Source organism: Lepisosteus platostomus, chromosome 22 (genome assembly GCF_059453375.1).
Source record: "Lepisosteus platostomus isolate fLepPlt1 chromosome 22, fLepPlt1.hap1, whole genome shotgun sequence".
Classification (NCBI taxonomy): Eukaryota; Metazoa; Chordata; class Actinopteri; order Semionotiformes; family Lepisosteidae; genus Lepisosteus; species Lepisosteus platostomus.
In genome coordinates, this window is record NC_142632.1 from 14968130 (window position 1) to 15213035 (window position 244906).

General features: G+C 41.1%; 10 protein-coding genes and 1 long non-coding RNA gene across 13 annotated transcripts; 4 read left to right on the forward strand and 7 right to left on the reverse strand.

The window, feature by feature from the left end:
• Positions 1 to 9387: 9387 nt before the first annotated feature.
• Positions 9388 to 22522, forward strand: ssc4d (scavenger receptor cysteine rich family member with 4 domains; the record flags this gene model as incomplete). The annotated part of the gene is made up of 10 exons (XM_088616059.1): positions 9388 to 9421; positions 10437 to 10472; positions 11321 to 11623; positions 12327 to 12395; positions 13706 to 14020; positions 14840 to 14920; positions 15530 to 15595; positions 16838 to 17152; positions 18384 to 18458; positions 19255 to 22522. Coding segments are annotated over 10 exons (1611 nt in total), but the record flags the coding sequence as incomplete, so codon positions are not given.
• Positions 22523 to 27304: 4782 nt separating this feature from the next.
• On the forward strand, positions 27305 to 43828 carry ywhag1 (3-monooxygenase/tryptophan 5-monooxygenase activation protein, gamma polypeptide 1). Its single transcript, XM_088616227.1, has 2 exons — positions 27305 to 27554; positions 37802 to 43828. The coding sequence occupies exons 1-2, from the start codon at positions 27468 to 27470 to the stop codon at positions 38456 to 38458; spliced, it is 744 nt and encodes a 247-aa protein (XP_088472353.1). The 5' UTR covers positions 27305 to 27467; the 3' UTR covers positions 38459 to 43828.
• A 13947-nt stretch (positions 43829 to 57775) lies between these two features.
• hspb1 (heat shock protein family B (small) member 1) lies at positions 57776 to 61129 on the reverse strand. Its single transcript, XM_088616228.1, has 3 exons — positions 60736 to 61129; positions 58994 to 59057; positions 57776 to 58771 (listed from the first exon to the last, which is right to left on the reverse strand). The coding sequence occupies exons 1-3, from the start codon at positions 61127 to 61129 to the stop codon at positions 58606 to 58608; spliced, it is 624 nt and encodes a 207-aa protein (XP_088472354.1). The 3' UTR covers positions 57776 to 58605.
• Positions 58707 to 64358, forward strand: LOC148643604 (uncharacterized). The gene is made up of 2 exons (XR_015929077.1): positions 58707 to 58843; positions 60599 to 64358. It is a non-coding gene; the product is annotated as an uncharacterized LOC148643604 (long non-coding RNA).
• A 1420-nt stretch (positions 64359 to 65778) lies between these two features.
• srrm3 (serine/arginine repetitive matrix 3) lies at positions 65779 to 165291 on the reverse strand. 2 transcript variants are annotated; one of them, XM_088616225.1, is made up of 15 exons: positions 165021 to 165291; positions 120299 to 120540; positions 103069 to 103170; positions 92582 to 92701; positions 91381 to 91461; positions 90370 to 90438; positions 86946 to 86981; positions 85946 to 85996; positions 85006 to 85113; positions 84106 to 84286; positions 75148 to 75455; positions 74038 to 74292; positions 73080 to 73214; positions 72312 to 72364; positions 70643 to 70831 (listed from the first exon to the last, which is right to left on the reverse strand). In XM_088616225.1, exons 2-15 carry the CDS (start codon positions 120514 to 120516, stop codon positions 70773 to 70775), a joined length of 1776 nt encoding a protein of 591 aa, XP_088472351.1. In that variant the 5' UTR covers positions 120517 to 120540; positions 165021 to 165291; the 3' UTR covers positions 70643 to 70772. The 2 variants fall into 2 exon arrangements, with proteins under 2 accessions (XP_088472350.1, XP_088472351.1); XM_088616224.1 differs by lacking the exon at positions 72312 to 72364 and having other exon boundaries at positions 65779 to 70831; positions 165021 to 165290.
• A 2741-nt stretch (positions 165292 to 168032) lies between these two features.
• LOC148643606 (intelectin-like) lies at positions 168033 to 173823 on the reverse strand. 2 transcript variants are annotated; one of them, XM_088616600.1, is made up of 9 exons: positions 173679 to 173823; positions 173000 to 173054; positions 172555 to 172623; positions 171429 to 171569; positions 170755 to 171002; positions 170194 to 170352; positions 169796 to 169916; positions 168810 to 168913; positions 168033 to 168437 (listed from the first exon to the last, which is right to left on the reverse strand). In XM_088616600.1, the coding sequence occupies exons 2-9, from the start codon at positions 173022 to 173024 to the stop codon at positions 168285 to 168287; spliced, it is 1020 nt and encodes a 339-aa protein (XP_088472726.1). In that variant the 5' UTR covers positions 173025 to 173054; positions 173679 to 173823; the 3' UTR covers positions 168033 to 168284. The 2 variants fall into 2 exon arrangements, with proteins under 2 accessions (XP_088472726.1, XP_088472727.1); XM_088616601.1 differs by lacking the exon at positions 173000 to 173054 and having other exon boundaries at positions 173679 to 173812.
• A 2543-nt stretch (positions 173824 to 176366) lies between these two features.
• Positions 176367 to 181701, reverse strand: LOC148643607 (intelectin-like). Its single transcript, XM_088616602.1, has 8 exons — positions 181538 to 181701; positions 181229 to 181312; positions 180731 to 180839; positions 180146 to 180393; positions 179848 to 180006; positions 178797 to 178917; positions 177875 to 177978; positions 176367 to 177376 (listed from the first exon to the last, which is right to left on the reverse strand). Exons 4-8 carry the CDS (start codon positions 180335 to 180337, stop codon positions 177224 to 177226), a joined length of 729 nt encoding a protein of 242 aa, XP_088472728.1. The 5' UTR covers positions 180338 to 180393; positions 180731 to 180839; positions 181229 to 181312; positions 181538 to 181701; the 3' UTR covers positions 176367 to 177223.
• Positions 181702 to 182680: 979 nt separating this feature from the next.
• mlxipl (MLX interacting protein like) lies at positions 182681 to 206849 on the reverse strand. The gene is made up of 17 exons (XM_088616599.1): positions 206017 to 206849; positions 202600 to 202706; positions 201733 to 201815; positions 201354 to 201443; positions 200423 to 200464; positions 196160 to 196334; positions 195820 to 195900; positions 189299 to 189450; positions 188550 to 189180; positions 188387 to 188460; positions 187641 to 187941; positions 187009 to 187121; positions 186457 to 186576; positions 185612 to 185739; positions 185390 to 185513; positions 184676 to 184805; positions 182681 to 183385 (listed from the first exon to the last, which is right to left on the reverse strand). The coding sequence occupies exons 1-17, from the start codon at positions 206376 to 206378 to the stop codon at positions 183264 to 183266; spliced, it is 2835 nt and encodes a 944-aa protein (XP_088472725.1). The 5' UTR covers positions 206379 to 206849; the 3' UTR covers positions 182681 to 183263.
• Positions 206850 to 208445: 1596 nt separating this feature from the next.
• rpain (RPA interacting protein) lies at positions 208446 to 211961 on the forward strand. Its single transcript, XM_088615619.1, has 7 exons — positions 208446 to 208688; positions 209741 to 209929; positions 210464 to 210536; positions 210686 to 210800; positions 211123 to 211186; positions 211499 to 211639; positions 211807 to 211961. Exons 1-7 carry the CDS (start codon positions 208617 to 208619, stop codon positions 211834 to 211836), a joined length of 684 nt encoding a protein of 227 aa, XP_088471745.1. The 5' UTR covers positions 208446 to 208616; the 3' UTR covers positions 211837 to 211961.
• A 686-nt stretch (positions 211962 to 212647) lies between these two features.
• Positions 212648 to 217333, reverse strand: c1qbp (complement C1q binding protein). Its single transcript, XM_088615618.1, has 6 exons — positions 216895 to 217333; positions 216177 to 216327; positions 215071 to 215158; positions 214847 to 214942; positions 214308 to 214433; positions 212648 to 213695 (listed from the first exon to the last, which is right to left on the reverse strand). Exons 1-6 carry the CDS (start codon positions 217151 to 217153, stop codon positions 213546 to 213548), a joined length of 870 nt encoding a protein of 289 aa, XP_088471744.1. The 5' UTR covers positions 217154 to 217333; the 3' UTR covers positions 212648 to 213545.
• Positions 217334 to 218298: 965 nt separating this feature from the next.
• dhx33 (DEAH (Asp-Glu-Ala-His) box polypeptide 33) lies at positions 218299 to 227693 on the reverse strand. The gene is made up of 12 exons (XM_088615617.1): positions 227336 to 227693; positions 226571 to 226731; positions 225698 to 225925; positions 224838 to 225008; positions 224137 to 224322; positions 223682 to 223793; positions 223088 to 223247; positions 222676 to 222764; positions 222267 to 222394; positions 221653 to 221856; positions 221393 to 221479; positions 218299 to 221067 (listed from the first exon to the last, which is right to left on the reverse strand). The coding sequence occupies exons 1-12, from the start codon at positions 227541 to 227543 to the stop codon at positions 220759 to 220761; spliced, it is 2043 nt and encodes a 680-aa protein (XP_088471743.1). The 5' UTR covers positions 227544 to 227693; the 3' UTR covers positions 218299 to 220758.
• Between the last annotated feature and the right edge of the window lie 17213 nt (positions 227694 to 244906).

Sequence of the window (244906 nt, forward strand, 5' to 3'; positions counted from 1 at the left end):
TCCCAGCGTTGCCAAAGCAACAATTAGGGGGAAAAAAAACGTTTGCAATTACAAGAAATCATTGCTATTGGTCACACAACACAAAATCAACAACCCGTGTGTGATCAAAAAGACAGCTAGAATTAGAAACACGGTTTTGCCACTTCTTGAAAAACGAAAACACACATTTCATAATAATAATAATAAGAAGAAGAAGAAGAAGATGAAGGAAAATACTTCATACTTTTAATTATTCAATTATAAAGGCCGGTATACATACTGTACAGTTTTAAGCTATGCATGACCGTTTAACACAATCGTCTCATCTCAGTTTCGGACTTCCAGAGCAATGGAGTCAGTGTTTGTGAGACAGCCCACCTCCTCTTTCAGGCACTCTGCCCTGTAGCAATACACTAGACAGTGCCATTAGAAATTAAATTTGGGGTTCACTTAGACATTTCAGGGTAATTCTGTGTGCCAGTGATTATCGACCACTATCAACAAAACATTATCCTATCTGCTGTTTTGATTACCAACTACCAACACAGTTCCACTAGGTTTTCTAACACTATAATATCGGGTGTCGTCGCAGGTGTGGATGAGAAAAAACTATCTTTTCGAATCCCTAACTGGGTTTTTGCCCTGTCATATCCTCCTCGAATGCTTTCACCGCAGTGCTATTATTTCGCTAACGATTGGAAAAAGCAAAACGCAAAAGAATGCCCATTATCATGTTTGTTTGATTGTTTGTTTGTTTGTTTGTTTGTTTGTTTTTCCTATATTGTCTATTTATTTGTAAATCACATAGCTGAGGACGAATCGTGGTCGATACAGTCCAGAGGCTTCGGGAACATCGTTCTTATTGCATTTGCTGTAAAATATGTAGTTCTGTCTTGAAAAACATGTCTACAAAGCTGCTTGTTGTTAGAGCCACTGCTGGAACATCTCGTTTCTTCTTCTTGGTCTCTAAACTCCAGCAGAGGGCGTTTCAATCCAATTTACACACGTGATGAAGTCAGGAAAAATGTGCGACCCACACGGGATAAAAACAAGCTACTGTGTTAGCTTACTGGCAGAGGGGAAAAGGAAACTGTGATCTTGTAGGGTTAAAAAATACCTCAGGTTTAAGAAGCAGTAAACACTGATGAACTCTATTTGTGACCTGTAACTAATTTCAGTTAGTTTAGGTGTCCTCCTTAGCAAAATCAGCCAGTTATGACAAACGAGAGGACTGTCGTCTCAGCCAGATAAATGCCTGCCTATAGCGAGGCTTGAAGATGAAACTCTCCATTCTTGTTGCTTTGGCACAGGATAAGTGACAATGACTGTGTGTGTGTGAGGGAGGGAGGCGACAGTCCTTAGCCTTCAGTCCTCTGTGGTATCACTGAATTACAATCCAACAGGAGAACAGACACATAGATCCAAAATGGAACATCCAGCAAAATAAGAAATTCAGTGATGAGCGTAAAAAGAAGCATTATCAGATCTTGCCTCAGGATGTACAATTACTGGAGAGTAACAATGAAATTACTGGATTGACAGTCCTATTTGTTGAAAACATGATCATACGGAAATTATCAGTTCCTCTATGGCTATTTTTTCCTGTGTGCTTTGCCAGACTCTCATGTACAGTAAACTGAATAGCTGGTCTTGAATGATCCTGTAATTTTAAAAGTTCCCAGATAAGATGACAATACGAATACCTTTATTTAGTATTAGATATTCCGTAATTTGTAGAGTATATATACTCTTAAAAGGATATCTTGGCCAAATAGTTTGGGGCTAAGATCTTGATTTCTGATGTGAGGTACTGTAGATGTATCTGTTACTGGTTTTGCTATGATACCTGACTCAGGGTCTCTTCAACATTCCTCTTATATTCTGCGATCTGACAAAGGCTCAGCTGGACTCCAAAGAATATTCTTTCCATTGCAGCTTGTACTCTTGGTGAAAGTAAAACAGGTGCTGTTCGATATAATTGGCTGCCAAGAAGTTACTAAATCTGACATTTTCTTTAAAATCACATGTTCTTTAAACTTTTACTTTTGAGAGAACAGAAAAACTTTGGCAGAAAATGTTAATATATTGCTTATTTAGCTTTGAATGTAAATGGTTTGATGTCAGATTCAATTTTAAAAAGGATCTCCTTTCTGCAGTCAGTGATTAAGCCCCTTGTGTTTACGATCAGTAAATGAAATGTCCAGTACTGCAGTGTATTTTCTATTTACACACTTCTGTATTTCTTTAGATACCAGCAACATACTCTTGAACCCAATGTACTGCAGTGGAACACTCTGGGTCTTAGCTTGGTCATCAAGCACATACAGTAGGTGGTAGAGAAAGAGTTTACATGTGTCACTGAGCTAGATGTAAATATATAGATGTACTGTATAGATTAACTGAGGACAGTAATGAGGATCACCTGTCAATAAATTAATTAGCTTAAATTAACACACCAGAAGAAGGCTCCACAGCCAAAATATTGTGTTTCCTTTCTTTTCAGCATGGAATAAACTTTTTACCTGTTCCTTTGCAGCCTACGCATGGTGACGCAGCTACCTACTTGAATAAATTAATTAGACATGACTGGTAAATATTGAATTTTCTGCTACAAAACATTGGCTGCTCATATAAATTTTATCCTGAGTTGGTATGATCATTATAACCAATGTGAATTAAATATTACTGAATGTTAAGCTTGGATTCATCTTACCCAAATTAAGTCATACTAATAACAGTCAAAGTTATAACTACAGGAAACATGCAAGGAGGCTTTGAGTGAATTGTCGGTGCTCATAGCTTCCATCTGTAGTGTCTTATTGTACCTAAGATGACCAAGCCCTGTGCACAGAAGCATACACTGCGATATACAATCATATCTATACCTAGATACACATACAGTCTGACAGAGGTGTGACAAATAAAGTGCTTTCTGACAGTCATGTGCAGATTTCAGATTCTGGTTTCTGATGCAGTCCTGCTAGGCCTTTTCTCCTGTAGTATTCAGGGCATTGTATCAGTTTTCCCGCTGTCCTGTTGCAAACAATAAGCTCTATTTCCCTGTGCTTTTGTTGTGTTCATTTTTTATGCAACCTACTTTCTCGTATAAACGTGTTGTTGATAAGCGGGCTGGATGCCCAGAATTCTTTAATTCCTAGGCTTTAATATCTCTGAGCGCTCCTCAACACTGTGACCTTTTGAGTGCCATTTGCACGGCCCATTCAGTTCTGAAATCCAATCAGCTGCAGCCCCTCTTCAAATGGAAGTTTGAGTTTTCACCGCGGCGAAACTCAGTTAAAAATTTGCCTGTGTCTGAGTCTGTTAGAAACCCCGTCAGCTTCGGTGTAGTCTACTTTCTGATTTGTTTGAGAATGCAATAATACTGTATGACTTAGAGATGACTATGACATTTTTATATCCTTACATTATTGTACAAATTGTATCATTTTCAAATAACATTTACGTGGATAAGGATGTCTGTTAAATAGGTCTGTGCATGAAAAGATTTAGCAACATACAATAAGAGCATAAGAAGAATAAACAAACAGTTACTGGCCCATTTTGTAGTTAATGTGTAAGCTGATTGATCCAAGGATCTCTTCCAGGTGTAATTTTGAAAGAAACCAGGAAATCAGCAACTTGGTAGCTTGTTCCATACTCCCACAACCTTTTGGATAAAAAAAGTGCTCCTTTAAGTACACTCCCTTATAGTTTCCACTTGTGTCCTATAAGAAGATACTAACTCTATTCTTTTAGAACTCAATTTGTTTTGGAAATTTGCTCGTCTCTTCAGGGTCCTTATCACAGATGTTGTTAGAATTAATTATTGAACGGATAGGGATTCACGAACCTGGTTCTGCAGCACCTCACATCTGGGTTTCATTCCAGCTGAATGTGCTCACATAATCAAAGCCATATGAACTATGAACTAACACGTTGATTGATTGGTATATTTGGAAGTTGTTTGCTACTCAAAAGCTGGGATAAGACAGCTGTCCATTTTCTAACTGCTTCTTCCAACTGGGGGTCATGGGGGAGCCAGAGCTTGTCCCAGTGACCAACAGGCACAGGGCAGGGTACACCCTGGACAGGACACCTTCACACACTCTCACCAGGGCCAGTTTCCCCAGAAGCCAGTGGAATCACGGGCATGTGAGAGGAAACCCAGGTGAACACAGGGATAACATACAAACTCCATGCAGATACTACCCCAGGAACTGAACCCAGGGCCCAAGCGCTGTGAGGCAACAATGCTAACCTCTGTGCCACCATACCCCCCCTGTAAATGCATCATGAGACAAAAGTATTCATTTCTTAATTGCAGTGTTTTTATAGTTAGCTGGTTAATGGTGCTTCAAGAGAAGCACTGCATAGTGGATGGGTGCTGTTGCCCCATATCTCTGGGGCTCTGGATTGATTCCAGATGGGATCTCTGTGGAGTTTGCATGGTTCTCCTATGTTCATGTGAGTTTTTCTTAGTGCTGCAGTTTTCTCCCACCTTCCAAAGACATGCAGATCAAATTGATTGGTTGGATAGGCTGATTGGTTTCTATATTGCTACTATGCCTGTGTGCCCTGTAGTGGGCTGGCCTCATGCCCAAGGTGTGGCTTTGCACTCTGTGCCTCCTGGGTGCACTGCCACAACCCTTTTCAGGAATGATCAGCTTTCTCCTGACGGATGGACGTACTAGGAGGACCTAAACTCTGCTCTCCATTAAACAGAGTGGGCTACAAAGTGGTATTGTTTTAAAACTAAAGCTGTCAGACCTTTTGGTTCTGTTATTCTAAACGCACCATAAATTGCAAGTGAAACTTTGCCGCTGGCCTCAGTTTCTGAACCTACAATTTAGCAAAATCTGTAAAATGATGCGAGCAGTAACTCGCAAGCAGCAAAACTGGCCCCACTACACCTGCTAAACACCAGACTTGGAATCATAAACCACAACGTCCTGCATATCTATCTGCCCAAAGCCTTAAAAAAATGCTAAAGGCTAAACCATCAGATGTGGATGTGTTTGTGCCCATTGTTTTCTGTTGTTTTGTTTTCGGTCCCTGGCTCAAGACCACTCATTTTAATTTGTCTTGAGACCTTGTGATGTGTGTCTACTGTACATCCCCTTACGATTACAAGCATCTATACCGCCCTGATTCTCCTCTGGTCCCCTCAATCAGGCAGCTGTGCCTTTCACTTCGCAAAATGTTCCCCCTTATGCAACTCTTTGTACTGTAACTGTACAGCCTCAGATGGTCAGGACCGCACCTTCTCTGAGAGCTGGCTGAAACCGGAGATGCTCAGATATTGTGATGTGTTGCCTTTCAGCTTGCTTTTTCCTTTTAAGCACATCTAGGAGATATTGGGTGTAAGGACATTAACATACAATGGGGTTTTTACGTAATCATTGCCACTGAAACCTGGTACTTATATGCACTGAAGGTGAAAGAGATGAAAGATCTGAGTTCTCCTGTTGCCGGACGAGTTTTTTTCCCCAACTTGTTTTTTTCACACAAAGTTCCTACGTTTGTCCCTGTGAATCAGTGAACAGCCTTGGGAGGAAAACGTCTGCGAGTTGCTTGAAATCTCAAGAAAAAGGCAAGCTTTGCTTGACACTTCTGGGGGACTTTTCTAGTGGAATACATAAAAATAAGGTATGTGGCTTCGATCTTTTGCAAAGTTGATGATCCAATAAATTCAGATTGAAGAGATAGTGGTTTCTGAACGGTTTTCACATGCAGGACAATTGAAGTAAACATTGAGTTAAAATAACAAAATGTACATTTATTGCTACTTATATTGTTGGAAATGACATGTGTCTGCTTGGAACAAACAACATCATTGTTGAGGCTTGAACTGTTAGGGGTTTGTAAGGCTAAAAACGATCCAGGTGCCATGATAACCTAGGTTAAAGTGCAATAAATATACCAATTTGTGTAGTTATAAACAGTATGTCTACAATTTTATAAAGTCAACCAAGCTGTACTGTATGTATAATTGCAGGGCACGGACAGGACTTGACATATAACACTTTTGTGCAAGAAACTTCACACAGCATATTCTGGGTCTGATACCAAACAAAATATACAGGTAGATGCGGAACTTCACACAATGTAAGTTGGCAAAAATCCCGCTTCTCTCCTAATGCAGTTTTATTTCAGGAGAACGGTCATTTTCTCTTGTTGATGGAGGAAAGGCACTTGTTAACAGGTGATCTTAGTTCAATTCACAACTAGAGGAAAACTCTGACTTCCTCACAGATTTGGAGGACCGGGTCCAGGAAATGAAAAGCCGGAGAAAAATTCCTCCTTGGCCTTTTGAGAGAGTGTTATTCTTCTGGTTATCTCTGACTTTTGCGGGTATTTGTAGGGCTGAGATCTTTCAGCTATTTCTCAGCATGGAGAGAAAGAGGAGGGAGGGGAAGCTGAGCACACACAAAAGACAACATTATTCCCTTGCGGATCCCCGCTACATCCTGCATGAATGGAGTATTGAAAAACATAACATTAGGGACTAGATTATTTTTCATCCTTCATAACTAAACCATTTGTCTGCAAGGTTTCAAGTGGTTTGTTAGCATGGCGCTCAAGTAGGATGGCTCTTTCTGGTAGTGTTTCAGCTCCTAATTGAGCACTTCATATAGATACAATGTGTCCCCCCACGTTCCCTTGTACAAAGTTGCTTTCCTGTGCCCTTGTTTCATTTAAGCTTCCTTGTGTTTAAAGAACAAAAGCAGAGCGTGAGTTACAATTTTATTGTTGGGAACAGAACAAGTCATGGGGACGTCAACGACACAAGCAGAAGAGGGATCTGTATCATTTTTGTAGCTCACAGGTGGCCCTCGCGCAGATGAGCAGAATAAATAGATTTAACTTTAGTTATTAAAGCATAGAAATCAAGCAGAGCCTGCGCATGTAAAGTACATGTGCAAACTGTGCATCTGATGTACTCATTCAGTAGCACTTGTATTTAACACCATTCACCATGAGCTTTTTTTCTGATGTCCGCTGTCTCTCCTAGGAAAGGTCAAATTCTCCACTGTAGGTTTCACTCAGAACTGTATCCCCACGCTCCCTTAATCGGCTAGACACTGCAGGCAGCCTTATATTTGCTGCTCAATATCCAGGAAGAGCAAAGACATTTCGGGCATTTAGTATATTTACTTCTGATGCCACATGCTGTATGGTAAACCCATGTATTAAAAGCAACCCGAGATGTTCTTAAAAGAGCAAAAGAGTTCCAAGGCAATCCTCCAGCTCTCATTGTGTGTGACTCTATAAAGATTGCATTACAGGGCTTGTGACTACTGTAACTCCAGAACACAGCCAGCAGAAGCCATCGAATCTGCTGTGAAGCACACACCTTCTGTCTGTAATGGCATGTTGTTCTGGTCTTGGGTTTTGCAATCACAACAGTCTCTTGTGGCAAGTGAATATCCTGTTTTATACAGGAAAACAGCATCTTTAAACAGTGTCTTTCATTCCCAGCCTGTCTTATTCTACAATACCACCATGTGCTACTGAACAACAAGCCTGACAGAGTCACTTGTTACTGTGTTCCATTCACAACACAGATTAAAAAAAACAAAACACTAGCTCCAGTAAGTGATGGCTGGAACTAATAGATATCGCATCTGGATTTTGTAATCACTGCACTCCTCCTCTGAGCTGGAAGGCTGTCAATCAATTGACCATTACGCAGTCTGTGAAAATCACTGCTCATTCACTGGAACAAGCAGAACTTACCAAAGACAAACTGCAAGTTTATTAAGTAAGTTACTGTTGAAATTCACTGCTCATGGCGGGTTTTATCAGCAATCATTACTGCATATTGCTTTGTTAAAGGTGAGGATGCTAATTTGGATTAGGTATTTCCTAATGGGCGCTTCCAATAAATGGAAATATTTGCAAGCTTACAATGACTTACAGAAGGGCTGAAGGGCTTTTTACCTTGATTTTTAAAATAAATGTATATTAATTCTCCCACGTCTGACCAGGGTGGTCGTTAACTGGCATGACTGTGTTGCAGGAGCAAAGGAGAAGGCTCCAGCAGCCTTCCATCACAAAGACATCTCCAGTGAAGCTGTCAGAAGAGGAAATGAGAGGCAACAGCCCAGACAATCTGCTCAGGGGCTGGAGGCCTGCCATCTGGCTGCTGGCCTTGTTCCTAATGTCTCTTCTCATCGTGATTTTAATGAGTTGCATCCTCCAGTTCGGTAAGTCCTTCAATGTAGCCTTATGAAATGCTAGTAACTGGAAAAAAATAGAGTACCTACTGTAGATTACAAAGGCAAAAGGTATTTAATGTTAAAGTTTTGACCCAGGCCTCACACTCCCAAGGTTGTCTGCCTTGTCAGCTTTTTATGGAAGTGCTGACGTGCAGAGTGAGGAATGCTTCCAACAAACAGTGGAAAGGCCGCATCGTGGCACAGCTTTGAAAAACAGGCACTGTTGCTGGTTTAGGAGCTGCCTTTCTGTATCGAGAGCGTTCTTTCAGGACCCTATGCAGAAGACACGATCCGGGGAAGAGTGGGGGAAAACACGGGGAAAAAGCATGCGGGAGTCGGGAATGAAAACAGGGGGCGTGTCCATGGTGCGTTGGTGTTCGGGCGAGGTGTGGCCGAGGCAAACAGTCCAGAAACAAGTCCAAGGGGGAATCCGAGAGAAAGCGAAAATCCAAAATCAGGCGGTCCATCCAAGACGAACAGAATAAAAAGTATCTCACTCAAGATACAACAGCATTGTCTTCAACCAGACTTGACCCCTCCACCTACCAGAGATGAGTCCAGAAACCTCCTCATTATGCTATACTCTTTCGAGGGGTGTACTCTAGAAAAAGTCATCTTAAAAAGTCAACAGTACGTGCAGGTACCTCTGTGCCTGATGTAGCTACCAATTTCTTTTCCTTGCCCAGCAAGGAAACAACAGGAGATTATTTGGCTCATCTAGTCCCTTTGGTAGTTGGTAGCTTATTGATTCCAGGGTCTCATCCAGCCATTTCTTTAAAGAATCCTTGGGTATTGCCTTTAACAATATGCCTGGGCAGCTGATTCCACACTCCCACCACTCTTCGGGTAAAGAAGAGCCTTGTGTTCGTATTTTTAAATGCACATCCACTTCAGAAATTCAGAAAATGCTCAGACAAGCTTTGCCAGCCTGACCTTGCTCATCCAGATCATCATGAACTAAAGACTCTAAAATCCCGAAGAGTGGTTTCATCTCATTCCACAATGAGTGAGTTAGCTTCAAACATGGAAAGATCATGCAGTTGCTTTACTGTTGATTAATCACCAAAGAACTAAAAAATGTAAAAATTTAAAAAATATTTTAGTCAGTATTCATGCCTGTGTGTGTCAGAGATCAGTTGTATTTTTATAAAGCATTTTTTCTTGTTAATTTGTGTTTCTTAACTTTTAAGGATATCTCAGTGTGTCCAAAAGAGAAACTGCTGGTAAGTGTAATGCTTTTGCATTGTCTACATTTGTGTACTTTTTTTGAATCCTTATAATAGGGATTGACTTTCCAATAATTACATATGATGTGTAGATACTGTATTAGGTTTGTTAAAAATTCAATATCATTTTAGATGACCATAGAGCATTAAAAGCATTTTTATTTTGGGATGTAGAAATGTTTTCACTCTGAGAACGAACTCACACAGACAAAGCTTTAGATGTTTTTATTCCACTGTGAGTGTTCTTAAGCCTGAAGTCTCTGCTTTCCTGTGGATTTATTGAGTTGTATTGTGTTTTTAATACGATAATGATCAATGTTTTAATAACACAACAGGTCTTCTGACCTTTAAAATGGACAAAATTAACAGGAGATCACCCACGGAATGACCCAATTTAGGTTTTTGTTTAAAAGCCTCTCATCCTTTGTTTGGAAATGAAACTATAAACCATCAAGGCCTTTAGCAATAACACTAACAAAATACAAGTGGCATTCTTCTGAGAAAGATAAATACCTTTGTGTTAGTTTCTTTACTGTAAAGCCCCAGAACACCAATCCATGAAACACCACAATGCCTGTGGAATTCCTTTGAGGAACATACACTCTTTCAAACACTTAACATAATCTGTTTGCTTTTGTGCCTGTGACACAGGGGCACCGTGATGTGATCTAGAAGCAGACATCTCAAGACGGGATTCCCATGAGCTTTCTCATAGTACCCCCCTGCTGAAGACAGAGATTTAAACATCCTTGTTTTCAAACCAGTTCTCGCCCTACTTCTTCCCTGACAAATCTGGATTTTGATTTCTGATGCTCTTCCTTCATATTCATTCAATTTGTGTCTAACTAAAGCAGAAAGGCCACAGAGTATCTCCTAACATATGAAATAAATTCACAGGAAGATCCCAATATACAGTAACTGTGCCTTTAAAGGTCAAAAATGATAACTACCTCCCTACAAGTGAAGAATTTGACCATAGGCTTTTCTCTCTCTCTCTCTCTGCTCTACACAGCCAACAGGACTTCATCAGTACTATCTCCACCGCAGGGTAAGAATACACTACACAGTTCTTCCTTCATTAAAGGAAAAATCTGTTTTATGGAAATATACTGCAAGCCCATTTAACTTAGTTTTACTACAAATTGACCTCTTCCCAGTGACCTGTGAAAAGACTGTGACACTTTTGTAATCACTGTTGTTTTAAAGATCAAGTTTTATTCCCTGTTAGGTGTGCTGCGATGGTGCTGCATGCCACTTGAAAACCATCTATTCATGTGTAAATATGTGATTATTGGCCAAATGAAAACCAAAGCAAGCTGGCACGGTGGCACAGTTATTAGCACTGTGGGGGCCCTGGGTTCAATTCCAGACCTAGGAACCTATCTTTCGGAGATTGCATGTTCACCCTGTGTTCACCTGAATTTCCTCTGAGTGCTCCAGTTTCCTACCTTAGTCCAAAGACATACTGGTAGGTAAACTGGCTTCTGGGAGAATTGGCCCTGGTGGGAGTGTGTGTGCCCCCCGAGATGGACGCGTCCTGTCCAGGGTGTACCCTGCCTTGTGCCCATTGCTTGCCAGGATAGGCTCCAGCTCCCCCCATGACCCTGAACTTGAAGAAGCCTTTAGAAAATAGACATACACATAGATTAAACTAAAAAAGCATGGGATTTCTCTCACCAGATGATTTTTTTGAGTTAGTACTGCTTTTTCCTTCCTTTTGGGTGAATCTACTTGTGTTGCGTGTACCTTGTATGGTTGCATGTGTTTTTTTTTGTTGTTGTTGCCAAGCGCTCTATTATGGAAAAGACAGAATGAAATTCATTAGCTGGCTGTAGAGCCCAGGGCGGTCGGTGACGCTGTTCTCAGGTGAGCGCGTGTTCGCAATGTGTCCCCCAGTGCGCCTGGCGAACGGCAGGAACAGGTGCGAGGGCCGCGTGGAGATCCAGCACAACGGCACCTGGGGCACCGTGTGCGACGACGACTGGGACATGGTGGACGCCAACGTTGTGTGCCGGCAGCTGGGCTGCGGCCTGGCGCTCGCGGTGGCCAGCAGCTCGGCCTTCGGACAGGGCACTGGGCCCATCCTGCTGGACAACGTGGACTGCCGGGGAGGAGAAGGGGGGCTGGGCCAGTGCGAGAGCCTGGGCTGGGGTGTCCACAACTGCTACCACTACGAGGATGTGGCTGTGACCTGCAGAGGTACCAGACTTAAGCTGTTCTGGGGGGGAGCCAGTGTCACATATTATTGATATGTATTATGTCCTTTTGTATTTTCCTTGCAGCTTGCAGCTTACAGCTTCCTTGTATTTTGGCAGAACTATAGCACACACAAGCAGACTTGAGCAGTCCCTGTTCTCTGAATTACAGAAAGTCAGATGGACAGACGGCACTTAACAGTTATGTGTTGTGTTGCCCTTGGTTTAGTAAAACCTGATGTGCTTCCTAGCATTGAGTTAGGCTTCAGAGCGGCTGTAAGTGTGCTAACAAACCTCCACTTGTTGTGATTGCTGTCACAGCGATTTTGCATGGTCAAAAACCCAAGACACTCCTGCTTGTGCTGCTTTCCAAACCAGATCTGTCTTGGCATCAGCGGTCAGTTTCCCTCAGTTGTACAGATGGGTCTCTGATGAATCATCTCACACATACGTGCCAACGTTATTGAAGAACAGCTCCAAGAAACCTCATTTTCATGTCCTCTTCTGCCTTCTGTGCCTGGAAGATCGGTTCTTTAGGAAAAAAATCATATCAGCCAATCTCAAAATTGCAAATATTTTTTTCTAAGGCCTGTGCAGTGGAGCAAATGAATATTCTACAGAAAAGTGCAGTTCACGGTGCTGAGCCATTTACTGTGTTCAAGATGTGTATTGGAGTAAACTCCTCTTTCGTCTTGTGTTTTTTACAGACACATCTGCGCCAGCAGTTCGAGAACACAGCAATTTTGCTACCCCACCTCCACAGCTCACAGGACTCCGTAAGTTTCAGCTGTTCTCTTCTGTTGTTTTCAGTTTTGTTGCAACATTTGCCTGTTCTTTAGTGGTCAAGCTCCAGCAGCTGCATCTTCCCCCACTTTAAGAGTATGGGGGAACTGTCTGCATTTCAAAAGTCTTTTAATACAGCCTATACTTTGTCCCTCAGGTTAAGAAAAGGCATGGGAGACTTATATTCCTGAATTCTGTAACCAAAGGTCTCACTTTTTAACGTCAAATGTCAGTATGAACTTGAGGGTGTTCTTGACTGTAGAGTTCTGCTGATCAACTAGCTGTTTTTTAGTCTTACGCTTTTCTCTCCATCTGCATAGTAATGTCTTTCCAAACAAGGTCAGAATCTAGAGTCTTCATGGCAATTTTAGTAATGAAGAGGAAAAAAGCCCAGTTATTAAATTAGACTCAACCAAATATCGAATTTGTCTCCATTCTGAATATATAATATTGCCATCAAAGGCCATTTTGTTTCATCCTCTTTAATGAGAGTACTAGTCACATTTCATTGGGAAAGACGCAAGCTCCTTGGGTGAAGGAATCAGTAGACATGCCCTACTGTGTGTGCCGAAGAAAGTTCAATAGCAACTTGAGAAAAAGTACTGCTCAGTGTTTAAAACCTTTCTCAATGCCAAAAATGTCAGCACTGGATTTTGTCACCAGCTAAATATTCTGGGCAGCACGCAAGAAACAAGAAGAGGCGTTGAGTCGAACTTTGCTTCCTTACCTCTTCCTACAGTAGCATTGCAAAGGCATTTAAAGGCATTCACCAAAATCAGACAGGGAGTTCTTTTGAGATGAAGGAAAATACAGAGCCAAGGATTCAGTGTTTTGTATTTGTTCCTAGTAGCTTACTGCTCTAGTACTGCTCTGTGATTTCTGTCTTTTTCCTGAATAACTTTTGGGCTTTTTGCTGGGGAGTTTGAACAGGAAATTCTGGGAACAGAAGTTATGATGGTGATTATGAACAGGATTATTATAAAAGAGTTTGAACTGGGCAACACATACTGTCAATGTGACAGCTGTTTAAAAGGACAACAGTGCGAAGAGATTCCCACCACGCTTTCCATTTCGAGCTTCACATGGCAATAAGCTGTATTTAGGGTAAGAGGCAGGGTGAGGGCCGTGATTTGATGTCAGCGTGAGTTTGGGGTCAAAGGTGTAGGGTCAGGTGGTGTTTCCTCCTGTCTTTTTGGGGAAGCTCTTCAGGATTATCTGTCACCTTGAGGAAAATCTCCAGCAGTGGTTCCTCTCTGCTGCCTGCCACTCTTAGCTCTGCCCTGAAGTTGCCCTTGTCTTCCAGGAGAGGGCACCATTCGCCTGGTGAGCGGTGCGGACTCCTGCCAGGGCCGGGTGGAGATCTTCTACCGGGGGAGCTGGGGTACGGTGTGCGATGACGACTGGGGCTTGAGAGACGCTGATGTGGTCTGCCAGCAGATTGGCTGTGGAAGTGCCCTGACCTACACCACCAATGCCTTCTTCGGATATGGCACAGGCCTCATCCTCCTGGACAACGTCAACTGTAACGGCAACGAGCCCCTCCTGGCCTCCTGCTACAGCCTGGGCTGGGGGATTCACAACTGCGGGCACCACGAAGATGCTGGAGTGATCTGCTCAGGTAGCTGTACAAGCACGTGTCCATCACTGGCTCACACTGGCCTTACCAGTACATGTGTGTTCCAAAAAGCTACTACTGCTCATTCGGTACTGCAGAGAACTGAGTTCTTTGTTAAACCAGGGACTGGAAACACTCCTAATAAGTAAAGAGCATATTTTACAGAATACAGTGCAAGGACTTCAGATTTGCTAATGTTTGTTACACCAAAAAAAGCAAGAGACCACTGACAGGAATTCCTTATACTGTATTAATTAAGTTATACCAATGTGCATTTGAATATTTCATTTTTTCTCAAAGAAAGCCAGCTAACTGAAATTACAGTTACTCTGCAAGAACTCTGTCCTCAGGATTTTCACACAGCCATTGATCTCTTAAATGTAGGTCTAGTGCACAATGTGGAAAGCAAAATTGTGTGAGTGCGTATACTCCATTATCAGATTTTAAATACACTTGTTAAGGAGCAGAGGAAACCATATCAGAACTAGAAATTCCAGACTGATATTTTAATTCTGTATGTCTATAAACAAATTTACTGTATGGGAATAATTTAGTCACAAATAACTAATTCTGTAGTAGCAGGTTCACGTTCTGAACTAATGTCTCTGGCTCAACAATAGAGTAGTTAAAAACAGCTTAGACTGGCTTGGCATAATTCACTCACCCATATCAAAATATCAAACAGTTTGCTTATTTCTATTGAGTGTTACAATATCTGGGAAAATTAAAAGAGCTAAAACCACAAACCAGCTTCTCTTGCAAGCCTCACGCTTCTTCATCTATGTTTGTCCATAAAATGCAAACGTTATCATTTTATAACAGGCTCAACAACGCCAACACCTTCTCTAAACTTCACTGCAACAATGGCCAGAGCTCTTGTGTACAGGATGGACGCTACTACAGGTAAGATTGCAGGTACTGGACCATCACTGCTGGAGCTCTGCCTGTCCTGGGAAAAGGCATGCATTTGATTTCTGTGATACTACACACAAAACTGTATACAGTTTAGTACAGGGAAATACTGAAAATGAAGAGAAAATATGATTTATCAGTGTACTGTATTGTAGAGAGTTGATACGTCTGAATTTATGTTTGATTTGCAGTTTTATGGTTACAGTATACCTCAAATACAGTATGTCACGCAACAGTTTTGAGAATTAGTTTTGAATATATCAGCTCACCTGACACTAGGTGGCAGTCTAGAATCGTCATTTTGAGAAAAAAGTAAATTCACTGTGTTCTTCTGCCATATTTAAATAATTTGAACCAGGCACTGCACATTGCATCACATTACAAACACTGCATGATGTTCTACACCAAAAACCTGACAAACAATGGAAGATTTTCTATAAAAATCTACCCAGATAAAAGAGACATAACTGCTGACAATCTGTTTAGTTAGAAACAATTTTATAACAAAGACAACATTTACAAAGGCTGGAAAGTACAACTGTATAAAGATGTTTGTATGTGCAGTGTAGTTTTTATACATTTTATTTTCTTTATTCTTAGCTACAGATGTCACAGCAACGATTTCTCAAACAATGAAGGTTCAAAAAACGTCCACTGTACCAGCAGGTAATGACAACACGGGGGTGAGATCTATCCAAATGTCAACTCGTCATTATGGGTGCTTTTGCCTGCCTATTGGCACAGTCTTGTAGGGATTAAAATCTGAAATATTCATAACTTCAAGGTGTACAGTGTGTTTCGTATCCCTGAGTGAGTCAAAATGTACAGAAATGATAACTCATTGGTCATAGAAAGTTTTGTGTTTTGTTTGAGTTTCAGTTTTTATCTTTGTTCAGGCATTTAGCTGCTAAGTAAATGCCGTTCCACTGGAACTAGAAGCTGGAATGGCTCTCTCAAAGTATTAAGTTGGGAAAGGTGGTGTGGACAGAAAATAGTGGGATACAATGCCCTGAAAGGCATTTAATCCTGTGCATACTGATACACATCTTAGCTTGACTCATTCAACCTTAGTGAACAAGAAAGCTTTGTAGCAATGACAATGTTTGTTATATTCAAATGAAAAAGACCAGTGAGACTATATTAGGGAATGGTAAACAAGAAGTGAAATGCTGCAATAGTACAAAAACATATGAAGTCATTTAATTCAGTTTTCAATGGCTGTCATATTCTGTTTCCATTCCACTTTGTCAGGAATGGGTTTCAGTTTTGCTTAGTGCAGGAGGGAAGGAATAATCTAATCATGTTATCATTATTTGCAGTCACATGATATCACATCATTCACACAGCACATCTTAAAAAGCTGGCCAGTTGACTGCAGTGCGGTGATGATGCTAGTTTCCTCAGTCCAAAAACACAAGACATATCAGCAGATTCAAGTGCATGTCAGTCCCAAAGGTTTTCCAGTGTTTCAAAATGAAACGGATTCAGACAAAGCACAGATCCTTTGAACTGCTGTGGGAGAGAGAGCAAGAGATTTCAGTCAGCAAGTCTTTATTCAAGGACAGTGATCATGGGAGATCCATATACAATGCCATATTTGCAAAGTGCAGTTATTTGTGATTTAAGCTGATGGATGGATGGATATTAAGAATGATTTGTTTCAAACAATACTTCACTCTTGAGAGGAGAATCAGCATAGTCCACTGTGCTGAAGAAGTCCCTTTATATCTCATTTTCAAAAACCCATTCATCATGTTATGTGAAGTTATATATTTATTGAATTCTTAACAGAGAGTACAATTCAGCTTAAATATGTATATAGAGGGGGTATGTCTTTAAATAGGCTTGGTCAGTAAGGGGTTGAATGCAGATCGATTTTCTCTGACCTTTTGTTCTCTTGGCTTCCAGTAGGGGGCGCTATACGTGTGGTGAATGGGAACAACACCTGCCAGGGTCGGGTGGAGGTTTTCCACAACAACGCCTGGGGGACGGTGTGCGACGACGACTGGGACCTGGCCAACGCTGATGTGGTGTGCAGGCAGCTGGGCTGCGGCCTCGCGATCGAAGCCAAAGTGCTGGGCTACTTCGGCTACGGCTCCGGGCCCATCCTGCTCGACAACGTGGACTGCGCTGGGACCGAGAACTACCTCACCGACTGCTTCAACCTGGGATGGGGCCAACACAACTGCGGCCACCACGAGGATGCAGGAGTCATCTGCAAAGGTAAGGCGGCCTTGGCTCTCCTCTCGGGAACAGCCAATTAGTAAAGTCTGTGCCTTGGAGCTGAGGGTTCTGTGCCACTGTGCCTTGAAGGATTCGTCAGAGTGTCTCCATCCTGTGTAATGGCAGACGCCCAGCAAGGACTTGATATTTCATCAAAGGCTAAGAAAGCTCTGGCTGCTTAATGTTCACTCGCTTTTTCCCTACGCATGTTCTTCCATGTCTTCATTCCTGCTCTGGGAATACCTGTCGCTGATGGATACTGGCATGACCTAGGCTTAAACCAATTTCTTAATACCAGATTAAACATGCCATCAAAGGAGTTGACTTTTGGGGGACAAAAATCCCAAATTAAAATTCATGATTCATGCTCTCCATCATGTATTGAGATGCTTACTCCCACGCAATGTTCCAAAAATCCCAGACTGCAAAGTGGAGACTTGCTTTTGAAATTTATGATTTAAGACCACCTAAGACAGTAAGTTAGAGAAAAGTATGGAGAACGGTGTTCATATTTCAACTTGCAACCTATGAATCATCACACTGTATGTGATGAAGCTACATACAGAAGCTACTGTATGTGGATAGCCTTCCACCCATCCATGATTAGAAAGCTTCTTATTCCTGGTAAGTGACAAGGCAACGTGGAGCCTATCCTGGAAAGGCAAGGCTACCCCTGGGATGGGAAGCCAGTCCATCCCAGGGTCCAGACGCGCATGCTCCATCACAAACTAGGTGGAAACAGGAAGAACATGTAAACTCCACACAGGAGATGCGCTCTTCTAAAATCGAACCCTGGGTCTGAGAGCCGAGAGGCAGCAGCAGTAAATGCAATATCGCCTTGCCTTTGCCATGTGGGGAGTGATGAATAAACTCATGGAGGGTGAGGTGAAATGTTTTTAAAAGACAATGGGGAACTCACTAAATTCAAAGGTCATTGAATAAAACTCATTTTTAAGTTTAAGAATAAATTCTACATTTAGCAATAATTTGCACATTTTTTACCAAACAGTATAGTCAACCCATGCCTTAACTACAATAGCAGCAGCCATAACCAAAAATGTTCTGTTTCGGTTCTGTGGCCTATTGTTTTGTTTTTTTTACTGTACTGTGCTATATGTGTTTTTATAAAGCGCTAATGCTGTTTAAAGCAGAAGCTCAAGGCCCAGACTACCTGTTAGTTTTTTATCGAGCCCAAGAAGACTAACAGCAAAACGGACTCTTTCTGTTACAGCAAAAGAAATGCCCCCAGCTTTTAAAGACTTTGGCATTACACCTACAACTGCCTCCATCAAAGCACCCACTGAAGGTAAGTAGCCCCCAGAAGTACAGCAAACAGGGTGTTTTTTAAGAACACTAAAAAAATTAGATCTGCATTGACAGTCTGTGCAGAGCTAGTCGCAGGGAATACAGTATATAGAGCTGGTAAAGCCTGTAGAAACCCCACATATTTGACCATGGCTGGAAATCTGCCTGGATTCCCATTATCTTAGTTCCAAGTGGGATAGGTAAGGAAAATGGACCCATTGTGGCTTTAACTAACTTCACCATACTACACAGTCAGACAGACTGATGTTGCGTTTACAAAGTGTGATTCTCCCATTGCTCCATAGCTCAGTGCCACTGACAGTGTTGTAAAAGACAGCGCTGGGTATCTGAGGAAGTTAAAAAGTCATCAGTCCACGAAGAGGCACAATCTGAAATGGGCTGCCCAGACATCTGATTATTTCTCAGGTGTGACAAATAGGACAGCATGGTGATGCATTGGTTAGCAATTCTGCCTCACGGAGCTGGGGCCCTGGGCTCAATTCCTGCTGTCTGTGTGGAGTTTGCATGTTCTCCCCGTGTGCCTGTGGCTTTTCTCCCACAGCCCAAAGACATACCGGCGGGTTAAATGGCTTCTGGGAAAGTTGGCCCTGGTGTGAGCGTGTGCGAATGTCTGTATGTCTGCGATGCATGGACGTCCTGTCCAGAGTGTGCCCTGCCTCGTGCCAGTTGCTTGCCGGGATAGGTACCGCCCCCCCACCCCGCGCCCCTGAGCTGGTGAAACAGTTCAGCAGACGGATGCAGGAGTGTGACCTGCGCTGGCGCTTGTCCTCCCCCAGGCTCAGTGAGGCTGGTGAACGGGACGCACCGCTGCGAGGGCCGGCTGGAGCTCTTCTCTCGGGCCCAGTGGGGCACGGTCTGCGACGACGCCTGGGACCTGAGAGACGCCCGCGTCGTGTGCAGGCAGTTGGGCTGCGGCAACGCCACCAGCGCCCGGGAGGAGGCTTTCTTCGGCCAAGGCAGCGGAAGCATCCACCTGGACAATCTGAAATGCCGGGGCGACGAGACCTCCCTTCTGCAGTGCTCTCACATAGCCTGGAACGTCCACAATTGCAATCACTCAGAAGACGCCGGCGTGACGTGCCAACTTTTGTGATTCCCCTTCAAGGCCTCGCCTGCCTCCCCCAGAGGGTACCTCGAACTTTGTGTATATTGTGTAAATACCCAATCAGCTTCCAAAGGAATATAAATATATATATCCGTTTTTACCATGCACTTTATAAATGTATTTGAATAAAATCTTCGCCTACAAAAAAAGAAGAGAAGAATATGAAGCTCTGAGTTCATTCCCTCAGAATGCTGAAATATTTACAATCTGTGCAGCTCTTTTAAAACATTCTTCAGTAGTGGAGTAAGGGGGCCTGGAGGAGGTTTATCAATAATTTACCCGTCAGAGAAAAGATTGCAGACACATATACGAAAGGAAGCTGGCTTCTGGGAACCATGACCAAAACCCAGATAAAGTCCTGCCTCTCCAGTCGGGATGAAGATCAGTACAGAACACGTTTTGTCCTAACACACAAGGCCTAGTCCCAGGCTTTGGTTTATGCTAAAATAAACTTCTGCTCCCAGGAAATAATACATTTAACTGCAGCTTGTTGGCTGTTTTCTCTATAAGTAAAGCCTGATTTTTAAGCTTGAAAGACAACCTTGAAAGCCCACTGACACGCACAAATGTCATTTTCTACTTTTGCAGCTCAAATTTCCTTGTGAGGTAGGCACTATCTGAGCTCTTATTTTATAAAAACTGATTTTTCGTTTTGTGAGTTTAGGTCAATCAGTTTGTCCCTCTCTCACCAAAAGCATGTTCTGTTATACTACACTAACAGTACACTAAAGATGTACAGCTGTATATTTCAGTCTGTGTTCATCATAAACAGTGATTACACTGCAGTTTTGGAGTCAGGGATCCATGCTGATTCCTTCCACATACTGAGCCTATTGTATGACTGTTAGGTTTAAATCTGTTTCCATCTACTCACAGCGTTGTGACCAACATAATTTTCTAGTTGTCACTCTGAACTCTCTGTTACAGAAGTAAACCAATCTTCAGGCTTTACTGATATGATCTGGATCTCCGCTCCTGACTCCAATTCATAATTACCAATGGAAAAAAAGTATCTAAAAATCTATAAAACCTGCAAGATTATGTGTTTGGAGAAACAGCTCTGTCTTTTTCTGATACCTATATAGAAACATTTACAAAGGAAACAGAAAATGATTCTGTGTTGAATGTTCAATGTTATTTGTTATAAACACTGCACTTAAATCTTCTTTTAATATGCTGAACAATACAGTATATTTAATTTAAAAAAATAACAGCTGAGAAAAAGCTCTGAAAGAACTATTCACACCCAGTGGGATTCAGTCTGAGACATTCCAAAACATCTGTATAGAGGGAAGATTTTCATAGGGAAATGTGGTTTATCTCCTTTGTCTTCTAACTGAAATACCTGCATTTATTCCTGCGTTCACTCAGTGTATTTCGTATTAGTATTGTATTTTAACCATGGTTTTCTATTGATGATTTTGAGCTTGTTGGTGTAAAAGCGATAATGTACGTGTCTTTAGGAGGGTTTTTTTCCTAATGCAGTCTATCCAGCTGAGTCAAGGAAATTGATCAGCAGTCAGAGTGATGAGTAATCAGGGCCTTTTAGAAAAGTGCAGTTTTGCACAGTTGCTGCCCCGATTCAGAAAAGCATGGCTTGCAGCCAGACTTAATACAGTACATTTGTCAAGTTGATGTTTGAGTATTTGAAATGTTATATTCATCTACCACTACCACAAGGTGCCCTGCTGATTTACAGTGTCATTATTCAAAGCTTAAACATTTTCCTTCCTGCTAAATAACATTTTTTGAAGTTTATACAAAAGCCACCCATCTGGAGGATGAATCTATTCATTCAAACTCCTATGCAGTTACACAATTGTTAATCAAAACCACTACTATTTTTTAAGGGAGATAGTCATACATTTTCCAAATGCTCTTTTTACATGGGGACTATTCAAAGTAATCAGCCGATGCTCTTTGCTATTGAGGAGAGGTAATATATGTCATTTTATCGGTTCTAAGAATACAGAAAAAAATATTAACCCCCAATAAACTGTACAGTCTAAAAAACAGAAAGTCTAAAAAAAAGAAAAGAGATTCCCTAAGCTTTTTTCCTCAATGCAGAAGAATGGAACCTTGAAATAATGGGATGAAAGTCATGAAATCACAACTACTGTACATGTATAACACTTATTATCTATACTTTATGTTTTTACTGTGGTTTACTTGCACTGATCCCTAATGAATATTTTACCATAACTTCAATGTGCTTTACTACACTATATAGATTTTTCTCGATGGTATGCAACAAATGGTACACTATTATGCATCCAGCAGGTAGAAGTTTCATAATTGGTTTTCAACTTCATTACTGTCTTTAATAATTAAGTGATGTCCTATGCTTATACAGGTTTAGCATGTCTTTCACTATGTAAATCTGCAACAGATAATTACACAGCTACATATAACACACCCTAAAATACATCACACGGTTATACCAAGTTATACCAAGATCATTCATAATCATCTTTCACTTTCTGCTGAAGTACTGTTTTGGGAACGGTAGACTTAAAGACTTTTCTTAAAAACTAAAACAAAATACATTTTGAGGTGAAAACGAATTTATTAAGCCAAACATTTCTGTCAAGAAATATCTAATTTTCAAGTCGAGCTTTGGTTTGAAAGCTTTCTTTTTCCTCATTTTGCTGGTCTGTTACGGATTAAGATTTCAGGTAGTGCATAGAGAGTTCCATTGCTTGACAGCTCTGAACAGTGTAAAAGAATGATCAGTGAAGATATTACGCTAATGATTTAGCACTGCAGGTTCTTAAGCTTCTGAAGTAGAATGATTTGCTTAATTTACATTTGAGAATTTAGTTTCAAAGGATATTTTGAGAAAAACACAAGGCAAAGCAAAACTACATTAATGGCATCTGATGTCCCAACAACACTTCAGTTATTTTGTAAAAAGCATTTATTTAAGGGGCTGAAATATATATGGCTTATTTTTTTCTTTATTTCATTAAAGTTTTTTAAACGTTTATTTTAAGAGACTTGGTTCTTAAGTGAAGTCCTAAGAAATATTACTTGTGAGAACAGTTACTTGTTCACAAACTGCAAGCAAATGTACACTAAAACTAATAGATGTATTCTGGAATCTGCTGCAATCTAAAGTACATCTCTCTTTAGGCTTTGCATTTTGCATTTCCATTTCCATGAGCACATTTTACAACTTTACAAAACACAATATCCATGCTTGAAAAATAGCAAGACGTCTATGCATAATAGTCAGTCAGAGAATGCTAAGTATGTTAAATGCCTATTTCAAGTACTGCTGTACTTGTAAACGTTAGCTGCAATGTGTGATATATTGTGCTTTTCTTTTAAATGCTCACAATAGTGCAGTTTGGCCTGCATGCCTGCATTCCATATTAGGGACTATCTGGAACAGAATCAGATGATGTATTGCAGACATTCCTCTGGTAGCCAGTCAAAATGTTTTCCGGATAAGGCTGCCAAAATGTGCCCTTCTCCCAGAGGAGGTCAGACGAAGAGGACGTCTGGAGCTGCAGCAGCCACATTATTGATGAAATGAAGGCAGTGCCTTCCCATGCCGAGCTAGATGCTGAATTCAGTAGAACAGCTGCACTAATCAACTTGTGTTCAGGAGACACACTCGGGTCTCCAGACAGATCCTGTTCTGCAATGTGCAGCCAGAACTGCTGAAAGGCAGCCACCTACCAGGAGAGCAAACTGGGTGCCTAAGCTGGCAGACAGGCAATCTTACAGTCCAAAATAATTCAATACTACTCATGGTGACTGGTGTTTTTGCATTGTGGTCCACCAGCAAAAAATGGTGTATTGAGACTGTAGTATAAATTTAACCTTCTTTTTTGCAGATAGGTCTTTTTTGCTTGTTTACAAATGCTAATGTTGTGAGACGTAATATGCAGCTCTTCTTCTCTGCAGCAGAGTTCATCAAAACTGAATGGCTTTGCAAAGTCACTGCACTGATCTTTCATTTGCTGACGCTAAAAGAGTGATTTATCTGGGACCAATTTTATTTATTGGACAGCATAGCGCACAGGTTTGGACTTTGGTTTGAGTCCCTGCTGCAGACATTTTAGAGCAAAGTAGTTCACCCCAATTTCAATAGTCAGCCCAGCTGTATCATTGATTGCCAGCAGCTGCACACAGTCCTGCAATGGATTAGGGTCCCATCTGAGGAGAGTCATGTTCTCTTCCTGTGTGTAATGGTATAGACAACAGGATACACTCCTGCTTACTGATCTTCTAGGCTCAAACACACCTCTGACTTTTAATGTTATGATCATCCACTCTGAGCTCCGATGGATTGGTCATGTCATCTGGATGCCAGGCTCCAGGCCCCCCAAGATGGTTCTCGTCATAAGATTCCCATCTTAACTTGGCAAGAACAATCCCGAATACATGCAACATCATTCTCAACTCCTAGACGATTATGGCCCTTGACTCAAACAGAAAGAGGAAGAAGATCTGGAAAGGGTGTCGCCGCTTTGAGATCCAAAACTATCAGAAGAAGAAAGTGAAGAGACGGCATTGAGGTGAGCTCCTCATGACAGGAGCAACCAGTTATCTCCAGACGCAACACCCGCTCAGCCAGCCAGAGAGAGTGCAGATTCTGATTTGGCCTTATCGGTCACCTTCAGGTTCATGGAAGACAAAGATTCTTGACCAACATAGGGAATCTTTCAACTCTAGATTCACAGGATTTTCAGGATTATATTCTTATCAGAGCACACAGGTGGAGTTGAATGACAAACAGCATTTACTGGGTTATTTCAACAGTTTTGTCTGGTTTTAGATTATGATCCAAAGAGATATTTCAAGACTGGAAATATCCCCTCCTTTTCTAACATTCACTTCGTGAGCTTAATTTTTACCTAGTTATTCCTGTTCAATGAGAAAGAAGCAGGTCAAAATTGTCTTTTTAAGTACCCTAGGAAATCACCATACAAAACTATAATGCAAATGCTTCAAAGAGAAAAGTAAGCATTTAGAATTTGTGATTTTTTTTTCTCCTTTTGCACACATCTTTGGTGCTGCATAAGCAGTTTTCCAACCTTTTCACAGAAATAGAAGTTGACATCTTGGCCCAGAGATCCTTCTTTAATTATTGAAAGCTTTGTGACGATTTAAAGCATGGCTAATAACAGCCAGAAGATTCTGTGTGCTGCATTGCAACACTTAACTTTCAGAGGCATGCTGGGCCTTTTTTAACCTTTCTCAAGTCTGAATACTTCTCAATTAAGCAAGAATTTCACATAGTTCTCCCATTCTTTCAAAATAAAGACAATAAAATTACAATATTGTGTTTTTGTGAATGAGACATAGACGGTATATAATCAGGACAATATGAAAGAGATATTTAAATGCAGAGACACATAGCTGTGGAGCTTGAGGGCCTCTTTAATGAAACCTTTCCCCTCTCCGTTTCAAGAGAGGGTTTCAAATCTGTTTCTTGATTTCAACCCCTTTGAGCCTTTCTTTAGTCTTAAGTGCCATATACTTTAGCAAGCCTGAAGGATTTCATTTTCCAAAATCAGATCTAAGGCATTTTATAATCTTCTATGAATTCTAATTCTTCATTCAGTCCAACATTTTATGGTAACAGTAGGAGAGTCAAATACTAAATCCCCCCCACTAGTAGTGTGAACCACCGGCTGTTAAACTAGAGAAGGCAAAGTCCCTTTGGAAACCTAAAAGCTAATTAGGTTAAGACTGGAAAGTTTAATTTAGTCAGAAATAGTGTATGAGTGAACAACATTGTCTTCACTTTCTGCCACACTGAGTTGTTATTCTTCTGCTGTGGACCATGCAAAGCATTAAACTCTTCTCCTTAAAGACTAATTTCATTTACTTATTTTACTTTCTACTGTATTCCAGTACACATGAATCTGCAAAGCGCACAAAAAATAAATTCAATTCCCCTGATACTGTCTGGAAGAAACCTAATGTCGCCTTATGTTAAGAAAATAAATATGGATACTTGTGTTTAATCTAGTAACATTTATGACTTCCCTTAACTCACTGGGTGCAAATCGTTAAAAAATTTCAGAAAAAAAAGTTTATTTCTGTGACTGCTATTTCATTGCAAGGTCTAGCTCATGAGTTACATCATCACCCAATCAGAGAACGCATTGCAGCATGTTTACTGAGGTGTTAAGAAAAAGAATCTTCGGCTTCACCTACTTGAAGGCCCTTGGCCAAAGGACCCCCATTCAGAGAGGTGAACCATGGGGTTGCTGCAAGGTGGGGATGGAGCAGAAGAGAGCTGCAGAAAGACAAATACGAGCTAGAGGAAGAGGCTAAGGGGTATTCATGCTTTTTTCAGGAAGAGATATCAAGGAGAATTACGAGTTAGAGTAGCAGAGGTGTGTGAGGCCTTGGTTACTGTCATCCCTCCTGAAGCTTTGTTAAATATCTCCATTTCATGATCAAGTGAAATGAGGAGGACTGGCTCCTTTTATTCCTTTCCCAGATCCTTTCAGCTTTCCTGGAACAGACTGGACGCTCTTTCATCTAGATCTGAATGCCTGGCCCTCAAGCCCTGTGGGATTCTTTCGCTGTTTGGTGTAGTGCTTCTGTATGTGGATCTGAAGCTGGAGTTGCCCGTGGGTCTTCATAAACAGAGCCATTTTGGGTGTTGAGTGTTCAGATCACAGTAACCACATAAATACAGGACGTTTATATTGAATCCATCCACCCATTTTCTGTCTGCTTTATCCAACACGGGGTCATGGGGGAGCTGGAGCCTATCCTGGCAAACAAGCAACCGGCGGAAAGCAGGATACACCCTGGATGGGACACCAGTCCATCGTAGGGCACACACAGACACTGACACACACACACACATCCACACAGCAGAGCTAGTTTTCCCTAAGAGCCAAGTCTTTGGACTGTGGGAGGAAACCGCAGCACCAATAGAAAACCCCCCTGGAACACAGGAGACAAACTCCATACAGAGCCTGAATTCCAGAACTGGACCCCGGTCCAATTTCTTTTCACCATAAATATTTTAATTTCAAATCCCAATACCTGAATGTGTGAAATGCTTTACTCCAACAGCTTAGCAAGGGACAGGGTTACTACCAATTGCTTTGAGCTCTAAATGAAAATGCAAATTACTGTAACTAACATTTGACATTGGACATTCTTGCTCTCTGAGAAGCTTATGGTGTTAAAAACCTGCTTAACAAATGCTTTTAAGTTGTATACCCTGTTCACTTAAACGTGTTTTATTTCCTTATTATACAGTATTCAAAAATCAGTAGGCCAATAAAAACAGCATACTGTACATCGCCAACAGACTCTCCCCACTAGCAGCAGACATACCTTATATAAAGCATATACAGTACCATTGTCCCATATGGCATTCAGGATTCGGTACAAATACACCTTATACAGCTTTTCTTCGGGGTCTAAAATGAGAAGAACTGTGTGCCACTTTGCCTAACCTAAAACATTTCAAAGAAGGTCACATAATAACAAAAATACAATACCCCAATTTCTTAATCGGGGCGTTTCCTTTCTCACCTCCCGAAAAGGAGGAATCCGGGCACACGAACTACATCTCCCAGTGTGCAGCGCCCGAGCAGGAAGCGCGAGCCTTGACACGGGAGCACGGCGGCGATTGGCTCCAGCCCTGTCACGCAGGAAGTCCGGACTCCCAAATAAGGCTTCCTACATCACGGCTCAGGGACCCGCCTCTTTGGAGTGATGACGCAATGTGGGGAAAGTGTAAGGAGGAGGGGTGAGCGGGGGGTTGGCCCGTCGGCACGCGCAGACAGCAGGGAGCAGCTGCAGCAAGAAGATCGCATCGCGTTTCACTGCATTGCAAGTGACATTTTAACATTTCCTCTAAAACTTAGAGAAAAGCTCCTATAAACGACACTTAAAAAAATGGTAGATCGCGAGCAACTGGTGCAGAAAGCCAGACTGGCTGAGCAGGCAGAACGATATGACGATATGGCAGCTGCCATGAAATCGGTAAGTTTCTCCTTCAAATTCGCCGTTCTCTATTTTTAACAGGCTGCCGTCTCTGATCATTTCAGGATTTTCTGAACGTCCTCAGTTCCGCAATCCCACTGCCTGCATCTTTTGTGTGTGTGTGTGTGACTTTAGTGACATGTCTGTGCATCTTTCAACCAGAAATAAAAAAATGTCGCATACGCCTTGGAAAATAAACGTTTCATCTTGCACTCGCGAGTTAAAAGCTTTTAGTGGCCCCACAATCTGGGTGTGATGTGTAGGATTGTCATCTTGGCACCGCGAAAGGCCAGAAACCGTTAGAAATGTCAGACCACCTACATTCTAAATGTCTGACATCGAGACCCGCGATTCAATCCCATCTCATTGTGCAGCGGGGTCTGCAGAAATGCTCGTGGGGTGTGTGCTGAAAACGTGGAAACAAAAGGTAAAAGCGGCGATCATCTGTCAGGGGAAGGAGAGCGCTATCGGGAAAGGTGCCCGCATGCGGACTCTCTGATCTTGGGGCGGTGCCTTCCCTGTCTTGAGTCCCTTGTCATTAATTCAGCCTTTCAGAACAATACAAAAAAAAAAGATGGACCACAGCAGACAAATGACAGTAAACCGGTAGATTTTCGAGACATCCGGCTTTTTTAATACGGCGGTCCGTGCAGGGGGCTGGGTGTGTGTATCTGAAATGCAGTTTGGGCATGGGGACGGGACGTGGTGTTCCTCGGGACACGCCGGGCGCTGGAAGCGAGGATATAAAATTGCAGTTTATTTGAATGCATCGTCAGCAACGTGATAGCTGCACTGCCGCTCGATGTGCACGACTTTTTTGTCTTTATATGTCCCCCACCAACCCCCCCCCGCCATGTCGCCCAACCCTGTGCGATGCTCCGGGGGTTTAAAACGTCAGGCTGCCCGGTGCGAGAAACGCCGGCACTGCAGGCTCGGAAGCCGGGGTGCTTTTTGTGAACCAGCCTCGCCTTTAGGCTTGCTGTACCCCCCCCGGCTCCCCGCCCTTCCGCGGCAGTTTGGGGGGTCTAAATCAAATGACAGTACAGCGCAGGAGAGGATCCTGAGGCGCTGCAAACGTGGGAGGCGGCGGCGGCGGCGCTTCCAGAATGTTCTGCGGCTGCCGTATTGCAGGGAAGGGCGAGCAGCGACCCCGCTCTGCCACCTGCCCCGCCGGGGGGTCACTGTGCCGCTGGGAGGCTGCCTCTCCTGGACCGGGGGGCGATTATTACACGCGTGTCACTGCGTGGGGCGAGGCGCACAGCACCAGCAGAGGGGAGGGAGGAGGTGGTGCTGGCGGTGGTAGCTGGGTGGGGGGGAATTGAATCGTTTGCATTTACCGTTCGCTGTCCCCCCCCCCCGGTTTTTTTATTTTCGGGGGTGACTTTTCTGGGCTGCTGCTTCACGCCCACCCACCGCCCCCCCCGGATTTTAACGCTACAGGTTCAAAGCAGGAAACCGCAACCCACCTCGGCAAATAATTCAGCTAGCCAGGCAGGGGAGGGGAGGGGATTGGGGGGGCAGTCGGTTGTTATAGAAACACGATGCGTTATGCAACATTTTTTTAAAAAATCTGCGACTTGTTCGCAGTTCTCAAATTAGTGCGGCCGTGAGATAATTTTTCATAAAGAGGTTTGTACCGGCTTCAGTGTGGCTGGACCCTGATGCGCGCACACACGTTTTAAAATATCCCCAGAATCCGGTCACATCCCTCCGATGCATTAGGTGTCAGGGGGCGCGTGTCTAATTTTCGCGTATTTTAAGGCTTTCAATTAAAAGCGGCGACGGTGCACGGGCGTGAGGTGACGCTGAACGGGAGAGCAGTCGCTCACGCCGCCGATTGGACACGACACGCTCGTTGCGTGACGAAGGTGTACAGTCATTGGGAGCAGGGCGTCTGCTCTTGACGGCCCTGCCCAGTCCTGTTACCGGTGGGAGGGGGGATGGTGTTGACCTGCGTCCCGAGTTGGGAAGCCCAAAGGACACCGTGTCGGGCGGCACGCAGGAGCCCCGTTTTGCCCTTTGCCGACGAGCTCAAACCGGTTGCGGTGCTTCCCTCTCCCGGCTAGGGCGCTGAACCGGGAAGGATCCGGGAGGCTCCGTGTTTGTCCGAGGGACTCCTGCAGCCCCTGGGCTGGCACTGCGGTAGAGGGGTGTGTCCGGCGCCTCGCCCCTCGGCTGAGGGGAGTCCCTGGCCTCTGCGGTAGTGGCCACTGTTCAGCACGACAGAGCAATAGGACAGAGCGGGCACGCTCAAATCTCACACCCGTGTCTCCTACCGCTGGTTACAGCGTTTGTGCTGTTACAGTGGGTGACACCTCGGAAAAACAACATTGAACTTAATGTTGAAATACAGGTGAAAATGACCTGATTCGCTCCAAGCGCGCGTAGATGGACATGAACATGAAACGTTTGAGTTGAGGTATTTTCCTGATGCATTTGGACAGTCTGACATTATAAATTACTACAGTATGTGTTACAACAAGTCGAATTTACTAACACGTTCTTATGAAGGCAGTTATACTGAACATGTTTAATGAAATGGTTATGTAGAGAAATACAATTTTACATGATCCTTATAGCATACATACTACTGTATCATTGATAATCATGGACACATGATTGTCCATACTATCATGATTAGATTTTCATTCTAAAAAGCAAACAGGATCAAGCTTGTTAAAGTGTACATGAAAGTAGGTTTCAGCATGTGCCTCCTTTCAGAAAAAGGGGTCTGTTGTACATTTCCTGTATGTAACAGCACAGGCCACAGGGTTCAGTTCTTCATTCTGTATTTATCTGCGTGGGTCTGTTGTATCCAGTTATAATTCATTCATTCATTCCGACTGACAGGTGTTTTTCGACTGACGTTGATTTGGTATCGCAGTTAAAACCTCGTTCTCTTCCTTGCCAAACTCACTGGCTATCCAGATATCCAGAAAGCGGTTTAGATCATGAAAATAGGATTGGCATATTTCAAAAAGCAAGGTCCCACACAGCCCTTTTCAGATTTGACTTTGGACCTGTTAAAGATGCGCATTACACACATCACTGGAGGTATAAAGGGGTTCAGCTTGTGAAGTCTTTCCTTTGAATTACCTTCCATTTCAAGGCTGCAGCTTTAGAAAACGAGGGCAGGGCAGTAAGGAGTCAGTTAAATTGATTTGGGAAGACGATCCCAGTGGGACTGTCCTCCATGTCTCAGCCTCAAAGTGCCACGCACACATTTCTTTTCTAGCCCTTGGGTTGCTGACGTGCTAACTCTAATAACACGTTATTCCGGAGATAAACATTGCCACTAAAGGCAGATGAATGACCACCATTTTGTAGCTGAATCATGTGACAAATACATGGCCAAGCAGCATGGCATTGGAAAGTCTATAGACTTTGGTACATATTAGCTAAGTGTCGATGATCCTGTAGTCCTTATGCCAAGAGTTAAAGTTCTGTTAATATAATGCAGTCAGGTAGTCTTGCTTACCTCTATCAGCTGTGCAGCTCAGAGCAAGGGGAGTGTAGCTCGGAAGACTGTGGTCACCTTGTCATGTAATATGAAGATGTATTGCAATTGTGGGGGCATTTTCTTATGTCAGATTAAAGCTTTGCAGCTTTTATAATAAGTAAATAGTATACCTCTTTCTTCCTAGTTGTTGAATTTCCGTAAATGCTTATTTGTCTGTTTGTTCCATGGCTTGTCTTGATATCCTGAATCATTCTTAATTATCCCCTAGCTGTGTTGGCTAAAGTCGTTTCTTCTTGCTTGATGTGTCCTGTCCTTCATCACAGTGACGTCAGAATGGCTCACAAGCAGCCTCTTGAGCACGATAATGTCATTTCCCTGAAAACGATGTGTAGATAATGTGACATTGGCAGAATTGGGAGCAGAGACATACCGCTTACAAAAGAAAAAACATCAGTCACCTCTTCCTTTAGTAATGGATTTCCTTTGCCTTGTCTGAAGCAAAAGGGAAAAAAAAGCCTTGATTCCTGAGAAACTGCAAATCAGAACATTAATTTTAGATGTCCAGACCCCACATTTTTAAAGCTCCCATTGAATAAAACAACACAGCTCAAAACAAAATGTGTTCAGACTTTTTTGGGATGGGGGAAACGGGGAAGTTTTTTCCCCTGGAAACATTCTTGATGATTTTTAATCAGAACCTGGATTTCTAACTGTACCATCTAGGCATTGTCATTTAGTACATATAGTAATGTGGTAAACATCCTCAAATGCTGTTGTATCTGCAGGGTCTCTAACCAGGCTTGTAGCTCCAATATATAATGCTGAAAACCTAGAAGTGCAGGGTCTTTTAAAGAACCATGTTAAGCACCTCAGTGAACTGTACCAGAGAACATGGCGAATCTGACTGGCTGTTGCAGCTGTTCGCTGAGGTGTGTTTGAATTACCGGCAGGAGCTGAGAAACTGATGGCTCCGCTCACCAGCACGGTTCCCCTGGGGCCTTGAGTTGATATTGAAGCCCGTATCTAATAAATAACAACGTAACATCCAATATTGTGGTCATGGAGTGCAATCGCAGCAGCTCAGATGGGGAGAGGGGTTCATTCCTCTAAGTACAGTCCTTAAAAATCCATTTTTAAGCTACTTACTACAAGAGGCACCAGTCATTCATTTTTTGCTATTGTTTCATGCTCTTTGAGCTGCAGACCTTTTCATATTTAGAAGCCTGCAAGCTGTAAGGAAAGCAGTTCATTGAGAAACTGCAGTCATTTGCGGTTATATAACGCTATAGGGCCACTTGAGTGCTCCTTTCCCCTTGGTTGAGTCCACAGTCATTTTTCCCCGTGACAGAAGGCGTCACGCACAGCATTACTGGGTAGCTGCTTGGGCAGGTCACATCAGCTGCAGACTAATGGGTGTCTCCACCAAAATCCAAGTCGCTAATCTGCTGTTTTCACTGACTGGACCCTGCAGTATCTTGGGCTACATTCATAGTTTTTCAGAAATAGGACAGTGTCAAACACTGGGTCGTGAGACCAGGAACAATGGGAGAAAATTCTGCAGCAGAGCTGTGCTGTGGTTTTGGTCCACTTTTTTTCCCCCAGATCTATTACACTAACTCACTAGCACTCAGAACACTTTAACCTCCATTAGTGGAAATGATGCTGTGCCTGTGCCCTTGAAAAGTGAGTAAATGGCTCATGTGGATTGTGCACCAAAATGAAAGCACTTTGATGAGAGACTGTATGAAAATCAAGCGGGGAAACTGTCAATCAGAAAATGAGAGCAAGTTCCTCACCGATTTAAGATCGGACTACTTATGGTTTATTTTGTAAGATAATGGGCTACGCATTCATGACAATCAATTACAACTGGCAGCAGTATTTTCAAATAGATCTGTTTGACAGCTCATAGTGAAAACCGTGAATTTGACATCTGTATTGTATGTGAAGAGACTCGAGATGCAGGCTCACTCACTTGGCTGACAGCAGAGAAGCAGGTGACCCATCCAGGCAGGATTGCTCCTGGCCTGTGATGGGCTGTCAGGGTCATGTGACTTACTGGAGAGACCCCCCCACCCCCACCCCCACAGCCATCACGTGATCTTCAAACAGCGGCGTTTACCATCGTTGGAATGATAGGTTGCCCAGTGTGCAAGAGTGCAGTGCTTAAAGTTTTTAACCAGTAGCAATTACCTGATAAGTGCTAATGATCCCAAGCCACCAGGGGGGCTGTAGTCTACAGTAGTTAATTTTTAATCACGGCACACAGGAAATCCTTCTCTAATGGCCAAGCCTTGATTGCCTTATTAACTGTGCCTGTTCATTCCAGATAAGTTGCTTCCGATTTGTCTCTCCAAGCAGGTTTAACTCTGAAAAGGGGAAGCCGGGTTCACTCCAGTTTCTGAGAGGAACACAGAACACAAATGGGTGCAGGATCTGTAACGCCTGCAGACTGCAGGACTGTAGGTCACAACGCCTGCAGGCTCTGGTGTATTTCTGTATTGATCTGGGTGTGACGGGAGGCTCAGATTTCTGACTGGAAAGACCACAGAACAGCGGGGATGGTGTCAGTATTTGGTGCACCTTTCATTACTGTACCAGGGCGGGAATCCCCAACTGCCATCGCTAAACCCCCAGTTTCGTCAAGGGCTGCCTCAGTTTGGGGAGTGCAGCAGCCAGCCGGGAGTTGCAGGCTGGGGAGGGCGAATTTACTCGGGACAAACTGCTTCAGCATCGGAAACGATTCAGCAGCGTCCCCTGCAGGAGATCGCCAGAAGCTGAGGTCACCCAGCAGAGTCAGCTGCCATAGTGCCTCCCAGCTTTAAACACTACTGGGGGAAAAAGAAAAGCCACTAGTATGAAAGTAAGGAGGACCTGTTCCACTAGTAATATGATCAGGTCAGTGGGAGTTGGTAGGAACCTCCCGAGTTCAGTGCAGAGACTTTGGCAGGGTCACGTTCTGTGACGTCTTTGAGGAATGATCCCTTCAGTCGGCTTCGTTGCTTTTTTCTTCAGTTGGGCGGACAGCCGCCGGGCGGTCAAGTGTACCGCATTTCTCAAACCCGCAGCCAGATGGTTCCGCCGCCGCCGGCTGCTGCCAGGCTGGCGGCCCGCGATTCCAGGGGAGAGCCCCTCCTAGCGGGGAGAACCCACACGCTGCCGGCCCAGCGCACACGTCTCCCGTCCCTCCCTCCTTGCTCCTCACTGAGGGCCCTTTCCCGGTCTCTGGCATGTGGGCCCTGGCTGCCTTCCTGACAGCTGTGGAGCCAGACTTGAGCACAAAATGAGCGGATTGCTTTGTTTCCATGGCAACCGGGGACTGCACATGATAAATTGCTTCTCACCAGCCCCAGTAGGTCTAGGCGTATAGTGGGTAGGAAGAAAAAAAAAACTGAGTGTATAATTTCAACACTTCAATACTGTTGGAACAAAAGGAAGCTTAATTATTGTTGGTGTGAAGCGCAGAATGACTTGACCCTTCACAAGCTCAATTATTCCCTGTTTGTAACTGAAATGCTGGTTTGCGTATTTGTTGCCGGTTGCAACTACCAAGAAATGAACCGGGGAGTTGGCTTCATGGGTGCGCTTGAAGAAGATGCATGGAAGACTGAAGGGAGAAATTTGGACACCTTTTTTCATGCAGTGGCGCTATGCTCTTTTTATTTTTACAATCGCTTGTAACAAGACATTGACAGATCGATCTCTGCGTAAGATGGCTGTGGTGTGCAGAAATTGGGAATTGAAGTAGCTCATTTAAATATGTAAAATTATAATATTCAAATGGCCTAGCAGGCAGGAGACTGTCCATTTTTAGTTCAATATGGTCTTAGCTTTCAGCAGAATGATATTAAAAATTTCACATGACTGTACTTGGCTGTTGTTCTTTAGAAACAAAGAGTTTACTCCCTCGTGCACCAATGAGTGTGTTATTATCACCTGAAAGACAGGTAAATGGTAAAGCAAGGAAAAACAGTATAACCTACAGAAAAGGCAGGCAGCACTAGAGAAAGGATAGCCTGTTGTAGAAGGACATACCCATTTGACTCAGACAGGCCAGACCTGAATCCAGAGACTTGAGAGAGTTAAAGGACACAGATTTAGAATGGCGGTGAAAATGAGAACAGATTAGGCACAGAATGGAAAGGCAGTCCCCTTGCATTCTATAGTAGCTGTCAAATGAAAGCAGAGAGAACGATTTTACACACTGCAGGAAAGCGGGGATCAGAGACTGGAGTCTCTCTGGGGGTGCCGTGCTTCTGCAGAGCAGCAGTTTACAGTACATGTTCTGTGTGAGCCTTTAGCTGTCAGTGAGACTGAGTGACGACCTCTTACTGTACTGTACATCACCAGGTTTAAATGCAACTTCTCCCTTCCAGAATTTGCAAAGACTGTGCTTTTTATGCCATTTATTAACACCAGCTTACATTGATCCATTGGATCCTTAAATATGTAACTAGCCCTTTATATGTCTTAAAACATGTCTACAGAAAAATGCCTGCAGCCATTGCAGTCTCACGTGCAACAAAGAAAGGATAACTAAGGCATTGCAGATCAGTTTTGCTCTTGCCTCCAGATTCCTGAAAAAATACCATTCGTTTTGCTAAGGTTGCGGCTATCAACACTTTGTGCTTTTTGAGTGAATAAAACCCACGTTCTTGTCTAGAAGGTCCTTTTTGATAAAGACAAAGCAATTTCGATGTGCTATTGTTTGGCCTAATTCTGTTGTTTTCAGAGTATTGAGAGAAAGCAGATTTCTCACTGTCTGCATGAGAAGGCAGGGAGAAGTTTGTATGACAGTTCTCTTATATGATAATAGCCCATTATGTTTTATGAATCATGAGCAAGTCTTTTTCAGTGAATAAGATTAGACAGATTTGTTGTTTTTTTTGCCACTTTAAATGTTTGTAGCACCCTCTATGAGTTAGAAACTAAGCATTCTCAAGAACCCCCATATGGAACAGCCAGATGTAGATCATTAATCAGATCTGGAGCATTTAATATACAGTGTGAGAAAGCTTTTGAAATACCATGCCAAAACTAATATTTCACTCTAGTTGAGGCTATGCCAAAGCTGAGGGCTTCATCCAATGCTTAGTTGGAGGGGCAGGAGAAAGGTTGTACCTTATTTCAAAAATTGCTTTTTAGAACTGTAAAAGCAATGGCAGCCCGTTTTGACATTTCGAGTAAAAATAACATCAAATAATTTATGATTTAATAGATCCTGGAGAGCCACTTTTGTGGAGCTCAGTTGGTAAGCTGTCTTAGTCCATTTCTATTTCCAATTCTCACCACAGGAAATACAATCAAACCTATGTAATTGAATATCAGCCCCCCAGCAGTTGCAAAAGAAGAAGATAGTTTTATAAGCTTATCCTTACCATTTAGATACTGCTTTGAAGATGGAAACGCCTTTTTTTTCTTGTTTTTGTATTAAAAAAATATTGTACAAAAAGCAAAAGGTTTGGAAAGAAATTGAATTGGAAGAGGTGTGTTCTTTTGGGTGGAAATGTAAGTATATTTGGCAATGTAATTTTAGAAACCCTTACTTTTGTAATAGTAAAATAAGTAAAATCTACAAAATAAGTCTAACATACTTGCTTTTAATGAACCGGAACTTAACAGTACTGCCTGCACATACATACTGTAGTCTAGCAAGTAAACTTTATAATGGAGATAGCCCTAGGGTAGTGATTGCTGTGTGTAGCTGTAAGTTTGACTAAGTGTACTAAATTTAGAACATAACTGTTGGTTGCCCTCTTTAATCCATGGCATTCTGTGGTATGTCCCATCACTTTGATCCACAAGTGGGTTTGAAATGCTTTTCTGAATAAAATGAAAAATAAATGAAGTGTCTATCTTGCAGTCTTCAGCAAGCATGTCATAATCTATAATCTAGATGTCCACATTTCATGGTAGAAGTTTTTTTATTTGTGTCGTCAGAACTCTTGGTATCTTCCCCTCTGAAAAGGCAGACATACACCGATTTCCAATTATGTCACTTCTGAAGGTTTATAAACGTGCTTTTAATGGGGATATTTGTAATTTGGTGTGAAGCCGCATGGGCTCAGACTAGGCACACTGCTGTGTGTACAAGTGAGCCGTGTATTGTTCTGTCAGGAAGGTTGAAGGGCGTTTGTCTCAGTCCCAGTAAATGATGTTGCAGTTTCGGGGAGGGTGTGCCAGTTTAGCTTCTGCTGTAGTTCTGCCAAGGTCAGCATTGCTGTGCGAAAGCTATACTTTCATTAAAAATCATTTATCCTTGCTTAAACGGTTTCACACATTTATACTGAGCTTTAACACAGTACCATCGGATTTAACCTGTTTTTTCTTCATTTTGTCTCTTTGCGAAGGTGTGAATCTTTGCTTTACCAAGCGTGCTCCCTCATTTTAGCATCTGGCCTGTGGGTTCTAAGATTTTAAATATTTTCTGGATTTTACATGTCAATGGATGCAAACTACAATGGTAGTTTATTTCAGGTTGAGGTTTTTGTATACCACATATGAAGGGGGGAAAGAGTCATTTTTATTGAATATATTTTTATTTTTAATTTGGGCGTCAATGGAGCTTACTGTAGGTTCCCAAAGACAAAAGTTGCTCTTTGCATTGTGAATGAAGGTGTGGCTTAATCTGTGTAACAACAAAAAGTACCTTGATACAAGATCTACTGTACTGTGTGTCGCTGGAGCATGGCAGTATTTTATTTCATTTCTAGATTGAATCGGATGAGGAAGCTTGGATTCTCTGAATGGCCCCACGCCTCATCCTCCCTTGTCCTCTGCCTTCCAGGTGACGGAGCTGAACGAGGCCCTGTCCAACGAGGAGAGGAACCTGCTCTCGGTGGCCTACAAGAACGTGGTGGGCGCGCGGCGGTCCTCCTGGCGCGTGATCAGCAGCATCGAGCAGAAGACCTCGGCGGACGGCAACGAGAAGAAGATCGAGATGGTGCGGGCGTACCGCGAGAAGATCGAGAAGGAGCTGGAGGCCGTGTGCCAGGACGTGCTCAACCTGCTGGACAACTTCCTGATCAAGAACTGCAGCGAGACGCAGTACGAGAGCAAGGTCTTCTACCTGAAGATGAAGGGCGACTACTACCGCTACCTGGCCGAGGTGGCGACGGGCGAGAAGCGCGCCACAGTGGTGGAGTCCTCCGAGAAGGCCTACAGCGAGGCCCACGAGATCAGCAAGGAGCACATGCAGCCCACCCACCCCATCCGCCTGGGCCTGGCCCTCAACTACTCCGTCTTCTACTACGAGATCCAGAACGCGCCCGAGCAGGCCTGCCACCTGGCCAAGACCGCCTTCGACGACGCCATCGCCGAGCTGGACACCCTGAACGAGGACTCCTACAAAGACTCCACACTCATCATGCAGCTCCTGCGAGACAACTTGACACTGTGGACAAGCGACCAGCAGGACGACGACGGAGGGGAGGGCAACAATTAAAAGCCGGTGGACTGGGCAGCCGCTTAGCTGATGCTACTACCGCAAGCAGTCTTTATTTTTCCACAAGTTTAAAGATAAAAGAGGGTTGGGGGGAGGGGGGGAACCTTCCAGTAGTTAAAAAAAAAAATAGAAAAAAAAACCACCCTCCTCCTTCTTGATCGCCTCTTCGACATTTGCCAAAACACCACTTAGAGGAAAAGGTCGGTCAGTCAAAAAAAAGTGGCTGTTGTTGGATTGGAATGGCAGCCTCACACTGGCATCTGGACTGTTCTCGTAGTACAAACAACGTGGAGCTGCTTATTTAACTTTAGGGGGGGGGGCTGATGATGTGAAAGATAGCAAGATAGAGTAAAAACGTGAATGTGAAAGCCTCAAAACATAGTTTGCAATGGTTCCAGTAAGCTTGAAGAAGGGGCTACCTTTGACCTGTTCAGAGAGCACTTCCAGGAACGCACAGCACATCTGAATATTAGTACCCTTTCGAAGGCGCACACACACACACACACGTGTGCACCGAATTCTAAAAAGAAGGAAGTCTCCACCTTAGTTTAAACTTGGAAACATGACTCATCGGTAACTAGCCAACATGGTAGTGATGACCTACAGCAGGTGCACAGGGAGGATATGGTAAATCTCCTTTCCCCTTGCATGCCGATCTAACGTGTTGTTAATCAACCCTTAAGACTGAAAGCGATTATCGAGGGAATTCTGGAAAAGAACACCGAGAAAATTGCCCAAATGATGATAACGTGTGGCCACGGAACAAGGTCAAGCATTTACTGGAACCATGAGCTCTTTGGGGGTGTTAAGGTAACACTGACGGCAGAAAACTGATGTGTTTAATGGGATAGATCTTAAAGCAGCTTTGAGGTTTGTGGTTTGTTTTTATTTGTTTTGTTTTTTTATTCTTAAAAAGAAATGCACTTGCCTATTATACTGTTTCCTCAGTGTAAGACGATTCCTGCTCCAATATTCTCGATAATACAATATTGTGCATGCTGGTGACGTATTTATGTAAGGTAGCTTGACTTTATTAACTTATACTGTAGGTGTTATGTATTCCTATGAACAAGAAATGACTAGACTTCAAACTGATTTTTTATTTCCTTTTTATTATGAGTTTCTTTTTTTTTTCCATTTGCTGAAGTACGCTATACCAAATCAGTGATTGTTAACAATAAATTGATCTGTTATGGACGTTGCTTAGTGACATGCAGTTCTGTATTTGATTTGTTAAAAGCGGAAGAAAACAACACCAGTGTTAGCTTACTCTTACTGTCTGGTGTTTGTCATGGTGAAATTATAATTATTACAGTGTAAACGATTAATATGTTGTTCTTAGAATGACCTTTCTGTTTGTGCTCTCTTCTGTCATGCAGTGAACTGTTTAAGGTTTCAACAGTGGTTTATTTTATCAGAATCAGTGTTTCTGTAAGGAGTTCCTTCACACACGGACCATTTTATTTATTTTGGATTTTTTAGCTGTCTCCTGAGTGATGAATATATTGAATGTGAGTCAATATGTAGCGGTCGCACAAAATAAAAAAAAAAAGAGAGAGCTCTTCTACTGCACCATTTCATAGCTGGTTGTGGGGAGTTGTTCTGCATTGTCATTATGGAGTACACCCTTGTTTCTAAAGAGATCATGACATGGTTTCATGCTCCTGATATCACGGGCCTTTCCTCACTTCTGTGACTTGACACTTTCTTTTGCCTTCTTTGCGATAAAATGGCTTTTTGTTTGAATGGAACATTGTTAAAAGTCAAGTAAAAAGAGTAGGATGCTGGAACCAGCATTACTGCAGGTACCCTGTATGCAGCTGACATTTATTCTTATTCTAATTTATTTATTATTTAGTGTAGTTAATTTAGAATAGTCATGAATTGAATTGTATTGCTGTTGTTTCTCAGGGTTGTGTTGGATCTAGCAGTAGGGAAAATGGTTGTTGTAGTCCCATTCATTGTAGGCGGAATGGAAGTTCCCTTTTTTGTGTTTTGTTTTCTGGGAAAATGTGGTTGTGTTCTCAACGGGGATTTGGCGTGGGACGTCTTCATTCATTTTGCGTGACATTGCTTCTCAAGAAAAAAACAAACACAGGAATCTGGAGAGAGGCACGCTTGCTGGTGGTGGGAGAGACTTGTAAAATGAGAGGCGCTTCAGACCTAGATTCACAGACACATATTCTGTTACACTGCATCATGGAAAGGCAAGAACGGGCTAGGACACTTTCAAGAACAGGCAAACTGTGCTGTCACGCATAACAGAACTAAGTACAGCAAGCATGGTACATGGGCCATTTCCATTCCACCCTCACCTCCAACACATTTGGCTTTCTCCTCTTTGATGGTATTGCAATTTACTTACATCTGCTCATGGAAGCCCTAAGCTGCACAATAGCAGTTATGCAGGGGGTTAAGCTTTTAATTTAAACATCTCAAACACCTCAAATCAGACCTACATCTGGGGTTACAGATGAAAATCTACTACTTGGCCTTTTTCATTTCTACTACATGGCTGGAAAAAAAGAGTACAAAGGCATTTTTTGTCCTTGAAAATGAAAACCCAAAGAGAGATGCATTGTTCTCATCTGTCGTAGAGTGGTACAGGGGTCAGAGTGAGGAGCGAGGTTAAGTGAATCACAGCTGCTTTTTCAAAAACGGAGGCCATACCGTATGTAATAATGGGCAGTTGATGAGATGCTAGAAGAATGAAAGTCCTTTGTTTATAGAGAAAGTATCTCGCTTGGAAAAGGCAGGAAGAAACAGGGATGGATCTTCTTCATGAACCTTCTCTGAAGGTTTAATGAGGGATCTGTACAGTGGATCATTTGCAGAATTGGGAGTAAACTCTTTAAACAAAGGGCATGTTACGATGGGGAGATTTAAGGGAAGTGCTGGTTTAAATATGGAAGTGGGAGGGGGTTACTTCTGATTAAAGTATTCCCACTTTGGGGAATTTTTGCTGTGGGGTTGGTGAGGGAGAGTGGCAGACTGAGAAGTGAAAGAGATGGGTTGCATTGAAGCCCGATGGTGACAGGAGAAAGAGTTAGTACAGTACAAGCAATTCCTGAAGTCAGGCACAGGAACGAGGGAATAGCTAAAGGACAGAAGTACTTTCATCTTCAGGACATCTTCCACCAGCAGAGAGTGGCAGATAACAGCTACCGCTGTTCTTTACTGATAAGCCACTGACAGGTCCTCCAATGAGGATTCTCTGACCTTAAAAAGTAGTTAATATCATCAAATTGTTACTGAAAATTCAAAGGCGGAAGCAGTTCTGAAACACTGATCAAGGAGCACCGAGTAGCTAAGAATAAATGACAGGTCAGACGTCCCAGACCAGCCTTATTAACCCTGCTGCATAAATTAATATTTAACTTCTCACCTTTCAGGGGCACAATTCCAAGATCCAGCATGAAATAAAATTGAATTCAATAAAAGGGATAGATAGAAAAACCCAATGCTGAACAGTTCAGAACATCAAATGTGAGTCTAAGTGATTCTTACAGTCCCTTGTATTTATACAGCACTTTTCACCCTGAAGAACCCCCGATTACATACGGAAGGGTATTTATCCGCCACCGAAGTGCGGAGGTCATAATAAAGCAGCAGCCCCACTACATGACAGACCAGGTGGAGGTGTGAGAAATGAATTGAATTAGGGAAATTTGAAGGGGGAAGTCACGCAAGGCCAGATTATGAAAGCCCAGAGTGGAATTTAGCCAGAACACGGGGGGGGGGGGGGGTTTGGAAAAGTGCTACTGTATATCCAGTTATTGTGGACCTACATAGTTTCATCCATAGGACAGTCCCTGCTAATGCATGGTGTACCCAGTTAAACAAAATTATTCCACTTAAAAGGTTCCTGCCTATTAAACCAAGCTGAAGAAAGTGATTTTGCACCTCCTTGAAGTGCTTCACTTGTGAGGAACTCACATTCTGTGTCATTCTCCAGGCAGGGAACTCGCAGTTGAAAAGACCAATTCAGATCAACACAATTGCAAACCCAGTGACTGACATCTCAAGAGCCAGGCTGGGAATGAACACTTCTAAACATCTTAGGTTAAGTTTACCAGGACTATTTTAAACATTTTGTTGACTAGCAGGGGAAATGTGTTCTTGAGGGGACCTGGATTGTTACATTAAAACAGATTTGCTGCATTTGCATTTCAGCAAATAGCTACAGTACAAAGAGCTGAGACTTAGGACAGTCACCTGGGTGAGATGCAGGAAGTGCTCATGACTAAAAACTCATTGTTATGCATCTGCAGCATCTTAATCTGAATTATTTTGCTGATGCAGTTATCTCTTTTAGACCTTAAATCACAAGCAGTTTATCCACACAGTCATGAACCCACAGATACTCTCTTTACGGCTGGCAGGGAAAATCTGCTGTTCCTACAGATTCAAGGGCAGCAGCTGTGGGGAAAGCAATAGACTTGAGGTCTTAGATAAGTCTATATTCTGAGTCACTAGTGAGGCTTCTCCTGCGGCTTGTGACCTTTTGCAGGAGTTTGGCCGATGGCTGCCAATCCACATAATTCACGAGATGAAACAGTGGTTTAGTTTGGGTCATGCACGCCCTCTAATGCACTCTTTAAAACTGACTGGAGAAACAGACTTTACACAGGGTAGCATTATCTGCCAGATCTGCATCCCAGAATCCTCCCTTTTTCCCCACTCTTAATTATCAGTGTACTGTACAGCTGTTACCATGCGACAAGAGTAGATAGTTGGTTTTGTCATCTTATTGTTGGGAATAGCAGGGTGGGAGGGAGAGAGTTGTTACTTTAAGTCCGAACCCGCTCTCTTCTGATGAATTTGTACATCTGAACAGAACAAAAAGGATCTCAACTGCTTCAAAGCCACTGTTTTTGTCTCTTTAAAACGTGTGGAGTGAAATGGTTTACACAATTACTTACGAACACATTTTGTCTTCTCATTCCTGTTCACACTGACGATTAGTATAGTGTTCAGTCCTTAAAAAACGAAAAACATTGCGAACAGGTTGCAACTCACAGGATTTCATGGCTGTTTATGCAACAGTTTATAATTATATGCATGCTCTGCTACATCATTCTATAGAAACTGAGTAGGCCAGGGAAACAGGAAGACAACCAGGGAACCATGACAACAGTCCTAAGGGGCCAAGCCATCTTTTACTTGCCTGTCTGCAAGGGCAATGTCTGGCTCGGGTGTCATGAGGAAAAATGAGTGCTAGCAAAAGGCCCATTTCAGGAGGAGGGAGAATCCTTAGAAGAAAAGTGGTGTTTGATCAAGTACTGTTGTAAAAGCATGTGTACGTTTTAGGAGAGTCGGTTGCCTTCTGTTGCTCATTAAAGATATTGGTTTCTTGACATAAACTGAAAACCTTTTGTCTTTTGTTTCTCATTACGTTCACACAAGGGCAAGACCTCTCACCTCGTTTGCAGCTCTATTGCAAAGTATTTCCTAACCAGATACTGTTGGAATTAGCCTCAGTCTTGGGTCTCACTTCAGCCACCATACTGTACAGTATGTTGATTATAGGAAAGAAATGTAACTAAAGCATGTGACTGTATGACGTTAGAAGTCATAGAAAACCTATTCAGATTTGTCCATCTGCCTGGGGTGTGTTCAGCCATGAGAAATACAGTACAAGGAAACCTATGTGGACAGTTCTGATAAGTGAAACTATATTCAAACTATATTTGCTACTGACGTTAAATATTATCTGGATTCAATTCCATCTGGATTCAATTCCATCTGGAGACTGAAATGAAATCATATTTAGGGATTTGGGGATTTAATTTTCCAAGAAGTGCTCAACACATCTTATTGCATATTCCTCTATTTTAAATGCCTTTGACCACCTTTACAGTTATAATAATTCTGCTTTATTGTCAGCCTGCTGTCACTTTGGGTGATTTGACTTGCATCAATCCAGGCACCTCTGAGGTGTGAACCACTAGTGTAGCTCAGACAACCATGTGCAGAAATCTAGTTTGCAGTTTAAAACAGCTCTTGATTAACCTGCACTGTCCTAGAATTCACATATCACATTCGCTCATGTCCGAGTTCTCACGTAACACATGAACGTTTTCCATTTTCAAAAGTCTAAACGGACTAAATAAGACACATTTAAGATACAATTTAAATAAAAGGTGCAGTGTAAATTTGTCCAGTCGCCAAAAATCTATACCTGGAGCTGCTCAGACAAAAAAAAAAGATTTTTGGAATTAGTTCCTGCCACCTCAAACAGCCCCTTCAATTCATGATGAAGAAGTAAACGTGAAAAGTAAACACAGTACAGGACTGTGGACCACTGTCTATAATACAATCGTTCAGGTCTTTTCATGGGGGCATCTAGTGAACCCCCTGCCCCTCTTCCGATTCTACACTTCACCCGAGCAGCAACATGGGTCCTCAAGACCTGCCGAAAAATCTGTGTTATTAAATTAAACTCCATCGATCTCTTTCATCCAAATATTCCCTTCAACCTTTGATGACCCTTTTTAATTTAACAATAAGAACAAGAATCACAGATTACTTTCACATCCACAGATATCATATTTCATATCAGATTCATATCTACCCGATTTGAAATCGCCAAATGACAGACACTCCCACCTGTCAGTCATGGCTGTAAGCTCCGCAGTGCCTGATAGGGCTGCAGACTGGAGGAGCAGGACATCTCTCACTGGCAAGCTTACAGGCTTCAGGCAGGATGCCAAGCTACCCTGGGGGCGCCACCATTTTGGGAATTGCCACGTCTGGGCCATGGTGCGTGGGCCGTGGAGCTTGACCTGTGCTCCAAGGATGAGTTTCTGGATGAGCCACGCCGGAGTTCAAGCGATTACCTCCCAAGAGCTTTTCAAGTCCATACGGGACTTCAGGAGGGCGGGACTGCGGTGCCGATCTCAGTGGCAGCGCACGCTGAGTTGAATCACAAAATACAGAATCAACAGCAATTAGAGATGCCACAGCACAATGGCATCCCTGCAGTAGGCCCTGCTCGGCATTTTTATGCAAATAGAAGCAGCTGTTCATTGGAAAAATAAGCTCCAGTCTTATCCTGACTCAAGCTCCAAAGAGAGTCTGAAAAGACCAGCCCCAATCAGAGGCCAGGATTGAACAGCTAGTCATCCCCAATGTGAAAATTACTCCATTTCGCTGTTGAAAATCAATTCTTTTGTTCTTCAGAAAGCTCTCCATCATCACAAAATTGAGTACCTGTGTAATTTTTTTTTACATTCTTTTGTTGCGCAGTGTATTTGTTAAAAGCATGGAAAAAAGCCCATGGAGTATCCTGGCCGGAGTGTACTGAAAACCTTGTGAAATGAGTGGTGGCAGATTAATAAAAGGCATCCTCAACAGAGAGTGACAGGAAGTGAGGTGGGGGAAGATGTTTAGTGTGACGCAAAATTCGATGTTTTACTACACAGTAACTTAAATGTCTTTTTGGAAGCTTTTATCCTTAAGAAAATGCAACATGAAATGGATTTAGAAGTTGTAACCTATTCTAATGCTACTGTATAGCCTCAGCAGTTCTAGGTCTGAAACCTGGTGTCTCCTGTGTGAATCATCTGGTAAACCCCTGTTTGGAGTGTGTGTTTCAGAGGAGAGAAAACCGGCCGTGGGGTTTTGAGTTCTAGCTTTTAAAACTTCCAAATTGCAAGGCATATGGAACCAAAAAGCACAATAAGCAAGATGAACGTCCCCTGCACAATCGTAATTCACAGTATTCTACAAATTCCTCTTCAGCTTGCACAGCCATGTAAAACACCCATTTTCTGCTTTTTTAAAAGTTTGTCAGTAATTCAAGCAACATCTGTTCGGACTGTGAATTTGACTTGAAAATGTTGGTTCAAGTGATTCATGTGTGAATATTTCATTGTTTCATAGCGTGAAGGGAAAATAAATAACATACACTAAATGTCATAGAGGTGGACCAGCAGTACCAGGTTTTCATGGTTCATGAGCCTAGGAGCTTGACATCTGCCTCTTGGTCACACTGGAGTTAAGGAAACCATATCCTACAGGTCGGAACAAACGAGGAAAGGGGAATTTAAAAAGGTTTGAATTTTATGTCCTAAAACCTATAACTTTAAGGGCTCTTCGGGCATGCTTACAGCCATTTAAAAAGGCTCAGGATACTTAAAGGAATTAAATCTTGTTCTGAGCTCCATCACACAGTAAACTATTGGGTTCTCTGATGCTCTATTTACAATTGCAGTGTATAATGAGGCTCGTATTAAGGAGTACAGATACTGTCTTACACTTTGCTCAAGATCTGCACTGCACTGCGACTGCGGCTTCCCTCTTTGCTCCTGCCTGCATTGCTGCAATGCAGAGCAGGGAATGAGCAGTCAAGCTGTCATCTGAGCAATGCAGCTCTGCCTTAGCTGGATCAGAGAGGCTGCACTGCCATTGTCTCGCTGCTTTCTGAACTCCAGCTTATCAATGTGGAAGAAAGTACATTCACAGTCATTTCTAGCTTACAATTTTCTATATATGAAAAATACAGCTAAAAATCTGCTCCAGTACAAACTCCTGATTTAACTAATTCCAAAGCATTTGTTTTATACTGTTTTAATCCGGTACGATTCTTTGAAACAGAATGACATACACAGCAATGTTTGTTAGCACCTAGGCTGTCTGCCGAGGTCACCAATTAACCTGAACAATATGGCTTTGGACTGCAGGCTGAAAAGAGCACCATAAGAATTTCATAATCAAAATCCACACAAAAGGTGCTCTAGACAGGAACACTGTGCCACCTTCAGTTTGAATTAAACCTTTGGTCTGCAGCTCATTTTACATCTTGTTACTGGGGTGACAACTATACAATTGTCTCCTCTTTTGGCTTAAATTGGATCAATGTGAAACATATCCATGTGTAACATCCTTATTGATAACTTCCACACTCAGTGCTGCTCTTTCCCAGATGAGTCTGCCCTCTGCTTGTTTTATTTAAATTAGTGTTGCTTAACCGTGTGCCGTTTGTGCTTCAACAATGCCCAACCAATGTTTTTAGCTCAGTATGTTCACGCATTATTGTTAAACTGCACAAGACAGGACTGAGAGCATACAGCTGCGATACCAGTCAGAAATATAGGACAAACCAGAGTATCCACCATCCCTAGCCGAAACTACTTTCCGGGCTGGGAGAAAACTGGATCACCTGAACATGAGGAGAACACTCAAGCTCCACATATACTGTAAGAGCATGATGTAGAGGTAAGACAGTCAAGTTCAGAACAGACATCAAGAGCTCTAACTCAAGTCTGTAGCTGCACTTGTTATATGACATGCTATACATAATGTAAGAAATACACTGCATGTTTGTTTGAAATAGATCTTCTGAGCAGTGGAATTGTAATTTAATTAAATATGAAGACTATTTTTCCCAGTCAGGGTGCAGCTTCTATATATATTGTAAAACTCCTGTGCCTTCTTTTAGGTAACACAAACTTACTCTACAGCAAAGGTTTAGTTGAAAATATATGTTTTGTTTTCTCCAATATAAGGGTGATTTAATCTTCCGTCTGATTGTACTTTAATTCCCTGTATAAAGCTTTAAGTAGACCAGTCATTACCTGACTTGTGTGTGTTGATCAAACATTAGCTAATGCATGTCAAAATACCTGCCGCATGAGCAGGGGTGCTTCAAAGCTAATAGCTTATGGTTATTCATGCACATCTGTCTACTACATGCAAAGCCAGGACTTTGCACTGTCTGACAAACCAAAGTGGCAGGCAGTAAGATCTTTGAAGCCTGGACTGCAGCCCCCTAGAGTGACTCTTTCGTGAAATGAATTTCTACGGTTAGAGCTATCTCTTCGTAGCCAATGACAGCAAGGCTTGGGCTGGGCAACAGCCAATCGCTTCCTTGTTGCTAGGGCTATAATAAGCATCCCATTATTAGCACAACTCCCTGCTGCACTGCTCAGACACCTATCACATCCTACAAAAAGATAAAGCATTCCAGCAGCTGAGTGCATTAAAATTCTGGAGGAACCTGGGCTCAGAGGCTGGGTTGTTGCGCATTGCTGCACCGTCTCTAAATGGAGAACTGTGCCAGCCTCAGCACTGAGGGCGACCCAAATTCCCAATTGGTAAAAAAAACATTATATACTTTTAAGGAGTAACAACAGAAGTAAGGATCACCAACATAAGCAGACATGATGGGTGAAGATGGGTGTCTGTCTGTTAAGCAGTTTGAACTAAAATAGCTACAGGTGACACAAGGACAAGGTGACCTTGGAAGCAAATTTCTGTAAGCTGTCCTTCCTCATCTGTCCTCTGTTCCTCTCCTCTGCAGTTACTTTTTTCACAGCTGAAGAAGGTGCTCATAAATTTGCTGCAAAGAATATTTTCCATTGTACATTTTACACAAGTAACAGCTTATTGTTAATGTGTACATTTATGCTGTCTGGGCTAGAATTGCAGAAATCTGTATGAGCCAGAATCACAGGAGCTTTTCTCAGCACTGAAAAACCTTCAGCTCATTGTTTGTGTAGCCCTCTGTTTGAAAGATCACAGCTTTAAAGCTGGGCTGTTTTGATATCAATAAGAGAACAAGGACCTGCGTGACATATGCTTGGAAACTCTTCCATGTCCCAGAGAAGCACCCATTTAAATTGGGTGCCAATCTGTCAGTGTGCTCTCTTTCTGGCAGGAAATAGTGTCAATGCCCCTCAGACACCCAGGCATTAACCCTGCATTCTGCAAGGCCTGCCTTTTGCTACTCTAGCTCTTATCAAAGGTGTCAGAGAAGGCGATAACACAAATGATATACAACTGCCACAGAAGGGTCAAATTGTGATGCAGCACCAACAGACAGCAGTGATACACATACTGTTTACAAAACACTCTACTCAGTAAGTTTTAGCTACCACACTTTCCAAGTGCTACTGCACTGCAATATACAGTTAATAACCAATGTACTGTAAGAGTCAACTGTATAAATAAACAGCTGTTTGCAGAGCAGAAAACAATGTATGGTACAGGTGTGACCTGCAACAAAAGAATTGTGGGTTTGAGCCTACAGCCAAAGTACTGCTCACATTAATTATTTTTAATCCAAGGACAGAGAAACCACAAGGATAGCGTACACCTTGTGTGGTGCATCAGGGCTTTGAAGAAATACCACAGTCAATGCATGACTTCTAGGCTTATTGCTGATTCTTTACATTGTACCTGGCTAGCTGGAAGTTCCAGATCTTAAGAACATCAGTTTGGATCGTGTATAGTATTACCAGGCAGACTGTAATGAAAGAAAGATTTACATTAAATATAGTCCTTGTGATACAGGACGCCCTCCTTTCCTTAACTCATGCCTACTGACAAGTCCTACCTGATAAGCATCAATGCATTTTGCTCACTCTTGTGGCTGCTATGCCTATTCTATCTCTGCTGCCTCTGCAGCTGTATCAATCTGCTTGCTGGGTTTCTGTTTTCCCATTTTAATCCTCTCGTCTGGGAAGATAATTTCAGGTCTTCAGGCCATGTAATTTCTCAGTGCTTCCTTTCTCCAGCCAAAGATGCATCCCTATAACCTGCATTCCAAAAGCATTAATGGTATTAAAGGAAACCACTCTGCTCATCTCTTTTTCACAATTCCCTAGCGTTCTCCTCTGGCCTCAGGACTGTGTCAACATGAAAAAGCCCTGGACTACAGCTGTTCTCCCCCCTCCCTCACGGAGGATCATCATTAGTAGTTACATATGCACTGATGTCACTCCAGTTCAATATCAGGCGGTGTTGCCCAGGTTCATAGAAATGCATTAAGAGACTTGCTACAGATGGCTGTACCCCATATTCGCATCGCACATTTTCTGGCAGCACATCGTGTGTCCCGCTGGGGCAACTGGAACCATCTCCCTGGTCGTGACTACGTCTTGTCTGAGAGATCTCCTCTCGTGTTAAAAAACAAAAACAAATGAAAAACATGAAAATGGCCACGAGAGACTGAGCAAAATAGCAGTGTGAGCCACAGACATTGAAAGCACACAAGGGGCCAGAGATTAGTGAACCCACTGGTAGGCTGGCATGCACAGTCCTCTATTTCTGAGTTGCAGAAACCCCATTCAATCACCACTCTCCCCTGAGTGAGCCACTCTTTTCCCTAACAGGCGAAAGCTTGGCGACATCGTTGAGCCAATACAGGCTGTAGAAAACGGGCTTGAAAACTACCACCGCTGCTAGCGCTCCCATAACTCTGACACACACTCATCGTATCGGTGGCATGCTAAAATTAGCTCCATGGCTGACCTTGCGAGTGCACAATGCATCAGACGTTTTTATTTTTTTAAAGCAAACAAGGTTGATCTAAATCACGAGCCTGCACAAAATCTGTATTGTATGGATGTAACGATACATAATCTGCATGAATATATCTATTTTTTTCACATTAGTATCTTGTCTACAGTGGTCTTAGAGTGCGCAATGTTAAGAACGGAGGGACAGATCAGTCACCTTTTCTGTTTTTCCCCATATCCAACTTTGATAAGCAGCAGAATACGTATTCAATCAACCAGTGAACTACACACAACCATTCTTCAGTACTGAACTCATTTTACCCTGTAAGTCTCAGACTACACTGTTCAGGAAGGCTAGGATACCAAAGATTTTTCCGTTATACGGTATACTGTATTAAAAGAGGATCTTGATGATCTCACACCCAGTGCCCCAGTCTAGAATCTGCTTAAACAGGATTCCTTGCTTCAGAAATGCAGGTACGCAGGCAGTTGCTTTTTTCACAAATGTCTCAGAGTTACATTAGGCAAGCCTTCAGAGAGCTGGCCTACTTAATCTTGACAGCTCAGGCATCAGAACAGATTCTGGGGAGAAAGAAAGCAGCCAATCGGAGTGTGTCCTGGCCATGCGATTGCTAAAAGAAACACAGCCTGGGTGTTGCCTTTTGCTCTGGGTTTGGCTGCTCAGCATGGGGCTGGTATAGAATTGAGCTGAATAATTCACCTTGCTTTAAAAGTGAGCGGCGATGACTCATGTCCTTGCTGAGCCCATCATGTCAATGAACAGCTGCAGGAGCTGCTACTTGGCTCAGAAAGCAAACATGGCTTTTAGTGAACAGTTCTCCCATCTGACTTGATGGAATGCCCAGGTTCATTTCTGAAGATCTCCTGATCTTTGAATCTGTACGTGCCCAACTGGGCAAGCACAGTGACATGCAGTAGCAGCTTGTGCTACTACCTCACTAGTATAGGGTCCTGGGTTCAATACTGCCCTAGAGCATCTGTCTGTGTGGAGTGTTCATGCTCTCTCCTGGTTCTCGTTCTTTTCCTTCAGATGCTCCAGTTTGTGTTTGCCTCTCAAACACATGCTGGCTAGGTCTGATTGGCCACTCTCGATTGTCCTTTTCTTCATGACCTGGTGAGGGAGTGGTGTCCTATCCAGGAGGACAGTAATGTGCTCTCGGTCCTGTCTCGCACCCTCTGCCCTTAGAATAGGCTTCAGCTTTCCCCAAACAATAATCCAGCCTGACGATGGATGTGCTCAGCTGATTATGAATTTTTTTAATTCTTTTTTGCTTAAGGTGTCTGCAGAATAAACATGCGATCTACGGTATGTGTGCAATGATACAGCTGAAATATACTGGGCAGTAAACACATTATGTTGCATCCCCTAGGGCTAAGCACAAGGGAGACTCATAGACAGGTTTACCATTAGAAAGAAAATCAGGATCTGTACTATATTTGACAGGGTATAAACGTTGTAGCTCAGATTTAGCTCCATTAGGCTCCTTGCCCCAGTTTATTTCTTGATGGGCGCAATTAAACAATCCAAGGCCTCACTAAGTTTAATCACCTGCTTCAGTAGGTACCCTTCACTTAATATGTTACCTAGTGTTTGTTCATGTGTCAAACTGGGACTTGGAACAAGAAATAAAGCAGTTACGTAATGATTAGCACAGGGAGGGGGAATCACCAAATCACCACTGAGCAAATATTTTTGAAGTCTGAAATGTTTTTTTTTTGTGAAACCTTAGGAAGTACTGTAGCTGAAACATCTGAGCAACAGTTCTTATAGTTCTTATACGACAAAGCAGGGAGGAAAACATTAATCAGGTCAGAGCACTGGGCTAAAATGGCAAAGTATGTCGTGGCCTGGCGTGATCTTTAGCTCGAGATGTGAGGATTAAACTCTGCTTCGGTTTCTATTTATGGGACTAGCAAATTATCAGATTGTTTAAACTCCTTTGGTGAGTTATTTCAGGAAGGGTTACTGATCTTCAATGTGATTTCAGGATATCTTTTACAGGGGCAGACAGCCTTGTGCGCAGTTGTTTTTGACAGATATAAAGCTTATTCTTTATTTATTTGGATGTTTTTTTATGATCCACATCTAAGTGTTACATGGGTTTCATGAATTAAGTAATTAAGTAATAAAAAACATTGTATAAAAGAAAATATTTTTCCAAGAGGGTTTATACACTCTGTAACATACAGTACTTAGGGGATGTTAAATTAGAAAAGCAAACTAAAAAAGCAAACTTAGCACTAAAGCCACAGCTTTGTGAAAGGGAAATTTCTTTTTCCTGATGTTTTTATTGACAAAAGTAGCAACAGAAAATCACTTTTCTCTTTTCAACACCCTATTGGCATAACCTAATCACTTCTGCTTTTATACAGATTTATAGGTCACTGGAACAACTAATGGCAAATGGCAGCAAGAACATACTGTAGCACAGCTGAAAAAATAGAATATTTTTCCATTGTTCAAACCTCATGATGAGACCATGAAAGTGATTCCAGAGATCATTTCAAAACATACAGTTAATCATATAAAAAAAAAAAAACTAAAAGAGCTTTTGACACTACAAAGCAGCCCACAGAAGGGGGGTTCACTGGGGCCATTGCTGGCGAATACTCAAAACTATCCCTTTATATTGTATTATATTTATAAAATAACGACCTATTTCTCTCTTCTAATTTTCTGGAATTAACCTCTCTACCATTAATATAACTGTAATGAAATAAGATGTTTTCATAGAGTTGTAACATTAGTCTTTTGCAGACACACCCCCACCCTCATTGAAAGTTAACTGCCCACCTACTGTATATGCTCAGGTCCCAGGACAGAATGCAGAATAAATAAGCTTTTCAAAATTCTCCACATGGCACTGACAGTAACAACCATTTACAGCCTTTGATTGCAAATAGAAAAAGCATGCCCAAGTTCTCCACCTCAAAACCAGAATGGCATATATGAAAAGATACATTAAAACTGGTTCCGGCCGTTTTCTAACCACTTCTTCAAACACAGCTGGAGTGGAACAGAAGGCTATCTTGGTAAGCAATGGGCGTAAGGCAGAGTACACCCGGGCTGGGACACCAGTCCATCGCAGGGCACACAGACACACACGGTGGGAACGTAAGAGTGACTTTCACTATTCCTTCCATCCATCCAGTGTCTAACTGATTTATCCAATACAGGGTCACGAGAGAGCTGAAGCCTATCCTAGCAAGCATGGCAGGATACACCCTGGACAGGACACCAGTCCGTCTCAGGGCAGGCACAGACACACACGCTCACACCAGGGCAAGTTTTCCCAATTAACCTACAGTACCAGCATCTTTGGACTGTGGGAGGAAACTGGAGCACCTAGAGGAAACCTACATGAGCATGGGGAGAACAAACTGTACAAACTCCACACAGATAGCACCCCAGGTCTAGCACTGAACCTAGGCCCTAGCTCTGCGAGGCAGCACTGCTGACCATCTTCAACCACAGAAATTCAAATGCTGAAAGTTAGCATATTTTCTAAGAGAAATACACAAAAAAAAGCCTTTTTTCTAAATCTTTATAATGAAACACAGGGCTGACACACACAGTAGTCTTTAAATGTCAACACATACAGAAGCTAAAAGTTCTCAATACTTGGGTGCTTTGTGTCACATAATTATTAAAGGGGCTGCAGGCTAGTAACAAACAGGAATCCCTAGAGAGATTAAAAACAAAACAACTTAGCTGAGGCCTTCCCAGAACAAATCTCCCATCCTACTGCCCAGTAACTCATCTTTCTGCAAGATTGTGCAAAATTTGTCACTGAAATAAAAGAATCCAAAACTTACCTTTGTTTTGTTTTTTTGCCAGGCTGAAATAAGGTGATGGGGATAGATGTATTTTTAATGTTAGGAATGCTTCAATCGATTTGTTATAGACTACAAAACAAATACAGTAGCATCTACCTTGGAGCTGCATGCACATGCTGTAATGCAATTTAACAAACAAAGAAAAGAAAGTGCAGTTTTGAAAGACTTGAGTTTCTCCTACAGGCACTTAAACACTCAGCCGTGCCTGAGTCTCGTCACAGTGCCTTCTGGGTATTGTAGTCTTCCCGTCCCCTCAAATAAAACAGTGGGCTCAGAAAATACTGACCACAATGTAAAAAGAAAAGCTTTCCTAGTGAGTATGCCATCATGTGGTCACACTTGCAAAAATATTACGGCTCTTCTTGGATATCTAGGATTTCTCATTCCATCAGATTAATTTAAAAAAGACGAATCCTGTGGTTTTCAGACTCAAAATAATGCCGGCGTCGGGCTCAGTAGATCTGAGCTCATTAAAAGAGAAAGTGCCAGAAGCACAGCAGATAGGAGACACTACTATAATTAGAATTCTCCTGCAGCCTGAGTGAGACAGAGCCGGAGTCCCCTGGGACACTCAGAAAGCGGTTCCTAACTAGTGCATGGCAATGCAAAGCCGAACTCTTCTCCCAGCCTCTTTCACGGAGCACGGGAAAGAGATTCACACGGAGGACCGGCCTTTCTTTCTCGTTAAAAGAAATGAGCTGCCGCAGAACTACTGTACATCTTCGCACATGTGCACGAACTGTATACAGTTTATAGATCGTATGTGTCTGTTTGATTTTGCTTAAAGGAGCTCAATAGTCATTGATTCTGCTCATAGTCTGTAGATGTTATTACAAATTTTTAAATCCATTTTAATCCCTCTGCTTTCATTTTAAAGCAACAACAACAATGATAATAAATAATAATAATGTGATTGGATTATACTGTATAATCTTTTATCTCTGGTAATTATATTCTCTTTCTGTGAGAATCAGCCCTGTATTAAATGAGGATGAAGCCCTGATGGAGTTATTTCTATGTTTCAGAGTTTTTTCCCTACGCGCAGTATGCAAGATGCAGGAGATTATCGCTCAGTCCAGGAGCCAGCCAGCAGTGTCCCAGGGAGTGGTTAAGACCCCCTGGGAATTGTGCTCGATGTTGTGACAGACCCGGAGCTGTGGCAGTGGATAGATTCTTTCTCATCCTGGCTCTTGGTTTCAGCTGCAGGGCCTGTGTGCTGTTCTCCACATCTCAGAACACCTCCAGGGAGGCTGTGAAGGGAGGTGGATTGGTTGACTAGCTATGACTCTACGTGTTGCCGTGGAAACTCCTTTGCTGGTATGCATGAAGACACAGAAAGCTATCGATTTTGGGCAGGTGTGTGCGTTTGTGTTTGTGCTGTTCTCTTTGCTCGGTCTAGCATTTCATTATGTTTGTGGGAGAAGTGGACCCCTCTTTTTCCTTAAATCCCTCTGGTCAGGCTGATTAAGGAAAGGTAACGGTAATCCATTCACCGCAGGTGAAGAGAACAGAGGGAAACCAGGATCTACTGTATTATTTACAGTTGTTGTTGTTGCTGTTTTTACTGAATATCTGCTATGCTCCACATTTGTCCTGAAACTGCAAAGACTCCTTCAGCGGGCTCTCCTTGTGTTGTTAACAATTAAAAAAAAGCAAATCTGCACCCTGCTTGAATTATGCATGGAAAGTCAGCCATTGGCAGTTTCACACTTATGAACTATGGTATGCACGTCACTCTTTCTTGTTGAACTACATACACCATTATTCCAGCCCCTAGTTCCTTACGTTTTGTTAGCCAGACCCAAGAAGAGGCTGCCATAATAATTTAGTGATTCCAAAGCCTTTACAGTAGCTATTCCATCACCATTCCTTTGTCTGCTTAGACGGCCACACAATGCTAAGAACATTTTTATTAATAAAAACAGTGGTGTGAGGGTTCAGTGTATGTAATGGGTGAATGGAGGCTTAAGAGTCGTTTTTCGAGGATCTTGAATTCTACACAAAAAGCATGATTCACGGGCAGTGGAGAATGATGACTCAGTGACTGAACAAGGAGCTTTGTCATCTACAGTATAGAGGATAAGAAGGTTTCTGCCTTCCTGTTTATACAGTATGGTTCTTGGATACTCTGGGGTTCAGACAGAACAGGATTAGAGAGAGAGCATTTGCTTTTTCTTAATAATAGGAGCATCTCTCAAATATAGATTAACTGCTAATGAAGACATAAGGATCTGCATTTCTGAAAGTATTTAGGCAGTTGAATAACAAAACTTGGGGTCTTTAATGTTCTTTTTAAATGCCCACTACCCACAAAAAGATGGCAGGCTGAAGTGTCTTTTCGTCCAAATAGATTTAATTTTGACGAGTGTCTGCCGTGGCTGTTATAAAATATACAAAGTGAGGCAGTGAGAAAAAAATAAAAGCCACTTCCATGCATGACAGCAAAGGGAGCTGAATAATTCATCTTTTGAATCTTACTTTTTGTTTCTTTACTTACTTTTTGTTACCATGTCCGTTCTTTAAAAGAAACAACAAACATTTTCTTGATCAGCATAGACTTGTGGTTATTCAAATGCATTTTTTCTACCATTCCAATACTATGGACAAAATATCGCATTACCATTGCTATTGACAAGAATTGCAGGTAACTTCACATCAGCAGAAATGCATGCTTTCATATCGAAAAGAAAACTGTTCTGCATTCTGTTTCTGTTTGTGAGACATCAGAACAAGAAAAGAAAATTGGTTCATTTCCGTTTATTGTGGCTTCTTGAAAGAACAGTTTCAGCTGTGCAAGAGCATAACACTGATACCCCTTTGAATGACTAGGTTCATAAGTTTAAAAGCTTATACAGTATGTCTTTACTGCTGCATATGGCAAAATCAAAACTGTCCAAAAGAAAGTAATGAGGAAAATTATGCAGCAGGAGACGTGTTTGTCTGAAGTTTAATCTTAAACCAAAAACGTAAGTCTGAGCCATGACATTAGACACATACAAGAACTAATCAGCTGGTATTTCATTCAGCTGCCAGTGACAATGTACTGTAACACCTTGGTGAAGAAAGCAGTGTCAAAGCTAATAAATCCTGTGCAAGACCACCCTTCCAGCCCTGTAATATCTGATTAAATTAAGAACAACATTTCTCCATTCTCAATCTACTGTATGTTAAAAAATCAGATTCTAATGCTATCCTCTTAAAGAAACACACACAACTATTTTGACTTAAAAAAGACAAAGCATTTATTTTTCAAAATTATGGAAATACCTTCACACCCACTGAAATATAGGCCGATCTCTACCATGTGCAAACTATAGCATTAAACAGATTCCATCAAATCAAAATATCATAACAAGAACAATGGTGAGTAGCAATTACCAAAAATAATAACAGAAGGCTATACCAAATTGGTAATTTATTCTTTAGTCTCACAATAGGAATAAAAGCCTACTTTTCTGTACTTCTTAGAAATAAATCTCTTTTTTCCACAAAAGGCTTGTAATGTATTGTATGCATAGTTCAGCTCATCCAAAGTCATACAGTATGTCCTGTATTTTTTATTCCAATGACAAGGCTATCTATGCTCCTAGCGTTCACGCAGGGACGTTGTGCCTGATTGAAGAAACCAAGCTGCAGTTTCACAGAAGATGGCACACCCGCAGCCAGCAGAACTGCAGTATCATAATGGAGAAACAACAATACCCACACACCAGCCAAGTCTAATCGCATTCAGAGCGCAGCAAGCAAATCTTAAGAGCAGGAGGCAGAAGTGAAAGGGGAGTATTTGGATTGTATTTTAAATCTAACTCTAAAAGAAGGATGAAATGACTGCAAAAATGCAGGTTTGCAATAGCATGTAATGTAATAATTCAAAGTCAGTGTGCTGGGGGGATGTTTCATTCACCGAGAAATTGAGCCAATTTCAAAAGAATGAAAAAAACAACAAGCAAAAGATAGTTTCTGTTATAATATTTGGGAAACTGCTGCGTGGTCAAGCGTTCAATATTAACTGCACTGCGCCTTTGCAGGTCGGTAGAGCAATGCTGGTTATTTCTTGGTTTCGACTGCAGGCTTGGCCTTGCTCTCCAGGGAGACTGGGATGGTAATTTCCGCAGCCTGGATTGCCGGTTTGGGAAGAGGAGCCTCTACGGTCAGCACTCCTTCTGGAGAGAGGGAGGAGACCACCTTGTTGACGTCCACGCCAGGAGGGAGCCTGGGGAGGGGAACGAGAAAGCGTTGCCGATTTCAGCAAGCGAAGGGAACACATGCCTGAGGGCCCGGACAGGTGATGTTGTCATAAACTGAATTCATGAACTGGACTTTGCTAGGAGGGCATCAGCTAGTCCTACTACAAGTGTTCCACACAACAAAGACAGGCTACCAGTTTTATACAATATATATTACACATGCTTCATACTGTTTTTCTAATACTCACGTGTATTTTCTGGTGAAGCATCTTGAAATGTAGCCATGCTCATCCTGTCTCTCTTCATGTTTACCTACAGGTACAAATGCATAGGTCAGGCATGGAATGTTTTCAGTTCTGAGGTTACACCAGCTTCCTTTAGCAACTGGCAATTCTCCCTTGACAGCATTTTAATAGATCCCTGTGTGTCTTCCTGCTTTAATATAGAACATTCCTATTGAAACTGAGATCCTGATAACACAGTTGTTTGCTTTGGCAACTGACTATTACTGCAAACAAGCACTGCTTGTATCACAGTGAAGCATATTCCATAGATTGCATACATTTTATATGTGCTCATGGTTACAGTTGATTTCAATGCATTTGAGAGACATCACGTGAAAACAGGTATATAAATGTTGCACTTTAGGAAATCATTACAAATGGTCTTTTTACTTCATACAAAGTTGCAATGGAAATTATCAAGTGATAAAAACAAATTTAGACAGTAATCTAAAAGTAAAAACTGACTTATTACAGTAACATAACATAACTTTATTAGCCCTATACAATTTCTTGCATTAGGAATTCATCTTTTCACATACCCCAGCTTGCTCTCCATGAGACAAACAGATAGGGAGAGAGCTTGGGGTCAGAGTGCAGGGTCAGTCATTGTACAGCACCCCTGGAGCAGTTGGGGTTAACAGCCTTGCTCAGGGGCCCAACAGAGTAGGATTCCTTTGCCAGCTGCAGGATTTGAACCGGCAACCTTCCAGCCACAGGCGCAGAGCCTTAGCCACAGAGCCACCGCTCCGCCCTATATACTTTTATAAAAGCAATCCAATGCTGCAAATAGTGACACACGAAGTGAAGCTTCTTAAAAACTTTGCAAGTCTGATTAGGAAATGAAACAGCCCTGGCTGGGCTAGCAGCTGACTCTGAAAGCAACAAGCAAGTGTGAGTCATCAGTGACTCAGCTGCAATCCCCATGGCACCGATGAAGGAGGGACGCAGTTATTGGCAAATTTGCTGGCTTTTCAGATGAAACTATTTTTTTAACACTGCCATTAAATCAGATGTAGACGGGAACAGATGCAGATCAGCTTGCTTTCGAACACAGCTATGACAGTGGTAAAACTCAATTCATCAAGCATTCAAGTTCGGCCAGTCTCGGGGGCAGTGTGTGCTAGCTGTGTCACTTCAACAGAGAACCAGTGCTGTCACCCCAGCTGCCCCCTGCTCTGAGGAGAATCCAGGGAACACGTTGACTTCTGTTCATTTTCCACAACAAAGGCCAGTTCAGAAACATTTGTTTTTTTAAAACTAGAAAGACTTTCTCACTGAGATAAACTAGACAGCATGAGATATACCATATTCCCAACATTCAATGCTGTCATAACTTTTAAAAGAATGTGTTTTATGAAGCTGTCGACTTTCTTATTTTTACTAATTTGCTCCAAACAAACAGGCAACACATAAACAAGCAGAAACAAACAATGACTACATATTAATCTTTATAAGACAGATGACATGATCAAGGCTACACTCACGGTGAAAGGAAGGAATAAAATACGTTTGGAAGTTTTTTTTTTAACCCTTTAAAATTAAAAAGGTCATTTTGTTCTGTTTGCAAAGATTTAAAACCCATGAAAGCTGGTGCACCATACAGACCCTCACCTCACGCCCGCTCTGGCCCGTACCGTGGCCACGCCCCTCGCAGCGCTAGCGCCCCCAGAAGGAGGGGGGAAGACAGAGCTGCCTGCGGGACTCACCTGTGATTTCCACCACGCCGTCCTTGGTTTTTACCACCAGTTCCTCGGGGGAGAAGTGGTTGACATCCAGGCTGACTTTCCACTGGTCCTGGGTCTGCTTGATCTCGGACATGCCGCTGCTCAGCTGGCGGGAGAGCGCGCGGGCGTAGGGCGACATCGCCGGCCCCGGGGGCAGCGGGCTCACAGCGCTGGGGGCCCCTGCTTCGGCAGCCGGGCCCACAACTGAGGGCCGGATGTAGCCAGGCCAGTGAGTGCTCGGCCAGTGGTACCAGTCCTCGGTGAGGGCTGGCATGCCGAAGGACTGGTCGAAGATCCGGTTGCCGTGGAACCAGTCTCGGAAGGGATCCCAGCTTGGGCCGCGAAGGAAAGTGAAGGGAATGTGGCGCTCGGACATGTCGGCGAGGAACGTTTTAGGAACGGGGACAGACCACCCTCAGAAGGTTTTGCAGTTCTCTGCTCTCCTCTGCGCTGTTTGGAAGAGCGAGTGCTCTCAGTAATAGTTGGCCGTGGGCTTTATAAACTTCTCCTTCACTGCCCGCCTCTCACCCCCCCATCATATTTATAGAAGAGCCTAGAAAGTCTATTCATGGAAGACAGACCACTGGAAAGGAATTTAGTGTTCCAAGACCGCCCCCCCGCCGCTGGATAACACACTGTGTTTAACCCCCGGCTCCAGCCAATTGTAATCCCCTGCCTGGTATTACAGCCTGAAAGAGGAATCTGGTGTGAACCTTGCCAACACTCCTCTGTTGTAGCACGGCAGAAGCGCTGATAAGGAACAGCACTCCAGTAACTGCTGGAGCAGAGCTGTTCCGAGCTGCTTTGAAATGTATCATGAGGAGGGACTGCCATCACCGAAACCCGAACTGGTCACAGAGACGGGATTTTGAATGTGCTACAGCCTGAGAACTTCAGAAGCTACCCTGGTTCTTCAGAACCAAGCACAAAAATTGAGGCTCTTTGTGGCTTCAACCCAAATCACTTCAAAGTCATCTAGCAGTTTGTCTCAACATGCTACAAATGGGGCACCTGAATGCAAGGAGGGGCATCATTAGTGTAGGAAACCACTAAACACCAGTGCTAGGGAGACCCAATTAGTTCCTGACAAATGTCATTCTAATGACGTTTTTACAAACCTTCTGAAGAAAAAAATAAAGAAGCTGAAAAACTGACAGCAATTTTTCCTTTTTAAGCTGGGGTTTTCAGAAAGAAGATGTCTTTTTTTTGGGGGGGGTGGGGGTGGCAGTAGGTCACACAGGTGAAGTTGCTTGTGAAGGCCTTGCGACAAGCACAAGCTCACTAAAATAAATCTAATACCTAATGTCATTTTCCCAGGACAGGCCTGGTTCCAAATGTCTCCATGCTTCGGCTCCCCAGGCTGTGACAAAATGTGTCTGAGGAGTTAACAGACTAGAAGTGACAGCTGAGAGGCTAGCTCAGGCCTCACTGGGTTGAGGATCTTGAAAAGCTGAACGACAGAAGTAATAACTCAGGCTTTCTTGTCCTATTCGCACTGTATATTAATAAGCTAAATATCACTGAGCTATTCATCTGAAACAATATTTTTTCAGGATTCTTTCACCCAGGGGGTCTTGACAGCAGTAGTCAAAAGCATGAAGAAAGATGAGTTTTACATTAATTTTGAGCAGCTGATACTAATAGGTATAAAATATGTCAGGCTGTTTTTCTCTATAATAAGATTTAATATTCATTCGTAGCAAAGGAGAATAACACAGTTGTCATCTCCCCTTACTTTCTTCCCCAATATGTTTTGAGATGTCTGATGGTCATAATCAAACACTTCGGATCTGTATTACTGAATATCTAAACAGCAACATTCAGCAATGAATTAAAACATCTTCATTTTAAATATCGAAACTCATGTGAACTAAATATAGTCTCATTATTCTGACAAACCCCTAAAACAGTTATTCTACTATAGTGTATTGTATAACAATATTATCCTTCAATTTTATTTTACAGACACATACTGTATAAATCAATATACAGTATAACATTTCCTTTTCAGTGGGACATACTGTAGAAGGTTCGAGATCAATTCAAAAATCATCACCAACGTTTTAATTTTAACCTTACGACGATACTGAGTTCGAATTCTGCTGTCCAATGATTTTCTTCTAATCGTTTTTATGTAAAATTACAATGGCTCAATTTCTGATGAAACATTTAAGGGAATTATTCTATAACTAAAGTGACGGCCGGCTCAATAAAAAATGAAATTCAGCACAATCTTCTGCGCACCACAAATCACAACGACAGGGATCTGTATATTCGTACAAACCCCCTTTTATTAATATTAGTTGAGTGATATCATATAGTCATACTTTCAACATTTAGCGAAAATCAAATGTGTTATCATACAATTTATCAGTACCTCCATTTTTGAACATTATTTCTCTCATTAATTGAACTGAGGGGCATAACTGAGGAAGCAACGAGAATATTCTCGAGATTAGGCTAAAATTAACGGAGGTGTCATCATGTTTTATTCTTGTAAGATACATTTACACTCGAGGTTCAGCCAGAAACCTCCAGCCTCGAATTCAACCGGAGTTACCAGAATATTCCATCACTCGTGTCTGAAACCAAAGGGATTTCATCACCCAAGCGAGGAAAAGGGGAGGAAGAACAGGCTCGCGAGTGCCCTCTATGGGATGAATTCGTTTTCAGAGGAACTCACATAATTTATTTGTGTGTGTGCAGTATGAGCAGTATGTGCCAAGTGTAAAACCGTAGTCTTAACACAGACTATCGTTAATCTGCCAGAGGACTGAGAACTGCTAATTAGCACGCATAATAATAAATAGCCCTTTAATTTGTTGTTAGTGTTGTTGCTTTGAACAGACAAACACGGGGGAATATACTGTACCGGTGTGCGCTGATTGCATATGAAAATTGTCGTTTAGTTTTTGCTCAAGACTCATATAACAACCCTCAATGCCATTCCATTTTTCTGAAGGAGATGTGCTGCTGTGTAGCATTATCTGTCCTACAATACCTGCCCCCAGACCTCAAAGTGTAATACATTTAATTTCGTTCTTTCCCATTAACCGATTGACGTTATATAATGTTAAAAAAACAAACAATTGTGTTCTTCAACGAGGAAACTCGTTATTAAATATTAAAATATTGTTCTTTTCGCGGAATGAAGCTCGGCTTGAACACAGGGTTGACGCAGTAACGAGTTAAAGGGACTTCACTGCATGTCGATGCAATGCTGTAGTGATTGTAGGGTGGAAAAGTGCGCATGCCGGCGAGGGTGACGGGCCAGCGGGCGGACCCTCGTACAACTGTCGAGCAAATACTGTAGTTTATTTTGGAAGCACTGACCAAGTAGGAGGGGGAAGATAATTCAGCGTGCGAGGAGCTGCGATTACAGTCCAGTGTTGATCAGAATGACTAACCCTTAGTAATTACCTGTATTCTTTTCAAAAAGGTAAATCCAGTATTTCCATGTATTTTCTTGCCTGTGTATAAATTCAGTTGACTATCTTATTATTCACACCTGAAGAAAGCTCCACGGCCGAAACCTTGTGTTTTTTCTTCTCTTTTCAGCAGGGAATAAACCTATTACTTGTTCCTTTGCAGCCTACGCATGCTGATGCAGCTGCCCACCTGAACTATCTTATTGTAACGCAACTGGGGCTCAGGCGGGCGCCCTTGCCGCATCTGGTCGGCCCCTGCACCCTCCGGGGCTCGAACCCGGGACTTCCGCGTCTCTCTGCAGCGACCTAGCCCCGTGAGCCAAAGAGAGATCTCTCTACAGCCCAGTAGCTGTGGTCCTGCTATCACAGGGAAGGGCGGTGACGTCACCCGCTCTGGTACGCCGGCTCTTACACAGCGCCCTGTCGGCCGTAAGCGTTACACTCTCCCCCGCTTAAATCGCCGTCCCCGGCGAAGGGCTATCCCGCCCCGCTTCTGACACCAATGTAACGCAACTGGGGCTCAGGCGGGCGCCCTTGCCGCATCTGGTCGGCCCCTGCACCCTCCGGGGCTCGAACCCGGGACTTCCGCGTCTCTCTGCAGCGACCTAGCCCCGTGAGCCATCTCTCTTTGGCTCACGGGGCTAGGTCGCTGCAGAGAGACGCGGAAGTCCCGGGTTCGAGCCCCGGAGGGTGCAGGGGCCGACCAGATGCGGCAAGGGCGCCCGCCCGAGCCCCCGTTGCGTTACATTATTATTTGACTGCTTAATTGTAATACTTCTAACCTGGTTCAGAGGGATGTTATACTCTAGGTGACTGTAATTTTAATGAAGTGAATGGTTTCTGTAAAAGAAACCTTGAGAAAAATCCTGTATATGTCCTATTTTACTGATTTCAGTTAAATTGTTTAATAACTACTCGCACTAGATTAAAAGGGCCCTCCAAGGACGGAGTATGAAATCGCTGAGATGCAGGGTCATAAACTAAAATTTTCTCTGCCAGGACCTCCATCACACATTACTGGTGAGTTTAATTAACACAGGCGATTGTGGAAGTTGGCGGCACTGTGGTGCAGTGGTGTGCCCTGCTGCTTCGTGCCACGGGCTTCTACTTTCTGCTCCAGTTTCCTCCCACAGTCCAAAGACATGCTGGTGGGTTAATTGGCTGGTGGGAAAACTAGCCCTGGTGTGAGCGTGTGTGTCAGTGTCTGCCCTGAGATGGACTGGTGTCCTGTCCAGGGTGTATCCTGCCATTCTTGCTAGGATAGGCTTCAGCTCTCTCGTGACCCTGTATTGGATAAATCAGTTAGACACTGGATGGATGGAAGGAATAGTGAAAGTCACTCTTACCTTCCCACAGGCTGTGTGGCTTCTCGGGCTTTTTTGTCGAAGAAAAATCTACCCGATTAGCATTCCAAAACTACAAGTGGAAACCCACAAAGAGAAAATGCAGGTAAAAAAAGGCCCAGGAATAGTTTTTCTTTTTAAAACTGTTGTGAGAATTTTAGCACAGTTTTACTTTGAGGTAAAACGATGGAGATGTTCTCACTGGTATACAAAGCCCTGAAAACAAACAAACACACAACAAAACCACAGCCAAGTTCCCATTGTTATGTTGTTTATTGTACCGTGTATTAACTAGTACACTACAGCTACTGACTTTTATACAATCCAAAGGTGAACGTAGTTGTTCTTTTTTTTTCCACATAATTTGCTTGTTGTTTTTTAACTCGGGTTACATTTTAAATGTAACATTCAGAGGGGGACAGAGACTGAAACAGACGAGGAAGACTGAAGGTTCCCTGATACACCACCAGCATTCAAATCAGTACAAAACTGAAAACACATTGGAAACGCATTGTCTGTACACGGACAGCTCTCCCTCATTGCTTTGTACAAAATGACAATGAAAAGGAGATACTGAAAAGGGCTAATGTCCTGAAGCCATGGACATTTTGGGATATGCAAAACCATTGCCGCATTAACAGCTAGTATTCCTGGATATAAACCAGGGACACATATTTGAAAATTCTACTGCATTTCTTCTCAGGTTTAACTGGCTGCTTTATTTACACTCTGAAATGGAGGCCTGAAACTACGGTGCGATATACCTTACACTGGACTGAGGGACTTGACAAGCAAAGGTTTGGGAGATAAGACAAATATCCCCCTTAACTCATGCGACTGATGGAACACTCTGCCACTATGGGTTAGTAATCCTTCCTCCACGGTTTGGTTTTGCCTTCCACTATTTTCTGCCATCCCCATATCTCAGGGGTTCCAGGTCCTTGAGGCCCATGCACCTGCTGGCTTTCAGTCCAGCTGAGCTTAATTATGTAACTGAACTATCAAGTTGCTTAATTGGAATACATGCACTTTTTGTTTTTGCTCAGACGTTTGGGATTCTGTGTTACTTATAGTGCTACTGTCCTAACACGTTTAAGAGCTGAAAACAATCAAACAGTTCAAATTAGTGCTGGGTTCAATCCCGGGCCCGGGGAGCTATCTGTGTGGAGTTTGTATGTTCTCTTGTTCACATGCATTTTCACTGGGAGCTCTGGTTTCCTCCCAAAGTCCAAAGGCATGCTGGTAGGTTGACTTCTGGGAAACCTGGCCCGGGTGTGAGTGTGTGCATGTTTGTGTCTGCCTGCTCTGTGATAGACTGGCATCCTGTCCAGGGTGTATCCTGCCTTGTGCCCTGCTGGGATAGGCTCTGTCTCCCTTGCGACCCTCAATTGGATGAAGTGCTTAGCAAATGGAAAAAAATGGAATTAAATCAATTGAGGGTTTAACTGTGTACAGTAAGGAAGAGATTGGTTTGAGTTTACGGGCTCCCAGGACAGGAATAAGAACCCCTGCCATCACTGCTGCTACAGCAGGTCCCTATCTCTCTCTTGCTCCACATGGGGGGGGTTGGTTAATACCTGATGCTCATTGGCCAAGCTGTCGTGCGTCATTCCGGTGGATTAATGCCAAAGAACACAGGAATCCCTTTGCTTAACTAAGCAAAGGCACTTAGTTGTGGGTGTTGTCTGTCTCTAGAAATACTAAAAAAAAAACTATTTTAATTGTATGAAACCAAAGCTAAGAAGCTGTGTTTTTAAGGTACCCAGTAAAGGGCTTAATTTAGGACCTTTATTTTACACATTTTATTAAGGAATACTGAATTTATGAATTTTCCATGGGCTATTTTCAAAACATGGAAGTCGCATGATGTTCTGCTTATCTTCAAACTCAGTGATTGCTAGACAAATAAATACATAAATAAATAAATATATTCCAAATGGTACACTTTGGTAAAATGATAGTTACACACCAAGGAGTGTGGTCCATCTTCATTTTCCATAACAACTATTCACAAGAAGTATTTGGAGGAAACATACAGTACACAATATCCAGCAGGATCCACAGTACTCCAAGTGAGACAGACCATGTCATTGGGGTCATTCCTGGCAAACAATATCAAACGTCATTCAATAAATAATATGATAAAAATAATAATAATAATAATAATAATAATAAAATAAATAGCTGTGCACTTTTAAAAAGAGGATCTGAAGTTAGAAAAGCGCTGCAAACATCAATAAAAAGTTAGATCTCCCACAGAATGAATGCTAGACGCTTGACTTCCTAGTCGCAAACTTCTGGGTTGCAACATGCTAAGTATTCACAAAAGATAAACCTCTTAAATAATATGGTATATACAGTGCATAGTTTACAGTCGGAATACAGCATTCGAACTGTAAAAACCTCCAAACATACATCATACATGTATAAATAAATACATCATACACGGAAAATAAACCCACTCATTATCATCAACATAGTCATCGTCGTTGTCATCATCATCATCATCACTTTACTCCATTTTGCATCATCAGTATCAAGTAAGCAGATTTGCTTTTTTTGTTTCTTGTTTCTGTTTGTTCTGTTTGGAAACATAAAAACTGGTCATTAAAAAAATGAAGTCAATGACAGTCTGTGACCTGTTTTTTTTTGTGTTGCGGATGTCATTTGTTGCTTCTCTTTTTAGTCCTCAAAACACTCCCACTTGGAAGTAAACCAATTTGTTTTTGGTTCCTCTTGCTACATGGAAGAATTTCTGTGGAAGAGGGCAGTGCCTCCTTTCTAACTAGTTGAGACTATGAGGAGAGAGAGCACCGTGCTGGGCCTGCGTCCTGGAAAATTTGAACAGCACATAAATTAAACAAAAGAAAAAAAAAGTCAAAGTCATTGCAACAGGAGGATGAAAGCTCAGTGGAGCCAGAACTTGAAAAAAACCAAATGAACCCTGGTGTTTCAACACCCATCCACCCTGATTGCGATCAAGCTCTTCATCTGATACAGGCCTGAAAGAGACATTGCTCATATTTGCTCTCAAGAATGAGGACAGCAGCATGTTGCTCCAGTTTTGTTATAAAGGCAACAACCCTGTGTTTTGTTCCTTAGGCTCCTTAAAGAGTTGCTCGATCTGAATACGAGAGAACTCCCCAGTCTACTTCCTTCCAACAGGTTAGCTTGACAGTTGAATGCCACAGCCTGTAAGTCTACTGCACTGCCCCCTTTTTTTCTCTTTGTTGATTCTGGCTCTTAAGAAAAAGGATGACGAGGGAATAGGAGAGGAAGAACACATTGACACAATTTTTTTTAACCGGAGAATTCCGTAGGGAAAAAATAAATAAAAAAAAAACAAGTCTTGTAGGTACTTTGCAAAGCTGCTGGGCGGTGTTTGAACGAGATAGGGTGGGGTGAGGATTTTAATTCCATCGAGTCTTCGGCTGCCATGTCTCCTGGTTCGAGCCGAGTTGACCCCTTCAGGAGTTCCAGCACACGCTTCTTTGACATTGTTCTGAGAATTTAACCCCTCGCAGCTCTCCATCCTTGGCAGAGTCACTTTTTTGTGACTGCAGCTGCACGACGATGTAACTGTTTACCTACTCTCCGGCCACATGTACAGAGAGAAGTTCAGACAGGCGCACAAGCTTGCTGTCTTTTTTCAACAGTCCTTGTTCATTTACATTGGAGTTTTTTTGTCTAGTGACCCAGTAATTGTGTTTTTAATTTTCTTTGCAACCAATAATTATTTTTTTCCCACAAAGTCACAAAATACAGGGCAATACGTGTTCATTCTATGTGCTACAAGTTGATTTTTAGATACATTAACGTATAAAAAATAGGTGTGGAAATATTTTAAATATAGTATAACACTAAGGTTGGCTTTTTTTGTGTGATGGCTGGTTAGTGTTACCTCATACACTCTGCAAACTGAGGGACCTTTACAATCTTTAGGTTGAAAGTCATAAGCACTTCCAGGTAAAAACAATCAGAAAATTAATTTTACAGCTTTGTGAATAACTAACATTCTGAGTTAAGTATAAACGTAACTCTCCATTGCTTCAAACCCTTGACAGACCTACAACTTATGCACATGCATGGGAATGTACATGCATGTGCACAAGGCTAAAATAACCAGGTACACAGTGTTAAATGCTCAGCTTGTGTAGTTGTATGCCAGTTGCCATAGTACAGAAGGCAAACATACTAATGTTGGATTCATAGCATTAATTTTCTTATGTTTCCCAGTGTTCCCATTATGTTATCCTCTTTTACACAGTCTGTTTAAATATGTTGATGACTTCCAAACTTGTCTACAATAAAAAACAAAAACAGACAAAATGTCCCAACATGCATTTCTGAAAAACAAAATAGCAGGTTGCAATAATCACTTCTAAGATTAATTAATCTTACCTACCATAACTCCAAATGCTTGAAATCTTATGAACACTCTGGGGTTAAAAATATAACAGACTTCTTACTTCTGTGTGGTTCGCTAACAGGGGAAAGGGACCCTAACTGTTAGGGTTGAAAACAGACTCTGTGATTTTATAAAAAAAATGATTTTTTTCTGTGATTGAGTGGACCTGAATAGCATCTGCCTGTGGATAATATAACACAGTCCAGCACATCACACTTCCTAGCAGAGTTCTGGGATAGCTGACTACCTGCTGTTGGAAAACCACTGGTGTTATTCACTTCTGTAGACGCCCAGAACACGCTGAGCAAGCTCTTCTATCCACTCATTGTTAGCCAGTTTAAATCAAATTATTCAGCTAAAATAAAGTTATTACATTTTATTTTAAACCATAATAAAGAATAAATGTATCCAATGTAATGCAGTGTCGGACTGAAATGCTTTTTGGGAGGCCCAGTTCACAGGACATACTGTACTGTACAATCACCAGTGTGCGGACCCAGAATAAAGCAAACCCCGTACCTCCGGGTTTGTTCAGGGGACCCCGTCGGGAGCACCTGCCCCGCGTGAAAGTGAGAGAGAGCGGCCGGTGGGGGGGGGGATCCTCGGAGAACCCAGGGACCGACCCGTGGGCTGGACTGCTGCTGGGGCTGCCCGAGCCTCCTGCCTAGGGATGGCCTCCCTAGAACCCGTGGCTCTCCGAGCTGCTCCGGCTGGAGCAGCTGTGGTTCCGGCTCGGGCTCCTCGACCTGCTCCTGCTGCGGCTGGGAGTCCGGCTGCGACTGTAGCTGCTGTAGCTGCTGTAGCTGCGGCTCCGGCTCCGAGTGGAGGTGGAGTAACTGCTCAGGGAGCTGGGCGAGGAGGGGCTGGGCCTGTAGTAAGGGATGGGCCTTTTGCGAGCGCTGGAGAGCAGAATGAAAAACCGAGTCACCAGGTTTACTCTGTGCAGTAAGTGCATGAGGTTAGAAGGCTGCTTTGAACACTGGAAGAATCTCTTTTAGCATATTACAAACGAGAACTTCGCTTAAAATCCCGTTGCCTGTTTGTCAAAATAATGGGTTTCTAACTGAACTGGTTCAAAACTTCAGAAAACCTTTTTGAGGAAAAATCAAAAAGGAAGCACCTTTATGATGGTTTAGGGATTGTTTTGCCATCCCTAAATTCCTCCTGGATGTAGCTAAAAAGGGAGTATTCCTTTCTCTCTTTAAGCAAACCCATGCAATTCATCTGGCTGAAGTCATTTTAACTTGTCATTGGTCTACCTATGTGGTCTTCCAGTACTCTGAGCAGTACAAGACATTTGAATGTTTTGATTAGAAGTGTTAAATCAGATTAGTAGGCTCTTGCAGCTGTGAAGACAGAAGACAGGGATTTAACGTGTTAGTAAATTTCCTATCCATTCTGTGGATTAAAGAGGTTAAAATAGTCCAATCATCCAGCTACATCAGGTGGGGGCTCATGTCATGCTCCCCAGCCATTGTATTACCTTCATCTGCCCCCAGTGAGGTGCTGGTGAGGACAGCAGAGTGACTGGTCACCGCAGAATCTACCAGAAAATCAGCAACAATCCCAGCTTGATTCAAACGCCATCAAGATTCAATGTATCATTTTATACAGGGCAAAATAAAGATTCATTCCACAATTTAACTACTGAGGCTTGCTCTCAGATGCAGAGTTCTTTTTCAAAGAGGAATGACAATAGAAAGAGACAGGTACACACAGATTTAATTCACTAATTAAAAGCTAGACTTACAATCAGACTTAAAAGTGAGACTATTAATCCAAGCTTTAAGGCAGGATTTGGAAGTGCTAACTTGAAATTCTGATGTGGGCTGGGAGACCATTCCAGAGTCTTGGTGCAACAGAAAGGAAAGCAGGGTCTCCCAGTGTTTAGAGCCTCATATTGGGAACTGGAGGAAGGGCCCATAGTGCCAAAACCATGTGTACATTTGGTGTCTCGGGATGAACAGTTCACTGATGTAGTCAGGGGCCAAACCATTCAAGCAGTTAAGATGCTGTGTTTTGGAGTTCAGGTTACCTGAAAAAGGTAATTTATGCTAGTGGATTTTAATTTTGGCTGAATTTAATAGTGGTATACTGTATATCCTACAGACATACAGTAGATATTAAAAAAGACAGCTGCTTCCCTAACGGGTTCATAAAATCTCAATAGCGCTTGGATCAGAAAAATAAATGATAGCATTAGAAAGCACCTACAGCTTGGTACCAAGTGGAAGAATGTTTTTTTGCACCTTTAAAAGAAAGAAAGGAAAAAAAGGGACATTGTTTTGTAAAGGCCTGCAATGTTTGGTATGAATTAACTGCCTTATTGACAGTTTCAGCAGGATATTGGATGTGTCCCCGATACGAGTCAAAATTTACCACAGGAACCCTGCCTGCAGCTCAGGAGCTGTCCTTCGTTATCTTCAAGACACCTTGACACGAAGTGGAAAAAATTCATCAGGTGAGAAGTACAAAAAATAACTGGCATTTACAACATTCAAAATACATTAAAAAAAAAAACATCTCCACATCGGTTTTGAAAGATAGGTGCAAGTTTATTTGCATGGAGTCACAGTTACTTATTCTAACCTGCTCAGTTGAGAGATATTTGTGCAAATGCCCCTGTATCTGGTGTTCTGTGCAGTCAAGGAAATACCGTATATACTGTACACTGAAACGTTCTGAGCACTCCTGAGAAACATTCTCCATTAGATGTCACTGCTACTCTGCATTATAGGAACAGTATAGGAAAGTGCAGATAGAAGTGATTTAATATTTCTGAAAATGCTAAATATCCCCATGCCCCACAATCATGTTGTGATTGTGCAACCCAATAAAGACTTAGTAGCTACAGTGCTCAGCAGCCGTGAAATTAATCAGCCTGTTTTTTTAAAACAGGGAATTAGAACCTACACCTGTTTTAGAGGCAATTAGAAGCTGCAATTCATCAATGGCAAATAATACCACTGATCAAACTGGGTTGTTTTTTTACCTGCATGTCATGAAAAGGGGGGAGAGCAGATCTGAGTTCTAACAGCAATGTATATATTTTTGTGTTTTGGCCGACCTCAGACAGAAATAGAATACACCTTTTTAGAACACTCAGCGTGGTGAGGTCCAGGTGTGCAGGCGTCCCCCGTCTCTCACCTCGTGATCCTCCGTGGCTCCATAAAACTGGGCGAGTCGCGCCTCCTCTTCCTGATGGGGGAGTAGCTTCTGGACCGCCGGCGAGCTCGACTCTCGGTGTCCGTGTGATGACTTCGGCCCTCGCTATCTTTCTCTCTGCGGCGAACAAACAGATGGAAATAACGTAGGCCCCTAGCCTTCAGCACCACCCCATAACCTGCTCCTGGGCTTCTGTCACGTGACATTTTGTGTCCTAAATGCAGGAAAATGAGAGGCCTTCAAAGAAGAGACCTAGTCTGAAATGATCTACAATAATTTATTACCTGATTGGACAAGAAATATAAAGTAATAACGTATGTGAAATCTGTCAGTTGTATAATTCAATTAAACATAGTTCCTTCACGAAAACAGACAGCGCCCCTGTTGTTCAAATTCATATATTGCTGACTAGAAAGGGTGTGTGAAATTACGGATCTTGGAATTCACATTCTCTGTGTGGGTGTGTAAATATATTCTCACACCTTGTCTTAAATGCACTTTTATGCTAATACAAGACACTAACAGTGAGACAATGCCTGGGTTATAAAAAATGACCTTGGAAATACTTGTGTTTCAGAGCAGGTAAAGATATGAACCTGAACTGTCTTGATCCTTACAGAAAATAATAGTATTTGGGCCTTTTCCCAGTTTGGGAAGTCATTACCAACAGCATATACAGAAAGGACTGATTACATCATCTGCTTTTTATGTTTGCAGGGCTTCTCTAACATGTGAGAGGTTGGTACCCCTGGAGCAGTAAATGCCCAACCTGTGTTGAGCTATGATTTGAGACACGTGCGTCTCTGCGTGTGCCCTGCGTGTGCCCTGCGTGTGCCCTGCGGAGGACTGGTGTCCTGTCCAGGCCGTACCCTGCCTCGTGCCCGCTGCTTGCTCCCTGGCTGGCCTGGCGTGGCGAGACGATGGCTCCCGGGGGGCTCACCTGGAGGTGTTCTGCCGGGAGTGCGGGGACGGGGTCCGGCTGCGGCCCGGCCGGGTCCGCGAGCGCGAGCGGGAGCCCGAGCGGCTGCTGCCCCAGGAGCTGCTCCGCTGGCGCAGGCTGCGCGACGAGCTTTTCCTCCTGCCGCCCGACGGCCGCCGGTGCTTCTCGGGCTTCGCCGGCGCGGGCGAGGGGTTCCGGCGTCGGGCGCCGGCCCGGTGGCGGCGGCGCCGCGGGGGAGCGGGCGAGCCCTTGGCCCTGTGGGAATCCGAGGAGGGCTCATTCCCAGGCTGCCCTGACCCGTGGCGTGGCCCAGCCTGGACGAACGCAGCTCTCCCAGGCGAGGGCGTGACTGCCACCACCTTGACCTTACCGCTCTCGTTAAAGCACTAAAACATGCACACACATCGGTCTGAACAGCTGCTTTCCTCTGGCCCTGGACTTGCCTGCTGGAGACCCACAGAGGGCCAGCTTAGCTAGTTTTTTTAAACAAGCTGCAGACGGTAACCTGACCAGGGCAGATTTCCTCCGCAACACCACACTGACTGTCAGTTCGGCTGAGGAAAAGATCTATTGTCCTCTTGGCAGAGACACAAAAGCGGGAGAGACCCAGGGACACAGGCCTGCAGGCTAAGGTTCAGGATGGCAGATTACTCCCCTTTATTCCATAAAGGGATTAAAGGGCCAGCCTTTAAATCTCACCTTCTCAGAGCCAGATAAAACCAATTTTAGAGCAAGCATTAAGGTATACTCTCCAGTCAAAAACGTGACCTCCTGTACCAGCAATCACAAACTACAAACCCAGTGCTTGAAGCTAGCCTTTCCCTTTGCCAGGGGCTGATTCCTTCTCCACTGATGGGATCAGCCCATCAAGAGCTGCTATGTAACTCGCAGGCTTGGCAGGTAGGTCAACATTTTTATTTAATCCAGAATACTGTATGTCAAAAAGAAATGAGAAATGGAAATAGAGCAGAGCTTCCATAAGAAGAAAAACTTCTAGTGAGTCTGGGGCTCTGAGCTGGAAGTGGCACAAATGTACATGTCTTGGGGAACGCTGTGGACTGTGGGCTGACTGGGCAGCAGTAGTGGGGCACATAATTGCGTACCACTTACTTTCTTGGCTGTGTGCTTTTGTCCCTCAGCGACTGGCTGTGCTGGGAGTGTCCCGAGTCGCTGCTGCAGCCTGTGTGCTTGGGCGAGTGTGGGGCGGTGCTGGTCACTCTCTGCCGGCTGACACGCTTGCACACGGAGGCTGACCGAGACCTCTGCCTGCCCTGGTACCTCTCATCGCCTGCCCTGGCCTCTCCAGGGGTGGCCAGCAGCCTGCTGGGACTGCGGCTGACAGTCTTGGCCTTGGCCTCTTTTGGTTCTGGTGACGCGGAGGCCTGCACACTTGGGGAAGCTGGCGTTGGTTTAGACTTCTGCAGAGAGACGATAAGAAGAAAAAAAGAAAGACAAGAATGGCCTTAGAAAAGCGTGGCCATGCATGGCTTAGATTCCAATCTTATATCTAAATGAAACAAGATCTAAAATTTGTTATAGGCTTATAGACAGTCCTCTAAGGTGCAGTACATGCAATACTTGTCATGCAAAATTAAAATGAGTCAAAAAAATCATAAACCCGAAAGGAAAAGGCAAAGAGAAAGAAAACAACAAATCAGAATTAAATTAAAACAAGAAAAAGAGGAGAGTAGAAGGCAGTGAAAAAGTAGAGAAAGAAAATGGATATTTAAAATAAAAAATGAAGACAGAGAACTTTTTTTTCAGTTCATAATGATTAAGAAAACAAAAATTAAAAGGAAGACAACTTGACCGAACATCACAGAAATGGAAGGAAAAAAATAAAGATCCACAAATATAATAATAATCAATCAAATCAAAAACAGTTTTTTACTCAATAGTATTTGCTTGTGGCTTTTTTTTTCCTGCAGAGAACTGCGGAGATGTGAACAGCGACCCATTTTTTAAAAACTTTTACGTTTTTTTAACTCCCTTTTGGTTAACATCCACTTACCAATAAAGTGGTTTTCCCTCCTTTAGTAGGTAAGGTATGAAGAAAAGGGAAAAGTGGGGCAACATAAGTTCATCATTAGAGTCACAAAATGCAAGAGAAAAAGACACAAAACCCTTCCCTGGTAGTGATTGCATGAACAATGCATGAAAAAAATAAAATCACAATGTGCAAGGAGCTCTCACACTAGATTCGCTGGCCAAACCACACCTTCTTTTCTGGAGGCAGAAGATCCTTTTCTTGGAGGGGGGAAGGGGGCTATTGAGTGGAGACCAGTGCATCATGGGAGTCTATGAGCCCACAGTGGTTAGCTCTCCTGCTCCTGCAGAGCGCCCTTCTGATTACAAATTACCTTCAGTGGGACTGACAGCCAAAAAAAAATGAATGACACTCATGTGCTCTTAATTTGGTTTCTGCTTTTTTTATTTTTATATTCAAAATGAACACTTTTGATTCTTTTTCAGTTTTTGTTCTGGCCTTGGAACACATTTGTTCACTGTTAGGTGACAAAACCTCCATTTAAAACGCGATTATTAGCTGGGAGTAAACCGAGCCACTGTGATTTTTTAATTGAGGTAGTAGGTTAATGCACCGATATGTTTATCTTCAAAGATGCGATAATTTTCAAATCTGCTTCCCTGACTTTAACTGTGAAACAGCAAACAAAGCTGTTTGCAGGGCAAAACCTAACTAAGACCTGGCCATATTAAACAATTGCTGCAGATATATGAATACATGCAGAGAGGCTTTAAAACCAATACCTTTGTTGTATTTTAATACCTTTCAGTATATAAAAATAAGTAGCAGAATAAAAAAGAAACAGCTTTTTACAACAGCTTTACTGGTTGGGCAACATTGTCCCTAATCACTACAATCTCACTAGCTCTCTGCTTGGGGAACACTGTGTTCACCAGTCTCTAACGGGAGCTCCTGGTTTTCTTCGAATCCAGCTCGCTTTTCATGACACAATGACAGTTGAGTTGGCGTGCGTGCCAGTGAAGAGCACATGAGAGTCAAGCACCTTTCCCAGGAGCTGTGTTTCAGAACCCTGAGCTCTGCAATTGGCTTTAGCTTGTTTTGGATTGCACAGAAAGAAAGGAGCTTCCTGGAACCCTGATCGAATAATGGCGTGAGCAAAACAGCAAAAGAAAACACTTTTCTCTCACCTACAAATGACAGAACCACTCCCATCACCTTCTGACCTTTTAAATATTTTGAACATAATTTACTGAAATAAATGCATCAGGATAGAGTGGGGAGCTGCACTGGCATGCCAGCTGCAAAGCCAAAAGAAAAACACAATGTTTCCACTGGTGCACATCTGAGGAAGGCTCCACAGCCAAAACTCTGTGCTTTTCTTTTGATTTTGCAACGGGGAATTAACCTCTATGTGTTCCTACACATTAGGGCTTAGAAACAACATGGCCTCCTGATTCCCAGCATCATGTGCAGGTGAGCACCCTAGGTGGTGGGCAATCTTCACAAACATGAACAAGATGAATTTGGTAACACACACATGACATGATCTCCCTGCTCTATGTCCCTCTGAAGTGATAGACTCCTTCAGACCCATCAATCTGAATGTGCACTAGGGGGCAGAGTTTTGCATGCAGTATTCCCACTGGCTGAAAGTACTAAGAGGAAAACGGCTGGTACTTTTCTAACATATGTCCCTCCTGGGAGAACTGAACTGACTGAGCGAGTTGCTGAAACTTTCACTTCATTGCCCTCAACAGCAGTGGAGTCAAAACCCATCCTGGAGGCTGATTTCTGCCTATCTGACGAGCCGCCTGAGCGTTGAACAGGGTCTGAAGACAACGATAAGCTCGAAAGGTCATGCAGCTTCATCTTCAAAGGCTCTGGCCAATGCTTTGGCTCATTTTGCAAATCTGACACTTAACATCACAGCCCACGTCTGGGACGCTAAATGGTAACTACTTCCTTTTGCTTTCTGTTATGACCTCCATGTAAAAGAGCTCCCTGTGGCTCACTTTTGGGATTATGTGAAAAACAAAACTATTCGGAGACGGACAAAGCTTGTCCTAATGTTTTATGAAGATCTGTGGCCATTTATTTTAGAACAAAAACACTATATGTGTAAACCTTCCCTGTATTGATTAAAAACTGTATAAGTGCTTGTAGTGCGCTGTATCGGTATTTACCCCTGTAGCACAGGATCTTCTAATAATATCTAATAGCAATCACCATGACCATTATCACCGTAAAATCACAGTAAAGCCAAGCTGACTTATGATGCAATTATATGAGATTGTATCCCGGAAGCTAAATGATCAAATATGAATCCTGACGAGCTGTTAAACTTAAGATGTAGCCTATTTATCTGTCTGATGTCAGGATGTACAGTACCTGTTTTTGTAAGTTCTAGGGAAAAAAATATAGTGCTTCTGCTGATGCACGTTCGCAGGACTGGGGAGGGAGCAAGAATGGGGAGTGAGGAGAGTGAGTATGAGGCATTGAGGTGTGTGCTTATGCACGGTGAATAAAAGGTCAAAGGTGATGAGTACCTTCCCAGATAATATTTCAGTACACAGTGGAAAGCAATATCAAGTCATCTCATGCAACCCATCCTCTGTCAAGAATGTAGGCGTTCATCACTGCTGGGGTGGCGTGTGGGTGTGAGGGGCAGTGGAGTGGAGGGTCAACACAAAGTGTCTCTACTGTGTAAAACTGTTGGATTCAAAAAAATTAAATCGCCCCCCCCCCTCCTCCCAAATTTATGTTGATTTGCTAAAACTAGAGGAAAAGCAAACAACCACTAACGCCAATGACAGTTATCAGAACAGCTGTTACAGAACATGAAAAGAAATATAAGAAAAATGGATATACCATTCACAGAAGAACAGGAAAAATGCTAAACACACAGGTATGCATTCTACCAACTGAAAAGATGAAGAGGATTATTTGAGTTGGGAGAGGAGGAGGGGACTGGACTGGTATGAGTCGGAAAAAAAAGGAACAAAAAAATCAGTAAATGAAAATTGAAAAAAAAAACACTGAATGATTATTTAAAAAAATTAATAAAAACATTGAAGTCAAGCTAGGGTGCTTTCAACAGGCTCATCGGCATAGATATGTACGTGCGTAGGCAGACCAGTACCTACCTTTAATTTCAATCAGTGACAGGTATGCAATATTTCAAAAAATAAAAAGAATAAAAGAAAAAAAATCTCCACACTGGAGAGCAAAATGGGAAGAAGACAATGGCTCTTTAGTAATGTGCTATTGTCCTATGACTAAGAAAGTAAAGAAACCAACCCAACAAATAAAGCAAAGAAAAATAAATGATTTGCTCTCTTTGTGCTCAGACAAGTGCAGCCATGGTGTTAAAAAAAGGAGAAAGGAGAAGGGAAAAAAAGGTCTAGCTTTGAAATAACATTAAAGAAACAATGGACAGAAAGAACCGCAAGAGCATGCAGAACCCAGCTAATGACAGGGGTGGAGAAGAGCATGTCAGCCTGACAGAGAAGCCAAGAGGTGAGTCACATACAACAGGAGGAGGCAGTCAGTGCCACAACGGAGTACAGAACGCCAACCAGCCCATTTAAAAGGGAGCTCAGCCTAGTTTGAAGGATCTGTTTAAAAGGACCAACAGCTAGCAGACTCGATCAAGCTCAGGCCGGTGGGGAGACAGTTTCTACAAGCTGTCAAGCAGCTTCTGAGCTCTCCGCCCCAGTCCGACCACAAATCCAGCTTCTTTTCTTGCATTTGAGAGGTTAATTTTTTTAAATCTACACCAACTCCTTAGGCCCTGTCAGCCAGTGCTTGACTATATAACTTAGGCCTTCATCCTCCTGTAGACCCCCCAGCCTACATCAGGGCCTCAAAACATTCAAACCTTAAGGTATGGCAATCAAGGGAGGTGGGGGGGTTTGCGATTAGCCAAATCATTCATTAGCTAAGCACTTCTCCAGACCCAACATTTATATTTGCTGCTAAATGCTATTTTTTTTTTAGCAGAGGTCAGAATTCTCCAAATGATTTCATATCTCAACCAGCAAAAGTGAAGGCATACTTTAAAAGCAAAAAAAGGCAGGACAGCTTTCAAGACTTGCCTAATAGCTTTACAGAATGTCATGTTAATTTGACTGGCAACCGCAGTATGTGTTTTTACCCGAAATTTGATATGTGATTTTCTCATCACGTCATTCGATAAGTGCTGTAAGGTTTTATTTTTGCTAAAAGATTTACTAGTAGACTAAAAGATCTGATTTTGATTAAAAGATTATTATTTAAGAAAAATATCAAGATTATTTTATAAAATAAGATTCTGATATTTATTGGGGATATATTTATTCAGATATTCACAAGACAGCAGTAACTCTAATCTTGAAACACCTCCACATTGTGTCAGAGCGTCAATCTCACTCTCTAAATCCACAATTACAGACACACTGATGATCAGAAAGGACAAAAATGTTAAAGGGCTATCAGGATCTGACTTTTCCATCCATTCAATTGGAAGACTACATTTTAACTCCAACTGTAATTACTTCAGTGAGCCTGCGAAGGAAGATTAATTAATTAAGGGTAAAAATCTGGAACAAAAAATAGCAGCAGAATGGGATGGAATGGAACAACATTGATCACCCTGCTCCACTACAATTCCACTTGTGATTAATGAAGTGCAAAGCATTGTTTGGCACAGGTTTCATGTGCAATATAAAAAGAATGCATCAATTTAGTTGTCACGTAAGGTTAAATCTTTTTTTTTTACTTTGAAGTGCAAAAATAAAGCACAGTTCTGTCAAGGGTAAGTTGCTCCCACTAACATTTTTCTTTTCTTTTTAGAGTCATCTTGTGTTATTGATGCCAGGTTTCTTTTAACCAGATGCAATTCAAGTGGCTCAAGTCCCTTTTAAATATTTTAGTTACAGATATTGCTGGGTATTTGGTTTTTACACTCTACTCATGTATGCAGTCTAAAGACAAAAATTCTAATGATAACTGTTAAAGAATGACAGGCAAACAAAGAAATAAAGACTGATAAAGATTTAAAGAAAATAGGCCCCAGATAAATGTGTTAATGGCCATTATTAAGTTATGTAGCAGTGGAAAGATTGGATTGCGATGCACCTAATGATCCATATTGAACACACAGCTACAAACATTGTAAAACCAATGTGCTGAAAATTGTGTGTATAGTAATGGCAACATTTGTTTGTCGATATTTTACCAACACCACGAGACAAGTGGACAGAAATATTACTGCCCCCTAGTGGACACATGCAGGTTAGAACCCAGAAGTGCGAAATGGGGTTCACAAGTGTACTTGACGATGGGTTTGGCTTTCATTTATCCAGCTAAGTAGGAAGCTATTACTGTGTAGCACAGATGTACTTTGTCATCTTACAGACATCGGTGTTTGAAGGAAATCTAGTACACATACCCATTAACCTACTTGTTCCAGTTCCAAAATATATGAGTGCTTTTTACATAAACAAGACAGAAAATAAGGGGGTATTTATTGATCATACAACTAAAAACCAATAGTAATCAAATAAATAATGAATGAAAAAGGAAAATAAAAAAACCCAATGACACTCCTTATAAACATGCACCTTGATGAAACTTGAAAAAAAAAAACACTAGCGCATACTGCATTATATATCTTTTAAATGTTTCTTTTTGCAATTTTTGTTACTTGCATCCAAATAATCGATTTTGAATAAACAGTAGGCTGGCCCTTCTAAGTGTTGCAAAACACAAAAAAAGCAACAACACAGAAATCGAATACCTCAGTATTTTCATAGTTTTTATTCCCCCAAAATATATTAAACCAGCTTGAAACAGCTTGGAGAGCCACCTCTCGAGTCGACATACATTACAATACGATACCAGGGAGCTTAGTATTAAATTTCTCCACTTACTGTGAGCTGGGAAGTAGTTCCAGACATGTGACAATGAAGTAAAGAACATCACACGGTCAGCAGTTTGTTTATTAATGCTCAACAATTTAAACAAGAAGAAGCAGAAGACCCCCACGGCCTCTAAATATTCTTAGGGAAATGCTGTTCATGACCATAACAGGAGAGACCACTGTAGATGGTTTGCAGTGTAAGAGGGTACAGAACGGCAGAGAATTCCTATTGTCACCCGACTATAGGAAAACAGGATAATGATTGCAATTGGAATGGCCAACCACGTTAAGAAATATCAGGGATATCAAGTGTGCCAGTGGCAGAACACAGGAAAATGTGACACGCTGCAAACAAAGGGGTAACTCTGTATGAAAGGGGACACGCTGAGCTACAGCACCAGCCCCATTTGATGAGGTGTGCTGCCAATCTCCTCTGCTCTCAGAGCAGCAGTCCTGTGCAGGGGGGTTCCAGTTTGGGACTGCAGGGATGAAAAATCTGGAGCCCTCCCACTGCAACTCACCGTACAATCTTGGCATTGTGGGACAGATCACTGCCAGTCACTGGCTGGTGACCTCTCCCATCCCTGCCCATGATGCTTCCTGACTTTTGGACAGAGCACACACTGTCTTTGGGTTATTCTTGGTCCAACACTGATGGAACTTGACTTGACTCTTTCATGGCATAAGCTGCCAGATACAATGAACTTTCACTTCTCTCCCTAAAAGTTATTTAAAAGAAGGTTCAATCTGCCAAAATGGCACTTCTTTCACCCTATGCTTGATGTGTCAAGGTAATGATAGCATTAGGCACAGATGGATTCTTCGAATTATGTCAAACCCTGCCAAATCATGGACTATTTAAGGATTCTGTGCCATCCTCATCCTCCAACTGCAGTTAAATTTTTACACTGCCAGTTCCAGAATTACATGATGCCGACAATTTTCAGGGAATCTTTCACTGTATTCCATATTGTCCCCCTTTTCCCCATCATGGACTCCATGTGTGAGGTGAGGTTTGACCTGTTCTGTGTACAATGGTCACGCAAAAACAGAGCTGTCCAATCCAGATCTCGGAGATCTGAGGTTTTTACAGATTTCTAATTCCAGCTCAGCTCCTAATGGACTAAATCAGCTAAATCATCATTGGCTTTAATTCAACCAATTAAACCACTTCTATCAGTTCTTCAGGTGCTACTGCTTTAAAAAGACCTAGAAAACACGTAGACACACCTGCCCTCCAACACTGGGCTCAGACAACTTACAGCTTCCTACTTTGCTAGACTGGTCTTTGTTTTGAGATACTGGTCCAAGTGTTTTTTCTACGTGTCTTTTGTAGTTTCTCTTGTATTTTTTTGAAAGTATGTAACTGAAACTATAAACCAGTGTAATTTTGTGTTTTACCCAGTTTGTTCATATAGTTGAGTTTTTAAGATATTGCTCCAGTAGGTATTAGTAAGCATCAGAAACATTTTGGGGTAATCGCAAACGTATTGGGTGTAAACTTTTTACAGCAGTCCGAGATCTATTAATGTGCTCTAAGCCGACAGCACCAAAACTGGAAATCTCTGAGGAGTTTGCATAATCATCACGACTCTGAAGGGCTCTGCTCTATCGGAATATTTTAACTCAGGAGTTTTGATGTTGGTGTAGTTCAAAGAAAGGTTCAGATCAAATATTCATTAAAAAATCAGCTTGTGAAACTGATGAAGGGTAAGGGCAACACTAATGGAAGGACTCTTGAATGTGGTACAGTCCACCATCGCTCACGCATCTTCACTTAAAATAAAAACGGATTCTGAGCTGAGTGTTAAACGAGCTGCTTCTTCAAAACACGAAGCCGAGAATTCAATGGGAGGTGTCGAGTTAGCTTTTTTAGCTTTCAAAAAGTCAGGGAAATGATGTTCCTCATGCTCTGAGCAGCGACTGGGCCACGTTTTGAGCTCCTTGCGCTTGATAGAGATCATTACCCTTGCTGAGTGTCTGTTGTTTCAGTGCTGCTCTAACACCAGCTCGAAAAGATAACGCGACAGTGAAGAAATGGAGACCAGACATAAGCTTCCACCCCAAAGCTGCCCGTAGGCTACCACCACTGAGTCCAGAGCCAGCAGAGTGGCCTGGAAAAATCAGGAAAAGAGAATGGAAGTCAAGAGTAAGGAAAAGATAAACAGAAGAGACTACGTACATCCTGCGATTTCTCTCCCGGTGGGTTGTTCGCCTCGCTGTCCTTGCCATTCTTGGTGCCATCGCGGTGCCCGTTGTGCCACAAGGCGGAAGGACTGGCGTGTCCTGGCGAAGGAGACACACTGCGACTGGAGGGGGAGCAGCAGACCTTGTGCCCGTCCGCCCGGTGTTGACAGTTTGTCCTGCCGGAGACAAAGCAGTTGGAAGACTCCTCTCCTTCGCTTGTCTTTCACCTTTCACTGAAAGCATGGCATTGCAGGTCATGAGACATCCCTCTCTTGAAACTGCTGGCCGCATCTTTCTTTAGGTTTTGTGGTGACATTTTCATGCAATTAAGCCTCCAAGAAATGAGAATCATTTATTCTTCCTCGTCCGGAAATAAATGGAGAATTATTTAGCGGGCATTCACTCCCACACAGACTTGAGCTTTTCACCAAATGTGAACAGAAGAGCCTATAGCAGCCAGCAGAGCGGATGTTACATCACAAGCACGTGTGCAGACATAATCCTAGAAAACTGTAAATCAGAGGCGTTCTTTCAGGATTGCTGATGTTCCCGTTTGCTTATTTTTATAGGTATCTGAATTGCACTATTCTCCTGGGCTAACAACATGCGCTGGGTTTTTTCAGCTCAGTGGATGGTCTACAACAGGAGTTAATACTGGTACAGAAAAGACTCTCCTGGGGGAGTTTGGAAACGTTTGCCACAGAGACTTGTTATATTAAAACCACAAATGCGAACTCCCTCCATGGGTGAGATGCAAGACAAAAATGCTGCTGCTTATTTTGTTAAAGTTAAGGAAGGAGAACTTACCACCAGGTGGTGGGCTGAGGCCAACATACAAAACGCATCAATAAATGAGAAAACTGAAACGCGGCATCAAGAAGCCCAGAAGGCCTACCTGCTAGGAGACTTTAGCAAGCTGCCAGTTGAGGACAGAGACGCACTGCGAGAGCTGCAGCAGCTGCCTCTGTGGTAGGACCTCCGGCTGGGAGAGTCCAGGGGAGACCTGGAAACACAGAGAAGGCTCATTCACCACTGCAGCCTGCACACTGTACTGTGCCTGCTGCAGACACGCACACTGGCTCCGAGTTGGCACAGGCTGCTTCTTTGCAAAAGGGCAGTTGCCTCTGCAGGGGGGTAAAGAAAGAGCTGAACTGCACTTTTCCTCCACCTGCTTTCTCCAAACAAGTATAAGCGCAGGGGCCCATGAATAATGAGTGAGGAGCTGGCGTTAGAGGTCGAAACAAGTGCTGACTTGCTCTCTTCAGCCACTGCAGGCAAAACATATGGCTTAGAAAAGGGGGAAAAGGGTGCTTCCTTTTTTTAAAATTGTGCTTTTTAAGGTGTTTTTGAAGAACAACAGATACATTTTCATTTGAATTTTCTCCCCTTCTGTTGTGTTCTAACAAGGTCAGTGCAAAAGTGCTCACTGTGGAGTGCTGAGCTCCCTTTCATTAGCACTACATGTCCGCAGTATAAGACGTGCTTTGCTCCATTCAAGCTGACTGCACAGGAATGACTCTCTACCTCTGATTTATGTGTACAAACAAAAGCATATTTTAAAATAAAAATGCAGTTCAAGGTTGTAGAAAAGGAGAAGTAAGATGTGGCAGTATATTTTAGAGATAGGTATATTCTGCATCTTGCACAGTGTATTTCTTTTCATGTACATATTGAGCAGACTGCGATCTGAAATCAAGCAGATGGTTCGGAGTCCTGACCAAGCCTGCCTGCTCTCCAGCAAATTCATTAGCAAGAAGACCTGTCATCACTAGTGCCTGCACCTACACTGCGGCATACGGGATTTTAGCAGGCAGAGGACCTCAGGAAAAGCTTACCTCTTCCTTTGTTTGTTCTTGTCTCTGTGTTTGTTCTTCGGGCTCCCAGATCTGAGAAGTTTAAATATAAATTAGATGTTGTCTCTGAAACAAACGGTGCTTGACATCTTCACAGAGAAATTACAGCGAAGCACTCTTCCCCAGACACATCTCTAATTGGTGACTACAAGCTATAATCGTTCCTTGCTAAAACACGACTGAGTTTTATGGTATAAAGGTACATCCCTCTATAAAACATCTAGATAAAGAAGAAACAAAACTTTCTCTGCATAGAATATAGAAAGAGAATGTTATTAGTCGCAATATGTATTAATTGTATACATATTGAATCAAACAGTTATGGTATTACACTGACACAACATTAGTATTTTGACAAAAAAGCAAAACACTAATGTGTGTATATAGTGTAGATACACAACATTAAGTACATTATGTTAAATTTCCAGGGCTTTCACTGTGAAGAATAAACTAAATCACACCAGAGTTAAAAATGCATAGCCCCTTTTACAGTTAGTAAGCAACTTCTGAGAGCTATTCATCCTTTTTCTAAACCTCTTTATCCAGTACAGCATCTATACTGCCAGTTTAGCTGGGAATCTGGTGTTTATCCTGGCAAGCAATGGGCACAAGGAAGTATACACCCTAGATGGGATGCCAATCCATTGCAGGACAAAACACAGAGACACACAGACATGCACACACTCTCACCAGAAGTTTCCCAGAAGTCAATTTAAATACCAGTATGGTGGCATGAACAAATGGAGGACATACAAACTCCACCAAGATAATACCGCAGGAGTAAAACCCAGAGCTTTCTGAGGCAGCAGTGCTAACTACTGCACCACCATTCCTCCCCTCAGAGCCCTCACTTTAAATAAAAAATGAAAATGATCTTAAATGTGCCATCAGTAAGAATGGCTGTGTGCAGGAAGATGGCAACACAATAAATCGGTGCTGGTCCAGGTCAAAGTGCCAATGGAAGGTATCATCAGATACTCACCTGTACCTCCGTTTTTTTCTGGATCCAGAAGCAGACCTACAGCGAGAGTGAAAAAAACTGATCACACAATGCCATGCCTCTGTTCACACCCAGTACAACACAGCCACACACCTTCGTCATGCTAAAAAAAAATTTAAACACCTGGTACAGTAATTGAGGCTGTGAGGCGTGGAAATGCTTGTACATTTCCACCGTCCAGTTTTAAAGCATCAGCTGACGTTTTTTAAACCTGTTAGCACTACAGGGGTAGGGGTCCACTGAAGAGAGAAAAACAAAGCCAGATGCGAAAGTGCTGATATAACTGGAACTGTACACAAATACTGGGTTATTGTCTTAGAAATCAGTCTTCACTCATTGTCATTAATATGTTAGCTGCCAGGAATCCCAACACTTCCTCAGCCTCCTCCACTGGGCAAGCTGACAATGCCAAGAAATCCATGGAGGCAGAGCCTGGAATCAAGACATTACATTCAGGAATCATAATCATACCTTCTAGTATCCCTGTTAATTTACAGGAAAAAAGAATCTAGGCAAACCTTTAAGGTCTTTATTAAACTTTTTCTCTCTCTCTCATTATCCACCTTTAAAACCCATCCATCTTCGAATCCATTAATAACCAGTACAGGATCGTGTGAGGAGCCTAACAACAAGTAGAGGGTGCAAGGCAGGATACCCCTTGGACAGGACGCCAGTCCATCGCAGGGCACAGACGGAACCACACAGCACCACACAGCACACGCTCACACCAGGGCCAATTATACAAAAGCCAATAAACCTACAAGTATGTCCGTGGACTGTGAGAAGAAACCCTTGAGCACCTTGAGGAAACCCAGGAGAACATACAAACTCCACACTGATAGCACCCCAGGAACAGAACCCAGAGCCCCAGCACTGCGAGGGAGCCATGCTAACTAACCACTGTACCACTGTGTCGCCCCATCTTTGAAGAATGAGAAGGAGCTGCACCATCATCAATTACCCTCAAAGCCTGTGTGATGGTTTTTCTCATAACAAATGGGGCCTTGCTATGCTAAGTAACAAGTGAGTCAGAAGGGAGTTGCGAAAATTCAAATTGTAGTTAGCACATTTTATCCCGAGTGTGAGAAATTTTCTTAATCCTCTGATTTTTTTTGTCATCGACAAAAAAAGCATGTGTGCAATCCTACTAAGAACAAAAAAAAAGACTTGAAATGGCATATCATCTTTATTTCTCTGGAGGGTGCTGTTTGTCTGTTTTAGGTATTTATATCATGGCACAGAACAAAGAAATCAAGAACAAGACCCTTTTTCAGATTTCAAACTGCAGTACCTCCTGCCACACCGAAGAGTTTGCTGGGATTATTAATTTTTTTCAAAGTGTGCAGCAGCTCCACTTCTTTTGTCTGTCCCCTTGGAGGGCTGTGTCTTTGCGTTACCTTTCTTCTGTGCCTTGTTCCCCTCCCTCACCCGTGTGTTACTCCTTCACAGACATCTGCAACGCAACATCTGCAGTGCCGCGCACCTTTCTCTCCGAAACTCCAGGAGGAAAAACAGAAAGAAGAGGCTCAGCGGTTTTGCTAGGATATCATTTTACAAGCCACCTGCTGGCCCAGTTATTGGAAGGAGTGGTATGTGTTCCCATTCCCCCTGGTATTTGGAAAGCGATGACGTCTTTGTAATTGCAAGCTGTTATTGCAATATCTCTCCCCACTTGCGGTGTGAGCATGCTAAGCCAACTTTACTGCCTTCTTCGCTCTTTTTGTACTTCATGAACCTGACACCCTAAATTCCACACATCCATCAATTTTTTCTGTTTCTTTCAATTCAGGATTGTGGGGGAGCCGGAGCCTGTCCCGACAGATAACGGGGCGCGTGGCAGGGTACACCCTGGATAGGACACCAGTCCTATACAGGACTCACACAGACACAAACACAGATACAAACACACAAGCTCACACAAGGGCCAGTTTTCCCATAGGCCAATTTAGCCACCAGTATATCAATGAACTGTGGGAGGTAACCAGGGCACCCGGAGGAAGACCACATGAACACAGGGAGAACATACAAATTCCACGCAAACAGCACCCCAGGTCTGGAATTAAACCCTGCAATTTTAACTACTACACCACCATTCTGCCCTACCGTAAACTCACCAAAAAGGAGCTGCGCATGAACAAAACCTCATGAGACACTCCCCATTTTAGAGGTAGTTTTGGGTGGTAATGGACAAACTCCTTACAAATCCTGCACAAGGGCACAGAAATGGCCAGACACTCACCACAGACTAAAACAAGTCTAAGGACAAATTTAATTTTTGAAAGAAACCAACCCACTGAATATGTATGGATTTCTAAAAGGAATGTATTATTCAGGTAACAGATGTTCCAGTGTCACGGTTATTATAATGAACACAGACGCCATGGAGGGAAATGTGCCTTTCAGATAATTGGTGCCCCAAATCCTTTTAGTTCATTTTTTTAAAAGCCAAATTTAGCCCTTTATGTCCACGAAAGCTTTAGCTGATAAGTTCTTGCTAACCCTCTAGGAATACTAAAAGAACTTTTTTTTTTGGAATAGCAGAATTTTAAGAACCTACTGTACATGGATATTTTAAAAAAGGTGTGGGGTGACTTGCACAGTATTTTATTTTGAAGAAGGTTTTCAAACAGCAGCTTTCTTTTATTATTGATGTGAATTCAGTTTTTATATGATCTAAATGATGTATTTAGTGAGTAAGAGACACTGGGAGAAGTGGCTGCAATAGCCCTGAGACAAGAGACTGCCCAGCTGTCTGCCTCTCATCAAATGAGCCCAGATAGGTCGACAGCCTGTCAGTTTTAAGGATTTGATTCGTCTATACTTTTACAAAGTCATATTTTACTTACATTAACACTAAATTAGAAAAAGGAAACAGAGCATTATTGTACAAAAATATAATATTTTGTATTAAGAGTTTAGCACCATATAGAAGCACTTCTTTATACATAAAGAGTTGTTGGGGTGTGGAACAAACTGCCCAGTCATATTGCTGAAGTACATTCCCTGGGATCTATTAGCAAGTAGCTATTATTGGATGATTATTGGATCAATACGCTATTGGTCACCAAATGAGCAACATGGACTGGGTGCCCTTTTATTCTTAATGTAATTTCTGTAGGTTTCCACAAAACTGTAAATGTCCTCACTAACACCTCTGATTTACTGTTCTGTCTTTGTCAGTTATTTCCCATCCCAAAGTCTGGCAGCAGATGGATTCTATATGTGTGTCAGGAGCACTTACCAATTCTGCTCTTAGACTTGAGCAGGAACGAGGCCAGATTTTATCCTCTCATCCATTATCTTTCCCATATTCTAAAAAAAACACATGCTGTGACAGCTTCCATTTCCTGTGCGCCCCTAATAATGCTGAAAAGATGAACTCCTGTCTGGCAGTTGGGATAAATACCTATCTCTTTTGTGTTTCTTCCCACTTTTCTTCTTCTTTTCTTTCCGGGGAGGAGAGGAGCTGTCAAAACTGGAAACAGACCAGAGACCAAATTTAGAACGAGCCTTTCCAGACACAGTTTGTTAAGAAATTTATACGACAGCATTACAAGTACCTTGAGAAAACAAGCCCAATACTATGAACATGTCCTACACTGAGCCCTGGGAAGGCTGTTAAATTGCTTGTTTTAAAACTTTTACCATGAAATGACATTACAAGGTCTTTCTCTATGAATTACATTGTTAGAGTATAAAGCCTTGTTCTGTTTTTCAGGCATTATTATGTAAAAAAGGTAAAGTCTATACCAGAGCCAGAACTCATCCTGGCTTCTGTAGTATTAAGTGCTGGTACTTCAGATAAATTATTTAAATCCTTGATGTTTTCACTTCTAGAGTCATTATGTGCTCATGACCTCTGTTTTAAGTACTTGGTAATGGCGGGGGGCATTCAATTTTACAATTTACAGACACATCAAATTGTTCATTCATCAATTATGTTTTTATACCCACCCGATTTGAAATAGCTGTATTTGCCGTATTTTGCTGTAGTTTTCATGTCACAGCTTGCAGCTACAAACCCCACAACCACACACAGGGGAGAACGAGGAGGAATAGGCAGATTCCCCCAAACTATCTGCCTTCAATCATTTCATTTTTTGACACACCAGCAATCACAGGGCAAAGACCACTGAAAGCCTTATTGAAATCCCATCCAAGTTTTTTTTTTTCCCCTCTGAGACATCAATGCCTACTGCAAGCCCATTTTCCCTCTGCCACCTGTTGGCTTCAAGCAGCAGAGGAAGGTGCAGCTGGCACAGCCTGGGTCTCTTCTGTGGGCAGGGAGGCTCGTGCTGTGCCACAGGAGAAGAATCATGCTGGACGAACCAGACAAACGTAGACACAACCCTCTCCCCAAGTCACACGTCACACCACAGCCTCCCTTGGGCCTACACTGCTTTACAGCCACACATACCGACTTCTCCTGCGGCCAGATTTCTTCTTCTTCCTCTTCTTGGGGGGAGGAGAGGAAGAGCTACTGCATTTCCTCTTCATTCTGACGGAGGACAAAACCAATGGTCTCTGACCTCTGTACAGCATATGTGTCACACAACACAGGTGCTGAGTCCAGGCATATGGTAATGAACTCTGAAGTTTACTGAAATATTTGCTCTGCTTATATAGAAGAAAATGTCTCCATACTTATTGAGTGGGGCTCAGCATGACAATGACCCAAAACATACAGGCAATGCAACCAATGACTTCATTAGGTGAGAAAAGAGGCAACTTTTAACTAGGTCAAGCCAATCTCCATATTTAAATCCAACTGAGAGGTGCATTTTACCTACTGGAGAAACAACTGAAGTCTGAACACCTCAAGAATAAGCAAAAATTCAAAGCAGCTGTAACAATCATCTCAAATCATTACACAGAGAGTTACTGGCCCAAAGGGATATTTTCCAGAATGACTTTTTACACACAACATTCACTTTTAACTTTACATTTTTCACCTGGATTTTTTAAAATTATTGAATATGTTCCAACACTTGAAATTACCAAAAATTACCGCATTACTTAAAAATATAGCTTATGTTTAACATAGCATTCATAGAAATATCATGATCACAGATGCAATACACTTGACTGTAGCTCAATCATATCAAGGTCACTGTGTGTTGAACACAATCCTTTCAAATGGTCAACTTTCCTAAGATAAGATAAGAACACTTTTTTGGCCATATACAATTTCTTGTATTAGGAATTTGTCTTTCCGCATACCCCAGCTTGCTCTCCATGAGACACACAGACACACAGACGGGAGAGAAGCTTGGGGTCAGAGTGCAGGGTCAGCCATTTATACGGCGCCCCTGTTGCTATTGATAAGGTACACTTGCAAGTTATTGATCAACGAAACAAGTAATGTCTAATAAGGGAAATGTAGTCCTTAAGCACTGGCTGGTATTCAAATCTGTCTTCCAAACTAACTTGCTTTATTTAAGCTAAACAAAATTATTTCACATCTTTGGAAATGAGTGTTGTACAGGCCAGTAAAGCCTACACGATCTGTGCTATGTAGGACCAGGACATGAAGGAATATACCATTTCTAGGGGCAGTGTTTTCTTTGCTGCCTTATCAGTAGTGTACAGGCCTAGTCTCAGTCTCAGGCCTGGATTACCTATAATCTTCTTGACCAATAGAATCCCGTTCGTAATATTCGCCATGGCAATCATATTCCTCTTCATAGTCTTCGCCCAGTTGCAGGTCCTCTCTGGGCTCCTCACACCCACGGTCGACGCTGCAGAGAGACAAGAAGAGAAATAAAACCTCACAAGTTCCTCAGGTCACACATCTCCCACGTGTTTTCATTCTGAAGCAGATGGAGGTCATCTTGCAGTCAGCCTGCAGTATAAGAGTTAATCAGCATGCTTGGAACTGGGTGCAGGCCCTTATCAAAGTCCTTTCAGGCAGCTTCTACTAATCCTATGATTCAGATATAATTCTCACTTACAGTGTGTGTACAGCTCCTTTAGACAGGAAACAACAAATCAGAAGAGCTTTTTTCACATTTAGAAGATAAGTACAGTTGTAAACACAGGAGGCTGTTTGCCCCATCTCACCCATTTGTTTTTTTTATCCAGTGGCTAACGGACTCAAAGTTCTTACCCAGCCATGTCCTGAAGGAAGCTAGAGCACCAGTCTGGACAATATGGGCGTGCTATTTGTAAAGACATGCCTCCTATTCTCCATTGTAAATACACTTCCACATAGTCTCCACTTACTGTCACCTGGTTTGTGTTTCACTATTCAGTTTGAAGAGGTCCATAGGACTGAATTCATGGCCCCCTCTAGTTTTCTCTTCAAGACTAAAAAGGTCCAGTTCTTTAATCCTATCAGTGTAGGACATTCTTCTGAGTCTAGGAATATATCTGGTTGTACAGTACTTTACTGGATTGATTCCAGAACAGGAATATCCTTAATGTACTCTACCTTGGTGACCAAAGTTTTTTTACACAACTAAACTGTTACAGTTATACCAAAATTTGTTAAAGTTCTTTGAACAAAACAATAATGGAGACATACAAAGCATACAATATGGTATTATTTAGATTTTCAGAAGGCTTCTGATAAAGTTAATCACAAAATAATTATCAAATTATAGGAAATACATATGTTTGGATTATACTTGGTTAAAGGATCGAAAACAGCAAATTTGGGGGAATATTATTAGGGTCATTATATGGGTTTTAATTATCTGATTATTGGTGACAGGTTCCACGTGGGTGAAAATATGGCTTTTTTCGGGTATATAAAAACATGCACAATGTGGGTTGGACTGTTTTTCTGTTGCTGTTAACTGAAAAGTCATACATTAAATCCTCATGGACTTTCTATCATCGACCATTATGTTTTTGTGCAGACAACTGGGACTACCCTATCTCATAATAGTGTCATAAACCCTTCATTTTAATTCCACACATCTAACTGTTTTACTTTTCATTATATCAGTGTGTAAAGATATTCGTATTGGTAAGGTCGTCTATTTTAAATGCAGCACCTTTCACTAAACTCCACAATATGGACTGCAGTGCAATCAGCCCTCTTACTCAGATCTGTAGATAGGGAGGTCTGCTTTGCCTAATCTACATAGAGCACATAGCATCTGAAACCTATCTTCCTCATCTGATCAAACACGCACTGGCGGGAATAGCAACATGAACAAGATGCTTGGATTACTGTTGTAAGTGGACTCCCAGCCCCAAAGGCAATGTTAAATGAGGAAATATGCTCATTTTCATTTCAGATGATAAGGTGGGCTGGAATGCCACATGGTCACCCTCGTTGGGCCCAGGTATGCAGTTGGCTCACATCCAACATGTGGTCCTGACCTCTGGGGAGACAAGGGGCTCGTTAATTGCTGTGTTTGCTTATGGAAGCAGAACTGCAGATCTTAATGGATGAGCACAGCAAGAAACAATGGGTCAGCCAAACCAGAGACCTGACCTTCCGCTATACCTCTCTAAGAGTGGTGCAATTGTCTGAGGCAAAACAATTTGGACCAGTGGGGATGGAGTACACAAAGCATGCACACGCTGCGGAAAATTATAGTGTCCCTAGCTTGCTCAAGAAACGAAACATTCCAGCTTTTGTATTAGCAACAGCACTGGCACTTTCAGTTGGAGTGTGAACTGGGGGAACTAAGCAAACCTACAGAATCACAAAAGCCCTGAAACAAACATCTGAAAAACACAGTCAGAGTCTCAGATCTTTCAAAGCTGACCACAAAAATACCTTGACTAATTAGCTCGTTTATTTTCATGTATTTAGGATTCCATCAGCAGTCAAACCAGATGAGATGCAGTATCACGCAGTCATAAGGAATCCACAGGGCAGTAGGGTTCAGTTCAGCCTTGCTTCTTGATTTCTATCTTAGACGGGTCAGGGCACAAAGCCCATTTTGATTGAAGGTGGAGCCTATTAACAAGTACATTCTCTCAGGGCAGCTGGCTCTTTGAAATAATTTAATTAGCAGTGAATATCTTAAAAGCCTGTGGCACGATGAATCATGCTCACAAACTTTCCTGGAGCGTTCCGCAGAATTTCCAGACAATCCACCACTGCTGTTTTTAGCCACGGCTGACATTTGTTCGCCTGTTAGAAATCGCGAACATAACAGGAGCATATTGCTCACACGAGCCTTACAGGTCTACCATAACCTTCTCCTCCTCCTCCCCTGCCCCCTTCTACCTCTTCGGGCACTGTGGCATTTCATGGACCGCAAAGCATGAAGAGAAACCCGTGTATCAGATGAAGGCCGCAAATGTCTCTGTGTGTCTTACACCGTAGTACGCTTGTCCAGGACCGTGCAGTTTGAAGCCCTGCTAATTGAAATGGATGAGCTCATTTCCAGGAGTAGGTGACTGACTGGGGGAAGGTTTTCATGCTTGCATTTCCAGTTTAAAGCCAATTAAATTTCCAGTTTAACAATCCTCTAGCCTGAATGGCACTTTTAGATCTATTTTCATTTAAAATACTCTACAGATAAGAACAAAGCATGTTAGTAATGGCACCCCTGCAGCTGGTGTTGAGGTGCACAATACATAGCTTACTGTGGTGTAAGCTTTTCATTAAGTTGGTGTCCCCTCAGTCCGCCTGTGATATATAGTCACCTCAGTTCACCTCAGGGTGGAAATCATGTAGAACAGTACCATTCATTATTTCCAATAAAATGCACACCAGGATTTGTAGTTTAGTATTTTATGTATTATTTTATTTCCAAAGGGAACTGACTTCATACCAGCCAGATGTGAATTGCTGCTGGAGATCAATTGCCCTATATATTCTGTTCTTGTCTCTTTTGTCATTCCTTGCTTAAATGGTCTGTCTTGTATTTAAGAGGATCTGGAACTTCATCTCTTTCTCCAGGCACTAGGGCAATTAGCAATTATGATCTGCTTTGAATTCTCTTGGGAAGCTGAGTATAATACAGTACGCCCATTGTCGGCAGTCGGTTGCACTCCTAATCCAGTTTGAACCCTTACTCTCCGCTCCAGATTACACAGCACTTTGCTGATGAAGACAGAGAAAAAGATCCAAATCCCATAAATTGTTCACCAACTGAAAAAGAGGGAAGAGACTTCTGGAAAAAAAAACACAATTCATTCCTTATGTACTGTAGCAGCTTGCTGGGTCACCTCATGTCAAGTTGATTTATCAAAACGTAATCGGGCAAAATGTACAGAAGACTTTCAAATGGCAAAGGGTGAAAATAAGAGGTAAATCTATAATATACCTTTTATCAGAAATACAGACAGAGTGCAAAGATTGGGAACAATATATCAATCATCTAATATAATATCTGTGGTAACAGCCATCTCTGCTCTTTATACTTTACGAGTAAGAGGTAGCCTAAATGAAGTGATGGATGGACGAGGGCAGTATTTTTCTGTACCCTGGAATGCTTTCTCTAAAATAAGATTCTGTTATGTGCTGGAGCTCAATTAATTTTTTCCCCCAAGAGGTTTGTTTTTATTTTTAGATTTTGGTTAGAGTAAGGCGATATTTCTTCAGACACTACTGTACATCACCATAATGTGAAGATTTTTCTGGCTGACGTTATTTCAATGACTTTCAGAAGGGCACGATTTGAAACCTAGAGTTTATTCTTCACATGTTTTGAGCGTTGATTGATAGGTGCACAGAGGATTTCAGTCCCATTAAGGCATCGCTCATTATTTTGACGAATGGTACAGCAGGAGTGGTTCTTTACAATTATCTCTTATCTCTCAGTGTCTGCATGGCTAATATGGTCTCTCAGCACCTAGCTCCCACACAGCAGTCTAGCTGTACTGATTCCTACAGGGACAATTTTAAGAACATGGCCTCCTGCCCTGAAGCAAGCAGACTTAATCAGCAAAATCACATCTAGATCTTCTCTATGTAGCCTTTTCTGTGTGTATTTTCTATTTTATTTTCGTTCATCAGAACGATATTCATTTGGTCATTGGTTTGACATGATTAGACTTCATTGGTTGCATTGGTCCCATTTAAAGTCCCCCACCTACCACCTAATAAATTGCCCAGCATGAAGGGCATGTGATTTTTTGCACTATATTTTGTTGATTTAAAAAATAAAACAATGCATTATTATTATTGTGCAAGAGGAAATGCATTATATACCTTGTCCCTTGTATCTTGTACTACATCCTTATTCAGATATCGATACAGGGTATTGCATAAGTGTGATAGTGCTTACCCATCACTGTCCACAGATCAGAAATCTTTGCAAGTTCTCAGGATCCCATTTACATTGCTAGACATAATGTGTTACAGCAGACACTGCCCCCCCTGCAACTAATTTAATGGAAATTCCTGCAAGAGGCAACAGGCTCCAGTGGGGAACTTTTACCTGTCCAAGAAAACAAAATCCAGCTTTGTAGGAGCATCTATCATAATTCCTAACCTTTTGGTCTCCAGCCAAATGAGGAGGCTTTCTCCATTCTATTATAATTGAGAATCTTGGGACTTTGTTTGCATCAACCTCTTAAGCACCAGAATATTTTAACGAAATTCCTCTTTCTTCTTTGCTCCTTTGGTCCATACCTGAAAATGCCTGCAGCACAGACGTTTCAGAAGCTGCAGCTCAATGCCCTTAAATTACTCCATACAGAACAATATCTCAGTTTTCAGACTCTATGTTTATAAACCATAAACCATGTTAAAACCTGCAGTCTTAGACAAGCTTTTAGCATCCCAATCTTTCTAGATTCTATAGTACAAATCAGAAAATGCAAAGTGCATTTTTGTATAGATTTGTTGTTGTTTTTAAAGAGGAAAAACTATTTAACAGCAAAGCATTTTAGTCACGGGGGCATGGTGGCAGGGTAGTTACTGCAGCATTGTTGCCTGAAGTGCTGGGGACCTGGATTCCACTCCTGACCTTGGGTGTTGTCTGTGTGCAGTTTGTATGTTTGCGGGTGTTACTTCCAGGTGCTCTTGTTTCCTCCCACGGTCTAAAAACATACTGGCACGTTAAATGTCTTCTGGGAGAATGGGAAAGCGCGTTTGTGCAGACACTGTTAGTGTCCGGATGTGTCCTGCCTTGTTCCACTTGCTGGCTGGGATAGGCTCCGGCTCTCCCACTACCCTGAATTGAATGATGTGGGTAAGAAATGGATAGACTGATGGATTTCAGTCACAATACTTGAATGTTTTGCTCATTCACGTCTACTGTGGAAGGTTCTTCTGGAAGAAGGAAGGATGGAAATGACCCAGGCAGATTTAATGACTGTTGCATTGATGCGCTGCTGTAGTTGAACAGATCTCGTGTGGCTGCTCCACTCCGCGCATCTTATAGCAGGTAAATTACTTTAGCCTATCACGTAAGCCCACGCTTGTTTTGAACAACTACACCAAACAGAAAGACATGCTTGCTCATTTCCAGCATATTTAAACAGAGCCATGACAGTGCAGTCAACACACAGTGGGAGGAGGCTGGGGGAGTGGAGATTCTGACAATCCACAGCAGCTGCTTTCCACACACAAGGGTTCTACTATTTTCTTGACGGAATGACCAAAAGAAATAGAACAAAAGAGAAACGACAAGGATGACATAGCGCTGATTAAAATCAGGCAGCAATTATTAACTTGCTGGTGTAGTATGCGAGAGGCTTTCTGTGAGCCAGGGTCACAACCGTTATGCCTGCGGATGAGAGAGAAAGACTGAAACAGGGAGCTGGAATGACTGCAAACGAAGTCTCTCGTTGTGTACTTTGTTCTTCCCCTTGTTATAATGACGGCACCCCTGAGCATTAACCATGACTCACAAGCCTTCTTCAAAGAAAATGGGAAAATGGATGCCCCAGGCCTGCCTCAGACAGCGCAAGGATGCTTCAGTAATGTGATGCAGTTTACTTCCTCTCTCCCTCTCATTCTGTCTCTCTCTCAGCTCAGCTGTCAGACAAAAATGTGACATTAATTGCGATGCAAAGGCAGCACCCTGGTCAGGGGAAAACACTCTCTCTCTCGTAAATCCACTCCAGTTCGCTCGCTTCCATAGTAACCTGAAGTGTACAGGAGAATCCCCTTGGCTGATGCTAAACATAGGGACAGCAGTCTTTACTCTGAGAGAAATTTCCAGAAACCAGCAGCTGAACTGTACTACTTCTCTCTTATACAATGAGGCTGTTGGGTATGAAGTGGACCGAAATATTCTTTTTACCTACTTTATTTACTTTTTCACTCCCTTGACAAAAAAGAAAAAAAGAAATCTAAAACTGATACAGAATTAAATCTAAACACAAGATTAATATATCTGTGATATTAAAAGGAACAAATTATTCTTAACTTGTTATACTTCCGTTTTAGATGTACAGTATAGGGGCATGTTGCTCATAGATTTAACACCAAATCTGTTTTCTGTTGAATGGAACTTCTGGTGAAATCATTCTTTGATACAACACAAAGAATGGGATGGCAATAAAACTAACAGTTGTCCTTTTGGAATATAGATTAAAGAAAAATACACAAAACAATGGGAAAACAAACACGTTAAATAAACCTGTTCTCCTACTGCCTTGTGGGGTTTCTCCAGGTGCTCTGCTTTCCTCCCAATCACATGCTGACTAGGTTAATTGGCATCTCTAAATTGTGCAGTGTGTGTGTGTGCATGCGCGTGTACTCTTGTCTCATCCTCAGTGTGTTTCAGATAAGGCTTTGTCTTAGTTTGGCACAGTATTGGACTAAGCAGTGAATCAGAAATGAATGGATAGATAAAACCACTATCATATGCAATCCGATTCACAAGGCTCAGAGAATGTGTGTCTGCCTTAAAATCAGCCCTGCAAAATTTGCTGAGGTGGTAACATCAATCTTGGGTTAGAATATCCTACCAATCTTCTCTGTCATTCCAATACTCATTTACCCTGGGCAATATTACACCAATGGAATAATGCTTTCTTAAGTTATTTTTATCTTATAAATGAACTCCAGTTATGTGCACCAAGACTACAGAAAAGGTCTGTATCCTTTCTAAAGGATAAATCATTTGAAGATACTGGGAGAAGGCTCCACAGCTGAAACATCACTTTTTTACTTCTTTTTATTTATGGCATTAACCTTAACTTCCTGTTTAAGCAGTGGTTCTGTATTTATTTTGACAAATTATTTTCTTCAGCTGTCCCCAAATGTCTGTTAGGAACCAATGAATGTTCAAGCATCAAATCCTTAAGTTAAATCTAGGGAGAAGAGTCTTTAGTCATTTATCTGATATCTTTGTGAAGTCTTTGAATCTGTTTTTTTTAACTACTCAGGAAGGCTAATTAGTACAGTAACTGCAGTCCCGGTTGAACCAGTAAATTATAAATTATTCATATGAAGCTGACACATCTGATGAAGCAAAACTTCAAACGGTCACCTTTTCCAAGAGCTTGTGTGGAGTTTTGAGATCCACATTATCGGTTAATCGCTGGGTTTTTTTTTTTTCATGCAAAGACACTACAGCTTGCATTGGGTCTAGTAGTGCAGACAAATGAAGAAGATGTCTCTTCTAGACTATGAGGGGAAAAAATGCAAACACAGTATGAGGATATATAATACCTAAGTATCAATATCAATCATGGAATGTTTTGTTAAAACTCCACAATACACTACAAGACCTCATTTAGAATGTACAATTCAGGTCACCACATTACAAAAGAGATTTTGCTGTTGTGGGATTAGAAACAGGGACGACTGGACAGATACCTTCCTGGGCTTAAAGGAATGTCCTACATTGACAGGCTAAAAAAGACATGAACCTTTAGATTTGAACAGAGAAGACTGCAAGGAAACCTTTTACAAGTAATCCTTAAATCCTTTACAAGTAATCCTGGACAAAGTCAGACCTACAGTGTGAATTTCACCAGGTTCACCACGCAAGTGGGACTGAACAGGAGAAGATAATCAAACTGAGAACAGAAGGCTCTTGTCAACACAAAGGGCAGTGACTGTCTGGTAAACGCCAGAAGTCGAACTGTCATAGCCAATAACGAGGCCTCTGTCAAGATATGGCTGGATGAAATTCTCGGATTTGGTTAGCTGTTAGCAACCAATGAAGAACACCCCCTTCTCGGCTGTCCTGAGCTTTGTTTTCACTATTAATTCACTATTATTCACTATTATTCACTATTATTACCCAACCTGTTCATCTGTGCCCAAATATTCACAACTGAAGGCTATTGCAAGACTAAAAGGAGAAAAACGGATTGTAGGAAGTCCTGTTCTGGGAGACTGTATCTCTCCAGTGTAGAAATGCTTCATGTAATCTGTGTTCTCCCATGTAACACTCCCTGTTCAGATATTTCACAAATAAAAGACACACCAAGCAGAGAGAAAGTTCCCACGGACTTCATTCAACACGTATCCCTAGTGTTCAGGGAAACAGAAGTCGTTGCTGTTTTTCAGGAATCTAACAGACTTAAATTAAAACTGGAAATCTTCAACATTTATGTAATATTTGAAGTTGCCTAGCAATCTCATCAATATTGTATGCGATGTGTACAGTCATATAAAAATGATTACAACATTCTATACTTCTTAAATTAAATCTGAAATCCTTGGTGAAACGTAGACGTGAGTGTGTTTAATAAAATGTGCTGTACACTTGCCTCTCATAAGGGATAAAAAGCAACTATTTGTTCTGAAAAACACTGAACAAGTGGGGAGATGAAATCATGGCCATCTGTTGCACAATCTGTGTCACATGTATTTGGACATTTTGCCTTCGCTAATTTACTTTTCAACAATCCAGCCTCATAGTTAGCAGATTTTATTGTGAATGGCAAAGTTCACCAATCACTCTGTGTGTTTATTTGTCTTCAAAAGCCATGATCCCCATCTGCCCTGCTCATCCTTCAATTATAACAGATTAATAAGGGCATAGAAAGAAAGACAAAGAAAAGGCTGCCTTTTGTCCCATCTTGCCTGTTTGGTAGTTCGTATCTAATTGATCTAGGGATCTTATCCAGCCAGTTCTTGAAAGAGGCTAGGATATTGCCTTCAACAATGTTGTCTGTTGTGTGTTACAACTTTGGTAGCTTGTCCCATACTCCCATAACCCTTTGGGTAAAGAACTGCCCCCTTTTCTCGGTTTGAAACACACTTAGTTTCCCCTTGTGTTCTCTGTTTTGTGTTTCTGTGTTCCAGAGTTCACTCTCAAAAGGTCCCCAAGGTTGACTTCATCAGTCAATGCATTAGAGGGTTCTCAACGTGAATCATTTTGAACATAGTGGTCTTTACAGTTTATTCACAGCTTTGTTATTCAAAACAATCTGAGCTGTTTTTCTTTACAACTGTGATCTCATTTGGATTTGATATACTTTATTTTATTTGGAGTTCAACAGTGCACTTAGCTAGTGTTCTTGTATACCGAATTGCTTATGAGGCAGGGGTGCAATTTCTTATCTGTAATAATTGCAGAGTTCCTTTGGTCACACTCTTTGTCCTCCACTTTGTCCTGTTCTTAGGATCTGCACCTGTGACTGGAAGGTTGCCGGTTCAAATCCCGTGGCTGGCAGAAGAATCCTACTCCGTTGGGCCCCTGAGCAAGGCCCTTAACCCCCAATTGCTCCAGGGGCGCCGTACAATGGCAGACCCTGCGCTCTGACCCCAAGCTTCTCTCCCTGTCTGTGTGTCTGTGTCTCCATGGAGAAAAGCTGGGGTATGCGAAAAGACAAATTCCTAATGCAAGAAATTGTATAGGGCTAATAAAGAAACATAATTATTATTATTATTATCTTACTAATATGTTGGCACAGCGGTGAGAACTGCCGTCTCACACTGCTGGGGTCCTAGGTTCAATTCTTGGGGTGCTATCTGCATGGAGTTTGTACTGTATATTCTCATAGGTACATAGGCAGACTTGAAGCCTTCAGAAGATTCATATATATATATGACGCTATATGTGTTTCTGTACAGTCACACAAACACACAAAGATCTAACAAACACTGGCAAGAAATCAGATTGAATCACGTTGCCTCAGGAAAAACCTTCATTATGGTTCTGTATTTCCCCAGAAGGCGACGACTGTCAAGATGGTTTGAGCTGCACTGCAGGCCAGCAGTTACGTAAAAGAGCAGGGTCCAGGCAGGGCAAGCTGGGATTTTGTGAGGGAGAAGAGCACTTACATTGGGCACCCATGAGGGTCCTCTCGGGTTATCACTCCTTCTTTCTCCATCAGCATCTGCCGGAACGTGCCCACCTTCTGCCTGATCTCTTCTTCAGAGTACCTGACACAGCCGAGGAGAGAAACAGTCATTTAAATACAGCAATCCATTCCAGTAATCCAGGAAAACAGCCACTTAAATACAGTGATCCATTCGAGTTGCATGATCCATTGGCTGCTTGACCCCTTTAGAATCATGCAGTCGATGTGTCCCCAATTAAGGATTAGAATCCCCCATTTTAAACATAAAATCACATTGAGCTCTATACTGTAGCTATATTAATATAAAACGCTACTATTAAATGTAAAATATTTACAGCACTCTAAATAAGTGGGACAGCAAATTCACTGTGTGCCATTTGACATGACAGATCTGATTTAAGACATTACTGCATCTGACTTGCGGTGAAATTAATAAAGATTTAGACAGTGGCATCCTTTTTAACCTTACATGTACTTGCAGAAACATACACAATTTCCTGGCAACATTTCTATTAGCCTTGCTTAAGACACAAAACTTAATTGTGTACTATAAAAAGTCTTGGCCCTGAAAGCACCAGAAAAATGAACTGCAAAATGTTTAAATGTTATGAATAAATCATAATACATTGTAAAAAGTCAAATTTGTAATGTTTCACAAACAGCATGTAGCTATGCCCTCTCTGATTTTATGGTTAAACACTTTCAACAAAATCATGAAATCCAGCATGACATTATCTTGAACTTTAATAAAATGTCAATTTCAATAAGTAACAAAGGGAGGTTTTATAATTAAGGTATCGGCCTAAATCCGTTATAAAGTAGCTGGACATTTTTCCTGTATTGATATGCTGTCAAAGTAACACTTAATACCTTTGAATAACTGGGCCAATTAACGTAGGCTGCTTTTATGCTTTTCTCACTGAAAATTGTTGTGGTGTGTGAACTGTAAATATGTTCTGTGTTCTTCAATTTAAAACTTTGTGTTCTAAATCTATCATTTTAAAAACGGAGAAGGAAAGTCAGGTTTTAAGTGGGTGTTGCCCATAAGCTTTTTTAGAAGATATTTTCCATTTGTTGGATTAATTTGCATATTTTTTCTGCTGGTGATAGAACAGCACTAGTGCTTTATGTCAGGTGCCTGCATTTTCCATATTCAACCCAGAATGTAAAGGCAAACTACAAATAACTCTCTACAAGAATAAAAAACACTTTGGATAATTGTGACAAATGTTATCAATGTTCTTCTGTGTTAAATAGTATGTATCCTTAAATTGAGTACTTTACAGATCTGAACAGCACCACCAAATTAGTTCTACTGGTACAATCAGAAGCACATGAACAATGGGTACATCAAGTCCTTAACCAGTGCTAAAAGTGGAATAACACACCTCAATATTTGTGTAAATGTACAGTATAGTAGGTAGCAAATGGAATTTTGGTGCTCTATCGGAACAGAAATCATTTCCTATTATTTAAATCTTTCTTGTTCATTCCAAAATGCTATTTCTGTTGCCTTCAAATTGGGAAGCTATCCAGTCTGACATATTTAAATTATTAACTGGCTTCTATGGCTGAAAGACAAACCCAATTCATACACACACTCGCACACACACTTGACATCACGCTTGCTACACCGAGAGATTTATTTAGCTGGAAGGCAGCATCTGAACCACAGGGACATCGTTTGGGAAGAAAGATACAGTAGCTCACACTCAAGCGTCACCAGAATAAGAGACTGTATGAAGACACACTACAGATAATTAACTACTAACACATGGAAAATATTACACAGGGCAGACTGGTACATGCTGACAGACTAATATTATCATTTTGAATTTCCTTTTAACAAGATAAATTGACATCTGCCTGAATGTTCAATCATGCATGTGCTTGAGGAGCTTTGAGTATTTGCTGACGGAATCTCCATGACACCCTACTGCAGGAACCGGTGTGCAGCAGAGAACAAAGCGCTAACGATTCTGCACTAAAACTGCAATGTCATCAAACTGAAAAGATACAGAGACTTTTTGATGCTTTATGAAAAGAAAACTGCAAACGCATCTTTTACGTCTAAGCGAAGTGAAGTGTGAACGACAGTGATTGAATTCACTTCAAGTTATATGTGTCCCTTGTGTAACAAGCATGCACAGCCCACCCTATCAACACGCAACCTGTGCACATGTTGCATTACGGATTACTTTATTAAATGTACTACTGTAACAAACGTGAAACCAAGCAAGTTAGAATCAAAAAAGTTTGCAATGGACTGGTATTCCATTGCGTGCCAGGATAGTCTCTAGCTTCCCCAACACACTGGATTGGTTGAAGTGGATAGAATGGATGGCTATTCATGGGATTTGCCAGGTGTGGGAAAGCAGATTAAGACGCATTTAAGACAAATGTCCCTGCTTCTTCCTGAATTCAAATAAACTAGTGCTGTTGGTCCAGGGTGTACTGACCAAATTGATTTCTTGCAAAAACGCATTTAGCATACTGTATTTTCACCTCTAAAGCTAATCTTTGAAATAAAACAAGAAAACAAAAAATAAAGCATGGAATGAGAACAAAACTGAAGACTCTCACACTGGAAAAAGTCAAAGCTAATTTAACACAAATCAATACATCAGGCTAAATGCATCGTTTCAAAATGGCAGGCTGCTGAACAATAAATTCCAGAATGGCGCCTTTGTCACATTGAATAACGAACAGGAGCAATTAAAATTTCTTATCAGCTACTGCTGTTGCAACCAATTTACTGCAAATTAAGCCTCAACTAACAGTTCCTCAAGGTTTCAATCTGTCAAAAATAAATTAATGTACCAATAATGTTTCAAGGCATCATACAACTTCATTTGACATCAGTATGTTGAAATGGAACAATGAACTTGTTAACACAACAGACGAACACTTATTATTGACATTTTCTTACACAGCATTAAAAAGTGCCTGATGTGTGGAGAGAAAAAGAAAATCATCTGAAAAGCAACTGAATAAAATCCAGTTAGACTTTGTTTCCAGTTGTAAGAATGCTAGAAAATGTTAAAGAAGGACAGTTCCATGTAAAAATTAACAGCAAAATCACTTTTGCTGACAAAAATGTCTATATGTTCTCTGATACTTTACAAAACATCTCCTCTTGGCCTCTTTATGTCTCATGTCTCTTTGTGTTCATGGTCTGCCCAGGACTTGTTACTCCTACATGGGCTGTAAGGGCTCAGCATACTGTACAGCTTTCAGGCATATTCACTCACACAAAGTGGGAAGAGCTGCTTGACCTTCGTGCTTTTACCCTGTTAGACCGATAAGGGGTATTCTCTTTGCAAAACCTGTCCACGCTATGAGAAACATCTTGAAATGCTAATGGGAAGTCCTTGGTTGAGGTCAGAAGTCTGTTAACTGTGAAGGTGGAGGTTATTCATTTTAAACACTGCATCGGCCAAGCAAGATGGAGTGATTCATTCGAAAATGTAAATTCATGTCATGAAAAGGAGGGATTTTCAAGGGATGTTCTAAATAGAGCACCTCCGTTTTCAGCATATTTAGACCCGATGGTAGACATTTTGTCCTGAAAACAATTCATAAACCCATTATGTATTTCTGTTGCTGCTTACTTATCATGAGCAGAGACAGTGGGAAGCTGAGAAACTCCGATCTTAAATATGTCCTGCATCATGTTGTTCACTGCCAATCCATTTGCAGTGTTATGCATTTCTGGCATTGCATAAAGCAGCCCTAAGATGACTGTTGTCATTTCCAGGCTTCACAGAACACAGTTAATCTTTTCAATTTCCATTTGTGTTCAAGCTGGATACCTGCGTGCTTTGCCTTGAATGTCTCCTGTTGAAGCCTTTACAAGAAACAAATTCCGTGGGAAACATTCATTAGCATAACGAACTATTCAAGCAGAACCAACACTGCAGATTTCACATCCAGTACCTCCGTGCGGCAGGTACAGAATAAAATAAGTAGAGAAAATGTAAACAGCTTGCGTACTACAAAATTCTCACCATCGCTGGTGTTCCTAGAAGAAACAAGGTGCTAATTGGAAGGTGTTAATGGGAAAATGCACCCTGAGATCGCATCACTTGACACAGTTTGGATTTCTGGGAGTGTATACTTTTTCATTAAAACTCTGACCTTGTGCAGTGAACAAAAGTTATTACAGATGAAATCTTCATTAATGTATGGAGATCAGTTGGAATGGCCCATGCAAAAAGGATAGTGACTTCAGTGTACCGGCACTAAATAGATTCTGATTGGACAAGATCATTAACCTTGTTTGTTTCTATATAGGTTATAGCTGGGACTTCATGTGATGAGGCCTTGATAATACATTTAAACTGGGACCACAAAGGCCTGATATCCACAGTTTCATAAAAGAGTGCTTTCTGCTGCTGCTCTGCTTGTCCCAGAAGCGACTAGAGACTCAGAGGAGGCGATACAAAAAAAGACACACAAGACTTTTCTGGCAGCATCGCAGGTCTCTGGGGGTTTTTGGTGATCCCTCCCTCATGATGAAGGCTGCAGAAACAGAGGAAAGGAGGAGGGGAAGCAAGGCATGCAGGCTCTGGCAGGATAAACTCATTTCGGGAGGAAAACGAAAGGACAGTCCCATACAGAACAAAACAAAAATCACTGTCTGTACAAGAACAGGGGAAACAAATTGCCAGAATTTCATTACAACTGTCCAACTGCAATCTCCCTCTGGAGAGATTGTTTTGCAGTGAGAAAATAACCCCATTTAGTATTCCGATCATAAAAGACTGATGTTAGAAAACCGCCTCTGTACTAATACCAACGGCACATTCTCAAAGGCTGATTACGGCTTTCTGTTCCTTTTTTATTTCCCTACTGCAAAACAGCAGCTAAAATTTCAGGTGCTGAAAGCAGAGCAGAGCCCCTGGAGCAGGAGCACATGATGGAAGTCAGTGCTTATTTGGTTTGTTTTGTCTGGTTCTGAATCAGCTATTGGTGAAAATGTTTCACCTGCTATTTGTCTGTTAAATAAACTGCTGCAATAGAGTGGGCAGGGACATCTACTGTAGCGCAACAACAAGTCCCATTTATTCGCTTATTTTTTTAAACTTGTGAACTAGTTTCCAATCATCTGGATGCAAAAGGATTTAACTAGATGTAGGCTATGTTTTTTCATGTGCATAAATGTGATGTCGGCTTTTGTCTAGACCTAATTAGATAATTAGTGAATCTCAGGAGCCTGGTTATGTACTGTTCTCTTTGTTATTGCACTGGATCTCTACATTTTGATCATAAGCTTGAGCGAAGGACATTTGTTCTGTCTGGCTTCTTGTGCAACAGCTACAGACAGCTTCTTTGAGAGAGCTCGGGAAGGAGCTGTCCAGGGAGCCAATCTAAACTTGTGGTGCTGAAAAGTACCCAGGCTGCAATGCTCAGTGTCATTTTATTCTGGCTTGCCTTTAGATTTTCCCTGGTTGGCTATGAAGACAATTAGGCCAGCTGGGAATACATAAAACAGTAAAACCATTCTTGAGGGCTTAATTGTTAACTCCTAACAGGCATGCTACCTGGAATATTCATATTGCTTCTGAGGAGAAAATGTGCAGCACTTGTGCTTTGTTGGAATCCCAACACACAGACAGTAGCCTGTTGACATACTATAAGTAGGATGTAAGTACACATGGATTTAGGACTGGGGACTTCACAGAGAGAGGTTTTGGGTTTTATGAAAGAGACTAAATGCAAAGAGGGATTAAATTACCTAATTTATGCAATATCTACTGCTCATGAAATTTGATCCCAGAACAACATTACTCTGAAAAAAGGAAAATAGGAGCTATTTAAGAACATACATGAACATAATATGAATATATACTGTATATCCAAACTTCGTTGGAGATTCTTTCCATATCTTTTACAAAATATATTATTATTTTTATATTTATTTTATTAAATCGTGAGTGCCTAGGCTTCTAACTACTCATCGTTATGTTTGCTAGCCCTACATTACATGCCCAGAAAAAGTGCTCAGAAAATCCTGTCAGTGCATTTTCCTGCATTTGTATTCTCTGGTGATTGGTTTTTCACCGCTTTAAGCTGATTACGCATTCTGTAGCAATGGAATGGTCCGACTGTGAGAACATGCTCACCAGAGCTTGTAATGTGCTGGGCTCCTAACAACACAATCCTGTATTTTCAGATACCAAGCCTCTACGCTGCCAATGTTTGGAATTATAACACGCAGAAAAAACTAGAAACATTGGGTTAGAGGATGCACCCAGTTAAAAATGCTCACAGATATGGGATATGTCAATAACCTAGAATAGGATTCACCAGGAGTTTCATTTGGTCAAAGAAAAAGCACTTTACTGATATTTACGCTTCCATCTTTGGTCACTATCATCGGCAGGAAATGCTTTATATATACTGTACCAAAGCTGTTAATTTAAAAGACTTGGGTCATACTTTATTTGAGTGCAGCCTTATAAAATCAGCATACCAACTTCATAAACATCACACATGGTGCTATAACAATGGTTTTACTTGCTTATGGCTATTATTCCAAAACACATAACTGGTATTTACAGTATGTATTCACAACAGTACATAACATTTGTCACAGAAAAGGTCACAACATACTGTATACGAGGTTCAGGATGAGAACTGTGGTGTGGAATTTAATTTAGGATTATAATCATCATGAAGATTTCTGTGAACAATCTCTGGGGAAATATTGTGGAGAAATATTTCTGCAGGATTATGAATGTTATTATAGCATGGTTACATCCTGTAGCCTTTCTGTTAAGATTCTGTGCTGGCATCATTAGGATTAAGTAAGACTGAATTCAAATACTGAAGAGTAAATGACCAGCACATAAAATGAACAATCTTTAATTTATCCAAAACGGAGCAACACATCTGATTTGCTTTGCTGACAAGGGGAAAAAGAGAATTAAAAAATCACTTTTGTGGATTAAGTCAGGACAACGAGCTGGAGAACTGGTGATTTAGCTAACCACTGAGTAAGCATTATCGAAGCTCAGTCAGAAAAGCAGATTGAGCACCCTTTACTTATCCCTGGAAGACTGCCTGAGAGCCTTAATAAGCAGACGGAACCTGATCATATCTTTACCTGCAAAGGACTGTCCCCAAAAGCACTGCCTCATAGCAATGACAAATCAACTGAATTAAACAGACTGAGTTAATAAGGCAATGCTGAATGGAGCAAAAGACAGAGCTAGTGCAGTGTCTGACAAATCAAGAACCTCTATTCTGTATTAGGAGGCCTAGTACTAGAAATCTCTTAAAACCTTAGAAAACATTTTCAAAAATGCATGCTGATGGACTTGTGTTACTGCAAATGTTCACTAAACTTACGCTTAGTAAATCCAGAAAGAAGAGGACTGTGCTAATTGATTATATACAGTTCACACAAGACATTAGGTAGCTTATCTGAAACTATTAAAAAAACATGTAGCAAAATAAGTGAAAAAAGGGGTGTCCAATCTTAGTTCTAGAGGGCTCATGTGTCTGCGGATTTTCCTTCTAACTCAGCTCTTAATGAGCTAAATGAGTCAGTTCTGGTCTTTACTGGAGCAATATAACAGCGTCTTCCAGCTCTTTAAGTGTTCCTACTTAAAAGAAATCTTGAAGACAGACTCCAAGACCACGACTGGAAAGCCCTGAATAAAAACATCTTTAAAAAACACTTAGGATCACAACATAGGTTGTTTTTCAAGGAGCCCAGATTATATGTAGTACAGACTGCTACAATCCCACTTCCTGAAAAAAACTATTTAGTGTTATATTATTCTTCAATTCATAATGAAAGAATATAAGCACTACCATATCCAATAAGTTTCTTGTTTTTTTTTATGACCCCATATTATCCTCCAACACCAAGGCCGGTGCATACTAAACGCGACTGCTGACATTAATTCCAGCAAATGAATGCATTTTACAGTATGTGCATTTCTTGAGGCTGATCTTTTCAGTGGGCAAAATCAATCTAAAGGAATATTATCCAGATGGATTAAGCATGTCACATGACCTAATGTAGATCAGCATAAGTCATCTATTCTGAAAGATCCAAAGCACACATCCAAAGCACAAAAAAACATAACTAATATGGGAGAAAAATGGACAAGTCATGAGGACATACTGTACTGTAAGCACTCAAACCTTTTGGTGTGGGAAACCTACTGTACATTAATTTAGGTGAGTAAATTATCTTAAGGAGCCATACAATCAGTGCTTCGCATGATCACAATAAATACACCTATTTATGTAAGGTCCCTCAGTAAGGTAGTGATTCAACCATGAACCACCATGAACCACTGAGCTTTCAAAACAACTCAGAGATAAGGATGTATCAAGGCTCAAATGTGTACAAAACACTTTAAAGACCCTTAAAAATCTTTTTGAGCAAGTTAAAAAGTGATTAGTGTCCAGGTAAGTGGGAAACTAGTGAGTGAGGCCACTTATATATACTGTATAATACAAATATTATATGAAGCGGTGGTCATCATACTGTAGGTCTCCGGCAAGCATAGTTATTTATTCCGGATATCCGTACAATTAGCAATGCCTTGTAAAGCAAACATGTCTTAGCTTTTGAATTAGATTAAACACCAGATGGCTTCTGGTAAATATAGCTTTGCTGTAATTTTTCATGTATTAGACTTGTTGTACAATGCAGGACTGATCTGGAATTGCTGAAGTGATCATATCTAATGTGTAACTGCAGGGTATCCAAGGCCTTGTTCATTAGTAACAGAAGACAACACTTCAGAGAAACTGCTGTTGAGGGTTGATTTATGAGGTTTTATTGATTTAAAAGAAATATTTTATGTTCTCAGTTAAGCAATGAAGAGACTATACATATTGTTCAACCTCAGTAACCTTGTACAAAAGCTCCAGATGCCAAGCTGGTGAGAATTTGTTTTAACTAGAGTGATACATCTGTCATTGTTCTGTTTGGCCAAATACCAATGACTATGATTAATTCAAACCAAGTCATATTACTGTAAGAAAACACATCTATTTTTCTTTTAAAATCATCAGATTCAAGAATCAACATTTTCACTATATCCTATGGCTTGAAATTGAGGTACAATGTATCTTTCAAGTAAAGAAAGCAAGACCTTATTATGCATTATTTCAGACAGCACATCTATGTTTTGTGTTATTTACTGCACCTAGAAATGTACAGTACCTACAAAAATGGATGGAATCTGTTTTTTAAGCTAAGCAATCACACATTATTTCATCTTCTGAACTATTACTGTACATTTCTAAAGCAGTGCCCTTTGAATTCACATTTAGAGCTGTTTCTTAGAGGCAGGCAATTGCTGGATGTATTATTACAAAAATAATACATTTTTTGTAAATACTAATTGAAAACTGATAAAAGGTTCTCATCACTGACCAATTAATGTGCCTGCTGGCTGACACCGAAATGACACCAGCAGACATGAGAAGCAATCAAACGCAGATATTAAAAACAGAAAATCCCTCTGGAAGCAGGTAGAAATGTCATTACTCAGTTAAAAAGGGACTTTGATCTTTGACTTTTAGATCGCTTTCCTGGTAACAACTTTTATTGATTTCCTGCACGCAATTTCCTACACTCTGACTCAATCTGTTCACACAGAGAAAACTTGTGCTCAAGTTTTAATGAGCAACAGCAACAACACAGGTTAGCAGTTGCAACTGACAAGTACATAGTGAATGTTTTTTATTCCCCACCTGTGAGACCTGCAGATGTGAAATTGTTTTTATCTCTCAACTTACTCAATAACAGCATTTCTCCAAAACCCATCATGAAGTAGAGTTATTGCTGGGCTAGCTGAACACCAGTTGTGCAGTACCTGAAGTTTTTTACCAGCATCACACATCCTTGATATACTGTACTGTATGCCAAACGGAGGGGATTGTGACGGACCATGTTTTCAAATCGGATTTTTGCCAGTGACTCTTCCGGGGAAAATGCCAACCCAGAGCAGAAGATGAGCCCCTGCAACAAGGAGATGGTGGACGTGATGATTGTCCACAGTTAGGTGTTCCCTGAGGTAGTACAGAATCGACTGAGCAAACTGCCTGACAGCACATCCTACAGGGTATGTGCCAGAGTCAATATCTGTCTTCCAGCATCTGTTTTTCTTTACATCAACCCAGTGGTGTGGTAGTGAGTGGGTCTGAATAGCAATTGTCAGCTCTACACTGCAATTAAAACGGGAGCTGAGCCTTGAAGAAAAGGCATCCAAAGAACATCCTACAGTAACTCAAGAAAAAAGCGTAATGGCATCCATGTAACTCACAAGTGAGATTACTTGTACCCTGCAAAGTGTTACTTGAAGTGAACACACAGTACCACAATATGAAGTTTCACATAACCTCTACCCAACTAATAGCAAATTAAGACTGAAGGTGTAAGGCCTCTTGAGTTTCATATTGGTCATCTCTCCAGATAAGGAAGGAAGATAGACATTTACGTCAGCTCAAATACTTTATATTCTAGTGCTACCGATCTAGAGATATTCATCAACATAAACTTCAAAAACAAAGAATAAAGAGGCAAAGAACCAAAATAACCACTTCGGCAAGAAAACAAAGCACTGTGCACCACAGACAGCTGTACTGCTTACTTGCATTTACATTTGAAATTTTATGTTCAAAAACTGTGCTAAAGATATTCATTCCATTCTTCAAACATTAAAAGAAGACAAAATGTCAGATAAAGCATCCCTGTTCATTTCCAAGTTTGTTTATTGATATATTGAAAGGATTATATGGGATGAACTGTTCTCCCCTGTTTGCATTGATTTCCATTGCAATAGATGTTGAGAACTCTCTAAGCAGCCAAAGGAACTAATTTGTGTTCCATGAGCTACAGGATAAGACTGGAATCCTGGGAGATGCCAAAGCTTTAAAAACATCTTGTCATTCACATGGGTCTCTGGAGAACATTGGGTATTAGTGTGGGTTGCTACTTCAATAAATACATAGAATATTCTTCAGTGCAAATCATTGAGAAAGGATCTGGGAGTAAACCCATCTCTAAATCTTGTCTTTGAAGTTTGGCCTCCTCTATGGCTAGTAAACACAGACATTTTCCTTTTTTGTAACCACCATTAATAAAAGCAAGACACCACTTTAATAACCTATGTTATTCTTAAAGTAAAAAAACTTTGAGATATGAGGAATTGGGCTATCTGATATCAGATACGAATTTCTTTAACCAAAGTGCAGGTAAAAACATGTTCATCAATAAATATATATTTACCCCATACACCATCTCAAAGAACTTCACAAAAAAAAGAGCAATAGTTCCTGAGCCTGTCAAAGAAATCACAACAAATCACACAACAGCTGGTTACACTCTCAAAAAAATTCCATGCAATCTCATTACAGTTGGTCAACCTCTAAAAGAGGTCCCAAGGAATTGTGCTTCAGTTAGTCATCCTTGCAAAGAAATCCCAAGGAACTGCACTGTGGCCAACCTCTCAAAGAAACACTCTACAGCTGGTAGACTTTCAAAGAAATTGTGAAGAATCATGGTATAATAGTAAAAGAACAATAGAAGTGTAATAGGAGAAGATAAGTTATCCTCAGTTTCCAAATTACGTGAAGGTGAGAAACCATAAAGTTTTACTTGTCAGTTTTTTAAAAAGAGGTAATGTTGGTGGATGGGTACAAACATGGGTCCTTTCACACTCTACAGGAAGAAATGTACTATTCTTACTTTCTTACTCTATCATTTTTCACAGCGTGCTGCCTATGTAGCATGAATACCAAGGTTTTCCATATTAAAACAGAGATTCCTCCAGGCATGAAGGGTTTTGCCCATAAGGCTGCTGTTGACAGGCTGGATGCTATATAACCATAGTGCACAGCAGAGGAAAGACTGTGTCACTTATTTGGCAGAGAGAGGCAGAAAACATGCATATTAATCTTCCGACTCCCCCGTTCCGTTATGAAGGCGTCCGCCACATGAAGCAGCTGTGTCCACGATTAGAAAAACCGCCCAGCCATCGTGGGGCGGGACTGTGACGGATCGGCTGTCAGTGTGGCGTCAGACATGCGGCCCAGTCTAGACCTCTCGTCTTCTCCTGCAGATCCGCTTTGTTTTCTTTTTTTTTTTAAAAGAGGGCAAGTAATCAGTCACCAGATCACTGGGATGCAGGAATTGCAGCTATGATGACCTCCAAAACACAACGTACTGTAAGAGGTGACAATGAAAACCCTAGAACTTGAAACACGGAAACCTGGAACAAAAGAAAATGTTTTCTTTCTTTCTGATATCCCAGCAAAAATGCACAGTAGGTAGAAGTATGCTACTTTCCCACCACTTGATTGGAATTAAATGAGAGAACATGGAAGCTGGTGAGCATGGTTGCACAGTGATTGATTGCTGCCTTGCTGCACTGGGGACCTGGGTTCAATTCCAGACCTGGGGTGCTTTCTGCATGGAGTTTGTATGATCTCCTCATATTCGTGTGGGTTTTTCTGGATGGTCTGGTTTCCTTCCACAGTACAAAGACATAAGGGTAGGGTAATTGGCTTCTGAGAAAATTCGCCCTCTTGTCTTGTTGATGTTTGCCCTGCAACGGACAGTCATCCCATCCAGGGTGTACCCCATCTTGCACCCAGATAAGATCCAGCTCCCCCATGACCCTGAATTGGATGAAGTGTTCAGAAAATGGATGCAGGAACTGATGTTCAACCTGCCAAACTTCCACAGCGAAAACAGACAATGGGTGAGACTGGTATCGTACTGGTACAATGAAGCTCGGTACTTGGTTCCCAGGAGCCCATGGACCGAATTCACAAAAACAGCAAGTATACACACAGAAAGGGGCAAAGAAGGAAAGTGCAAATGTTATGTGAAGCTGTTTAGTCCTCAGATTCCACATTTGCATTTAAATAGAATATTCAGCAGCTCAAAGAAGTCAATCTACAACAGATTGCGACATTCATTTCATCCTCCCATCCTGAAATTGTTCTGAGGAAAACATTTAGCAATGTGATACTAAAAAAAAATGAACTGTTTTGGAGGGAAACAAATAAATAGTTAAACTGTGGCTCTATACTAGTTAAATACATTTAAATGAATTCTTAATTCTGATGTAGGCAACCATAGCCTTTTCTCTATACAGTGTATGTTTCAGAGAACAAATAGCAGAGTATATTTGAAAATAAAAGATAAAGAGCACACTGAAACCATCCGATATTCCTTATGTTGCACAGAATAGAGGAAAACCAACTTTCAATCGACTCCCTGCCTACACGAAGCCTACACATTGTGTGTGTGGGTGTCATGTCAAATATTTGTTTCTTTTAATAGAACACTTTCATTTCACCAAAGCACAACATAATCTACTTATGCACTCTGCTAGGGCTGGCCGGGAAAGAGGACATGTCTATTATCCCAGCCTCTCCGAAATGGCTTCTTGACTTCAGAACAATCTTCCTGCTGCTCTCTTCCTGTTAGCCAACACGGCCAGGGCTGGCAGAGAGTGCCCATGAGGTCTGTCCAATCAGTGACCATTCACAGAGCTGTTTCATTTAGAGCTCGTCTCTCGCAAACCATACCTTGCTAAAGAAATGACAACCTCTTTCAACAACCATAGAAAAGAACACTTCACAAATGCAAGGCTATTCAGTAATATTGCAGTTTAATTTAAATTGCATTTTTTTTTTAGGTTTAACATCTTTAGGTTTTATCTGGAATGTCCTTCTTTGTGGCATAAAAATCTCATTTCATAGGCCAAATTGTGAGAAGAAGAGGACTGCTGCAAAAATAATTAAATATGTAAATAAGGAAATCAAGAGCTTTTTATGACAAGCTATTCATAACAAATCTTTTTTATGACAACATGGTTAAATTGTCTGAATGAATTCCCAATCCTGTTCAAGTACAAATACAGTATTCTACTTGTTTCATTCCACAACTCCCTCAACTGACTTAATAATTCAAACTGTTTCAGCTCTTAAATATTTTGAAGGTCACCTTTTAATAACTGCAATCCATAAGTAAAATAAAAACTCCCCACCTTTGGAGCTGAAACTTTTGAGAAAGTGCCAATGTTCAGGTCAAGCAACGTGCTAGTTCAGCTGAGGCTGCAATTACGTAATTAAGCTCAGCTGGAATGAAAACCAGCAGCTGTGTGTGGTCCTCCAGGACCAGGACTGGGAACTGAACATGCAGGTAGTTAGCCTTGGATAAACACCTCTCACAATTACTAATGGGCTGGCGTTGCAAAGCCTGTGGTCTAATTACACACCATTCCATTTCTATACACCTACTGGTCTGTATGGTGTCCATGCAAAACAAACAGCCATTGAATACTCGACAACATCTCTGCACACTGAAGGCTCTCTTCTGGTTCTAATTACTACTTGACTTTCTCTTTAATGGTACAGGTACATTTGGGCTGGGTTTTCTTTCCGTTATATTTTAATTTAGCTAAGGGCACAATATACTGCAGTGGAGAAAAGCTTCTTAAGGGTATTAAAAAGAAGGGAATACTGAGGCGGAGGTTTTATATTAATTCACTGTCATATGAAGCACTGACTAAACTAAGCAGCAAGAGGAATTCATTGTTGACCTTCCTACAGGGGATGAAATGGATACATTGTTTGACAGTGAACTTTTAGAAAGCATTATAGAGGTTCCTGTAGGAGAAAGCACTCTTCCATTTTGACCTACATACACGTGTCACAGGAGCTTGTTCCCTTTACTTTAAAGCCAGACAGCGCTGCATTCAAATGTACCTGCTCTGATATGTTACAAGGTTCATGAGAAGCAAAATCTTGCACCCACTGTCTTAACAGACAGTGCTCATATTTATTGCTTATCATCCTTCACTTTTTGGACCTATGTTATGAAAAACCAGCCTGTGGAGGATATATTTAATGGCTACAGTCTGAGTAACCAGGCGGTAAATCACAGAAGTGCCGGGCCTCAGAGAGCTAATGAGCAGATTCCTTTAATTGCCACTGTCTTTTAATTGGCTCCTAGGGTGAAGCTATCGAATGCAGTAGGCAATTAATTCCCATTTTCAACAGGAGGGCTGCAACTTGGCTCTCTCCCTAATGCCTCAGTAGCCCTCACTCTGGGCCATGTGTTAGTTATTAACTCCATTAAAATGAAAAGGCTCCAGCCATTTAATTTCATCTGATGCCTCTTCTTCACTCTTGGTTGTTTGCAGACCTCACAGTGGGATACTTCTAAAAACAACACTGCACAGCTACAGTAGCAAAAGTTGAAAAGTCATTTTGAGACGTGTCCTAATTTAACATGACTTTACCTATGCTTGATGAATGAGTATCTGTTTCTGTTTTCTTAAAATGCAATGCAGAGCCCACAAATTGAACTATTAGGCAAGGAATCATTAGTTTGCAATCACATTTTTCAGAAGATCCAAATGCTTTCCGAGTGTTGAGAAAGGAGTTTCTGTCAGCTGCTTTTATTTCAAGTGTAGAACATTTTCAAACTTTCTGTATTAAGTCTCACGGATTTACCAAATTTGAATACATTAATTTAAGTTTTCACAAGTCTATTGGCAAAGATAAGCTACTAGAAAAAGCAACCAAGCATCGATGGAGTACAGGTCATCCCACTGCTACATCTGAAAATCCTGAGTACCACAGTTTTGGCCACAGCTACCCAGTTTAGATGGAAATTAAAGTAAGGATCCCTTATAATCTAATCAGCAGCTGTGTTCTTCTTGTTCCATCGGGAAGCAATCCACACTTCCCAATTTGGCACCAATGCCAACTCAATTATTCTGTTTACGAGAGTTTTGACCCGACGCAAACACTGTACCCTGTGATCTCAACAGGCTGGCAAGCTTGCCCGGTTAAGGACTCTCTGCTCTCACAATGTCATATATTGAACACAGACAGTGATGCATGCAAGATATTCTTAAAAAGATCTGTTGCTACATTCGGAAAAAAGAATGTTGTCAGGCAGAATGTAGAAAGCTGACTCCAATTCCCTCTTCATCTAAAACCCCTGCAGTGTACTAAGGCTAGAGCAAAGATGCTTCTTAATTCCAGAGACCATGTTGCGGGAACACAGTCTGTCAGAAACACACTAAGTGAAAAATGTGGCTCCCGGAGATGAGGAACCTTCAAATAGTTTTTGCCTCAGCCATTTCCTCCAGATTCATAGTAGATTTATTAGCAGGAAGATTTATGACTTCTTACAGTTCTGACACCTGAAAAAGAGCCTTAAAAGCTGTCTGTCAATATACCATGTTTTATAAGACAGTCTAATACACAAAATCAGAAATTACTAGGGACATCAAGAAATAGGTCAAGGATATTACACACAGACAAATCTCTTTACTTTTGGCTTCTCGAAGTTCAATTAGATTTTCACTTATAATATGATGTGTCGTAGGACAGACTAATAGTAATGCTCAAAGCAAAAATGTAATGCAACTACGATACTAACTTTTAAACAGTGAGGTTTTAACCTTAAGAAACAACCTTAATGAATTGAAACAGAGTTACTGATAATTATTTTTTATTATTATTAAATGAGAGATGACTGATTTCTCATTTCTCAGTTCCAGCAAATTCTCTGCCTTTGCAATATTTAAAACTAATTGACTAATTAGGGAAAAGGGTAATGGGTAGATAGTATTTCTCTATGGAAAAGTAAAATAAAGAATTTAAAATATAGTATATTATGAAATAAAAATATTTGTATTTTTTATTATTTATACTTTATTAAGTATCTCCCTTTTTACTTTTGGGTAAGGACAACTATAAGGGTTGCATTAAATATGGTTCTCACAGGCTGCAGTTTTCGGATTTTTCTATATAACATCTCAGTAGTAGTAATTGATCTAATTATTTAGCCAACTGAAAACATTTCATCTGTCTCAGAAAGATGAAAGTTTCAGGTTATGATGGTTAAAATCGACAAAATCTAACCTTTGAGGGCAATTCTGCAAAAGATCCCTTTTGAATAAAACATTCCAACAACCCATCATCAATTAATGCCTGTATTTGACCCCAGTTTGGCTTTACATCCTTAAAGTTTTACATGGATCCTATCTAGACCATGCAAATGTTATTTTCTAGCTAAACCATTTCCTACAGAGCCAATGTGATCAAATCCGCACTGATCGCAGGTCTTTGGGATTATTACTGCCATTGGCTGCCTGACGTTCCAGAGCAGCGGAGGGCGAGGCCAGCTGAAGAAGGAAACCAGAGCTCACCCTTGCTCCTCCATCATCTCCTGCAGCTCCATGCATTTCAGCTCCACCCTCCTCTTGCGCTCGTGGTCGAGGATTTCGCGGTGAGCCTTCTTCGCCAGCACCGGCTCCGCTTTGCGGGCCTCCTCCTCCTCCGGTTTGGGCCAGGAGGCGGACGCGCCGGGCTGGGAGAACCCGTTGGCACTCTCCTGAGGAGAGGGCACCTTCGCCCCATCGTACATGGCCTCTTCCCGGGTCCCAGCACTCTGCGAAACAAAAGAGCGCGGCGTCAGCAACACGGCGGGCTGAAACCATTTTGGAATCGGGGAGCCTCTTGCAGTGCTTAGGGGGTGTCGCACTCTGGAAGAGGAACTTAATGTGTCCCCTTCTTTATGATTATCAAGGCAACATGGCTTTCAGGTTTAAATGTAGAGCACTGGCAACATGTCAAGATACTGTGATCTGCCCCTGTACCTACTTTAAATACACAGCTAGACAGGGGCAGAAGATGGGGTGAACCTGCAAACAGACATGGGGTGAACCTGCAAACTCTACAAAGAAGGATCATCATTCTGGAATTGAACCCAGGACCTAAGAGCCATGATAAGAGATGCCACCATATAAATGTTTCACATCTATTAAATAAATTACTGGCCAGCCTTTTCCTGTTGTTGTATATAAATGGATGGAAGTAGTATTAACTCATATGTTCACTTTCATGGGGTTATTTTACACTTTCACAGCTTAAATCAAAGGAACATTTTGTAATTTTCCTCCTAGATACAGCCTTATATAAAACAGTTTATGTATAATTGCTCGTTGGTCGTAAGAATTCTTTCATAGCTAAATGCTGGTCTTCTGGTTCACCCTGCTGGTCCAGGATTCGCTGGTGTTCAAACAACAGGAGAGCTGGAGAGAGGTAAGATGGAGACTTGGCAGGACTCCTGGTCATTTGCAGTTTAATGATACATAAACATGGACGTAACAGGCCAGCAGTAATTTGGCTGGTAGTTTCAGATGACCTGCCAGTAGAGATCACTCAGGCCTCTATTTCATGTAAATAGGCCCACCTGTGGGGAATTTGTTGATTAATTAGATAACTGGTGAAGAGCTGACTGTCACATTGTCAGTGCTTTTCTTGTCCTTGTTGGTTTGATTGTGTACTTAGGCCTCATGAGTCACTTGAGGCAGTGACCATCCAACAGGCCGGTCATGATGCTGAATTAAATAGTAACTTTCATTGATCTGGTGATTTCTGAGAAGAGTGGGAAAGGCATCAAATTGGTATTAAACACCAGTAGAAAATGTAACTTTGCATTGATGAGCTCAGATTAATGGAACAGAAACAGGCAGAACCGAAGGCAAGTGTCGGACACTGGAAAGATTTCTACCCAAGAGAAACCGAGGCTAATGAGATCATCATTCAGGGAAATGATGACCCTAAACTGATGACGTTATGCCGAAATAAGGAAAATTTAGTTTCAGCTCATTTATCGACTGGTTCACAAACCAGATGGGGTTTAATCTCAGTATGAATGACTCATTGCAGTGTTGGGATGTATTATATGTACAAAACATCTGGATATTACAGAATATATTGAAATGGAGTTATTTGAATTATTAAAAAGTAATCAGCTGTCTGCATGTTATCAATTAGAAATGTCAGCGTTTTAAACTTCAGAACTACAGAGCTTCCTCAGGTTGCATCTATTAGGTTTCCCTGTTATTGGTGAACAAGTTTGGTATCCCAAATAAATTAAAAGTTTTCAAAGCAAAACGGAGGAATGACAAACAGTATTCCCTACTCACCCCCAGTTTCAGAATGGAAAAAGAAACCTGCCTGTAAAAATGTGGTGGAAAATAAAAACATCACCAATTTAATTATGCAAATTTGACAAGCTTTGGGTATTTCCTTTTGTTCTTAAGGGGATAAGAAGCTTTCTGCTACACATGCAAAATAAGTGAATCGTTTAATTATCCCTCTAATGAAGTCATCACATGAAGAAAAGGACTTGTCAGATTACAGATAAGGCACCAGTGTAAGTAGTTAATTGCTATATTTTCATCCTGCAGGGACAGAAGGTTATCTGAAGCTATTAGACAAGAGAGTAAACCTTTACTATTTCATCAGTTTAAGACACCAAAGCACATTTTAAAGGCATAATGACCTGTTCAGATCCCAATCAAGCCATATTCATTCTGTTTCAGGAGACGGGCCAACACATATTAAGGGCTGAGACTAGTAGCTGTCACAAAGGTGATGCAGTGAAGATTCCAATGAAGATAATCTACAGTAATTCTCTGCTTCATTCATTAAATAACTCATCGGAGAATTCAGTCAGGTTGATGGAAAAAAAACATCCCTACACTGCATGTTCATATTACTTTGTTTAAATACGTAAACACAAACATGGCAACTACTTTTCCCGACTTCTGCTTATCTAATAGATTAATAATTGCAGACTATCTGCAGACAGTTTAATTATGTTTTAATCTACTTCTAACACATTTCATTCAGAATCCCCACTAAAGTGATTGCTGAGCATTCTTCAGGGTATAGCCAGTAATCTTTTATTAAGTCATAAAGCAAAGGCTTTTTGCATATTCCGATTCTAATTTTTTGCATGTTTTGTTTAGCGCTGTTTTGCTACAGAACTCCTGAATAATTAATACCTTTTTCTAAAGCTTGTGCACTTGGCTTTAATGCTCTGGGTAACTGTGGAGGGAAGGTCCAGCAGGATGGTGGGGATGAGACAGCAGGGAGCTTGGACAGGATGGGACCAGGCAATGGAAAGGAAGATCACCTGGGTTGAGTCATGGAGCGTGGAACCCCCACCGACTCAAGTTCTTGATCGGGAGTACGATCTGCTCCTGAGTAAATCCAACTAGTACATCCGGGGCGAGTCTCCAGGGTGTGAAAAGAGCTCAAAATCAGGAACCCTGGAGAACATCCTGAGCAGTTGCTCTAAGGCTGTAGGAGTGGGGTGGGATTGCTGGAACCATAACCAAGTTCTAAAGGCCACTGCAGAAGCAGTTAACACAAGGGATTCATGAAAGCAAGCAGGTGTGACCCTCCATGCAAGCTATTGTATTTGTAACTGCAGAGGCCCCCAACAATGCCATAGAAACACACACAAAGTTGCCATCCAGAGATGCACACAACCAAAAAAAAATCTCTTAAAAAAGAGGATGTAATTCACATGCGTACCACAGCACTGTAAAAAAATACTTTGCTAAAATAAAAGCTGTCATCACTTTTAGCATTGATGGTTTGCATAGATTTTACAAAGGGAGTGTCCTTAAACATTCAGAGGTCAAGAATGAACAAGACAGGAGGCCCTGAAACACTTATTAATTAATAGGGGCAATCTTCTCTGCTAACTGTATTGATTTGCTTGATGTGCCCTTCCAGGAGAGCACTGATTATAGAAGGAATTATTTTAATATAGAATAAGCAGTTACACTACTTCAATATATAGCCCAAATGTTATTGATGGATTCTGAGACAGCATAAAATAAAACTGTAGACTTCCCACAGGAAGCGCTTATTCCCAAGAAAGAGCACTTCTTTATAACTAGTGATGGATGAATGTCCAACTGAAACATGTCTCCAAGGAGCAACAGACCATGACCTGTTTGGACATACGGCTCCATCTCATCTAATTCCATTGGAATGATGGAAAAATGCAAAAGAAACAATAGACTCACAACTTTCTTTAAGGTATAGAGCAGGAAATCATTTCCTAATGCAGCTAGTTTGCTTTGTTCCACACAAGTCATCAATAACCTTCAATTCACCCAGGAGGTGAATTTATCAAAGCCAGTGACTTGACCTACAGAAGATTCTGTTTTCCACTGTGGAATTCCAGTCTTTTATGTGCATGCACTGTGTCTATAGAAAGTCTACAGTAATTTGCCTCCAAGTATAGAATACATTTTTAATTACTTTTCAGAACATTTATCTTCCTCTTGGAGGTTGTGTGTTACAATGTGCAAATAAAGGTCAAATAAATTCTACTTTAATGTGTTTTTATTTCATGTGCTGTTTTGGAAAGGGTGTGGAGACATTCTACAGGCACTGTGCATGCAGTAAAAGTGCAAAAACATGCAATGCATTTTCGCTCAAAGCTGTGAATCATTACTAATTGCATATAACATTTAAAATATATTTTTCTTTGCAGTCTTTCAATTGGAAAGAGGTAAGAAATGCCTACATTGCCAATGGTGGAAAAAAGCAGCAATTTCTAACACAGAGCTCAGCAGAAAGCTAATATGGTGGGGAGTGCTGTGTCGGCAGTAAGGTCTGTTTTAAGATAATCCCTGGAGAAAGCCCTTCCTGCAAGGAATCCTGGAGTGTCTGACAGAGTAATTGCACTCGATCTGCAGTTTTCTCTGATGGTTTCAGCTCCTCATTGTTTTTGTGCTACAGCAGCAAGCGTTTAGAAAGAACTTTAAACAAAAAAAAACATAGGACATTTACTTCACCAGCAAGACAATAACCTGGGCTAAAGAATGCTCTATGCTATAGCTGCAGTATTGTGCATCTTAACATCCATTTCAAGCCACTTCTCTAGTGTATTTCTGTTAACAGCATTAATTCTTAACCCAAGCCTGGTCTCCAATGACACATTATCAGAATGCATGGTGATCACTCGGTTTCCTCTGGGTGCTGCAACAGTTTATTTTTCCAGAATCAGTTTCTTGTTGATGCACAACTTCCAAATCCCAGAGTTACAATGCAGCTGTTTTTCAAAGGGCTGTCAATGGTATAATTTTAGGTTATAATCTAATAATCTCAGTGAACTGGGAGCAGGTTTGGCTGTTTTTAACAAGTAGTATTGTGTGTTGCCTTGTAAGTGGAGGCATTGTTATGCATAAAACTCAAGACAGTACTTTACAGGGCAGGATTCTCAAACAAGCTCAGATTTATGGTGTATTGCATGTCACCTCACACATGAGTGAAACTGCCTCTTTACAAAATCATGTACCAAAGTACACCCTTTGAGCCACTAGAAAACACTGGCTTAATGCTGTGACAAGAATCTAAAGTCGCTACCATGACATTTATGACTCGCTAAGGGAACCACTGACTTCATACACAGCTAAACAAGACAGACATGAGGTATGCTCCCTCTGGATTTAGCAACGTGAATAATTACATCTTTACTTAGGATTTTGAAAAAGCCTTTAATAAGATCGTTATGGTCCTCTCTTTTAGGATTCACGCTCTTCAAATTTAATTTTTCCCCAGTGCTCTGTTTTGCAGCACGGACTGTTCCCTTTCCTTCAGAACCAAATGCAACAAAGACCTAGCCCAAAAACCATTTCAGAATCTCACTGGCCCATGTGTCAGATAAAATAATCAAACAGGCAAGGACTGGTTTTCCAGACATCAGGCTCTTGGACATAACAACATTATTGTGCCGCCAAAACAAAAGAAGTAAATCTTCCTTTTTTTGTCCTCTATGGTTCCTTTGGATCAGTTCGAGTCATCTGGAGTCCTGGCCAAGGCTAGGCTGTATCAGGCCCTTCCTTTAACACTCATTTAACCCCCACAAAAATAAAATAATAATAAACTATTTATGCAGCGCCTTTAAAAGCGGCTTTTCAAAAGTGTTTCACAGTAAGAAAAAAAACTAGCAGGGTTACACAGTTACAATAAGAGTTTGGAAGGGGCAGACAGAACCAGTTAAATTAAAGGAACAAGTAATAGGTTTATTCCATGCTGGAAAAAAAGGAAGAAAGAAAACACAACGTTTCGGCCGTGGAGCCTTCTTCAGGTGTCAGGTCTGAATTGAACTTTTCTTTCATCCTTTTTTTTCAGCATGGAATAAACCTATTACTTGTTCCTTTGCAGCCTACGCATGCTGACGCAGCTGCCCACCTGAACTACAGTTAAATTAAAGCCCATCGAAGCTGGTTTTGAAAGTGCTTGGGGACTGTGACACTCTGATATCCATAGGAATAGAACTCCAGAGCTTCAGGGGGATAGGGCGTTATAGTAATCAATTCAAGAGAAGTGTTGATCAACTTTTTAACAATAGTTAGAGACAACTCAGGATGTAGTTTGTTGATAAAATCCAACAAAAGTAAAAAACATACACATTGCACATAAATGTTAAATTTGTGTCCAGTCCATAATGACAAAACTGGACTTTAGAAATACTAATTAGGTTGCTGATTGAATTTCAAACTCAGACCTTATGGGACAGCAATTCAGGAAGGCAGCCTCACGATATTTTAACACTGCTGCACGAGTCCACAGGGGTCTCTGACTTCGACTGTTATACAGTATGACTATGCCTTGGAAACTAACTAAAGAAATATTTTGTTTCTTTTTTTTCTCCCAAAATGGTTGCAGACAAAAAAAGTTAAATAGTGCCTGACCTTGTAAACAACGACAGAAAAATAGAAGAACCATGCAAGCTATTTTCATTTCTCTTTCACAGCGCCTCGCTGCTCTTGTAAACAGGCTTCACACTGTTTTGTTCAGTTTTCTCAACAGGTCCTACAAGACTCTGAATCACACAGTGTTATCTCCTCTGTCCTCTACCCTCCATCTGGGTACAGTTCTGCTTTTTTCTCTCCTTCTGTTTTTCTTCCTTTCCAATTCCCAGGTTTGCATTCAGAACATCTGGAGTGGTTAAAATTTACAGAATCATCTTTGTACAAGATGCTGAGCATTGGTGGGGGGTCAGGTATTAGATATTTATCCAATTTTCAACTAAAATAAAAAAAAAACATTTGCATTTTAGTCAGTGCACTTTAGTTAGTGTCTTTAATTCAATCAACTGAATTGAGGTTATTAAGATGTGTATTTCTCTTGCTGTCAAACAGACACACACAAAGGAATCACTCTGCTGTATTTGGAAAAGCAAATAGAAAAGAGTCAGACAACACCTGCAAAACAATATGCGTTTTCAACAGAGATACCTCACCGGATTTCTGGCATGTTGGGGCAGCTGTATGCCTTTCAATTGCTGAATGTTTTTTTTTTCATTTTAAAAAAGAGTTTCAAGGTTTTCTGCACAATAAACAGGAGGGAGATAAAAATGGAGATTGCAGTGACAGATGAAAGGCATTCAGCCTCATCAAAACAATCCTCATGCGTCTAAAAGCCGATCCCCCAAACATCAAACTATTAACTAAGAGATAATCCGGTTATTTGTTTGTTTTATTTCATTGCACTTTCATTATTTCTCTCTGCTGTTTATGTTGTTTTTAAACTAGAAAAATGTATTTTAATTAGGATACAAATAGTTTTGCTGTTTTGCATTGTTTTCCTGTTCGTAGCAGTTTCAGTACTCTCAGAAATCGGTATGGCTCAAAGTAAACTGATAACAGAAGCCTACAGATTTAACACATATGCATCAGCAACTGCTCTAGAATCCCATAGGATAAAAGATGTGAACTGGGGAAATTAAAACAGCAATCACACAGAGCGAAAATGGGCATCCTTCAGAGTCACCTTTGTAAGAGCCGTACAGATGCATCCTTAACTGCCTGTGAAATGGTTTTCACCCGAGGACACTCCTGTAAATGAAATGTTTCATCTCAAGATCTTGTTCGTTGTCCAAAATGCACATGCACAGGAATGACGAACAAACTCGGCGAGTCGCCATACCAACTGCAGGAGTGCTCCAACAAAACAAGTATGATATCTGGAACAGAACGGGTTCAGGCAAAAATGGTGCCGCATACTCTCAGTGAGAGAATCTGGTTATACTTTATTTGAATGTTTCTGCATAATGGTTTCATAATCTCTTCAAAACTGCTCCACAAGATGTTATAATCATGTGCATAATTTTTATAGGGACATGTGCAAATGACGTAACATGTGGATAAGAGGTCATGACGTTTGATTAAGCATTGTTTCTAGTGCTTGATAAGATGCACCATCCCCCCCCCCCCCAGGTTATAATCACATCACGTGTACCCAAAATGTGTTATGAGATCGTACCAAAAGCTAAACATAAGGAACATGGCATTGTTAACCCCAGGACTCATCAGAGTTAGGCCAGTGCAGGGCAAGTGAGTTTAATGCCTATGCAAAATTTGCAACTTTCATTATTTAATTGTACATAAACCTCCATCTGAGAATGTGTCCTTATTACCTACACATTTGCCACCTGCTCTGTAATTTGGTAGATGACCACTTCCTGATGTTAAGAGGATATGTGTACATTATTTAACCAATGTAAGAACCACTCAATGCTTTAGGCAAAATTCTGTTCCAAAGTGACCACAAATTAATTGACACAAAGCAGCTCACTTAATTTGTAAACTGCAGCTCACCTATTAGAAGCACTTTTTTCTTTTTACAAAAATCGTGAAATGGCTCTTTTTTTGGCGGCATCTGCTAATTTAAAGGACAGGGATGCTGCTGAGAGGCAGAACAATACCACACCAAAACCCTCTAAAGCATGACACACATTTGACTGCATTGCTGCTTCTAGGACAGAACTTGTTTGTGGTTGAAACTCTATCTACGATGTAAAGAAACAGCTGGCTGGTTAAATATTTATGTCTTTCTAATATGAAACATAGTACTATCCCTATTTATAATAACCCTCCAAGTGGGACTGACATAAAAACAGACAATGCATTGCATTGTTGCATTCTAGTAGTGTCTCAGCCCAGACTAAAGACACGTGCACGTTTTAGCGCACATAGAACATTTGTTTGAGTAACACCAGGAACAACTGAAATGGCATGCATTTTCAAGCTATAGTAACCGATTCTAAATGATTGTAGGTTCATGGATTTGACCAGTATTGTGCTACAACCATTTCAAGCCAAGTCTCCTGTGTATTTCTGTCAACAGTGTTCAGTCTTAACTTGACTCTGGTCTCCAGTGATGCATTACTAATACAACAATCCATAGGTATTGCATACAGTACCAAAGTTTCATAGATGCTTCAGTTGCCATGTTATTATGGTTTTAGTAAAATGTCAGGGCCATAAACATATCAGTTATAATCTAGGAACAACTATATACAGTATGCCTTCTGTTTCCATGGACCCATTATATATCTAATGTTTTCTGGAGGTTACAGAATGCTCTTTTTTATTTTCATTACAGAATGCAATTTCTTTTTCACCAGTAAAACGGAGGAAAGCTCAGCTATGATTTAAAATATGCTTCATCATTTCAGAATAAATTTCATTACAAGAATTCAAACAGTGTAAGAATAAGTATTGAAGACAAAAGCCTGTGAGTCATTGCAATTGGATTATTGTGAGAAATCTCAGCAGTCTTTCTCTGTTCAGCTGTATTTATGGGATTATTAGTAGACTGAATACCTAAGAGACCAGGTGACTGGATCCCTTTTACTCCATAAAATCCGGTTTCAAGGCCATTCTGCAGCTCGCTGTAGTTTTAAATTGTTGCTTCAGAATCTAAGAGGGAAGGCCAATATCACAGACTGATGTTTCTCCCTGATTCTAAGATCATTGTAATTTAAAATGGTATTATCAAACACAACTCTCTATTCAACAGCGAACAAAAAATAAAGAGATGTTTCATTTGCATTGACGTACTACTGATGAATCATTGATCGCTCTTTTTAAAACTGGTTTTAAAACACAGTAAAGACACTGCTTTGATTTTCAGAAAAATGGCCATAATGATAAGAGTAAATAAGGTTGGGTCTGATGCAAGGTTTAGAAGATTGGAACACATACTGTTTCAGCATCTGGGATGCAAGAGAATTGCTGAGGTAACTCTTCACCACTCATATCCTAACTGCATTTCCCCATATGTCAGTTTTGCATGTCCTTTAAAAAGGAAATACAAAAACCACACTTCCCAGACTCCACAAGCATTGAGCTGATGGTCCAGTCTCAGCCGGACTCCCAGGGTCATGATAAACAAGCATTTAAGCCATCGCTTACACCCAAATTGATGCGTCTGACAGACCAACTTGCTTGCAAGAGTCTTCTCTGCAATGAAAGGGCAAGAAGGTTCAGGGATGGCTCTGTAGGGCTTACAAGGACAAATCCCATCCTCTAAACCTCAGAACTGGGACAGGGAAGTGTGGAAAGCTCTTCCTTTGCAACATACTGTGGCCAGCTGTCTGTGCATTTACTACAATTCATACAGAATGTTTCTAAGCCTGGTCACCACCTGCTCCTCCATTTCACGAACCATATACTTACAATTTATTTCGGAGGAGGATACTTGCCTTTTCCTTAATGAAATGAAAACATATAACACACCAGGGAGAAGCATTAGATCACCCTTAGCTCCTGTCCTCACTGCTGCTCCCATTAATGAAATAACTAGACAGGGAACCCCTCTAAGGCATTCTGCAGTGACAAAAACTCAGGAACTTGATAACATTTCTTCACAAGAACTGCGCACCTGACAGCTGGGGTGTCTGAGAGTCTCAACAACTGCTAAAAGCCAAGCCAGACTCCCTTGCCCCTCTGTCAAAACACAGACACTAGAGACCTAGTATATATTAAACCTGACTGACGAACTCTTCAGCTTCAGCATTAAATATTTTGTTTGTCCAGCAATGAATATTTTAATTGCATTCATCTGATGCTTTATGATCCTTCACTTCAAGTCAGTTTCCTGACAGTCTGCCTTTATGGCTAATTTTAATTAGCAATCTGAGCATGTGCACCTTCCAAAATCACCCTCCACACCCCTCTTGCTTGGAAGCCGAGGAAGATGGGAATGAGTAGTCTCTGCTGTTGATGAAACTTTTTTTACATTTTTTCTTCCATGTGTGGGAGGTGTTTAAGTAGCCAATACAAAACAGCTTGCTAGTAGACTCGAAGATCTTGTTTATAATTCTTGACTTTCAATACCTGATGCCATTTCCCTAGATTCTGAATTGGTTCTTTATCATAGCTAAACTTCAAACTTTAATTTACTGTTCTGCTCCACCTCAGCTATTATGCAGTCCTGCTACATTAAGGAAAACCTGTTCCAATTTGCCCAGAATGCTTTCACATTCCACAGAATGTTTTTTGGTTATTAAAAAAACATAGAGGTTAACTATGGAATGGGACATGTTTCTTAACCTTGGCCTACGGTCCAGTTTCCGAGATTGAAAGATACATTTCTGACAAATATATACAACTGGCATAAATAAGTACAGTATAGCTGGTGTCAAGGGGGGGGAGACACTAAGTCCTCAGCAAGAATTAATAGGACAGGGTAAAGTTGAAAATCACACTAAATACCAGAGAAGACAAACCAGTGTTGTGGAAGGCGAGATAGTACATACCCTGTCTGTATCTGTACTGCCTGGTCATTGCATTTGTTTCATCAGCCTGTGATACCAACCTTGGACCCAGCTCTGGCCTAAAATACATCCTGTGGCTGCAAATCTGCAGCAATCGCACACCAGGCCCAGGAAGTCCCAGGCACAGGAGACAAATGGCATGGCCTGGATTTGAACCAACAGCCTTCAAGATACTAGGCTTGACTGGATTTGTATTTGAAATTTTAGTACAGATGATTCATTTCACACACCAAGAGTCTTGACACCATCAGCAAGCCTGTGACATCATCTCAGTAGCTCTCACCATCCATAAGCTAACATCTTCCCTGGTGTCCCAGCCTCCCTGTGGCTGGTGACGGCTTGCTGCCTTAAATGTTTATCAGGGATCTGTATACCAGGCACAGTTTCTAAAGATCCATGGCCTCAGTGCCACTCTGAAGCTCATAGCAAGATAAATATTTACTGAAACCACCAAGTACACAGCACACAGTCAAGATCAGCACAAAACATAAGACATTGCACCTGAAGGAAATTTCTGAATAATCCCTGCTGGAGGAGTGAATGATCTGAATGTAATTTTTACATGTGTTCAATATATTTTCTCTTTTATTTCTCTCAGTGGAATCTTCGGGAGTTACAATGGTTGAAACACATTCATAGTGTTTCGGGCTAACCTGAAATGAGGATGGTAGTAAAGAAACAGTTTTCTCAACTTCATGTGGAAAAACAAGAAGTGCCTACAGAGGGCAGGCTGTTGAAGTTATTGTTAACGTGCTACAGAAAGATCCAGAACTCTGCTCCCCCACCCCTCTTCTGGTATTCCACATTCTGCAAGTCCTGCCAGTCTGTATAACTATGATTTCACCTCAGTATATACAGGAAGCTGTGATGTGCCACTGTTCTGTGTCTTGTTTATAGCAATCATGAGAAATGTGGCACACAGTACAGTATATTCATAAATACTAAATTTGTTCAAACGTTCAACTCAGCAACTGTCACAACTCCTGAATGCTAGAGAGTGTTAAGATCTGAGACACCGGGGGTCTCAAAAAGCCAAAAAATGTAGTCTGTGAAAATAGATGAGGCGTGAAAAAGACCTGACAGAAAGAAAGAACGCCACACACATACAAGCTTTTAAGACCATCCTTAGAGATAAGCAGCAAAAATTAGTTGACTTGTGCCGACTGGGTTGAACTATGTAAGATGCCAAAAACAGAAGAAGAAAAAATAAATATATACATTTAAACAGCATAAATCTGCATCTGGCAAAAGTATTCACCTGATTATAATGTTGTCCCATTTTGTTCTATTACATTTTAAAGCAAATATTATAATATAACCTTGAATGCTCAGGGACAAAGGAAGACAAATATCTGCAAAAAAAAATAGAAACAAAAATGAAATGTTGATTGCAAAGTATTCATCCCCTTTTCTATAGCAAACTCAAATTACAAAATTACTTAAAAGTCACACAATTGCTCAACCCATTACCCATCCATCTACAGTGTATATGTACAGTATATTAGGGATGCCTGGTTAATACTGTATGTGAGGATAACACTCAGTGAGATATCACTGGAATAAGAACTATCTGGTCACATCTGTTTGAATTTCTTTTGTTGGCCTCCCAAACTGTCCTGGTGACTGGCCCTTTGATTGGTTAACATAGTACCCAATTACAGCACACTTTAGCACCAGGTTACAGTTACAGTACCTTGTTGACTGAGCTAATGAACCTAATGGCTATTAATGCTATTTACTTTTACACATACACTAATTCTTATTTACCTATTTCCTTTTCTATTACATGCATCAATTAATCTGAACAATACACAGAATTTGTGGATATACACCCTTCTTTTAGAAAAGCAAGGAGTAGATTTTATTAAACAAGGATTTCATAGTATAAAAGTAACATCTGCAATAGGGGTTCACAAACTTTCAAGCAGCACTGTATAATCATTAACAGAGAGTAAGGATTTCCTATTCCTAAGTCTCCTGCACACCGCACCTGCACTGCAACGCAACACTCACAGTTGTTGTGATGAGTGAGCCTCAGGTCACATGCTTAGAAATGACTGATAGACACAGCAGAAAAAGCTCCCCATTGTTTCACAGCAAACAGCCTGGAGATAATTCAGGTTCAGTGCAGATCAAAAAACAGATTCCTATCAGTCCCATCTCGCCAATCTGAAACCCCTGTTTCCACTTAAAAGCAAGTAAGAGCTCAGGGTTACGGGATAAAATAAAATCCGAACATTACCATAATTTTGCATAGATGTTTAGTGGGGAGAAAGTTTGTAAAGAAAAACAGTAAAAAAAAGAACAAAGATATGAAGGCCAACACAGACTCCCTGGAGACAGAGATAGCAGATGAAAGACGAGACAGATGCATCACCACTGCACATACTGCTATCGATGCTTAAGAGGTTTAGATTAAAAAAACAAGGATTTGAAGGATTAGGAGTATGGGAAAGTCTACAGTAAGAGAGGCTTGTGAGACCTACTGCACCTACAGACTGTTATTTGCTTCTGGAGCACCACTAACAAATGACAACTGTATCTGGGCATGAATTTTTAAAACCAAGAAAATAAGCCCTGACTTTTTACTGTAGTGCTTTTGATAATTGAGGTAAACATCCCTGTTTATCCACTTCATGTCACCAAGCCCTTGTTTTTTGCAGTATGCAAGCGTATTCAAGGTGCACTCAGACTGCACTGTCTGTCTGTAATGTCAGAGCTGGATGTAAGTGCTGGGTTTAGAATGCGGAAACACTTTGCATTTACATTGTGTTGTTTAGCTTTTGAGAAACTTCTATTTATCAGTCTTGCACATATAAATGCTTCAGTTCCTCTTGCAAATGCCTCTTGTGACATGCGGGTCAAAATGTGGTCAATAGCACATTTTATAGTTGAAATAAAGACAAAAGATTTTGATAATGGAAGATTTGAAGGTGGGTGCTGGTGTGAGCGAGTTGTGAAGTAATTGTGAGTCCAGAGCTAGTCCACTGAGGAAGGAAGGGTAGGAAAGAGCTTTATTAAATGGGAATGTATACTTATACTTATAGTATACTTATACAATACTTTATACTTTAAGAAGGGTTTGCCTCTGAGTGCTCAGATTTCCTCCCACAGTCCAAAAACGTACTGGTAAAACCAGGTTAATTGTCTTCTGGGAAAACTGGCCCTGCTGCGAATGTGGGCATGTCTGTGTTTGTGTTTATCTGCCCTGCGATGAGCTGGCATCCAGTCCAGTCTTGCGCCCATTGTGTTGGGATAGACTCTGGCTCCCCTGCAGTCCTACATTGGAAGAAGCGGTTAGAAAATGGATGGATGGGTTTGAGTCCCGCAAAATACAGTATAAGTGACAGTGTGAATAAGCAGAGAAGGGGTTATAACAAAGCACATTCAGGAAGACAAGTGCTTTCAAACTCAAGAATTCAACTGTCATGTGTGCAGCATTCCAGCTCCTGTCCTCCCTAGAGAAAGACATGTTTTAATCCCACAACATAGTGGGAGTATTTGGTTTTACAGTAAGCATTTGAAAGCCTGTTGGCAGATTTGACAAGTAACGGGAATTGAATTCTAATAGCACTGCAGAAGCATTTGCTTATTTTAATTTTAGTGGACAAAACACGGGCGGCAGTTGTTAGTCTTGCTGCCTCACAGTGCTGGGGCCCTGGGTTCGATTCTGGACTGGGAGTGCCGGCTGTGTGGAGCTGGTACTGTATGTTCTCCCTGTGTTTGCATGGTAGGTGAACTGGCTTCTGGGAAAACTGATCCCGGTGCGAGTGTGTGCGGATTTTTGTCTGTGTGTGCCCTGCGATGGACTGGCGTGCCATCCGGGGTGTATCCTGCCTTGTGCCTGTGGCTGGCTGGGATAGGTTCCGGCTCCCCCATGTCCCTGAATGGGATGAAGCAGTTAGAAAACGGATGGCCAAAATATGGAAACGTACTGAAATGTGGATGTATCCTTTCATTTCATTTTCATTGACTTGTATTGTAAGTCACTGTGGATACAGCTGTCTGCTAGTCAAAGCTGGAATTAAACAGAAGGGAAAGTAGCTGATTTTCATGGACCTTCCTTTGGCACTGGAACTGCCATTGCCTGTCAGTCAACAAGGCAGAGATTTGAACACCAATCCAGATGGGAGTGCTGCACAAGATTTGCTTCCTGAACCACAGAATCTAAGACATAAGGCTAGGAAGTGTGGCTGGCCATGTGTCATCATTTTAATCCTTGCCAAACCTGTCTTTCTTTTGCGTAAAAGCCAAAGAGATTCTCTCCAGATGCAGGATAAGTGACAGTATCTTACAAAAATCAAGCAGAGTTGTTTTCACAGCCCTTAATGTAATTACTTATATGAAATCAAAGATACAAGATATATTTAAGTTCCATTCCACTAATTAGCCCTTATGTAACCAGGAGGTGTATTGCAGTGAGCTCTACAGCTTATTAACATAGCCACAAGGAAGCATCTTCAGGAAATGGCTTGGTTATGAAGGTCAAGGAGTCACACAGACAGACTTTCCAGACTGCTTCTCGAAAACCAAAGCTGTAATTACCTCATTAGATTTTGAAAAAGTGGAGGGGTTCAATCTATCCGCAGTACAGTATTGCAATAAAAAAAATCAACAGGTGGTGACCATGGCGATCGCAGTCTCAGCTTTTTTTAATGACACTACTCACATGTCCTACCTCAGATTAGTCCATAGGAATTCCAACAATCTAAAGATCTTAAATAGGCAGTGGGATGGATTCCATATGAACAGATTTAGTCAGGAGACTTACAATTAACCTGTTCCTGCTGACTGGATGATGTTTGGCTTCACTCATGGATTTCTACAGATTATCATGAAGTATGCAAGAACATTACTTATATCCTCCCACCTTCTCATCTAAATGAAACAGCACTAAGAGGTAGCTACAATAAACAAAAAACTGTATTACATTCCTGCCAGCACTGTAAAGACAATGGCCAAGATGGAAATAAGATTTTGGAATGAACTTTCCCATTTCTTTACATTACCCTGCAAAACATCCAATCACCAACTGATCAATGCAGAGTGAACCATCAATCCCTGCCTTTGAAGGTTTTTTTATGGACCACGAGATAAAACTCCTTCAAAGGGAAACATGTTTCAATTTTTTATTATCCTTTCTCCCCCCCTTTCTTTAAGTTACAGAAACCAGATGTCAGTCAGAGGATGATCGCCGTGCTTTTGATCAGCTTTGAATCATTTTTACATACAGAATTAGACCCATGGTGACAAAATCAGCATACCTTACCTGCACCGGCGACCATTAGCAACAGGCAGACAGCAGAAAGACTACATTCATGACTTTTTTCACATTAACCAGCGTGGAACATCAGGAACTGTGACATAGCTGGATCGCGGCAGCTGTGTCAAAACTCGGTAAATGGAGAGCACTGAAGAAACCAGATCCAAAGATCTAACTGGTCATCAGGTTGTGTTAGAAAGTGGCGCCTTTCTTTCTCAAGCTCTTACCGGTCTCCGATGACCTGCTGGTGGTAGTGCAAGGGTCTGAGAGGCTTCCAGTATGCTTTTTTTGGAAAGTATCAAAAAATGATAAGATAGGAGGATTTTCCCCAGAATGAACTCAGTTCTGCTCTTGAACATACTCCACAAACACAGAAGCCGAGAATGACTTCACCCTGACCTTTCTCCAATGTTTAGCAAAGCTCCTGCTTTTCATGTCACATACTACAGGTTTCCTGATGTCACATAAAAACTGTCTGTATACTCTGCATGATTCCTCCATCCATTTTCTACCTGCTGCATAGAATTCAGGGTCACAGGGGAGTAAGAGCCGATCCCAATAGGCAGGATGCACCCTGGATGGGACGCTAGTCCATCACGGGGAAGATATCAGACAGACACAAACACACACACACCAGGGCCAGTTTTCCCAAAGCCAGTTTACCTACCAATTTGTCTTTAGGCTGTGGAGCACCCAGTGAAAACCCATTATAGAACATTAAACCTCTCATAGAACTTCAGGTCTGGAGCTGGATCCAGGACCACAACGCTGCAAGACAGCAATGCTAACCACTGCGCCAGCATGCCACCCTTGCGTGTAAATAATAGTTTCTTTATAAATATCCAGAGCAAGGTGCTCTCTTCCTCTGATTAAGGACAGAGGCTCCAGTTGTGTCTGAACCTGGAGCTGTGGTCTCAGGACATGGTGTCCAATATAACCAGGATCCTCATGCCAGTGTCCTCTGACACAGGAGCAATGCCATGACAAGGGAGAGCACATTGAGGAGGCAGATACTGATTAATAATATATCACTCAAGACCGAGGAGGCTGAGTAAGCTTGTCTCCTTTCTTTCAGAACTCAACTGGGCAGCAAAAGGCTGGAAAAAACATACTTTCATTCAGGGGAAAGATTTTCTGCATAGTTTAAATTAGCCTTTACTCGTTTACCCACAAATAAATGTTTTTTTCTTGTCTTGATTTTGTTATACAATCAGTCATTGTCATTATTTATTAAAGATACAATTTTCATTCGGAGGCCTGCTGTCTGATTTGTTCAGAAGCCATGCTTAGACGATATATTGCATCGATTAAAGCACTATATATGCTTTTAAGCATTGGAAACGAGCAATAGATTGCTTCCTTCCCGGGCCGATATTAATGTCTTCCTTCTCCCAGTTTATTACGTCAAGGGCTATGTAAAAATTCATAAGAAAACAAGAGGAATGTGATAATTGGATCCAATTAACAATCTAAAAAAATGAAGAGCAAGGAAAGGAATGCTACTAACTGCAGTCAGCCAGAGACAGCGCACACTGAGAAAGCTGGCTTGGATTCGCACACCAGATGGGATGCTGGGTTTCAGGTTAGTGCATTCTGTTCTCTGTCCTGTTTTGAAGCCTTTTCCAGTAATGCTTTTGGACAGAGAAATACATCCTGCTTGCAGACTGTTAAAAAAAAAGAGACATCAATAACATCATCAAGTCATGCTGGCAGGAAGCCAGCCAGTAGGATTCCAGCTAACATTTACAAACCTATATGATGCCAAGCAGATAGTATTTATTCTCCCAGTAGGATTTTTGTGCCTGCTAGCAAGCCCTTTGGATACTTAATCATTAATTTAATGAAGGTACATAATAGCTTTTGTTGGACTTTTTCTCTTAACAAAAAGGATGTCAAATTTCTGTAAAAAGTCAGAATCATTTTAGTTTAAGGCATTACTTAAGCCACTTCCTGTGCTATGAGCAAGATCCAAAACCTTAATCAAGATAATAGTTAATGGCTGGTCATTTTAAAGCATATTGTGAGACCGATTCTTTTGTTAGGTAAAGGTTAAGGATAAGAAAGAGCTCCAGATAAAAAAAAACTCTGATAAATTCTGCCAAAATCTGAGCTAGTCATGACTGCAACTAGAAGCTAGTGGAAATGCTCTTTTTTACTGACAATATTGAGAAGAAAAATAAAAATGAACATGACATTCTTTGAAAAAAAAAGATTATTAACTTAATCTTCATCAGATTCACCTGAAGTGTGTGAAGAAAAAGCTTTGGGAATTTTCCTTAATTATGGAAATATGAAATGCAGCCCACTCTGCAGAATTGTAGAGATCCATGAAATGACAGCAAATCAAAGTGTTTTCCTCTATGGTTTTACTTTGTAGTGCATTTAAAAAAAAGAGATAGTGACATTCATTTGTGAGATATTCATTAAAGGAGCTCAACAGATGGTATGACTTAAAATCACGTCTGAGGAATTAAAATAATGGAATCAATCTGAGTTCTGTGAGCCAAAGCAACACGTGAGGTACCACGTAAGGACCAGTTCTTCTTTATCTTCAGAACGGTACTGCAGGGTACCCTTCCTGTGGTCTGTTAGATTAGTTATGAATGCAAACAATCAGGACCACAAAAACATCTAGGTTGAGGCTGAATTCTTTGTAGTATTTGCTTGAGTAATCCAGTTACTGGAAGGGTGAAAGATGAGTTGTTCCAGTTCACACTTAGACATCATCCATCCATTTTCAATATTCACCTAGTCCAATACAGAGCAGAGATGGAGTTTAACCTGGCAGACAATGGGTACAAAGCAGGGCATGATACACCCTGGGTGATGTGCCAGACCACAGCAGGTACACAAATTCGCACATGTATTGTATATGGGTGACAACTCAGAGTTGCCAAACAACCTAGACAGCCTGTCTTTGGACTGAGAAGAAAAATGTGCCAAACTGAACATAAGCCTCAGAGCTATAACACAGCAACACTAACAACCAGACCACCCAGCTACATACTGTATACTGTATATGCACAATAGTCCTTAGTAAATATGCAGTCCTTGTTCTTTAATATCTGAAAAAACTGAGAATTACACTGTTACTTTGCAAACTATAGCTATGCAAGGAAAAGAACTCAGTGTGCAAACATCATCACAAGACTTAAATCAAACAAACTAATGCATAGACAATGAACTGAGGAAATATTGTGAAAAGCAAAATTCCAAGAAGTCCAATATACTATATATAAAAATATATCTTTTTTGTTTGTATCAGTTATTCAGTGCTTAAACAGTTGGCTACTTATTCATACATTTCAGCACTGTCTCAGAATAGATGGCGACTGATTAATGATAGACCTCAGCAGTTTTCACCATGAATGTGGTAACACAAAGGACAACAATTGAACTACAAAGTAATATTTGAACTATTAAACTGCGTACTATGACACTCAATGTAAAATGAGATTGCTGCAGCTTCATTTGTAATTTATCTTAATAATGGAGCTATAGTACAATACTGCAATTGTCAAAATTACTGCAATCATCCCAAAAGAAAATATTTGTAAGCACTAATGCGAGCAGCACAATATTATTTTGTATTGTAATCTTTAAAATGTTTATTTGCACAGTATGAATTTTTCTATTGTTGAATAACCACAGGGAGATAAGCTCTGCTTTATCAGTGATTGATAGGTAATCGTTAGAGAGTAACTATTGGACATTAACTGTACAACTTTACATAGATCTTTTCTTAACTTTCAAACTGATGTTATGTTCCTTCAAAATAAGACAAGATTGAATATTGTGCATAGGGCTCGATTACCTGAACAACATCATACAATTCTGCCCACAAACGAAACAAAAACTTTTTTGCTAACAGTTAAATTCCTAATCACTCAGCCTCCTGGGCACTTGCAGACGTGATATGTTAAAAGCCGAGTGGCACAGAGGGGGGCAGGTCAAAGGTAATGAGGTTGTGGGGTTCACAGCTGCAAGATGAGAAGAGAAAAAAGGCTGGCTTTTCCAGATCCTTTTGTCAAGTGGGAATAAATAAAGAAACTGGCAATGCAAAATTAAAACAAATACATTTTGATGCAAAACGAAAAAGGCCTTTTGTTTCTAACTCAATAGGGGTGGGGAAAAAGCAGATTCTCTGTAGCATATTGGCAGTTAAACTGCAGATTGCAAAGTATTTTGTGAAAGAGGTCAATCATTATACAGCAGTCACTGCATGTGCATCAGAAGGTTGATTTGCAACTGTCCAGAGAAGAATCTGAAAGACTCTTTTTTTTTACTTTAAAAAGAGGGACTTAAAAACCCAGAGACAAGCACACGTGGTTGCAAACAGCGTGACTAGTGAGTGAAACGACTAATCCCATCTTAAATGAGTAATGGAAACAGCTTGGGAATTTCACAGACTTGAAAAACATTATTCAATGAGCAAAGCAACATTGTCCTTGTAATGCATTTCTTTTAATGAGAAAGGACAGTGCTGGCAGAAAAGCATGAATCAAGCCACCTCACCTCCCAGCAAAGAAAGGCATGATAGGTTCAGCTGGAATTCAGTCAATAATGGCCACACATGGATACCTCCGGCTTCAAAGCCTTTCAGCATCACCCCAGGCAGAGGGCACCTCCACTGCTCCCAGGGGCCAGGCAGAATTCAATGCTGTCCAGGTTGAGAGGGGGTGGCATCACCTTCTGTAACTGCAGTGGTGTAAAACGAGCCCTATTGCACAGGCAGATAATGTGAAAGGGGTCTGTCGACTCATAAGTCCATGCTGATTGCTGATGTCATTGGGGGGGAGGGGAGGGGTACAGACCCAGGGACCTCAAATGAGAGGAGAGCCTCTGGACTCTCAGAAGTCCACTTGGGTGACTTTGTCAGGGCCTTCGAGCATTTTAAATACTTGCATGAGGTCCCTTCTTAGTCTGCCCTGTTCAAAACTAAAACGGTTCGGTTCTCCCAGGCAGTCAGTGTAGGGCATTCCCTTAAATCTCTTAATAGATCAAGTTGCTCTTCTCTGGACTGATTCCAGGGCAGGGATATCTTTTCTATAAAGTGGTGACCCAAATTTCACACACCATTCTAAATGAGGCTTTACTACAACGAGATTCTATAATCTTAACATCCTTTGATTTAAGTTCAATGTTTAAACTATTTAGCCTAGCATTTGCTTTCCCTTTTTATTAACCTTATTGTCTAAAAAAATGTAAATGATGTATCAACCAAAAACACTTAAATAGTTTTCATAAGTAGTCTCTTCTAACTCAGCCTTTCCCATAATATATTTGAAGTTATTAATTTTGCTACCTGCATATAAAACCCTGTACTTGTCTACATCAAACACCAGCTGTCAGGTGTTTGCCCTGTCTCAAATTTGATCTATTTTTTAATTTCATTTTCTGTTTCTACAGTTTGCCAATACTCACTGGTAAAATTGACCAGTTTACTAATTATATCAGAATCTAGATCATTGATATGCAGTAAATGAAGAAAACCAGTGGTCTTTCTACAGGTCCCTGTGGTACTCCACGACTTACAGTACACTACCCAAATGTGAATATGAAACCCTCATTTGTGCTCTGAATTCTATTTAACCAATTTGTAATTGGAACTCTCGTGTTTCCCCGAATGCCTGCCACTTGTAATTTGAGAATAATATAACTTTTATAAAAAGCTTTTGGAAAAATCTTAATGGCATAGGTCCATAATTACATTGTTCTGTTTTTCAGCCTTCTTATGAATGGACACTGCATCAACAGCTCTCCAGTCCACATTCCTGTCTTTAGTGTCTGTTAGAAGAATTATGTTAATTGTATTTGAATAACATCCCTCATTTCCTTGAGTAGAAGTGGCAAGATACCATCTGGCCCAGAGGAATTTCTTTTTTTCTAGTGAATTTCTTAATATTGAGTGCTTCTAGTACCCCCAAACACTTCTGCGTCTATGCTTTTACTGCTAAATACAGGAATGTGTCCCCCGGCTGCTGAAGGCATGTTGTTGACTTCTTCCTTCGTGAGCACCTGAGTGAAATATTTGTTTAATACTTCAGCCATTTCCCTTGAGTTTAAATATTAATTTTATAAAGCAAATCATCTTGTCTTTCTTCCAGCTAAAGCAACATAATATCAAAGCTGCGCCCCAGCCACATTAATAACAAGAAACAGGGCTGGAAGGTTGTCAGGGATACTGGGAGGAGAAAGTGGGGTCTTGCAGCGAACATCAAGTCTTATTAATATGCTTTACAAGCTTATTAGGTTTTTCTTTAATCTTTAATTCCATTTTATTACTGTGAAAAATATTCTCAGTTGAAGCTATAAACAGCATACCTGCTGCATTTACAATCTACTGTATATCTATAGGATACACATGCTATGTAGACTAACAGACTATACAGAACCATACTGAATAACTACAAAGTTATATCATGGATTAAATAGCAGTAAAATAAATGCTTATAAAGTTACATGTATGGACACATGAGCATGCCAATCTATTTTATAACTAAAGGGCACTGCTAGACATAGGATTGGTTCATGGTTTAGGTTTTAGGGTCCAGACTAGGAGTTGAACAATTCATTTAATACACGTACCTAATTATTAAAACCCATCTAAATTTAAATAATGAAATCCTCATAGATATGGATGCCAGAGAAAGAGGGAATATGCATAACAAATTACAGCTGCAGCTTTCTACTCTCCGGCAGCTGCCAAAATAGTGTGTTATATACAAGGCACCTCCCAGACACTCTCTGACACTCATAATAATACAAAGATCTGTGATAGTGCTGCTCAACAGAAGCTCCTCTTGACACATTTCACACACTGAAGTTTTTCCATCTAGAACCAGTTTGTCAACTTGGCTTGAAAATGCTTTTCGAGGAAAAAAAAAACTGAAACATCTTGGAAAAAACGAATTTGTTATGGCTCACCCTGTTAGACAGCCACAGACCTCCTGGAAGGACTGCGGTACGAGTGAGAGACCAGGAGCAGAGCCGCATCTCCCTCCTGGTTATAAACCTCTTTCCCTCTTTGACTCTTGCACAGGCCACTGCCACACACCCTCTTGTGAGCTGGGTTAAAGATACAACGCAGTTTCCTAAATTGGAGAAAATTCAATTCCCCAAAAGACAAATACTGTATGTTTTCTGTAGTGTTGTGATTGGATGAAGAGCTACTTTCAGTTACAGAAGAATATTAATTATAGCCTGTTTAGACATTTTTACTTCTCAAGTTGTGAAAGGCTCAGATTTCATTTATAGTCACTCCCAAAGTTCTTAGCGAATGCATGCTCTTAAAAGACACCATAACCCTCAACAGGGTTCCTTGCAAGACTGATAACATTTTTCATCATTCTTTTCCAAGCAGGTTGCTCTTTGACCCAGCTTTAATGTGGAAACCAGCTTCAGTCCTGTTCACTCATTTATCTCTCAGTTGAAAAAGGTACATTTATAGATGCTCTGGCTTTGACCTGAAGGAAAACTCATTTGACAGGTTAGAGCTGACAGGAAGGCTTACCATCGGTCATTTGCTCATCTTACACTTGATTTCATTTTACTCCAGTAACAAATAACAAAAAAAATGTTTTTTCATTGTCCTTTTTTTCTGACCATGGATGGTAAATGTGAAGTCTTATATCTTCACAATAAGCAAGGAATGACTGCCTGCTAATGATCAAATATTTATATAATTATCTCATTTTGCTGCTGAAGGGGAGAAAGTGCTGGAAATGGAACAGAAATCTAATCTGGACTGTGCTCTCTCTTCTCTTGAAAGGAAGGGGTGGTTTATCATCTCAGTGAAGGTGGAAAGAAATTAAAAGTATAATTTTAGATATAACTGGTCATGGCACATAATTCTTCATTTAATTAAAATCCTTTAAAAACAACTTTGGAACGGCCACAAAAATCTTTATTTGCGTGTATCAAATTATCCATCAATCATGTAATCTTGAAAGTTTAATAACAAATGCCACAAAAATGTTTCTCAGGTTTTACTTCTGCAGAAGTGCCTTTTATTGGGCATGCTTTACTAGTTCCTTCCACTCAGTAACTGTGTCGGTACAAAAGAGCTCACTGTAAATGTGACAAGTAATTGAACAGAAAGTTTGCTTAAAGAACATGTTCCCAAGGCATAATCAAGCCCAACGATCTTAACACTACAAAGCAGCAATATACTCTGTTCTTTATCAATCAGCTGTCACAACTTTAAGTTCTAATGCATGACAGCTAGTCAAAGTCATCTCATTATCAAGAATGGGGAAGAGATCTGCAGACCAAGTACACACTGGTAATGTGGGTAGACAAGGAGTCCTGAGCCAAGGTAAGCATTTGAGCTTCACACTAATTAAAGTAATTAAGGAGAAGAGGCTGAGTTCTCTCTCACCTGAGGTGTTTGAGTTACTGCCGTGCAATAAGCACTGGCTCTAAGACAAAGCAGAGTGAGAAATATTCCATCTAGGAGAGACATACTTTATTTAGCAACATGAGAGAGCCGTCTTGACTAAACTCAGATCTGAGGGTTACATCATTCCTTGCAGATGGAGATGGTTAGAAGGGAAAAACTGAGCCCTTCAACTCATTCGGTAGGTGTCACTGCAGAAGGAGAAAGAACTCCAAACAACAAAGAAATTCTTGATTTTGTTTCACCACAATCTAAGAAACACTTCTCTTTTCTCCTCTTCCTTAATATCCCCAAGAATGCTGCTGCAGTTCAACCTCACATTGGCAGCAAAACCTTTTATTGTACTACAAAACACCGGGAAATGCGGGAAAAAAGGCAGCAAGACTATGTCACATTCTATCGCGTCTGGAAAATGACCACCCTTGCTGTCAGGATATCACAAACCGCCCTGAAAGAGCTCCCTCAACTAACAGCTCCAGCTGAAGCCTCTTCTTGAAGTGCTGCATTGTTCTGCCTTGTTCCACCTAATGGCTCTCGCAAAATGTAGAAGTGGTTTAGATCAAACATTGCTTTACATGTGCTTTGTCGAACACAACAAACACATCTAGAGGCAATGGAGTCTTTGTGTTCTGAGACACACACGTTACAGAAAATGGGAAGTCATTGTACTACTGCTTTGAATGTAAAAAATCTTTGCAGAAAAATAAAACCCCTTCCTTGCTCTTGTCTTCTCACTGCTTGAAGGCATTATCATAAAAGGTGTCATTGCCAGAGAAACCGTGGGCACTCTCCTGGTGCTCAGAATTGCCTTTTATTTGTCTGTCATTCAGCTGTGGATTATGTGCTCTGTACCCCATATATAATTTACTACAACATTACAAAGCCACCAGCTTCTCTATTCACCTATTTATTTTAAGGGAATTGGATTTTTTGCCATTTGTCGGACACCGATGGTCTCTTACTCTTTAATTGGTTTTCTGTCAATCCTATCTGGGCGAGAAGCGCCAGCAGCGCAGAGGGGTGAGGATTCCTGTTGTGTGGAAATGGGGCTCGGAAGATTAAAACAGCATATGACAACTGCAACCAGATGCACATCAATTAAGAAAAGAGATGAAAAGAAATTGCAGGCAAAAACGGCTGGGAGAAGGAGATTCTGGAAGAGTCATCCACATGATCGCTGCCCAAGGAGAGAGGAGACAGGGCTGAGGCGGAGAAGTGCCACTAGCAAGGCCACTGTACTCCAGAGGAAAACGTACTTGAAAACCGGCAGATGGACCAGAAATAAAGATAACTGCTGAAGAACACAAAAGGAGCACTAAGAGAGGAGACAACAGTTTGGTTCAGATCTGGTCCTGGATGGCTAGTGTGTGTGTGTGTCTGCTCATTTCATCTCCATCTATACCTAAAAAATCTGCAGACACACCGGCCCCCCGGAACTAGAGTTGTACTGTATCACCCGAGTCCAGGTCAGCATGCTCCACCAAAGCAGCAGTTTAATGATCCCAGTCAATTATGTTGTGGAAAACATGCAGGATTTGTTTCTGACCATCTAATGCACAATTAGAGAGCTAGCAGCAAATTTCCAAAAACATCTTATGGTTAACACTCACAGCATGAATGAGCAGGTGAATTGATGGGGATGAATGCAGTAAAGAGAAACATCAAGAGAGGGTCTGCACTACAAATTTGCATTCTAAGGGACGTGACTGGTGTTGTCTAATAGAAAACCGGTTGCTAGAAACTCCTCAGTAGCCGCTTGCTATTAAATACAAATGCAGCTAAAGGGTTAACAACACCCTTCCCTGCAGGTGATCATCATAAACAGCAGTACAATCGAGCACAGTGCAGAGGCTGCAAGCCTGCACAGCTCTCGGCTTTAATCAAGAAGACAAACCCAAGATTAAGTGCACTGAAAGATCATTTGCACTGCGTGCATCATTTCAGGGTTCGGTTTCTCTTCTCAGTTTCCACAGACTTGCTAGTAATAAATCCAGTCAGTCACAGAAGGGAATTTTAGATTTCTGATCACAGTTTTTAACACTTCTTATGTGCTGCCTTTTCAAAATGTCGCTGTAAATTCAGCACAAAAGGATGGAAAGCAACACCAGTGCGAAGTGCTGAAGACTTCTGAAGGGAGCTACAGTGAATGACTGAGGCCGACAGTGACACTTTGTAACAGCCCTTCCAAAAAATCCATTACGTTCAGGGGACTGAGAATGAAATGCACTTCTACACAGCAATATCTCTGGGAAACTCATGATGGGCAGATGTGAAAGCCGAGGAATAATGACAAAAAGACGAGGCAGCAGAAGACGGAGAGGTAATGAGTTCGAGTTACAAAAAAGCAAAGTGATGGAGAAAGAAAAACAGGTGTGTCATGGCATGTTTTTACCCACTTGGATGTCCAGAAGTGTCTTCTAAAAACATTAACGGTTGTATTATTCAGTTTAAGTGTGTACTGTACATGCACTCTTTTCTTCCAGAATGAAACAGATATTGCAACAGGTCCACTTGGGTATTTTTTCCCCATAGTATATTAAAAAACTGGGCTACAAAGTACCAAAGAGATCACTCCTCCACCAGCCTACTTGAATTCTTAATTTAATCTACTTTAATTCAGACTCTTTTGAAAATTATCCAAGAGTTCATTGAGTGCAGTTTCACAAAGTGCAAATACCAGCTGTTTTCTGGTATTTCTGGTAAAGCTTCCTAATGTTCTCTACATCAGCCACTTAAATACAGGTAGGTTCTCAACAGTGAGCACAGCATCAAAACTGAAGTCAAACTGTACCTGTCGGTAATGTTTCGAACAGGTAACTTTGTAACTGTGTTACACAGTTCCTAGACAGGATATACCTGCTTCAACAATATCTTCCAATAAATGTGAATGTGGGGCCAACTACACTAAAGTCTGTACTTATACAAACACCTTTAGATGTGAATGATGTATATATTGAGTTAAACTAGGAAAACAATGCCATTTATCTCTCATTAAATGTGTAAATACTTGGTATTACACCATTGTCAGTATTGGTATAGGGCACTATATAGGAGGCTGCTGGTGACAGATTGCAGCCTCTTTTGAAAGGCATCTTTGAGAATACAGGAGTTAAAAATCTCAGCTTCATCTGACTGGCAGACTGAAAGAGATTATTGTGAAATCAGATTACTGCATGTTGTGCATGTCAAGCTACCTTTAATTATTTTTTAATTTGGAAAAATATGTAGATTTTGAAGTGAAGATGGATATTAATTCACTAATTGCACAGCGCTTTGGCTTTAATGTATTATTTGAATATCCATTTGGCAATATTTTTAGAATATATTTATACGGCCATCCGTATTAATCTATAGTTACTAATTATAGTTACTAATTCCTAATTATAGTCACAGTGCATGGTGTCTTAGATTGAATTAGCATTAGCATAGATTTTATTATGATCCAATTTTCATTATTTATTTCTTACACATATGAATGTAAAGCAATATATAATTTTTAGGGTGGCTAAATGACTTCATGTTTGCTGAGAAATTTTAGACAAGATGGATTTTAAAAGTTAACCTTAAATGATACATTACTCTATAGAAGAAGAATAAAAGTAAAGATGTACATAAAATCTGTTTTTATGGTAGTTAAGTGCAGTTATTAAATGACAATAAGTATTCAGCTTTAGAAAACCTCTTGACTCTCTTGAACAAATCTGTCACATTGATCTGCTGTTCACTCAGCCTGATTGATGGCACAAGCATTGAACAGCTAGTTGATCAGTAGTGCAAGGTCATTAAATAATGTTAAGCAAAGATTGTACTGTAACTGTACTAACTTCTTTCACTTTAAAGGCACTTTCACTTGAAAGTGCCCTGTTGAACATGCATTTTCTTTATGAATGAAGTGTGCTTATTAATTAGAACATTGAACATTAACGCCTATCCACATACAGTATCAATGGCACCAAGCAGACTGAGAGCAAGTATAGGACTTCAGCCTGGACTGGAGCAATAAGACAGATGCCATACAGCTGTGAGAAAAAAGCTTGCAAACCCTTTAGATTCTTCTGCATGGATTGCTCCTAAAGTTTGATCTGATATTCATCTACAGTATGTCATAAAAATAGATAAACATAATCAGAATAAACAATCCTATGTCAGAATAAACTGTCTATGTTGGAAAATGTATGTGAACCTTTAGATTTAGTAACTGATGGAACCTCCTTTAGCACCAATGACCTCAACCAAACATTTCCTCTAGCTGCTGATCAGTCCTGTACAATCGATTGCATGTTTTACTTTATGTACATTTTTCTTTTCATTACACATGCATCGGATTTGTTAAAAGGTTCATATTGTGTTTATTATATTGCGGATTGTGTTGTGTCTTTTACCTGCCATAAAGCAAGTTTCCCATCTGGGGCAATAAAAGGAAGTAAGAGTGCTGTATTTTGCCCAAGAACACATGAGCAGAAAAATAGTATAGTGGGGCAATGAAGTGACAATCTACTTGTCCTTCTTTGACAGACAAGACCCAGCAATACACTGCTAGGTATATGTATAAAATACATTAAAGTTGAGAAATGATTTAATATGTATAACCAATGCTTTAAATTGACAGTGTTAAAAAACAACTCTACAGCTACAATTATGGGAGGTATGACAGATCAGAGCCCTGACGGGGATCCACCCTTTCAGAGGGGATTATGATTTAGAGGCATTCAATTATAATCCCACAGATGGCAGCTTCACACCTCTGGCTCCTCAGCTAAGCACAGACGCCAAACGCCTGAACCTGCAGTTCTTTTCGTACTGAACAGGATTACTACTGCAACAACATTAGGGTTAACAACATAGCAGTAAGGTTAGGCTAACTTGATGCTCGTATACAAACCCAGCAGCTATCGGTATAGTACAGCCTGTCTGGTGAGGGTCTAGTGCGCAAGCAGTGATGTGAGCCCTTGCTGCAGAAATACTGCTAACATTTTATTCCTTTATTGTATGCAAGTTACTGAACTACACAATTTCCAAAGCTCCTTTAACCAGTTCCGCATAAAAATACAGCAACAGGATGCTAGATGAATTTATCTACATGCTCATTTTCCACTTCTTCCAATTCAGGGTCGCGGGGGTGGGTGGCTTAGAGCCTATCCCAGCAAGCAAAAGACACAGGGCAGGGTAAACCAGCCCATTGCAGCATGTGAATTAATTTCCAAAGTCGTTTCCTTTCTCAGACATGAGTTTTCTGGCCAATGCTTATGTATGCAAGCCACTCTGAAGCTGGAATCATCTCTGTGTCAGTCGAAGCTGAGGAAGGACACTGCTGTAACCTGGGCTCCCTTAAGGGGATATCATTTGCAGACTTCCAAGTTAAATTGAGATCCTTGAGGTACAATATATGAAGGTAAATATATTAGGTGTCTTGTTGGAGGGGAAGAAAACACAGTAAAGTCAATATCGTGTCGCCACCACATTCCTCCCAATATACAAACCCGTGACGGTTACCGTTTTCTCTAGTAAAGAGTTTGTGTTACAGGAAGAAGAAAGAGATGCCTGCTGGAAAAAGCGACAAATGAGGTACACATACGAGGAGATAATTAAAGCAGACAAAAGGACAATTGTTTTTATATGTCAGACCTGTGTTAATCATTCACTTCTAATATCTTAATGCAAGGATTCTGCAGCTGATATTATAGCCTGTAGAAAGCAAGACTTCATTCTAGTGAACATGTACTGTATGTTATCTAATTCCCAATCCTGAATGAAAGCCAAATAATCACTGACCTCTTTTCAGATGGATTAAATAATTCACCAAGGGCTTACAAACCTCACGAACACAGACCGGCTATCAAGTCATGTAAATGAACCAAATACGTGATTAGCAGCAAAAACGCCTGTGTTCTCCAGGCTTTTAAAATGTACTTTTTCAAATACTTGGGCATCCCTGCTTTTCAAAAGTCTAAAAGGAAGCACCATATATTGATTGTAGCATCCCACTTGACAGTCAAATCTATACATTTCATGTTCTGGCAATCAATATTGCACATAAAATTCTAGGTTCTGAAGTTTGATTCATCATGTTTTTGTTGACACCTATAGAAATTCTACACACTCTTTCCCAAGTCACATTTAGTGGTCTCACAGGATGAAATCGACATTTCTGAAAATTAAAGAATTTACTTCACCTTTATTTACACATAATACATACTCTCCGAGTGAAAAACAGATGCTCAAACATTCTGAAAATTAATTACAAATAAAAACCAAGAAAAATAGATTGGATAAAAGTACATACCCCTTAGTACTTGGTAGAAGCACCTTTTGCATGAATTAGTAATCTGTTTGGATAGGTCTATACCACTGTAGTGCAGCTATTTTTGTAGGTGTTTCTTTGTAATTATTTTTCTGAATATCAGAGCATTTGTTTTTCACTTGCCTGTTATATATTACAAAGTAAATAAACATAATAGAAATAAAAGGTAAATCTAAAATAAATTCTGATTCAGTTTGCCTTGATTTTAGCCTGTTCGGCCACAAAATGTATTACTTTGGAAAGGGTGTGTAGACTTTCTATAGGCACTGTAGTAGTAGTCATGACACATAATCTTTTAAAAATATTTGTATATAATTTATTATCAAGTAGATATAAAGCAACTCCTCTCTCTTGCTTAATGTTATTTATACTTTTGAGTGTAACTACTGTACATTTATTAATGTTGTTTGTGCAGGTTTATGAGTGTACAACACTCACTTTCGAACTCTGAAAACAATTTTCTCCTTAGCTTTCTGTGAAGAGACCCAGTAAGAGATGGAAGTCTAACAAAACACACCCCAAGATCCATTTTCAAGCTTTAATTTACACTTGTGGTGAGACAACCTGATATCCAATATCCTTGTAATATGAGTGAGGCAGGTCCTGTAAAGTATATACAGTACACACCCAAACTCTTTCAGCTGTGGCTTTACTGAGGTGCCCAATTCAGCTGCGACACCTGTTTCTGCCTCCATTGTAACAGGCCTCCAAGGCCGAATGAGTCGTCTCATTCTTACATCCCATTTATAAGATTGATCTCCCCCTCCCCCACACCACCCAATCTCTTTAACAGATAGCACTGGGAGTTGAACCCTTAACACCTCCTCCCCATCCCTGTACAGCTCAGCACATTAATCAGCAGGAGAAGGTGATGTGGCCTGCAGGCAGAAAGCGGGCACTGTCTCAGAGTAATGCCACCAAAAAAAAAAAAAAAAAAAATCAATAGGTCCACCTTGTATCGATACATGATGCAACACATGCCAACAATTGAAATTTCAAAGACTATTTATAACATTGATTTTCTGCTTAGAGCACCGCGAAAGCTCAGAGAAATGAATGGTCCAGTAATTAGTCACAGGGACCTGCCTGTTTCTCCACTTAGACCCCAAGCCTCTCGCAGTACAGCGAGGATTTCTCATCTTCCCCATTGAGATCAGGGCTCGAAGCACATCTGAGCAGAGAAAGCCCTAACACAGAGCGGGGCGATTTTGTGAGCCCACTTCGTTTCGATAGCAAGAAAAAAATCTTTTGATTTTCTTTGACTCAAATATGCAGTTTCATTTTCCAGTCAATTTCCAGCCAAACTGATTTTTGGAATTATCTGTGGCTTGAAGCTTAGTTTTATACACACATACAACATAATCAAGTAACAGAAGGACCTTTGTTTGTAACATCGAGCATATTGAAAATACAGATGCTCAAAATGTACTCGGAGCAAACAAAATCAAACTTCTGATTCACTGTTATAAAAAAATAAATCGATGTCATGTTTAGATTTTATATTGCTTTCTGGATTATTGTATTAGGAAAGGTGATTACATAACACCCATCCCAATGATCTCTAACATTCCTAATCACCAAAGCTATTGAAAACTAAAAAAGCCTTAAAGTTTACTGGGTTCCATACCAGTAGCATGGTTTTCTGTCTAGCGTATGAATAAACAGTAAAGACCCCTTTGCAATATGTACAATCTGAAACGTACCCATAGGGGCTGATGTGAAGGACATGGGGCATCCTAAAATGGGCATGTCATGTTCAAGCAAAAAGGACCCTTTTGGTGGATTTCTTACTGCACTAGATTAAAGACACTTGGGGCACTGTCAAGGACTGTGCTATTCATTTTCTAGTGCATCACTCTTGGGATGAAGATTTTTGGATGAGAACTCATTAGAGATAAACATTTAATACTATTTGCATAGGTTACTTCAGAATCTGAATCCAATCTAACCTGGCAGTGAACCAGTAAAATCCTCCATTTTTTACAGCTTTCATGGTTGTATTGCTGCTGGGTAAATTTCACAGCTGCCCACAGCTTTGCTAAGATATTAAAGGTTCTCTGATCATAATTCTGTATCCAAAGAGCATAGAAATGAGGAAATTCATAGAAATTCTACCTTTTTTATTGACTGTACAAGTTAAAAAAACAACTCAAACTTAAAAAATAATAACGAATAAATTAATGTCATAAATAACAAATAGCACACAGTGCTATTTTGGATTTATTTTAAAACTGCAAGACTTCAACTTTGAATTTACTGCTTATTTCTTTGACATGGAAATCTTGACTGCCTTCCATTTACATAAATCTTAAAGCCATTCATTAAATCCTTTTGCTTAGATGGCACATGATGAGTTGGATTCAATGTTGTGCACAAATTACTTTTATAGATACCTTCTCTTCTTTTCTTTTTCTAAGAACGAACCTGAGCAGCAGCAATAAATCCAAACATCCATTATTTTAACCAGATGCACATGTTTGTGACATAGTCTTACACAATGTACTATACTGTAGCTGCCATTTTCTTATGCATAGTAGGAAAATGCTCATTTTATTTTCCTGGTTATTTTACACATACAGTAGGAGTGATATTGTGGCACAGTGGTTAGCTTTACTGCCTTGTGGTGCTGGGGCCCAGGGTTCAATTCCAGACTTCTATCTGCATGGAGTTTGTATGATCTCCCCTTGTTCTTGTGGGTTTCCTCCAGGTACTCCAGTTTCTTCCCACAATCCAAAGCCATACTGGGAAAAACTGGCCCTACGTGTGAGTGTGTCTGTGTCAGCCCTGTGATGGACAGAGGTCCTCTGCAACCCTGAACTGGAAGAAGCAGTTAGCAAATGGATTGATGGATGGATACGAGTGGTACATAAATAAAATCAGCTTTCTGCAGACAAGACAAAGCACCATTTGGATTTAAAAAAAGTACAATGGCTCCAGCTGAAAGACTGCACTAGAAATGTACTCTTATTCAATAGTTGAGGGTGCCCGAAAATAATCTTGATTTCAAGCTGCTGTGAATCATATATATACAGTAGCTGCTGAAAAACAGCAGGAGGCACAGTAAGAGGCTGGCACTGCTCTGGATTAAAGCATTTTCATCTTAGTTCCTAGGGAGAAGGTTTGGAAAATAAAGGGCTTTCTGATCTTGCCACTGATTGGGTGGGCATCCAAACTGGATGACATCTCTACCAGGAGGAAAACGCGACAAAATATCAGGTCTGGACACTCCAGAATGAAACAAACACATGATAGCAGTGTATGGTATTGTTTCCAGCGGGTCCTTGTTGAATTCCAGCTAGAGTACAACAGCAATTTTCTGTACGATAGTAATTTTCCTTTCGAAAACACACGCTTAAGACAGCTAAACCGGCTATTTCCTTTCAACAGAAAATGTTAGGGGGAAGCAGCAGCAAATAAACTAATTGTGCCAACGTAGATTTGTTTTTCTTGCCATTACCTGCCTAGATCACAAAAGGACGGCGAATGTAGCTAGTATACATGTCTGGCACGAGCAAGCATTCGCAAAACATTGTTTTTTCTTGAGATTTGGTATTTGTTGGGAGCAACTCACGACCGATAATCTTAAAATCCGTCAGTCATTCACTCAAATCTATGCATAATTACAGTAATCCTAAACATTATGGGAATCAAAGCCAGACAAAACACTGCTATCATCTGTCGGGGATAAAAATAAATCTTTCTCTAGGGTTAGCGATATCAGCATTTTAAAACTTCAACCTGGCATGTCCGGATTACCTTGTAACCTTTTAATTAAACTCCAGCCTCGTATAGAGCCTCAGACACTCTGGGCAAAATATTTAGAACGTTTCTATCAGTTCTAAAAATGTGCGAAGAATTTGTGCTGCAAAAAGAAGAGTTAAACTAGCAAGGAACAGCACCTCATAATCCTAATGTTCCAGTGTTGACGTTCTACTATCTAATCATAAACTTTGTGGTTCCATAAATAGCACTATCCAATTTTAATATTTTGAACAGAAACATTTCTATCACACTTTAATATTTGGTTGGGTGAAGCGTGATACAGTATGTTCAACAGCCTAATACATTTTCTTCAAATTCAAAATCTGATAACATTCAGGATGCAACTCCTTAATTATTTAATTGATTTTATATCGACAATCTCTAGAATTAAGATGTGAACTGTAATAGAGTGCTTCCATAGCAGATTTTAAGGGCTGTGCACTTGGTGCCAAAGACCTGCTCTGCATTCTTAACACATTTACAGCTTTACATTTTCATCTAAAACTGAAACGGACTTAACTTGATTTGAAAATATATATTTTACAGCTCCTTAAGGCCCAGCTGTACAATTCCTTGGTGTGCTTGAGAATGAAAAGGCTCTCGGAAATTGATTTGTGCGCCCCATTTCTTTTCAGTTTAGGAAGGTCACGCATTAGCTTTGAAAGAGTGCAGTGAAAACTAGAGCATTATTTTTTTATCGTCTCATGAACACCAGGTCCCCCAAATTACGTCAATTATTTTGAGTGTCCATTACAATTCTTTTCTCTGCCCAGATAACAAGCCTGAAAACGCTGGGCTGCATCACCTGGACTCAACCATTCAAGTCCAGACAGTTTATTTACAGAACAGATGGAGGCTCTCACAAAAGAGTGCGCACACACACACACACTGCTGTTTTACTCAACATTTTCAATCGCAGTCTGGGGCTCAGTTATTAAAAGAAAGTTCTGGATGTCAGTCAAACCATTGCTATGTCAAACTACAATTACTTGCTACTTTCAACCCAGAGAACTAGACAAAAGAGCCTCCTCTTATTTGTAACTTATCTTATGCTCTTATGAAAGTGGTCATAAGAGAGGGCAGATTGATTACTCTTGATTTAAAAAATTAAAAGAATTCACCCTTTATTTCAGGCATTTTTATCTTACTTTTTTTTATTGAATCCTAGGTAGCATGATTATTTAAAAAATACATACCTGAATCTGAGCTTTAAACACATACTTTAAAACCTCCTGAGAAAAAGAAGAGTGAAGGGCCTCATTGTGCCACAGAAACTCCTGCAAAATGAAACGTAGTACATGACTGAAATTTTAGTTTCTCTCGGGGCTGGTAAGCTCACGGGCACTATAAATGAAAAGTGCTCGGCAATTTAAGAAGCATGCAAGTAAAAGTGCTGATGTCAAGTGTTCGAGTTCAATTTAAATGAAAATAACCAACACATGTGGAGCTAATATATCAGTCTTTTGCTCTGAACAAACAAAAATTAAAATGTATGTATTACCATTACCATGAAGAGGCAGAATGAGGAAATATTACTTAAAGCAGATAAACCGCTGAGCATTTGTTTCTTAGTTATTAGCATATATATTAAAAAGTAAACTATATAAAGGGAAGATATTCTACATCCACGTTTCAGAGATAACAGGAATGCACCACAGCAGGATGAAAGCATCTACAACTCAGTGAAAATAAAAATGACTTTTTATGCTACTTCACTATGGCTTCATTTCCAACTGGAAAAGCAGAATTTTCTCTCTTTGTTCTCTCGAAGTACAGTCCCAGGACAGGTCTGTCACTTTCCTAAACATACGTCCAGGAGATCTAGACATCGTGCAGTTGCACACTCGCTCCTGGGCTTTGTTTTTCAAAGGCCGTGACCCATTTAAACGGCAATGAGTGGTCTTTCAAAAAAAATTACTGAACTGCAATAGAGTGACACAGCGTCAGTAAGACTCCAGGGCCAGATGAAAGAGTACGTCTTTAGGTTGTGCATTCATTTCTGTCAACAGTGATGTGAAGTCAGAAAGCAATCATCCCCTATCCTTTCTTCAACAAGGGTGAGCACGTTTGTCATTGGTCAAAAAAGAGGCAGAGAAAACACTGGGCATTAAGTAAAGAAAAAGAAGACAGGTATAGTTAAGACTAAAAAAAACTTTTTAGAAGGTACAGGAATTATAACTGTTGGACACATCAGGCCATTTTTATTCTATTCTACTCACCGCCCCTATCGTGGTGAAATAGAATCCACAGACGACTGCTCATTTGATCCTGTTTTGTACTCTGTGGAAGCAGACACTCTTCTGTTACATTATTCATTGGAAAACTCGGCTGCAGAAGAAAAACTTCTAGAAGAATATAGTCTCTCTTGTACCGTGCGAAGTCATACTGAGGTGGCAATTTATTCTCCTGAAATCTGACAGCCAGGACAGAGTACACACGGGATTTCAGGCTGCAGACTGTACACACAGGATTGGCTAACTTGTCCCTCCAGTCTCTCCACCGGTTTAGGATCCAATCTCAGTGGGAAAGACACAATTGAGGCTTTAGTTTTACATTTTGGTTTGCCTCAAACTAAAAGATGAAGGACCGTAAATCGGGATTCTGAGCTTTGAAGTTTAACTGCTCATGCCGTCACCTTGTCCTACAATTACTGTATTTAAAAGAAATTAAAAGGAGCACCTGTACAGCTGTATTACCTAGTCAGCTATTAACTCGTGCTTTTCGTAGGGAAACTCCAAACACAGCACCTCAATACGGATATGGTACCAAATCTTAGGTAACAAACTTAGCACAACAGATTTAATAATCTCTCCATCCATTTTCTAACTGTCTCTGGGAGCAAGGCAGGTACACACTGGACAGGAAATTCCACACAGAAGGCACCCCAGGTCTGGATATGAATCCAGGCACCCAGCACTGTGAGACAGCAACACTAGCCACCATGCTGCCTAGATTTAATCATGCTTTCTTTTAAACAGTCTTTTATCCCAGTGGATCTAGAAACTCATATTGTGGTAACTATGCCTATAGGCTATGCACAACACAGAAGGAGTCTGCAGTGGGTACAGGACAGGTGTTTCTTCAGCTCAAGATCACTATAAGATTGTTGTTTTCTTTGTTGCAAAAATCCCAGATGATACAAAACACATGTATAAAAGATCATTACCACATTGTGGTTGTATATATCTTCTCTTCATCACCATAAACATCAAAGCAGAGGAAGAAACACAAAGAGGAAGCGCATGAGGGGTGTCTCTCGGGGGTACCATAATGTTACGGCACACACAGCCCAGAGAGGGGCACACGTGATGGAACACTGGAATAAATCAGCCTTGTACTCTGAAAAGCAGGCATCTGATGATGATTCGAGCCCATATGTGGTCTTTAACAAAATCACACTCCCTCCTTTTTAAACTTCATCAAGAGGCTTTTCTTCTCCAAACTTTGATTTAAACAGGCTCATTTCATTTCAGGGTTTAATAATTCAGTTGAGTTTAATTTAATAACTAAAATCAAGTTAATAATTTAACTGGTGTTAGCTTCTGAATACTTTGCTTGGTTTATGAAAGCTTCGGCTCGTCATCAGAAAAACATGTCATAGAACTGAAGCATTTAAAGTTGAAAAAAGTAAAAAATGTGTCAAGAATTGAATACAAGAACTTTTACAAGACTGTTGTGCATGTTAGGAAATAAAAAAAACAATGGAATCAAACAAAATCTGTCTTAATTGAACAGTACTTATAATTTAATCTAATTCTAATCTAATCTAAATTCCAATGTATTTAGAGGCATGGAGACCAATGACACCAGTAGATAAGCAACAGCCATCAATTCCACACAACCTATTTCATGGAAAGGAATTTGGCAATCAGGGGTCTCATTTCCAGGTTTCCCTTAGAATTTGGCATTACTGAAAGAGACAGGATTCGGGGACTGGGACAGGGATCAGAGCATAACTGTTCTCTGAACATAAAAACAAGAACTATTATCTGGGATTCCACCATTTTAGGAGAGCTCCTCATGAATTACTTTCAATGAATAATGAAAGTAACAGGAGAACAAAGGCAAAAGGGGCGATGCACAAAAAGACCATTCCTTCATTTTAATTGGTTCCAATACTTAATTCTTCTTCTCTTTGGTTTATTCATAAATAATACTGCTTACACAGCACTTGAGCTTTCCACTGTATCAGATCGGTCTCTCTTTTTAATTTAAAGGTCATCCTGCACTGGAGATATGAAGCGAAGGGCTAATTAATGTCTGCCGGAGAAAATAAAATAACAAAAAAAGGCTGGATTCATATTCTTTCTGAGGCACAATCGTACTTAGTCTGCCATCCAGACATCTTATAAAAAGCAAAAGGGTGGACTGCCAACAGGATGACAGATTCTAATCTCAGAAGAAGGCTTGCATTGCTACGATGGGCCATGTCAGTTTATCAGACTTTAAAAGGGAAGACACAAAATTTGCTTTAGAAATAGATCACTCTGGATAATAATAATACAAAGTAATAGCAGCCATCTGGTCAGGATGTGCACAAGGCAGCTGCTTTAAGAGACATTCTAATCCATGAGAAATAGACATCTCCTCATTTGAAAGAGATAACTTTGTATGGCTAGGTTTTAAAACCTTAATGGAGTTTATAACGAAAGTTCAGGAAAGATGACAACAGCTAAGTTCAATCAGCTTCAGCGGTCTGTATTTTGTAGTCAATCATGACGTCACTTCCTCCCTTAAACATCATAAATACTGTACATTATCTCCTTCTCTCCCTCACACGTCCTTTGCCCCCTCCTCCACCACTGCAGCTGCCCCTTTGTCACTCCTCTCTCTCTCTCTCTCTCCTCCTCCTGTGGCCTGGAGGTCAAACCTCACACAAACCGGTTAAGACAAATTATTAACCTTTCAATACACTTAATTCTTGGCTGTTGTCATTCGTAGCGAAGGCTGAGTAAACAAGAAATGTAATATACAAACAGTTCAAGCATGAAAGCCTTCCAGCAAAACCAAACAGCTCCGCTTTTCTTCTGTTCGTGGACTACAGGAACACAGAGATGAAGAAAATCAGTAGTCCAGATTACTTCATCTCCGAACTGGCTTCATCACTCTCTTCTCCCCACTGAGTGCTGGTGTGTGGGGACCTTACTGGTTCACTAAGGTTGCTATCCATTCATCCAGGTGGGGCTGCACACTGGTGGTAGTGGAGGGGAGTCCCCATTAATTGAAAAGCGCCTATATAAGTAAGGAATTATTACTTCTCCGGAAAAAGGCACAGATTAAATATTCCTTTAATGAGTGAGCAGAGTGTGTTAATTTGACTGTTGGCAGTCACTGGCAATCCCTGGTGGCTCAGGGAATACACGCTGAGCCTAAAAGCCAACCAGAGCCAATCAATGCATTTTTAATACCTAAGTGCAGTCGTATGGATTAATGTCGCAGTGTAGGTTTTAAGAGCAGCTTTTTCTTTCAAGAAATGTAAGACATTCCTAAGATTTAATATTATGTTCTAATCAGTGTGTACAAAGTCTCACCAGCAATGTATCTGAAAATGTTTGTTAGGAATCTAGGCTATTTTAAGATGGTGGAAGGGACTGACGAGACATGACAGCGTTATCGACAGTTTAAGATATGTTATTCCAATAACATAATGAGCGCAGTTATCCAACAGCAAAGCAAACTGGAAACCTCAGCTAGGTTTGAAGAGCATCTCCTGACAGGCATTGAGAATACGTACCAATTGCAGAGACCAAGGGCTGCTATAAAAAGCAACCCTACTTATTCTGCATTCCTGATTCATTGGAAACTATTACTAAATGAGATTACTAAACTACTTTCAAATGGAACCTGGAAACAAAATGGAAGGAGCAATTAGCATCCTACACTGGTACTGTATGTAGACTTTGAGAAGTATCACTGCCCTTTGTCCATGTGGAAAATGTTAATTATTAAGTCTAATGAATTAGGATCCAAATGGTACCTGGTTAATATGCACCTATTTCAACAACTGCTTATATGCAATGTACAGTATTTTGTCTTGCGTATGGGTCTCCAAGTGCCTTTATAACACAGAGACTACTTTTTAAATTAGGAAAGTGAAACCACAGAGGCCTCAATCTAATTAAATTCTAGGAAGCGGTATTGCTCATCATCACAGCCTTGACTGATCATTGACAAGCACTCTTCTGATGAGGTGGGAGCCTTTGTTACTCAGCTTAATTTGAAGATTGAATTAAAGGAGTCGTTTGTTTGTGCTGTGCTATACAGTATGTACTGTAGGTGCTTTCTTCCTTTCACTTCAGGAAGGTTTGGCGATTCTGAGGATAAGTTCTCACTGCAGACGGTCAGAGTGTGTTGCATTTTGTGTTCAGTGATGTGCTACAGTTTGTCTTGAAGACATGACACTCTGAGTTATGTTAGACCAGCTGTTCTGGAATATAGGCTGGTGTCACTTATCCCAGCCCTTTGGGGTATTCAACCCTTCTTCACAGCTCTTTCCAATACCATCATTCCCCACCACAGCAATGGCTCCCCTAGGGAACAGGAGGCACTGGAAACCATGGGTGAGAGTAAGCTCGTTTCAAGGAACAACATAATGACCTTAACTCCGCTATGAAATCTGAAAACCTTAGGTAAGGTAACTACCAATTCTGAAAAGCACACAGGGCAGAGGCGTGATGTACACAAAAATAAACCCTGCAATTTTGTAAAATTTGAATTTCCTCAAGGAGAATGCTATGAACACTTTTTATGAATGAGGATGCAGGTTGTGTGATTAACTCAACAAGCTTTCCTTTTGAGAATTAGGAGAAACTGACAAGGCAGATACATGTTTGAAGATTTAGGGTTTTACTTTTCTGAATGCGGAACACTGCATGTTTGAAACCACAATGACCTTCCATTTTTCATTTGAGCACTTGACAAAACACTGCCGGATTGCAATGCTATCTAATCCTAGAAGTGGTGGCCTACAGTACCTTCTCCACTTTGGAATGTCAGTTTCGTGTTTTTCAGCATGTTTAATAGTTCAGTAGGAATGCTGTCCTTAACTTTCCATTCATCATGGTACTTAATCCCATTGAAACACACATTTACAGCCACATGAGGTTAAATAACAAGGACTGTCAGTTTCATTTTGCAGCACCTACTTAACAGATTTATTTTCTGCAGCTAATGCAACTTGCAATTTCCAATGCTCTTCAATTTCAAATGCTCTTCAAACTAATTTTGTTTGTTAATAAAACACCAAAGCCAAGTCATTGAATAATATACCAAAAGACTAGAAGAAATTTGGTTTCAGTGATGTTTTCCAGAGAGGGTCACAGGTCCACAGAGGGTCCAGAGACCACAGAAAGTTGTTTATACTGATCCAAGCTGTGCCAAAATAATTTCACATTTTAAATCACACCCCAGCCAGTTTAATCAGCTGTTTTTAATCTCTCAGTGATCACATGCAAAAATAAGTCTGCCACACAAAACTAAAAACCTCAAATGGATTGGGAATTATTTTCAAGTCCAACTACTCACCAGCATTTTGCATAAATGCTGCTGTATTTTGTGCACACTTGGAACTCAGAGTGAAATATCTCTTTTGAGAAAGCTGATCCAAAATAAATGAGCTAATGTTAATAATAGTGTTTCATATATCTGAATGATACTGATATATGACCCAGTGGTGTGGCAGGTAGAGCTGTTAGTGCTTTTGGGTCCTGTGTTTGATTCAGGAATGACGCACCTTCTGTTTAGAGTTTGCATGTTCTCTCTGTGGTGGTACAGTAGGTTTTCTCCAGCCTCCTTGCACAGCCCAGAGACACACTGTCGCCACACTTTAACCCATGTGTGTGCCCTGTAATGGACTGGTATCTCATTCAAAGAGAAGCTTGGGTTCGGCTCCAGGTCACTGTAGAAGACTGTTCTGTACGTTCATGAAAATGAATCACGGGCATTGATAGAAATAGTTTTTCCTGTCACATTTCTAATCTATTGTTACCATTGAATTGCGATTTTTTATGATTTATGTTCATTTCGATATAGTTTCCCCCATCCAAATTGGCAAAAACATTGGCAATAGGCCAGAGGCGACTGAACAAAGGTCTAATAAAATCTGTAAAAAAAAAAAGCCGAACGCAATCAGACAGCCGGTTTCCAAAAATGCCAAAAGATGCAGTGCCGAATCATCGATGAGACAAACGCGAACGACCCCCCCACACACATCTTAAAAAATACTTTGAACATCAAACTGAACTAATTTACTGGGTTCAAGAAGCATTTAAATAAGGTTTAGACCAAAGGTCTGCGGATAGCTGGGTAAGGAAACGTACTGTAACTGAATATTTATTAGTACAATAGCTTAAGAAAGATTATTATCTTATTAAGATTATTAAAAAATTAGAACCATCCGATTTATAGAATCACCAGTCTCACAAATCAAAGTACTCCGAATTAAAAAGATTAAAAACCCTATCCACGGTGTTACACTGATCGCATGTTTAGTTCAAAATTGATAGCATCTATGAATCAGAATTTGAACATTATAACGAATGTTAACAAAACTGGAAACTAAGTGATCTTCAGCTCTAATATTGTTGTATTTGAATTACGGGTTTATTTGTTATGTAAATACACAGAAAAGCGAAAATAAAAACACAGTCTCGTCCCTAACTGGGTAGAAATACGGATACAATCTTGAATATTTTGTCTACAAACTTAGAAATTTTAAATCGTCAGCAACACGCTTCGTGATGGTCGTTTACTGTACCTTTACCTGTTCCTAGATGAACATTTGTTACCGTTTTAATAACTCAGAACTGAACCTTATATTAATGAAAGCAATGTGTAGAGATACCAGGAATAGTCAAGTAATACAGAAATTACAGTTGCAAGAAGTTAGTAGCCAGGTCAATAGTAAAAAGAAACTAAAATAGGCACATATGTTAGATCAACCCTACATTACAATACGACTCTCTTGAACATGCTTAACTAAAAATAGAGCACTTGAAAGCTCAGTCTGCAGGGTGAGAGGGTTCCACGATGAGATGCACACTGGTGTGTCGTCTCGCATAGCTGTGGAGTAAAAACGCATGAAGCCCCTGTGTTTGGCAGAAATAAATCACATTACGTTGTGTTGTTAACTGTCTGGCTTTGTTGCTCGCTTCCAACAGCGACGAGACTGCACATTTAACGCCTTGAGCCAAGTACTGTACTTCAGTTAACAAACCACAAAGCATTTTCGCCCCATCTTCGACCCTCTCTTTCTCTAATGCTAAGACATACAGTGTACAGACCAAGTGTACTGCGATGACCATCTCCCATTGAATAAAATGAGATACGAAATATCACATTAATAATTTAACCTCTTTGTTTGGGTTAAGCCACAACTGAACTGTCGAATGGATTAGGTGCGATTCACGTCAAGTAAAACTGGAACTGCAACCACAGTAATGATTTAAACTGAAAATGTTACGAAGGAACAGCACAACACAGCGCCCAGCGCCGCGTTTACGTGCATGTCTAATTTAAAACAGCATTTAAAAAAAAAATACCGTGTCTCGACACAGTCCAGTATAATCTTTAAATCTCCTTAACGCAACGAAAATAACAAACCCGATCCCCTGTCTAACAAGCTTCCATTGCTAGCGCCGACGACAATAACAATTTAATCGATCTTGTTTTTACCTCTAAGCAGGTGCCCTGCTATTACTAACTTATTGCCAATATACGCAAATACATGCGTACGCGCTCGCATTAAATGTGTTAGTGGAACTTACCTGCTTGCTGCTGATCAATTTGTTGAACTGACGCGGCGCTCCGTTGTTTTTTGTTGTTGAGACGCGCTGCTCAGCTCATTTAAGCTCCCAATGTCGGATTCCTAAAGCGTGCTCTTGTCTGTGTCTCTGTTCGGTGCTGAAGTGCTGGACAGCGCATTAAACAGCAGCAGAGTCAATAATGAGAGCCGCTCTTCCCTACATAATGAACACCACCCTCTACCGCACGGGAGGCGCTCCTGCAGCTGTGGAAAGAGCCGTTCACTCTGCAGCACCCCTGGACTTCGTGACGCTAAATAAAACCACAGTCTGTTGTTGCAAAAACAGGGTCAGAGAGTCGATTTATAAAATTCTGGGGGCAGGTTTTGTTTGTCATAAAAGGCCGTAAAAGACTAACCAACAGGAAAGCCAATATAGCTACGTATTTTTATTTTTCCCCTATTGCGTGTTTAAAATAACAGTGCAATCTTGTGCATTAGCTACTACGTTAAAGAATTCGATTAAGATATAAAGGTTGGTTGAAAAAAAGCAAAAGTTCTACACAGGTGGCACCAATTACCTTACTTACAGCCAAATACTACTGTGGTATTTCTATACAAAATCGCGTGTTTTTTCCCCAGTCGATTTCTTTCTTCAGAAGAGAACCATCATTAAAGAATAATACGATAAAAGATCTTTACTGTTTGATCTGTTAATAATACATTTCGAGTACCAGCCCTTTTTACCGAAGATTGAAGATCTTCCTGCTCTAAAAGCGAAGCGTACTGAAGAAATTATTGTTTCTGGGACTGTGCACCTTCAGTACCACAGTGAGCGCACTGGAATCTTATTTTTCAGTCCCCAAGACGAACAAAAACTACTACTACTGCACCTCGCGAGAAGCTTAGCCAGGGAGTAAACATTTTAATCGCCAAGCAACTGTAACACATTGAAACCCCGCTTCTTATAATGTTTTGGAGGTAATATCTACTTTATTTCACGAGCTGAAAACAAAATAAATCTAAATCACTCATTATTATTAATTTGTGCTTTTTCCAACCAACCTTTATACCTTGATCGGATTCTTTAATGTAGTAGCTAATGGACAAGATTGCACTGTTACAATTAATGACTAATAACTGTTGATGAGGTTCGAGTAAGTAGCTGAGGGAGCATTTTATTCCATGCTGAAAGGATCAGAAAAGTGACAACGTTTAGGCTGTCGTGCATTCTGCAGGTGTCTTGAAGACTTCGAAGAAGCCTCCACAGCCGAAACATTGTGTTTCTTTTCTTTTTGTTTCAGCATGGAATAAACCTTTACCTGTTCCTTAATAAATGTTGATGCCCTTTTAAAAAACAACTCAAGACTCTGGAGTCTGAGCAAGCTTGGTCGTGTACACGGCATTACATTCAACCGCTTGATTTCTTATTTGCTTCTCAAAACAAGTATAACCGGAACACATACAGTACAATACCTCTCGTTGCCGCAAAAGCCCTTGTAGAAGGCAGCTCACTTTTAGCTTTTGTCAAGTGCTGCCATCTACTGTGTGTATTTTTCACAAGATTAATCTTTTCCTTCAGCTCTGTGCCAATTTCCGAGCATCAGAACTCTCCTCGTTCTTCCGTGTTAGCTGAAATATTATCGCCTAAACCGCTGCAGAAGTAAAAAAAAAAAAAAAACTTCTCACTGTTTCATACATTATACAGTATGATTCTCACCTGAGTCTGGTCAGCACAAATTGATCACCTGTTAAAAGCGGTTAAAATCAAAATAGTGCTGCAAATGTTTAATTAACAAGTTGAGGAGAGCCAGCTGAAGTTGTATGCTTATGTATGCTGAAGTTGGTGGAATAATACACTCAAGACAGGATATTTTTTAAACCAAGGCCTTCAATCAACTACATAGACATGGCGAATGAGTTAATTAATTAGATCATTGGTGAAGTGAGAGAATCACATTCTCACATGGGTTTATTTTAGTCTAGCTTTGCTGTAAAAGGGATTCACTGAGAGTTGTGTTCTTTGTAGTGTTGCGGAAAATTGCTTGAATCCATTCTCATTGCACTACATTTTTTGCTTTCCATCATGGTTGGTCCTCCTGACAGAAGGTAAACCTCTCACTGAATGTTCACTACAGTGACCTGTTTCCACTTAAGGTGTGTTCTAATGGGATCTACCTAACTACTGCCCCTTCCCTTTTTCAGTAAAATAATTTCTCACTCTCCCACCTGATCTGCTGTGCAGTGGCAGCTGCTGGTGCTCAGGACCAGTGGTACTGTAGGTGAAGTGGGACCCCACCTATGTGTTAAGAGCTTCAGAGGCCCCTTGAGATGGGAAGTGCTATACAAATGCTTGGAATTACTATAAAAGTATTAAGAAACAATAAGTTACTTATCGCTCAGTCATCATACTTTAGAAAAATGTGATCAACATTCTGAATTCCAAACATTGTGAAACTCTTGAAACCTGTCATGGGTTTGAATTCAAACAAAGCTCTATTTACAGTACATAGAATGTGAAAGTAAGGACTGAAGGTTCCTTAAAAGATAATTTGCCATCAATGATGTGATCATAAAAAAATAAAGAGCTTCTTGTATTAACCCGGAAAGGCTTTCTATGTTAAATATCAGCCTGGGGGGCTTTCTGCCAGGGGCTGGTTGAGGGATTGGCCGTCTTAAGTTAATTGGCACCTCCAAATTGTACACCATATGCCTGTATGTGTGTGTGCCCTGTAATGGATTGGCATCCTTCTCAGGGTGAATCATGCCTTGCACCCATTGACTGACTGACATTCACTAAATCACTTACACCCTGATTTTAATTGTTAATGATAATGTATTATGCTTAAAGTCAACAAAATAGAATTTATAGTGGATGCATACATCTTTCCATAAAATCACTATCTCATTTTTTGTTTGCCTCTGTCTGTGCTCTACACACAAATTGTCAGTAGGTGCTTTTAGAGCCCATTTGCAGGCTTCTTTGGATTTATAAAAGGATAAAAGGGGTCAAAGGAAAAATACTTAAATGCCATCATCAGATTATTATTTTTTTCCATTTTATTGCATATCAAAAATACGTGTTACAGAATTATGATTGATCATTTTGCAGGAAACATGCAACAGAAAAGCAAAATACGAGCCTACTTTATGTTATATGCTTCTAAAGGTAAACATCAGTGAATGTAATAGTGACAGACTTTAAGGACAAAAGCTTATAAGTGTTATTTGATTAGACAGTTTCTCTCTAGACCAGCTGGACTAGTGAGTGAAACAGCAACTGTTCTCTTTAACGATAGAAGAGCAGCACTGCTGATTCGGTCATCTCCTTCGAGGTGCTCCACTGTTGGTTGGTGCCGTAACCGTTCCAGTCCCACCCTGCAAAATCTCCACACTGCCGGCCATCCCCTTCAGCAAAATAACCCCCACCTCCTAGGCAGGTCTACAACACACAGAAACAAATCCCACAATCGGAAACTAACCAAAACATCACAGCTGGGGTTCCCAGTCTGGTGAAAGGGGAAAACAGTTCAGAGTGTTTTATAAGTTTTTAAAATAATAAGTATCTGTCATCATGTACAGAAAGGTCCAATAAAGCCATACTGCAACTGGGCTAATTTAATCCTTTTCCTTAGGACCTGGGCTACTACTAATTTAAGGAGACCTGTTCAACTGTCCTCAAGGACCAGACTTATAGACTCTCCATAAACATCAATTACATTGCTACAGATGTGGTATCTTCATCTACGGCTACTGCTTTAGCATTTGAAACAGATGCTTTGTTCGAGCTCCTTTATAACGAATGTGAACTCACATGCTCGGTGTGACATCCAGTGGGTTTGACTCCAGAGCACATCGCCAGAGCTGCTTGCTCAGTATTGAAGACGCGGAATGTCACATAGCCGGGCTCAAATCGTCCTGGGAGTGACAAAAGTAATAGTGGGAAACATGCACAGATTTCTAAATTATTCCATATCGTATTAGATGCTAATGTGACCGTCGCTGTTCCGGAATGAGCCGCATGAGCTAAAGGAGATCTCCCTCAGCCCAGGCAGCTGAGGTCCCTGCTACGCACAGCGTGGGCGATGACGTCACCGTATCCGAACGAGCTCCGCTACACTAATGTAGGGTACTGTATATCTTAAGTTTTTGTGAACAACTTAATAATTCTGATCAGTGAGAATTAAAGATGGCTAATGGACATCCTTTGTTGTTTCTCACTCAATCTGAACTTTATTAATAAAGTCCTTATTGTGTTTCAAAGTCAAAGACTTTTGCACAGCAGTGTATTAAGTGTCATGAAGCCATGCAAATTAAGAGTAACCTTTTGAAAACTAAAGACTTTGCAATCATAACCACAGGGGCAAGCAAATAAATAAAGTGAACTTGTGAGTCATCCACCCCATTAGTTTCATGGGGGTGGGGATGCTGCATTAGTCTTTAGCTTTCCAAGGTCAAAACTCTAGTGACGACATCAAAGCTGATAAAATAAAAAAAATAAAATAAAAAAATCCCCACCTGTGAAGCATATTTAGTGGTTGATTCACAAATTCTCTTAATTTATTGGTTGCCTCATATTAGAACAGCATAGAACTTGGACTGTGGTACTTCTCTCATAACAAAATGTTCCATAAGATTTATTATATGTTATTAGCTTTACTTCATAAAAAGAAAGGAAACTTAAAATGAAATGATTCCTAAAACTTTAAGCGGTGCATAAAGTGAAATAGTTGAATCAATTTCATACAGTACGCAGTCGTTTGACAAATGGCAACAGACGTTAGACACTTGGATACCTACCTCTAGTTTCTGGGCCGTATAGATGAGCGGTAGATTGTGCGTCTCCTTTATCATAAACAATTGGAATGGATGGGCCATTATTGGTAAGACACTCTCCTTCTTTGTATTTCACTGGGTAGAGCTAATAAACAAGCAAAGAAATATTGTGCTTGAGAGGAAAGGGCAATAAAGAACTCCGACTAATTGCCTTTCTAGTTTCTATTTTAAAATAAAAAACACTGAAACTGACCTGCTGGTGATCAGTTGAAAACGCTAAAAGAAATATTCAATCCTCAAGTGGAAAAATGAAACACTGTATAGTTTGCACTGTAGCAACTGCGGCAAGTGTAGAAGAGGAGGTTGTGCAAGAATCTCTCTAACGTTTTCCTTTACTCAGGACCTCTGACACCTATCTTTACCTTGAATAGCTTATAGAGGTTTCCTCCATGCAGTGTGAAGAAGCTGGTCTCAGTGTGGTATCTCAGAATGGCCGAGACTTTCCAGTGCTCTGTCAGAGCATTGTTAGGAACGTGCCACACAGACAGATTCTCAGCCTCAATGTCATAGTATGCTGGGTTCTAGAAGGAAAAGATTAAGGGAAACGTATTTCAAATAAGAACTTAAAAACAACATAATGAATAAAAACTTGCATGAAATGCGCGAAAAGAAGGAAGAGGTTTTTCTTGAAATGAGTTGAAAATGTTAGACATTTTGAAGTATATCTCATCTTGAACAACCATTGCAGGAAAATAATGGACGGCTCAGCTTAAAATAATTTTAAAAAGTCTCTTAAAAATATAACATTGTGGGGGTCAATACTTTGGACGTTTATTACAAAAAATCTATTATGCAACAGACCCATTTCATAAATACAAAAGCCCAAATATAGTTAGTTTATTCATTTATTTCAGTTGTTTGTGTTATGCAGGAGTGAGTCTTATTGAAAAAGGCAGAGTTGCCAGGCTCACAAATCCACTCACCTTGTAGTCGTCTGAAGTGGCCGCCTCAGCAGATCCGAATGTCACTTTGTTGGACCAGCTGCCATCTCCCCCTGGGACGTTGGGGTTGTTCCCTTGCTGGCTGGACCAGCGGTCACCCACAGTGCATTTCCCATACATGTTGTTCTCATGGACACTGGCCACCAGAGTCCAGCCTCCCCCGTTGGTGGTCATGTCACAGAAGGTCTGATACAGCTCCCCGTGTCTGGAAATCAAGTAGTAAAGGCCATCTGAAAGACAAGAATTGGACAGGACTGACTTATCTCACTGCACATGAGGTTGCAGTGATCACCTTAGAGTTTATACCAAACATGCTGGTGAGAAAATTGTATTTTTTTGTTGTTTAAAGTTGACATTAGCTTACTTTTTATAGCATATGGCCTCTTTCCACTGTAGCCTGTCCCAGAGGTGAGAGACATACAGTCTTCATGAACTGAGGAGTGTGACACAGCTAGGTTTTGGAAATTAAAGTGGTGCGTAATCAGTGCAATAAAGTAAAAGCCATGATGACTGATACAACATGTTCCTGAGTACAGTCCTCTATGAGATATTATCAGCTTCTCTTGGCTGGCCCAAGCTCTCTTCTCTAAACTGGGGGGAGTGAAGAGGATTTACTGAACCATATTTAGTTAAAAATAACAAAAAAATAGCCATACCTTGTTGGATGCCATACTTCTCCTTTATTTCCTTGCAGCTGTGACCAAGATACTTGAACTCTGGCAGGCTTTTGCATTCTTGTTCATTATTATTGTTGATTAATGCAGTGTCTGAGGCTGGAAAAACATAGAATGTGCCCACTGGGTGGGAAACATTTGGCAGAAGATCAATGTTAAAATGTAGAGAAAAAAAAAGTTCACCTTACTTTTCACCAGCCGGAAAGTGTGGTGCTCAGACTCCTGACTCCCACACTCCCTTAAATCACTGTCAACAAACACTTCCCAGATCTGGTTCACTTCAGCTTGTTCTTACTTGAAACGTTAATTTGAAAAATTACACTTTCTATGTTTACTTTCTAATTATTATATATTATTATATACAGTATATATTGTTTACATTCTAAAAAATTTGCAGGGTTCAATATGACATACTTTACAGGTAAATTAAAATCTCTAATTATTCCAAAACTAAAAACCATTCAAAAAGATCTAAAGTGTAAATTAATGCAATTAGACAGAGTTTAGTTGCAACAAAAAAGCAGTTGCTGGCGGCCCACTTACGAGGACTGGGAGCAGGAAGCCCTGATGTAATAGCTGAAGTGTACACCAGATCCCAGAGAGGGCAAAGCTGACTATCTGAATGACCGCAGAAGGGCACATTCAGGAATCATGACAGTAAATGCTCTTTAATTAAGATCAGACCGAGTCATTTTTTCTAATCCGGAGGGACAGGGATCCAGGTACGAACTCACAGGTGGATCTTTGCTAATCTTCACCTCTGGAGTCAGTGCTGTTCTGAGGTAGGACCAAAGATGCAAACCCACAATATTTGCGCTACAAAACGTGACTAAGTAATTTTGTCTAAATGAGGATAATGCAATAATTGTTTTTCCTCTTGATTCTATACAATTATCAATTTCCCCTATGTGTTTTGATGCTGTAGCTGATGCACAGATGCCAGTCTTTGAGACTGCAAAACATCATAAAAGGCAAATTAGCAAGCCTTTGGAAAATGTGTCTCAGCCAACTAGTTAACCATAATTTTCCATTACATTAACCAAAAAACGTTATAAAAGGGAAGATGTAAATAAAACTCACAAAAAGCTTATTGCATCAGTAAACTTACATGATGTTGGGGCACAGATAGCAGTCTCCAACAAAGCACAGAAAAAGAAGATAGTCCAGGATAACATTTCTAAAAGGAAAAGGAAGTATTCGGATAAACAAGTATAAATGTATTGTAGCTATTGCTAGAATTTAGCTTGAAATCAGCTAAGCAATAACTGGTCAAATTCAGATAACCCTCGAAATGGGCTAATATACATTAAATTGGAAACATAAGAATTTTCCCAAGGATTAGCTTACCAATATCAGAGCAGAGAAAGTCCAATCTGTTTAATACTTCTTTAAAAAGCACCGTAACGTAAAGTTCTAGGTTCATATAAATATGTCAACAGAATATGAAACAAAACCCCTAAGTACTATAAACTGCCAAGTTACAGAGATAATTTTCAGCTGAAAAAGTCCTGCTGCCATAACACAGCAAAATGAATCAAAAGAGATTAACCTACCAGTATGCACAAGTACTTTGTTCATATAGTACTTCGCTTAGCAATTATAATGCCCCTAATGAAGAAAACAGGAATTAAAACATGTATTTGAATCATACAGGAGTGCCTGAGGCACTTTACATTCCTTAGCAGGTATATTTCTATAGAAGGGGTGGTGACCAGAAGGAGTTTCTTTGATAGAGGTCTTGCTTTCAGAAGGAGAAAAACAGTGCTTTATTTTACCTTTACTGGGGCAAATGTGAAAATATATTCTAAAAAAAATACAATAACTGATAATAGAAACCATAATATTCAGGTTGAATGGAGTCATGTTACTTTAGAAAACCTAGTCATACAATATAATCATAACTCATAATCAGACATTCCTTATGGCTCAATCAATTACAGCTGAGCAGAGAAACTTTAACCTTTTTCCCCAAACCTGACACTACTAATTCCAGCTCTTTTTCAAAATCTAGAAAAGATTAAAATCTTTTTTTTTTAAGATTCCTTATGTTTTAGGTTCAACAGCATATTACAGGAAACGCAACACTACTAAGATCACATGGACTCAAGCACACAGTCGTTAATTGTACGGAGAACAAACGACTACTATAATGACTAACACAAAAGCGAAATCAGCTCTCATATGTTCAACACATATACAGTGTCAATACCGCTGGAAAAAGAGATTAATTACCTGACAGAAAAAGGTTACCACCTATGGCTTCAAATGTGGACTTGCTTGCCAAAAGCTTCAAACAAGTATATCTTCCAGTTAATCTTTTACTTATGTCATTTGATGTACTGCTGTCAGAGTTCCTATCACAATGTTCTTGACTAATCTTTTTTGGGGGGGTCAGCAGAAAGCAGCATTAAGGTTTTCTATTTGCCAGTGTATGGAAACACATGGATCGATTGAAACTCTTTTGTCATACTTCCCAGATTTGTATTTGGGTATTACGAAATCAGATACACAGTGTTACACACTGAACAAATAACCCTGGGATGCTGTTTCCCAGTCCACAAGAGTACAGGGGTGAAGCAATCTATTGGGCACTGTTTACCTAAAACGTCGGATCACTTGAGTTTCTATTCCCACTGAAGCTTTCATCAGAATTTGAGATATATTCCCACATGCCATGGAGCGGAAGCGTTTACAGGGAAGAGATTCTCCTATTGCTGGAGTTGCAGATACACCTGGTGATAACAGGAAGATAAGGAATGATCAACAAAGACTAAGCCCTGAAGGTACGAATGTATCATGTATCTTTAGGTTGTTGACCACCTGTGTGCTGCCAGCTTTTTAAATTGAGTCGTTTACAATCGTACTAAAGTGTCTCAAAGTTCTAAGGTCAAAGTTACGGTGGGCCAAGGCATGGAAGACTCTAGGGTCAGGACTAGCTTTGCTCTGAACTGACCTCCAGCTGAGAGAACTGGAAAACGAATCCCCTTCATCACTCTCTCTAATAGTGCATTGGGCCACAGTATAGCCATTGAGGATGATGCAGTGGCTATAGAACAGGACAGGGCAACATTCCATTCAATCCAGGCCAGGACAGAGCCCTGAACTATGGTGTCAAAACCACACTCGGAGCAAACTGAGGCATCAAGACCCTTTACCACTCAATACAGCTTGTCAGTGCCCTGCAGGTCTCCTCTTGACAAGACCCTGGAACACTTCCAGAAATAATTTTTATTACTCTGCGCAGTAAACAAAATAATGTTAAGAACCCAGAAAACTGTTTAAACAAACACAATATGTTGCATTACAATCTGGGCTTGCAAATGACAATTGAATAATTTCAAAACAAGCAAGACATTAACTCTCAATTGTGCACTAACATATGTGAAAAACAATTACGTTTAAAAATGCTACATCAGTTTTTAAAGTGTTTTTATTAAATTGGATTTTGATATCTTCATGGGCCCATTTTGAGTTAACTTCTTACTTATTAAAACTAATTGCTTGGAGTTTTAATTATTCTCCAAATCTTTTTTTTTTTAACATGATGCAGTGTGATAGTTAGTGTAATGTTATTGACTTGAGTGACTATTAAAGGTTATTTAAATCCTTTTCCAGTTTCTGTGGATGGACAGGCAATGCATTTATTGAAAAGAATTGGTCACTTTTTTCATTTTGTAAAAATGTGATCTTAAAGGTCTGTATTGTGAAACAATGTATTGTACATTTCTACAATTTGACATTCAATATAATTTGTAAGACAAAGGTATTTTAAACCTCCTCAAATCACAAAATCATTTGAGCCTATTACTGTCAGTGATGATCTAGGTCTCATACCAGGAAATACCTGAGGGACTTTAGTGACCTGAAAAGAGTTTGGCTCCATTCCAGCACTTCAACAAGCAAAGAAGTGCAGGAGATTCTGTCCCCTCTTTAGACCTGCTCCAATGTTAGTGCTCCAGAACTATCCCAGCTCCACAATCCCCATACTGCTTTTTTGCAAAATATCTTCCTCTTCCCCCAAGACTCTTATTTTTAGACCACTAAGTAGGATCTTTTAGTTCACTTTTCTGACATTGAAAAGAATCAAAAAGTCCTGTACCCATTTAAAAAGAAACAGGGATAAAACTGAGGCTGTCACAGAAGAACCCCCCATCCCTTCAAAGCCAGGGAGATATCGATAGCTGGAGTAGTAGGTACATCAGCAAAACTTGCAAAACAAAATCACAGATGTTTTATGAGTTCATTCACAAAAACAAATGTTTTTATTCTCAGGATTTAAATATTGGAGTGCTGTTCTGCACTGCAGCAACACACCAGTTACTGTAAGTTATCCACAGGATTTCTACATACGGCTTACTCAACACATTGGGAAGACACTACATGTAATGAGTAAGTAAGGTGACAGGCAGGCAGGATCTTGATGCCGTAGCCACAATGTAAGGCCAGCAAAAAACTTTTTAAAAATCCAAAACAAAACCCATCGCCCTCTTCGGAGTACCAACTACAAACAACCCTTATGATCACTATAAATTGTTAGTGCTGCTCTCCCACATCTTCCAAAAACTCTGAAAATCATAGAAAAACCAGACTAAACATATTGCAGGTCCTCCAAACAAAAGACTGCAAACCTGTGTCAGCCACATCCTTTTAAACCCGGAGAGGAGACAGTTAATCCCTAAAAGCTTGTGTTCATTAGACAGGAAATGAGTGGTCAGTTGTGCTTTTGCCTCTCTGGAAATGTACTCTTTTGCCTTGCCAGCTCAGTGGAAACTATATGTTTTTTAAAAAGCATATTTGGGTCAGCCAGTCCAGACCAACAAAAATTCAACTGTGAAAATTTTGGGACCTACTCTTCCCTTATTTGAATTATTTTATCCAGTACATCTTAAAAGTAGGAAAAATTAAACATTTACCAGAAAGCCTCTTGCTAAATCTTTTAATGAAGGATATAATTCAAAACCCAGGAAACAAGGAACAGATTCCTACAGCTTCAATGTTACATAGGAGAGAAATATAACCTTTTTCAGGCACATAGCCAAGATGAATACCAGTGTGAACAAAAACCACGTATTTGATTACAATGACCTTAACACAAATCAGCTTTTCTATGTGCAAGTTCAAATTTGATTTTAGCATTGTCCCATAGTGTTTTAATTATCCGAAAGAAATAAAATTGTTTATTAGATCTTGGTGCCTTTCAAATTTAAATAATTATCACATTTTTTAATTGTATTAATGAAATATTACATATATGAATTATAAGCTAAATATTGTTTAATTATTTGAAAGAAATAAAAAGATTTATTATACTTTAGTGCCTTTCATATGTGACCTGGCTCTTTGAAGTCACTAATAAGAACATTATGATGTGAAAAAGTTATTCATGTCATCCAATGTATTATTGGTTAGTGTACTTAACACGTTTCCCCTGTAATCCTTTATTAGGATTAGCATTGACTGGTGCACCACCCAGCACCGTGTTTGCTTTAGTTTGTGTTTGGGAAATTAAAGGTGAGGTATGTTTGGAAACACAAGGGAAGGAGGATTAAGGTGGTGTAGTGAAGTACACAAACTCTACAAGAATAAAGACCGTTGAAGTTGCAGAAATCAATCTGTGCAGGTTTGAGATTTATATCAAGTTTATAACAAGAAGGTGGTCATGAGACCGTAAATACGATTGCACAAAAAAAAAATCAAAACAGTCCAGATTTTTTTGATTTCAGAAATCGTCAGGCATTCAAGTATGAGTTGAGTGTGTGACCGTCCTCGCCTGCACTTCAGCGGTAGAAAAGCAGCATTGCGGACTCCGTCATCTCTCTAGAGGCACTCCAGCCTTGGTGAGTCCCATAGCCATCCCAGTCAAGTCCTGTAAAATCTCCACACTGCCTTCCACCACCTTCCGCAAAATATCCTCCTCCTCCAACGCAGAACTGCAATTCAACACATCATCGTAATCAGACACCACAGCTTCAGCCTCGCTTGCCTTTATTGTTCTTTGTGATACTGAAGCAAAGAAATACACCTGCGTGCACAAGGACATTCATCTTCACTGTACATCTCCCAATCAATGTTTCTGCTGCTCATCACTGCATTCTAAATGAATTTCTGTTGCAAACTCAAATCATTCAATCTGAACATCCAAACCAGAATATTAGAGGGCCCAAGGGGCATCCACCATTTTACCTAGTAGTATAAGATTGCTGGGGCCTCTCTCCTTCTTTTAATCCTGAGGATTTTCAGAGTTTTGACTACTTAAGAAAAATAGTCATTATCAATGTGATACGCTCAAACAACGATGCAAAGTGTCTCTGGACCAAAGCCATAATTTTTCTTTTAATTCAGTTGGCACAAATTGCTGACATTTCAACACAGAAACACTAAGGTTCATTCTTATGTAAGAAAAATGCACATAGAGATGTTGCACTCACATGTTCTGTGTGACACCCTGTTGGTCTGACCCCTGAGCAGATAGCCATGGCTGCCTGCTCATTATTAAAAGCCCGGAAGGTGATGAAACCGGGTTTAAACAGCCCTGAAACACAAAACAGAGACCGATGAAACCTTCGAAGTCAAATACGGAAATAACCTTTATGTTAAACTTTAAAATTGAACTGTGAAAGATTAAAAAATGAAAAGAAGCCCAGTAATATAAAGGTCTTAATAATACAGAGCCTTTGACTGCTTCTTCTCAATGACCATTCCCAAGATACCATCACCTTACAGAAACTCATTTGCAGCTCTAACTGCAACTCATGATCTATTTCTCAAGGTTGGGTGGACATTGAGAAGTCCTTAAATCACACTCGGTTGACTTCATTTACAGAACCTGTTTGCTTGGAAAGTTTATTCTAGCCTTTAATTTTGCCAGGGTAAAATCTGTGACAGCAGGCTCAGCTGCTTTCTTCAGAAAGATTTCTCTAAAAGAGTTATTAGCTTCCAATTTTTTGTCTTGTGAGCTCTCATTTTTGTATTTTTTGCTTTCAAAATTTTGCATAAAGTAAAAAAAAAAAGTTATAAATGTCTTATGACCAAAAGACATTTATTGCTTACATTCTTAGCTGTTATTAGATTCTGTTTACATACTGAAGGTAAATTTTGAATGTTACAGCTATCAGAAATGCATCTGTATCGACAGTAATGCCTCAGGGCTGGTCATCGGGTGACATTACAGCCTTGAATCCTTAGTCATCCTCACCTCTGACACAATACCTCCTCTTCCTACTGATACACATTTATAAGTCACTCAAAACTGAGCTCCACAATGTGAGAATATTAAAAAACACAATCTGAAGATGTAAAAGCCCTGAATGGGTTTTGGAGAGGCAGTCATAAAATACTTCAATTTTGTACCTCTAGTGTGCGGGCCATACAGATTGCTAGTAGACTGTTCATCTCCAAGATCGTACACAATAGGAATTGAGGGCCCATGGTTAGTGGTACAGACACCTGCACGGTATTTCACTGGATAGCGCTGAAATAAAGAACACAGGGCAACTGTGTGAGACATCAAGAGACAATATCTGGTGCCAAAACAGTGTGATGCCATGTAGGGGCATTGATCCAGGTGGATCTGTGGCATCACCAAGCCATCCTCATACCTCCAGGCAAATTGTCTGCTCTACTACTATTCCCTTTTTTAGTACTCTACTTCCAGAGTAAGGTTGTATACAGTATCACCCCCTTCTGAGGTACTACACTAGATTTGAGGCATTTGGTGTTATTTACCTAGCTAGTTACAGTTATATCACTCACTCCTTCTGAGTGATAGCAATAGCGATAGGATTTCTGAGCCCAAAGCTCACAGTTACGTAGGCCCAGAGATCGGTCCACCCAAGGAGTTTGGAATACAGGAACACTGAGCCCTTCGCTTGTGGTATCCCAGTTCCTCTCCCAGTCTATTCTGACAACTGCGCCCCTGGCCCCTCACTCATGGACTCGGGGTGTCAGGTACAGACAGCTGTCTCACACCTACGTCCCTCATGGGTAGTAGCAGTGGAAATCCGAGTCTCAGCCGCTCCCGTCCACCCAGTACCACTCTATCACTTTCCTTCCCACAACGACCAAGCATGCTGAATTAACGCCGCAGTGTATTCAGGTTGCCTGAGCCGCCTCAGGCTCGTCTTGGGCTGTGCCAGGCAACCCTCTGAGTTTGTGCCAGTATGCAGCTACTGGTGGCTCCACCCTGTGCCACCAGGCTTCGTCACACATCACAAATAAAAAAAGACTTCAGAGCTCCTGCTCCATGATGTCTTTACTGCTACATTAGGCACACCAGCACAATGTCCACAGAACCTCCACTACTGGAGCAGAAACCTACCTCTGTCAGCAATGCACAACCCACAAACATTTAACCGTTAAGATCATGCTCTGCAACGGCCATAGCATGCAAAGTACACCTTACCTTGAATAAGAAGTAAAGATTGCCTCCATACAATTTAAGGAAGTTTGTTTTAGTGTGGTACTTCAGAATGGAGGCTATCGACCAGTGCTCCATCTGAGCATTGTTAGAAACATGCCACACAGATACATCTTGAGCAGTTATGTCATAATATCCTGGATTCTGAAGAGAAAAACAGGCACACAGAAAGAGATGCATGCTTTATTACACTGATAGAATCCTGCTGATGAAAAAACAACCTGAGAATAATTATCCAGGGAGCCACCTTTTTTCATTCACATTTTTTTGGCAGTTCACCCACCTTGTAGTCGTCTGAAGTGGCCGCCTCAGCAGATCCGAATGTCACTTTGTTGGACCAGCTGCCATCTCCCTCTGGGACGTTGGGGTTGTTCCCTTGCTGGCTGGACCAGCGGTCACCCACAGTGCATTTCCCATACATGTTGTTCTCATGGACACTGGCCACCAGAGTCCAGCCTCCCCCGTCGGTGGTCATGTCACAGAAGGTCTGATACAGCTCCCCGTGTCTGGAAATCAAGTAGTAAAGGCCATCTGAAAGACAGCAGGGAGAGGACGATCATTGATCCAGAGAGCGCCATAACAATTGCTAGCGTACTGTATACAGGTAGTGTGCATCCAAAATCCGACTGGATTGAATTTGTGCAATTTGGTGAGCCTAGACTAGCAATTATTTTTCATATCTAGTATTTAATCTGTACACAATGCTGCTATAATTATCAAGTGATGCTTTTCAATGTGCTGCCTTAGATCTGGTCACTTAACAGTTAGGAAGTGTTTTGTCAACAAATATGCTTGCTGATGTTTCCATCTTTTGAACTGGGGGAAAACTAAACTCCTAATTTTTCCATGTGACACAACATGGCCCTACCTTCACAAACTCCGTATCTGTCTTTAATTTCCTTGCAACTCCTGGCTGCAAATTTGATTTTAGCCAGCAGCTGACGAGTATCACTGTTGAGGTTCTGCAACTTCTAAACCTATGTGACAGGAAAACACATCAATAATACAATTTAAACACAGAAAACATAAATGTATATTCTTATTAAAATACAGTGAATGTACTGAATGTCCTATAATTGAGAAACGAGACCATTTTGATCCCATTATTTGAATTCATGCAGATACTGTCTAGGAAAGAAATTGCAATTCAAAAGGAATGTAAAGATGAAAAACCTGCCAAAATAACATGTTTGGCATGACTCTCAAAAATCAATGTAAATGCAGCCACACATTTGGGGTTGCTGGATCAATATGGATCAAGTACTTCACTCAGGGAATCGGCAGCAATATACCCATTCAGAGGACTAAACAGAATTTCAAACTGCTGACTTCATAAAAGTTCTAAGAAAGATATTTAGAGGGGAACAAAATCTTACTTACTTGATTTGGAAACAGTAATCTGAACGGCCAACAAAGCAGAGAGCAAGAGAACTGCCCAGTGCATGTTTTCCTGAAAGCAGAAACAAATCCTGAACCCACAACTATGCTGCACTTCTAAAAAGTAAAAAGTAAAAGCTCAAATGTCAAAAACACTTTCACTTCCAAACACAAGATGGCAACCATACCCAAGCACAACACATGTAACAGTTATGTTTTGTGACTGTTCGAAGCTGTGGTTTAGAGTTGTGTATGCAAGGAAAAGTAGTTGCATTTACCACCATCACAAAATAATTACCTGTTAATGTTTCCCCGTCCAGAAGTATTCACAAAAAAGCGATTCTCGCAGTCAGGTCTCAGTGAAAACTTCAGTGCAGCTTTCTGTTCCTCAGGTTATAGGTTTTTATGAGAATTCTTATCAGTATCACGGATGTGTACATATCATAACATTCACAGGTGTAAACTGAGCAGTAACTATATTTTGCAGGAGAAAACACATTATACAGTATGTGTGTTTTTCCAAAAGGTAATGACAAAGTAACTCTTTTAAATACTATGACATTTATTTAAACATAGAATGACTGGGTGTGCCATCTCCTGGATGAGTGATTGAAGTGTAATGTAAAAAAAAAAACAAGGAACAGGATATAAAAATATCACTAAATAAATGGCATCGATCTGCCATTAGGCTTCCCTTCCTACTGGACACAGCTCACCTGAAAAATCTGCAAAATGATTTCTGATGTAATTTAAATATAATGTAATATTCTGCAATTCTTTAGCTAAACCTCCAATTAACCTCAGTGAGCACCATGCTGTACGTGCAGGGCACTGGCTGGAGCTCACAACAGCAATTTGAAAGACTATACAAATCACTTTAATGACTCACAAAGTTCAATAAATACATCTCTCAAAGGATCAAGAGAAAAAAAAATCACAGAACTAGTATGCTACAGTAAGACATTCTATTGACTTCAGAAACACCTGAAGGACTTGCTCGAAATACTTGGAAAAAAATATTACCTTTTTTACCTGCAGAAATAAAACGGCAAACATTCTACTGACCCAGGCAGCAATCCCTGTTCTTTCTTACCATTTACGTCTTGTCCAGAACTGAAACATGATACTCCTATGTATGCCCTTCTTAGTCCCAATATTTCCATTGATTATTTAAAAAAAAAGTTCAGTTAAGAAAATTGCAACACTGATCTGATAACTTACAAGATACAGACTTTGCAGTCCTGAAGAAAAATGCTGAGGACTGTGAAACTGCAGTTTATTCCCAGCCCTGCACACATTAAACCCAACTCATAATACAGTGTTCCAGACACCCAAACCCAAAGCCAACACTTCCTAGGGTTTTAGGCTTGTGCCCCTTTGCAGGGGTTAAGCTTCTATTTTCACGACTGGAGCAGAACGGTTGTAAAAATCCTAGGAAAAGTTTGGACAGTTTCCATTTTATTACAGATTGTCTCTGCAGAAATGTGTAATTTCTGTAAATGCAGGAACAAGCTCATGCAAATGAAAGAAGATGCAAATCAGTAGTATTACAGTCATTGCTTAATAGCAAACATATTAGTCCTTAATTTCATTACAATTGTACATGGATGTTAACTAATCTTTCCAAAAGTTAGAAAAAGAATTGGTAGGCAGTTATGTGGCTTTGGAGTTTTCTCCTTCATAAGGTTTGTGGGATGTTCAGTGTAGTAACTGATTTCAATGCACTTGCTGCTAGTTCTTCAGTGTTAAATAGCAGAAGGTGAAAACGATCACATGCTGACAGATGTGACGACATGGTCCGGAACGATGTTTCGCAGTTCAGGTTGGTGCACCGTCAATGCAGTTTCACAGAGTAAGCAAGCTTTAGAGTCCAGACTTCCGCATCAAATCCACACAAGTATTTGACAATAAATGATTGTGCCTTTTTCATCAGGCACATAACACAAAACATCAAGCTCCAGTTTGGCGAGAACAGCACAGTGCTGCAGTCAGATGCCCTGGTACGAAATCCAGGGCTGCTGTTGCTAAGGGTAACTGTTGCCAGGGCCGGTCTGGGTCACGGCCTGTGTGGCCTGCTCCGGGACGAGCGTGGGGTCAGTCAGGATGGACGTGGATGTGCAGAGGTGACGGAGGGATCTTAGGACAGCTGGGAATAACAGAACATCAACACGGTCAAATAAACGACAATCCCACATCTCACAATCCAGCTTTTCAGACCTGCTGAATTCTTTGATCCGTTCTGCACACTTTAAAACAAAGATCAAAACTTTTGGCTGCACTGATCTTCAGAGAAAAAAACTAAAGTATCTGTAAGGTAAGCAGAGGATTATTTTGCAAATTTATGACAAAAGAGCCTACTCTTCTTAATTAAAGAGCTACAGATTCATGTGTAACATTCACTTGTTTTGCTGTTGTGAAAACAAATTCCTTCAGGTTTTGCACAATGACTCTTTTTTCATAAATACCCTTTACAAGAGTAATAAAGAATATTACAACCAGAAAGTAACAATTATTACAAGGTAATAAAGAAGGATACCTCTACTGATAACACACAAAACAGCTTCTCATATCCACAATAAAGTTAATAATTGTCTATATTGCACTTAGATGTAATAAAGTCATGTTTTTCTTTCATTTATCTACTAAATAGTAACCTATGGCAACACATTTATTATTGAAATGACTCTGTCAATCCATTATCAGGAAGACCTATCCCAGATGCAGCAGGTGTGATCCAGAACTACACCAGGACACCAGTCCAGTACAGATATGCAAAAGCACAAAGGGATGATTTAGAGAGGCACACCAACACTAAGAACTGCATGGACATTAAAATGGTGGTACTTATCTTTTTTTATTCTATTTTGATGTTATTCTAATTATCTGAATTTCTAAAACCTGAGACTAACAAAACAGGTTCCAAATAAAAAGGAAAATGATTGTGAATTGACTTTATCAGGGTCTTTGATGATTTTGAATATGTAGTCTTCTTTGTTCAAGACTGTGAAGGCTCAGTTCCTTCAGTCAGCATATGACATTCCCAGAACACAGGTGGTTGCTCTTCTCTGAACCGATTCTAGTGCAGCAGTATCTTTTTCTAAATTACCGTTTCCCATTTTGTATTTTTCTGTGGCTTAATATCTTTCACAAGACCAGTAATTTATATACAGTATTAAACCATCAGACTACAAAGATCTGAAGTAGTGGTAAAACCACAGAATAAAGTGTACAAAAGAGAAGAATGACAATTCATCCCTCCTTTGTTTTTCTTAAATATGTCAGAAAATTCTGCAACGGACTGGTGTCCTGTCCTTGCGCCCATTGCTTGCCAGGACGGTCTCTGTCTCCCCAGCGACTCCTGAAGTGGATGAAACAGCTGGAAACCGGACTGAAGGATGGATGGATGTAAGCTGATTGTCCAGCTTAAAATACTTACTAGGTCTGAGAGCAGGAAGGGAACAGTACTGATCCAGCCAGGACAAGGTTGTGCGACACAGATCCTCTACACTGGCAGTAGAAACCATCCCATTGTAGGTTTCAAACAGAGGCTCAATGATGATACTGAACTATATTAAAATTTGACTTAAGGAAAGTGATCTCACTTAAGACACTAGAAAACTTTGGCAAAAACAATCTCGGATTCCTACTGTAAGTGTCTTTTGTAAGACGTGTTATTTTTAGGAAATGTGTTCTTACAACCTAACAATAACGTGATAATTCCTTCACTGTATAACTAAATATAGGGAGACAACTCTCTTTCTCTGTAGGACTTAACAAAAAAAAATCACTGCCTCACAAAACATCTAACAAAGGCCACAGCAAGGTCAAGTGACATTGTTACAAGAAATTTTGTAAAGTACCTTGAGGTGGCTGCTTTCAAAAGCACAATATAAAAAAGTTATATAACTTTTAAATTATATTACATACATATCATTGAAAATGTTAGAAGCAAGGCTTTTTACTGGACACTGTGAAACTGCCCAAGGCAAACTGTTCAAGAAAAACGTGCAACTTAAATTAATGGGATACCATTCATTGAATTTCTATTTTGGACAGGGAGATAAAATCCTTGTCCTCTCTGAGGGTTCCTGGTGTGTTCCTTGCACTTTTAATTAGCGTGCAGTGGAAGAGGAAACCAATTCAGGGATACAATCCAAAACTTCCAGTTCTGCAGGGTCTGCGCCCGGACGTAGTCCCGGAACATCTCTCTCATGTGGTCAAACCGCTGCCGGGTTATGGGCACCCCGGTGGCAGGAAGCTGCTGTTGGCACTCGCTGCAGGAGAGAAAACGGACAGTGCTGCTGCCAACCACAAACACTGCACATTGCTGGACGATGGGCTGGTATTGCACGGTGGCCCAGATGGCACTCACTTGATCGCGCAGTTGAGCGCCACCACCTCCTCACGCAACCGCTGGGCCTCCTCGTGCAGCTGGGCTCTCTCCTGCTGCATCTTGCTGATGTACTCCGCTGTCTTCTGCAGGGTCGTAGCTTTGCTGATCTGGGGGCCCAATTAATTAAGAAACACGCACAGTGAGGAAAAGTTCAGGGAAAGGCTGAGGTTTCATTTGTGTTCGCTGGTCATTGCTTCACCATGTTTGCACGGCAGATATCGGGATTATGCAAGAGCTCCCGTCTTGCTGTAGTCATCTCATTTTTCCCCATGTGAAGAGCGCTCCACATGGAAAGTATTTGAAAAAGGGTGTCAACCAGGCAAAAAGACTGAAAACAATGATAGAAGGTGACCGTGTCCACATCAAAATGTTGATGTACTGTAAGTGTGAAGGGACACATGGCTAACAAATCCTGAAGCAAGAGAAAATGCTGGCAGCTTCAATCATTCACCAAATGCTGGAGACTAAATGAGTAAAGTGCATCTACATTATTCTTAAACAATGTCATTTTCTCATAGATCTGCAAAATATCTGCTGTCCACTATAGAATTAATAAAATTACTGGATTAGATAAGTTTTTTTATCTAGTGTTTGATGATTGGATTCATCACACTTTTTTTACTCAAATGATGTTTTTGGGATATTACTTCTTAGATCTGTACAGAACCTACTGAATTTACCCCTTACATAAATAGTTAGGCATTTTTCCCCAAAAGTAATCATCATACTGCATTTCAGGAAGATGATGCAAAAGGAAAATATTTCTATACATACATATATTATATGAAGAGTCTTAAGCCCTCGGTGAAGATGTTGGTGCTTACTTTGATACTAGGTTGGGAGCTTAGTGTTGTCACTAGACTATGCAATGTGTCAAATCCCAATTTGATGTTGAAACGTCTTTTCTGTTCTGCAGAAATATGCGTGATTCTTCTCGTTTCAATCTGGAAGAGAAGGGTGAGAGTGAAAACATCTGTCTCTGCAGCCACAAAACAAATATGCAATTTTGTTTACAGTGTTGTAGCAGCCTTCTTGTCTGAGTTGTGTTCAAAACAAAAACACTAATTAATTCAATCATATAGTATTGCAAAAAAGTCGTTTTCAATTTCATTTTTAAAGAATCCAGCATTTCAATATTTCTGAGGTAGATTAAGGATTATCCAGACATGTACAACACATCAAAACTGGAAGAATGGGAAGCCAGTCATGAGTGAAATAGCAGCTGGTGATCATGACTATTGATTGTTCATTTCAAAACGTTGAGAGTGAAGGAAAATTTAAGGCCTTCCTTAATTAAATTAAAAAAAAGGTAGGGCCAAAATTCCTAAATTAATGACAAATTTCCATTTTCTTCTCTGCAGTTGAAATGGTTTTACCTTGTTCTGCTCAGGCCTGGTTTGACTAGGGTTGGAGTGTGGAGACTGCGGACTGGGGCTTTTCTCAGGAGGGTTTGTTGGGGATATCTGGCCTGAGTTCCTCCTGAAATTCACTAGAAATAGATAAAGACATTGCTGAGATTGAGCACAAGTCAAAAATGGGAAATTAAAATGGGGAATTATTAGGATAACACACCATGAACAGCTATTGGCTACAATAGCTTCACTCACCCGTTTGCATGAGTGCTTTTAATTTTATTTTTTTCAATTAAGTATTTACATTTAAAGCAACAGGCAAATATGTATTCCAAAACCCAGTGGGTTTAATATGCTTATTTTATGCTTAGCTATAAATTCACAAATAGTAATGCAATATAAATTTCATTTAATTTAATATGAATGAGAAATGATCTGAGGAAAACAGGAATTATATAAATTTAACATATTTGGAAAATAAGTTGCAATACTACAACAGTGTGAATTCAGTAAGCATTATACCAAACTGGTTTAAATAAAACTAACATCACATGAATAAAATTGGTCTTTTTTGGTTCTACTGTTTTATAGACACATAGACACCTTACACTTTAAATCACACAAGTGTTAATTTAACAGTTTGCTCTGAAACAGACCTGTTAAAGCAGTTTTCTCATTATATATCTGGATAGGTGACAGCTTTTCAGTCTTGGGTACCAGGAGAGGTGTGGATGTGTGCATGTTGTTCTGCATCAGTAGAGCCGATACAGTGGAACTTTGAGAGGAGCTGGCATTCTGAATTCCAGGTGAGAACTGTGGCATGTGGCTGTGCAGTGCTGGTAGCAGTGGGATCTCAAGGGCCTGAGACAGACTTTGCTGCATCACGGCTGGTGCACCCATCAGAGAGGGGGATGTTCTCATGTTTGTTCCACATGAAGAATATACACCACCACTTGGCTGAAGAAGGAAAAAACAGAGTAAATGTTTAAGATTTCTGTCAATGATCAGCTGATCTTTCAAAGATGTTAATCTAAAACATTCCTAAATCTATGTTCCCATTTGATTGGATGATTGCTCATCAAGAATGTAGAAGTACTGGGAACTTCCTTCTTTTCATAAAGGGTCTATGCAGTTTTAGTAGATGAGCTAGAGTTGCACGCTATAATTTTAGGTGCATGTTTCCTTTTGTGTGTCAACGTTTTTTGCCGATTTTTTTTAAATCCACTTTCACTATGACCCACAAATGGTTCAGCCCGTCACAAAATGTTTTATAAAGTTACAGATTCCTGCACTACTCAGGGCAAAAGAGATTGTGAATGCATCTCAGTCTTGCGGTCTTCACAAAAGCATGCCGATTGAAAGTCATGATAAATACAGTAACAATCAAAAACAAGAATCTTACTGGAGAGCTGGGGGATGTAGACATTTTACACTTAACTTCCCCCCTGGGAAGCTCAAATCCCACTGTTGGTTTACCTAGAAAGAGGGAACGAGGTACTTAAACGCGGGTCAAAGTTAGATGGAATACCAAATCCACTGAATGACATGTTCATTTGCTAACTTACACTCTTGTGTGCCTGTTGAAAGCAGCTTTGCCAAGCAGCTGCTCTGCAGAGGGGAAGCAGGTGGCACAGGAATCTTGGATTTGCCTGCTGAAGTCCCCCCACAGCCTACTGCCATCCTTTGAGGTACAGAGAAGTTATGGTGCATGGCCAGAGAAGGAACTGTTGTCTGGGTGCCGAAAAGGGGAGGGTAACTCACAGGCACTTGAGAGAACATCTCCGGGGCTGGGTACACATGTCCTGGGGTATCCTCTGGCAAGACAGTGGACATCGAGCCTGTGTGAGTGATAACTGAGGATGTGATAGGAGAGCTGTATCGGTACTTCTGGCATGGTGCAGAAAATGAGCCATAGGGCATGGTATCCTGAATGAGGGAGCCCATACTTGGGGGAACAGCTGTTGTGGTGCTCGTATAATGTTTGTTCCCATATGGTGATGTCGCTGCTGACAACTCAGGGGGGTGATATTCCGACTGGCGGTTGTAGTCTACCTCTGCTTTGTATTTAGGGTCAGAGGTCATGCCGCTGTGGTTGTACGGCACCTTGGGCGACAAAGATTGCCTGTGGTAACCCGTGTCCGAGAGAACGTTGGAAGAGGGAGGGAGAATCAGTCTTTCTTCTGGTACAACATTCGCCTGTGAGAAATTATACCAAAGTTCAAAATCAATTTCTTAGTTTTACACAGTGCTCCGTCTTTGCAGAACACACTCACAGGTCAAGGGACTGCACTGATATCCAAGGCGACGTACTGACCTGCACTAGCTGGTTGTTTCCGGGCAACAGAGGCTCTGCTGTCCCCAAGGCTGGTCCTGAGGAGAACATGCTGCCTGCCACACTCCCGAAATACTCAGACTCTGAAAAGCCAGTCTGCTCTACTGGCTGACTGCGATAGCTCATGAAGATATCTGGAACAACCAAACCACATGCATTTGGTTAAAGGAATTTCTGTTTACACCTAACTCAGAAACATGGCGACATGGCTATATTTTGTGTTAAACAAGCTCGCGGGGAAGATCATTTAGTTTTACTATATGATTTAGCTTACTATCCCGGTAAATCCGAGGTTGAAAAGTATTCTATAATTTTAATGCCTCATGGCTCTTGCTCCACCTGAGCTCTCAAGTGCACATCTTAATCGTGTTTTAGATTAAAATAATCAAAAAGATCTGGTTCACTGCCTCAGTTGCCAGTTTTGATGTTGTTTGAGCTTCACCATAACAAAAGCTAGAAGGCAAATAGGTCTTTCAGGATTAGAGTTGAAATTTTCTGGTATGATGGACTAATATTAAAAGACGTTTAGTTAATCTCTACTTAGGGAGGGGGTTGCGGGTGGAGGGCGTTTTCATCAGGATGTCTTTGAAAAAGGGAAGTGGAAATTTCAGCCCACATTTGCTAGGCTTGGCAAATCAATTCTCGTGTCAATTTCAAGCCCTGACTGGGTGGCAAGAAACTAAATGTGTTAAATGTCATGCTTCGTTTTTTAGATTTCTGAAGAAATCTCCGGTCTTGTGATTTTTCATTTTTGCTTAAGTAAATTTTTCATTGCTTACAACAACATAAAAATAAATGAAGTAAAATGTATTTAATAAATAATGCCCATTAACAGGAATGAATCAGTCTTTCAGAATGTATTAGTTTGTGTCCCACTAACATTCTTTCTAGAAATTACCAGAAGCAAAATAGTACTTATTTCCCCTTCCATCTATAAATTGAGTTTAATTCTACGATTCCTGAAACTTTGGATATAACACATCAAGATAGCAAAGTGAAAAAGCACATGTAGTACTGACAGGGCATGCTGGCACAGAGAGTGGCACAAACAAGTCCCAGTCCACTATTGTTGGCACAGGAGGTACGGCCATTCCCAACATAAGCATGACAGCTCATTGAATAGACTTCTTAACCAGGAGGTATATTTGCCAAGACATGCATTACAAGCTTAAGAAGTGCACGAACTGTCACTCTCACAGAATTTCATCTCTGGGAGTAAAGCTAAATTTCCACTACTCGGGATCCTTCCCCCCCCCTCAACTCAATATCCTTCATATTAAAAGTGTACAGAGCAAAGAATGATAATAACCATCATATCAGAAATAAAACCATTCAAATCACATGCAAATAATAATATGAATTCTGTGCAAACAGCAATATGATTGATATCAAATAGCTGAAGACACCAAAATGGGTTTGTCAAGTTGGCCCTTCACAGCAACCATACAGTACATGGGAAATTGCCCAGTGGAGCTATGTTGAGAAGAGACAGCAAACATTTCCATTTGCTGCAACATGGGAGTTAAAGTGTGCAGATCCCACACGCTCAGCTACCATATAAGTGCCAGAATTCACTGATGTACAGTACACAGGTTTCACAGCATTGGTGTGAAGCAACTGACTTTAGAAGCACTCTATGTGTTAAACAACATTAACCAACCATATCTATGTTACACAGTTCAGTGTTGTTGGGGATTTTTACAAATAAGACATTACACAACCCATCTTCTGGGAACTGCAGTTAATACAACCCCTAAACAAGATATTCTTTTAAACAACATTGTGGCGTCTAACAAACATACTGTACTTCTTCCGCTAAACATCTCAGCTGATGGCAAATGCAAAAGAAATAAACAACTGATCCAGTAAACCTGAGCATTATACTGTATGTTCTACATATTAACCCATTGCCAAAGGACACAAATCTGTTCAATTTTCCACTTTTGTCAGATTTCATTCCATCCCCCCTACATCATCACAACATGAGCAAACGGCATGGGACACATTGTTTGACTGTCCGAAACATGACAGAAAACAGAGCAGAGCCAATAGCATGGGAGGGCCTACTATGCAGGCCCAGTGCAGACATCAGTATAGAATGAAGTAAGCATACACGGATTGGCAAAAACTCAAAAGCATATAATTGAGATCTGAAGAAGAGATTTTTCAAGCTTAGGTACAACGCATCATACAGCAGCTATAGGAAGCAGGTCCCTTTATTTCTGAATGAACGCTATTTAAAGGATACGAAAGTAGTACCACATGCAAAGGCAGTGAACCTTGCCTCGTGACCAGGCTCTGCAGCATGTTGTTGATGGCAGGCCAAGGAGCAGGACTGACAAGTGCTCAGAGCCCTGAAAAGGTAGCAGGAGGGTACCTAGCACACAAGGGGGCAGAAGACCCAGCCAACTTGATTTGGGTGGGTACATTTAAAAAAATAAAGAGATGCCAACAAGCAAGGCACACTTCAATCATTTCATCTCCTCCGTTTGCCTAATTTTCTGCTCTTGCAGAATAAACATTTTTAAAAGTCAGCTCTTCTCCTCGATGCAGGTAACAAAAGTGCTTTGCACATAAAATGTTTTGATCTATTGCCAACAAAAGGGAGAAAGCCCACGTAAAATTAGTGAAGAAAATGTAACACATTATATCATGATAGAACACGGTTGTATGCTCTCAAAAAGGTGAGAAAAGAATTGAAAATTGTATATTTTTAAATTATATGCAACCTCTTCCTCAGATTATTAGTAACTGCAGTAATACTAGTATAAAGAAAACAAATTAAAGACGTTCTGTAGTTAGCAACACATTTTCCTGCTTCCTCTTGACACACATTATCTTGTGTGACACCTTTGTAGCATACCACAAAAATTCAACATCTTCTAAAAGTGAGAAATAATGTTCTGGAAAATGTGTGCCTTCTAAGAAGACTGGCCTTTGCCTTATGACAGGGCTGAGAGAAAGGCAGAGTCACTATTTCCAGTGTCACGCAGGAGTTACTGACCCTGTAGTCACCCCCAAAATAAAAAAAACAACAACTTTGACCCACTGAACTACAGTGATCTCAAATCTTTATTAGGAACACTGCAGAGACCTCAATACAGAAGTCCCCTTCCCTTTCTACAGTGGTCCTCCCTGCTAACCAAAGCTCCCGAGACATGAGGTGTGTGGTCAACCACATCCAGTTCCACTTCTGCATTCCAGCGCGGTCTGGCCACCCGCTGACCCCTGCCGGCACCCCGCAGCTTCCCGTACGGGCATCATTAACTGCGGCTCTAGGACCCATTAGAAAAGCTGCACAGAAATATTCCACCAGCTTCTCGACACATCAATACTACCCACTGGTGCCTTTAGGATCTGTAGCTCTCTTAGGGGGGCAGCTGTTACAGTCAGATTCCTCCAGTTACTTGATGTGTCTGAGCAACTCATAACACTTCATTGAGACGGAACCGACGGAGGTAAAAGTAATGACCAGGACATGTTGTAGAGCTACATGGGGTTTCTTGACCTTCTGTACCTGAAAGTGTCCCCTGTAGTCTCTAGGAGGGGGGATTCCCATGCGCATTTTCCAGTACAGCATTTAACGCCACCCACGGCTTTACTTTTCAACTCTTGAGTGCAGTGCAGTAAAATATTTAAATCAAACTTGGTAAACCAAAAAAAAAGTTTCATATATAATCCTACATGGAAGGAGTATCTAACAGTATATCACTGTTCAGAATTCAGTAATGGCAACTTCAAGTACTGTAAGTTTTCATCTCAAAGGACTCCAGAGCACTTTACTAACAGGTGGGGACCCACTCTGTTCACTCCTGGGGTGCCAATCTGCACCAGCAACCTCACTGCTCAGCAGATCACGTTCACACTTCACTTGGTCCATTCAAGGCAATATGTAGGGTTGCCAGACCGAGCGAAACAGGATCTTAGTCTTTGTTTACAGACTGCTTTGTCTGAAAATAATCAATAATACAAAAGTTTCACATTAGCGAGGGAGGAAAGGAAATTCACAATAACCGTCACCATCTATACAAATTGTATTGAAGATTGCAATGCTTGGCCACCCTGCACTGTTCCCTCATGTAGGTTTAAGGAATCTTTTCACAAACAGCCTTTGAGGGATTACTAAAACTCTCCGGAGCTCACCAGCCACGCAGAGCTGAGAGTCCAGAGCCCTGATCACTCACTCCGATGAGGAAATTCTCAATTCACATCCCGGGTGAGGCTGGGGCCGCAGAACCAGAGTGGTCCAGAGAACCCAACTTGGAAAGGACTTTGGATAATAAAGGAAGGTCCAGTGATTTTTCTATAACTGAATGCAAACAGAAGTGTGATTTCTCATTCTTTCTAACTATATTGGCTTCATTTCTGAGAAGCTTTAATGCACTGCTTGTGCCAATGAAGCCATTGCAAGTCATCCTTAAGAATGTAGACACAATGAGTATTGCCCATCTAGTGCCATTATTTCCAATTCCTAGAGCTGCAAACCAAGGGAGGTTTGCTTAGCTGTGCTGGCAGTGAGAAACACTGATGAAAAGAATCTTCTGGTTTACCTCAGTTAATTAAATTTTGGGCAAATGATTAAGTGTCAATCGACAGTACAGAAAGACACCATATAAGATCAGATCAAGACAGAGACAGGAAGGAGAGCAGAGAAAAAATTGACACGCTGTGTCTATATGGGTCTGTAACAATACTTCATGTCTTTCTTCAGTAGAGAAACCTTTCTTATCTGCAAAAGAACCACCTCCCAGAAATGCACTGTTAATGAGACAATGTGACCAAATATTTTCTTATTGATAAACAGCAGATCAACAGGTTGAAAACAAACTATTAAGCAAACAACAACCAACATAAAGAGTTGCTTCTTTTATTACTGACAGATGTAACGGCACTGTCAGTAGGTCATTTCCCAGAGTCCAGCACAGATATACTTCTCTTATCTCAGGGAAAACTTTCCAAGAAGTGGTACTTCATAAGGCACAATATTTTTTTGGAAGCCATGAGTACTTTAAATGGACAGCAACACCCTCAGAGAGAGGTGTATTTCCAAATAGAGACTACATTTCTGCAAGAGGTAAACATACCCTGCAGCTCCACTAGACTTCAAGGAAAAACATACACAAAGAGGAGATCCATAAAACCAGAATAGCACCAAGGAAACCCAGTCTTACCTTCAGATAAAGAGCTAAACACTGTCTCAGAGCGACAGCAGCAAGCTAGGCTGATTTCACACAATTCTTTATGCATGGTACTTCTCACTTGAAGAGAATGAAAGTACTATGTACCAGACAGGGTTTCCTGAGGAGAACACTGTGAGAGAGAGAGAAGTTGCAGCTTTGCTCCATACTCTGTTGTCACATGTCTTCACACAGCTCTCAGGCCGGGTCTCTTGAACGCAGACCTGCAGTGTCCCTGCATGTGCCACTGCAGGCCTGTGTGGTTATCTTTCCATATGAGCCCTCCATTTCTTCCCCAACTCCTTAAAAAGGCTCCTCAGTAGTCATTTCCCATCATTTCCAATGTGCAATATTTCTGGGCATCCTCTTTTGTTTTCTTTCTTGTACCATAATTTACCCTGCATTATGAAGTTTTGAAGTATTAATCCTTCACCATGCGTAGATTATTTTGAATGGTAGATGGGTAGAGTGGGCTAAATAGATTACTACCTACTAATTAGATAATAGCTGCACTATGGTTTTTCAGTTCATAAATACTTCTGTGTGGAAGTTTTTGAATTGTACCAAATGTTTTTTTGTCCTCAAACCAAGAGCTCTTTACGAACTGGAAATCATAAAAGCATAATTTCTTTTTGCACCAATACTGCCTTTGACATGCTATTTCAAGTTCAACAGTTCAGACAGCTCTCTGCAAGCTCTTGCACTACTGACACATCGTTAATCAACTGGGATCACTGTATAACTGAGTGTCTGATGACACTACAGCTCACCCTACCACTTCCTGGGTTTAGAATACTGTGAAATTTACTAAACTAATCATGACACAACTGGAAAAAAAAGTAAGGAAAATTCTTAGGGTTCCGTTTGATTATTAATCTGAACTTTTGACAAGTTTGTGTTGACTGTATTTTTGTTCACTAGTAACATAATAAAGTATCCAACACATCCAAGGAAATTTTTGATGTAATTTATACATATAGATGTAACATCTATCCATTATCGGAAAGCCACTCATCTCTTGTGCGTCTTGAGGTGACCCGGAGTCTATCCTAGAATCAGTGGGTTTAAGACAGATTCGGAGAGCTGTTGAGATCAGGTTACGAATTGGTAATCCTGCTAAACTTGTCAATAAGTATTTGACAGAGGTTCATGTCCTAAACCTTCAGGGCAGAAATTCTACCCTTTTCGGTCACTCTAATGAGTGTAGAATTTTGAGTTTTTTATTCCCAATATGCATATAAGGTAAGTTTGCACCTTAAACAACCTCACTCAACTGGGACAGAGATACTGACAAGCAGGGAAGGAGAAGAAAACAGTCTTTCCTACCAGGAATGTCCATAAAGTCATCCAGGTTAGGCTGCAAAGGCGTCAGGCCAGGCTGGATCATGTCAGCATTGCTGGTATAAGCTGGGGGTGGGAAAAACATCACCAGATATCATTAGAAGGGGAAGACACAGAGTGCATGTGTGTACGAAATGCTCCGGACTCTGGAAATTTCGGTGAATTGGGGGAAACTTCATGTCAAAAATAGTTATACTCAAAACCTTGTGCATTCTCGCGTGAATTCTCTGGATGCAACTTGACAACAGCTGCTTGATTTCTTTCATCGTCGGGTCCTATACTAGAGGAGGATGGGCTCTGAAGAAGAAAGGATGCTCCTACTCACCGTCGTGCCGATCCCCAGCCCATGGGCAGGACTTCTGCGTCATGGTGAACAAGGTGTCCGAGATGTCCGATAGGAAGCAGTCCAGATCAAACATGTGGCTCTCCTCCTGCATCCGCACCGGCTCCGGGAACATCTGACAGGGCCATTTACTCACCCCCTTCCTGTAGACTCCCCCCTTGGAAATAATGAAAAACGGAGAACCTCCGTCACCTGGCGCTTTGTGTTGAACATTACAGGCACGTCGCCCAGCCAGGATTCACAAACACTGACGAAGGGAATGTTGAGTTGGAACTGATGGATGTGCAAATACTGGTTTAGGATTACTGATTACTGATTACTGGTCATACTGGTCCACTTACTCCTTTAAAATTTGCTCTATTGAGGAAGGCCATTTTTTAAACCTTAGCAAAGAAAAAAATCCTTTGACACAACCACTTACTACCACAAAAGGCAAGTCTCAGCTAAAAAAAGGTGATGATCAGCAATTAATTAACATTAATTAATGTGTATTTTAATTGACATTCTTCTGATCAGCATGTCCTGTAATGTCAATACCACTGTATGATGCACACTCTACATTACAATGCTATTTGGTCATTAGACGATGCAGCCACTACTGCCATCTAGTGTTACTAACTGCAGTGAATCCTTGTAGGACAGGTGTCTTTAAAATATTTCCTGGGAGCCTTGTCTTCTGGTGTTTTTTCCAAAACTTGAGCAGCCAATTAACAAATAAACACATTTTATTATATATACTGTATAGTATTTTCTTAAGGTATTTTAGAATTGACTGCTCACAATGTCAACTTTTAAGACTACCTACAGTACAAAACACCCAAGAGCATGATCACATTGCATGCAGTCAATTAAATAATTAACCAGCAGTCAGCTCACTTGTAATTTAACAGTGGAACAAAAACCAGGAAGTGGAGTTGGAGAAGCTTGCTGCAGGATTTATTGCTGCTCGATGTAAGTTATTGTGCATCCTCCACAGTGGACAGCTTTCAAACTCTTGCCAAGAATCCAGTTTCATACAACCAATTCGAGAGACACATGGATGCACTAAGCTTAATGCATCAGAGATCATAACATCAGACATCATTGTTACAGATCACTTCTGCAAGTGAAAAGAAGAACATTCCCTTCTTTATAAAGGTGTATATACTGTAGGATGAGAAGAGTTTTGGATTTAACTCGTTTCATTACATGTTAATGGAATGTTACATGTCAGACGTAGTAATTTAACTTGGCTTGGCATGTCCCACCTTGCCCTAACTGAGCACAGATGCAACTGACTGATTGGTAGCCATGAGAATACAGTTGCCTGATCGTCAGTCAGGTAGTGTATCCCAGGATTCACCCAGGCTTTCACCAGCTCCCTTGACACTGGCAATTCTTCCACTATATGCAGCCATTCCTATAGCCTGCCTGGGAGCATTTTATTTTACAATTCATCTTTAGATTCTCCTTAAGGGGACCTTGCATGCCTGTTCTTAAGTTAAATAAGGACTATCGTGCTGCACGATTTCTCTCTGGCTTCTCTTTGTGTTGCTCAGCCCCTGCTTCTGCCTCCTTGCCATGTCGTCCATACTGTACTGCATGTTTAACTTACAATGCAATGTATAGCTAAAAGCAAACCCAAGACTGCATAAGCCCAAAAAAAGAAAAAAGAGAGAAAAAAGGAACAAGCTATTAAGCATAATTTCAACTGGAAGATGGCAGGAAACCTGAACCTTTCCATTTACATTAAACAAAAGCATTTACTGGATTGCCTGTTTCTATGATCCATGAGCATTCTGGCATTTAAAGACCCAGCGAATACAATAGTAAAGTGTGACTATACTATTGATGATCCACAGCTGAAAGAAAATGATTCATCTCCAGCGACACCCCTTACTGCAATGCCAATGTCCCACAGATGTTTGCTACTGTAGACAGAGTGATACACAAAACACAGATAGGACACAGGTTCCAGCTACTGCAACAATCAGGGTTTAAGAGAAGCACAAAGAAGTGGCACTGCATTACTAAGCGAAAAAAACAAGGTGGTTCGCACAATTTATACACCGCAATAAAACTCGAAATACACATTCAAATAAATTATTCTTCTAGTTAGGAGTGAAACAGAAGTTTCCCAGCCCCTGCTCTGCAGTACGTCACACATACAGCCTATCCAGTGTGCCCTGCAGCTGTTACTGTAAAGCAGAAAACAGGAGTACTCACAGCTCTCAGAAAGCGTGCCAGAACTGGTGCTGTTCTCCTGAAGGTGCCATGGTCCAGCTTTATATATTTAGTTTAAAGCTGCAATTTGAGACTGCTGGATAAATATAGCACCGGAAGTATTTTTTGATTACTTCTCACCTACTGATCACTTTTTTCTTTCTTGCCAACAAAGACTGGAAATGACAGTTTTGTATTGTGTTGAAAAGGGGCACCAGGGGGGAGGAGAGTGGGAGTTGAGTGACTTTGTGTATTTTATTCCCAGAAAACGTTACCATGCCATTTTTCCTGACCTAAATCAAACGGCTCTGCTCACGTGCCACTGAGCAGGCAGGCAGCAACTGGGCTCCACCAGCTCATCAATAACCCGGGGAAACTCCTCAGGTGGAGACTCCAGAAATTTTGTACTGAGTTTCGCCATTAAACATCATGGGAAATTTGGAAAACAAAACTTCTCAGGAAACAAAACCATTGAATTGAAATTACAGAAACAATAGATAAGAAATAAACATTTAGATACTGTCTTATGTGTAGCGTGATATGTAGGTACAGTAGGTAAATTCTTTGAATATTAACTTATAATTTAGATAATGGATCATTGTAATATAATAATATAATATTAATTTAATTTTTATGCAATATTATACGTACTGTACATATAATTAATATACTCGATACTATATAATACAGTATAATTACTCTTTGAGATCTGCATCATTGAGAAGTTTCATACTTTTTTAGCAGGGTGGGGGTACAGATAAGAGCCCATGTCAATAAGCATTTTAACAAATGAAGGGACCCCCAAAATTAAACAAATATGTCAGTAAAAAATTAGGGTTTTGCTGTAAATCAAACATTTGTTAGGTAAGCACTTATATTATACTAATTAATACCATATCCTCAATAAACTTATCATATGTATTTAGAACCATCATAATAGTGATGTATCTAGAATCCCCAATATGTGATATGTCTAGATTTTAGGAATTGTGAACTTGAAAACTAAATGAAATAAAAGCCAGAATTAAGCGCTATGAAAAAGAAATGCTCGATTTGCAAAGAAATTACCATGAGGACCTTTAATATAAATCAACAATATAGATAGTCTAGACTGAAGAAGGCTCCACGGCCAAAACGTTGCGTTTTCTTTCTTCTTTTTTTCAGCATGGAATAAACCTATTACTTGTTCCTTTGCAGCCTACGCATGCTGACGCAGCTACCCTCCTGAACTACTACAGACTGTATACAGGTGTTTCGGAAACAGAGGTGACCGAGAGGAGATGTAGTTCCAATATTCCATTAGTGACGTCACTGAATGACATTTGCGTTCCCTCTCAAAAGGCTCAATTAATGCCTTACTATCTTCAACACGTTTATGTCTGACCTGCACGTTTAGATAAAAAAATACCCACAGCTTTAGAATGTCAGCTGGGAAGTGGGTCAGATTTGATGAGCTGACATTAAGGTCTAACCTAGCTGGTACTGGCACAGTAAATGCGATGAACAAAAGGATTAGCAGCATTATAATAACAGCATTCACTTCATGAGTCACCAAGTGTGACGCACGTCTCTGCACAGGTTTGGGGTTTTCTGAAAGACCTGAATGCTATGGACTTGACTATTAATAGGAAAGCCTCTTGGTTTCCTATTAATTTTACTGTTCTCAAAAATAAGAGGGAAAGTGGCCAAACAAGTCGAGAACTCCTAACCTGCTTTGCACATACAGCAGTCCCTGAATTTTTTTTCAAAACATAAACAAGTAAACATGTATGAGCAGTGCAAAACAACAGATAGATGGATAAGTTATACTGAATGTTTCTTTCTAAAATATAAGATATTGGAGGATTAGAAAAAAACTAAAATGAGTTTACTTCTCATTATTTAAAAATACAGGACATTATCAGACATAATATTTATACCATTTCTTCATAACTCAGTAATTCTTACTTATTTTATAAAAAAAATGGTTCATAGCAGGGACAGTCTTAAGTAAAAAAAAACTTCATTAAATTTACACTTACAAATAAGATTCTGCTCTCTTACCTTGTCTAACATTGACAGCCTACCATTTTTATTTTTTTGGAGCTAGAAAAATAAACAAAAATAACATTACTGATGCACCCAAAGGACAATATTATAATTCCAGAGTATTCTTGTTTCTTTTCCACATTTTCCACTCTATAGTGCTGTCTATTGGAAAGGAACTGCTGTAGCAGACAATCTCCAAACACATACACGAATGGTTCACTCAAGACGGCTTTAAAACATTCGTACAAAAACACCTGTATTTTCTCAACACAAAAATAAATATTATTTTTTGGTACAAATAGTTCAAATGAAGAACTAAAGTAATTTAGAAATGATGTTAAAATGATGAGCAACCAAACTAAAGTAATGATTTAAACATTTCCTATATGTAAATATTCATTCAATATAATACTCAGTGCATAATGTATGCCACAAACTAGCAGTGGCCTTCACTGAATGTCCTCCTTAAACTATTTTGGAATTACAGAAACACCACTAAGGAGCAAACGGAGGACATGCAGACAAGCTCCACTGACGAGCCCACCGGTCATGTTGTTCATCTTCCGACATGGTACAAGCTCTCACGAAGTACAGGAGATTCAGTGCCGATTGGAGTTGAGACATCCCTCACTGACATCGCCTTAAGCTTGAGTCTAAAGAGTTGGGGTCAATGTTTCGCTGAGAAACCAGAGAGCCCTACCTGACCAGTCCCTACCTCAGCGCTATCATTTGGGAAATCAGAGTCACAGTCACTTAGTAGAAATAGATTTAAAATGTTTGTGTGTAGTTCAGGATAGGCTAATTTTTTGCAGTGTGTTTTCTACCACAATAAAATACACCCCATAGGAATAGACTGGACTGGTTACAAGGGTCACAGCATACAGATACATCCGAAATACAGAGCCCAGCTGTAAACATAGATGGCAGTGATGGGCAACACACTCACCCTTTTCTTGTGGTATATCCTCCATTTGTGATATTCTTTAATCACAACTTCAATCCTGCGCTTCCAGTAGCTGCCCTCTAAAACAATAGCCTAAAATAAAATTCAAAAACAAAACGCTACTAACGGCACAAGACCAAGATCTAACAGCAAGAAGAAGGAAAGAATTAAATTGAGGGATTAAATTCTGACATGACTGGGAGTCAACAATCACCCTGGTTCAAGTGAATCACTTCACTGCCTTGGGGCAACTGTATGACACCTCCAAATGACAAACTGCTTACAGACACGGAGGCCCAACACTAGTGGGGAACAATATAGATGTCTCCTGCCTGCAGGGGGCAAGCCGATCTGACCCTCAGTGCAAGGGGTGGGACCGTACCTCTGGTTTGCGATGTGCCTCGGCTTCCGAGCCCTCCAGCGGGGTCACAAACCCACAGACCGGGTTCCTTCTCTTCTCCACGTCTACATCGTGGGCACAAAAAACACAGTCATGTGACCCACAAGTCAGCGTACCTCATGTGGCCAATCACACCAGCTGGCAGAGTGGCTTTCAGACTCCTGCATTGACTACTGTTCAACAGCCTGGCTTGTACGAAAATAAATTTTAAAAGGGGAGGGTATGTAGTTTCTAGGGAAAAGGGTGTCCAGAAATTTGGATCAAAGGAGTGTTTCTTAGATGCATCAAGTACATGTCAAGTCTCGTCATCTGTATCTCAAGTTCTTCATATAACAGATATTAGGCCATTCAGTCTGGCCATTGCAAAGATTTGTGTCTTGAATGTTTTACGTTTCAGTTTTGTTTTTCCAAGAACAATATTCTTGTGTCATAGCCTCATGTGTGCTTTCAACTACGCAGGCCGACGACGCTACGATAAATCTGAATTAGCTGCGTTGTGTCTTTTCAAATAGGCAGAACAGTTGCCGGTGGTCAGCATTGGTGCCTCGCAGCGCTAGGGCCCTGTGTTTCATTCTGGACCTGGGCTGCTGTCTGCGTGGAGTTTGTATGGGTTTTTGGTCTCCCTGTGTTCACCCCCCCCGTGTTAATCGACTTCTGGGAAAACCGGCCCTGGTGCGAGTGTGGGGGTTTCCATCTGTGTGTGCCCTGTGGCAGGCTGGGGTCCCACCAAGGGTGTACCCCACCTTGGGCCTGTTTCTTGCCGAAGCTCCCTGTGACCCTCAATTGGACAAAGGAGTTAGAAAATGATTTTGCTTCTAATATTAATACAAAGCCAACTGAAATACATACACTGGATGTACCAGGCTCTCCATATTCCGTTATTCAGGCGGATTTTGTCCCTCCACAGCAGCCTGAGGCCTTTGAAAGACTTCCACTTCGGGGACACAAGTTTTCCACTGTAAAGAAAAAAAACAGGCATTCAGGAGGATTACAGAAAAGTACAGGCCAGATACTTCCTTTCACTTTTTTATCCTCTCCAGAATTCTGCCTTCTGTATCCCAGTAGTCAAGAGAATAACTATCCACTGACAAAATAGTTTTGAGCCAAGAGCTGAGAAAGGTACATAAATCACCTGGGGAAGTCTTCAGCCGATATTAAACGTTCCATGAAACTCTGTACAGTGTATTTAAAACCTCCAAAGGATAGCAATTCTAAAACCTATGGGATCTGACTCCTAGCCCATACTGCATTACCATTTTCTCCTTGGCTTCAGCACTGTTCAATGAAATTATCTGTCACTATAGTGCGTTCAAGTGGTTTAACCTGACATAATTTACCCTCTACAGCACTTTAGATTTTCAAAACAGCAACTAGAACAAGACAATTCATCAAAACTGTGACAAGCTCTGGTCTCCTACGCTTAATGCATTAATTCTCCCAGATTGATGGTTACTAGGTAGCCAAAAAAAAGGACTTTCTGCATGTGGTTTGCACATGAAACACTGATGAAAACACTTCCATCAGCAAGTGGCAAGACAGAGGAAAAATAAGACATTAATAGCCAAGTTACTGGTACATTGCACAAGGCACTGTTAAATATACCCGCTCAATTTGCATTACCAGGAAGAGTTCAAAGTACTGGTAACTTGACTGTTGACATACAATTTGCTACTAATAACTGAAAAGTTTAAAGCTAAGCTAAAAAGTTCTCTCCGCCTCTTCCAAGTATTACAGCATTTAATAACCGGGTACAATAAAGCTGATTAGTTTGGCAGGGTCAAAATAATCACATGATCATTAATGACAGCATGCTATAGAGAGAATACGGAGGCATGATGGCGCAGTGGTCAGCATTGCCGTCTCACAATGCTGGGGCCCTGGGTCCGATTCCCAAACTGAGGTCCTATCTGTGTGGAGTTTGTATGTTCTCTCTGTATGCGTGTGGGTTTCCTCCAGGTGCTCTGGTTTCCACCCAGACTTCAGAGACATACTGGCAGGTGAACTGGCCTCTGGGAAAATCGGCCCTGTTGCAAGTGCCTGAGTGTCTGCACTGCAAAGGACTGGCCACCCATCCAGGCTGCTCCGTGCCGGCCCCCCCGACCCCGAATTGGAAGAAGCCGTCAGAAAATGGAGGTGTGGATAGACAGAGAACATCTAAAGCAAGCGGACTGGCTACACTTCAGAAACATGAATGGATACTATGTGGAATTGTATTTAAATCAAATACGTCTTAACACAAGGGGTTATGGGTTATGGCACAGTCTCGTAACTACAGCATGTGGTCAGAGCGAAAACCCTGGCTTCTTTCAAGAAACTGACAGAGATCCTTAGATCAATTAGATACTACTTTCCAGGAGGGCTAGACAGGCCCAGTGTGCTCCAGGTGTTTGTTACCTTTCTTATATTCCTCTTTCAATCCAGCTATTACACATAAAAGGCTGTAAATGAATGCTGCCAATAAGCACTTTGGATCAGTTATCCTTAACTTGATTGCCTGCACTCCACCCCCACGTAATAAAACTTAATCAGATTAGAGACACAATCACTTCAGCTTTGGAACTCACACAATAATATATTTGTTTAATTTTCTTATTAGTAAATCCCTCCTACATTCCTTATCTTAAGACTTTTTCTGTATCAAAACACTGCACATTTGTATAACCCCCTTTAGAGTTACAGGGTGGCTTTGCTGAAAGTGTATTTGAGCAATACAGTGCACAATTAAAAGCACTGTAGTATGGTAATCTACACAGACCTCATATTGTGCTAAGGGGGTCATTGACCACTCATTATAGCCACTGTAACTCCAGTGCTGGGAATCAGGCTCTTGCTTTCTAAATCACAAACATTTTACCAAACTAGAGCAAGGTCACGCAGTACACTCTCAATGACTTCTGTGCACATCAATCCTTCACTATTGATATTCTTTCAAGTCAAGGCCAGAATACCACCAATTTTAAATGACAGAATAAACAAAGTGGTTTTAGGGGACTGAAGTCTCAGTGCTGCTTACTCACCATTAGGTCATGAAACTCATGAGCTGTTAAGGGATTCTATTACAGACTGTTTGACTGTACACTAGCATTTACAAATAAATCAGACAAATAAAAAAAGTTTTGAATATGTACTCTATGCACCAATGCAGTGCTACAGAATATATTAAGTCTACAACAAATGTGATTCAGCCAGTACCATATTCATACTAACTAGAATTATTACATTTCAGAATGAGAGAACAAACAGTTATGCAATGTGATATATAATGAACATTGCTTTACATTTGACAAGCCAGCACTGCAGACCTGTAATTCTAATGCTGCTTTGAAACATAAACTCATGACATCGGCTACAGTACATCTAAGTGTTTAATTTGCCTTTCAAACACTCAGATTAGCTCATCCCGAGTTAAATAACCCCCACTATAGGAAAAAGAAGCAACTTCTCCAGGGCTTTACAGTCCTCTCAGAATTCAGCATAGGGGTTTTTTGTATCGCAGATACTAACTTCTGGCTCGATGCTCAAAATGTACAATCTGTTGCATTTCATTGAAATCCACTGTATCTGGGTCTTAGTGCATTTTAAGAAACTGTAGAAGATTGCAGGAAATTATTCCCTGGGAGATTCACTGTTAGGTATTCTAGCTGGGTAACTGAATAAAAACACATGCACTAAATTCTCAACGAATCATACCGCTGCACACTCCAATTTATAAAGTCAACCCAGAAAGCTATATAGCTGCACGTTCTGTAAAGGTGCGAGTCAGAGGTGAGGTGTGGATACAGCAGGGATCCCTGTATCAGGTTATTAGTGTGCATACAGGATTACAGTCCAGCTGGGCTCTCAAAACCTCCATCAGGTTTTTATTATGATTGAATCACTTTACCAACATCCGCCGTCACTTCAGTGCAGAGACCTAGAAAACCTGCAGACACTCTCCAGGACCAGCCCTGAGGACACCTGGACTGTGGACCCTACATCCAGCAGGTAGAGGAAATGGAGGTCTAAAAATCAGCACGCCCAGGGTGAAGCCGAAAGGTGTTGTTGCACCAAGCAGGGGAAAGCTCAAGGCAGTCAGATTACAACCTACAACCTAGGCAGGAACATCAATAACAAAGCTGTCGGAACAATATGACATAAGATAAGGCTTTCTCCAGTAGGTAGAAGAAGGTTTAGGTTTAGCCTATTTCAGAGCTGTTGCGTAAATTAACTTTTAAAACCCTTATAATTACACAGAAACACGCAAAGTAACGTACTCTAGCATCTTACCTGTACGCAAGCGTCATGCACTCAAATAGCCGGGTCAGTGTCGGATCGATGCTGAGACTTCCAGAACTTCTCGGGCCGAAGCTGTAGGTGTGGCACCAAGTCCGGTTCACGGTGTCAAAGTCATAGCCAGCTGGTGACCCACGCTTCCCCCTTCGCGGGGTGGAATCGCTGTGCGGCGCGGACACCATAAAGTGACCGCTGTGGATCACCTGTGTCCGCGACACGGCTCCAGTCGCTTGTCCAGCCCCGGCGTTGACCCCGTGTTCCTCCTCCGGGTCCGAGTCTGATTCCGAATCGGGAATCTGGTCATGTTTGGTCCGTCCGGAGAAACCAGCAGATCCGAGTCTCTCGGCTTTGGCCATTGAACTATTTCATTAACTGTCCGTGAACACTGTCTTTAATTTAGTCAAAAGAGTGAAGCCCTTCACTTAATCCCTACACTGCCGATTTCAGCATCGTAACCAGCACAAGACCAGTTTCAATCACTTGCACCAAAACAAGTTTCCTTGAGGAACAATTCTTTTTTTTCTCTCAAAATTAAGCATCATCTTTGGAGAACAGCATCATTCCGGACGCAAAAGAAGTTTGACGCGCAGAAACCATCTAACACAACTACTAGCTTTTGTGATTCTTTTTAAGAAAGAACCTTCATACCTTTCTCAGGTATGAAGAAGAAATACGGACATAAATAAGTGCAGTTATTTTACAGACCACCGAACACCAGTGCCCTTGCAGAAAAACAACTATCTTCCCGATAGTTACTGAACAATCGAAGCGCTTGTTTCGAAGTTGGAGCTGTTTAATGGTAAACCCGACGGCTGTGTTTTCTCCTCCCAGGGGTAAAGTTAAATTGGCTACACGTGCTTGTGTTATGTAAAGACAGACCTCTGCCCTAAAAGAAGCCGCCGTGCTTAAAGAGACACGTGCTTAAAGAGAAGGGGGCAGGTGAAATGGAGACCAAATCCTACGTACTGTACCTCCTCTGGACTCACATTGTGGCTACTGGAGGAGATTTCTCTGGAGAAGAAACCGTACACTAAAATACATGTTTTCACTTTAGATGATCAAAACCATAAAACACATCCTGATAAAGAGTTTATATGCATCATCTGCCTGTCAGGCTCTCTCTCTCCTACATATTCACACACATTCATATGTACATATGGACTCCTATAATGAGCCCTAAACTCATCAGCTAGGGCTGGTTATAGGAGTCCTTGCATACTGTATGCATAACTCCTACAGCAGCTGGATATTTTAGATAGACCCCTAGTATTACAAAACTGGGACTTGGTTTTGGGTCACCTGAGAATTAATCCAAGATTTCACGCCTGGTCGGAGATTTTCTGATGCTACGATTTTGTTGTCATGTATACTGAGGGTAAAAAGGATCTTGTTACTTATAACCACATAACACATTCACATTCAAGTAATTATTGAAAATCATCCATAATTTTGTAGCAGGCACCCTGGCATTTTATTGAATAGACATGGTATATGGAAATGTATTGTGCTGATTAGCGTTTGTCATCAACAGGCGGTCTAGTGCTAAAGTCATACGTCATGAAGTCATGCTTTGCACCAAGGTTCAGATACTGGCTCATGAATTCTGTCCTACTCCTCTCACCACCCCAGATCACCCACCAAATGTTGTTATTGTTAAAAATAATGACTTGGCAGACGCCTTTATTCAAGGTAATTTACATAAAATAAGCCTAGTATTGTGCAATAAGGTGTAACAATTTGTCAATCAGCTCTAAGCAATGCACATTGTACAGCAGGTGGAAAATGAAGCTGGTGTTAAAAAATGCAAGCAACAGAATCAGCATAACAACAGTAGAATAACCACAGAAATACAACAGATGAACGACAAGATAAAATAAACAAGCAGAACAACAGCAGTCTCATCGTGGCTTCATGGTTCACAGTGAAAACATGACATCATTTTTTATTATTGTAAAGAACATTTCAAAACATTTACAAACTAGCAGGTAAACGCAGTCCTGGTCAGTAATATAAGAGTTTCAAGAGTTTCAAAAACAAGAAAAAAATGGCAACAAAGTCCTAAACAATTGTAAGAAAAATAACACTTCCATGGAGAGAATGGTAAGCTGTTTGAACGCAATAGCTTCATGTAAAACTTCACAGTACGTTGATTTTCTTGTTTTAAGGGGGCAATTGTAGAATTCAGTTTGCTTACAAAACATTGGTCTTTTACGTTTTAAATCGCAGTCTTTTGGCTTGTGGAAATGATAATTAGCAAAAAAGTGTTTTCAAACCGTCTTAAATAAATTCGAAGACCGCTGAAGTGATGATCGCAATGACAGAGAAAACACTTCACTGCTTCTGCAGAGGGGCTGGGCCGGTGGCGAGCACGTCAGTCTCGTCAGCTCGGTTCCAGAAGACTACAACCCCCACACTGCATTTAGGCGAAAGATGCGGAACTTCCTTGGTGTTACGCTGCTGGGGCCCAGGTTAAAAGTCGTGAACTGGGTACCAGCCGGGGAAGTACAGATCGATTCATTTTGGAGGCTGTGTGATCACAAGGAAGCGGGATCAGATTTCTTATCGCGGAAGGTGTATTAGTCTGTGTTCGCGACATGGATGCCGTGCTTAGACACCGCTCTCTGTATAAAGGAACGACCCCCCCGTGGAAGGAAACTTACAGGAAGGTAAAGATAGAATGGCGGCTCTTTTTAAGTGTTTCTATTTGAAATGTTCGGGCGTTCCTTGTGAAATTGGCCGTTCTGAGCTGCCTTACACTACCTTACGATTGCGTAGCAATGTATAGCTTAATTTTCACAAAACCCAGCGTGTTGTCCAATAATAACTAGGTGTCTGACTGCAGCTATATATTAATACAGCCCCATCCCACAATGGGAGCCTCGGTACTCCTCAAAAGACTGCAAACAATATGCAGAAGAGAGGGTGTGAATTTGCAGACAAAATACCCACTTATTCTCGAAGCGCATGTATGCCCAGTGGCACCATATGATTGCGAAGGGTTTCGCGATGAAATACCCGAGGAAGATGTTAACAAGTATTCTGGGCAGCAAAAAAAAAACAAAGCAACAAGTTCTACCAAAAGCAAAAGCAGGAAAAGAATTAACAGCAGTGAAGAAAGGGGAGCTGATACGCGCACAGGCAAGAAGCTACATTAGAAAGAGGTATTGCGAATTGTCGATGGGAAAACCAAGAATCTGGATGATATAAAGTTGTGAACTAAGCTGTTGGTAACTATTGCCTGCAGAGCTGCTGGGGAAAAAAAAACAGGGCTGTGCGTCATGCATGCTGCAGCTCACGGTGGAATCGTCATTGATGATATATATGGTGATGTCTCAAAACAAGTCCTAGTTCAGACGGAGCAACTTTTTTTAAAACCACACTCTAGGTTCTGTATAGGTTCGCGTTCGTAATATGCAGGTTTTGGTAGTTTTATCCTACTACTGTGTGTTGCCTTGGAAAGATCCTCGGTAAAGCAGAACGGTGGGCTTTCCTGATCAGACGGACATAATGGAGAGCTTTGTGTCTAATGGGATACGGGTTACGAAGCACTCTGTGTAACAATTGAACTGACAAATATTTGAAAACTTATTACCATGAATGTTCTGCTTGGTCCGGCAGCGCAGTTCTTTTCACCCCCACCCCAAAGACCAGCTAATTATGATGTATTAATTAAACTGCAGATTGCTTTCCTGACGGCCTGTTCTGCTTGGTCCGGCAGCGCTGCATGGAGAGGCTGAAGAACAGCCGGTCACAGCTGCTGGACCGGTACCGGCAGGCGGGGGAGAGCCCACGCAGCGGCACCAAGGCCTCCTTTGTGGTCCAGGAGGTGATGGAAGAGGAGTGGAAGGCACTGCAGTGCACCAGCGGGAGGCTGCCCTCTCTGTGGAGCAAGGACAGCATCAGAGAAGTGTGTCCCTGGCTCTCCTCCATCCACACACCAAGCCCTGTACAATCACAACAAGATTGCTGTGCTCTGCTCGCCCTAGAGCTGGGATTTTCGAATGATAATTTGTTGCCAGGCTCTTATCACGGCGCTGGCTTGCCGGCTTTGAAAATCTGACCTGATGTTTTCAGATTTCTTTGTAGATGTCAAATCGCATCTCCCTTTCAACACCCAGTTTTACAGTCTGGACAAAATTCCAAATATACCCATGAAGAGAGGTTTTGACTCCTGTCTTCAGCATAGCTCTTATCTTTATTTGACTGCTGCTGGTGTAAAACCATTAGGAGTACACAAGAGCAAGGTGACAGTGTTTCAAACCTAGGCCATAGCTAAATGGATTTGTTCATTCCAAATCTGATATGAATAGTCCCTAGATTTCAATTCTGTTTTCTTTTCCTGCCATGTAGGTAAGGATAGACTAGTGCAGAATAGATGTTACTGCAAAAATGGTATATTTGTCAATTCTGTTCCACCCATAAGACTTTCTTTTCTTCAAAGATGTACAGCGTAATGCAGGATGATGACGAGCTCGCAGTGCTAGAAGAGATACAGCAGGAACTCCTGTCACAAGGTAGTTAAACATGCCGATGGCATCATCGGAACTAAACACTGGCTTAAGGACCTTGCTCTCGGACAGCTCTTTTCACCCCCCCGACCCCAAAGACCAGCTAATTATGATGTATTAATTAAACTGCAGATTGCTTTCCTTCTTTATTTTAGAACAGTCCATCATCGACGAGTATGAAAAAAGCATGCTGTACGAGGAGCAGTGTCTAAACGCGATGGTGGAAGGAATGGGGGCGGAAAACCAAATCATCTGTCCTGTTTGCCACATGTAAGCGATTTAAATCGGACCACGAGGGTTACGAACGAGGAGATCTGTGCCCTGTGGGTGTAGCTAAGTGACCCCAAGATCTCGTCCCGCTGTGTCCTGAAGGAAGCCACGGTATCGGCTTCGAATTGGCAGTAGCTAGTTGTGATCTTGCAGCTGTCAGTGTCCGCTCCCCCTCCCCGTTCTGCTCAAAAAAAGCAGAAAAATGCCCGTTGACTCAGCAGGCACCCGTGGATGGAGAATACATTTCTGTCGTTCCCTTCTGAAAGAAGGGAGAGAAGTCTTTGAATTGCGAGTGTAATTGACAGTACTTCCTTTACTACAGGAATAACCTGACTGTTAATAGCCACTTTATCTCGTGCCAGTGCGGCGTGTACATCAACACCAGGGTAAGTTCACTTATGGTTTTGCAATCAGTCAATTTATTCTTATATAGCACCTTTTAAATTTCATTTTAAAGGCATGACTAAAAGGGATTTTTCCTCTGTGCTTTCATTGGAGAACTTTTTTTCCCCATGAACTCCATAGTCTTACAGATAAGGTCTGTATTTGTTAAATTGATGCCTTTAGTTTATAATGTTTTAAAAGGTCCTCTTTGTTTTCAGTGTTTTTCTTGCTAGGGTGGTAGGCAACGTTCAGATCCCCACATGGGATAACGCGGTCTTAAAAACTCATGGATCTCTCCCCCACTCCACACACAGCACAGGAATATCACAGCAGAGCACCTCCGTTCGCTCCTAGAGAGAAGTGTCACCGACCATGTGGAACAGTGCTTCCACAGCCCTGTGTTTTCTGTAGCCACTAGCACTGAAGGATCTGCAAATCTTCTCATCAGCTGCATGGTAAATGACACCTCAGTTCATACTGAAACTAGCTGTTGCAGGAATTCCCATGCTTACATTTTTATGTTTTTACTATTTACTGTTGGAAGACTTTTTGTGTTTGTATCTTAAGCAATAGCCCTCATCAGTTAAAATCTAAAGCTATTTTTTTCTTCCTGTCATTTCAGGCCTGTGATCATTTGTCAGTCGTCCTGTAAAGGGAGAGGAGTTTGTTTTAACAGTGGAAGATATTTTGCTTCCGAATCGGAAAGCCACTTCCATCTTTCTTATCTTGTGTCTTTATTAAATTTCTGTGAAATAAAAGTTTTTCTCTATTCTTGATCATGAAGTGTATTGTATTTAATGCACATGGTGCTGTTTTTTTTTTTTTTTGGTGGAGTTTTAAGTGCTTATGAAGACCAGGGGCGACACCAGAAGTTGGTCCTTCCATCCCTTTTCTAACTGCTTCCTCCAATTCAGGGTCACAGGGGAGGAGTTGGAGCCTATCCCAGCAAGCAGCAGGAGCAAGGCAGGATCCACCCTGCGTGGGACACCCATCCATCCCCACCAACCAGCAGGGACAATTTTCCCAGAAGCCAGAGAACCTACCAGTATGTCTTTAGACTGTGGGAGGAAACCCCACACGAACACGGGGAGAACATGCAAGGTCCATGTAGGTATCGCCCCAGGACTGGAACCGTACCCCAATACTAACCACTGCTCCACCATGCCCCCCAGTCCCTCAATCATTTAAAAAAAAACTTGCTCTTTGCCATAAGATGTTTCTTTGGGTCTGTGCGTTAGTGGAGAAGCAATCCTCAAGAGCAGGAACTCAATGGTGGTCTTCTGAGGTTAGAGGACCTCTGGTTTGACGGTTTAATCCATTATCCCAGACCATTTAGGCAAATATGACATTGCAGGTGGCACAAGTTAAAGTCCTCTTCAGTGGCGATAGAGTCAATTAATTGCCTGAGAATAATGCTGAAAGAATCGAACAACATTTGACAAAATTCTGATCCACAATACTCGACCCGTCATTAACTCAACCTTTATTGTAGGCTTTACAGTCTTGATCTTAATAAAAAGTGCTATTTTTTCATTCCATTCTAAAAGACATTTTAGCAATAACCCAAAATGGGCAAAATGTGATTCAAATCATGTTGAACAGTTAAACTTCACATACAATGCTGACACTCTTTTAATATATAAACGCTGTTCTTATCTTCCGTAAGTCTGAACCTGGCTTGTGAAATTGGACTTTGTTTAATTTTGCAAATATGTTCTAGATTAGAATCTTTTTTGTAATTTAGTTATACTGTTTAACTATAACAAATGTTCCCTGTAAATAATGTGTTCAAGTCAGGTGTTACTATATGGTCAGTGGGCCAGGAACCTTTTAATTCTTAAAAGACAAACAACATTGGAAGTCAAAAGACTACATTTGCAGAAAAATAAGGGGAAGAGTATTACTGTAGACCATAAACCTATCCACCGTAGACTCCAGTACAGGGAAAAAACAGCACTCTGACTGCATCAAATGTAAGACAAGGCAACAGAACTTACATTTTGAAATATTCTGTCCTCAGAGTTAAAGTTTCTTAAAGTGTTTTGAACGTTTAAAGATTGAGAATCAAAGGTTAAACCATGCCACACTTAACGGATACAGATTTCAACTGATCTCACTGTTAGCCACACTGATGAAGTGGAACACTTCAGTGCAGGGCATATACTCTCCTGCATCTTCAGAAGGTATGGTAACCTGGTGTTCATTCAGCCTCAGCAGAAATAAAATCTTGCACAGATGATTCAAATATATATACACAACTCTGCACCGTTGGGGACTAAGTCTTTTCTTTCTGACATGGAATCTAGGGAGGAGACCGATACATTTGCTTATAAACCTAGTTTGAGGGCCCACTGTCTGTGCTCACTGGCACTTGACGAAGCCACTGAGATCCTCCAGGAACTTGATGTACTCCTGGTGCTCCAGGGCGGTGCTCAGCTCCATCAGCTCATCGGCAAAGGTGTTGTCCACCCCACGGTCAGCCAGGAAGTCCATCAGGTGGTCATAGAGGGCCTGCACATCAAATGGCAAAGTTCAGCTCACACCTATATTGCAACAAATCTTTCCGAATACTCTTCTAATATGGGCCCTATGCCCAAAGATTTAACCAATATGCTAAAGGTCTATTTCCTTAGACTCCTTGCTAAAATAATACTTTATCCATGAATGGATAACACCAGTCCTTGAGGGTAGAACATCTCTCTGTTTTAGCAGCGTTTCCATGCACTGGTCTAATGTTGTCAGATTGCAATGCTGGTGAGCCAGCAGGGGGTGCTCTTCCTTCCAGATTAGAATTTCCTAACCAGTGGCCCACAATGCTGATGTGAAACACCATGCTGTAAAAGGTGCCATCCTTCTGATGAGAGGTTAAAATGAGATCCTGTCCATTGAAATAACCATAAAAACCATTTGGAAGAGTAGGGGGGCCTCCATGTCATCCCTAAATACCAATTTGGGCTTAGAAAAGTCTTGGCCTCACTACAATTACATACAACCGCATCTAAAAAGAATTATTGCTGCAGCCATCACAAATATTTCCACATCTCCACTACACATCGGCAGGGTAGTTCTAGACTCTCATCCAAGCTTTTGAGGAAGAATCACTTGGAAGAAGGGACTACATACCCAGTCCAGGGAGTCGGTGCTGAGTGTGTAGCTTGTGTCCTTCCACTCCTTCTCTCCAGTGGGTTGGAAGCTGACCTCTCGGACGGCAAAGATATCACTCTCCTCTTCTCCCTCGCCGTGGCCCACCTGGACAGCAAATCCGGCCCGTTAATACCGCAATTAATCGCTCCTTTGTTATACTTTATAGTCCCAGATGGAAAATTTGCTTTCCAAGTGGGTAACAATACATTTAACAGAACATTAACCCATTAAGAGACATCCATGTATGATGAAAAGGGAAAAAAAAAACAATATATAGGTATTAAAATAAACAGTTAATTGACCAAATAACTGTGGGAATAAAAGATAACATAGTTCTATTGCACTTGATTCTATGATTGTTTCAGGTGAGTCCATATGCAACACATGAAATAATCACCTGTGCAAACCATCAACAATGACTGTTCACTTTCTGAGCCATGTCAGCAACTCCTGTTGAGCCCAGTGTGAAGATCAGTGCCCATTCATGAATGACCAGGGCAGAGTACCGAGAGACCCACCTCATCTTCGGGATAATGGCAGTCAAACACCAAGGACTGGTTTGAAGCCTGTTTCGCCACCTCCACGACAAAGTTGGGTGTTGACACAATTTCAGGCTAGAAGAAACAAGGGGAACAATCACATAAAGGCCCTGGTTATATCCCAGTGCCCTTTATGAGAGAAGTCTACCACTCACGCCACCAAGACCTGGAGTCTACACAGGCAGAACCAAGTGCACGCTCACCTCGTTTTCGGAGGGCTTCTGGCCCTGCTCTGGCTCCTCATCGAAGGTGGGTGGGATGCTGTTGTTGATGTTGAATGTGACCGACACCCTGCAGCGTTGAGAAAAGACAGAAGGAAATAATCAGCATCCTGGCAAGAGGTCAAAGCATTAATCTCAGCTTGAGGCAACTTAAGTCCTTGATAATATTTTGGCATTTATCTTCATCTTTGATGATCCCCATTCCCTGGGTTTTTCCCCATCCACCTGTTTCCCAGCTGCTGCTTCCTTAGGTGAGCAGGTGCCTATCCCAGCAAGCAACAGGTGCAAGGAGGGGAGCTCCCTGGATGGGACACAAGCCTATAACAGGGCACACACATTTTTCTCAGAGGACAATCAACCCACCAGTGTGTATGAGGAAACTCAAACACAAATGCGGGGAGAACACACAAACTTCACGCAGTATCACCCCAGGACTGGAATTGAAACCGGGGCCCCATTGACAGCAATGCTGCGCCCCCCCCCAGCTTCTTTTAATGTCAAATCAATAGGCTGCTGCTTTTAGACTTCTTCCCATTTAATGATATTCAGGGTTTCCTGTGCTAAACTGCATAAAACCAATAACAGCATTTGATGCTGACTGTTAAGAAAGGTTTTTGGTGTTTTAGCCATAAGCCATGTTACTTCACCCACCCAGTAATTACAACTCTTGACTGCCCAACGTGCATGACTTACAACACACAACTCTGAGGAGGAATTCTGACATTCAGATTCATCCACTGATGAATAGATTCTTCACTTAAATAGTCAACCAGCTGACTTCAGCCAGATCCTGAAAGGACAGACTGGTTTAACACCTAACTAAAGAGGTGGATTGTGTCGGTCGGAAGGATTAGACGGTGTATTGGATGACTCATCTGATATACAAGGGAAGGTCACATCAAGACACCCTAAAGGTGGAGAAATTGAAATCAAATGTCAATCTTAATCTTAATTGAAATGCAGTATGGCATGCGAAGAGTGGGGTTTAAATTATTCAATCATCATCCTTTTCGGGGAACAAATTGCCTTCCCGGGGCTGACTTTGTGTGCCATGAGGTTCTGAAGAAAGGGTTCAACATTTCTCTTACACTTCTCCAGCGATCTTCCTAGTTAGCTTGGCTTCGGTGCCAGTGAGTTCCAGCTCCCAGCCCCCAGACATCTTGGGCAGCGCTGTGTGCTTCTTAATCTTTTTCTCTTCTTTAATCTCATCTGACAGGAATTCTGCAAACGCCTTGTCTCCTGGCAAAGAAATGTGTTTCCGATTATGCATTGTTAGTTTTTTTTTATTTTCAATGTAAAACTATAAAGCATACAGTAGGAAACTACCGATCTTGCCATGAAGGTGTTTAGATGTATACACAATACTCATAATTACAGATGGACAGTGCATTGAATGTAATGCTTCACGCCTATAATCGAAATATTGCACAGAAGTCTGGAGTGCTCTTCACAGCGTGTATCACTCTACAGAAATTACATCAAGGGCATGTGTGTCGAAGCATCATTACAATTCAACGTCCCGGATTTATAAAACAAAAGGTTTTTCAAGTCCTTCTTCGACACTTCACTGATCATGTGGGGATACTGTAGCCCCGAATGTCAAACCGGAATTACCGTTTGCAAAACTCATTTTAATCTTCTTGAAGGCCGTTTTTGTCCATAACGTGATTGTAACAAAACCGCTTGAACGCTGTTTGTAAGAAACACATCTGGGTTAACGCACACGAGCAGCATCAATCGTCCCGGATATACCATCAGAGCCCCAGAATCCCACAATAATTCGCAGGATTATTTCTTTATGCTTACCTTCCGTGTGAAGTCCTCCGCAGCCGCACGACACCGACGGGATACCCCGACTACTGCTCAGCAGCCCCGGCCTGTGTTCCGATGAGGAGCCGCTACTGCACAGCATCCAGATAGAGCGGGTGAAGGGCCGAGCTGTTGCCGAGCTGGGAGCGCCGACAGCCGGCCGGAGCAGAGGCTCCAGCACCCGGGTGGAAGAGGCGGCTGTGCTGGTGGAAATACGAGTGGCGACGCCGAGGGCCCGGGTAAGAGACTTCAACATGGTTTCAGACGACTAAGCTAGTATTGAAGAAGTTTGACTGAAATCGGAGGTCACCCCCAAAAAAGCGTGCGACGGAATACCCTTCTCCCACTGATCAGACTCAAACCGCTAAGAAACTACTGGAAACCACGTGTCGGCTGAAAGGACGCTCTGACCTCCTCCTTCGCAGTGACCTTTTACCTTTGAGCTGGAAAAAGATGTCCGTGCGCTATTAAAATATGGTCGTAGAAACGCATTAAGTAGAATAACAGTTCCGTGCTCATCTTTCTACGTCTGGAGAGGCTGGAAACTATTTATCATTACTTTTCCAGAGAAATATCCTAAGAGCTTTTCACCCGGTGTTATGTGATTTTTTTTCCCTCAACACTTTTATTTTTATCTTACAATTTTTATAATTTTAAAATCTAACTACATTTAAAATTGTGCTATAAATAGTGCCCTTTTCTAATACAAATACATGTGTATTGTGGCAAAATGTATTCTAGACGAACCGTATTCTTCAACTGTGCAACACAGCCCGTGTCCTTGTTTGACCGGTAGTTTGGATTGTTTTTATCCCATGTTCCCTTTTCCTTGGAATGCTAGTTTGAAGTCTTAAAAATAATGATTTATTTAATTGAACACTTACAAAATTTAAAGCAAACCGATTGACTTTCGATTCATACTTTGTGTATGAATAGTGTAACCACGTTTATATTTTTGTGCGTAACCCTAGAAAGTGTGGGTGCAGGTCTTCAGTTTTGCTCCCTTAAGTAGTAAAGGTGTGGAATAAAGGTGGTACTGTGCCTTATTTAAACTAGGGCAAGAATGAGCAATTCTGGTCTTCAAGGGCGGTGTGTCTGCAGGTTTTCATGCTAACTCTACTCCTAATGACCTACAGTACATAATCAATCCTCAGATTCTGGCGACTTAGAACATCTTGCAGACACACTGGTCCCCCTGAGACAGCGCTTTCCGCCCATGAAGTTGGTCTGCACCCCACTTCCCACATTATTATTACATAAAAATTATTACATCATTACATCTGCTCGTCTTTAAGGATTTAGAGACTAAATGTGTGGGATGTGTGAGCTGTTAAGGAAGAACTTAAGAAGTTCATATACAGTACACATGCAACACATATAGAAAACAAATTCTACACCACATTGTGTAGAAATAGTCTTTATTATAAATATTTTATTTTACAAAGCCTTGTGTCACTCATACAATTCTGTGCCCATCAAAAGAACCTACTCAAAACACCCTTTGCACCAATATCTGCTCTGAGGCTTCTTAGCCAAATCCTCCCATTTACACAGAAAACCTTCTGAACTTGTGTATTTTCTTCAAGAGGACATTCACTGTATTTCCTTCTGTAAATAAAATAATGAAATACAACAGTAACAACTGATCATCTGTCCTTTTCCCCAGCCTTGCTGTGGAGCATCTATTATTCTCACAGCTCTCATGACGCACAAACCTAATACTCACATTTTATATTCTCATCCTGAAAGTAGTTCATGTCATACTTGCTCTTGACTAAGCCCCTCTTAATCAGCATAAACAGCATAGTTGCAACACTGCTGTTGTTATGATGTTGTGTGACAAATCCTTAACCCTGAGCAAATCCGTGGACCCACACCCTGACAACCCTTTTGTTCTAAGGTACTGAATATCCTGGTCTCTGAAGAGCCCACTTTAAAACAACCTACAATAGCTCAAGCCTCGAGAATAACCTTTCTCTTTAATTATGGAAACAGAATATGACCTTAGAAAAAGTGGACTGAATTTATCTGGAGCTTAATTTCCTTGCTTAAAACTCAATTCCCTGTGTTGTTGTCTAATATAGGTTCATATTAACTACATTTAACAACCAATTATTTTCACTTCTAAAACATGCACTGCAAACCTACTGCTACTTTACATGGGTAAATCAGCAATTGCTCAACAGTGCTGGACAGATACAGAGGGAAGTGAACACTAATAAAGTCACCTATTTAAGAACCAGAGTGATTTTCTACTGGACCAGTGAACATTAGTGTAACAGATCTTTACACCTGAAATGTGTGAAATGCTACAGTGGTGTAAAGCCACTGAAATGCAATATGGCATGCGATTAAACTATGAGTGACTTCTATTAAAAGTATTACCTGCTTTCCCAGAAGTTAAATATTGAAATAACAAGCAATTTAAGAAAAATAATGGTCCACCAGTTTAATCTACAATTAATGTGCAATTGTTCCCTCAGCTAAACATGTCAAGTCTAGGGTGGAGGTCAAAGTGAAGGTTTATCATTCTTTCAGTGGGTAATTGTCAATGCCATATGACGTTACCTTTAACATGGGTTATTTGAAAATCTGGCCATTGTTCACAAAGTTTCAGAGATCCAATTCTCAGGTTAAAGGGAGCACGTGAGACTAAATATTAAAATTGGCAAGATCACAGTGAAACTATGTGAAGAAATCTGTGTTGGTTAAGAAGAATCATAACAGGATTTACAGAAAAAAATAAATCTCTGCCTCCGTCCCCAAAAAACCTAGGTTATCCTGTGACTTGACTCCTCCCTGGGTTTTTTGCACTGTATCACTATAAAGAAAGGAGGAAACTGGTCATGTTCCAACCAGTATTTGTAATACCAGCAGCAGAAGGCTTGCTAGTCAAACCATGTAAGCATTTTAAGGCCAAATGATAGAATAAGTAAAGAGACTTCCATTAACAATGAGTTTTTCAGGAGATTTCCAACTTGTTGAAGATGCAGAACAGGTAGTGGAGGAATGAGATGATTCACAATAATATCTACCATTGAAAGGTACAATAAATGCACATCTCTTTATTGCTCCACAGCTCAGCAGTCTGGCTGTGAAGCTAATCATATTCCTATTTTTATAGCAGTTGGGTGTTTCTTGAAACTGCCAGCAGTCAAATACAAAAGCAAGGTTGTGCCAGACACATGAGAACTGTGGAAAACCTACCACTGTGGGGCTCAGTTCTTTATAATTTACTGATCTATCACAGCAACAGCCCATCTCTTCCAGAAAAGAATACAAAAGGTCTCATTGCATGGCTGAATTCATTGTCCAGGCTGGTTCTTAAGTTAATATTCGGTTATCTGCTGATGATTTAGCCCTGAGAAAGAGAAAGGAAGAGTAAAAAAACAAGGGAAAGCTGAGAGGTGACAGAACAGAGTCAGTGGAGGTCAGACGTTGTCCGAGCAGGCTGAAACTGTGAGTCATTTCTAGAGTTGTCTTTGGAGACAACCCCACAGGTCCCAAACTCTCACCACAAACACCAGACTATCTTTGTCACATCCGTGATACAGTGAGTTTTCTCTCTAAGGCCAAATGTGTTGCATTCCACCAACTGATCTTGGAACAAAGATGCTGTGTAAGCAGGCATCTCATCCAGGGTGTACCCTGCCTTGAGCCTGTTGCTTGCTGGGATAGGCTCCAGTTCCAACACTAAACTGAACTGGAAGAATTGGTTAGAAAATGGATGGATGGATGGATGCTTTGTAATCCAACAGTGTATGCTACTCTGTTACCATAGACTGTTTTTGGGTGAATGTGGGGTGAAAACAAGATGCTGCCTTGAGATCTAGTGCACAAGTTGCCTCTTGGTCGGGGGGGTTAGCTCTTGATCGCCCGGAGTTTGCGGCGGAAGTACTCGGGCGCAGCTTCGTGGAGCCAGTCCGGGTCCACCAGGCAGAGGTCCCGCATGTAGCACTTGGAAGTGTGCAGGAGCTCGTTGAAGACCACACAGGCCGGCTTGGCCTGGAAGAGCACGGAGGAGGGGTGGATGGCCACAGGCTGGTGAGTGTCCAAGGTCATGTACGTCCCGTCAGGCTGCAGCTCGGCTGCGTTCGTGAACAGCCCGTGCGCCAGACAGCGGCGGACATTTCCCATATCGGAGCGAGAGGACTCGGGGGAAATTCCCAGCTGCGTGCAGGGGGATAAAAATCCGGGAAGTTAATCAGACATTATGATGACAGGGGTGAGGCCAAGTGCATCTTTTTAACTCAAACAGCAAAACCAAAACAGATTTCAAATAAAATGAATGTTTTTTTACCAAAATAATAACCCCTAAATAACACCTCCTAAATAAAGCACCAAAACTGCTCTGCTCTATTTTGATACTTTGCATTATGAGGTGCCCAACTCTCTAGTCATCTCCTGGGCAACACCTTTCTTTTAATACATTTCATAACAGCCAGAGCCCTTTTGATTGGTGACCACACATCCACACAGCTACAAAGTCTCATACCTTCACACAGATCTCTCTCAGCTGACTGCGAACGTCTGTCACCAGAGACATATTCCTGCTGTTCACAAAGTTCTCTCGACACCAATCCTGCAAAACGCGAAGGGGAAAAAAATGTAAAAAGTAGAATGGAAAGACAGCTTGGCGATACATAATACTGCAGATCAGCTCCTGCCAACCCTTTCAATACTGGTTTTGCCAGTTTGCCCAAGAAAGGTGTATATAAATCCTGTGGGTATTGGAACGTTTGAGGACGCCCCCACCTTATTTCCACCCACGTTCTTGAAGCCCCTGTAGACGTTGAGCAGAGTCATGTGGTCTCCCTCACTGGAAATGAACTTCCTACGCCTGGAGTAGACCTCCTCCCTCCGGGCAGGGGGGTTATAGAGGACACTGTCCACTGACAGGAGGGACACGATCGTCAGCACCTCCTCCGTACAGGAGAAGTCCGCTGACAGCAGGATTGTCTGGAGAAAAACAGAAAAGGGTAAGAAAAAAACACCAGGCCCAATTGAAAGTCTAGTCTAGGAGTCAATATGTATAACACTGTAAACATTCTCATGTCCTGAGATTCATTTGGGAACTTCAATTAGCTTTTTGTTTTTGTTGTAGTATAAAATGGATTGTTGAGAGATAAAACTTGGCTTTTTTCCAAAGCCAATTCAGGCCAAGGGAGAAAAAACAAACAGTTACATTCATATGAAATTTGCACTCCAGATTTGTAGCAACGAAGTTGTCCTTCACAGCACTCCTGAATTCCTCTTTTGGCATTTTTTGCTGCTGCGGGTTCCCCTGATCCATTGCATACAGCATGTGTTTAAGAGCTAACGGTGTTATGGAGTATGATCACTGAATAAACACTTGACCGTTTGTTCACCTTGGCAAACCTGGGCTCTAGAGGGAAACTGGCCATCTTCTTCCCTAGAGGAGTCAGGGTGACCTGATCGTCTTTGCGTTCCGCAGCTCCCAGCAACTCCAGCTGCTCGATGGCTGCCTGAATGGCCTCTGTGAAACAGCACACAGCTTTCAGCTTTCAGCAAGAAGTGTTTTACCATCACGGACAGCAAAGGGCGTGCTTACACCTCCTCGACGGGAGGTACATTGCTAAGGTTAAGAACAGTGACACAAAACACAGAGTGGAGTGTCCAGAAAAGTGCTATATCAGTGTAAGGAATTATTGTTAAAATAATAAAAACTTTTGCATTTGATACTTGTACTATTGTGCTTCAAAAGCAAGAGGAGATAAATTAAAATTACACGGAAAGAACATTTGGAAAGACACTCACCTGGAGAGGGTTTGGACATGAAGTCAAAGTTCAGAACGTCAGGGATCCTCAAGGCCAAGAGCTGCAGCATCACACTAGCAAGGTTGCATCTGCGAAACCAAGAAATTCGCTCTTAGCAAAAATAAGTGCCGAACAGGTCTCTCGGTTTCCTGTTGCATTCTTTGGTGTGTCACTGACTCACGAGAAGTGCAGTTCATATGCTGTAAGCACTGCAGATTGTCCTGGATACTGCAAAGCGCAGAATCATAGCAGCCGACAGGATTCTCTCCCACTCCATCTACGAGACTCTACACAGCTTGAGTGTTAAAACTTTCATTCCTTTTAAACACCACCAACAAGCGCAGACTGCTGGCTCAGGAATCAGGTTGCTTTGCTGCTTCTGCTGCTGCAGGCTGTGCCCTGTGTCCCTCACCTCTGTATCTCCGGCACGGTCATGTTGAGGAAGCCGTCGAACTCGTCTTCGGTGTAGAGCCGGTAGCAAACCCCGCTGTCCTCTCGGCCGGCCCGCCCTGCGCGCTGCCACGCCTGGGCTTTCGACACCCGCTGCAGTGCCAGCACCTCCAGCCCGCTGCCTGCACCCAGAGCAAGAGCACACTCAGGCCGGCGCGCCGACACCTCGCCTGCCACGCGTCTCCCAAAAGCTTTTCAACTAGCTGCTCAGTGTCAGCATGCAGTCCAATGTTAATACAACTTCCCAGTGCCATTTCACAGGATTTCATTGTGGAAAGTATTTTGTATGCCCCACCAATCATATTATTCATTATTCTGCTTCCAATGTTGGCATTTTTAAAATAGTTGTATACTTTTCTGCTAAAGTTGTCTTTTCTACTTTTACATTTTGAACCAGAAGTTTTAAAAAATAACACTCAACAGGTTTTTCAGAACCTTGAGGCCTACTTTTAGGTTTTGCATAGAGCAGAAACTGAAGTGCCAGCAGTTTCAGTATTGCCCTGGAGAAATACAAGTGGAATAACAGCACAGCAACAGAGGACAAGGAGCCACACACCTGGATTGTAGCGCTTTGCCTTGACCATCCCAGTGTCAATGACAAATTTGATCCCAGAGATGGTTATAGACGTTTCTGCAATGTTGGTGGAGAGGATGACTTTTCTACAGCCCTGGTGGCAGAAAAGGAGAAAATCAAAGAAAACCCATGAAGTGCATGACTTAGCAGCTACAAAACGCCACCCACTGCATCAAACCCCCACTTCGACTTCTATCAAACAGATCAGCTTACAATTATTAGCTTATTAATTCAATATTTCCATAATATTCCTCATTGTACAAGAAAGCAAACCAAGCTACTGCCTGTATCTCTCCGGTGTGAGTGTTCACTGGAATACTTTTGCCTTGAGGAAGGACAGTTTATTGGAAATGATGTCAACGCTAATGAAACAATTCCTCCTCCGGTATCCTCCCACTCCAGCCCATCACCTGCTGTTCTGTCAGCGTGGGAGTTACCTTGGGCGCCGGCTGGAAGACCCGGAGCTGCTGCGCTGGGGGCAGGGAGGCGTACAGGGGGATGACGGACATGGGCCCACAGCTCTCGGGCAGGTGCTTGGCGATGTCCCTGCAGGTGCGCGCCAGGGCCTCTATCTCCTCCTGTCCCGTCAGGAACACCAGTATGTCACTCGACGGCAGAGCTTCCTGCACAACACGCAGTGAGACGAGAGGATTTCAACAAGTGATGCACCGGCAGGAACCCAGCACTGGTCAAGAAGATGCTCTTCGGATCATTAAAATTAGCGAGTCACCAAACGCTTTCAAGTCAAGAGTATAAATCAGGGGTGTCAACTTTAATTCCAGCAGGTTCAACCTGAGTACAACAAATAACCAAATTATTTTCTTAATTAGAGACATAAAGGATTTTTCTTTATATTTTTATTGTAGATTTTTCTACAATTGATTACTGAAAAGATGCGCATCAGGAAAGGTACACTGACCTATAAAACTCTTCAAGCCCAGTTAGAAGTATTAACAATTATGGTGATCATCTGTAATTAGACCAGCTACGTAACACAAAGCCAGAACACAACTCAGAAGACACCAGGGCCCTCGGGGAGAAGTGTCCGACACCCCTCACACAGTGCTGTCTGCAAACCAAATATTGTGACCGTGCTTCGCCTTTGATTCTGTAGAGCTGCTTGTCGATTTCTACGTACCTGATGGATCTGGAAGATTGAAACAAGCGCCGCCTGGAGATAGTCTGACTGCGGCTGCTTTGTGTAGAAGATCTGGATGGGATGTTGCCGTCCTTCTAAGTAAAGAACTGGGGCTTTGTTGAAGTACTGGGAGAACAGATCCACGTCCATTGTGGCCGACATTATAATCACCTGCACAACATCGTTTGGGACACAAATGAATTGGCATTGGCTGTTTAAAGGAGAGTCATTTATGGACATCAACTCAAATCATTGTTCTCTATGTCAGGGTTAGTTCTATATCTATAAATCAAGTGCATCTTTACTTTGATCAGCTGCTAGAGATATGTGATTTTATTTAGCAAAAAAGCATGAATGAGCATAAAACATAACTTAATAGCTACGAATTACAGGGGCTTAAAAAAACAATACATCTTGTGCTGCCTCTGAGTACTAGCATCAGACCCTTCTGTTAGGGAGAGGGAGTCATATCTCTTAACGGACTCCACTCATGCTAATTTAACTCTTCAAACTGATACAAATTCTAATCTGCTTATTCAGTATAGGATCATGCGGGAGATGGAGCCTATTCCAGTAAGCAATGGACGCAAGGCAAGATACCCAGTACTGCAAGACGGCAATGCCAAACACTGTGCCACTGTCCAACTCAAACTCAGTAAGACTAACCAGAACCTGGTTAATTATTCATAGTATTCCGCCTAGACATGCTCAACACTTCACTCTAGGTATTAAAATGTTGTTTTGTACTGCACTTTACATATATACTTTGAATCTTCAATGGTGAAAAACCATCATTCAGGCAGCCTATAAAGTTGTAACATCCCTACTCCTGAAGCACTCTACCATCACTATGGCCTGACCTTCAGTGGAAACTTGTTCTGCTCCTTGCGTTTCTTCTGGGCGGTCTTCACCACTCCGAAGAGCACGTCGGTGTGCACCGTCCTCTCGTGGGCCTCGTCCAGGATGACCACGGTGTAGCGCTGCAGCAGGGGGTCGCCGATGGCCTCCCGCAGCAGCATGCCGTCAGTCATGAACCTCAGGCGGGTCTCGGCGGAGGTGGCGTCCTCGAAGCGCACCGTGTAGCCCACCTGGAACAGCGCGCAGACAAGGATCACAGCCTCCCCCAACACCCCCCCCATCCCCGCAGAGTCAAGCGAGCTGGGTTGCAGTGTGTGGACGCAAAGAGTCACAGAAGCACATGTCCGACAAGTGTTCATTTACATATTGCACTAAATGGCCTTTCAGGATAGGATTTGTAAGAACTGCAAGGCAGGCTCTGTAATACAAGCGTATTTCTTACTGATGTGATCACCTGAACGCCAGCTGCGAACAAGTACATTTCACTGACGTCAAGGCACGATTTTTGTTCTTTTTGATGTCTTTAGGGGATTCCACCATCTCCACTGGCAACTAAGTGCAATAAGATTGTGCATCACACAGAATCTCGGGAGATGCCCTAATATGGACAGCAGGAGTTTCCAAAGTTCATGTCTATTCCAGGGATGGAAAATGTTATGTCAGACACTTCACACAAGGGAGCTAATTTGCAAAGAGGACTCAGTATGGACATTTGCTGCCACGCGCTCTCTTGCACAGATTCAGTAACCTCCAAGTCAGAAGCTCAAAAGCTCTGCCTTATTATGATCAGCGCCCACAAAAATAACCAGGATGCAAATTAAGACCAGGGCAGAGCCCACGCTGCATTTAGAAAGGGCTGAGAAGATCAACAGTACCAGTTTTCCCAGCTGGCTTTTCTTCTCCTCAGCAACTCGTCCTGCCAGGGAGATGGCAGCCACGCGGCGGGGCTGAGTGATGGCCACGACCCCCTGGCGCCCAATGCCAGCCTCGTAGAGGTACTGCGGAATCTGTGTGGTCTTCCCAGAGCCCGTTTCACCTACAGTACACGCCACAAAGCAGCTAATTCATTCCAATTATGACAAGGCACCGACTTCACAATACTCCAGCAGCACTACTCACTCAATTCCCAGATTTCCCAGCTCTCATTCTAGAGCAACCCAGTCTCTTGGGTTTCGTTACAGTGGAGCTCTCTGTTAATTCAACTTACTGGACCTCTATTTTAAACTTATTTTTTTAAATATATCCCCTATCCGAAGGAGAGGGTTAGAAAATAGCTGGAACCTAGTGTCATATACTAGGTTTGAGAACCCCTTCTATTTAAGGTTTTTCGTAAAAAAATGGACCTTTGGATAATAGAAATATTGGACAATATTAATGCGGAGAAACTAATGAATTATTTCTGAATACAATGGCCACCCATCAGGCGGATCTGACAGGGATCGGATTAGGAAACAGGGCTGTAAACTAAACGTAATCTTAAAACGTTTGTCAATATACATAACGCTTCAACAAACCCTTTCTGTGCATCGACATAGTAAGAATGATTTTCGTTAAAACGTGAGTTTAATTTCATCCTGACTCCCGAGAAAACTACGAATGTTTGAAATAGTATTTAATTTCCCGTCGACTGTTTTTCTTACCTATTAAGACAGCACTGTGCAGCTGTCTTAGTTGATTGATAAGTTGAGATTTTGCTTGATAAATAGGAAGATGTTTACGTTGCAGCTCAATAGGTACCGGCGTGTTTCCCTTTCTGGGTAGAAGCATGCCAGGCTTCTTATTGAAACAGAAAAAAGGCGATCCCGGCTTGAATTTTTTGGCCGGAGGTGGATCGGGGTCCTGAGGCATGATCTAGAAAAAACAAAATACCAAATATAATCTCTTTGTCTTAGTAGAAGAGTCGAAAAAAAGTAAAAAATACGTTCAGAAATATGCCGGAAACGTCAACCCGCAATTGTTTTGATCGCATGCTCTTTCCCACGTGGTTCCCCAACCTCGCCGTCGCGCTCCTATTGCGTCACGTAGCTGTAGGCGAAACTTTATTGAAACCATCTTTCTGGACAATATTTAAAAACTGCGAAGACTTAAAAAAAAGAACTGTAAAGACTACAGTACGTCACGCCATACGAGTACACTTAACATTTCAAGTTGGTCTACTAATAACCGAACTATATGAGAAGTTAAAAGTAAATTTTGTAGCGAATATTGTTTATTTTGCATATTTTGTGTGAAACACTCTATAACAATATCATCTAGTTAAATAATGTCAAAGCAGGACTTATCAAGTAGCTAAATGTGTTGATAAATGCAAACTGCTCATGAAGTCCTGAAATCTGCAAATGTAGCCTAACTACGAAAGCAATTTTGTGTTCTAATCTCTCAGTAAACATTTGGTGATCCAGCTATTGCACAGCATAAATCATTTAGAACTACCCTTTCCCCAGATTTAGCATTAAAATCAGGTTTTGACGTCTGTCACTGCGTTAAATGAGACTTGATTCGGTTCGTGTTTATTGGGTACTGGACTGTGTCACCGTGTTAATCGGGCTTTGAAATGTGGCACTGTGTTTTTGCACCTGTTGTGGAGCTTGAGTTTATCAGTGTGCTTTGCACTTCTTCACAGTTATGTTCCGTTGTTGCTTATAAATCCTTAGAATACGTCACATCAAAAGCATTTCAGTACTTCATCCATTTCAAACCAAACAATTCGAGGATCTTTTCTTTCTGTGTATTTTTTATACTTTGTTGCTTTTCATCTGAAATATTTTTATTTCCCGTTTTTTTTGTTTTAAAGGTCTTTAATTTTTTTAGTTTTTAATTTTAAGGTACAGTGGTTTATCATGAATTAGAACAAATTTGAAGTTAAGTGTTTATAGTGGAGTGGCACAATGGCGCAATGGTTAGAATTGGTGTGCTGAGGTCACACCTGAAGAAGGCTCCACAGCCGAAACGTTGCTTAGCCGAAAATATGTTTTTTTAATTTTTTTAAAGACCATCCTTTTGACTCCACCCACATTTATTTATACCACTCTTTGATTTCGCCCACGCACATTTAACCGTGACCAATATTCACATTTCTTCATTTATAATAAAATATCGACCCATCTGGACATGACTCATCACCAGAAAGAAGAGGCAGTTTACCAGCCCTAGCCCCCCTGTGTGCAATTAGCAAAACCATTTCAATAAATCCAACACTTTGAAAATTAGCCAGCCTGATTTAATTTGCTCATATTTTTTCCCCTCTTTTAATTATTCAAAAGGTCACAGTAGAAAAATTGGTGTGCAAAATCTCCAATTATCCTTCACACCTCTGGATCATCGCTATTTAATTAGATTTATTACCTTGATTAATAGAGTTCCATTCTTTCTACACGGATCACGTACCTGAGTACACTCTCTCAGCCTCAGCACTCATGGAATTGAGGAGAAAAAACGAAAGGCAACTTGATTAAAAGCGAACAAAATAATAACATAATTTTCTAATTAGTGCAAAAATATCCTCTGAGCTATGTTTTATTTATGCTGTATAATAGTGTTAAATTAGTTTGTTAAAGGCAACAGTTTTCTATAATTGCTTAGAATGACTCCTGGTCTCAGAGTTTTGTTGTGCGCAGACAGGAAAAGTGAACTAAATCTCTCCAGTTCAGAACAAACAAGACTTCAAGTAGATTTGATTTAACAGTATTAGACACTAGGGGTATACATAGAGGTAATGCTGGGACTATTTAACCCTTGGTAACAAAACAGGACACAGGGTCATAACCGGAGACTTACAGGACGTTAATCTAGGATGGTGAATAGGAAACATCTTTCACACAAAGTGTCAATGGGTATCTGGAGCAGACTGCCCAGCCAGTAGGCTGAGGACCAAACTCTGGATACTTCAAGAAATGGTTGGCTGAAATATTGCCACTGAATAAACAAACGAGCAAAATGGCCTCAGTAGCCACTTCATTCATTTCTTACGTTTTCTTAGGTTTTTATATCCTCTTCTAAAACACAAATGTCATGAAAATCACGGTTTACCTTTTTAAACATTTCCTTTCTTTTCTCACCTATAGAGTAAGTTTATAAAGTCATCTTGTGTGTCTAATAAGAGTACTATTTAGAACTCCAATGTAAAAATGCCTACATACTTTTCCTAGAGAGGATTGTGATATAATTTTATTAGAACTTCAATTCAGTCTCTCTGGTTCGGTGTTCCATTATAACATCGCATTATTCCACAGATTTTGTGAATCAGTGCTGAGGCTGTAGGAGGAGTCTCCTCAGGAAGAGTTCAGTTGCAGGTCATACTGTATGTTGCCTTTATTGTTTGTTGCCTTTAGACTATACTCTGGAGAAAGTTAGACAGTCAAGCTCTGCGCAATTCAAATCAGATAAGTTGGATTTTCTGACTAAAAGGCATGTCAATGATATTAAAATAAATAGAATCTTTAACTGAAGAGCCATCTGTTTTATTATGTTTAGAAATTATCTTTGAATTTAACCAAAGTCCTTATGTAACATGAAACACTAACCAATTTCAAGTTTCTTGTTTCTCCTAATATTAATGTGACATAATCAGAAAGAGTACTCCTGTTGTAAGAGCTAAATATTTAACAAGCCCTAAAACATTAATGTAGGATATCTTTAAATCATTGATGGGAAGCAATATGGAGAAATATGTTGTATCCCCAAAGAATAAGAAATAATTTATAAACACAAGTCTCAGACAGAGAAATAAAAAGAATTAAAAAAAATACTTTCAGCATCGACTGATACTTCCTGTACAATCATGGCTCTTTAAAAGTGGTGAATTTTTGTGATTTTGTGTATTTGACCTTTGCCTTTTTAATCTCAAAGAATCTGGACATCAGATATGAGTTCTCACAAAGTGCCTCAATAAAAAGTCTTCAGAATACATCAGTGCAGTAGGGGGTCTCCTGGGATACAGAGAGCCTGTCCGTTTGCTCTCTGAAGATAGTAGCCTGTACAAAAAGCATAATGAATAATATGAAACTAATCCTGTTACGGGCTTCTGGTGCCCTTAAAAGTTTAGTGCATTGGTGAGCAATTTGTCGAAAGTGTATCTGTATGACTGACCTTATTTATTTAATATAATCAATTTTTGCCTTATTTTTCCTTCTTCATCTCGCCCACTTTTAGTTTTACACTTCCCACACAATAGGTTAAACCCTATCACAGAGACATTTAAAGCTTTCAGCTGCAGTAGGAAATGGACTCCGTATGGAGAAAAGAAAGACCGAAGTAACTCTACGTCACATTTTAGTGGATAAGCTTCTTTGCACACAGTTTATTTTCCAGCGGGTACCTGCTGAAAATAGCATAAAAAAGGGAAGTCTGCAGCACCTGAAGTGGGCTTTAAAGTCTATCTGTGAAACCTACTGTCTGTGAATTCAAAACATGCTGTATGTAACCATGACAATCGGGAGAAAAAGCTGAATTATGTAGTGTTCCACATCCCTGTTATTGGAGTGTCCTATGAAACTTTCCCTCTTGCCCTTAACCAGGCTCACTTCTTCCTCTTCCTCACCCTCCACAAGAAGCTTCTGTTCTCCTGTTTGGTCTGTGTAGCGGTCCCTCCGACTCCGTGCAGCACTTTCCTTCTCCATGACTCGGACGCCCCTCTGGAAGCAACATGGCAACGAACCTGCATGGGCCTGAAACAGGAGCTCACCACAATTACGTCTTGCGGATCTGTGACGTGTGGAAGCAGATCATAAATGACTTTGAAAATGACCACATGATCTTTGTTTTTCAGTTTACCTGTCCATCAGTAATGAATGTATCTCTGCTCCCCTTCTGTCCATCTTTCTGTCTATCATGACTGAAGCACTATGTCCACCAGAATGTGATCATGGTCAGCTTGGACACTGAAGAATTCTTCCATGCCTAAAGCCTAGACCTCCCACTATATACTGTAAGAATTCAGTGCTACCCAGGCTTCAGGGTGGTGATGTCAGCTTATGTAATAGACCCATTGCCAGATGAGTCCTGTTACATATCTATCATGGCCTCACTGGCTTGTCTTTGCTCTGTTAGGAATTCACATCTCTCATCTCTCTCAAAATATAAAAAAAAAACCTCTCGAAGTGAGATTGAGAAGCCAGCAGCGTGGTAATATTCACGCTTCACTGGCTGAATAGATTGCGTATCAGTGGGATCTGAGGTCTTATTGATTTTTGCCTTTCCTGGATGAGGTTGCCAGCTGAAGCTGAGGGAGAAGGGGGAACATGGTGCAGGTACATCAGAACTCACTGGGGTGTGAGATGAGACATTAAATGAAGGGTCATAGCTGTAACCTAGCTGCTGTGCCTACAGTCCATCAGACACATAATCTCTGGGTTTATAGATGGCATTTTACAATGCCCGATTTTTTTTTAATTCATCCATCCCTTCTTAGTCTACTTTTCCCACTGGTGAGGGTCATAGCACTTTTTTACTAGAGTTGGTTTCATTACATTTTACAGTGCTTGGCAAGCTGCCCCAGCTATGAGAACGTTTATAGACATGTCACAGCTTACTTCAGACCGCAAGCTTGTATCTCAAAGTGGCTGCTATTTTCTAGTTTCCTCTAGTCTTCCCAGCTTGGTCAAATGCCTCAGGCTTTCTTACATTTTTTAGAGGAAGACAGGATTGCACATCGGTGTGTTGATGTGCACATCTGTCTTACTAGTCAGAGACAGATCTTGGATCTGGGTTTGATTCCTGGCTTTGTGTGAAGCTTGCTTATTCTTCCTGTGTTAATGTGTGTTTTTATAGGTGCAACAGTTTCCTCTCACCCCCAAAAAACAAGGTTAAATTTGGCTTGACTGACTAAAGGAAATTGCCGCATCCTGAGAACGTGCTTTGTTAAGGGCCATAAACAGCACAGTAACCATGAACAGTATGTAACAGAAAGTAAGCATATTCATAATGACCATTTCACAGGTTGAAGTTAGCTATGCCCCACTGATGGACTCAAGTAAGGGAGAATTAGAAAATTATGATGCATAAGGAGCAAAATACTGAACTGTTTCACTTGTTCTTCCTCCTGCTGCTGTGAAATGCTCACAGGAAGACACAGTACATTGATCAGGGAGACTAATTGCTCATAATTAGTGTGCAAGCAAGTAAACTTTTCCTTAATTTAGTTTATATACTTAATGTCTGAGTGACTAGAGCCTGACATGAAGGATAAAATGCAGCTTAAGAATGCTTCACAATTCAGCAATAGCCATTTGAGAATCATGTATTGTGCTGTTGCTGTTACATCAGGTGTGCAGTGTGCTTTCACACTTGGGCCGAGCAGTACTCTACATTTGAGGAGGTGCCTGTGGTGGAATAGTTCACTGCTCTGGCAAAGTTCAGTCAAAACATGAAAGCAACTGAGAATTAGCAAGAAGACATACTGTAACAGTGTTTCCAACAGGTCAGAGAGGGAACACAATGACAGTACATCAGTTTAAATGTCCAGGGTGATTTGATTTCCCATTGTCTTTTGTAGTGTTTTATGAACTGTAACCAGTAGATGGAGTTAAAACCATATTTTATTCTCTGTTTTTATTCTCTGTTAACGATGGAATGTGGCATTTGCCCACAATGGTTGATTGTGCCTGGATTTCAAACTAATTGGAATTAGTACCCCCACACATTTATGCAACCCATTTTATAATTGCGACACAGAGGTTTAAAATTCAGCTGTTATGGTGCCTTTGAGTCTCTTGGAGAATATTCTGTACTGCAGGGAAGAACAAGCATGCAAGTGAAAGCAGTGTTTGAATAGGCCGTCCTGCAAAAACCTCCATCTGCATTACTGCACAGCTTCTCTGACAATGCGTGCGACAATGCAGCACAGGCTGTTTGTCCAGTACTGCAGGGAGGCGCAGCAGCTGGAGCTGGGGATCTTAGTGGAAAGGACGCTGCTGTCTGTGTTTTCATAAATAAAAAATACATAAAACCTTCAGATTGCTGTGTATCAAACAGCCATAGCAACACCAGCACTAAATAGCATATATTATTGACCTGACAATTTAGCCCAAATTTTACTGGGAATCATTATAAAAAGCCTCAAGCAATTTGCTTTGTGTGGCGGTGTATCATTAGCCTGCCTGGGGCTTGAATCAGGGTTTTTATCCTTTTGACTTTGACACTTATCATGTCAAAGCCCTTTCCTTATCCCTGCATTATGCAGCAGGACTTTCTAAAGTATTTTTTAAGCAAATAATGATACCACAAGCCCCTTGTTTAAGCATTTGAATTAACTTGTCACATCAATACCAAGACGGTTATCCCCACGTCCAATGGTAGACTGGCTTTCAGGGCCTGGCAATTAACAACTAGATTAATGCTTCACTCCAGGTCTGATTTTCAAATCAAGGGTTCTACTGGCGAAAGCTACAACAAGACAGTAATGCTTCAGATTCTGTGCTTGGAAAAAATGTATTGAACTCCTACAATACAGGCATTGCAAATAAATGGTATACAAAGAGAAATACTAAACAAGGCAAGGAGAACTCTTGTAATACAAAAAATAACTGGGCATACAAAGTCACTTTCTGAAACAGCGACAACATCATTGGGAGTCATTGGGAAAGCTGCTGTTTAGGGAGGTAAAACGGAATTTTTGCCTTGTAAAATTCTATGTGCAGGCCAGGACGAGAGAGGTGAGAATGAACTCCAGGTTAAAGCTGCAGTCTGGCCCATTTTTAAGGAAGGCTGACTTGTCCACTCCAGTCGCTCTTCTGCATGTACTTGGCACAGTTGTTGAAAGCTCAACACCCCTCCCACCTCCACCTCTATAAATTTAAAACAACTTTGCCCCTCTCGCTTTTAAACAAAAAACAACTAGACTGCATCTCAAGTTGAAGACAATGCTTGTTCCTGCACAGCAAAGCATGGTGCCTTCAGGGAGAGAGCAGAAAGTGCTGCAGCTAATGAAACACAGGAGCCCTGGCAACTGGGCTGACTGGTGTTCTTGTTCAGGCGAGGAGCATTACATGAGATGCAAATTACAGTGACAATAGTGCAGCAACAGGTTCAAGCAAATGAAACATGCAAAATCCCATCACACAGCCTTCTGGATAAGTAAACTGAGCATCTCAAATTTACATACACATTAACTGAAACCCTGTTTTTTAGTCCTCAAGAAAATCTTACCTTTCTGATTCATTCAGTGTCAAAAGATGCAAAGATATTCTGCTGGGTTACAAACTGTTTGGCTACAAACATATGTTGCTTTGTCACTTCCAAATAGATTATGTTTAGTTTCTTTCCTCCCTGCAGGAGAAGAGGAAGCATGCCAGAATATGTGAGAGGGTAGCAATTTGAAATCTGCTGTCATTTCATCAATCGGTGTGGGATGACATGTCAAACTTAAGGATAGTGATTGAGTATCGAGAGTGCTGGTCTCTTCTCCTGATGAAGGTGCAATATATGGACTTCTGAACCTATGCACATTTTAAGATTTGCTGCTTTGAAGAAGTGGTTTAAAGGTTTAAAGAAATCTGGATATACAATGAAAAGTGTAAAATACATAAAAAAAATTATAGGATGCCTTTGGAAATACCCACTTAGGAAGTTCTAACAGCTGTGGGTCTGCATTCACAGTTACCAGTACTTGATAGGCTGCAGCTGAAAGGGAAACCTTGCATTTGTATTTTGTGAAAGTGAGTCATTGCTCTCCTTGCACTGAGCTAGCAATACTGATAAAGTGGCTGGCCGAGCTCCGTGAAGTTGCCCCCCGGAAAAGTGCTACGTTCATGCCGTAGAAAGTAGCGTTTGTGCTGCTTTTGTTCCCGAGATATGGTGCCTTGTTTTTCCGGTGATCACGTGATCATGCACGGTGGCTTAGACGTCCAGTGACCCCGTCTGCCGCGTTCAAGCGCTCTATTAGTTTAGCTCGTACCTTTAACAGTTAGACAATCAATATCCGTAAACATTTGAGCCTCTTTAGATGTGAATAATACCAATTATTCCCTGTGGTTGTAATGTATGTAAAATCACCGTGATTGTAAGATTGATGGTTTTTATTTTCTAAGGCACGTTTTCCTTTCCTTTCCCTACGGTGACACGCTGTTGCCAAACACGTAACTGTGGGATACCATCGCGACAAGACCTCCGCAGCATGCCATGATAGAGACCTCATATATATCGCGGCAGTGTATATCACGACTGGCACCTTGCTTCCATGCCACCCTGGCACCGCTGTCACATCAAAGGTCTCATATCAGGACATGGGGGCGGGGCATTTTGTTAGGGTATGTCATATCGCGATATACAGGCTTCATGCTGGGACATGGGCGTGACAGGTTTTTGTCATATCGCGATATATGCGCTACATGTCGCGACATGGGTCGTCGGGCGTCTTGGTTGGGCATGTCATATCGTGATTTATGGGCTTCATGTCGCGACATGGGCGCGGGGGGGGGCATGTGTCATATCGCGATATGTGGACTTAATGTAGCTTAATGTCGTAATGGGTATCGCGATGTGATCGTGATGCGCGCACTCCTATCTTGACATGCAATCTGAGTCGTGAATGCGCTGTGTGCCCTAACGCTGTATTCTACACCAAGGACTTGCCGGAAACATAAAGATAAAAGGACTGTGAGCTCATTGCTTCATGTTTGCGCATAAGACTCCTGTAAACACAAACACACGGACAATGACAGTTTATTAAAGAATTCAGATATACGTTCACATCTGTTATTTGAAAATAAAAAATATGTTTCCAACATTGCCGCAGGTGTGAGACGGTGGACTTTCCAGTGTTGCTTCTCGGATGTGTAATTTACTACCCCCGACAACCTTGCACGAAGTGCCCCTTAAAAAACACCCTGGTTCTTTTCACGTTAACGAATGTGCTTTGCTTAAAAAGTGCAACAGTCGTCTAGTTGTTCGTAAAGTTGCAGATCCAAGCCTTTTTGAACACGTGGCTCGACTGACGGGTCGAATCTTTACACGTCCCATGGTGCGCGTGTTTATTTAAGAAGGAGACAGTGAGAAACTGATCACTTGATTTTTTTTAAAAGCACACCGCTACGAAGCCTCTTAGTAAGAACATGCAATTGTTTGCTAGTGTTCTCTTTTTGAGACTACACCCGCAACTCTTCTGATTAGGGGATGTGATATTCGCGACAAATTTAATTTTCCTGCTCACACAAACGCACAGAAGACACTGATATTAAATCCAAAATACACCGCCGCCCCCCACCCGGGCAAAAAGAGGAACACAACTGTAAGAGCTGTTCCTCTCGCACCGGTAACAGCCGCTTGAACTCGGCAGACACTGGAGGTCAAAGTCACCGTGCACGGTCACATGATCACCGGAAAACCAAGGCGCTATATCTCGGGACCGAAAGTAGCACAAACGCAGCATTAACGTTTGAGACCGGTCCGGTTCCCCTACGACGTTGTAGGGGGGCTGAGTGACGTCACACTCCTCCCAAAGAAGGCGCTATATCTCGGGAAAGAAAGAAGCTGGGAAGTTACTTTCTATGGCACAAACCGGCACAAATGTAGCACTAACGAATGAGGTGGGTTTAATCATTTGTGCTGTCTGTAGGGGGGGGCAACTTCACAGAGCTGACAGGCCAGGCTCCTTTTTACATTGAGTCATGGTCGTATTGGTCAATAGCTGGATCAATGTCACTGTGCTGATGTCAGCTCTGGCAAATACTAAGTCATTCGTTTATGGTAGCAGTCCTGCAGTGCAAAGTGTTGAGTCAATACTCAGCCCACATGGCTGATAACTGCTTGAGAACTAATCTTACAATAACAATAATAAAGTTGCTAGCCATTTTAGAGACAATATGAGCGCATTAGTGGTTATCTGGTGGATTCACTGGCTGATAAAGCACTAGGTTAAATGATTTCTAGACCAGGTGGACATACAGTAGGTGTGTGTCTCTGCAGTTTTGCTGCTACGGTCGTGGCACATGGGCTAATGAGTGAAAGGTTTCCCCAAGCCGGCATCACTCTATTCTTTCTTTCGGCCTTTGAGAGCATCAGCTCATCGCCAGACACATGGGGGTTCCAGAGGGAGGATGTGCTGCACCCAGAGAGAGTGCCGTGTGCCGTCGCTATGACGACACTCTCAAACAGAACATAGCAGGTCTCCTTGGGGGAGGGAGACAGGAAGGGAAGTAGGGCGGCATGCTTGCGATGCTAACAAGCACTCTGCCATCATGAGGGGGCAGGGGACAGGGGATGGGGGCAGATACTGGGGGAAGCTTCTCCTGTAAGCGGTGTCAAGGCAACTGCAATAGAAATACAAACATAAATCAGTCCTGCGCCGAAACAGGCAGCAAGCAGGAGTCAGTCCAGGAATCAGACAACAGCAGCTCAGAATAGACGCCCGAAACTCCCCTTTCCTTCAGTGGCATCTGGAGATCATTCTCCATTTCTTCGTAAAACCATCAGATTTATGGCACGACATTTCTAAACTGTTGCTGGTTCTTAGGCTCTCAACAGTTCTGGCCGCATCATGGGCCCCTGGGGAAGATCATGGCAGTAAGTCTGCATGGAAATAATTTCAAATTTGTACTTTGGCCTACCTTGTTTACCATATGCCATACTTCACTTGACTGTGATTGTGGTAACTCCACGATTTACTACAGTACATACTGACTATTGCTGTACAATACCACCTTCATAAACGTAAAGAAAATATTGCATTTTATTGCCTGTGGCTGTGTGGAATACTCAGAACACAGTGTATCGCTTACAGACTACTCCTGCTTTGAAACATTGGAGCAGCATTAGGGCTTGATACATTAAGAAATCAATATTGTTTTAATCATAGTGTTTTAGTACATCATCTGCAATTATCACAGCACCCTCCAGATTAGACTTGTGAGGCATGAGTGATGTTTAACTTTTGTAGACCGAAGATTGAAATCTGCATTTGGTCTTCAAATCTTTTCAGAACATTTTAAGGTAGATAATTACAACCTAGTAGCTGATATCATGCATATATTTGACATGACCTGTAAAACACAATCCCATGTAGTACTCACAAGAAGCAGGAACCTTTGTTTCCATGTTATTTTCAGCTTCATGTTTTGAAGAATAAAATTAATCACTAATCTTTCTATTTGGAAAAGAAATTTAAACAGTTTAATATAAGTGGAGCCAATGAAAAAAGTGAAATGGTGTGTTATAAATTAAAAAAAAAAACTATCCATGGCTGTGCATATTGCCACTTTGCCTCTTAAGAATAGAAGGACTGTTTTCTCTGTGTTTGTTTTAAATTCTTCTTGTTTGTAGTATGGCTAAAAAGAAACTTTGCACTTAATTGACAAAAGCCAGACACAAGTTACTTAAAGGTTCTTTGACATCAGCAGAACTCCATAAACATTTGTGTAAAAAACTCTTGTAACCAAATAAGAGCTTTGGTGAGTAGGTTTTTAAACAGTAATCACTAAGACACGTGTTTAGACTGCAGTGTATACATTTACAGGTTGAAAGACCTCTGTGGACTAATGTAAATTCTAACTTTGATTACAAGTACCCCCTCAGATTGAAAGAATATTTCTACTGGCCTGGCAGTTACAGGGTGTGTGGGTGCTGATATTATCAGAGAAAAGAGATATTAGTCAGGAGTTTTCAGTCTGACATTCTGATCATATTAAATATTAAAGTCATTGCTTCTTTTTTGCCATTCCATGCCTTTGTTGTTCTAATTGCATTCTCACTTTGTGACAAACCCACGGGCTTTCTTCCCTCTCTTTACTGAAACATTGCTAACTGAATCAGAATAAAAGCCATGTCTCATTAGTTTCACAATCAAAATCGCGACATTGCTTGTGATTGTTTCTTGATGATGGGGAGGTAGAACAACAACAACACATTCCATTGAAGTCAGATCCCAGCATGTTGCCATTACCAGACTGTAACTGCAGAACTTATCTGCCTTGTGTGGGAGATGTAATAAATTGCAACTTGTTACATAAACAATATGGTGTCATTCTGTTAGAAACACTTATCTTTCCACATAAAAGTGATGAAATCAAGCAAAATGTAGCAATAGTATTCAGTACTTCAAACACAGCTTCATGGAAATGCAAAGGCAAGTTTTATTGGATTCTAATAGCAGCAGGGAGTATGGTGCTAATAGACAGTCATGGACAAATGCTGGCACACATACTCTCCATGCTTTATAATGCAAAATGCTGGCTGATATCACTACCACATCCATATGTACAAATGGAAATTTGCACATTCACATTTATAAAAGAGGAAACTATATGTCATTTTTATGTTCTTATTATTTGCATTTACTTGATTTTGGAAGTTACATGGAAACAAACATTTCAACCCTCAGTGTTTCACATATTTTACATTCTGAATCTCATTTATAGACAAACTAATGCAAGTACAACTATCAACTGCACATATAATTACAATTAACACTTAGCTATAAAAGGAGTTCATTGCAATTCTCTTTAATAGCAAAAATTCCATTCAAGCAAAAAAGATTCCAGTCATTTGCATATCTGTATTTTATCCAGAAAATAAGAAATAGTAAATAGCTTTACAGGCACACCCAATTGACTTTGACCATGAATATTTCATACAGTATATCAAAATTTAGTATCATTTTCAGCACAGTGACTCAGAGATTCAAAAAATCATTACCACACAGGAAACGTGGACATGTCTGTACGATAAATACATTTTTTACCACTCCTACTTTTCATGCATGCAAAGACATAGTGTGTAAAATACTGAATTAAAGACAATTTTTCTGAAGAGGGTAAAATGCAATTATTGAGTTCTACACAGATGCCTAATTCTGTTTTGTAGATGTGAGAGGTTATAGTTCTGTAAACCAATGTTATTACAGTAAAGGAAAAAAATGGCTTTCCAAAAATTGCTGGAATATTGTTGTTATTGCACTGCAACTCTGTTTCAGACTCGATAGTTACTGAAATTGGGTGGCTGGATGGATTATTCATCCACTCATTTTCTAAGTGCTTTATCCAAGACAGGGTCACGGAGAAGCAGGAGCCTATCCTGGCAAGCAACAGGCACAGGGGAGGATATGCACTGGACAAGACACCAGTCTAGCACAGGGCTCTCACAAGACATGCCCTGCATCTACTCACACCAGGGCCAATTTTCCCAGAAGCCAGTTAACTGTCAGGAAATGTTTTTTTATTTTGCAGAGGACATCCACATTTCTAACAGTATTTATTTACTTGTGTTTTGTTATGGCAAAAACAAGCTGAAGATCACACAAAGGGATATAAAATAGATTGTGGATGATAGAAAACGCTAAGAAATAGGTCGTATTGTTTTCTTGACATTGAGCACACATTCTCCGGACAGCCTTGTGGTGCTCCCTGAATATGTAATGGTTACATTTTATTTTTCCTCAGCATCACTGAGCTGGGCACACCCACTGCCCGAATTTTCATAGTCCTAGCAGGACTGGCCAGGACTAGATCAGAGAGGTTGAGCAGCTCATGCATTGACAGGGTACACAGCTAGAAGATAACGCAGACCTCCTGCCCTGATTCAGTCCACACCACTGTCAGGCCTCATATTCCTTGGTGTGTGAAGTGTCCTTAGAGCTGGCCTACAGGGGATCTCCAAACACCCAACTCATGGGAAGACCTCTGACGTTCACAGAAGGGAAGCCCAGGAAAAAGTGATTCTTTTTCCACTCAGAGATGTGTGTGACTCAGAATTTGCAGGGGCTGTAGTTACTTCAGTTACATCATTTGTCATTAGTGCTCTTAAATAACAAGGATGTGTGTTTCCCTTTTATTCCACACAGGAGGACACGGAAGTGCTGTTTCCAAAACAAGACAGAGAAGAAGGATTCAGCTTTTATTCTCCTAATAACCAAAAACATGAAGATGCTATGCTATTAATGCTAAGTAATTGTTTTTTTTTTCCTTCTTTTTTCCCCTGGAGCTTGACTGCTGCATTCCATGGAATTTGGGAATATTGTCTTGGCACAGTGTTATAAGGGGAGAATCAAAACAGAGTATTTCCCTAATGGCCACGTAGAATGATTGCTTCTTTTTCTTTGCAAAAGCTTCAATTTACTATGCTTTTCCTGGAGCCTGTCCTTCCTTGCCTACGTTTTGTGCTTCCACACAGTATCTTAGGCATCGTTTAACACACAAAATAAAAGGCACACCAAACCGAATGCACAGAGGAGATTTACCTAACCTCTTTTGTCCTGCAGTCCAGACGTGCATAGCATTTTATTGCAAGCTTGGCAAACAGCACTGAACAAAAAAGATTTGTGGCACACACGGTTTTAGACACATCATTCTAACTGCTCCAGGCATACTGTATAATGAAGCTACTCCAATCTCTGCAGCAATTTGCTTTTAGCACAGATGCTTCTATGGCAAGGGTTCATTTTAGACTTGCTTACTTAGCTGCAGCTCCAAGAAAATTAAATGCCCATGACCTACTGGTGAATTACAACGAGAACAAGCCATTGCAGGGATCTGATGAATCATGCAGCCCTGAATGCAATCTATTTCTAACCTAGAGCTCAAAATATGAGAAGTTCCACTTCTTGACACAGACTGCAGGCACCTACAAGGGTTCTTGAAAATAACACTTCAGACTGAAAATGCCAAGCAGCAGCGAGTTCATCTTGCACTGCTTACACCACTGAAGGGGAGAGGGTCAGTATAAGAAGGCAACTCTCCAGCCATTATCCTGTGTGTCGCAGTGTGTTCTCCTTCCCCCTACTGTGTTTGTGCTGTTGCCAAGAAACTCACATTAAACAGAACTTCCCACAACCAGTCTATTTAGGAGAAATGAGCTGCAATGGTTTGAAAGGGGGTTAAGGCCCTCAATACTGTATCTCTGCATAATAATGATGCAGCACTGAATATTATAAAGATTAAGGACAAAAGTTTAATTATGTAAAATGCCTTTTTTACCATCATCAGCTATTTTTGTAAATGGTGAGTGTTATCACACATAGACACCGATTACATAGAGGCATAGTTTTTTAAATACAGAGCCAGTGAAACAGAGTGTATTATTTATTATTTTAAAAATGACCGCTGCTCTTACAAGCAGCACCAATTCACAATGCTCAAAATAACTGAAAAGAGCTCTGTTGTGAATCCTCCTTGTATCCCACAATCATTCAAAGAGTTATGTGATTGCTGTCTCAGTGATGTGGAGAGAATGACACAGCAGCTGTTAAACACAGGCTGGTATTACTGTTACTGGAACTGCTTTGTCATGGTTTAAATGTTATCTGATACAAAACAAATGGGGCATTGTTTTGCCTCAACGAATTTCTGATCTCATTCTGTTAAATATCTCTGTATCACCATTGAGTCAGATTCTTTATAGGCATGGAGTTGGTTTTCATTTCTATACTGATAACCTAATGTACAGTAGGTTTGCTCAGAACCTGACGTTTACAAAGCACTATCTGCCTTGTCAGATTCTTAACAACTTCCTACATGTTCAGAACTCAGCTGCTTGGATCTTAACTAAAACTAAAGTGCACAACCGCACACCTTACTTTTTAGCTTCCTTGCATTGATTCCCTGTGGATTTCGAAACACTGCAACAATCTCCTTTCTACAGAACCCCTGTTCAGTATCAATTGAATTGGGGTCCATTAATGAGAGTCAGGCACAGAAATAAATGCAAAAAACTTCCAAATAAATTCCCCGTGTTCATTTGCTCCAGCCTGTCTGGTGTGGTTGAACCCGCACACCTGTCCAACTACAGGAGAGTTGAGCTTAATGCTTCAAACCTGCGAGCAGTCTGAAGTCTGTGACAGTGTTTTTTAGTTAGTAGCCACACATCTTTACATACTCCTTGGAGGAGCAAGTCCTGTTAACTGGAGTTTCCTGTTAGCTTATGTGTTGTTTTTGTGTTCATCTTTGTTGACACTTTGCTGAGAATAATTTGCTACAATAATGAATGTGGGATGCCAGTTGTTTAAACAAAAACAACCTATGAACAAAACACTCCCCACAGTTCAAAATACATGCACCAAGGAAGTATGTTAGTGTAAAACCCAAACCAAGGAATATGCAAAGACGTTTGTATTCAAGCCAAAACTCAATCAATGCTAAAGAGAAGCCTACAGAAACTCAGCATTCCACATAATGCTCTTTAGCCAGTACACACTATATTCCTAGTAGAAAGGTTGCACTGTATTTTACCTCATGGAGAAACTAATTTATTTTAATTATTTCAATTATTTTTTAATATTCAGTTTCCACTTCTCTTGTATTTTTATCATATCCTTCCACAGGAAGTCTTAGGATGCCAATTGTATTTCACAAACTGTATATGGCCACATTTAAAAACATATGTATTGAAGTCCTAACTACTGGGCAAATCTGTGATAATGTAATGTAATTATTACTTATTATTAATTATTATTTTTATACACATAGATGAATACGTATGTTTGCTATATTTGTTTTAATGAAAGTAGTTTTATGTAACTTTTAAGTTTTAGAGCACATTTTCGGTCAAAATGAGGAACTGAAACTTCTATGCTGCATCACAGGGTTTTCTGCAGCAGCGTATTCTGTTTCAAAGTGAAAGCAAAGGTGCTATTACAGTATGTGTTTAAGACCCATAAGATGTGACAAATGTACAGTTCATGAGTGCTTTGAGGAGCAGATTACTTGTCCCAGTACTGACCGGGCTTCACTTCTGAGATCACCTGTAATTGTTCCAGATCTTTAGAAATTGGTGAATTAACCTATAGAACCTGCCAGAGTGGGACTCAACAAGGCTACCCACAGACTGACGATCTCGGCAGAAAACCCACAAAATGTCACTGGTCTTGTTGAGAAGACTTACTGACTGGCATCAGAGTGAGAAGAATGTGCTTCCTGACGGGGCCTGTATATGAATAAATCTACTAAAAAGGCCTAGAACTCTTTCACTGCTGTGTATATTTCAGAGAATGTGAATCTACCAGACCATCGTCAAGAAATCCATCACAAGCTGCTGATAACCTTTCAGGTTAACTCATTTACCCTCAATTGATTTACACTACTAAACACCAAAAGCACGAAAAATGATTTTATTAATCTCCAATAGAAAAGGCACGGGAGACGTTCTGAATCCGTGCATTTAAGGACGACACAAACGATGGAAAATAAATATTGTGAGTTTAAAATTGCATTCGAAGTGCAGTATCGTACTGGAAACATTAAAGGGTCTGAAATGCACACAACAGAGTACATAGGAAAAAAAATCATCAA

Bases quoted from the DNA above. Each gene is read 5' to 3' on its own strand.
- ywhag1 (XM_088616227.1), top strand. From the start codon at position 27,468: ATGGTAGATCGCGAGCAACTGGTGCAGAAAGCCAGACTGGCTGAGCAG. The intron at 27,555-37,801 runs GTAAGTTTCTCC...TCTGCCTTCCAG, and splicing joins TGGCAGCTGCCATGAAATCG to GTGACGGAGCTGAACGAGGC.
- hspb1 (XM_088616228.1), bottom strand. From the start codon at position 61,129: ATGTCCGAGCGCCACATTCCCTTCACTTTCCTTCGCGGCCCAAGCTGG. The intron at 59,058-60,735 runs GTGAGTCCCGCA...TTGTACCTGTAG, and splicing joins CGGCGTGGTGGAAATCACAG to GTAAACATGAAGAGAGACAG. The intron at 58,772-58,993 runs GTGAGTATTAGA...TCCCCTCCCCAG, and splicing joins TGCTTCACCAGAAAATACAC to GCTCCCTCCTGGCGTGGACG.
- srrm3 (XM_088616224.1), bottom strand. From the start codon at position 120,516: ATGTACGATGGGGCGAAGGTGCCCTCTCCTCAGGAGAGTGCCAACGGG. The intron at 92,702-103,068 runs GTAAGTGCTCTT...GTCTCTCTGCAG, and splicing joins GACCCTCATGGGTGCCCAAT to CGTCGACCGTGGGTGTGAGG. The intron at 75,456-84,105 runs GTACGTAGTCTC...GTCTCTCTGCAG, and splicing joins CGGGAGAGAAATCGCAGGAT to AAGTCTAAACCAACGCCAGC.
- LOC148643606 (XM_088616600.1), bottom strand. From the start codon at position 173,024: ATGAACAAAGTACTTGTGCATACTG. The intron at 172,624-172,999 runs GTAGGTTAATCT...TTTTCCTTTTAG, and splicing joins CAAAGTACTTGTGCATACTG to AAATGTTATCCTGGACTATC. The intron at 171,003-171,428 runs GTATGGCTATTT...CTTGTCTTTCAG, and splicing joins GAAGTATGGCATCCAACAAG to ATGGCCTTTACTACTTGATT.
- LOC148643607 (XM_088616602.1), bottom strand. From the start codon at position 180,337: ATGACCACCGACGGGGGAGGCTGGACTCTGGTGGCCAGTGTCCATGAG. The intron at 180,007-180,145 runs GTGGGTGAACTG...TTTTCTCTTCAG, and splicing joins CCACTTCAGACGACTACAAG to AATCCAGGATATTATGACAT. The intron at 177,377-177,874 runs GTGAGTGCAACA...GTTGAATTGCAG, and splicing joins CAGGGTGTCACACAGAACAT to TTCTGCGTTGGAGGAGGAGG.
- mlxipl (XM_088616599.1), bottom strand. From the start codon at position 206,378: ATGGCCAAAGCCGAGAGACTCGGATCTGCTGGTTTCTCCGGACGGACC. The intron at 201,816-202,599 runs GTATGTATTTCA...CCCACGATGTAG, and splicing joins GAGAGCCTGGTACATCCAGT to ACGTGGAGAAGAGAAGGAAC. The intron at 188,461-188,549 runs GTAAGTTAGCAA...CCCTCTTTCTAG, and splicing joins TTCAACAGGCACACAAGAGT to GTAAACCAACAGTGGGATTT.
- rpain (XM_088615619.1), top strand. From the start codon at position 208,617: ATGGATGCCGTGCTTAGACACCGCTCTCTGTATAAAGGAACGACCCCC. The intron at 210,537-210,685 runs GTAGTTAAACAT...TCTTTATTTTAG, and splicing joins GCAGGAACTCCTGTCACAAG to AACAGTCCATCATCGACGAG. The intron at 210,801-211,122 runs GTAAGCGATTTA...CCTTTACTACAG, and splicing joins ATCTGTCCTGTTTGCCACAT to GAATAACCTGACTGTTAATA.
- c1qbp (XM_088615618.1), bottom strand. From the start codon at position 217,153: ATGTTGAAGTCTCTTACCCGGGCCCTCGGCGTCGCCACTCGTATTTCC. The intron at 216,328-216,894 runs GTAAGCATAAAG...TTTCTTTGCCAG, and splicing joins CGGAGGACTTCACACGGAAG to GAGACAAGGCGTTTGCAGAA. The intron at 215,159-216,176 runs GTAAGAGAAATG...TCAACGCTGCAG, and splicing joins AGGAAGATCGCTGGAGAAGT to GGTGTCGGTCACATTCAACA.
- dhx33 (XM_088615617.1), bottom strand. From the start codon at position 227,543: ATGCCTCAGGACCCCGATCCACCTCCGGCCAAAAAATTCAAGCCGGGA. The intron at 224,323-224,837 runs GTACGTAGAAAT...CGTGTTGTGCAG, and splicing joins CAATCTTCCAGATCCATCAG to GAAGCTCTGCCGTCGAGTGA. The intron at 222,765-223,087 runs GTGAGGGACACA...TTGGTTTCGCAG, and splicing joins ACCGTGCCGGAGATACAGAG to ATGCAACCTTGCTAGTGTGA.